This window comes from Stegostoma tigrinum, chromosome 8, assembly GCF_030684315.1.
Source record: "Stegostoma tigrinum isolate sSteTig4 chromosome 8, sSteTig4.hap1, whole genome shotgun sequence".
NCBI lineage: Eukaryota > Metazoa > Chordata > Chondrichthyes > Orectolobiformes > Stegostomatidae > Stegostoma > Stegostoma tigrinum.
The window spans coordinates 42,719,738-43,008,095 of record NC_081361.1 but is presented as its reverse complement, the minus strand read 5'-3'; the positions used below and the strand labels follow the sequence as shown (position 1 = coordinate 43,008,095).

The 288,358-nt window shown below is 40.4% G+C and overlaps 5 protein-coding genes across 14 annotated transcripts in view; 3 read left to right on the top strand and 2 right to left on the bottom strand.

The window, feature by feature from the left end:
* Window positions 1-73,604, top strand: part of axdnd1 (axonemal dynein light chain domain containing 1) — a 139,398-nt gene extending 65,794 nt beyond the window's left edge. For 4 of the 6 annotated variants that reach the window (XM_048539705.2, XM_048539706.2, XM_048539704.2 and 1 more), the window contains 15 exons: window positions 2,234-2,400; window positions 7,776-7,851; window positions 13,218-13,452; window positions 16,918-17,134; window positions 21,028-21,121; window positions 31,623-31,813; window positions 33,896-33,992; window positions 34,221-34,364; window positions 43,895-43,999; window positions 49,725-49,757; window positions 53,303-53,407; window positions 55,411-55,539; window positions 57,140-57,231; window positions 65,331-65,476; window positions 73,440-73,604. In XM_048539705.2, coding sequence (XP_048395662.2) covers window positions 2,234-2,400; window positions 7,776-7,851; window positions 13,218-13,452; window positions 16,918-17,134; window positions 21,028-21,121; window positions 31,623-31,813; window positions 33,896-33,992; window positions 34,221-34,364; window positions 43,895-43,999; window positions 49,725-49,757; window positions 53,303-53,407; window positions 55,411-55,539; window positions 57,140-57,231; window positions 65,331-65,476; window positions 73,440-73,549 — 1,941 coding nt within the window. In that variant the 3' untranslated portion in view covers window positions 73,550-73,604. Of the gene's footprint in view, window positions 1-2,233; window positions 2,401-7,775; window positions 7,852-13,217; window positions 13,453-16,917; window positions 17,135-21,027; window positions 21,122-31,622; window positions 31,814-33,895; window positions 33,993-34,220; window positions 34,365-43,894; window positions 44,000-49,724; window positions 49,758-53,302; window positions 53,408-55,410; window positions 55,540-57,128; window positions 57,232-65,330; window positions 66,471-73,439 lie in introns of those variants that run through there. The other 2 variants (XM_048539707.2, XM_048539708.2) reach the window with 2 other exon arrangements.
* A 5,830-nt stretch (window positions 73,605-79,434) lies between these two features.
* LOC125456093 (podocin-like) lies at window positions 79,435-109,288 on the bottom strand. The gene is made up of 8 exons (XM_059647822.1): window positions 108,912-109,288; window positions 101,475-101,582; window positions 101,016-101,084; window positions 99,319-99,401; window positions 96,578-96,781; window positions 88,835-88,890; window positions 86,152-86,230; window positions 79,435-79,830 (listed from the first exon to the last, which is right to left on the bottom strand). The coding sequence occupies exons 1-8, from the start codon at window positions 109,240-109,242 to the stop codon at window positions 79,549-79,551; spliced, it is 1,212 nt and encodes a 403-aa protein (XP_059503805.1). The 5' UTR covers window positions 109,243-109,288; the 3' UTR covers window positions 79,435-79,548.
* A 4,203-nt stretch (window positions 109,289-113,491) lies between these two features.
* On the top strand, window positions 113,492-199,170 carry LOC125456439 (E-selectin-like). Of its 3 annotated transcripts, none has more exons than XM_059647820.1 (21): window positions 113,492-113,586; window positions 149,317-149,410; window positions 156,054-156,440; window positions 158,409-158,516; window positions 159,715-159,900; window positions 160,316-160,501; window positions 160,616-160,801; window positions 163,508-163,693; window positions 165,138-165,323; window positions 166,472-166,657; window positions 169,070-169,255; window positions 173,500-173,685; window positions 174,946-175,131; window positions 175,257-175,442; window positions 176,359-176,544; window positions 183,077-183,262; window positions 183,828-184,013; window positions 186,669-186,794; window positions 188,782-188,812; window positions 191,521-191,537; window positions 197,425-199,170. In XM_059647820.1, exons 1-21 carry the CDS (start codon window positions 113,569-113,571, stop codon window positions 197,436-197,438), a joined length of 3,213 nt encoding a protein of 1,070 aa, XP_059503803.1. In that variant the 5' UTR covers window positions 113,492-113,568; the 3' UTR covers window positions 197,439-199,170. The 3 variants fall into 3 exon arrangements, with proteins under 3 accessions (XP_059503803.1, XP_059503802.1, XP_048395499.1); XM_059647819.1 differs by having other exon boundaries at window positions 191,521-191,576; XM_048539542.2 differs by lacking the exon at window positions 113,492-113,586 and adding an exon at window positions 143,450-143,683 and having other exon boundaries at window positions 191,521-191,576.
* An 8,924-nt stretch (window positions 199,171-208,094) lies between these two features.
* dusp12 (dual specificity phosphatase 12) lies at window positions 208,095-223,783 on the top strand. Of its 2 annotated transcripts, none has more exons than XM_048539550.2 (6): window positions 208,095-208,373; window positions 212,066-212,179; window positions 212,274-212,392; window positions 213,222-213,312; window positions 216,362-216,539; window positions 218,839-223,783. In XM_048539550.2, the coding sequence occupies exons 1-6, from the start codon at window positions 208,126-208,128 to the stop codon at window positions 218,998-219,000; spliced, it is 912 nt and encodes a 303-aa protein (XP_048395507.2). In that variant the 5' UTR covers window positions 208,095-208,125; the 3' UTR covers window positions 219,001-223,783. The 2 variants fall into 2 exon arrangements, with proteins under 2 accessions (XP_048395507.2, XP_048395506.2); XM_048539549.2 differs by having other exon boundaries at window positions 208,095-208,451.
* Window positions 223,784-250,760: 26,977 nt separating this feature from the next.
* Window positions 250,761-277,686, bottom strand: LOC125456440 (P-selectin-like). Of its 2 annotated transcripts, XM_048539545.2 has the most exons (16): window positions 277,591-277,686; window positions 266,870-266,970; window positions 265,703-265,796; window positions 264,709-265,101; window positions 264,201-264,308; window positions 262,870-263,055; window positions 262,561-262,746; window positions 261,710-261,895; window positions 260,263-260,448; window positions 258,456-258,641; window positions 256,995-257,180; window positions 256,409-256,594; window positions 255,195-255,290; window positions 253,422-253,449; window positions 252,799-252,869; window positions 250,761-252,616 (listed from the first exon to the last, which is right to left on the bottom strand). In XM_048539545.2, the coding sequence occupies exons 3-15, from the start codon at window positions 265,782-265,784 to the stop codon at window positions 252,815-252,817; spliced, it is 2,064 nt and encodes a 687-aa protein (XP_048395502.2). In that variant the 5' UTR covers window positions 265,785-265,796; window positions 266,870-266,970; window positions 277,591-277,686; the 3' UTR covers window positions 250,761-252,616; window positions 252,799-252,814. The 2 variants fall into 2 exon arrangements, with proteins under 2 accessions (XP_048395502.2, XP_059503804.1); XM_059647821.1 differs by lacking the exon at window positions 277,591-277,686 and having other exon boundaries at window positions 266,870-267,072.
* Between the last annotated feature and the right edge of the window lie 10,672 nt (window positions 277,687-288,358).

Here is a 288,358-nt window from a genome sequence, read left to right as displayed (position 1 = left end):
ATAACCACTCTGTCTGCCTATGATGTAAATTTCAAAGAATTATGTACCTGATCCCCGAGGTATCCCTGTTCCACAACCCTACCCAAGACCTCCCCTTGTTTGTTTTGCCAAATGCAGTACCTCATAATTATCCAAATTAAACTCTATGTGCCACCCCTCAGTCATTGACCCAGGTGATCAAGATCTCTCTAATCTGAGGTAACCACCTTCGTTGTCCACTAGAGCACCAATCTTTGTGTCATCCACTATCTTACTAAACATGTCTTCCATATTCTCATGTACATCATTAATATAAATGATAAATAAAAGTGGACCCAGCACCGATTCCTGTGAATTAACGCTAGTCAGAGGCCTCCAGTTTGAAAAACAACCATCCATTATCACTTTCTGTCTCCTGCCATTAAGCCAATTGTGTGTTCAATTAGCAATGAAACCCAAATGATCTGACTTTACTATTTAGCCTAACATGCAGAACATTGTTTTCTTGGACTTTAGTAAAGCCTTTGACAATGTCTGCTGCTCTGCCCCTATCAATCTTCTTGGTCACTTACCCAAAAAACTCCATCAAGTTTGTAAGACATGATTTCCCTTTCACAAAACCATGCTGACTATCCCGAATCATTCTTTTCCTCTCCAAATGCATATACATCCTATATTTCAGAATCACTTCCATAAACTTACCCATCACTGAAGTCAGATTCTCAGGTCTGTAGTTCCCACGCTTCTCCTTGAAACCCTTCTTAAACAAAGGCACAACATTAGCTACTCTCCCGTCATCCAGCACCTCACCCACAGTTATAGATGACACAAATATTTCTGCAAGGTCTCTCACAATTTCATGTCTAACTTCCCACAAAGTCCTGGGATACACTCGATCAGGCCCTGGAGATTTATATTTATATTCCACCTTTATATTTTCAAGATCTCCAGCATTTATCAAGCCCTGAACAATATGATCTCAAAGCAGTGGCGGTTTTCACGTGTGCTGAACACACTCAGCTCCACCTTACTGTCACCTCACTGTTGTGTCTAAATTGTCAGATTTCTTGTCTGACATTCAATATCTGATGAACAGAAACTTCTTCCATATAGACATTGGGAAAATTGAAATCATCATCTTCAGTTACCTAACAATGTTCCCTAGGTACTGACCACATCCATCTTCCAGGCAATTGTATGAACCAGGTTGTTTCCAACGTTGGTGTCCTATATGACCCATAGAAACAGAGAAAATAGGAGCAGGAATAAGCCATTCGACCCTTCGAACCTGCTCCCCTTTTCAGTCTGATCATGGTTGATCTTGCAACTCACTACCCTGTTCCCATTTTCTCCCCATATTCTTTGGTCCCTTTAATCCTAAGGACTACGCCTAACTCCTTGAAAAAGATGAATGTTTTGGCACCAGCTGTCTTCTGTGTCAGAATATTCCATGGGCTCCCCACTCTCTCGGCGAAGACATTTCTCCTGATTTCAGTTCAAAATGACCCTCATAGCATCCTTAAACTATGACCCTGGTTCTAGAGTTCCTGTCATAGGAAACAGCTTTCCTGTGTTTACCCTGTGTTGTTCTGTTGGAATTTTATAGCTTTCTATGAGATCTCTGCACCTCCCACACCCATATTCTCTCTAACACTCGGAGACGAATTTCCAAATGCTCATCTACACCATTACCAAGGCTGCATATTTCCATCTTCGCAACATCACCCACCTACATCCTTGCCTCAACTCATTTGCTATTGGAACTCTCATCCATGCCTGAGTAACTTTAAGCTTTAGCTATTCTTTGGACACCTTGCCAGTCTCCCATGTATACTTGAGATCCACCAAACTCTGCTGCCTAAGACAAAGGGCTCTTGTGGTCACGGTGGTTGTGTTTCCTGAGTAGTTTTTATTTCAGATTTCCAGTATCTGTCACCTCTTGCTTTCGTATTGAGAGAAAAATTGAAAGAGCTGCGGATGCTGTAAATCAGGTACAAAGACGGAAGTTGCTGGAAAAGCTCAGCAGGTTGAACACTGTCTGTGAAGAAAAATCAGAGTTAATGTTTCAGATGTTCCATCAGACCCGCTGAGCTTTTCCAGCAGCTTCTGTTTTTATTTTATATTGAGAGGCTTGTTATGGAGTGGAGTTAAAGATCATTTTGCAGACATTCATCTCCTTAAATGCCCTACCACCAACATCCTATACTATTGATAAATAACAAACTTATTTTCTGTTTTAACTCCATGCTGATAGGATGCAGAAGACCAGAGCAAGCTACAGAAAATTACTGCACAGTGGAGAAAGCTGATGAATAAGTTTTCTAAAATTGTTGAAGCTGCAGAGAATGCAAGTTATGAAAAAAGAGAGCAGATTTTATCTGGCTTCAAGAAATGGCATAAATATTTTTCTGACAAAATTTCGTAAGTATTATCAACCATTTGGATTTCTTGAACACAGTGCTATACTGAGTCACTTGATGCCTCAGATAAAAACTTCCAAATTTCAACTGATTCTTGCTTGCATTTTCCCATTCTCAGGCTCTGTTCGAGAGTGCAAGTTAGATGGACCCAAATTTGCTTTAGTAAATAAAGAAGTGACTGCATTTGTGTAGAATATTTCACATTTTTAAAGTATTTTGCACCTGATTTAAAGTTTTTGAAAATCTTAATTATTGAAATTAGACAGTGTTCTTAGACTAGGATGACAGCTAACTTTTGCAAAGTAGTAGCCACTTAAAGCTATAAATGAGACTGTGTTAAATGCCATTTTGTATACTGCAGCACTCCCTTAAGATTGAATTCTCAGCCGAGATTATGAGCCCAAATTCTGAAGTATGGTTTGAACTACAGGGTCAAGCTGATATTCCAGTGATAGTAGGAAATGCAGATGCTAGAGAATCTGAGATAACGAGTAGTAGAGCTGGATGAACACAGCTGGCCAAGCAGCATCAGAAGAGCAGGAAGGCTGACATTTCGGGCCTAAGGGTCTAGGCCTGAAATGTCAGCCTTCCCGTTCCTCTGATGCTGCTTGGCCTGCATTGTTCATCCAGCTCTACACCTTGTTATCTCTGATATTCCAGTGTGCTGTTTTGGAAGTAGTACAGAAAGTACTTTTGAACTTCAAGTAGTTTATGTCCAAATTGACTGCACCTATCTGATTAAAATAGCATTTTGCATATCAGCACTTGTATAATCTGCACCTGCATAGTTATCTGCAATTTTTATTGCCCCCTCCTCGACCCCCGGGCACAGCCTCAAACTGAGCCAAACATTTGCTATTGACAACCATGGGTAGGTTCAGTTATGTGAAAAACTGGAAATTCAAAGGTAAATGAGAAGGAAGGATTGCAAATTAGTGATCGGGATAATTGTTACTAGGAAATAAAAGGAAGGGTTAGAATGTGTGAATGTCATATTACAGCAAAGAACCATAAAAGAATAGGGAAGTTCGATAATAGAACGAACTTAAAGGCTTTGTATTTTAACTCACGAAACATTTGGATTGAGACAGACAAATTGGTAGTGCAAACTGAGATAAATGAATATGTACTCATAGTCATTACAGAAACATGACTAAAAGGAGATCAAAACTGGGAACTTAACATTCAAGGATATTTGATCTTTTGGAGAGACAAGAGGGATGGAAAAGGAGATGGTTATGGAGATCAAGGGAATGGCAGAGGAGTTAATAAGATAATTTGCATCAGTCTTTACAGTGGATGATACTTCAAATACCCTATCAATACTGAAGAGTACAGTAAAGCAATTATCACTAAAACACTATCACTAGAGAAGTAGTATTAGGCAAACTAATGGGGCTAAAGGAAGATAGGTTTCCTGGCCAACGTGGCTTGCATCCCAGGATCTTAAAAGAGATATCTGTAGAAATAGTGAATGTAATGGTTGTAATTTTCCAAAAATCTTTGGATTCTTGAGAAGCACCAGAGCACTGGAAAACTACCAATGTGACATCTCTATTCAAAAAGGGATGAATGCAAGAAGTAGGTAACTAAAGGCTAGTTAGCCAAATATCTATTGTTGGAAAAGTATTGGAATCAATTATTAAGGAATAGTAGAACATTTGGAAATTCAAAATCAATTAAGCAGTGTCAGCATAGCTTCATGAAAGGGAAATAGCATTTGACTAATTTAATTCAGTTTTCAAGGTAGTCTCAATCAAAGTAGATGCAGGGGAATCAGTAGATGCGTTGCCACTTGTACTTCCAGAAAGCATTTGACAAGGTCCCTCACAAAGGAGCAAGTCCCAAAATAAAAATCTATGGTGTAGGTGGTAGTATGTTGGCAAGGATAGATAATTGGTTAATGTGTTAAAAACAGCATGTGGGAATAAGGTGTTCATTTCCAGGTTTGCAACTCATGACCAGTGGCATTTCACAGGGATTAGTGCTGGGACCACAGCTGTTTTTGATATATATTAACAACTTGGAGGAAAGAAGCGAATGTATTGCAGCCAATTGTGCAGGTTTCACAACAATAGGTGGAAAGGTAGGTTACAAGGGGCATATAAACAGTTTAGAGAGTTATTGATAGGTTAAGAAAATTGGCGAATAGAGCACAATTTGGAAAGTTGTTCATTTTGAAAGGAAGAACAGACGATTACTTAAATGGAGAGAAATTGCAGAAAGCTACAACTGACATGGGCTTGTGCGTAATGTGATATTAGCCGGTATTTCAAGTGTTGACCTATAAGAGTAGGGAAGTTTTACTGCAGTTGTAGAAGCTGCTGGTGAAATCATATTTGGAATACTGTGAGAATTTTTGGACCTCTTATTTAAGGAAAGATAGCATTTCATTGGAGGCAGTTCAGAGAAGTTTCACTGGGATAGTCCCCAGTATGGAGAGATTGTCTTATCAGCAAAGGTTAAACTCTACTCACTGGAGTTTAAAATAATGAAAGATGATCTCAAGTGAAATGTGCTGGAATTTTAAAGGCTTGACATTGTAAATGCTGAGAGGATGTTTCCCCTCATGGGAGAGTCTGGAACCAGACAGCATAGTCTCAGAATAAAGGGACACCAATTTAAGACTGAGATGAGGAGGAATTTCTTCTCTCACAGGCTTATGAGTCTTTGGAAATCCTTGCCACAGGCAACTTTGGGGGCAGAACCTTTGTGTATATTCAAGGCTAGGATAGATTACTTCTTGATCAGTCAGAGACCGAATGATTATACTGTGAAATTGCAGGAAAGTGGCTATGAGGAATCTATAGATGTGCAGCTGGAAAAGCACGCCAGGTCAGACAGCATCCAAGGAGCAGGAAAACAATGTTTTGAGCCAAAACTCTTTGTCAGGATGGAGGAATGTCAGAGTATCCACAATCCTATTTTATGTTGGAGCATACTCGAGGGACCGAATAGCCTACTGCTGTTCCTATTTCTTATGGTCTTATGCTGGAGCCTTGGCAAGTTGCCATTTTTCAAGTCTAAACCATGAATTTAGTTTAATAGATTGTTTTACTTTGGTTGCATCACAGCTACCCTAGATCCCTTCTGATGTCTGTATATCTACACTTTTCAGCTGAAGAACAGTAACTAGGACCATGAAAGGGATGTTATATCCTAATCTCTTCTCCCTGGGGTCTTGTGGTCAACTAAGGAAAATTTACTGTCAGTCTGGTAAAAATTAATTATTTGACCAGAGGCTATACACATTAAGCATTTGACAACTTGAAGGATATGACAAAAATGGAGCTAGAGTTAGCATGCTCTTGACTGTTTTAGCTTTGTCACCATACATAAGTGGTTAAAAACCAACTTCATTCACATATATCATATTCCAGCTTTGTGAAATGGCTTAATATATTGAGACTAATATTAACAGGGAAAGTTGCAGCAATGAATTTGTTCAAATTTGTCTGGCAATTTTATGAATTTTACAGCTATTTAAATTTCTTTGGCATTTGCACAAAATCTTTATTCATCCCAGCTTTCTTAAATGAGAGAATTGTTCCAAATAAGTTAGAAAAAAAATCACACTTTCAACTTGAAAATGATGAACTTTCATCGAGTGCATCTGTCCATGTCGTAAGAATGTATAATCGCAATCAAAATGGTTTAAAGAGGGTTCGCTTGACTCTTTCCTGGGTTGAGGGGCTTAACTTATGAATAAACACATTGAAAAGTTGCATCCATTGGAGTGTAGAAGAATGTGAGGTGATCTTATTGGTAAATGTAAAATCTTGAGGGGTCGTGAGCATAGAGGATGTTTCCTTTTGTTCTGAAGATGAGAACTGGGGATAGAATTTAAAATTAAGAGATTTTAGAAAGTGATAATGAGATTGTGTTTCTTTCAGAAGTCAGTAGTATACAGAATTCTCCTCTGCTGAAACCAGTGGAAGCTTGGTCAAAGATTTAATTCAAGGCAAAGTTTTATAACTTTTATAAAGCTGAATCTTCTAGTGATTGACAGAAAAGTCACACAATAAGTTCTCAAACTTAAGACTTGTAGCATGACAAATTAAAATTAATAACAATTTAAGCACTACTTCAGAAGGCAACTTATACTCTAAACTACGGAAAAGATCCCCCATTTAATTTGTATAATGATCAAGAATTCCCTGTCATGGCTATACTTTACTCTGATCTTTAAATGAACACTTCATTCACCAGGAATTAGTCTAATTTGATTCTCAGCTTGTTTTTCTTTTCCCAGTAGACAATTTCTAATCCCTGAACTGACGTTTAAGGTGTAAGCTACCCTAGAGAGCTTTCTGTCAAGCCAATACTAGGCAAATCTTCCAGTTTTGTTTAAACCTTCACAAACATGTTTCCCTAAATCCAAGTGTAAACTTGCATCCTCACTTTGCATGTTGAATAATAGAAGTTTGCAACTTGTATCTCTGTTACCCCTCTTCTCTCTTTCTCTCAGATTCTTGGTGCGAGGTCCTGTCTGTGGGATTCAGTGATATCTTTAGGAACACCACTTTGCTCCATAATGGATTCCAAAAGACTTGTCTTCTCTCATAGCACATTTTTGTTAATCACTATGGACCTTGTATTCCTGTCGAAATAGTTATTATCTTTCCTTGACACTATTTGCCCAAATTGAAATCATCTTGGGATTAAATAGACAGACTATTTACAAAATTTGACAAGACTAACAACTACCTGTGACGTGAAGACTAACAGTCTACCTATCATTAGCATATCTTTTCTGGTTACTGTTTAGAGATGGGAATACTTTGCATATTCTTCCTAATAATCGCATCTAAACTTGTAGGCTTGTTGTCAGCAGATTTCAAAACCGATCACAAATCAAATAAATAATCTCAAAACAAAACAATCTTGCAAACCTCATGTTTGTAATAGTGTTTATATCTGGTTCACGTATTTGTGGTTAGGATACTATACCATATAAAACTGGAAATTTTAAAATCAAGAAAGGCATTTATCAGATTAATCTAGACTGAAGAAGTTACATTTCTCTGCACTCTGAATGGGAAGTAGAGCTAATTTACAAGTATAAAAATGAACATAATCAGTCTCTGGATGAAACACTAGCATATTTTCATAGTGTGTTCAGTCCAAAGAATATGAATTTAACAAAGTATATATTCAAAACTGAAATGAAAAGTCCATAAGGTAATGAAGACAAGCATAAAAATGCATATTTTGTAACTTGATGACAGGATGAGTTTAATTTATATGCATTGGTTTTATTTAGAACACAATGAACATACTTGGGGAAACCCTTAACCAAAACTATTGCTGCTTGTGACTACCTATGCATCATTTTCAAATGCAGAGGTATATTTTTGACATTTACTGTTCTTTTAGGAGCCCTCTGGGAATCAAGTCTATTCCAGGAGAAATGTTGTATTTGCTGAGAAGTGATATGAAATACTTTCATGAGGTGAGCATTTTATTTAAATCATCTTGCTATTACAGGTTTTTCCCCTAAGTCAATTCTGAAAGCCAGATGAAATAAAATCATAAAGATTTAAATGGATTCAGGTAATACTAGATGTGAATTTCCCACTTATCCAGTGGAGGGGCCTGATAAATTCAGCTGGTGGACTTGCTGCTGCCCACCCAAACTTTCTGAAAGTTTGCAGGTGCTACGGTAGATGTTGGGTTATTGAGGCAGCTGACTGGTGAATTAATGACCACTTAAGGGACTCATCCTTCCACCAACAGTATGTTCCCTATAGCAAGTGTAGGTCCAGACCATGCAAGAAAACTGTCAGCTTTAGCTGGTATAAGGTAAAAGGGGTGAACACCTCAATGATGAGTTGCTTGAGTCCAATGGAGGGAAACCTGCCAGCACTTAACTCATCCTCCCCATTGACCCTTGTCTCTAGCCTTTTGCACCAGAGCCCTCACCACCGTTGTGTCTCTAGCTGAGGCATAGTCAGTCGGCCCCAGAGAGACCCCTAACCCCACACTTACCTGGGCTTCTTGCCATGATGGAAAACTAAGATGAGTGGTGGTTAACTGCTGACAGCTCAGAGCTTTTAGCTGTCCGATTGGCCAGCTCTCCAAGGCTGCACTTCCTATTGACAGAGGTGGAGGTTGCTCTCAAAGGATTGGTGCTCTGAACATTAAATTGTGCGGGACAGCTGCTGTGGGTGTAGCAGGCCTTTACCCTGACATTTTAGTTAGGACGGTTGGTCCATGGTGCTCATAAAACCCAGCCTTATACATTTACTGCTAATGAGAAATGCTGTTAAATCTTAAATTTCAATGGCAATGTAATCAGATTCTTACATTTTAAAAATTTCTCCAATGCACACCTTAGTTTTACCATTTGAGTTGTCTTTTCGTCATTTATTCATCAGAAATTTTCTTTTTCACAGATTATCTTTCATATTTTTGATGGTGCAAATCCTTTGTAATTGGTTATTTATCTCTAGCAGAATTCAAGAAGGTCTTATAACAGTTGCTTTGAAAAGAGAAGTGAGGGTGGGTTGTCCCTGCCCTTGTAACCTTGGAGCCAGACTTGGCCTCAACCAATGAAATGAACCTTTTTTCTTTTTGGTGGCTACAAGGTTTCTTGTAAAATGAGTTTGAATAGACATCATATAGACATCACAAATTTATCCTTAATTTTGTATACAGCACACTATCAGTCAGACCACAAGAATGGCTAATGCATATGGACATTTTAAACCAGCATTGCAGACCAAGGATATGTAAAATAGTTGTTCAGAGCCTGATACCGAATCTGAATCTGGTATAAGTTGAAGAGCTGAATGTCTGATATAACAAAGAGTGGAGCTGGATGAACACAGCAGGCCAAGCAGCATCTGAGGAGTACAAAAGCTGACGTTTCGAGCCTAGACCCTTCATCAGAAAATCTTGGCCTGCTGTGTTCATCCAGCTCCACACTTTGTTATCTCGGATTCTCCAGCATCTGCAGTTCCCATTATCTCTGAGGTGAATGTCTTCTCTCTTTGCTGAATATCTGACCCTGGAAGTCCAAGTAACCTAACTCTCTTTTTCATTTAACAAAATGTGAAGCTGGATGTACACAGCAGGCCAAGCAGCATCTCCTGAGATCCAGCTTCACATTTTGTTATCTTGGATTCTCTAGCATCTGCAGTTCCCATTATTTCTCTTTTTCATTTGCTGGTTCTTGGTGAGATGGTTGTTCAGGTGCAATGTAAAATGCTGTTGCCAGATTGGTTATATTCTAAATGGTAACATTTTGGTCTGTTTCTGTGTTCAGTGTAAAATGTATGCAAATTAATGGGGAAAAGAGAGTTTCCCTTCCACAGACGTAACAAGGCAGGTGGCACAAAAGCCAAATAATCGGGCACTTTGGCACTGGCGAGAAACCTGCCCTCTTTTCCAAACCTCACAAATGAAGCTCTTGGCAGTAAGCTTCCAAACACTGCAGCCTGGGCCAGTGTCAATGTAGTCCAGCTCCCAGTGGGTGCTGGCCTCTGAAGTCCACTGGATAGTACTTAAGTGCATGAATGTTGCATGATCCAATAGGCTTTCTTATTGGTTGGGGCTAGTTGGGGCAGCAGGGAGAGGTTAGCCATTATTCAAGATTCCACCCCACATTTAGTAAAAGCAGGAACTATGAAATCCAGCCCAGAGTTAACTTTACATTGAGTCATAGAGTAGCATATGCAATCAGTGAGGCAAAGGTTTGTGAGCCTCTGTGGTAAAACGTACTGTTCTGACTTTGAATTCATTTGTATGGTAGAAGGAAAAAAAAGGTTCAGTTTGTATCTGATCTGGTAATGTTTGATGTTTAAAGTGGAAAGTGTGCCCAGTGTGTCTCATTTTGATGACTGCTGCATACTTTATAAAACAGCTGTTTGTGGAAATGGATATGCTGTCCCTACACCCAGGTTTGTCTTTACTTTGAACAGATTCATTTAGAAGATGACTCCACATTTTTACAATAATGAAGATGCTCACACGTATTAAGGATGATGAATCAATGTTTCACATAAGCCAATTGCAAAGCAATTACAGATGAGAGAGTTTACTTTTTGTCTATTCCTAGGCCAACCATCTGGAAAGATCACTTGACCTCAGTGTAGCATTCAGTCATTTCATAGATAATTGTGGATTTTTCGATGTTGGTTTTTCTGAATTAATGCAGTTCTACATATTTATCATGATTTGTGGGAAGATGAGCTTTCTGATGTGGCTCTATGTTTACTTTTAATTCATTTAAACCCGGTGTATTGTTGTTCTGCTCATAATTTAAAGTAGTTTATAGACTATATCCTTTTTGCACAGTTTACCATCACTCGTATTTTTGTAAAATCTTCAAGTAATTGTCTCCTGTTGAGACTGCAAAATTATTTTAGTCTTCTCGTAAACTTCTAGCATGAGATACCAATCTTTAGGCTCTGCCTGCATGGTTTCTGTTAATTGAATGTCTTCACGTAACTCAGTGACAAGACTGTTCACGGTACTCAAGGTGTGAAGAGGATTGCACACAGTACAGTTTGAGTTTCCTTCCCAGAATCCAGAAACCTGACTGCCCTGGTGGACCCATTGTCTCCGCCTGCTCCTGCCCCACTGAACCTATCTCCACCTATCTCGACTCCATTTTATCCCCCTCGGTCCAGGAACGTCCCTCCCCCACAAGGAGGTCGAACGGTTCATCCACTTCACTAACACCTTCCACCCCAACCTTAAGTTCACCTGGATCATCTCTGATACCTCTCTCTCCTTCCTGGACCTCTCTGTTTACATCTCTGGCATCAACCTGGAAACCAATGTCCATTTCAAACCTACCTACGTCCGTGACACCGCCCATGCTCTCCACCTCCTCCAGAAATTCCAATTTCCCGGTCCTCAACACCTCATCTTTATTATGGACGTCCAGTCCCTATACACCTGCATTCCCCATGCAGATGGCCTAAAGGCCCTCTGCTTCTTCCTGTCCCGCAGGCCTGACCAGCCCCGCTCCACTGAAACCCCCATCAGCTTAGCCGAACTCATCGTCAGCCTCAACAACTTCTCCTTCAATTCCTCCCACTTCCTACAAACAAAGGGAATGGCCATGGGCACCCGCCTGGGCCCAAGCTATGCCTACCTCTTTGTAGGATACGTGAAACAATCCCTCTTCCAAAGATGCACTGGCTATAAATCCCACCTCTTCCTCCGTTACATTGATGACTGTATCGGCGCCGCCTCGTGCTCCCACGAGGAGTTCAAACAGTTCATCCACTTCACTAACACCTTCTACCCCAACCTTAAGTTCACCTGGACCATCTCTGATACCTCTCTCTCCTTCCTGGACCTCTCTGCCTCCATCTCTGGCATCAACCTGGAAACCGATATCCATTTCAAACCTACCAACTCCCACAAATACATTTCCTCTCACCTACCTTTCTTTGAAAAGGCCATCCCCTATGCTCAATTCCTTTGCCTCCGCCACATCCGCTCCCGAGATGAGGCATTCCGCTCCTGGACATCCCAGATGTCCTCTTTTTTCAAGGACCGCAACATCTCTCCCTCAGTGGTCGAGAACGCCCTCAGCCGTATCTCTCATACTTCCCACAACTCATCCCTCACATCCCGTCCCCACAGCAACAACCGTAACAGAATCCCCCTTGTCCTGACATAACACCCCACCAATCTCCGAATCCAACGCATCATCCTCCGACATTTCTGCCATCTGCAATCTGACCCCACCACCAAAGACATTTTTCCCTCCCCACCCTTATCTGCTTTCCGAAAGGACCACTCTCTCCGTGACTCCGTTGTCTGCTCCACACTCCCCTCCAACCCCACCACCCCTGGCACTTTTTCCTGCAACCGAAGCTAGTGCTACACCTGTCCCTACACCTCCCCCCTCCTCCCCATCCCAGGCCCTAAAAAGACCTTCGACATCAAACAGATGTTCACCTGCTAATGTATCCGCTATTCCTGTTGTGGCGTCCTCTACACTGGGGAAACCAAGCGGAGGCTTGGGGACCACTTAGCAGAACACCTATGTTCAGTTCACAATAAACAAGTACACCTCCCAGTCACAAACAATTACAACTCCCCACCTACATTCACCTTACTGGCTCCAACCCCGCCTCTTTGACCTGTCTATCTCCTCTTCACCTATCTTCTCCTTTATCCACCTTCTATCCGCCTCCCCCTCTCTCCCTATTTATTTCAGAATCCTCTTGCCCTCCCCCATTTCTGAAGAAGGGTCTCAACCTGAAACATCAGCTTTCCTGCTCCTCTGATGCTGCTTGGCCTGCTGTGTTCATCCAGCTCTACACTTTGTTATCTCAGATTCTTCAGGATCGGCAGTTCCTACTATCTCTGCAACAGCTTGAGTATGACTTCCTTTGATTTGAACTTCCCTGCAATTTCAACCTATGTCTTAAAATTGACTGCAATTCCACTTGCTTCATTTTTGCAAATAATCCCTTCTGTGGAACCTTGTTCAGGAAGTCTTTGTAGACCATATCCGTAGATATTGCAGCTTTAGGCTGAAGATTTGAAGTAAACATTTCATGCTGTTTACCATGAAAGGATGTTGCCCTGACTTCATTTTGGGATGAGCTTATTATGATTCATTGTCACAAAGCGAAATGAACTTTGAGCTGTACTTTTCCTAGGTGCCAACAGATTACAATGATGATATTTTGTCATGGCATTTTGTAGTTTCCTTTTCGATATGGCACCTCATTCAGTGATTTGTGATCCAAAACTGGTCAAAAGAATGTTTAAATTAGAAATCTGATTTTCTTTAGCTATGGACTGTATAAATCTGACTCATTTCTCTCAGTTTTTTTTTGTTTTCCTTAGATGATTACTCAAGATTATACACGATATGAGGGGTCATTATTCTTAACTGCTCAAGAAGATCTACTGGCTATTGAGCAGCTGCAACATGAGTGGACAGATCTCACCATAACTCTGTTTGAACGTCACCGTTGGTCTGATAATGATAAAATGCCTGAAGAGGCAAAAATGGAAGAATTAAACAATAGTGTGAGAGCACTGTCTCAACATTATTCGGCCATGCTTACAGGGGAAAATGGTATTATTTGAATTATTTCATATTCATGTATTTCCATTCAAAGGCTGCTGTCTTTGTGGAATATCTACAAGTCACGGTTAGGGAGTTAGTTCAGGTTTCTGTTTCACTCCCTGTGGCTGATTTTAGCTACGATCTGTGAATGCCCCCAGAAAAAAGCTGCTGGTCCTCATTCTTTCTAAAGATTTTAAGTGAAATATACAAGTATGCAGCAGCTTTTGTATGTCTGGCTTCTTGGATATACATTACAATATAGGCTTTTAGGGTGGGGTTGGCCAAGAGATGCTGTTGCAAATTGTTAATTATTGTACAGCTCCATTTGCTCTTGTTTGATATTCCTATCATGTTAGAAGAACACATGATAGGAATAACCTTAATAAAAACTGAAAGAACTTAAATGCTGTAAATCAGAAACAAAAACAGAAGTTGCTGGAAAAGCTCAGCAGGTCTGGCAGGACACGTGAAGAGAAATCAGTTAATGTTTCGGGTCCAGTGACCCTTCCTCAGAGCTAGATCTGAAACGTTTACTCTGATTTCTCTTCACAGGTGCTGCCACACCTGCTGAGCTTTTCCAGCAACTTCTGTTTTTGTGTGTAGGAATAAACGTATTCTTTATCAACTTACCTCTGACCTATGTTTTAATCATTTGACTTGACGGCATTGAAATTAAATTTGGGGAAAATAAGTTAGGTGGATCTGCACATTTCTCTTTATTGCCTATCGTTTCTGTCCTGAAGTCTAATTTTCCTAAGACACCAACTCACTGAAATGTGTTGATAATTTTTGTACACATCCAAGTGGCTGGTACAATACTCAAATCTTTAGCCCCAAATCAGGATGACATGTGAATGTAAAGAAAAGTAGGGGTTAGAGAATTTCAAGAAAGTGTAATTAATTCCTTGGATTAAAATTTCTGCAAATGCTTTAGTTCTTCTTCACAACATACTGAGATGCATAGTCCAATGCAGCTTCCTGCCTAACTGTGCAACAAAAAAATGATTTCTCAGTCATCACCTATCATTCCAAGTGGTAAATACAGAAAGTTGAAAACCATTTAAATTGAGATGAATAGAGTTTCCTAGCAAACAGCTGTAGGTTTTATCAATCTTTACCTTTTACCTGGTAATTTTCCCTCTGCCAATGTTTTCTATTGGGTTTTTCAATAATAATATTTGTCTTCTTTTTCACTGCAAATATTTGAGGAAACAGGGTGAAGTACAAGTGTCTATAATACCCTAACAAAATTGGAACAAATGTAAGATAGTAATTAAGTTAGAAAGTATGATTAGGTAATGTAAAGCTTGGATTTTAGAATCTAGAAACTGAAAACAGGAAGAATGTAATGAAGAAGAAAATCCATATATTCAAGCCATGTTAGAAATTAAAATTTAAAAATCTGCAACAGAAACTCACCCTTCTTCAATGTCACCTATTGCATTGGAATGCATTGGGATGTTAAAAGCTGTGGAGTTTTGAGGCAAGAACAGGAAATGAGCTGAGACTGGGCAGCAATGGACAGCATTGTGAAGGTGGATATAGGTGCTCTTTGTGATGACGCAATTTCTGGTCAGAAGCTCACCTCCGTCAAGTACAACTTCAAGGCAGTGAGCAGACTGGTTTAGTCTTGGAGTATTAGAACATAGAACATAGAAAAGTACAGCACAGTACATGCCCTTTGGCCCATGATGTTGTGCCGTGGAATAATTCTAATCCAAAAATAAAATAACCTAACCTACATTCCCCTCAATTCACTGCTGTCCATGTGCATGTCCAGCAGTCGCTTAAATGTCACTAATGACTCAGCTTCCACGACTACCACTGGCAAAGTATTTTATGCGCTCACAACTCTCTGGGTGAAGAACCTCCCTCTGACGTCTCCTCTATACCTTCCTCCTAACACCTTAAAACTATGATCCCTCGTGGCAGTCAATCTGCCCTGGGGAAAAGTCTCTGGCTATCGACTCTATCCATGCCTCTCATTACCTTGTACACCTCGATCAGGTCACCTCACTTCCTCCTTCTCTCCAGAGAGAAAAGTCCGAGCTCAGTCAACCTCTCCTCGTAAGACAAGCCCTCCAGTCCAGGTAGCATCCTGGTAAACCTCCTTTGCACCCTCTCCAAAGCCTCCACATCTTTCCTATAATAGGGCGACCAGAACTGGACACAATATTCCAAGTGTGGTCTCACCAGGGTTTTGTAGAGCTGCAGCATAACCTGGCAGCTCTTAAACTCGATCCCCCTGTTAATGAAAGCCAAAACACCATATGCTTTCTTAACGACCTTATCCACCTGGGTGGGTTTCCCAGAGGGAAGAAGAGAATTATTAGCCTGGGAATGAAATCCGATTGGGAAGATTTCTACTCATCCAGTACTGAATTTTGGAAAAGCAATCTGATAATTTAGCAACAGTAGCAAGGCGTTGAGGGAAGTGGTTTTGAAGTACAGCTAGATATTATCAGAATATTTGTTAAAATTAATTCCGTATTTCAGAGGATACTACTGGACCAGCGAGTGGATGAAAAGGTAGAGGCAGCCAAGGATAGAACCTTTGGGGAGACCAGAGATAATGGTGTGGGAGAGGCAAGAGGAGTTATTGCAAGTGATAATGTGCCCACAATTAAATGAATAAGGATGGAATTAGGTGATGATAATCCCTAAGCGGGTGGTGGTGAAGAGACTTTGAAGGAGGATGATGTGATCTGCTATGCTACTGGCTGCAGTCCAGTTGAGAATGATGAGGAATAGTTGACATATGTTTGATAAAAACCAAAAGAATTGTGGATGCTGTAAATCAGAAACAAAAACAAAGTTGCTGGAAAAGCTCAGCAGTTCTGGCAGCATCTGTGGAGGAGAAAACAGCGTTAATGTTTCGAGTCCAGTGAATTGAGGAAGGGTCACCGGACTTGAAACGTTAACTCTGTTTTCTCCTCCACAGATGCTGCCAGACCTGCTGAGCTTTTCCAGCAACTTTTGTTTTTGTTACATATATTACAGTCAGGTTGGGTATAGTTTATGACTTTGGTAAGAGTCACAGTAGCAACAGCCTGATTGAGGGTATTCAAAGTTGGTATGCTGGGAAGATGGGCAAAACCTTGGGAACCAGCTTCTTAAATCCTTCCGTCCTGTCTTCTCTAACCTTATTTTCAACAATAAGTACAAAGTGAAGGGTGTGCACTGAGACAACAGTTAATATTTTGATCTGCTCGGAGATTTTGAGTATGATTTAATGCTTTGAATACATTGTAGTTAAATAAGCCATGATCTGATGCAGTGAGTTAGAGTACTTTACTGTTACTTTTGTGAATTGGTTTAAATTAGGCCCTGCTAATGGAACAAAAGCCTCTTCTCTGGACCAGCTATAAGGCCTCTGCAAATGAGCTTATTCCATTTCATTCCAGTTCATAGTAAACTAGAATTAATAGTGACCATTGATATTGCAGAAAACTTTACCTGCAATTATTTTAACAGGCACTGCTTGGTACATAATGAAGCTACAAGATCAGCTTGAACCTTATCGGGTTAAGTTCGACTATGCCAAAATGGAAGATGTAGGATCGATAGAATTTGATTTGCTGAAGCTTCATGAGCAGCTTCCCACTTTGATAAAACTGTTGGAGGATGCAATGAATCTGGCAGCACCCTCTCCACCTGAAGAAGAGAAAAAGAATAAGAAGCATTCTGTCAGGTATTATAACCTACACCTTGTCTGTCGAAAAGCCATTAACCTGACGTGTTAACTTTCTTTCTCTTTCCACATTCTACCTGGGCTACCTGGTATTTCCAATATTTTTTGTTTTTATTTCAGGTTTTCAATGTCCAAAATGTTTTGCTTTAATTCAGTTACCTACTTCCTTTCAAGATCACTGGTTAGCAGTTATCAATGAAAAATGAATGAAGTCAGTATATGCAAGTTCCAAAGTCTCTTACAAATTCCTGGAATTCCATGCAGTAAAATCAAAGCTGAGTCATTGTGGTTGGTTGGCTCATTGAGCTGGTTCGTTGTTCCGCAGATGTTTGTGTACTCCTCTGAAGCCCAGTGGTTGTTGGAGTCTTGTGGTCAGTTCAGGTGTGTTCCTGATGTAAGGTAGCATGGCGAGTGTGTTGTAGTATCTTCCTGTTGTTGTGCGAGTGATAGACATCTTCTGACCCAGCTTTTTTTGGGACAGAAAAACTGGGCCAGAAGATGCATTAGAGGAGCACACAAACCCACATCAATCGTACGCTAACTGCGCACCCGGACCAAAGACCCAGTATCCACTATGAACAGGACCGATGTCATATAAAAGATTTTCTGCAAAGACTGCGACAAACACTACATTGGACAAACAGGAAGGAAATTAATCACAGGGGTATACGAACATCAATTGGCAACAAAAAAGACACGACCAACACTCGCTTATCTCCATTTACGTGGATAAGGAGAACCAACAATTTGATTGGGGCAACACCAAGATCCTGAGATAGGCAAAGCAGAGACAAGCACGGGAATTCCTAGAAGCCTGGTACCCCACTAAGAAAGCCATCAGTAAACACACAGAGCTACATATACACTCCACTGTGAAGGAAAACCGGAAGTGAGGTAATCCAGCTCAACGGATGGCAGAGTTTAAATAACAGGCGGGAAAACACAACAGCACTTCATCAGAAACTACATTGATGATGTTACCCAGCAGGGTAATGAAATGTCTGCGGAACAATGAACAGCCTGGCAAGCCAACCAACCACAACATCCACAACCTGAATTACAAATCTACTCGAAAATCTTACAATGCTGAGTCAGTTTAATCATAGATAATAGGGGTCGAGGCCTGAAATGTCACCTTTCCTGCTCCTCTGATGCTGCTTGGCCTGCTGTGTTCATCCAGCTCTACGCCTTCTTATCTGAGTTTAAACACAAACTTACTTAAATACACCATGTCATTTCCAAAATGGATGTTACAAGTTTTACAGGATACCATGATGTCACAATAAAAGTTGGTTTACTTACTATTTTAAACTAGTGGACTAGATTGATTGATTGCAAAAGGACTTCAGTTCTTCCAGAATTTTTTTCTGTTTTCTTCTGATAAGGGCATACAATCCCTCTGGACCCGAACTTCCTGCTAGGTGTTGTTCAATGCACTTTACAAGTTAGATATTAACTGTTGCATGTGAACACTTCAAATTTACTTCTTTCTGTTTTCCTCATCCTCTTGGTGAGATGCACTTGGATTCTGCACAATAATATTAACCTATATTGGAAATGTGTATGGAGAATCATGAATACATAGGACACGTGAATGGACAAAGTCTGGTACCATCTCAGACTGTTGCCAGCTAGAGGGATAGAATCAGTGACTAGGGAGAAGAGATTCAAATGGCATCCAGAGAAAATAGCTTCATTCTTTCCAATATTTAATTGGACAAATAGGAGAAGTAGTTTGACAATTAAGTGGTCGAGATATCTCTTTGAGGTAGATCTGGATATCATCAACCTACAGGTGAATTATATGCTGACAGCAGGATATACATGAGAAAAATGAGACCAAGGAAACACATTTAATACAAAGCCATAAACCTTTCAAGTTAATACTGATTATTTGATTTCAGCCAGGATAGTAGTGCAACAGATATCCATCCACTGGAATAGAGATTGGAAAATAAGAGTTCCTAAAAGAGCTATTATTCAGTGATTAATATTACAAAGTCCAAATGTGTGGATATCAGGTGAAAATGGCAGCAGTCTGAGTTCTGATTTACTCATGGCTCGAGTACCTTTCCTTCACCAACTACCCTGACTTCCATGTGAAGAATCAATACTCAGGTGATATACAAGAGAATTCCAGCAACTCATATAATCTCCAACCCATACTGCAGTCACCTAATGCACTGCATGTTGATTTCTGTGGTCCCAGTTTTATCATGGACAGTAGATGTACTGGCTTATGCTGCCATGGGAGTCATAGAAAAGATAGATAATTTGCTTTTTAAAACCTAGGAATTTTTTTTATGGGATGTGCTTGCCACTGCCAAAGCCATCATTAGTTACCCACCCCTAATAAAACTAGAAGATGTGGGTGTAGAAATCAGCCATTCAGCCCATCAAGTCTACTCTGCCATTCAATGAGATTGTGGTTGATCTGATACTCAACTTCTCCTGCCTGCATTTTCCCCTTAACCTAGATTCCTTTATTGACTTAAAATCTGCCTGTCTCAGCTTTGAATAGTTTCCACACCTTCTGAAGTAAAGAGTTCCACAGATTCACTACCTCTTAATAGAACAAATTCCTCTTCATCTGTCTTAAATGCGCACCTCTGAGATTATGCTGTCTGATCCTAGACTGTTCAACATGGGAATCAATCCCTTCCCCAACAGCCTGTCAAATCACCTAAGAATCTTACAGGTTTCAATAAGGTCACATTTTATTCTTCTGAACTCCAGTGAATACAGACCCAACTTATTCAACTTCCCCTCATAAGAAAATTTATCCATACCTTTTATCTATCTAGTGAACCTTCAATGCTAGTCTAGTTCAGTTCTGGTCTGTTAATATCTAGGGTAGTGGTAATAAAAGAGTCTGCAGTTGTATTACAATGCATGTCAAAGAGAGATATTTAGATTCTCCTTTAATTTTGCATTGATGTCTCCTCTTCTCATAGTTGTCCTCTTAATTGCTCTGCCTGAAGTTCTTGAAAACTCCTGAGCCTTTCCTTACTCCTGCCCTGTTACTTGTTCAGAAAACTTTAACTTGGGCTGAGCACATCCACCCCACCTTAACTCTTTCCATAATTTTTTATGCAACCCATCCACCCCACTACTCTCAACCTCGATTGCCTGTTCATTCATACTGCCATCATCATGGACAGAGTTAACAAAAGTCACTACTCATTTATCATGTGAATTTATGGATCTACCCCGGGAGATTCTGAAACTGTCTACAGTGGAACCTGGAAGGACTCAGAGGCACAGGTGTTTTTTCCTCCTCTAAATCCTCAATTAATGCTATCATTTTTCAGCCTTCTCCACTTCATAGTCATCCATTTAATACTTTCCTTCTCCTTTCTTTGCCATCTATTTCTCCTTTTCATCTTCTTTGATTACCATCCACAAGACAAACCATATTTCCTCCTTTTTAATGTCATTCATTGATGACATTGATCCTGATGGCTAAGGAGTACTTTAGGTTATGTTGCTTTCACTGGAATTTCTATGTACACCCTGTCCTCATCATCTTGTTCGCTGCACACGGAGCCATGTACTTATGATATCGGCCCAGGACCCTTTCCTTTTACACCCACCATTGTCCTTGGTAAACTGATTGTGCACAGCTTTATGATATCTGTGTTTTCCGTTAACCGTAGGAAGGCCGTGCCCTCATCATTCTCAAATAACCAGTACTGAAAGTACAATGTGTGATACTACAGAGGGAATACGTTAAATTGAGCAATCTTATATCCATGTTCTGGAAAATATGGGGGAATACATTTTTCAGTGATAAAATGGTAAAACATACCAAATGAAATTATTGTTTTCAACTGTGAATCATGTAAACTACTTGGCTAAAACTTAAGTTTCCTCCTTTATTTTCTCAATTCTAGTCACCACCTTGGAGAAGTGACTCAGAAGATGCAGGACTGGTTGTTGGAACTATTCAAGATGATAATCCACATGGACACTAAACTCACTAAGCAGGTAAGCCACAGGAAATTTTTTTCAGCTCCTGAAGAGATGCTGCAGGTATATTGAGGAGATAGCAATGACACCATAGCCTAAGACTGAGATAACAAGGTGTGGAGCTGGATGAACACAGCAGGCCAGGCAGCATCAGAGGAGCAGGAAAGCTGACATTTCGGGTCTGGACCCTTCTTAAGAAAATTTTCTGAAGAAGGGTCCAGATTTGAAACATCAGCTTTCCTGCTCCTCTGATGCTGCCTGGCTTGCTGTATTCATCCAGCTCTACACCATGTTATCCCAGATTCTCCAGCAGTTCCTAATATCTCATAGCCTAAGACTGAAGTGTCTTACAGGAGAAGGGAGACAGCAGGTTCTTGTCAGGAAAAGAAACCATGGGCTCTGATGCTTTAGCTGTTTCTATGCCTCTTACCCCAATCCCACCTCCACATTCTTCTTGTATAGATAATTAGGAACCATAATCACAGTTGGGTTGATTTTTTTTAACAGGTTTAGGAAAAATGCTTGGCTTTTGTATTCTGTGTCTCAAAATTCCATCAAAAGTTCAGGTTTTACTCTGGAAGTTTTAACAACTACTGCTTTGTTAGGCAATTACACACAATTAGGGTGTTCACATTATTTAACAAACTTACCAGTTTGAATCTGGCTGTGTACTATATCTGGATAGCAACATCCAAAAAATCCTGAACCTCTCAAGCACTGCGAACAAAGATTCCGTGTACAGATGCAAAGATCTTGAATTAGCAATGACTTATTTTGTTCCGCATTTCACTTCTTGGTTTCACGTCCAAATTTAAAAGTGACAATCAGTTTCAGTAAATTAGCACCAAACAATTGACCCATAATAATGAACTATTTCTGTTAACAAACAAGTAAGCTTTGTAAACCACAGTATTGGAATTCTGATTTCACCCTGTCAACTTGAGAACTTCAAATTGCGTTTTAAAATCTAGAGACAAAAACAAAGAAGGTATTGAATTGCCTCAAAACTCCAGTTGGTTCAGTGTTGTCCTTTACTACAGTATCTTAGGAAAGGAAATCTGGTGTCCTTATCTAGTCTAGTCAATGCTTTGACTGTCTTCTCTTATGGCCCACCGAGATTCAGCATCCAACTTCATAGCTATTTTTCGAAGAAGGCCTTTCGCCACAAGTGTGATCTCATTATTATTGCTCTGTTTCATAATGACTCCGAGGGACCACTTTCCAGATTGAAGATGGGCAATAAATGATGATCTTGCTTTTTATGTCTGTAACCTGGAAATAAATCAGAGCACGTGCTCTCTTGGCAGCCTTATCCTCCACTAACAAAAGCTCTGACTGAAGACTATCAACCCAACATCCATCCTCTCCATTCGAGCGCCCAAGAACAGCTCTCTCCTGCTTCCTTGTCATACTTGATTCCTTAATCTACTAAAAACAAGTTTCACTTCAGCTCTAGAGAGCATGTTCAGAAACAAACAAGAGAAAGATTAGCATCAGTTTTATTCTTCATTTGTTAAATTGAAGATGTCTTTCATGCCTTCCAGCACAGATTTCCCTCATGGTAAGAGTGACAGCTTTGGTGATCAAGCAACAACGTGTGGGATGCAAATAACATTTCTAGTGTGGAGAAACTGCCACAAATGTGAGAAATGTGTGAATATCTAGCTTCCTCTTAAATATACCTATGCTAATTGTCTTAACTACTCATTGTGTGAGCAAGTTCAGAATTCTAACTATTCTCGGCTTATATATGTTTCTCTAAAATTCCCTCTTTACTAATGCCTTTTGGTATGGATTTTGATTCCTCCTTAGAAGTAATTTTTGTACTTTTACCCAATTTAAATGCTATAATCTAAACACCTCCATCTAATTTAGAGAAAACAATTCCCAAGTAGTTAAATCTTTCCTGATAGCTTTAACTTCTCATGCAGGAAAATGAGAGTAGAATGCGCATGTGGGTGTCATTAGGTCAGCATGGGCAAGATAGGTTGTATGGCTCCCTTCTGTGCTGTTTCATTTTAATGGTTTCCATTGATGAAACAAAAGTAGTTGTTTAATTGCATGGCCATTTCCTTGTTCTCTATTATCAGTTTTCCTGGCATTAATCTGCCACAACATTGATGCAAATATGGTTCGCCCAGTCTCTTGAATAGTATAGAGAGGTTGAAAGACATGAATTAGAACTTAAACTGGAAATGTTTTCAAAGTGAACATTGTGCAGATGTTTTAATTTATGTTGATGGTGACAGTAAATTACCATCGATAGTTGTTCTGTGCCATGTGACAGTTTGATAAGTGATTCTGTCACTGGGCATCTCCTCTTTTCCAAAGGACATGGCATGGATTCCACCACCATCTATATGTTTAGGATGGTATTTTCTAACTTTGGTTCTGTTTTCTTTCCACAAGGAAAGAAGTCAAGGGATATTTTTGTGAGAAATCAATTGTGTGTAGAAGATAGAAAGCCTACCTTTGTGAGGAGTGACTGAGAAATGGGTAAAAGACAAGCCTGACTGCCAATGTTAGCTGTCCATGTGAGGTTGCAAAGAGCTGTCTTGATAGGAATTAGTGGAGCTGCAAGACATGACAACCTGAGGCGTATTGTTGAGATGAATGCTGGCAAATTCAAAATGTGGGGATAGGACCTGAATGTGGGGTGCCAATCCTGAGTTTTTGAATCCTTCGCACTCTGAATCCAGTTACCAGAGAGCATACTTCTTTCTGTTGATTTCATCTGCCTCTTTCAACTACATGTTGTTTGCTCGGATTACGAGGCTTTTCTCTTGCTCTCATCCATCCTTTTCTTGTGGGCCCCCACAGTCTCCAGGGAAGAGTCAGAAAACCAGCATGGGCCAGGGGAGTTGAGCTGAGCTTCCATTGTTATCAAAAGTGAAACCTGGCATTGGTTTGCAATTGAGCCTGGCCTCTATTGGTGTCCCTTTAAAAAGGATGACTTCTATTGACATGTGAGCACTTTGCGATTGGTTAAATTAACAGGTGCACAAAGTTCTGTCCAGTCACATTCGACACCCTAACCTACTACCAATGACTCCACCGTGCGCAGGTTGACTCTGTTAACTCTTTGTTCTTATTTTCCCTTCAGATTTCCTAACAAAATGTAACACTTCAGTGCCCTACCAAAGTTACAAACCCCTCTTTATATTTTAGAACATAAAAAATAGGAGCAGAAGTAGAACATTTGGCTCGCCGAGCCTATTCTGATATTCAGTAAGATCTTGACAGAAAAGACTGTAGCCTTTCCTCTACTTTCATGCCTTAACCTTTGACTAAGTAGAAAATCAAAAATCTGTGTAACTGAGCCCTGAATATATTCAATGATCCAAGCTCCACTGCTCTCCAGGGTGGAGAAATCCAAGGGTTAAAACTTCTGAAAGAAGAAATACCTCCTTATTTGAGTCTTAAATTGGAGCCCTCATCTTCTGAAACTGTACCTCCTAGTTCTGGATTACCCCAAGTGGGGAATCACATTCATGTCATCTGCTCTGTCAACTCCTTGGAGAATCTTGTATGTTTTAACAAGGTTACATCTCAATTTTTCCAACCTGCTCAACATTTTCTCTTCATCTCAGAAGTAAATCTTGTGGACAACCCTAAACTGCTTCCAGTTCAAGTAAATTCATCCTCCAGTATGAAGATTAAGTTAAGATACTGTACTGCAGGTTGGATCTTACTAAGTTCTGTACAAGGATATCCTGATCACATTTTACTGTAGCATTCTGTGGTCTCATTCCATTTAAACATTATTCTGATGTTCTGTTCTTCCTACTAATGGGGACAAATGTATTTTTCCACATTGTTATCCACATGCCAAATATTGTCTATTCACTTGACCTGAATGTATTATTTTGCAAGCTCTTTATATCGTCTTCAACTTTACTCAGTGACAAATTTTAGACTAACTGGCCTATATTTTCACACTTTCAGGCTGCTTTCTTAAAAAAAAGGTGTTTGGTTTTTGGTTCACTGGAACTTTTCCAAAAGCTACAGAATTTTGTAAGATTACAATGAATGCACCCATTATCTCTGCAGTCAATCATAGAGTTAAACAGCATGGAACGGACCTGTTGGTTCAACTCATTGATGCTGACCAGATATCTTAAACTGACCTGGTCTCTCTGCCAGCATTTGGTGTATGTCGCTTAAACCTTTTCTATTCACGTACCATCCAGATGCCTTTAAAATGTCATAATTGTACCCACCTCTACCACTTCTTCTGGAAGCTTGTTCCATACACACACCACCCTCTGCATGAGATTTTGCCCCTCAGGTCCCGTTTAATTCTTTCCCCCCTTCCCTTAAACCTATGCCCTCTGGTTTTGGACTCCCTTCCCTGGGAGAAAGACCTTGGTTATCTACCCTATCCATACGCCTCATGATTTTATAAACCTTATAAGGTTACCCCTCAGCCTCTGAAGCCCAAGGAAAATAGCTCCAGCCTATTCAGTCTCTCCCTATAGCTCAAACCCTCCCCTAGAATGCATCCCATTGGCCCAGGGACCTCTTCATTTTTGAATCTTGTTTGTTTTCCTAGTATTTTTTCCCTGATAAAAGTTATTCTTTTAAATTTGCCTCTCACTTTTTCTCCTTGAGATTTGTGTCTTCAATCAAGAAGATCAAAGTCTTGAGGCACATTTCAGATGTGGAATGTCTTATTGCAGTTATACAGGACCTTGTTGAGAACACATTTTAAGTACTGCATGCAGTTGTGGACTCCTTAGGTTAAAAAGGATACTCTTGACACAGAGGAAATGTAGCAGAGGTTTTGCTAAGTGGTATTGGGGATGACAGGACTGTCCAATGAGGAGAGATTTATTTGACTGGGCCTGTATGTACGAGAGTTTAGAAGGAAGAGAGGCTGGACAAACTGGATGTTGGGAAGATGCTTCCCCTGGTCGGGAGTCGAGAACCAGGAGACAATCTCAGGATATGGTTTAGGCCATTTAGAACTAACGTGAGGGAGAATTTATTCACCTCAAAATGTAGTGAACCTGTGGAATTCTCTATCACACAAGGCAGTGGAGGCCAAGTCAATGAATATAAGCAAGAAAGAACAAGATATATTTTTCGATTTTAAAGCATCGGGGGTGTGAGTAGAAAGAGGGTATATGACAGTGAGGTAGATGGTCAAACATGATCAGATTGAATGGTGATGCAGGCTAAAAGGCTGAATAGCCCATTCCTCTTGGTTTCTGTGTTATGTTGCTTGGAGATCCTTCATATATCCTGCTCGTTCTTTTAGTTTTTATACATTTTTAGGAGAAGTCGTTATTATTTTTGTGTTCCCCAATAAATTAATTTTGTTCTTTCAGTTTGCCTACCTAACACTTTCATACCTATTCTTGCCTGTATCTCCTTTGTTGTCTTGGTACACAATATGTGGATTTATCTTGAGTTTGAATTTTGCCTTCATGTCTTTATTTATCCATTTCAAAAACTAAATTCATGGGATGTGGGTATCATGGTTAGGCCAGCATTTATGGTGCATCTTTAATTTCCCTAGAAGAGTTGGTGGTGAGCTGTCTTCTTAAACTGCTGCAACCTTTGGGGTTTAGGAACAACCACAGTGCTATTGGGAAAGGAGTCCTAGGATTTGACTCTGTGACAGTGAAGGAATGGGGATGTAATTCCAAGTCAGGATGGTGTGGGAATTGGAAAGGAACTTGTGGATGGTGATGTTCCATTTCATCTGCTTGTCCTGCTAGATAGCAGAAGTCATGGCTGTGGAAGATGCTGTCTAAGTAGCTTAGGTGGATTAATACAATCTTACCTTGCTGAAGTGGCTCCCTTTTCTCCTGGATGGTGTTGAACTTCTTCAGTGTTCTCAGAGTTTTACTCAGCCAGGTCAGTGTTTCATCAGACTCTTGACTTGCACCTTGTAGATAACCTCAGGAAAAGGCATGATTTATCCATTCAGCACTTCTGTAAGAAACAGTTTGCAAATATCCAATGGTATAGCATTAGTCACTTGTATGCTTCTGCTATTTAGGAGGACATAATTTCCAGTAATTTATTAATCACCATCTTAATTTTCTCTTGCAGCAATCCTTTTTCTTCATCAAGACATTTTTCCATATACATTCCCCTGTACCATTTTCAACCCACTAACATCAATGTTATTCCAAATTATTACTTCAGTCTTTGCTTACTAATTTCCTCCTTAGTCTTTATCTTAAAACATATTATGTTGTGATCACTAATACTTGATGTATACTTGTGTTTTATTTCTCTTAGGTCTTGTAACTAATTTTCCATTACTAAATTCAGCAGTCTTCCTTCTAGTGGGTGTAGGGAAGGAGAGGTGTAGGATGGAGTGAGGCTAGTTATACCATGGTAGTAGGAAAATTGCATTGCAGAATTAAACTGGGAGAATGGAGGTTGTGTACCATTCACCATATAAAGAAGTATACATTAACAATTGTGTGGCTAGCAAAGACATCCTGGATTCTAGAATGTTAAAGGAAAATACAAGCAATGATCAGTTAGATTGTAGGAAGCTCATCTGGTAATGACTGATTCCTTAGCAGAGAGCTGAGTAAAAGATAATTCTGGGTTGTAGAAAAACAGGAAAATTGATAAAAGTGGTGATGATTTTAGCAAGTGAGAGCCTGAAGAGAAGAAGGAACAGTGATAGGAAGTGAAGGTCACGGCAGGAAAATGAGATAGAGAGCAGCGTGCGAGTTGAAATTGAAAAGGAATTTGAAATCTGCAGGTTGAGGGGAGATACATAGCAAGTGGCTACAAAGCCTGTGGGTCTAATCTGGTTTTGCCTAAATGGAATGGAGAACAATTGTAGCGGCTCACCTTCAATTTAAGCAAGTGCCCTCCCCTTCATTATCCACACGTTTTGCAATTTTTTTTATTATTCATTTGTGGGTTGTGTGCATTGCTGGTTGGCCAGCATTTCTTGCCCATCCCTAGTTGCCCTTGAGAAGGTGGTAGTGAGCTGCCTTCTTGAACCGCTGCATTCCTCCTGCTGTGGGATGACCCATAATGCTATTAGGGAGGGAATTCCAGGATTTTGATCCAGAGACAGTGAAGGAACTTCTACTTCACTCTACTTCTGAACATCTAGTACCCTTTGATCTGCAGCTTCGCTTCCCCCTCCAAGATATATTCCTATTATTCCTCTGCATTTCACTACTGTAGTATCCTGTCCCATCATTCTTTTATCATGCTCTTCGCTTCTCATCCTTTTCCCCTTCCCTATCTTCTTATTCTGTTTCCTTCATCCTCCCAGCTACAATTTCTCTTCTCTTCCATCCCTTGATCCTTTCCCCATGTCCTTGTTCTGTCCCTTCTCCAATGTACCCCCAATACTTACCTTTGTTTCCTTGCTGTCTGCCTTTAAGGTCCTACTTGCCAAATTGCTAATTTCTTTCCAGGTAAAAAATTGGGGGATGGTGTGTTGCCTCCTTTGTGCCAAGGTCAAAGATACCACTCAGTGACTGCAAAGAATTTGGAGAAAGGAAGGTGATTAGTTGCAAGTCGGCTTGCATATTGTTTCCAACAAAAGCGATAGGAAGAGTGATGAGGTCCTGAATGAGGTTTTAGGGAGTTAGCAAAGACACTGACAAGCAAGGTTTCAAAAATTCTACACCCTGAATTTACTGGCGGGTAAGCTGATTTGTTCTTGCAGAGAGCCACTGTAAGGTTGAATGATCTTCTGTTTTGCAACCATTGTATGATTCCGTATCCCATTCTTGATGATAAAAGGACATACATGAACTGACTGCATTTTGACTCCAAACAGCTAGATATTCATCAACATGAAAGCAAACATACACAATGACATTTCTACAAATGTTTAACGCTGTTGAATATGTTTTATTACATTTTCTTAAATATTCTCCTGACAAATTTCAATAAGAGACATACTAAACAAACTATGAGCCATGCATACTGTGGACCGTTAATCTGAAATGCCCTTAGCTTCCAACTTGATAAGATGTTGAAAATAATGTAACCAAGCTGAGAAGTACTTAACACTCAAAGAAAAGAACTGAAGAGCTGGTCTTAATTTCTTAAAAAAACTCAAGCACTGTCTACTCGTCAGACATCTGCACCATGACGGGTGGAAGTGTCTCTGGGCTTTGAACTGCCCTTTCCTAACTGCTGACATCTGAAGATCCCTTATTCCTTGGTGCGTCATAGTTAATGCATCCAGGACCCAGAAATGCTATAATGGGCTGAATTTTCCCATTTTTGGTAACATGCTTTTTTGAAAGATAATCGTACTCTATCCACCATTGGGTTGAGGATGTTTGGCATACTTGAGGGTTACAAGCACTGCTCACATTAAAGTCCATCAAGATTGATTTAGCTAAATGATCTTTTTATGTTGAACTATCTCCAGATCCAATGACATGGAATTGACAGGCAAATTCATCATAGATCTTAACTGGAAATTGTGAAGTAGGGAAACAACTATTGGTAAAGGGACAAGTAAAGGACAAGAGATATGATTTAACAAGCAGCACTGAGAGCTAGCACAGATGGGAAGTATCAGTTTACCTCCTTTGAGTTATTAAATTTTGTGATTCCCTTTTGCATTTGACAATAATTAAGTTACCATAAATTGCTATCCCTGCTACTATAGATATTTTCTGTAAGCACAGTATTTGCTTTCTGTCATGCTGTTTCCTTTGTACTCTCTAAAAAAAATTCTTTGATTGTATCACAGCAAAACAGTAGTAAATCAGAACAACTTCATTGAAGGACAGTGTAACCTTTTCACATTCCCACACCATCCAATTTAATCTTGTAACCACCAGCAATGGCTGTTGGGAGGAGTGATAAGAAACCTGATCGCTTGATGGTGATGGGGTCAATGAGCTGTAATCGTGAAAAGCACTCACAACAGGCAGCTTAATTCTGTGAAGCTGGGAAATTGGGCAGTGCAGTCAAATGTTAAGGCTTAGAACAGCATCTTAAAGGGGAGTTAACAGTTGGAAATTATAATGAGTAACAACTTAGAGCAGTAGTTATCTCAGCCACAAAAGCAAATACATTTCATTTTAGGTATTCTTGAAACACAAAGCTCACAACAATCTGCCATAATTTATTTCCATTCGGTCATTCCTGAGAGTAGATCTATTTACTTTTCTATGAGAATGACTTCCTCCTGACGTACTGCCATAAAAACATAGGGCTATTGGGCAGAAACATGAAGTAGTAGTAGAGTGGGCAGGAGAGGACAATGCAATGGGTTCTTTATTTTGTCATCTTATCCCAACTAGCGTGTACTAATACACTTCCTACCAATTTCCCACAGGAGATGCAGCTGCCTGAATGGGATTCTGTCTGAAAATTATTCTGGACAGAAATTTGGAGATAAGTTAGCACAACTATCTGCCGTGTTATTTCAAGTATGAATGATTGGTAGTCACATGAGAATAGCCCGATAATATATTTAAGGAGGGCTCCTACAAGACTGAACTGCTCAAAAAGATCTAGAGGATGTATCATTCTCCCATAAAATGAACAATAAATTATCATAGCCAAAGATTTACAATGATGGAGAATTCAAATTCAGTTAACCAGATGTTACTCTGGTAATGTCAGTTGTTAATGACTGTCAGCATTTACCGTCATTGCTGCAGTCATCAGGCAGCAGCTTTTGGAGCTTAGACATGCACAGAATAACATGGAACCTCAGTAGTTGCTGTCATTGATTAGCACTCCTCCTTAGGGTGTGTTGCAGAGATTTCCACAGACTGCAGTTTCCCTTAGAGTTGTAGATTGCTGAGAACTTACACTTTAATCAGTTAAAAGCCCTTGTTCAAAGATGTGTAGGTGGTATTTTTACTGGTGCACTAACTTCATAATTACTACTAAACGTTGTCATTGACCATGAAAAACTAACATTTTCGTGCAATGTCAACATTTTCCACAATGATAATTGAAAATCCACATTGTTGAAAAACTCTCAAAGGAAGTCTGCTTATTTTTATTATAGAATCACTAAGTGAAAAGTAAAATTAAAATGAAGGATTAAAATACTTTTAATTTCCTAGTTTCCTATATATAAGAATTTTAAATCGATTGCTTACTTGCTCACTGATATCACTGTTGCTTCACATCAATCAATCAGCTTCGCTCGGCTTAAGTTAATGTCAGAAAATGGGAAATTCCTACGAAAATGTTATCAATTTTACTTGAGATCAGTACTGATGTCAATGTTCACAAAATCCAGACAACAGTTTATTGCATGTATTCTAGAATCTCTTATGCTCACAACGTTGAATTGCATAAATCTGCCTATTTTGTTTGTAAACACCAAAGGATCTGACTGCACAGGAGCTTGGGTTTATATTTCTTCAGTGATTTTGGATCCAATTTCTTATGATCTAAATCAACAAAGTGTTAACAAATAAAGATGACAAATATATTAGAGAAAAGCTTGGTGGGAAATGTGACAAAAATCACCATAGTAAATGTGTGACTTGGAAAAAATGCTAATTTTAAAGTATATTTATGACCACCTATTTCTTTACCATAGATTGTCATTGTTCAAAGTGCAATGAGTCACATGTTAGTAAGCCTATTGCTTTCAATGGTGCATGATCCAATTGCTAACATCAAAAAAAAATACTTCAAACACCTTGCTTATCCGGACTCACCTGCAAAATTGGAGGAGAAAGCTCTGATGGTAGCAAGTCAGCTGAATATCTTATCAACACAAATGTACAGGTAGGATCAGGGTTTACCCTGAGTTAATTAGCAGAAGGCCTTAAACACTCAAAAATAATCAAAGAGTTTCTAAAGATTACCTTTACTCACTTTGTATGGACAAGTATTTGACATGCTTGCTAATATATTCTGAAAAGCAAGAATTAGTATCAGTATTTTGTAGCACCTTTCATGACCTCAGATGGACTGAAAAAGAGTTTTAGCTGTTAAATATTCTTGGAAATCGGTTACAGTAATACTTTAGAAAACGTAGACAAATTTGTGCACAGTAAGATCTGCAAATTGATGAAATAAATTATTAGACCAGGTCTTAACTTTTGATTGAGAAAGAAATGTTGACCTGGCAACTAGAATTCCCCAGTATGTCTTAAAATAGCCAACTAGGATATTTTACATGTGTCTGAAAGGCCAGAGGGCCTGGGTTGTCATCCCATTTGAAACATGAACCTATGACAATGTAGCATTCCTTCAGTACTGAATTGTAATTTCAGCCTAAAATAAAGCCGTGTCTGGTGTAGGGCTAACATCAAGTTGGAATATATTAACTTGTATATGTCTTGGTATAGGTACAACAAAACTTGGTACTCTGATTTTGGATTTGTTCATCAGAAATTATTTTCCAGCTTCCAGACCACAAAATCTTTCCTCCAAAGTGGTCACGCCCCTAGTCAAGTTGTTCCAGTACAGCATCAACACTGGTTTATCAACCGAACAATGTGGAAAATTGTTCGGCTATGTTATTTCCATGAGAATCAGGTTAAATCTTATCTGCCCATTTACTTGCTCTCCACTACTCTCAATAATCAGTAAAGTGGTGGAAGGTGCCACTGACTGTGCTGTCACAAGTCATCTGTGCCACAATGACCTGCTTACTGATGCTCGGTTTGGTTTTAGCCAGTACCATTTCCTTCTAATTTCTTGCAGCCTTGGTCCAAGCATAGACAGGTGATCTATGAGTGACAGCTCTTAACAGCATAGCAACATTTAAACCAGTGTGACATCAAAGAGCTCAAGGACTCACTTACTCACTGACTTCCCACCACTCAGTCTCCTTGCTCATTCACTCTTCTTAAGCCATTCACTCCTCAGCCACTCACTGTTCCCTCTATATCACCCACTTCCTGATCTCGCACTGTCTCCTCCCCCTGCCCACTCACTACTGCCTCCACTGACTCACTGTCTCCACTGCAGTCATTCACTACGTCTCCCACACCTGCTGATACCACCCCAAACCACTGTCTGACAGTCACCACACTGATTCTTTACGTGGAGTTGCCGAGTGGTTAAACATCTGTGAGATTTTGCTTTCTGAACTTAAGCAAAACCCAGTACAATTTATTCATCTAGATGTGAAGATGTACAATTACCAATATCACTTTGCTGAAGCACACTCCCTCTCTCTCTCTTTCAAACCCCTTCTCACAATAGCTCACTGGGCTGTCAGTCCCCAGCCACAGTGATGCAACTGTTATTCCACTCATTTCAAACCTTATGTCTCCTTGTAACTTTCTAAATCCTCATCCTGCAGAAGGATTCGCCATTTTGGCTCTAGGCCTTGGGCTGAGTTTGATCATTCATGTTATGCTGCTCACTGCCCTTCCAATTACAGACTGTTTTCCTCCTGCACTTGTTTCTGAGGTTCACAGGTAAGTCTATATCAGAAGGAAATGTGGTAATGAACTGGCCTGTGATTGGAGTAGCAGCTCCTTTCAAAATCTTCTAGTTACACTTATCCATATGATGAAATAACAGCTGTTGCTTGCAGGTCATGCCTGACCTAAAGAGACAAGGACAACTGCATGGGAACACTACCATCTTCTAGTTATCCCCTAAGCTACTCAGAAGCCTGACTTGGAGCAATATCTTTATTCCTTCATTGTTTGCCTGGCAAAATCTGCAGTGGTTCAAGAAGTTTGATCATCACTACCATCTCTGCAGAGCAATTAGGGAAAGTCAACAAATGCTAGCATTGCCACTTATACATACATCCTATGCATGAATGGAAAATAAATTCTGTAGCCTTGAACAATTTCATCTGTATAGTTATTATCCAATAATTATCCATTGTATTTATGTTTACAGTTGGTGCAGAGATATAGTTGAGGAATTGGTTAAGAACAGGACAGCAATGCACCTCGAAGATCCTGACAATGAACTGAAGGAACTTGAAAAACTCAAGGTAACTATCCTTATTGCAGAAGTGGATGGCAGCAAAAATTGTTAGATAGGAAGTGGCGTACTGTATGGGATCAATTTATGGTATCTGCAATATTCTTCAAATATTTCAGACACCAAGATCATGTTTCCTTTCTCTGAAGAAAAGTCATTCAGTTATCAGTTGAAGATCACAATTGTTAAGTTGTATCTTCCGTGTAACCACCATGAATTCTTTGTCTGGAATCACTAGGTGGAAGGCACTGAATGGATAAATATCTGTGAGATTCTGCTTTCTGAAATTAAGCAACAACCAGTCCAATTGCTGTCATCTAGAGAAGACGACATACAGTCACAGATCAACCTGACACGTGACCTATGCTCAGCTTGCTTGCGGGTAAGGATAACAGTGATGGATAATTCTTCGACATTAAGCGTGCTTTCTCTCCAGTTCCCTTTTTTGAAGATACTAGCTTCTGTCACCAAATTCAGTGATTATTATTTGTAATTAAAAGTTAGACATTGAGTACAACAATGTACGTGATATTGGTGGGAATGAGTACTTCAGCAGGGCTAAACTTGAAATTGTCCAATTTCTACAAATGCATCTTTCTAAAAGGGAACTCTAAATTTTCTTAAACTTATTTCAATGCCTTTCTGTTTTCATGCTCACCCAATTTTACACTGTTATTTCAGTTTACAGCAAAACAGCCTGGCATCCTGAGAACGTTTAAGATCATTCATGATCTGTACAAGTGTTCACTGTTGCCTTGTGGTACAGTGACAATGGAAGCACGTTTACAGGAGGCACCTTACCAATTTGTCGCACAATCTAGTCTTTTATGTTTTAAATGCTGCCAACTGCTTCACCACATGGCTCTGTGTGAACAGCTCCAATTCTGCTCCCAGTTCCCAGATTTTGCTTTTGTACACAGGATGAGGGTAATACAACAATTTATAGAATCATAGGAACCTTGCAGTCTCGAAGCAGACCATTCAGCCCATTGAATCCACACAGCTCCTTTGAAGAACATTCCATCCACTCCCAGCCCATCGCTGTATCCCTGCATTTCCCATGGCCTTTCCACCTAGCCTGCACATCCTGGACACAATGGGCAATTTAGCATGGCCAATCCAGCTAATCTACCAAACCCATGCAGACACTGGGAGTATGTGCAAACACCACATGACAGTCACCTGAAGGTGACATTGAGCATGTGTCCCTGGTATTATGTAAAGCCTATTCTGAATATCTGTGAGAAGATGGTAATGGTCATGGGATTTCTCACTGAACTGCTTTAGTCCTTGAGCTGATTGTTTCTCCATGATAGTTTTAGTGGCGAAATCCAGAATATTGTCCCAGGAACAGTATAAGGAATTGGAGCACTTACCCAGGTCAGGATGATGCCTTCTTTCGAGGGATGCTTTTAGGTGGTAGTGTACAATATTATTGACCTTGAATTTCTTGCTTGCAGAGGTCACAATATTGCAATACATCTAGCAGCTACAGTACAATGTACAAATGTAATCTTACATTCTATGTTTTCTCAGTTCTGCTGAAAGGCCATTGACCTTAAACTTTAACTTCAGACTGAATTTTATATTCCCTTGGGGCTAAGTTGGCAATGGATGAAGATGTAAAAATAGGCGCAATACCATTAGCATCATTCCAAGCACCTACCCACCTGGCCCCCACTTCATGCATGCTTAGTCTGGCGTATTTGGAGGCTTATTCATCAATACTGCAATAAAACCATTAATTGGGCACATAAGGACCTGTTGCTGCATCAGCCACTGAGCCTCTCTGATGAAGGGTCTAGGCCCGAAATGTCAGCTTTTGTGCTCCTGAGATGTTGTTTGGCCTGCTGTGTTCATCCAGCTTCACACTTTGTTATCTTGGATTTTCCAGCATCAGCCACTACTTTTTTGTAGCAGATGGAGACTGTTGCCAGGTCAAGCCTGGTCGTTTTCACTGCTGGCCTTTTTAGGGACAGTGGAGACTGACCGCCAGTATCTGGGTACCCAATCCCCTTGCCTGCCTCAAGTTGCTCTGCCAGAAGAATAGCACCTTATGAGAGAGAAAGTCACATGAATGGGCTTCAGAAGAGGATCTGTTGAGTGAAGGCCCCCCTATTTTCTTTCCTGCTTTATGGACCACTGAGATCCATGTGTGGTAGTGACCTTTGCATTTGGACGTTAATCTATTGGCATGCCGTCAGGTGTGCATGGCACCTTGGAGTGGCTACATAGCTGAGAGGGAATGTTCCTGCTGAATGGCCAGGTGTGGATGTGCATCAAAAACAGGCTGCAGTGTTAATGACCAGTGGGGAATCAGGAAAGGGGCTGTTGGGTGAGTTGAGTGTATGGAGTAATGATACTTGGGAAGAGGAACTGTCTGTTATGATCTGAGCTGATGGTAGTACTGGAAAATTCAGATCACAGAGTGAAACCTGACTGAATAGATTATAAATTTTACTTTTCCAGTTTTGGTCATCATGATGGTCAGTCACTGAACAAAGTCATACAAGGTTCTGGATGTTCTTTTAACAAAACAACACAAGTTTATTTCATTATGAAAAGAAAACACAAAGCTAATGACAATTTAGTAATGTCTTAACAGCAAAAAAAAACTATTTTTGCATTGTCATGCAATCCTGTTCAAGTATCACTCCAACCTTACTTTTCTATTGCTTTATTTTTCCAATTTATTACTGTGATTTTAAACTTCTGATGGTTCTGTAATGCTGAACTTTTTAATTCTTTATTTGTCTTTTCTCCCCTCAGAATTTGTACTCGTGAATCTATACATGGTGCCTTTGTACTTAAGATGGCGCTGTAAAGTGGCAACTTGTTAACTTTTTACTGTGCTCATGAGTACATGTAACAATAAAGCTAGTCAATTCCATTCCATTCCACTTTTAATTATTTACTCAAATGAATCTTCTAAGTCTATTTTTCTTGTACTACTGAAATATCTGAAGTCTTCATTTCTGATAGTCTGAATGCTGCTTTCCAATTTCACAAACTCTCCCTTAGTCCGAAGATTTCTATAAATTAAATTTTCACAGCCTGGAGACTTCTACAAACTGAAAAAAAAGACTTTCAGCTGGATGGTTCTTCTGAAGTCAACCTATTAGAAGGGCCTGAGCACGTGTTCTTGTGTAGTAAAGAGTCAGTTGTGTAGACATGCAGCAATGAACTCCCCAGATAACTGTTTGAGCCATTTAACTTAAGTCACATGTCTTCTTGGAAAAGCCATCTTCAGTTCACTGCTTAAAATTATTTTCTGTCCTTTTTTTTTAGAAAAACTTCATCATCACAAAAATAAAAGCTAAAATCTGATTTTCCTCCACTTTCAATTTATGTTTCCAAATAATCCCATCCTGCAAAACGACACAATCAAATTCAGTGGTTGGGGGAGCAGAGGTTGTGAAAAGGGAATTCCAGTGAGTGACTGGGGAAGAGGTGCTACTGAGACAGTGAATGGAGTTGGTAAGTGCAGCTGCTGTGTGAGAGGGGGGCTGATAGAAAGAGGGTTGTGCATTTGCGGGTGGAGTGAGTTAAAATTGTTGGTAAGATGTATATGAGATGAAAGGACAAAGGGAATGAAACTTCAGTGAGTCTTCCCTCACCAGGAAAATGTTGAAATCTATGCGAGTACATAACATAATGACAACTTTACAAGAAAAATGAAAAACAGTGAAATTGCAAAATTCAAATTTGATTAGCTCGAAACTCTGGTTGTCGTAACATTGTCATCCATTTCCACTTGCAAAATAAGAAACCCATAGAAGGATGTTTGTGATAAGCTGAAGTTTTGGTCTACTAACACATCCTGAATGAGCATGCACTAAGAAACATTTTTAACACAGATGAATGTGGACTTGTCTTTAATGTTTAAAGATGAAGTGTGTAATGGTGCAAAACCAGGCAAAGAACATGTTGTGTGCATAGCCTGCGCCAACATGGGTAACATTGGAAAAACTGCTGCCTCTTGTATAGGAGAGTGTAAGAAGCCACATCGTCTTCACACTTATAAAGTACTACCCACATGCTTAGTATTGTCGCTTAAAATAGGGGCTCGTTTCGAAAATCGTGACTTCAAGTGAAAAGACCTTAAGTGAAGCATCAATTCCCTTAGAAATCAATATTAAAGTTAATATTAGTTTCCTTAAGGTTTTCCTTACCAGAAACAAAATATTAACAATTGATTATGTAGTCTCTAAGTTGAAATAAAGTACCATCTGTACTTTAAATGGCTAAATTCCTACATGTCCAATCTAAGCATTCTTGTTGGAAGGGTTCAGGTACAAAGTTACCAAAAAGACTAATAGAAGGCAAGATGGATGATGCTGCGATAGTGTAGGGGGATGGGCTTAGATTAGTTCACAGGTCGGCGCAACATCGAGGGCCAAAGGGCCTGTTCTGCGCTGTATTGTTCTATGTTCTTTTGGTAAATGAAATAACTGTTAAAATTTTTTTTGAAAAAAAGCAGTATTCTACCGTAGTTAGAATGACCTGGCTCCATCTAATGGTCGATATTGGTTTGTGCAGCTGAGCTCCCAGCTGCGTTGACTGACTTCTGCCACTACATAGAGCCTACGACCTCCACTCAAATTCAGGAGGGAAGTGAGGACCCAGGAGGGAACCAGATCTGAAGACTAAAGGTAAGAACAGGAAGAGTGAGGAGGAACAAGGCTGGAGCAAAGCACCATAGGGAGTCAAGGTCAGGGCGTGACGAAGCTGGGATGGAAGAAGCAAGAGACAAAACTCAGATGGAGCAAACAGAAGACAAAGTTGGGAAATGAGACCAAGAGAAAGGCAACATCTCTTTTCCATGAGGCCTAGAGGGAGGCAACACACCTCTCCCATGGCCAGGAGAAAAGGAGAGAGTGCCTGGGATGTGAACAGTGCTCTTTTAGGCACTGATTTGATGATGGCACAGACACTGACAACACACACCACAATGATAAAATAAAAAAATGTGATACAAGGTGAAGAAATGCGATAAAAAAGCAGACCACAAGATATAAACTATATGAAATTGAAATAACGATAAGTGGTCCAACATTAAATGACAACCACCTTCAGTATGGGTCTAACAAAACCACCTGGATGACTTTTATACTTTAGAGAAAAGGTGAACAAAATGCAAAAAAGTGGAAGAAAGGCAGATTCTCATTGTGATGATTCTGAAAGTCTAATACGAGCCCACCCGTGCACACTCCTGTTTCCATGGCTGAAACTGCGAAGACCTTGGAGATGTTGCATGTTTTGTACTTCAGTTTGAAAAGACAAAGAACACCCTATTTGACTGCATTGAAACATGGCAGGGTCTTAAGATAGCATGCTATATGGAAAAAAATTACTGGATTTTTCCAGAGCTACCTCCCATTGCTTCTTAATGCCTCTTAGTGTACAAGATCAGGCCATTGTGTGGTGTGATTAGATTGAAATATCAAGACGTTTTTCACATATTTACAGAACCACTGTTCAAAATATTTTTTGACGTAATGCATATTAGGCTTCATAGCTAATCTCATTTATTTCAAAGCTCCATTTTAAGTGGACTTTAGGGTGAACCTTGTGTGATTCAACTTAATGTTGTTTTATTTAACAGATTTTCATATTTTTCAGACATTATTTACTAAATGTTAATCTGAAACTGTGTGATGGAATAGTTTATGGCCCAGAGGAAATCATTTAGCCTATTGAATCCATGCTGGCTCCCAGCGAAGCAGTCAGTTTTACTTTCCTGTTTAATCTACACAGCTTTGCATGTTAGAGTTGATAAGGGGGAGCTGGTGGATGGGGTGTGTTTGGACTTTCAGAATACTTTTGACAATGTCCCACACCAGGAATTGGTAAACAAAATTAAAACACATGAAGTTGTATGTGTAAGCTTTGTTTAAATGTGTTTCTGCTTGACTTGCTTATTGGAACTTATTTTATACCAGTACTGAGGCATAGTTCACTATGAAACGTTGTTTGTTAATATTGAAACAGAAGATATATGCCTGCAATTCTATGAAACCCATCTTTAGCCCTAACGTCCTAAGTAACTGACAGTTTTTAAAGTGCTGTGTTCTCATACAGGCCAAATTGTGGTTGAAGCTCTCAAGGTTCCTGCTTCTTGTGCCAACGTTGTCTCTGGAAAGTCAGGCCCTCTGATTCGAGGGGTTCATTTAAACCCAGTTCTCCAGATAATCCCCAAGTGCAGTGGCTTAGTATTGTTTATTTTGTCAGCATGCTAATTGCCATGCAGATTTCACCATGTAGTTACAGCAACCTGATACAGCAATGCCATTAACATAATTGAATTATTCCATGTGAATTTTCTGTCCAAGGAAAAGGTGTTGCAAAAGCAGTATTTGACATTGTGATAAAAACAACAAACGCTGGAGGTCACAGCGGGTCAGACAGCATCCATGGAGAGAGAGGAAGCTTGATTTTATAATTTCCCTATTGATTGAGCTGACCCTAGGAGTCAGGCTATCTTAGAAACAATTGTACCAAAACTCTGATCTATTGTTCCATCTGATTGGCACCACATTGATGTAACCTGGTTAAGACTGTTCAGGATCTTATATGCTTGAATCAAACAACTTGCATTCTTCTGAACTGACGTGTAATGAGATAGATTTGGTTAGGTGATGGAACCCCTGGGGGACAGTGACCATAATATGATCAAATTCACCTTGAAGTTTGAGAGGGAGAAGCTGGAATCAGATGTAATGGTATCATAGTTGGGTAAAGGTAACTAAAAAGACATGAGGGAAAAACTTGCCAGAGGTGATTAGAAGGAAGGCCTAGCAGAGAAGATGGTATTGCAGTAATAGCAAGAGTTTCTGGGGGTAATTCAGGCGGCACAGCAGAAATTTATCCCGATGAAGAAGAAACAAAATAAAGGTAATACAAATCATCCTTGGCTGACAGGGGAAGTCAGAGACAGCATAAAAGAAGAAGAAAAAGCATGCAATTTGGAGAAGATTAGTGAGAAGCCAGAGGATTGAAAAGACAATAAAAATCTAGAAAAGGATAATTTAAGAAAACAATAAGGGGGGAGAATATGAAAAATGAGAGTAAGCTACCTGGTACTGTAAAAAAATTGCAAGAGTTTTTCACTATCTAAAAAGTAAGAGAGTCAAGAGTGGAATTTGGACTGCTGGAAACAGACTGGGGAACAAAGAATTGGCAGAGGAAATTAATCGTACTTTGCAACAGTTTTCACAGTGGAAGACATCAGCATACCAGAACTTCAAGAGCCAGGGGGTAGAGATGAGTGCTGTGGCTACCTCTAAGGAGAAGGCATTGGGGAAGCTGATAGGACTGAAGATGGATAAATCACCTAGACCAGATGGACTACACCCCAGAGTTCTGGAAGAGATAGCTGAGGAGCTTGTAGAGGCATTGGTGGTGATCTTTCAGGAATCTCTGGAGGCACAGAGGGCTCTAGAGGACTGGAAAGTGGCTCAAGTAACATGCCTGTTTAAGGAGAGAGAGAGAGAGAGAAGAAGACAGAAACTAATAGGCCAGTTAACCTGACCTCAGTAGTTCGTATGATTTTAGAATATTCAGCATGAGATTGCGGAGTACTTGGAATGCATAGTAAAACATGGCTGAGTGAACACAGCGCCATCAAGGGGAGGTCGTACTTGACAAATTTGTTTGAGGACAGAATGACCAACTTAGACAAAGAAGAGCCAGTGGGTGTGATCTGGTTGGATTTCCAGAAAGTCTTTGACAAAGTGCCATAATGGAGGCTGCTAAGTAAGGTAAATGTCTGTTTTACCAGGGACAAGGTACTGGCATGGATAGAGGATTGACTGATTGATAGAAGGCAGAGTAGGGATAAAGGCAGTCTTTTTCAGGATGGAAGGCAGTGACTAATGGAGTTCCACAGGATTCCATTTTGGCACCATAGCTATTCACATCATACATTAAGAAACTGGCCAAAGGAACTGTGGGCATTGTTGCTCTATTTGCTAATGCGATAAATATAGGTGGATGGACAGATAGTGTTGAGAAAGCAGGGAGGATGCACAAGGTATTGGATAGGATAGGAGGAGAATGCTCAAAGAAATGTCAGATGGAATACATTGAAGTTATGCACTTTGGCAGAAATAATACAGGTATAGAATATTTTCTAAATGGTAAATGGCCTCGGAAATCTGAAGCACAAAAGGACTTCAGAGAATCCTAAACTATGACTCCTAAGGTTAACATGTGGGCTCAGTTGGTGTTACGAATGCAATGTTAGTATTCATTTCAACAGGGCTAGAATACAAGGTCAGAAATGTACTGCTGTGGCTTTGTAAGGCTCCGGTCAGATTGCATTTGTAATATTGTGAGCAGTTTTGGGTTCTGTATCTAGGGAAAAACATGCCGGCATTGGAGGGATTTTATAAGAACCATCCTGAGGTTGAAGGGCTTGTCATATGAGGAGCAGTTGAGGATTCTGGGTCTGTAGAGGATGGAGTTTAGAAGGATGAGGGGAGGTGTCATTGATGCTTGCAGAACAGGGACACAGCCTCACAGCCATTTACAACTGAGATGAGGAGGACTTTCGTCAGTGAAAGGATAGTGACTCTGTGGAACTCATTGCCAAAGAAGCTGTGGAGGCCAATTCATCGAATGTATTTAGGATAGAGATAGATAAGTTCTTGATTCGTTAAAGTATCATGGATCTCCTATGTTTTATGGCCTTACAGAACTTCAGTGAAAACAAGCCCAGTGTGTCTAATATATCCTCATGGAACAAACCACTCCTTTCAGGCATCAAACCTCCACCAAAATGCTTGCAAAAAATTTGCATTCTTCCTTATTTAGAGGAACCAAAGCTGTTTTGGTTACTTCAGAGAAACAAAAACAGAAATTGCTGCTGAAACTCAGCAGGTCTGGCAGCATCTGTGGAGAGAAACTGTTCATGTTTTGAGTCTTGTGATCCTTTCTCAGAACTTAAAAACTGGAGAAAGGCACAGGGCTCAAAGTGTTAACTCTGTTTTCTCTCCATGGATGCTGCCAGATTTGCTGAGTATCTTCAGCAATTTCTGTTTTTGTTTGTTTCAGATCTCCAGCATCTGTAGTTCTGTGTTTTATTGCAGGTTACCTGAGATGTGGTCCTACTAATACTCTGTATAACTCAGATGTCATCCTTCGCATTATGAATTAAAGAATCTAGTTTTGATCATTGACCTCTATCAGAAAATACCTTAAACTTCTGGAAGAGCACACTGTTTAATCCTATTATTGTAACATTGTTGTGCTAAATATTTGTTTTAACTTTCACATATGGGACAAACATTGGTAAATTGCCATTTTTATTCTAGATTCATATTGAGCTGAAACTGCTCCAAATGCTTCTTATTTTGGACTATTACAATTGCCAACAGGACAACTTTTGTGCAATAAATTTGATCTGGATTTTAATTGCTGGAAAGAAAGTCCAGTATTATTAACTGTCAGTACTACTCTGTTCCAAATGTGTTTTGAAACACTATTAAGTCATTAAAGGCATTAAGAACAAATCTTTTTTTCCTTTGTCTAAACATCACTGATGTACTTGCCATGAATTGTTTCTGAATAGATACCGTTAGCATCCATGTCATCTTACTATTGCAAAGCTTACAACAATTTTCTATTAGTATATGCATCTCTGAATTTCTTCCCTGAATCCTGTATAAGTACTTAGATGTATTTTCCTTTACTAATTTAGACAGAAGAATTAAAACCAGAAAATATCAAAAACCCAAATTATTCTTTCATTGATTTTTAATCCATTTTTCCCTTCATGCTCTTGCTGTCAACTTTATTTATCATACGTTTGGGAGAAGTTCATCTATTGCTGTTTTAATGTTATACTGTGCTGCATTGTTTTTCAGGTGTAATTGTCGTAAGATTATTTCACATTTTTCCCTTGCATTTCAGGGCTCAGCCACTGAAATACTTGGGATGGCTGACTCTGATCTATCTTTGCTAATACCAGGAGAAACAGAAACTGATGATGGACCAAGAACCATCGCATCCTTCCAGGTAAAATCAAGTAACGTGCTTTTTCTTGAGTTACTGTTTTAGTAGAAAAGATATTTACTAACTGCTTACTAGCTCTAAGATTATTTTTAAAAATATTGTTAATGGAGTGTTCCACAGTGCCATTGCAAAAGGAATGCTATTTTATATATTTTGAAGCAGTGTATATTTATGTGTGCCAAACAGCTCTCTCAATTCTCAGGTTTACCGATATGTGACCAAAAAGGACTCTTCTTTTCAACCTCTGAAGATTTTCTGTTTGGTATCAATGAAATTTCAGCAATCATTAAAACTTTGGGGGAAATACAACCTTGTGTCCTATCCTCTGCTTTGCAACTGAGTTAGGAAAAAAGCTCTATCGTGCCTGTCATTTGCGGTACCTCGACCACCAGATCAGTTGAGACTGGCGAACTCAAATTAAGGATCTTGTGTCTTGAGCTACTGAAGTAACCAATGACAAATTCTGGTGATTACCTTTACTTTTCCCTCAAAACCAGTAATAATTAGACTGAACTTGCAAAAAGTAATTTTGCTTCAAACATTTGAAATGCTTTTGGTTCCTCTTCTTTAAGTCCTGAATGAATTTGTGGAATTCATTGGGAATGAGAATTGGAAGCAGCTTAGTGCAACTCTGCAGAAGGACTTGGACATGCTAAGTAAGTGGACAATGAAGTCACAATTGGAATACAATGTGGGCAAGTGTGAGGTTATGCACTTGATAGGAACAATAGAGGCATAAACTATTTTCTAAGCAGGGAAATGCTTTGGAAATGCAAAATACAAAGGGACTTAGGAATCCTAGTTCAGGATTCTCTTAAGGTTAGCATGCAGGTTCGTATAGTGGCTAGGGAGGCAAATGCAATGTCACCATTCATTTCAAGAGGGCTAGAAAACAAGAACAGAAATAAACTGTTGAGGCTATACAAGACTCTGGTCAGACTACATTTTGAATATTGTGAGCAGTTTTGGGCCACATATCTGAGGAAAGATGTGCAACGCCATAGGAGGTTTACAAGAATGATCCCAGGAAAAAGGGCTTGTCATATGAGGAGTGAAAACTCTCAGTCCACACTCGATGGAGCTTGGAAGCATGAGAAGGAATCCAATTGAAATTGACAAGATACTGTGAGGCCTGAGTGTAAGTGGAGAAGATGTTTCAATTACAGGAGAGACTAGGACCCAGGGACACAGCCTCAGGGTGAAGAGTCGACCATTTAGAACTAAGATGAGGATGAATTTTTATCAGCCAGCTGGCTGTGAATCTCTGGAACTCATTGCCTCAGAGGGCTGTTGAGGTCAAATCATTGAGTATATTTAAGAGTTAGGTAGTTGGTTCTTGATTTGTAAGGGGATCAATCCTGTGAGGAAAAGGCAGGAGAATGGGAATGAGAAACGTGTCAGCTATGATTGAAAGGCAAAACGTACTTGATGGGCTGAATGATATAATTCTAGTCCTGTATCTTACGGTCTTAGTACTCCAGGGAGGCAGAAAGTTCCATGTTGTGGATCTGAGAGCGAATCTGAACACACCTAAATGAATGAATCGGTGTGTGTGAGAGAAAAAGAGAATGGGTATGTATGAGAATGAATAAGCGCGTCTCTATATGTGACTCTGACTCTGTGAGCTCTCTGTCTCTCTCTCTCTCACACACACACACACACACACACACACACAGTTTCCCCCCCCAACCAAAAAAATCCATCAAAATGTCAGGCTTGGAGAGAAAGAATGCACACATTATAGAGGCAGACATGTATACAGCACAGTAACAGGTCCTTCAACCCAATTTGTCTATGGCAACCAGATTTCCAAAACCGAACCAATTCCATTTGCCTGGCTTTGGCCCATACCTCTCTAAACATTTCTAATCCATGTACCTGTCCAAATGTCTTTTAAATGCTATAATTGTATTTGCTGCTACCACTTCCTCTGGCAGCTCATTTCCATAGACGTATCATTCTCAGTGTGAAAAAATTGCCCCGAGATCCCTTTTAAATCTTTCCCTTCTCACTTTAAATCTAGCTTAAGCTTCCTAGTTTAACCCTCTAGTTTTGGAACAAAAACAAAGTTGCTAGAAAAGCTCAGCAGGTCTGGCAGCATCTGTGGAGGAGAAAACAGAGTTAACGTTTCGGATCCGGTGACCCTTCCTTTAGTTTTGGACTCCCCTACCCTGGTATGTTGCTTCATCAATACTAACCTCTGCGACGTTGGGTGTCCCTCTATGTATCTTTATTCATCTGCAAATATAAGAAGAATGCCCTCAGCTCTTTCGCCCAGATCATTAATGTATAATGTGAATAGTTGTGGTCCCAACACTGACTTTTGGGGAATGCCACTAGTCACCAGCTGCCATTTTGAAGAACACCCCTTTATCCCCATTCTCTGCCTTCTGCCAGTCAGCAAAGCCTCTATCTATGCACGTACTTTTCCCTTAACACCATGGGCTTTTATCTTATTTACAGCCTCTGGTGTGGCACCTTGTCAGAAGCCTTCCAGAAATCCAACTGCATCACATCCACCGGCTTTCCTCTGTCTAACTAGATCATTATCTCCTTAAAGAATTATAACAGGCTTGTCAAGTATGACGTCCCTGTGATAAAGAAGTGCTGACTTGGCCCTATTTTGCTGTACACTTCCAAGTACTCCATAAGCTCATGCTTAATAATGGACTCTTAAAATCTCACCAACGATCAAGGTCAGGCTAACTAGCGTATTGCTTCCTGTCTCTCTCAAACAGGGATGTTTCATTTATCACTTTCCGGTCCTCTGTGACCCTCCCTGACTCCAGTGATTCCTGAAAGATCACCACCAATGCCTCCACAATCTCCTTAGCCATCTCCTTCAGAGCTTTGGGGTGTGGTCCATCTGGGCTGCATGATTTATCCAACTTCAGACCTTCCAGATTCCCCAGCACCTTTTCCTTAGTGATGGCCACTTTACTCACCACTGCTCCCTGACTCTGCTGAAGTTCTGGTGTGTTGTTGGTGTCTTCCACCGTGAAAACTGATGCAAAATACCTCTTCGGTTCCTCTGCCATTTCTTTGTTCCCCATTACTACTACTCCAGCTTCATTTTCCAGCAGCCCAATATCTAGCCCTCACCTCTCAGGCTACATGCTGGCTTTAAGTGACGCAAGTTAGCTTTTAATCATGCTAAGCTCTTCCAGTTTCAACTCCTACTGAAGCATTCATCCAACCAGCAACATGCTCAGCCTTAGTGATAATAGGAACAGCAGGTGCTGGAGAATCCGAGATAACAAGGTATGGAGCTGGATGAACACAGCAGGCCAAGCAGCATCTCAGGAGCAAGAGAGCTGACATTTTGGGCCTTGACCCTTCATCAGAAATGGGGCAGGGGAAGAGGGTTCTGAAATAAATAGGGAGAGAGGGGGAGGCGGATCAAAGATGAATAGAGGAGAAGATAGGTGGAGAGGAGACAAACAAGTTAAAGAGGCAGGGATGGAGCCAGTAAAGGTGAGTGTTGGTGGGGAGGTAGGGAGGAGATAGGTCAGTCCAGGGAGGACGGACAGGCCAAGGGGGCGGGATGAGGTTAGTCGGTAGGAGATGGCGGTGCAGCTTGAGGTGGGAGGAGGGGATAGGTGAGAGGAAGAACAGGTTAGGGAGGCAGGGACGAGCTGGGCTGGTTTTGGGATGCGGTAGTGGGAGGGGAGATTTTAAAGCTTGTGAAATCCACATTGATACCATTGGGATGCAGGGTTCCCAAGCAGAATATGAGTTGCTGTTCCTGCAACCTTCTGGTGACATTGTTGTGACACTGCAGGAGGCCCAGAATGGATATGTCGTCTGAGAAATGGGAGGGGGAGTTGAAATGGTTTGCGTCTGGGACGTGCAGTGTGGTGCGAACTGAGCATAGGTGTTCTGCAAAACGGCCCCCAAGCCCTCACAAGCTTCAAAATCTTCCCTTCCCCTACTGCGTCCCAAAATCAGTCCAGCCCGTCCTTGTCTCCCTAGCCTGTTCTTTCTCTCACCTATCCCCTCCTCCCACCTCAAGCCACACCCCCATCTTCCTACCTACTAACCTCATCCTGCCTCCCTGACCTGTCCATCCTCCCTGGACTGACTTATCTCCTCCCCACCTACACTCACCTTTACTGGCACCATCCCCGCCTCTTTAACTTGTCCGTCTCCTCTTCACCTATCTTCTCTTCTATCCATCTTCGATCCGCCTCCCCCTTTCTCCCTAGTTATTTCAGAATCCTCTTCCCCTTCCCCATTTCTGATGAAGGGTCTAGGCCCGAAATGTAAGCTTTCCTGCTCCTAAGATGCTGCTTGGCCTGCTGTGTTCATCCAGCTCCACACCTTGTTAACATGCTCAGCCTTGGCTGGATGTGAAAATGTTAATTAGCAGGTAGCGCAATAAAAACAAGATAAGGATGTTAATTCACATCACAGTCCTTACTTTTGGAGCTTTCAAATTAATCCTTCTTTGCCAGTGAGGGTTGAATATGTTCTGATGAAATGAGTTCTGAGGAGGTGTCACTTGACCTGAAATGTTAGCTCTGATTTCTTTCTGCACGTGCTGCCAGAGCTGCTGAGCTTTTCCAGCACTCAATTTTGTTTAGGGTTAAATAAGAGTACACTGACCGTGCAAAGCTGGCTGGAGAGGTAAGCTGTGATGAGTTTCCAAAGGATTTCAGGTCAGATTTATGATTGACCAGAAGTTGATCGATGGAAAATAATGTGGGGAAGTGTAACGTTTTGATAGGACAATTGGAAAGCAGGTTTTTTAGAATTTGTGAGGCACAAGTGTATGTGGGGGTCCTTGTACACAATTCAAAGGAGGTTAATCGTGTCAATACAATCAATGGTATATTGGCCTTTATTGCTAAGGGTTTGGAATATAAGAAAGTCTTGTTGTAATTATGTAAGGCTTTGTTGAGACTGCAGATGGAGTACTATGTACAGTTTTGCTCTCCTGCCGCAAGACAGATGTGCATGACTTATTAGGGGCACAGGCCAAGCAGTTTTTATGAGACTGGTAGGTTGAATGGATGGTGCTCTATCTAAGAGAATGAACAGCACAGTCTTACGTTCTTGAGATTTTAAAAGGATCCGAGATGGTCTTGCAGAAATAAATTTGCTGGGCAAAGTGGATACTGAAGTAGGCAGTAGATGGGGAGAACACTTCATTTGGAGGGTTGTATCGTTTTGGAATTCTCTACTCCAGCAGTTATGGATGCTCATTGAGTTCAAGACTGAAATGTTTAGCCCTATGAAGATTGAGGAACTGTTTGGCATAAGGCAAATGAGTTGGTGTCAAAGTTGTGCCATGATCATATTGAACTGACAGATCAAGTTCAAGTGGAATATGGCCGACTCCTGCTTGTATTTCTTATCTTCTTGAGTCAGACTGAAAAGAAATGATATTATAGGTGGCAAATTCAACATATATATGAAAAGCTGGAGATCTATTCTGAGACCTCATCCAGATATTATAAAGGATGTGGTCATTGTGGTTGTAAGGTGCCTAACTGCTGTGCATTCTTTTTTCCATCTGCTAAACAATGTAATTATGTTTGAAAAAAAAGTTGCATGAAACTTGCTGTGCAGGAAAAATTCCTTTTCATATACTGCTATTAACTTGAAATAATACATAATGAAAAAATGTTAATAATTATTATTTGCCTTGCCTGGTTGTTGGTTTTTATACTGTAACAACTAATGAAATTATTCTACTCCTCCTCCTCCTCCTCTTCATATTTTACAGAAATTGAGCGAGATTGACAAATCTGAGTCTGGAGTAAGTTTGTCTTAAATTTTAATATGTAATGGAGGGAGTGAAAAGGCTTGCTCACATTGACAGCAATGCCTATTTTACACAGTGTATAATATCTTGGCGATTGCCTAACTGGTATGTTGGCAAGGTGGGTGTTCCACTGCATAAGGTGAATGAGCAGTTGCATGTCTTATCTGACACTATAAAATACCTCCCTGGTTCAAAGTAGTGATCACACTGAATGGTGTCTACAGTACCTCCGTGAACAATGCAGCATAAGAGGTACAGTTTGAGAATCTGACAATGTTAAAACTCACAAACAATACCATATACCAGGTGCATTCCACATTATCTTACTCATGAGTTAGCTTGGGATTGTTTGGGTCTTTCTGTAAGGCTGTTAGAAAGGCTAAGCTGCTAAATGAATGTGAGTTGGGATTGGAGCCCAGGAATGGGGGCTGCTGGATGTGTGATTGAGAGAGGTGTTTGGGAAGAGGGGTTGCCGATTGAAAGAATAGTAGAAAGTAAAGTTGGGAAGGGGGGCATTTCTTTGAGGGGTGAGAGAGAAAAGTAGATTTGCATTTGTGTGTGGGGCAAGGTGAGGCTGAGTAAAGGGCAGGTAGGGAGAGGCTTGACTGAATTTTCTGTCAGCAGGGAATATGAAAAGCTTAGCTGAAATCTGCATGAGGAAATAAAATATTAGCATTTTTCCAAAATATTTTAAAAGCCCACATTTTCATATTTAAATGATGTTATTATGTATTGATCTAAAATAGCCACAGTCATTTACAACACAGAGCGAGGACATTTGGTCCATTAAGTTCATGCCAAATTGCCGTGGAACAGTCAGTCCTCTGAATACTCATATCCCAATACATGTATATAACCGTCAAAGAGCCCATCCACTTTCGTTTTCAAATCATTCATTGCTTCCATTTCTATCACCCTTGTCATTACTACTTGCTGCATATAAAAATGCCAATTTTCACATTCTGTCTGCACAAAGTTTAATATTTATACTATACTATTTTGTTGCTCCTTTTTCTTGAAATCAGGGAATTTTACATGCACAACTGCATTGAGTGCTACCATGCAGACGTCATTTCAGTGATTTACACTGAATTCTGATAGTGATAAATGGTAAACCAAGGGGAAAGAATTATTTCCAACCAGTTGAAACCTAATAATCACACACTTTTGAAGTGGCCTAAAAGACTTGTATTTCACTACAAATGTGCTTTATTTATTTGATTCTGTATTACAAAAGTATCTAAGACCTTTTTGTTTCTGGCCCCTCTCAGCCCTAATTAGCACTTTTTCACTGCATCTCATGCATTGCCAGGGCATATGACACAGGTTCTGTAGCATGATAGTAAACAGGCATTCAACTGGGCCTCCATTTCCTACCTACTAACCTCATCCCACCCCCTTGACCTGTCCGTCCTCCCCGGACTGACCTATCCACTCCCTACCTCCCCACACATACTCTCCTCTCCACCTATCTTCTCCTCTATCCATCTTTGATCCGCCCCCCCCCTCCATATTTATTTCAAAACCCTCTCCCCATCCCCCTTTTCTGATGAATGGTCTAGGCCCAAAACGTCAGCTTTTGTGCTCCTAAGATGCTGCTTGGCCTGCTGTGTTCAAGCAGCTCCACACTTTGTTATCTCGGACTCTCCAGCATCTGCAGCTCCCATTATCTCAGATTCAACTGGGCCTGGCCTGTTTCCCTTGTCTGCTCTGTAGGCTTTGTGCTTCTTGTGCATCTTCAGCTGATGCAAAGACCATTGATAGTCCTCATTTTACAAGAGTGTATGAGATCATTACATTGGATCCTCTTTGTTCTCACACTTCTGTTGCTTCTGGCGGCAGTGATTTCTACCCATGCACGTTTGGTCTGTGTGAGTGGCTTCCTCCTTCTATTTTACTGGAAAAGAAGCAACTTTCCCTCTTCAATTGCCATCAGATCATGTCCAGGTCGGTATCCGAAAATCAAGAGGCTGTCCTGTGTTCCTCCAGCCCTTCTGACGTGATTGAAACGAGGAGTCCAATCCAAAGTTTGCCGTGACTCTTCACTTCCACAGTGATGGTTGCAATAGTGAGATTAAGACATGCCTACCCTTGGGTTGGCTGGCCTATGTTTCTATCACCCACTGCTGCTAATTGACTGACAAATTCATCTCTGTACCAATTAAAGGATCACCCAGTGTAAATCTGGGCGCATTTCTGTTTCTCCTCTGGAGGTAGTTTGGGATTCACAATCAACCTCAGCTTCCATTTTCTGCCCACATTCTTTCTGAAGTTTCACAGTATGTCACTTAGCTGGGTCATGTTTTTCATTTAAATACTTTACAGGCATGCTGTTTCATTTCTTGTAGATGTGTGCCTTTGTTTACCCCATCATCATCTCTTTCACTTATTCCTACACACAGGACGTGAATATTGGTAACTAGACCAGCATTTATTGTCTGTCCATGATTGAAGGTGTTGGTGAGCTGCTTTCTTGAATCCCTGCAGTCTATGTAGTATGGTACAATCACATGCTAATAGGGAGGGAGTTCCAGGATTTTTGACCCAGTCATAGTGAAGGAATGGCTGTGTAGTTCCAAGTCAGGATGGTGTGTAATTTGCAGGTAAATTTGAAGATTGTGGCGCTCCTTTATCTTTCTAGGTCACAAAGGTTACGTGTTTGGAAACTTTATTGACACTGTTCAACTGTAAATTTTCTACATCCCTTTGAAAGTTCTAAACCTAGAAATATATTTGTCTGGCCTTTCTTCTAGATACTGACAAACATTAAATACTGCCTACAATCTTTATTTATGTTTTCAAATTCAGATTTTGCTTTACGCTTGTATTAACTCTGTGGGTTGGTTTAGCTTTCTTTGATCATCCTTATGTTATTCCTATGCACCTAAAATATTAAATTAGGATAGGCAAAAATAATTTTCATTTCAGAAAATGAATGAGAGATTGGATTAGTTTGTAGATTGTTTCTTGCTGTCCAGTGAAATTTCAGCTGCAAATGCTTTTCTTAAAATATTTTGTGGTTTGGTCACACTTATTTGTGGTTATTTTCAAGTTATCTAGTGAATTGTGATATTTTCTTTGGTAGGTGCTTTTAATCAACCACTTCAGAGGATGTTAGAACGTGTCTGGGGAAGACGGTATTTAAAGCCGGACCTTCTGGCTCAGAGTTAGAGTCACTACTGCTGTGGTACAAGAACACTTGAATGTTTTTTGCTGTGCTTTTTAGCAATGGAATATTTAAGTCAAGCAGGGTACGTAATTAGCTTAATAGTAAGTGGCTTTTGAAACAATCAGAATCAGAAGGGATGGCAGTGGAGTGTCATGCTTTTTGAAAGTTTAATACAGACAAGAGTTTCTGTAGATCAGTTAGCAACCTGGAAATTTACTATAGAAATTATTTTATGCATAACTTGAATTCATATAACCAAAGTTCCCTGGAGAATTGTTCTAAAATTATGTCTATTGTTCTGTGTCCCACGTTTGACAGGTAGTTAATGAGAATGCTGTGTTATTAACCATTCTACTTTTCCTTGCTTCAGACTCAAGCTGTTCACATTGTCAATGATACCAACGTGACTAAAGAAAGCTTACCATTGTCAAAATCAAGAAGCCCACGTCCAACCAAAGGGACAAAAGATATTGAAGTAATGTAAAACCGTAAACATTTTCTTTTCAATGTCTTTCTGTGTTAGATAATACTGCAAAAATGCAGCTCCATAGTATCTAGTGTTTTAGCTGCCTACAGTGCCAGTTTGCACGTAAAATTATTTTGGTGCATTCTGCGCACAAGTCCAATGTAACCTATGGCAATAGCCATTGCGGTGAGGGCAATAGTACCGTTGTTAAGGGCATGTATCTGCAAACTAGTGAAATTGATGCCATGAAGAATGTAGTACCAATTTTACGTCATGTACTTTTTTGATGCAAATGCCCTGTCTTAAACACACACAGCACAAAATGCATTCAGCAATAGGAAGGAAATCCCTCACATGCTATTTGAAGCAATTGTCAATTAATTTCAAGTGAATTGCTAATTGATTTCTATTGAAGCTGCTGAGTTTATGAAAGTGATGTGAGTTTTTTTTAACTGCTATTCAAAGTTGAAGCTTGAGGGGAATAATGTTGCATGTGACAAAGTCTTTGGTTCTGACCAGATTTTCATAGGGCTTTGTTGAGAATGAAAGTGGTAATTAGCTTTATCAGGACATCTGTGAACCCAACCATGATGCAGTGTCTGGTGGCCAATGACACTGCTTCCATTGTGGCACAAGCAGATTCCACCGGATGCCTGGAAACTCACACTTCGCAGCAGTCTGGTCAACTAAAGCATTGTTTTAGACTGCTGTATCTTCGTTATGTAGCAAAACAGCTTTCATTTTATGCATATTATACACATATATGTGTATGTGGGTTTTACATCAGCATATAATCAACGGATGACTCTAATTGCTCAGTAGCCAACCTTTAGTTTGCTGTGTAACTCAGATGCACCGAGCACAGTGAACTTCTGTAGATGGAAGACATCAAGACTACTGGAAAGGCACTAGTATTGAGCTGCATGAATCTTTGGCTTTGGCTGCACATATGTTGAGGTGATGAATTCTTTTCAGTTACAGTATGAGGCAGAGTGAACATTCTGGTGGAATGAGAGTTACACATTGGAAGCCTGGAATTCTTGAAAGGCTGTGAGGTCAATCCACCTGCTTCTGTCTGACAAGAGAGAATGAAATGTAGTGAATTGTCAGCAATAGGAAACATCAGTGGAAGCCAACTGAGATGTTGTAAATAACTTCAGTTCTTCCTTGAAGAAGCTAAATGCAAAACCTTTATGACCAAAATCACATAAACAGTCACTGGCAATGATTTTTCTGACTTTACAATTACAACTGTAGCAAGTGGCATATTTCAGTGAGAATGTGCTCATTGAAGTGTAGATGTCCTATACATTATTCCTTGCTGAGATTTAGGTCTCTTAAAAAAAAATGGGTAGATGTGGCCCCTTGCCAAGGACCCTTCAGCCCCACCTCTCCCTCCTCCCACTTCCAAAAACTTGCCTTGGTCAATATGACCTCTGTTCATTCTTGAAGCTTGCTATATTCCATGGAGAATGGTGACTATTGCACCCATGTCTATGAGCAGCTGGAAAATTTAATCTACCTTAAGTTTGAATCAAAGCAACAGACACGAAAAAGAACATTATTCAGCAACTAAACTGCAAGCAGTTAATAATCCATTTAAAAACACCAGTGGTGCTATTGGATCCTTCTTGATGCTGAGTAGGTGTACATTGTGCAAAATTAAGTTTAGCTTCAGTGTTGATCTCCAAAATGGCATAGCTGACACTAAATCAGCATTATTTAATGAAGTTACAAAGTTGCCTGCACAGTATATGTTCTGAAGCCATTCGCTGTTTGCTTGTTGACAACCTCACCAATATGATTATTGACACAATTCACCCCAAAAGTATAAGAACTGCAAGTGTCATTTTGGAAACCAAACAGCGTCCATAGTGCACAATAAAAGGCGCTACCAATCTATATTTCATGTCACTAATCTATTGCAATTATCTCACCTGTTTGATTAGCCCATAAAGAAAATTTTAGGACAAACAACTGTTGAGTTCTAACAATTGATTCACTTTGTGTAGGATCAAAGTCCTGGAATGGATGAAGGTCAATCAGTTCACAGTCATGAAAAGTCCATCCTGAAGTTTATCGGTGATGATACCAACATTCATGAAAGAGACCTGAAAGAAACTCCTGTTCCTATGTTAAAGGTCAGGACTTAAACATTACGATTCACTCTGATTATGTTTCTTAAATGCCGGTTCTGCTTAATGCAGAACAGTGTATACTAAGCAGGTTTTAGTTTTCTCTTTGACTGAGCCAATCTCAGCCAGAATTCTGTGGTGCAATTTTTATTAATGTCCATAAGCTAATAATAGGATTAGGGCATTCAACTCTCCAGCTTGTTCCAACTTTCATTTTGATCATGGCTGATCTATATCTTAACATAAAAGCAGGAGTATGCAACCCATGGAATCTACCCTGCCAGTCATTACATTTGCGGCTGATCAAACTCTGTAATGCTTTCTACACAGCCAATCCCCATACTTACGTTTTCCCGTGGCACACAGAAATCTATAAATGTCTACCTTAAACATACTCATAGACTGAGCCTCCACAGTCCTCTATGTTAGAGTATTCCAAAAGTTCACAACCCCAAAAGTTTAAAAAAAAAAGTCCTCATCTTGGACCCAAGTGGTTTCCCCCTTATTTTTAAATTGTATTCCCTGGTTCTCGACTCCAAAACTAGGGGAACATCTTACCTGTCTATTCCTTTAGGTATTTTGTAAGTTTCAATAAGATTACCTTCGTGCAGCGAAATTTTAGAGAATACAGGCCTAGTTTGCCAAATTTCTCTTCATAGGATAGTGCCTCCACCGAGAAACAAGTCTGACGAACCTGTGTTGCATTACTTCTACGGTAATGAAATAAAGAGACCAAAACTGTGCACACTACTCCAGGTGCAGTCTAACCAAGCTTCTACACAGTTGAAGAAACTCAATATGCTTGGTCAGTTAGCTCATTTGGCTAAATGGCTGGTTTGCAGAATACAGAGTGATGGTTTCCCCCTTATATTTAAATTGTATTCCCTGGTTCTCGACTCCAAAACCAGGGGAACATCTTACCTGTCTATTCCTTTAGGTATTCTGTAAATTTCAACGAGATTACCTTCGTTCATCGAAACTTTAGAGAATACAGGCCTAGTTTGCCAAATCTCTCTTCATAGGATAGTGCCTCCACCGAGAAACAAGTCTGATGAACCTGTGTTGCATTACTTCTACGGTAATGAAATAAAGAGACCAAAACTGTGCACACTATTCTAGGTGCAGTCTAACCAAGCTTCTACACAGTTGAAGAAACTCAATATGCGTGGTCAGTTAGCTCATTTGGCTAAATGGCTGGTTTGCAATACAGAGTGATGCCAAAAATTTGGGTTCATTTTCCATACTGGCTGAAGTTATTGTGAATATCCTGCCTTCTCAAGTGCACCCCTCACCTAAGGCATGGTGACCCTTGGGCCAAACAGTAGTCCCCCCTACTAATGAAAGAACATCCCTATGGTCCCCTGGGCCTATGATAACTTTTTTTATGTGCTTTCCTTGGTTCTGTGACTCTTGTATACATGACTAATAAACACTAGAGAAAACAAGATTAGCCTGCTCCTGATTGCATGCAGGCTATGTAGAGAGTCAGACTTCACTTCATGTTGTACAAAAATGCACCTAACTAATATTGGTCTAACACTTTATGTCTAGCCCTCAATGTCTTGAAGTTATCTCCTATTTGCTTAATACTGTAGTTTGATTGCAGACTGGCTTCGAAGCTGTTGTTCCGACAAACCCCAAGTCAAAGAAGGCATTTGAGGCACTAACTGCTATGGGAATATTACAGCAGCAACTTGTGTGAGTAACTGATTATAATTGCCATGAATTCATCTTGACTCTGAACTGACTAATTTTCATGTGCTGCATTGTTTAATCCATTATTTCAGATGGTATGTCATAAAAGTCTGTCTTTTATGGTATGTCTCTAGTATCCATAGAGAATCTTTAACAAGAGCAAATTGTTCTAAATTTGCATCTTGTCGGACAGCATGGAAATATAATGTAGGTGATGCAGTTCTGGTGCCAGATCTAGAAGTGGGCAGCATTGTTTAAGGCAGAAGTAGCTGACTGAACAATTTATGTGTTAGATAGCCAATTAATGAAGCTAATTTGCAAGGCCAATTCAATCAAGTGATTGATGGGGTGCAGAAACAAAAGCAGAAATTACAAGCGCTGCTGCCATTTTTAAACATTAGCCAGACCTACTTGGGCTGCTTCTTTTCAAACTATTCTCTTACTGTAGCTGAGACAAGTTACTGTGGAAACTCAAAACATCAGCTTTCAGCTTCAAGCTGGAAGAGGTGTATGGGACATGATAAAATGTGCCTTTAAGAGGGATTTATTCTGTCCTGCTTCCACTGAAGAAGGGTGATGTAAACCTGGCGCTGAGGTACCTGGTCCATAGAAAGTAGAGTAAATAGTTTTGAATTTTTTAAAAAGTAAACAAAAGAAGCATGAGTGAGTGGAGTCAGGCTCATGCAGATCCAGGCTTTTAGTTTCTGCTTTCATTTGTTGAAGTTGATATTTTTGGATTTGAAGCTGCTCGATACAGCTCTTTCTCTGCTGCTGAAAAAAACCTGAACTCTTTGTTTGCTGCTAGGTTCATTCTGTCAGTGTTTGTTTTCTTGGACTGGAATAAATAGCAAGTGAGAGAAATCTGTTTAGCTGAATTTGCCTTTGCCCAGGGTGTGTTTATGGGATACTGCTATATTGGAACAGTTAATGAAGAGTAATAATGCATTATTTTAGTAAGACTTTTTATAGAGTTAGATATGCCATTTTTTTTTGTTTGTAATTTAACTGTGGTTTAAGAATAAAGTCTGTTTTGCTTAAAGCCTAGTTGTTTGTGTGACCAACTGAGTCACACCTGGAACATAATACCATACAGTTGCCTTTAAATAAGATAAAAGTTAGGATCCCGACTGTCTCCTTGATATGTTTTGCAGAGGTTTAGTGTGGTCCATAACAGGGAAGATTTTGATACTTTAGCGTCTATACCAGCATCCTGCATTCTCAATATCTATAGCCTTCAGTTGCGACAGAGCAAAATAAGAAGCTGGGAGCTGCAGAAGAGCATGGACCAGACAAAGGATGACCACAAGTTTCAGAAAACCTTTCCTGTAGGCTCTCCTGCAGGTGGCGTTGGGGCCAAGGGGAGGTTTGGTTCCTAACTGATAAGAAGGCAACCTCTCTTCTGACCAAGAAGATTGGACAGAGGTAGCAATGGAGTCAGCAGCTGTAGGGACCAGCGGTACAACTGTAACCAATGTTGGAAGGAGGTCACTGACATCCTTCACACCATCAGGTGAATATAAATGGATGATGAGCAGTGTTGCTACGAGGTAGACAACATACAATGAATCTTAACAGAGAGAGATTAACTGGATGGAAAATGCATAGCATGCTGCAGCAGCACTGTACCATGATTTTGTGTCATATGGGTGTCGGGCACCTTCCTCTCAATAACAGAGCCCTCTACATTCCATAACAGAGAATGTATGAGAGAAACACCCACTGTAAGTACTGTCAGGCAAGGGAGAGACCAGTTGATAAATGTCTGAAAGTTGACATCGCACTGCTGTCTGCAAGACATAAAAGGCCACAAGTTCAGAGAAAGAGTGAAGTATGTTGGATGTGAGCCAGACCTGAGAACCTTAATGGCACTATAGTGGAGACAAGCTCCTTTTGAATAAAGACTGAAATGCAATGTAAGGCAGGTTCACTTTTCCTAATAGCCCTACCATAGTTAGGAATCTTGCTGCTAAATCACCATCTTTTAATGTTTGAGTTTGTAGCAGCATGGAATACATAGACATTTAATTTACCTATTTTCTAATCAACCTGTTCAGAGATATTATTACACTCCTCTCGAACAGATGGGACTTAACCCAGGCCCACTGACTCAAATGTGGGGATGTTACCACTGCACGGCAAAAGTCTCTGCTCAATTAATTCAAGTGGCTGCATTGAATTCAAATCAGCAGTATGCAGATTTGATTTAGAGCTTTTTAATGGCCTGATGTACCTTCCTGCCATATATTGCATGTAGCATTGCTGACTTCCCACTACCTGCATATAAATATAGGAACTCATGCAGGTGTAGGCCAACTACTCTGCCATTCACTAAAATCACAGCTGCCCTGATTCCTCCATATTTTTACCCTATGCCAATAACCTTTCATCACTGCACCTCCCCCCATCTTTGTTTTTCAAAAGTCTATCAACCATTGTCTTAAAATAATCAAAGAATTTGCTTCCACTGTCTTTTAAGAAAGAGTATTTCTAAAAAAAGCCTCTCCTTATCTCTATCCTATATGGGTGACCCCTTATATTTCAACATGACCCCTGGTTTTAGATTGTCCACAACAGGAAATATGTTTTCCACATGCATCCTGCCTTGACCTCTCATGATCTTGTATTGTTTCATCAAGTTGCCTTTCATTCTTCTAAACTCCATTTCTTGCAAACCTGTCCAATCTTTCTTTATAAGACATCCACCCATTCTAGATATCAGTCTGGTAAACTTTCTTTTGAACTATTTCCAACACTTTTACATTCTTCCTGAAATAAAGGCACCAATTCTGTATTGAATACTCCAGGTGCATTCTCATCAATGCTCCCACCTAGACCCACCCCATCTCTAACTGTGCATTTGCCATGGCCAATTAACCTAACCTGCACATCTTTGGACTTTGGAAGGAAACCCACACAGACGTGGGGAGAATGTGCCAAGGATTCAGGGTTGTACTTCTGGAATGGAAATTTGCTCATGTTACTCTCCTGTTTAAGAAGGAAGACAGGTGGAAACTGGGGAATTACAGACCATTTAGCCTAACATTTGTGGTGGGGAAATCATTGGAGTCTATAATCAAGGATAGAGTAACTGACTACCTTGAAAATTTTCAGTTAATCTGGGAGAGTCAGCTCAGATTCATGCTTGACAAACCTCAGTTTCTTGAAGATGTGACAAAAGCAGTAGACAGAGGCAAGTGAACAGATGATTTCTATATGGACTTCTAGAAGACTTTTGATGAAGTCCCAAACAAGAGACTTGGCTAAGTGGAAGCCAACAGAATGAAGGGTAAATTCCTGATGTGGATAGGAGGTTGGTTGAGTGACAGGAAACAGAGCTGGAATAATGGGTAAGTATTCAAACTGGCAGGAAGTGACTTAAGGTGTCCAATAGGACCATAGGAATCTGTGTTGTGGCCTCAAGTATTCACAATATTCAATATTGATTTGGAAGATGGGATAAATAGTCAAGTATCCAAGTTTGCTGAAGACACAGAATTGGGTAGCAGAGGTCTTGGTGACAGCCTAAAATTACATCAGGATATGGACAGATCAAAGCTGATGGATTTTAATATGAGCAAGAGTGAAGTTATCTATTTCGGACTGAGAAATGATATATCAGGATTTGTTTTGGAAGGAACAATGTTAAGTACAGTGATGCCCACAAGATTTGGGGGTTCAGGTGCATAGCTCTTGAAGATGCCATGAATAGGTGCAGGAATAGTCAAGAAGGTGAATGGAATCATTCCTTCATAGCTAAAGGACTCGAGTATAGGGATGCAGAGGGTATGCTGCATTTATACAAAACCATAGTTAAACCCCAACACAAACAGAAGCTGGAAAAGCTCAGCAGGTATGGCAGCATCTGTAAAGAAAAAAAATCAGAGTAAACATTTCGGGTCCAGTGACCCTTGCTCAGAACATAGTTAGACCCCACTTTACGGTACTGTGAGCAGATGTGGGCACCAGACCTTAGAAAAGATGTTTTGGCTCTCGAGGGAGCTCAACACAGGTTTACATGGATGATACCTCGGTTTCAGGGTTATGTTAAAAGGCAAGATTAGACAAATTAGGCCTTTATTCCCCAGAATTTAGTAGGTTAATCGAATTGAGGCCTTCAGGATATTAACAGGGAAAGACGCGGTATATAAAGATAAACTAATTCCACTGGTTGAGAATTCTAGAACCAGCGAGCACAGCCAAAACACTTCCACATGGAAAGAGTAGCGGAAGTTTATGACTCTTCCTTAAAAGCCAGTCAATGCTAATTCAATTATTAAATTTAACTCAGACAAATTAAGCAAAGGCATCAAGGGATGTGGGCCAAAGGCAGACATATGGAGTTAGGCCACATATCAGGCATGATTTTATTGAATGCTAGAGCAGGTTTGAGGGGCTGAATGGTCTACTTCTGTTCCTATGTTCCTAAAACTGAATATGGTATGTTACAAACACCTCTAAACGTTATTTTAAAATAATTTTATTGTGTCATGTTCATTGCTCTGTGGGCATATCGACCACTCTCCTGTTATCATGCCTGATGTTGATGACCTTACCACCAGAACACTTCGACATGCAATCCGCCCTTGAATCAGTGTCAAAATGTTTCTGCCTAGTTATAGAACATAGAACTCTACAGTGCAGTACAGGCCCTTCGGCCATCAATGTTGCGCCGACCTGTGAAACCAAACTGAAGCCCATCTAACCTACACTATTCCATTATCATCCATATGTTTATCCAATGACGATTTAAATGCCCTTAAACTTGGTGAGCCTACTACTGTTGCAGGCAGGCCATTCCATGCCCTTACTACGCTCTGAGTAAGGAACCTACCTCTGACATCTGTCCTATATATATCACCCTTCAATTTAAAGCTATGTCCCCTCGTGCTAGCCATCTCCACCCGAGGAAAAAGGCTCTCACTGTCCACCCTGTCTAATCCTCTGATCATCTTATATGTCTCTATTAGCCACCTCTTAACCTTCTTCTCTCTAACGAAAACAGCCGCTAACGAAAACATCAACCGCTTTACCCTTTATCCACCTGTTCAGTCACCTTCTCAAAGAACTCAATAAGGTTTGTGAGCACGACCTACCCTTCACAAAACTGTGTTGACTATCCCTCATCAAATTATTCCTTTCTAGATGATTATAAATCCTATCTCTTCTAATCCTTTGCAACACTTGGTATAGGCTCATTGCTCTGTAATTACCAGGACTGTCCCTCCTCCCCTTCTTGAACAGGGGGACAACATTTGCTATCCTTCAGTCTTCTGCCACTATTCCTGAAGATAATGACATAAAGATCAAAGCCAAAGGCTCTGCAGTCTCCTCCCTAGCTTCCCAGAGAATCCTAGGATACATCCCATCCGGCCCAGGGGACTTATTTATTTTCACACCTTCCAGAATTTCTAACACCTCTTCCTTATGAACCTCATTCCCGTCTAGTCTAATAGCCTGTATTTCAGTGTTCTCCTCGAAAACATTGTCTTTTTCTTGTGTGAATACTGACAAAAAATATTCAGTTAGCGCCTCTCCTATCTCTTCGGACTCCATGCACAACTTCCCACTACTGTCCCTGATTGGCCTTAATCTTACTCTAGTCATTCTTTTGTTCCTGACATGCCTGTAGGAAGCTTTACGGTTTTCCTTGATCCTACCTGCCAAAGACATCTCATGTCCCCTCCTGACTCTTCTTAGCTCTCTCTTTAGGTCCTTCCTGGCTAACTTGTAATTCTCAAGCGCCCTAACTGAGCCTTTACGCCTCATCTTTATATAAGCCTCCCTCTTCCTATTGACAAGAGTTTCAACTACTAAAGTAAACCACAGTTCCCTCGCTTGACCACTTGCTCCCTGCCTGACAGGTACATGCTTATCAAGGACATACATTAGCTGATTCTTCAACAAGGTCCACATTTCAATTGTGCCCAACCCCTGCAGTTTCCTTCTTCATCCTATGCATCCTCAATCTTGCCTACTCGCCTCATAATTGTCTTTTCCCCAGCTATAACTCTTGCCCTGTGGTATATACCTATCCCTTTCCATCACTAAAATAAACGTAACCGAACTGTGGTCTTTATCACCGAAGTGTACACCTACCTCCAAATCTAACACCTGGCCTGGTTCATTACCCAGAACCAAATCCAAAGTGGCCTCACCTCTTGTTGGCCTAACTACATACTGTGTCAGGAAACCCTCCTGCTCACATTGGACAAAAACTGACCCATCTAACGTACTTGATCTATAGGGTTTCCAGCCAATATTTGGAAAATTAAAGTTCCCCATAACAACTACCCTGTTACTTTCACTCCTATCCAGAATCATCTTTGCAATCCTTTCCTCTACATCTCTGGAACTTTTCAGAGGCCTATAGAAACCTCCCAACAGGGTGACCTTTCCTGTTTCTAACCTCAGCCCATATTACCTCAGTGGACGAGTCCTCATCAAACATCCTTCCTGCCACTACAATACTGTCCATGACTGACAATGCCCTACCACCCCCTCTTTCACCACCATCCCTGATTTAATTGAAACATCTAAACCCCGGAACCTACAACAACCATTCCTATCCCAAAAGGATGCTGGACAACAGCTATTAGGTCACATGACCAAAGGCTTAGCTAAAGAAAAAGAAATGCATTAAAAGGAGCATGTTGAACAAAGAGAGAGACAGTGGGGTTTCAACAATTAATTCAAGTTTAGGGCCTAGGCAGCTTGTAGGCAGAACTCCCAAAAGCAGAGCGATTAAAGTTGGACCTGCATAAATTTGGAGGAGCACAAATAAGTTGAAGGTTTATATTGCTGAAACAGATTACAGTGTGAGGCAGTTGAGAAAGTTACAAACCAATGAGAATTTAGAATTGTGACTTTGCTTAACTGGGAACCTGTCCAGGTTAGTGAGCCCAGGAACAGTTATTGAAAGTACTAGATGCAAATTAGAATGTGGACACGGAAGTTTTTATAATCTTAGATTAACAAGGGATAGAAAAATGGATGCCAGCCACACATACCTTGAATTAGTCAAGTCTAAAGGGAACAGAAGTATTATGCATTTCACCACAACATGAGCTGAAGCAATTTGAGATTATTTCAATCATATTGTCCAGGGACAACTTATGAATATTTGAATTGCTAATTGATTTAATTCAGAAACCATTCAAATGCATCACCCTCCACAGATTATGTGTGGGATTTTGTCAATAGGGTAAAGAACTGTATACCTCCTTTATCAATAAGATTGAAGAATCATCAGTGAGAAGCGCAGAGTCTGAACCATGAGGTGATTTTTTAAATCTTCAGTAATGACCAAAATCTGAAACAATGAGACTTTAAATTTGCAAAATTTTCTTTTCAGTGCTTGAGTATTAGTAGTAATAATAACTTACCATGGCATTAAAACTTAAATTGAAATGGAGCGGACTAGCAATGGCTTTATTTTCCATATTTCCCACCTTCCACGTGTTTTGATGATGTGTTTTTTTGATTAAATGCGACTATGGCATAGCTTGTAGAGAAGCAGGTTAATTAAGCCAACAACCTCCTGCTTTTTGCATTTCATTATGCACATATAGTTGCTGCTGCCACTTGCTGTTTGGTTGAGATATTAATATCAATGAGCATTAGTAGCCTCACCTGTATTTCACTGCTCAATCCAAGTCACTGCATCACATAATATTTACTAGCGCATTTTCAGCAGGGACAACAAAAATGATGGACAGTACTCATTTCCCTAATAGAAGGATGCAGAAACCAATTTTAGCACTTACCATAGCCTCACTGATCAGCTAACTCGGCATATAACAAGCATATAACCTGGAATCATTATGGTTAAGTCCCATAAACACTTGTAACATGGAGAACCAGTTGCTGGTTTAAGCAATATTGCAGGACGTTCTGCAGAATGTATTTTAAATCATTCAATTTGAATTATCTAATACTCAATTCAGATATACATTTGAATGCTGTTTTCTAATCCTGTTTTAATCTGTCAGGTCTAGTCCATATGCCCACAGAGCTATATTGTTTTAATTGTTAATTTCACATGCCTACTTGATATTTTCAGTTTTGTTTTTGGACAATTGATTAGAAATCTTGATCTTTCATAGAGAAACAGAACAGCGTGCCATGTTTGCTGAGGAACGGGCAACATCTCTGGATGAAAGTCTGCATGAGGCTTTGAATAAAATTAAGGACCTAACATTACAGTTGAAGTCAGTAGAATCAAAGAACCAGATTCCACAGCCAGTAAAAAGTGAGTTTATGTTGAAAGAGGAGAGGTTTCATAGCCACCATTAGTGTTGTTATTTATATATTGCTCACTGAGAATCTTGAATCTTAAACAATAGCATTACTTAAGGTAACAAGGTATAGAGCTGAATGAACACAGCAGGCCAAGCAGCATCAAAGGAGCAGGAAGGTTGACGTTTCTGGCCTAGACCCTTCTTGAGAAAATACTTAAGGTGTTTAGTTCCTTAAATGAGTTAAATGAATATAGACCATTGAAATTAAAATCGTAATGTCAAGAATAGTGCAAACACATAGCAACAGAAAAATAGACCATCTGTGTAGTAAAAGTGTAAAAGGAAGACTTTATTTCTAGAAAATGTTTGCCTTCACAATGTCTGGTAAAGGTCCTGGTTGTCTTTATCTTTGGTATTGAAACCAATAATTCAAAGCTCATTTTTGTCATTGCGTCAGTAATAATTTCTGGTCCTCTTCCATAGTTAAAGAAAGATAAATGGAAGGGCCATCACACAAAATACTAATATTTTGAAATAATTAATAATAGTATATTCTATGATTGATCTGATTGAAGCTAAGTATAGCTCAGTTCTAGTAGCTTCAGTTATTTAAGGCTCACCATCGTTCAAATAAATCAGAAGATTTTTGAGCATTGGAAATTTTCTGAAGAATCTGGGTTCTCATGGAAGAAGGCGATGATAGGTAAGGACGAAAGAAACCTATATCAGAACATCATTAGAACATTCTGAACTATCAACGATCCTCCTAATATTCTTGCAGATGAAAATGGTTGAATCTTTTTATAAAAAGCAAGTTAGTTACCTGAATGTAGATTAGTCATCTTTCAAGTTTCTGAATTTGTGCAGTTGTGTACTGATACCTTTAAAAATTGACAATTAATGTGCTTGATCCAATCTTTTGTTAATGATGATGTTGTACTGTTGGACTGTTATAATGTTAATCTTATTTTTATAATTGTAGCTAAATAAAGTGATTATTGGTAATATATTGTGTTTTGTGTAAAATCCCAAAAGATTTCTAAGTGCCCTTAATGTAATTTCCACAGTGTCAAGTTGCATTCCTTAACTGTTGGTTGAGAGTTTCTTTCAATTTCGGTTTACGTAGGTCTGTTCCTGAACTAAGTATCACCAGACATAAATACTAAATCTTGATCTGATTTTTCTTGTATAAATATGAGCATTGTATGCAATTTTTGATTTCACACTCCCTATGATTCTTCAGCATGAGCAGAAGAGATTTTGACCAGGCAGTTTTTGCTACCAACTGATTCTGTTGCCAAATCAGTTTTTCTTGAGTCTGCCTCAGCCATTTAATTTCCTGACAGAATGTTTTGCATGAGAAATGGCCAATTACTCCAAAAGAATCAAACAATGCTACTGCTTACCTCTGGACTGCCACTACCTCCATATTAAATCTTGGCCGACCGCCATCCAGAGACCAAGAGAGTTTTCTCCGCCTCACCTGAACTTATCAGCAGATGATTCTTCAGTGATCTGGAACATCAATCAGTTTAACCTAAATCTGCATCTCAATATAGCCTCACAGCGCCAGGGACCCATGTTTGATTCCCCCCCTCAGGTACCTATTGGTGTGGAGTTTGCATATTCTCCTCGCATCTGCATGGGTTTCTGCTGGGTGCTCTGGTTTCCTCCCACAGTCCAACAATGTGCAGCTTAGGTGGATTGCCCTTGGTCATGCTAAATTACTGACACTATTTAGGCATATGTAGATTGGGCACATTAGCCATGGGAAATGCAGGTTTATATGGATAGGAAAAGGAGATGTGATTGGGTGGGATGCTGTTCGGAGAGTCGCAGTGGACATGTTCGGCTGAATGGCCTGTTTCCACACCCTTAGGGATTCTATGGATCTATGGAAAGTGTTCCACATTCCCTTCAACTGGAGGTGGCAGAAGCAAGGTTTAGAAGTTGACACATTGGCTGACACAGGTGTTTTCAGAACTCTACCAGTCTCTGTCCTCAACCTCAGCAGAGTCTGAAAATTAAGCCCCAATTTTGTGTAAGCCACAAGCATAGACTGTTAACTATATGTGACTCAAGTGGATTTTTTCAAAGTTATTTCCACATAGACAGCCATTATTTAATGTTTCCAATTTTAGTTTCCTTCATAAATGTTGTGAAGAACACAATTTTTACGATGCAGCAAGAGGTCATTCATTCTGTTGCGCCTGCGCCATGTCTGTTATTTAGCCCAGTCCTATTATCTAGTATCAGTCTCGTGTCTTTTCTCCATACCTTGATGCACCATTACTATCCAAAAGACTATCCAATGCCTTCTTGAGTGCCATAATTGAACCTGCCTCCACCATCTTTCCAAGCAGTGCATTCCAAACCCAAACAACTTGCTATGTGAAAATAATTTTTCTCACATCATTCTTGCTTTATTTGTATATCACTTTAAACCTAAGCCTCCTTGTTCATTTCTTTTACAAGCGGAAGCAACTTCATCTATTCTGTCCAGATCTCTCCGCTTTCTTCCCTTTGGAGAGAGCAGTCCAAACGTCTTCAATCTACCTCCATAGCTGAAGTTTCTCATTCCTGGAGGCATTATCGTAAATCGCTTCTGCTCTCCCCAATATGTTCCCATCTTTCCTATAATGTGATGCCACCTGAGGCCTAACAATTCCATGATGAGTTGGTAAGCTGGATGCAAAATTAGCTTAGTCACAAAAGACACAGTGGAGACGTAGAGGGGTGTTTTTCTCACTGAAGGTCTGTGATCAGTTCTGCAAGGATCAGTGCAGGGGCCTCTTGTTTGTAATATATATAAATGGTTTGGATGAACATTTGGGTGGTATGGTTAGTAAGTTTACAGACAACACTGAAGGACTTGCAGTTGTAGTTAGTGAAAAAGGTCATCAAAGAATACAACACGATATAGATCAGTTGAAAAGTTGGGCGGAGAGATGGCGGATGGAGTTTAACTCTTAGGAGCAAGACTGTTAGGAACATTGAATTATACAGGGACCTTGGGCTCCCATGTCCACAGCTCCTTGAAAGTAGCAGTCCAATTGGATAAAGCAGTAAAGAAAGCTTACGGCTTGCTTGCCTTCACTAGTCAAGAAATTGAGTATAAAAGTTGACAAGTCATGTTGTAGCCATATAAGACATTAATTTAGACCGCATTTGGAGTATTGTATGTAGTTCTGGTTGCCACACTATGGGAAGGATGCAGAGGCCTTGGGGATAATGCAAAAGAGGTTTACCAGGCTTTTGCCTGGATTGAAGTGTATTTGCTATTAGGAGAGGTTGGACGAGCTTGGATTGACTTTGGTGGAGTGTCAAAGGTGAAGGGCAACCTGATAGAAGTGTACAAAATTATGAGAGGTATGGATAAGGTGGATTGTTGGAGTCTTTTTCTCTGGGTGGAAATGTCAAATATTAGGGGACATCAATTTAAGGTGAAAGGAGCAATGTTTGAGGAGATGTGACGAAATGTTTTTTACACAGAAGATGCTAGGTGCTTGGAACGGGCTGCCAGGAATGTGGTAGGAGCAGATATGACAGTAACGTTTATGAGGTAATTAGACAGATACGTGAACAGGCAGGGAATAAAGGAATATGGATCATGTGCAGGCAGATGAGATTTATTTTGAAAGGCATTGTGGTTAGCACAGACATGGTGGGCTGAAGGGCTACAAGTGTCTTATACAAGTTCACCATCACTTCCTTGCTCTTGGACATCATGCCTCTATTAATAAAGCAAAAAACATTGTTTTATTTTTACTGCTTGCTCCATCTGTCCTGCCACCTTCAATAATCTGTGTACATATACACCCAGGCCCCTCTCCTCTTGGATGCCCTTTAGAATTGTACTAGCAATTTTCTATTGCCTTTCAATGTTCTTCTAATTAAAGTGCATTACCTCATACTTTTCTTCATTGCACCGCAACTACCACCTATCTGCCCATTCCACCAACTTGTCCATCTGCTTTTGGAGTTCCATAGTGTCACAGTTTACACTACTACCGAGCTTCGTGTCATCTACAAAGTTGGGAATTGTCTCTGCATGTCAAGATGCAGTTTGTTAATATAGCATTGCCTTTCCTTATTTCCTTTGATTTTGCATCAAATATGGCTTTAAGCAGACTCATGAAGAGAGGAGAGAATTTCTGATATTGCTGTAGGTCAACTCCTGTGTGATAAATTTGAACAGTAAGTTTATGATAATCCTTCTGGTTTTCTTTTCCCCAAAAAGAGGATGCCTGGCTTCCATTTGGCAGACTGAAAGCACAAGGTCTGAGAGTGGGATTTTATTCATCTGAAGGTGCACTCTTTGAAATTATATTGCATAACTGCATGATATTACATTGATGTTGAGAAGCAATATGCTTTACAATATCTTATTTATTATAATTTGCATCCTGGAATTCTTCGATGAATTTGTTTTTTGTTAGTTAAAGCTTCTCCCATTAATATCTCTTTTTCTGGATATATTGACTGCTGGATGTTGTTTCACAAATGTGAAAGTGCAAATTATCTCACCTGCATGTCCGTTTCTTGATTGAGTACTTAAATGCCTAGACCTAGGGTATTGATTGGACCTTGCTAAAAGAAAAATATTTTTTGGGGACCTTAACGTTAATAGAGGTGATTTGGGAGTTCTATTTTGGATCATGTATAGCAATGATGCTGAGAAAGTCAATGGGTGAAGAAGGATAGAGCCTTCAAAGCTAATAGTGATAGCTATTAATGTCACCTAAAATAATCTGTGTTCTTTCGGGCCATTTATATATGGTTAAAACTTCAAAAACATATAGCATCTCTGATAGAATTGAAAAATTTTCCATAGTAACTGAGTCTGGAGCATAGTTTCTACTTGCTCAACCTGATCAGCATGAAGCTTTTGCCTATTGCTGTGATGTATCAATCTTACTGTTGTAAAGGGACACGCGATGGAAATAAGGTAAGACTACTGTATGTTAATGAGACTGAAACAAACCAACATCACAAATCTATTGCAAATCCCCTTTCATTTTAGAAAATATGTTTAACATACATGTAATTATTTCCTTTTTGTTGTAAACCTCAAACTCTATTCTCCCAGTGACTTACATTTGAAAATATATATGCTTGTTCTACTGCCTACAGGGCAAGTCTTATTTCTTCTCTTATTTAACTTCTGTCAGTGGATTACTGTTCTTGCTGGGGTTATCCTTGATGGATCTTATTCCTGCCATTGTATCCAGTTTCTTATTTGATAGATTGGGATTCATCGATTGATTTGGTTATAAAGCTTGATTTTAGTTGTGATGCCAAATAATCTCATGAAATGCTTTGTCTTATCTCAACACAAATATCAGACCTGTTCAGTGACTTTAACTTCCTAAAGTGCTGGGCAAATTACTATATTTGTATTTGTTTACTTTTATCTCCTTTCTTCACTGTTATTGCAAATATTTCACCTGGTTGTTAAATCATGTGGGCTATGATCACTCTGGCTGTATTCATTCCAAGGGAGAAGTGAAAGCACCAACTCTTGTGATATACTTCTCTCATACTCACAGAACTTATCAACAGGTTTCATTAAAGAATTCAAGCTCTGGGAACAGAGCAGAACTCTTGTCCTGGGCTGCATAATGAAGGGCAGACCTGCAAAGAAGAATGTTGCAGCATTTCTAATATACAATGGATAACCTTTATGAGTAAGTTTAGAGTTTTCTCAAGATTATGTAATTTATGTAAATTAATTTTTAGATATATATTTTGTAAACATGAGGAAATAACTGGCTTATTCAAAGGATCGAGAAAATTTCAAGCTTTGATCAGTTTATGGAGCTTGTCATTTGGCACATGATAGTTTTGGAAAGAAAACAAAATTACATAATTTGTTTAGTGTCATGGTTAATTGTTGAGCAACTTTTCTTCCATCAATTGAATAGAATTCAAATTTAACTGGTAAGAATTTAAGCACATTTTAACAGTGGCACGATTAATTTAAATGCTGGTCGTTATTTGATGCAATTGTCTTTACACACTTTAATGTTGTTCGAAGCGTGGGGTTTGTGCTACTGTGTAGATATGCGTTAACTTTTATTAAACCCAAGAATGGATGATTGAAAGTGTTAGAAAACAAAGTATCTCCTGGATGCTGCGTTTGATATTTCTCATCTCTCCTACTTCCTTAATTGTTCTTGGTGTTTTTATGACTATTGGACTTTTAGCTATGGGTTTCACAAGTTACAAGGTTGCAAAGATTTAGGCTTTTATTGTAAAATGTGAGCAGTGGCAAATGAAACTTGATTGACTCAAGAAAGAAAGAACAACAGGTTTAATGCCATGTCCTGGAGAAACAAGCTGAAAAAATAGAAAGCAACTTAAAAAACTGATAAATTCCAAGACTTGTAACACTACCATTCTTGGGCGGCATGGTGGCTCAGTGGTTAGCACTGCAGCCTCACAGCACCAGGGACCCGGATTCGATTTCAGCCTTGGGCGACTGTCTGTGTGGAGTTTGCACATTCTCCCCATGTCTGCGTGGGTTTCCTCCGGGCACTCCGGTTTCCTCCCACAGTCCAAAGATGTGCAGGTTAAGTGGATTGGCCATGCTAAATTGCCCGTAGTATTCAGGGATGTGTGGGTTATAGGGGGATGGGTCTGGGTGGGATGCTTCAAGGGGCAGTGTGAACTTGTTGGGCCGAAGGGCATGTTTTCACACGGTAGGCAATCTAATCTAATAGCAAGAACTACAGATGCTGGAGTCAGAGTCAATACGGTGTGGAGCTGGAGGATCACAGCAGGTACGGGTCCTGATGAAGAGTCCTGACCTGAAGCATCGACTGTCAGCTCCACACCACATTGACACTGCCGTTCTTTCCCAGGACTTTAAAACTTAAGAATTTCTCACATATCTCAGCTTTCCTTCTGTCAACATTTTAACATTTGATAAACAGAAGTATTTGATTTGTCATGTTTCCTCCTAATTTCCTCCTGGAGTGTCATGCATTATGGCCAAGACAAATCTAGGTTTCCAAATTTATTTTAAATGGTTTAAAAAATATTGACATATATTAGAAGATATGAGCAGGACAAAGAAAATTCACACTGATTCAGGAAGTGAAGAACATTGAGTAACATTTGTCAGGAATTGAAAAACTGTGACGATTCTTGAAGATTGAGCTAAAACATTTTGATACTCGAACTGATTGCAATTTTTATGATGTATTTATATTTTTTTCCGGATGAGAAGTTTATGCATTGCAAAACATCTAGGGGAGATCAAGATATTGTTTTAACATGTTACACCTATGAAGTGGAATTTGATTCTGCAACCCAGGTGTGGGCTGAGCGATGGGGTTTGTAGAGTTAGCAAGAAATCTGCTGGTTTCCCAACTCCATCTAATTAACTCAGGGATGGGGCAAGCTGAGGACAGAATTAGTTGTGGAATGGCAAGGACCACCTTGCTGACAGTGCTGCCAATGTACAATGACTCCGCCCCACCCCTGCACAAAGAAAGTAAAAATTGGGCATGCTGACACTGGCTAAGCTGACCGATTACTGACAATGCGAGGCCTCTGCTATTTGGACTGGTCAGGAACTTGCTGAGTTCCACCTGTGGTCATTATACTCTGTGACATTGATGGGACTGAAAATTACCAACTTTCTGAGTGACTGTTAATGCTTTCAACTTTAAAGAAATGGAAACTATGATAATAGATAGTTAACTGCATGTTGGCACTGAATTCCAGGCTTCAAAATTTGCCACAACTATTTCTGACCACCACCATTCAATTCTGCCTATGGCTGGAGAACCTTCTACTCAACAGAACTTGATAAATAATATTCTTACTCACTCTGAAATGAAAATTGGGCAGAGTATGAAATGGGTTGCGAACTTGCTTTCACGTTCTGCATTATCATATGGAAGTTTTATGTACTTTGTTAAATTTTTCAGTGATGGTATGTTTAATAATAATTCCTTTTACTTTTAGGTCCATTGCCAACCAGAACTGTATCTGCTCGATCTGTTGTGAAGGTTGCAACACCAGCATCAGCCAAAACAAAAAGCAGCAAAAGTAGCAAAACTAAACCTAAAAAATGATGCTAATTGCTTAATGTTTTGACATCATCATATATCTTTACATAAAAATGATTTTTTTTCCCACAATTCTATGTTGTGTTTTCTTTACTAATGATACATGTTTTGAATGTCGGTCAGCTAATTTGCTTTGAAGTTGAAGTCCTGGTGTAAGAGAAAATATATTCCAACTTTGACTTTTGTGGCCAAGAAAGCATTACAAGTAGTTTTCTCACAAAGGAATCAAATCAGTATTAAACACTGTTGATTTGAAATAAAGGAATTGCTTTTTTTAAAACAGATCTTAAAATGCTAAGGGCCAAAAATTTTGGAAAAGACCAATTGGGGAGTAACCTTTGTCATGGCAGAGGTACCTCCAGCCCATGGTATGAATGTGCCTCTGAACCTGCCCTCTATCCTGATGAATTTACATATTTTGGTGTATGCCCACACCATTTACAAGATGAATGCAACTGGGTTAACACCAGAATAGTGGGCATTGACCAACAGGATCTTCTGTGGCCTGTCTCACACCAACGGCACATTAACTGAGAGATAGCCCTTGTCATTGAGGTGCTGCATCTTGTTAATATATGGGGACTACATGCAGTTGATAGCACTTTGGTCCTTTGGGAATTCTGGCAATGTTTGGCAAAAGCTTGTATTCACACCTCCTGTTTTTCTCCAGAATGAGTGAAAACGATTTAGTCCCCTTTCTGTTCTGGATATTCTCTGATACATCAATGCACAATTAACGTTAAAATGATTGTGAATGTAAAATCTCTCATGAATCAGTGTATTCGAACATAATCAGTTCATGTCTGGACCAGAGGCAATGGGCCTCCAGGAATAAAGATGCCATATAAAAGGTAGGTGAAACTAGGTTTCCTTCAGAACAGAGCTGGAGACCAAAGGTAAGCAACACTTTTTCTCTCTTCTCATATACCTGCACAGTCACCTGCGGTCATTTAAACAATGAGTGTAATAGGCTTGAACTTGCCTTTCCAACCTGGAGCTGTGGCCAGTTGTGTGTGCAGGAAACAGCTCAAGCAAAGGAACTATTGAACTAATATAATTGTGGATGTTAAGTGTAATATAGTAACGGATGCAATTCACTTCGCCTTTAAAGTTTGCAATGAATTTGCTCTATTTGATTTCAGTTCATCCAGATTAAGCATAATTTGGGAAGTAGTAATTCAGAAGTTCTTGGGCATTATAGTTAAAAGCAGACGTTTGTATAAGCTCATTGATTCTTAGCTTAACTCATGCAATGCGAAAATGCAAACTGAGGAACTGAAAATACAGTGTAGGTCTGTTAAAAATATGCTCAACTGGGCATTCTTCCCAACCCTTTTAAACCACCATAATATCAACTCATCCCATCATCTGGGCCTATGCCTTTGACTTTACAGGCTCTAAGTAGTGAAATTTCTGTCCCCAAGCTTGTTCACTTCTCCATCTCTTTTTGTTTTATGGTTTCCTTCAAAACTACCTCTCTATTCAAGAGTTTAGCCACCCTCTATGGCTCAGTGGTTAGCGCTACTGCCTCTCAATGCCAGTAACCTGGGTTCAATTCCACCCTCAGGCACATTTCCAGCCTTACCAGTGTGGGTTTCCTTTGGGTGCTCTGGTTTCTCTCTCAGCCTGACAATGTGCAGGTGAGGTGGATTGGACGTGGTCAAATGATTGTGGTGTCTAGGGCTGTGCAGGTTAGGTAGGTTAGCCACGATAAATGTGGGGTTGTCCTAGGGATAGGATAGGGGCCTGGGTCTGGGCAGGATGGTCTCTGGATGGTCCATGTGCACTTGAGGGGCCAAATGATCTCTCTCCCCACTGTAGGGATTCTGTGATTCTACTTAACAAATGTTTTGTTCTGCTTGCTTACACTCCTATGACACAGTTTGGGATGCTTTATTAATTATTTATTTATTTATTATTTATATGAAATAAATGCAGGATGTTCTTTGGACTGCGTTTTTAAATTTCCTTTACTTCTGGACCTTGGACTATAAAAGATAACTACTGCTTTAAACCAAGGCAATTCTGCAGTGATGGAACATGTTGTGACTTGCCTTTTCCTGGAATAGTGAGACCAATGTAGATAGCACAGAGACAAATAGTTCTCAATGAGGGGACTATCCACCTTTCTCTGCAAACCCCATTATGATAAAGGAAAAACAAAGGTACCTTTAGAGATACTGAAAGGCTAATATTCAACTGGTGAATGGGAAACTGCATCAGTGTGAAAATGACCTCATCTCAACAGCAAAGAATGACAAAGAATGGGAAGAAACCGAAAGCAAACAATTCATTGACTTCAGTGGCTTAGTGTGGTGCTATTGAACTGTTTTTTCCTGTTTTCCTTTTTCCACCTCCTATGCCCATGTCTTTTCTACCTTTGTGTGCCTTTATGTTTGTGAAGAGGGGAATTTAAAATGAGTTTAAGTAATTGAGTTACAGTTAGCAATTAATGTTTCCTTATTGCCAGTGTTAAAGTCTAGTTTGTAATTGACAGTCTGTTTCTTGGTATGTACAGAAAACTGGTAAGTGTTTCCTTTAACATGAGTTCATCAGTCACGTAAATTTGGGGATTTGGGCAATTTGCCTAATGTTACATATTTGTGACAATTCGAGGAAGAGCAGGACTTGATTTCCAGAGCATTGCCCAAGTGAATTATGACATTTATCATGGAGGCATTGTAAGAATGCAAGCTTTGATAGTTGGACTTAAATGGTCAGTTAAATTTTGGCATATTGCAAAAATGTGCATTGTACACTTATGTTTAATTTTACTCAATTTGCATGAGATGTAATAAGAGCATAAAACAAGTACATTAACTTCTAGGTGTAAATTTTAAATACATCCTATCCTTTCAAAGTCAATAATGGATTTTAAGAATCCATTATTCTTGTCTAAAACTAAGATGTAAGCTGTTATGATAGTCCCTATCACAGTTTTGTGAAAAAGGTTTGCTGAAATCATCTTTTTCTGGTAGGATCCTAGGGGGCTTGTTGGTCTATTATGAAAGAGAAAAAATGTTAGTAGCCTAAGAGAAAAGGCTCTTGCCTTAAACAAAATGTAGTTCATTGCATGACAACAACTAAGTACAAATTCCATTGGCAATGATAGACATTATTACAAAACGAGAGACGGAGATCTCAATGTTATGTCTTACTCCTTTTGAGGCAAAAAGCTGTTCTCCCACACAAGTCCATGTCTGGTTGAAGAATCCTTTGCCTGTCTGTCTCCTTCTCTCTGTGATGTTTGTCTCTGACCAAGACAGCTTTTATGAAGAAAGGGTCTGCTAACTAACTCAATCTTCTCTGTCCAGTGCCCTTGCTCACCACCACTGCCTGCTGTTAGAGACCCTGTTACACACTTAGCTGGTTGCAACTTGCCACCTCAACAACTATATATAGCACATAGAGGACCTCTCAAGCAAATGCTGGATAGTGCCCCAGCTCTTATCATTTGGGTTTATACTTTCCGAGGGAGCCATACTTTGTGGAAGATCACCCGTTGTTATGGTCCAGCTTGGTCATGGCTCTAAGAGCTTGAATGATTGGCAATACTTATTAATTCAGTTTCTGCCTGAAAAGTGGAGTAAGTGTCCTCAAAATAAACACTCTCCCTGGATTCAAAACACACAGAGAGACACTCCAGGATTCCTTATCTCTATCTGACTCCACTTCATTTGAACTGTTGGATACCAATACTTCATAATCCGCATGCTGCTGAGTGAGCTGCTTGCTTCCACAATATCCAATAGACTTTCAGCTTCAAACAACTTCCTTCTGTGAACCATTTCCCAAGGCTGCTGTCCAACAAACAGTTCAAAAACTTGGTGTGACCACCTGTATCCAGCCATTTGATGATTCTATGGACTGATGGTCCCAGACATGTGTTATCTTATTCTGTCAATTTCAGAAGAAAACCCCTGGCTGACTTGGTCAGTCCTATCAGTCTTGCAATCATTCAGTGTTTTTCATCTCAGTCATTCTCTCTTGGTCCTCTTGGATACCATCTTGAATGCTTAGTCTTAGTCATTTGTGAAACTTGCCAATCCACTCATTGACCTGGCCATGTATATTAGGTGTGGTGAGCCCAAGGTGATGGTCCTTAGGAAGAACTGGGTCTTGTCCAGAGAAGAGAGAGTTTGAAGAACATCTTCAGTGGGGTATTATATGTATCAACCAGATCTGAAAAGTACTCAAACCCGTTGCATTTCTACTCAGGCGTCATGTTCCACAGGCAGACATAGAACATAGAACATAGAATAATACAGCGCAGAATAGGCCCTTCGGCCCGCGATGTTGCGCCGACCTGTGAACTAATCCAAGCCCATCCCCCTACACTATCCCATCATCATCCATATGCTTATCCAAGGACTGTTTAAATGCCCCTAATGTGGCCGACTTAACTACATTGGCAGGCAGGGCATTCCACGCCCTTACCACTCTCTGAGTAAAGAACCTGCCTCTGACATCTGTCTTAAATCTATCAATGTTGGTTGAATCATTCCACCTGTCCATTATCTTCTGGGTGGTGGTGGGTGTGTAGAACAATGGCATTGCCAAGTGCTTTGCAAAATTCCTAAATGATCTTGCTGTCGAACTTCAGCCCCGAATACTGTGAATCTGACACTAACACAAGCTGTTGGAGTCCCCGTTACATTCTGTAGTTGTGGTATGTAACTTTTTCACCTTATTCAACCCTACTGAAGTAATCAACAGCTATAAAGTAAGACTTGCCATCAAAAATTAATTAATCTGTTCACACTCAACCCCACTGCCTGGTAGAGAAATAGGTTGGTATTAGCACTTCACGCCGCATAGGCCCATGATTAATACAAATTTCACAATCATCTATGAGATCCTGGACTGCTCATTCAATTGTACCTGCCAGAATCTACTGCTTGCATTGCATTTTGAGTAAACACCACGTTTGCATAATTTGGCTGAAATCAAGCAGGTCTGTCAGCATTTGTAGTGAGAGGAACAGAGTTAACGTTTTGAGTCCAGTGACCCTTTGTCAACTAACTCTGTTTGTTTGCAGATGCTGCCATACCTGCTGAGTTTCTCCAATATATTGTTTTTGTTTCAGATTCACAGTTCTGTTTTATTTTTCTATCTCTTGTGATTTGTTGTTTCCAAGGCCATAAGATATAGTAGCAGAAGTAGGCCATTCAGCCGAATGTATCTGTTTTGATAACCTGGACCTCAACTTTACAGCCTTTTGTTTATAACCCTCGAATCCCTTACCAAATAAAATTCTATCTCAGCATTGAATAAACTTAATGACCCAGCCTCAACAGTTTTCTATGGTGAGGAGTTCTGCAGATTTAGTAACTTCTGAGAGAAGGAATTCCTCCTTATCTGTGTTATAAATGTGCAACATGTTATTCTGAGATTATGACCTCCAATCCTAAACTCTCCCACAAGCTGAAACACTCTTTCCCATCTATCCTGTCAAGTCTACTAAAAATCTTGTATGTTTCAATAAGATCACTTTCTATTCTAAATTCCAATGAGCATAAGCCAAATCTACTCACCCTCTCCTCATAAGATAGTCCCTTCGTGCCTGATATCAGCCTCATTAACTAAAATTTATAGTGATTACAAAGTAAAGATGCAAATAAAATTGGAGTCACTGCCACTAGTGTCCCTGGTTCCAAGACTACAATACCCATATAAGTCACAAGTTGCCACAGACACTCAGGCACCACAGGGGCCAGTTGGATGGACAACTGGTGTGGTTCAGATTGTTGCCAACAAATCCCTGGAGTGGATATGGGACATACCACCCCATCTTCACTATGGTTAAGGCTGTGGTGCTATGGGTTTGACTACCCTTAGGTCAAAAACTGAAAAAGATGCCAATTTGTGATAAAACATTGTTATGACTCGATTTATTTGCAGTTTATTCTTCCACATACTGGTGGCTGCTTCTGCACTTCTGTATGGTGACCTACACATCTAGCAGAAAGAAATAGTATACAACTTGTATTGAGTCCTTTCCAGGACTATAACATTGGAGAGTCAGTCTTGTTTTCCTGTAGTTGAGGTTGTTCCAATCCTTGTGCCCCAGCTGCAGCTGTGGCCACTAAAGATTTCTGGGTAACAGTTGTCACGGCATTAAGGAGTTCAAAAGGCACAGGCAGGATGATGGGAGAAGTTTTCTCAGCAGACAGTGTGTGCAGTGTCTGAAGGTAACGCAGCTGGACAGCAGCAGAGGATTCTGATAGAATATTTGCTGCAATTTTCAAGGCTTCTGAGGCTTCCTTCTCAGCTTCTGCTGCAATCACCTGCAATTCATTTACAAGGTTTTGAGAATTAGGCTTAGTACAGATGCTTGCCTTAGTGCTCAGAGTGAAAGAAAATTCATTGTTTGGTCTATCTGCAAACTAGAAAAGAAACATTCCAACACTGATTCATACAACAGAAGAAAATTGCTGAGTTTTCTTTATATACCCACTTGCTAGCAACATTACCTATGCATCTTTGTTGCTTATCTCAGCACTTTTAGATTGATTAAGAGCACCTATTTAGTTTCCTCGCAATACCCATGTCAAGGGGCCCTAAGGGAAAACTTGTCTGCAGTTTTTTACGATCAGCTGCCATTGAAACATAGATCCACTTTCCTTAATGATGAAAGAGATCTGAGAGAGAAAGCACTGAATGTATGAACAACCATCTAAAGGAATATCTTACAGAATATCTAGGAGAGGTGCCAATGACTGCAGATTAAAATGTTGCCATAATATCTTGCAGTCTTTTAATACAGAAAACATGGCACGGTGGCTCAGTGGTTAATACTGCTGCCTCACAGAGCCAGAGACCTGGGCTCGATTTCATCCTTGGACGACTGTCAGTGTGGAGTTTGCACGTTCTCCCCATGTTTGTGTGGGTTTCCTCTGGTGCTCCAGTTTCCTCCCACAGTCCAAAGATCTGCAGGCTAGGTGGATTGGCCATGCTAAGTTGCCCATAGTGTTCAGAGATGTGTAGCTTAGGTGGGTAATAGGGGGATGGGTCAGGGTGGGATGCTCCAAGGGTCAGTGTGTTCTTGTTCTTATTGGGCCAAAGGATCAAAAGGCAATTGAACCATCAAAAGAAATAATTCCATAAAAAATCGAAAGGAAGAAGTGGTCATCATTGACTGTGATAAACTGGAGAAATGGGTGGAACAATAGCTTGACCCATACTGTAGGGACGACATTGTCATCAAGGAAATTTTAGACACCGTAGAACGCTTGCCTATCATGGCTGAGCTGCTATTTGAACCCAATGCTCTTGATTCTCTTGTTATGAACAAAGCTCTAGGTTCTGATACTATCCTAACTGAAACCATCCTGCAGTTTCTGCTTAATTTCTCTGCCCTTCCTCAAGGTGTATCGGATACAGAGATTTCCACCCTGTACAAGAGCAAGGATGACCACAGTGATTGCAACAACAACCATGCCATCTCCCTGCTGAGCTTGCTGGGAAATTCATTTGCTTGTATTGCTCTTGTTAGACTCCAGGTCATGATTAATCCAAATACCAAAGTTGTTTCAAAACTGAAAAAATCTACAATTGTCATAATATTCTCAGTCTGACAGTGGTACAAGAAATGCTGTGAACAAAGGAGATGGTAAACATTGCCTTTGTTGATCCCACCAAGGGATATGAGCAGAAATGATCTACTTGAGCTGCTGGAGAAAACTGGCTCTCTGCTAATGATACTTAGTGTGATCTGATTTCCTGACATGGTGGGTGAGGTCAGTTATGGTAAGACAACATTTATAGTAGAGTGCAACTGTCAAAAGTCATGACTGTACCATCTTGAATGTTTGGGATGGCAAATGCATGGGAGCACCACCACTTGCAAGTCCTCCCCTAACCCACATACTACCCTGCCTTGGAATTATTTTGTAATTTCTTCACTATCATGGGACACATTCTAGAATTATCTTTCGAATAGCACTGTGGGTGTGCTTATACCACAATTTATGATGGATTAAAATTGCTGGCTTAGCTAATGATGCCTACATACCATGAATGAGTATTTTCAAAAAAAGGAACCTACACTCTATCATACTCTAATCTTTGCTGCCATATGCTTTCACATGTCTACTTGTGTACCAGAAGCTGCTCAGTCTTTTTCACCGGAAATCTAGTATAAAGATGCGCCAACTCCTCATCAGAGAATTTCCAAATGCTGATGATGTTGCCATAGTATTCCATACTGAGCAGCACCTTCAGTGACACACACATGTGATCACGAAGATGAGGAAGACTGAGGCATGGTCCAGGATATTGCCATACTACCATCTATTAGCATTGATATGTTAAAACTGGAGGTTGTTGATAGCTTCACATATCTAAACTTTGCAAACCCCAGTAATTTGCCCCTTGCTGATGAAATCAACACCTGCAAAACAAAGGCTGCAGTTGTTACATTCAAGCTGAGTGAGAGAGTATGGACAACAGCAGTCATTGATATGCGGAGCGATCTGGCTGTACAGGTCCACAGATCACTGAAGGTGGTAGTGCATGTAGATAAAGTAGTTTAAAAAAAGGCTTATGGCATGCTTGCCTTCATAGGAAGGGGCATTGAGTATAAGGATAGACAAGTTATGCTGCAGCTTTATAGAACTTTAATTAGATCACTCTTGGAATGTTGCGTACAGTTCTGGTCACCACATACCAGAAGGATGTGGGTGCTTTGGAGATGGTACAGAAAAGGTTTATCAGGATGTTGCCTGGCATAGGGGATTTTAGCTATGAAGAAAGTTTGGCAAACTGGGTTTGTTTTGACTTGAACACAGGAGGCTGAGGGATACCTTGATAGAAGTTTATAAGGCTGTGAATGGCATTGTGTGAAAAGTATGAGGCTTTTTCTCAGGGTGACAGAGCCACTTATTAGGGCACACAGGTTCAAGGTCTGAGAGGGAACTTTAAAAGAGATGAGCAAACCAAGTTTTTCACACAAAGGGTGGTGAGAGCGTGGAATGCATTGCCAGAGGAGATGCTGGAAGCAGACACAATTCAGGATGCACCTGGACAAATACATGAAGAGGAAGGGAATAGAGGGATATGGATCCTTTAAGTGAATAGAGCTTTAGTAAGGAAGGACAAAGTGTATTGTCACAGACGTGGAGGGCCAAATGGTCTGTTCTTGTGCTGTATTGTTTTTTTTTGTTCTTTAACAGCACCATGACTCTGAATACAAACTGCAAGTCTACTCAGCCTGCATCTGCAACGTGCCCCTCCCCAGCCGTGAGACCTGAACAACATATGCTCGACAAAAGATAATGTTAAACAGTCTCTATCTGCCCCATCTCAGATGTATCCTTGGTATCTCTTAGAAGGGAAAATGCACCACCTCAAAAGTCATGGAACATACCAATTCCATCAGCATATACTCAATGATATCTGCACAGCTTGTCCACATTCTTCAGATGGATAAGAACTGAACACCCAAAGACCTTCACTACAGTGAAGTAGCTTCTGGATCATGACATCCTGGAAATGTCACCTGCAAGCAAGGTACAAGGATTGCTGACGATGACAACCAGGAAACAATTGCTGACAGCCATGATCTACAGAGGCTGACGGTTTGAAAGGGCTTTGCAAGAAACTGGAAGGAAAAGCTCAGCTGATCTGGGAACCGAAGAAAGCAGAAGCCAGCGAATTGTGCACCTTCTTAGCTTCTAGCAAAGGGACCTACTTAGTTCAGCCTTGCTCTCTGGCAGAGACTGCCATGCCAAAGCAGGACATGCTGAACACATTTTACCACCATGACACAAAGACCAAGTCTTGTAAGGTGGGATGTTTTCACCACAGTGTTTACATGATGACAAACTTGAAAATTATAAGTCTAGACAGTGGAAGACAGGAACCAATGAGAAGAGAAAACAACTTCTAGAAATTTCACTTTTGTGGTTCAGAGCAGAGAGTAGAAGATGTGCAGTTGGTTCGAGGTTCAAAAAACTCAGGAGGAAAAACACATTAGATTAAGTATTTTTATCTTGAAAAGAACAAAACAGGAACTTTCCCAGGAGTAGGGACTATAGTAGGATCTACAAAATGAAGAAAGGCTCTGATGTAGAAATAGGAACTATACCTTACTGCAAAGTTTCAAGACGTTAAAAAGGGTAACAGGGTGATTAATTGAGATCATTTAAGCAGTTTTTATTGTCCTCAGTGACTACCCAACCTCTTTCCTCCCCAGTATAAGTGGTTTGAAATGTTCTCATTTGAATCCATTGCAACTCTGTAGTATTACCTTCTCCAAAAACAACCATATTGCTTGCTTAAATCAGAGTTCAGGTAAATGGTAAGAAATCTGCTTAGATAAGCATGTGGATTTCTCTACCGTAGGATATGAATAGTGTAGATATATTCAGAGGAGCATTGGATAAGTACATTGGTGAGAAAGAAGTGAGTGGATGAATGAGTTTGGGAAGGGTATGGATGGTGGGATGTTATGTGGTTGAGATGGGGACTGAGAGCTGGAAGTATGCACACGACTCTACATCCGGGTGATAGGTCTGTGAACAGAAAGTAGAATTAATGTTTCGAGTCTAGTGGTCCTTCTTTGGCACTTCAGATTCCTAGTTTGCAATGTTTCTTTTTCTTCATTTGTGCATTCACAATTATTGATGAATAAACTTTGGTAATTTATGATCTCCAGTAGATAGCCCAGCAGTGTGAAGGCTCAGTTAGGGCACTTGAGGGCTACAAGGTAGCCCGGAAAGACCTAAAGAGAGAGCTCAGAAGAGCCAGGAGGAGACATGAGAAGTTGTTGGCGGATAGGATCAGGGTAAACCCTAAGGCTTTCTATAGGTATTTAAGGAATAAAAGAATGACGAAAGTATGATTAGGCCCAATCAAGGATGGTAGTGGTAAGTTGTGTGTGGAGTCAGATGAGATAGGGGAAGCGCTAAATGAATATTTTTCAACAATATTCACTCTAGAAAACGACAATGTTGTCAAGGAGAATACTGAGATACAGGCTACTAGACTAGGTGGGATTGAGGCTCACACAGAAGAGGTATTAGAAATCCTTCAGAAGGTGAAGATAGATAAGTCTCCTGGGCCGGATGGGATTTATCCCAGGATCCTCTGGGAAGCCAGGGAGGAGATTGCCGAGCCTTTGGCATTGATCTTTAACTTGTCATTGTCTACAGGAATAGTGCCAGATGACTGGAGGATAGCAAATGTGGTTCCCTTGTTCAAGAAGGGGAGTAGAGACAACCCTGGTAATTATAGACCAGTGAGCCTTACCTCAGTTGTTGGTAAAGTGGTGGAAAAGGTTATAAGGGATAGGATTTATAATCATCTAGAAAAGAATAAATTGATTAGGTATAGTCAGCAGGGTTTTGTGAAGGGAAGGTCGTGCCTCACAAACCTTATTGAGCTCTTTGAGAAGGTGACCAAACAGGTAGATGAGAGTAAACCGGTTGACATGGTGTATATGGATTTCAGCAAGGCGTTCGATAAGGTTCCCCACAGTAGGCTATTGTACAAAATCCGGAGGAATGGAATTGTGGGAGATATAGCAGTTTGGATCGAAAATTGGCTTGCTGAAAGAAAACAGAAGGTGGTAGTTGATGGGAAATGTTCATCCTGGAGACCAGTTACTAGTGGTGTACCGCAAGGGTCGGTGTTGGGTCCACTGCTGTTTGTCATTTTTATAAATGACCTGGATGAGGGCGTAGAAGGATGGGTTAGTAAATTTGCAGACGACACTAAGGTCGGTAGAGTTGTGGATAGTGACGATGGATGCTGTAGGTTGCAGAGAGACATAGATAAGCTGCAGAGCTGGGCTGAGAGGTAGCAAATGGAGTTTAATGCAGACAAGTGTGAGGTGATGCACTTTGGTAGGAGTAACTGGAAGGCAAAGTACAGGGCTAATGGTAAGATTCTTAGTAGTCTAGATGAGCAGAGAGATCTTGGTGTCCATGTACACAGATCCTTGAAAGTTGCCACCCAGGTTGACAGGGCTGTTAAGGCGTACAGTGTTTTAGCTTTTATTAATAGACGGATCGCGTTCCGGAACCAAGAGGCTATGGTGAAGCTGTACAAAACTCTGGTGCGGCCGCACTTGGAGTATTGTGTACAGTTCTGGTCACTACATTATAAGAAGGATGTGGAAGCTTTGGAAAGGGTGCAGAGGAGATTTACTAGGATGTTGCCTGGTATGGAGGGAAGGTCTTACGAGGAAAGGCTGAGGGACTTGATGCTGTTTTCATTAGAGAGAAGAAGGTTGAGAGGTGACTTAATTGAAACATATAAAATGATCAGAGGGTTAGATAGGGTGGATAGGGAGAGCCTTTTTCCTAGGATGGTGACAGCGAGCACGAGGGGGCATAGCTTTAAATTGAGGGGTGAAAGATATAGGACAGATGTCAGAGGTGGTTTCTTTACTCAGAGTAGTAAGGGAATGGAACACTTTGCCTGCAATGGTAGTAGATTCGCCAACTTTAAGTACATTTAAGTCATCATTGAACAAGCATATGGACGTACATGGAATAGTGTAGGTTAGATGGGCTTGAGATCGGTATGACAGGTTGGCACAACATTGAGGGCCAAAGGGCCTGTACTGTGCTGTAATGTTCTATGTTCTATGTTCAGTTCCTTACCTTAGCTTTGGCTTGTCTGTGTGCTTCCGCTTCCACTGCTAGTGAATACTGAACTTCTGCTGGCAGGCGGATGTCTTTTCTGTGAGCATAGTTAGATAACTATTAATGGAAATTTATCTTCAATACATTCAGATCTATAGTTCCACTCTACTATTGAGCTTAATTACAACATTTTGTTGTGGTGTTGAAGAAAGATTTAATAATTGCCACCCATAAGTTGTCCTACCATGAGAAACAGTGCCACTAAAGTTTGAATATTCAGTTGGAATCATTTTACCTCGTCCCCCACCCTGCAAAAATCTAATATCTTTCACATTGTGTCATCTGGCAACTTGGCTGAAGATTATTACTTGTCTCAATCAGGTGAGTTCAAGTCAAAAAAAGCAAGGTAAGCCCAGCCTAGCCAGTTACCACCTCCTTAGTCTACTCTGTATCATCAGCAAAGAGATGGATGGCTTACTAACAGCGTTATCAAGAGGCACTTGCGTAACAATAATCTGATTACTGATGCTCCGGTTTGGGGTCCACCAGGCCTGCTCAGCTCCGGGCAATATCACAGCCTTGGTTCAAAAAATGGATAAACGAACTCTATGTCAGAGGTGAGATGAGAGTGACTGCCCTTGACGTCAAAGCTGCATTTCACCAACTGTGGTCTCAAAGAGCCCTAGCAAAACTTGAGTTATTGGGAGTTGGATAAAACTATCCACTGGTTGGAGTCAAACCTAACACTAAATATTTGTAATTGTTAGACATGGATTATCTCAGCCCCAGGACATCTCTGCGAAAGTTCCTCAGGGTAGTGTCCTAGGCCGGCCATTTTCAGCTGCTTCATCATTGAGCCTTCCTTCATCATAAAATCAGAAGTGGAAATGTTTGGTGATTGTGTGGTGTTCAATACCGTTTGTGACTCCTCATTTATAAAAATAATTGATGTCTGTCGAAAGACATGGATAACATCCAGGCTTGAGCTGATTAATCACAAGTAACCTGCATGCTACACAAACGTCAGCTACTGACCATTTCCAACAAGAAAGAATGTTCTTGATATTGATATTTAAAGGCATTCAATTTCCCCATTATCAATATTCTGGGGTTACTATTGACCAGAAAATTCCCTCCAAGCAACACACCATCCTGACTGGAACAATATAGCTGCTCCTTCACCGTTGGTGGGTCTGCAGCAGTTCTACATGGGAGCTGACCACAACCTTCTCAAGCGCAACTAGAAACTAACAATAAATGCTGGGCTGGCAGCGATGCTCACACCCAATGACCGCATATTTTTAAAATGGCCATTTTCCCGGGTTTGTCATAAAATTAATATTTTCACAACAGAAAATTTTATTTTATGTACTAATGTAAGCCACTGTTCATTTGCTTATCAAATTCTCGCTCTGGGATTCTCTGGAAAGCAAGATCAAGTGCTCAGATCAGCAGCCTATTGTTTGCCAAAGCCCCATTCTTTAAAATTGACCTCTGCTTTGATAAGCCAAATAAATTCACAATGAATTGGACCAGATTTATTACTTGAAATCATTAGACTCCAGTATTTAATGACTAATTGTATATATTGGAAAATATCCAATACAGTTCGGACTGCTATAATGGAGGCCTCAGTAGTTGGCTTTAGCATGAACTATAGAGGTTTGCAGTCATGTTATTACTGCTGTTATTTAAAGCAAATGTGGAAATTTAACCTTCAGGATAGATATTTCAAATTTTTAGGACATCCACTCAAGGTATTCCTTTATAAACGAAAATCATCAGAAATTGAAAGCTCTCTCTCCTAAGCAAAATATATTTTTTGCCAGAAGAAGAAAAGCAGGCATTCTTATAAACGAAAATCATCAGAAATTGAAAGCTCTCTCTCCTAAGCAAAATATATTTTTTGCCAGAAGAAGAAAAGCAGGCGTTCACTTACAGAGAGTCTTCCATGTTCAAAGGACGTCCCGTGCCTCAACAGTAAATGATTTTTTTTTAAAACTGTAGGTATGCCATTACCAAATCAGTTAATTTCTACACAGTACATTTTGACAAACAGTAGTGAGATAAATATCTAGGTTGTGAATGTTAACCAGACAAGTCCCTCTTCTGCTGTATAAATGGGGCATGCAACCTCTTGCATCACCCAAACAGGCAAGTGGGGTTTTGTGAAAGCTTCTAAAATGGTGCCATGACAATGCAGCATTCCCTCATTATCATTGGATTTAGGTTATGCTCTCAAATCCTGGAATGAACTTGTAACATCATCTTTATGATTCAGAGAGCTATTAGTGAGTGAAGGCTGGCATTAGAAATTCATTCTAGTAACTCATGTGATTTAGATTCCCTACAGTGTGGAAACAGGCCCTTCGGCCCAACAAGTCCACACCGCCCCTTGAAGCATCCCACCCAGACCCATCCCCCTATAACCCACACACGCCTGAACACTAGGGGCAATTTAGCATGGCCGATCCACCTTGCCTGCACATCTTTGGACTGTGGGAGGAAACCAGAGCACCCCGAGGAAACCCACGCAGACACGGGGAGAATGTGCAAACTCCACACAGACAGTCACCCGAGGCTGGAATTGAACCCGGGTCCCTGGTGCTGTGAGGCTGCAGTGCTGACCACTGAGCCACCGTGACGCTTGTGATCAATTTCTGAACATGTTTCCATGATGAATTTCCTTTCATAAACATACATTTCAGCCTGTTCCACCTTGATTCCCCAGTTGCAGGTTGCCGCATCCAGTGCTGCCTGCAAAACAACATGGAACCATGATTAGATTACAGTTTATAATGTATGAATTGACAGCTTTATCATAGACATGTATGAAGCCAACTGAATGATAAGATCTATGTACGTTCTATGACCATTGATTCCCAAATATATAACTCTGGAAGTGCATTTAGATTCCAAACTGAATACTGCAAAGGTAATGGACTAATTCATTAACAGAGAAAAGAGTTCATGGACTGAGATGTGTGATTAATCAGTGCTGGTTCAAAATAGTATAGCTATCATGAAACATTTTGTCTCTGCTGCCTCTAATGACAGTGGAATTTAGCCCAAAGGTAAGTATGCTGTTCAGTAGCCACACATCTCAGCAAGTCGATATGAGACTAATTCAACTTAAAGCTGGCAGCTCTACTTAAAAACACAGCATATTCTGGTTGGTGAAAGCCATTAAGCAACCGTTTATGGTTAAATGGATGAGTGGAAATAATGAAAAAGGCCATGAATGTGTCTAGAGAGAGGCATGGCACCATAGTATCAGGATCCCAGCATTTGCCACGATTCGCTCAGTGTAGTTATTCATCAGTTGCACAGTGAGTATTAACATTTTGTGGTTGGCATGTCTCAGTATTTAGATATAGTGCCTGCAAACTCCTGTGTGTGAATTGCTGGCAACGGGTACCACAGGAAATCCCACTATCCCAATGAAACCACATGCACACCTTACCTGCTTCTGTTCATACAGAAAGGATGCCATAACTCTTGGTATAAAGAATATCTGGCACCTCTTTAATGCAGCAAAACTAAACAGTGATCTGGGATGTCCATATATCTGAAATCAACCGAGTGTCATGAAATTCAGCTTCACAGCCACTGGCAGCTCTGTCCTCACCCACTCTGAGAATGCAAAAGGTGGCAGAATTCTGTGAACATCTACTTTGTGAAGCAAAGACCATACACTAGTTCTGGCTTAAGTGAACTTAGGTGCTACTACAGGACATTGTAGTATGAGACCTGGCTGAGAGACCTTCTCTCATTCCTCACCTTCTCTTGCAAATAGCATGTCATCGTCTTTGCTTTATCTACATTATCTTGTGCTGTAGCCCATGGGAAATGCAACTATCGCACCCAGAACTGGGGCAGAGTGGTCTGGCCAGAGCCTTGCATTCATGGTCAAAACCTTAACCATGTCCAACACGACTTGCTGACTTCACAAACTTTAACCAATCGTCAAGCCACCAAACACTTGTTGACATTCAAACAGGGCCCATAGAGATTAATCAGCAATTCACATGAAAGTTGATGATGATTTCTGTTGTAGGAGCTGCCTGCAACTGGCATCTGTTTCTGCTGGGACCTACTTTGGACGTACATACAGCCACTTCTTGTAAAGGTTAAGTGTGATTTATTAATCATGAGTAAATCTTCAGCAAAGAAGATATATATTTTGACAAGCAAGAAGAGCGTGTTTCATACCAACAAGATTACCTTAGCTTAAGACTGGTTAACTACATTAGCCCTAGATAATAAACTTTGTCATTGCCTAGGAAATAGTAACTAGGTCAGTGGTACATGGTTGTAGACTGTAGAACTGAATAACAACTAACAACAAACAAACTAACTACCTCCTCCTGTTGAGTGTGTCACACTCAGTATGATGTTGTACCTTTAAGAGATGTGCTCAATGATATTGCTACTTTATCACGGTATGTGATCTGGGGTCATAAGTGTTTCATACTCCATCTTAAGTCAGATCACATGAAGCATGACAATCTACTGGAAAAACGCTGCTCTGTTGTAACTGAATAGCTTATTTTTAGCCTAGACACTTGTACTCCTGAGGAATGTAATGTTTGTGCATAATGGTTGTAATAAATGTCCTTGATCTCTTCAATATCATGCTATCAATGTTCAGTTTCCTAATTATGAGAGATAACATAAGCATTGTTATGTCAATCAGGTAAAACACCCTGTTGGACTCAAATTCACACTACCTTCTAAGATGCCCAATTATATACTAGCAGCAGAACAGTTCCAAAGCTTCTGAGATAATCTTTCAGGCTGGTTGTTTGATACAACAACATAGCTAACCTCTACTAGGGAGCTCTCTCCTGCTGTCAATTGAAAGCCCAATTATACAACTTTTATAGAGAGTGTAATCAAAAGTGACAAGGCTTAAAATGTAGAGCTACCATCAAATTAGTGTTACATGGTGATTTTATCAACTGCATAATGCATGTTCCCTGCTCACGCTCCTAACATCCTCACCCAAGTGGCACCACATAAGCACTACCTCTAGAGTCTGTGAGTGTGTGTAGCACCAAAACAATTATCATTCTTAATTTGCACCCCACCACTGAAACTATGGGCACTTTGTAGGCAATTTATTTACCAAGATGCACTGCATGTCATCAGTGTCAGTTTCTCTCTGGTGGTTGGAAACAAAGGTCAGGCCTGTTTCTGGACCTCATTCTCATTCTTCCCTGGAGAAGTAGTTAACTCATTGGGATTTTCCTGTGGTTGGCTACTGGCTTGGCATTGAATGATGATGCATGAGCTCTCAAATCTGGCCAACCAATCAAAAGACTTCCAGTTTGAGAGAAGCAGTTGTCTGGAAAGGATGATAAGTAACAGAGATCATGTTACAACATGGAGGCACCCTTTTGCCAACATTTCCATATCTTTAATTAAAATATAGACAGCCTGGTCACCACTATAAGGGAATGGGTGGGGAGATTGTCCCATGGGTTTGCCTTTATCTGCTGTTGCAATTGAACAGGGAGAAAGAGCCTACAAATCTCTGTGGAGCTCTCGTCCCCAGCCTGCAGCCAGATGTCTGCCTCCTGAAGCTGTGAGAAACTGGAAAACCCCAGTCGACATCCATTAATTAGGTTTGACATGACCTAATTAAGGCTAATCAGCTGTGATTCAATTCGTTGCACTTTTGCACCTGATTTTAACATTCTGTGTTCAAGTTTATTCCATGATTCGACCACAGTAATCATGGATGACACTCAAGTACAGTACTGGGGAAGGAATGCACTATCAGAGGTGTCAGCTATTGATTGATACATTAACATTATTCCTTGACTGCGTAGTTGTACAGACATTAAAAATTCATGATATTATTCCAAAAACTAACGAGGGAGCTATCCCTAATCAACATCACAATAACAACAGATTATCTGAGATAGTAGGAACTGCCAATGCTGGAGAATCTGAGATAACATAGTGTGAAGCTGGAGGAACACAGCAGGCCAAGCAGCATCAGAGGAGTAGGAAAGCTGACATTTCGGGTCGAGACCCTTTTTCAGAAAAGGGCCTGCTGTGTTCATCCAGCTTCACACCGTGTTATAACAGATTGTCATATCACTTTTTGTGAGAGTTTGCTGTGTACGAATTGGTTGTTCTGTTCGTTTACAACAGTAACTATACCAAAGCATGTTAGTGCTTGTAAAGTGCTTTGAGATATCTAGCAGTTGTGAAACATGCTTCATTAATATAAGACATTCTTTCATTTTAACCATCCGGCACCTGGCGGTGAATAGGCCGGCTACCCCCAAACCAGCCTCTGGTTGGCATCAGAATTTTTTGTACCCTGTCTGCCTCTGTTTCTGTTTCTGCTTCAGCTGGGCTGAAAATTTGGACCAAAAGAATCTTATGGCATAATAAACAGACATCCCAATGTCTGCATAAATCTTCAAAGCCACTCTGCAGTTAATGCCAAATTCTCATTTCTTTTTCACAGTCCTTCAATTTTTTTCCTTTCATGGAAATATCTAATTTCTTCTTGAAGGTTACTATTGTAGCTTCTTCCAGCATCCTTTCAGGCACAACATTCAGATCATCATAACGCATTTGCTGTTTCCTTGCACTTCAACAGGGTTTGTCACTTTGGAGTGGAATTCGATATGGAAAAACTTACCACTATGATACCATTATTTGTTTTTGGGCCTGTCTCGAACAAAATGTACCATATGCTCCAAGTTCTGGATATGCAATTTCTGTACTTACTTGTGACCTAAGCATTCACTGAAACTTGTTCACTGTAATGAAAGTAGAAATTGAAAATGATCATGGATTGAAAGAGGAAGTTGGGTATAAGAAGGAATACTTGCATTAGACATAGTTAGATAACATAGATAACATCTATGTTAAATCTTATGATTTTTTTTTAAGAAAACAGCTTCCTGATCTAGTAACTGAATTTTGTAAAGATCACTACTTTTGATATTGGTATAATGGTATCCTGGCTGTTGGTACACAAAACTGTCACAGTTTGTGAGAAAGATAATGTGCCAGATTTTGCTGGTAGTATGACTTGTATTGATACCCATCAGCCCAAAACATTGTTTCGGAGATAACAGGAACTGCAGAATCTGAGATAACAGGGTGTAGACCTGGATGAACACAGCAAGCCAAACAGCTTCAGAGGAGCAGGAAAGTTGATGTTTCGGGGATGGGGGTTAAGGCCCAAAACGTCAGCTTTCCTGCTCCTCTGGTGCTCCTTGGCCTGCTGTGTTCATCCAGCTCTGCACCTTGTTAGCTCAAAACATTGTGGTATGTTATGTTATTTAAACTGCAAGCTTAAAAAACATATCAGTGAGAAAAGTATGGAATGTGGAACCTAAGCAAACAGAGCAACCAAGTGTAAATATTCTGAATAAATGAGATTGAAGGATTAAGAAATAATCAGGTGATGGATTTGAAAAGGAGAATTCAAATAGAATGTGAGAGTTCAATATAAACTGAAAAAAACTGCAGATGCTGGAAATCAGAAACAAAAACAGAAATTGCTGGAAGTTCTGAGCAAGGATGACTGGATCCAAAACATTAACTCTGATTTCTTTCCATAGATGCTGCCACACACGTGTGTGTGTGTGTGTGTGTGTGTGTGTGTGAGAGAGAGAGAGAATTCAATGTCAGAACAGATATAGAAAAAAATATTAACAGAAAGCTCTCATGCTCACATTTCTGTCCACAGTCCAGTGCGGCTTAATGCAAGGAACAGCACCTCATTTTCCATTTCAGCATTTAACAGCCTTCTGAACTCAACATTGAACTCAACAACTTCAGAGCATGATCTCTGACCACCCATTTTTTTTCTGTCTTTTTTTTATAGTCTTGTTTTATCAGAGTTAACCTGTATTAAAACAACTCTGGACCCGTCCCATTTCTCTAGATCCATCCCTGTTCCCTTTGCACTTTGTTTTGTTACTTGATTAATCTCTAATTACCCGCAACCTCTACCCTTGCCCTGGCCATTTGCTCTGTTCCATTTCTCCTCCCCATCTTTTTCCACCCCTCTTCAGTTATGAAGTCCAATTGGATTGAAAATGTTCATTTTCTTTCTCTCTTTCTCTACAGAATTTGTCAGATCTGCTGATTTTCTCTCGCACTTTGTTTTCTTGTTGGATCTTCCCATATTTTGGCTGTGTCCTTTTGGCTGTGTTTCATGGAGAGTTTCTCTTTGCAATGCAAAGTGGGTTTTGCTTGTCCCGAACCTGCCTCATTAACTACTTACCACAACTCTCTGGCACTCCTTACATTCAATGCAAGCTTGATTTGCCCACATGCTGTAGCTGGAGGTTTTCTCTGAGATATGCCAGCATCTCTGGCATGCGCGCCATCTTGGAGCTCCAGTTCTACACCTGGTCAAGTGTTGCGGTCTGGAATTGCCCTTCGCTATCAATGTGGTAGCATAGCAGCCACAAGGCAAAAGTGGCACCGTTGAATCTCCTTGCAATGGGCAGCTGCATATTGCTATACTTGTCACAACTTAACCTGCAAGCCACACAGCTCAGTTATCATTAACCCATCTTACAAAATAGCAATTGCCGGAGAAACTCAGCAGGTCTGGCAGCATCTATAGTGAAAGCAGAGTTAATGTTTTGTGTCAAGTGACCCTTCTTCAGAATGGATCGTACAACCTTCTCTAAGTCATTGCTGCTGTCACCTCAGGGCCCACCATATCCCAGCATCTTACTTTTGTTTATTGTAGGACCATCATAAACAGGAAAGCCTTCAGACACCTGAAAACATTCACTTTTCTTTAAATGCACCAAAACAAACCGAAGCCGCATTTGCCTCTTGCAAGCCAAGCACTGACAATTTTTACAGTCAACGAGTGCCACTCCACCCATAACGCTTGATGCTGTTCTCCATCATGCACCAGATGTTCATCCAGCTCAGTGTTCTCACCCTTCTCCTCAGAAGACTGCTCCCACTGACACAGTTTGTAAGTATCCATCACATCCTCTCTGTGCCTGCTGCAGTTCTGCAGGACACAGCATTCAAGGACTATACAGTGAACTCTCTAATATATTGCAAGCCCCCACAACCACCCCCACCCCCGACTCCATGCCAGTCCAAGCAATTAAACCTCAACTTCAGAAGGCCTATTGCCTGCTCCATCATTGCCTTGGTAAAGAATTTTGTTTCTTATTAATGTCCAGGTTGTTGCTGGCTAAGCCAGCATTTATTGCCCACCCTTAATTGCCCAGAGGGTAGTTCAGAGTCAACCATGTTTCTGTGGGTCTGGAGTCACATGTATGCCAGACCAGGCAACAATAACAGTTTACTTCCCTAAAGAACATCCGTCAACCAGATGGGGTTTTCCAACAATTGACAACTGTTTCACGGTCACCATAGACTCTTACTTCTAGATTTTTAAAAATTGAATTCAAATTCCAGTGTCTGACACAGCTCCACAGAACATTACCTGTGTCTGTGAATTAATGGTCTAGTGATAATACCACTCGGCCATCACATTCCCCTAATGGGTGGCATTGTATCCGTTCTCCAACTTAATCAATTAACTTGCAATACTCCTATAATTCATTAAAATATCTTCAACAATAAAGTAAAGTAACTTTCACAAATGATGCAGAAAAATAAAACAAATTAGTGTATTTTATCTGGAATTTCTAGCATATTGATGAATTGGGTAGGGCCTACATTATTGCCACAGCAAGTATGAGATGTTGTAATGTTTATAATATGGAGTCTGACGCACTAATCAGGATAAACTAAGATATCACAGATCCATACTCTATGTTTCAGTATGAGTCAACAGACAGAAGACCTGGAAAAAGGGTTACAGACTCATTGGCAGGAGGTCAATAGGGTGGTTGTAATCTTGGAGATGTTTAATTTGAAAAAAAAAATGGCTGAACCATGGCCTGATTTTGGAAAAGTAATTGGCTTTACTGAGTTGATAACGATAGTGGGAAAGCACAGGGCTGAATCAGTTGGCCTAATTTGGGAGTTGGAGCATATGTATGAAGAAAAGAAGGGGCACAAGGATGGAATCAGACGATATTTTTGAGATGACGGCATAGGGATAGAAGGAGATGTAGATGCATTTAAGGTGCACTGTACGGGAAAAAAAACAGTGGGTTTGGATGAACTGTTCAACTGTGTGGAACACCTCAGAGAGATTGCACAGGACACGACTGGATAAGGTGCAATAATTGTAATAACAACACTAAAATGTGGTTGACTGGATGAATATTAAACTGAAGGAATTCAAACAGAGTATTTTCAGACAGGGGAACTTCCAGGGAGTTAATAACACAACATTCAGGAAAGGAAAGGGAGATTATTTGGGGCCAGAAACAAGAAAGTGTCACGGTGTGATCTTTAAGAAAGGGGCAAAATATGCTAACTTTGAAAATGAGAGGAATGCAGCTATTTTCAATTTATATACCTTGATTTCATCACCAATAGGTTTCCTTTCCAGGAGAATTGCATTGAATTTCCGACTAGCTAAGTTCCGTTTCATAATCGTTTGCACCAGCAGTGATACTGAGACGGATGTGTTACTGACTGTTGTTAAAGAGAGGGAGGCATTTTCTACCCGATAATAGCAGATAGCATTCACTTGAGCAGTCACCATGTCACTGGATATGACCTGCAAAATAAATGGTAGGACCTTGAGTGTTACAACTCTTTCTATTCCAGGAGAAACACTGAAAAATCAAATGCTAAATGGAATCAATTAGATACGTTCAATATTGATAACTCTACATTTACACAGATAGAAATAAATAAGCAAGATAATGTAGCCACAAGAAAACATTGTTGCAAAGGTACGGTTAGGAACCTGAACATTCAAGTTTGTTTGACATATCAGAAGGACAGGAAAGAAGGCGAAGGATGTGGGGTGGCTCTGTTAAGGGTACGATTAATACAGTGGTGAAAATGAATATGGTAAACTCATAGAAGAGTTAAGTGACAGATGTAAGATTTGTAGTGGCTTTGGATTTAAGATATGAGATGAAGAAAGGAAACATTTTATAGATTTGGCAACTAAATTTTGTCAGTTGACGATAAAACTACTGAAATGCTTAGAGCATTGGTTAGTACTTGGAATTACTTAGAGCATGGGTCAGTACTTGGGACTACGATGTTGTGGCCATTACAGAAACTTGGGTAACTTGGGGAGTGGAATGGTTGTTGGAAGTTCCGGGATTTAGGTGCTTTAAAAGAAATAAGGAGGGTGGTAAAAGAGGTGGGGGAATAGCATTGCTAGTCAGGGCAAGTATAGCAACTACTGGAAAGCAGTTCGAGAATGATATGTCTACAGAGTCAGTTTGGGTTGAGGTCAGGAACAAGAAAGGAGCAGTTATTTTGTTGGGGTTTTTTTACAGACCCCTAATAGTTGCAAAAAAGTTGCCATGCAGGTAAATAGAGTTGTTAAGAAGGCATATGGTTTGTTAGCTTTCATTAATGGAGGGATTAGGTTCAAGAGCCATGAAGTTATGCTCCAGCTGTACATAAGCCTGGTTCAGCCACACCTGGAGCATGGTGTCCGGTTCTGGTCGTCTCATTACAGGAAAGATGTGGAAGCATTAGAAAAGGTGCAGAGGAGATTTACAAGGATGTTGCCTGAAATGGAGGGAAGGTCTTATGAGAAAAGCTTGAGAGAGCTAGGGCTTTTCTCTTTAGAACGATGAAGGAAAAGAGGTGACTTGATAGAGGTGTACAAAAGTCTTAGAGGTATAGATAGAGTAGACAGCCAGAGACTTTTCCTCGGGTGGAGTTAACTCTTATGAGGGGACATAGTTTTAGAGTGAAAGGAGGTAGATATCGGGGAGACGTCAGAGGTAGGTCCTTTACTCAGAGAGTGGTAGGGGTATGGAATGCATTGCTGGAGAGGGTAGTGGAGTCAGCCTCATTAGGGGCATTTAAGTGGCTATTAGATAGGCACATGGATGATAGTATAAGGTAGTGGCGGAGGTTAGATGGACCTTAGGGTTAGGGTAAAAGTTGGGCACAACATTGTGGGCCAAAGGGCCTGTACTATGCTGTACTGTTCTATGTTCTGTGTTCTAAATCTAAGAAAATAATTGTGGATAAGTTGGTGGAAAAGTGGATAAGGACTAGATTTGGACCACTGGCACTTTTTTTCTGATTTGGAGGGTTGGGGAGGAGTGTGTTGCTTGCATATGGTCCATTTAAAGATATGTGTACAAATATGAACAAATTAATTATGAAACAGCAGCAGAAAGCACTTTCAGCAACAGGGTACGTGAAAGGAACTATGCAGTAAAAACATGAAACGGTTAAAAATATTTTGGCAGATCAGCCAAACTATAAATTATCATCTGCATTGGCATGGGTCTACGTGATGAGAATTAATTACAGATGGTTAAAGGGTATAGTCCAAGTTTGGTCATTTTTAATAGGAATCCTAAAATTCTACCTGCAATAAGTGAACAGCGCCCCCTTTTGGGAAGGGAGCAACAATAAGTTCTATTTTTTCAGATCATTTGAATGCACTGTGTGCAGATAGAAAATCCTTCATTAAAGCCATTTGCTCAGAAAGAACCTTGAGGTAAAGGCATCAAAAACTGAAGACACTGAAAGAATGGACAGTCTGGCATGGGGGAAAGTTATTAGTAAAGATAGAAAAGTAATAATTATATAGCATGGGAAAAACTTTGTTCATGTACTCTCTTTGAGGTTGTTAATTGTTTAATTTGTTGAACAGTTGATTTGATGATGGATACCAAAAGGAAAGTAATTAATAGTTTTGTGTTTCATGGACTGCGATTAACTGAACTAAACTTGTCACTGAAAATGTGGACCTGGACTCTATTTAACAATATTTATCCTCTAATATACAACAATTTGGCTTCGTGTATTTCCTGGAGCCTGAGAGAGACAATTTCATCTCAGAATATAATAATTCTACTGTTAGGACCAGTCTAATTATGCACACCTAACTAATTTAAACTGTTTGATTATGATGCCTTCAAGGCAGAGGTCAATAAATTCTTGATCTCACAAGGAATCAAAGGCTGCAGGGGAGAGTGCGGGGAAGTGGAGTTGAAATGCCCATCAGCCATGATTTAAATGGCGGAGTGGACCCGATGGGCCGAATGGCCTTACTTCCAATCCTATGTCTTGTGGTCTTAATCGCATGTTTGTCTTTTGTATGCTTACTTCATGAAACGGGATCTCCAGGGTTTTGATTCGTAGATCCACAGTATGGTACGTGTCCAGACAGGGCATGAAGAAAAAGAGGCCTGAAATGTGAACCAATGAAGAGCCACTTATATCGTAATAAGTCTTATCCATTTTTTATAAACCTTTATCAGTGGTTCAACATCTCAACTGTTTTAAATGAGACCAAAATATTATTGGAAAAAATCTTAATAAATTTACTAATCCCACTCTCTAGAATGCTACTTTCAAAGGAGATATGTGGAGATGATACAGCTATGACATAGTTAGCAACAAATATTCAGTCTGAACTTATTTCACATGCAATACCATGTGTGAAGCAGGAGATCAGTGAATCAATTCTTTTACCTACTGATGTTAGTCATTGAGGCCCAACTCCCTTTACATTACCTCTCTCTCAGTCACTAAATTTCGGGGTACTATTTTTGAGAAGCACATATCGACTGTTCCGTGGTTTTAGTCTTTCCAAAAGCCTACTAAAATTGGGTTCATCTGGAATGATAAATTACTCCTTATCGATTTATTTTCAAAGTCTAGCTGTTCAGAGACCAATTGGACAAAACATACCTTGGTGAACTCTTAAGATTGACAATTTCATTGCAGAATATAATAATTCTATACTGTTAGGACCAGTCTAATTATGCACACCTAACTAAACTGTTTGATTATGATGCCAGTTTACATTTTTCATGTTTTCTTAAGTAGTTTCTTGAAGATATGGATACTAATGCAAACTATTCTCCGTTTCTAGTTTCCCGAGAAGGTCGCACACTATGATGATATTCCCACAATTACACTATACAATTGAAAATACCTGAACACCTAAACTGAGATAATGGGAACAGAAGATGCTGGAGAATCTGAGATAACAAAGTGTGGAGCTGGATGAACACAGCAGGCCAAGCAGCACTTCTGCTCCTAAGATTTTCTGTGTCCAATTTTGGGCCCCACACCTCAGGAAGGACATACTGGCGCTGGGGCGTGTCCAGTGGAGATTCACACGGATGATCTCTGGAATGGTAGGTTTAACGGCTAAGGATCCTGGGATTGTATTCATTAGAGTTTAGAAGGTTGAGGCGAGATCTAATAGAAACTTACAAGATAATGTACGGCTTAGAAAGGGACGCTGGGAAGTTGTTTCTGTTAGGCGGGGAGACTAGGACCCATGGGCACAGCCTTAGAGTTAGAGGGGGTAAATTTAAAATGGAAATGAGGAGACATTTCTTCAGCCAGAGAGTGGTGGGCTTGTGAAATTCATTGCCACGGAGTGCAGTGGCGGCCGGGACGTTAAATGCCTTCAAGGCAGAGCTTGATAAATTCTTGATCTCACAAGGAATCAAGGGGTGCAGGGAGAATGCGGGGAAGTGGAGTTGAAATGCCCATCAGCCATGATTTAAATGGCGTAGTGGACCCGATGGGCTGATGGCCTTACTTCCACTCCTATGTCTTGTGGTCTTAAGATGCTGCTTGGCCTGCTGTGTTCATCCAGCTCCACACTTTGTTTTCACCTAAACTAAGGCGCTGGTTGTGAATTCATTGGCTGATATTTCCTTTTTGAAAAGAAATATCATCAAAATAAAATACTTAAACTTCTGCTTGCTTGCAGACAAAAGTTACAATGCTGGCATCAGTGTGTCATCGATCCTAACATGCCACGGGAAGGTGCAAATACCCACCTGGTCCCCTGGGTCTTCCTGGTAGTAATCGTCCCAATCTGAATATCACTGCACGCTCATATTCTTGGACTATCTGCCCCACAAATAAAAAGATGATGATCGTATGAGTGAATATTAGTTACTGCCAACTAATCCAAGCAGAAAGTGTTAAAATTCCTTCAATGTTTACTGCCTGTTAAATATTAACTGAATTCTTGCTATGTATTTACAATAATTTCTGGTTTAGTGTCAGTTTTGTTTTCTTTTGGATCTTAAATTTTTTTATGTGTTGCTCCCCATTAGGTGGCATACTTCTAAGCAGTTACTGGTTATGCCTTATCTTGGCAAATGATAGTCAATGTCTAAACAAAACACACAATCTCTTATTTGAAGGTAAAATATTAAAGCCCTGGAAATACCTCATACCCACTGAACCAACCTCCCAAAAAATGCTGATGCAGTGTTTTGTTACTATGATACTTGCCTTAACACAGAACCAGACAGAGACTGGGAATGAGACAAGAACCAGCAACAGAGTAAGGAATGTGAGAATACACTCGCAGATACCTGGCCTTCGGTGCTTGATACCTGTTTAAGAAGAGCAGGCAGGCATATCAGATTATTACAGTCTGTTTTTAATCAAGCAAATCTAAACCCATCTTAAACATCAAGAGTTATCTCCTATGTTTCTTGTATCATGCTCTGCTTGTCCTTTTTTCTGTTAGTTTTGTTCTGTCTTTCCTGTTGAAGTATGATTCTTTGGTTATTAGCAATGCAATACTTAGATGTCATTTCGTATGTGAAGCTATTCTCTCCTGGTTTTCCTTCCTGGGTATTGCAGAAGGTGGCATTAATTGCAGACGAATTTTAATTTGTAGATTTTCTTTTTATTCATTCATTGATGGACATCATGGCTGGACCAGCATTTATTGCCTTTCCCTAATTGCCTAGAGGGCAGTTTAAGAGTCAGTCACATTGCTGTGTGTCTGGACCCAGACCAGGTAAGGATGGCAGATTTCCTTCTTTCAGGACATTAGGTGTTCCCTGACAATCAGCAATGGTTTCATGGTCATCATGAGTTCAATTCATAAAGCTGAAGTACAAAGGCATTTGGGAGTGTTGGTCCAGGATTCTTTAAAGGTTAACTTGCAGATTGAGTCTGTGATTAAGAAAGAGAATATAATGTTGTCATTTATCTCAAGAGGGGTGGAATATAAAAGCAGCAATGTGCTTCTAAGACTTTATAAAGCTCTAGTTAGGCCCCATTTAGAATACTGTGTCCAATTTTGGGCCCCACACCTCAGGAAGGACATACTGGGACCGAAGCGTGTCCGGCAGAGATTCACACGGATGATCCCTGGAATGGTAGGCCTAACATACGATGAACGGCTGAGGATCCTGGGATTGTATTCATTACAGTTTAGAATTTAGAAGCTTGAGCGGAGATCTAATAGAAACTTACAAGATAATACATGGCTTAGAAAGGGTGGACGCTGGGAAGTTGTTTCCGTTAGACAGGGAGACTAGGACCCTTGGGCACAGCCTTAGAATTAGAGGGGGTAAATTTCGAACGGAAATGAGGAGACATTTCTTCAGCCGGAGAGTGGTGGGCTTGTGGAACTCATTGCCACGGAGCGCAGTGGAGGCCGGGACATTAAATGTCTTCATGGCAGAGATTGATAAATTCTTGATCTTGCAAGGAATTAAGGGCTATGGGGAGAGTGCGGGTAAGTGGAGTTGAAATACCCATCAGCCATGATTAAATGGCGGAGTGGACTCGATGAATCGAATGGCCTTACTTCCACTCCTATGTCTTAGGGTCTTATTGTTTCCAGATTATTGTTGAATTCAAATTCCACCATCAGCCGTAGTAGGTTTTGAACTCAGGCACCCAGGGCATCTGGACTAACAGTTGAACAATAATATCACTAGACCATCCAGCTGCCCTATAAACTTCATTCAACTTAATAGAAACATTGACCCCAATATTTCGAGGAAGCAGGCATGGGGAGAAATCTGAAATTAAAAGGAGGATCTCATTCTTTATTCCATTTCTAATCTGACTGAGCGTAATTTCCTTGACAGACAACCTCGATTACCAGATTTTGCAGTAAAAATCACGATTACCAGAGTTTGTAATAAAATTAATATCACAAATCACGGGAGGTAGTAATAGAGTGATATATCACTCAGGGAGTAATCTAGAAGCCCAGGCTATTGCTATGGGGGCATGTATTCAAATCTGCCACTGTTGCTGGTGGAATTTATATTTGACCAATAAACTCCAGAATATGAATCTAAGTCAGAATCTTCCCATGGCCTGAACAATGAAGGTGATGGTGAAAATGTGAGAGATTTGCAAAGAAGTCAAGGGAGTCCTTTCTTGGTGTCGGGGCAACAAGTGGCATATTCCAGATGTCAAGATGAAATGCTTGCTAGTAAACTCAAGAGACCTATTAATGAGGATTATACCCGCTATCATCATTATAATCCTCTAATCTCACTCCATCCATTTGCGGTTTCACCATTCTACCACCCATCAAGTGGGTGGCAGGATCATATTACATTGGCAACGTCAGTGAGACGGCCATGTAATGTGATATGAAACTGCAATTGAACCGTTGAGTAGAAAGTTCAAAAACAGTTCTTGTGAAAACCACAGGACATGAGAAGGCAAGATTAACAGTGATACTAGGCTGCATGTTTGACAAAACAAAATTAAAACTTACAATAATTTTCAAATATAAAACTATATGCAAATCAAGTTTTCTTAAAGAGTTGATGTGCATGTGCAGGCCATGCATGCGGATGGAGAGAAGTTGTGGATCACTAATATCACTGCTAAATGAAAGCAGTGTGCAGGATTATTTGCTTGGGACATGTTCAGATCAAATCCGAGATCAAGAGGTGCTTGTGAAGAGATAATACTCAAATTACATGTGTACGTGGTTGTTTCACACCAAATGGAGTAAATACACGGTTGCCAAAGAAATATCCTTCACAAAGAGTGGAAATGTGTGTGCACCTATTGCAAAGACAGTGGGTAGAAGCTTATAAGTCCTGAAGAATATATACCATGGCAAGAAGTCAGGAAGAAATACATTGGGTTCAAACTTGCACTTCCGCAGTTCCAAACATCAAGACAAGAATACCAGTAGACAGTGGTGAGATGCCTATTATCTGGGATTATTGCCTATTGTTGGCCTCACTAGTTACAAATTAACATGTACCTTCCTATCCTATCATTTGCCACAAGGAAACATTCCTCTGCCATAAAGCCAGAGGTGTCAATGTTCTTTAATGATTGTACAATAGTCAGCACCGATTATGACTCCTCAGATATTGGAGCAATCCATGTCCAAATGCAAAACCTGGACAAAATACAGATTTGGGTTAGCAACGGTAAGTAACATTCATGCCACACAAGTGTCATACAATGTTCATCTCCAACCAGAGGGTATCTATCACCCTTTGACATTCAGTAGTATTATTTACACTGAATCCCCCAATGTCCTGAGGGTAACCATTGACCAGAAGCTGAATTCATTTACTATGTAAATACATTGGGAGCAACAACAGGTCTGAGGCTATGAATACTGTGGTAAGTTAATGGCTTCCTGACTCCCAAAGGCTGAACATCAACTACAAGATGCATGTTCAGGGGGGTGATGGAATACTCCCCACTTGCCTGAATGGATCTAGCTGCAACAACAGTCAAGAAGCTTGACACCATCCAGGACAAAGCAGACCATGTTATTGCAACCAAAATCACAAACATTCAATCCCACTACCACAGACAGTCAGCAGCAGTGTGTACCTTACATGAGAAATTCAGAAATTCACCTTCCATACCCATGACCACAGCTATCTAGAAGTACAAGGGCATCAGGTACATGGGAAAGCCTCTAGTTGCAAGTTCCTCTCCAAGCCACTCACCATCCTGACTTGGAAATATTATCATTGTTCCCTCAGTGTTACCAGGTCAAAATCTCGGAACTCCTTCCCTAATGGTATTGTGGGTCTACTTACAGCTGTTCAAGAAGGTTGATTACCATCAGCTTCTCAAGGGCAACAGGAATGAGCAATAAATTCTGGCCCAACCAGTATGAATGAATCAAAGAAAAAGATGTTGATAATTCCCAACCTCAAAGTCAGAGAATTCCAAGGGTTTCCAAAACCTGGCCACTCCAACTCATTGCTTGCCCCTTTAAACCACCATCTTGGACACCCAGCGACAACATCTCCAGACACGGTCCAGGGCATCTGCACTCTCAGCTTCTATCCACAAATTGTGGCACCTGACATCTGCCAAACTCTCAGGACCCTCGTGGCATCTTTTAAATGCCCACTTACAATGTAGTTGAGTGCTGCCGTTCAGGACATACTGGAAACTAACGTTGTAATGCTACAGCAAGGACACTTTGCATGCAGCAACAATATCCAACTCACAACTGGACCAGGCTGCTGGTTAGGACTCTTCTCTTGCTCTCTAAGCATTCACTCCCATTGGGCATACCCGGATGCTGACAGCATTTTCTTTTTGTGCTTTGCTGCCTCAGCCTGAGCTATCAAAATCACATTACTTCTGCCTTGCCTTGCTACTTAGCCCTGACACAGAGCATGGAAGTTTCTCATAGTTGTCAGTAGGCTTCAGTCACAGCAAAGAAGACAGCCTTCAGTACGGGGGTCCTGAGACTGTCCGGGGCCTTGGGTGCAATTGGTCAGCCACCTACGATCAGGGTTCTCGATTTGTAAGAGGTAGAAGACCAAATGTCTAGCAAAACACCAACCTCCTTGGCTCTTTCTGCCCTGTTGTTCACTGATTGCCTCCTGTAATGAGAGAAATCGTGAGTTTAAGCGCAATGAAAGTAGGTGGCATGATAGTTAATGCTGGTGCATGGTGATGGATTGTCCTGAATGAGTGAACAAGCAAAATCAAGGGCAGGCAGTGTTGGTAATATCAGGTGTTGGGGTGGGAACAGCGAGTGAGGGAAGATGTTGCAGGTGATAGTGAGAGTGGTAGAGAGCAAGGAGTAAGGTGTTTGTGTTAGCAGAGGTGGAAAAAGTATGAGGCAGTGGACATGGTGTATGGTAAGGGTGAGAGTGTGAGGTAGCAGAGAGGTTTTGAGGTAGAGGGGAGGGTGTGCGAGGTATTGGAAAGAGAGTGTGAGGTAGCGGGGAGGGTGTGCGAAGTATTGGAAAGAGAGTGTGAGGTAGAGGGGAAGGTGTGCGAGGTATTGGAAAGAGTGTGAGGTAGCGGGGAGGGTGTGCGAGGTGTTGGAAAGAGAGTGTGAAGTAGCGGGGAGGGTGTGCGAGGTATTGGAAAGAGAGTGTGAGGTAGCGGGGAGGGTGTGCGAAGTATTGGAAAGAGAGTGTGAGGTAGCGGGGAGGGTGTGCAAGGTATTGGAAAGAGAGTGTGAGGTAGCGGGGAGGGTGTGCGAGGTATTGGAAAGAGAGTGTGAGGTAGAGGGTAAAGTGTGAGGTAACAGGGTGGTGGCAGAGTGGAGACGTTTGTTTACATTCTTGCCACATTGCTCATGATGGCTGAAACCGCACTGATCTGGGTGATAACTTTGCCCTGACCTAGCAGGGCTTGGTATGTGGTCTCCACTGCTGATCCTAGGAGAAGGGGCAGCGGTCCTATGCACCACTGAACTCCTGGGATTTCTAGGTTCGACTGCACAAAGCAAGATGTCCGCTTCCCCTTCCCTGCCATGACCAGGACAAATGCCAGTCGCTTTGCAGGCAGCTTCATAACTGACTGTTAAAGGGGGTGTGCAGTGCCTTTTAAAGATAGTGCAGGCACCAGGGATGGTGGTCCATTTTGGGATATCCTGACAATGATAAGTTTCTCAAGTGGTCGGATCAAGCTAGTATCATATGAGAGCATCACCACGGACAGGGCTGGTAGTGAGTTTGGGATGATACGGTGAGTAATCTTGCTGGGCTTCGTGGAGTGAAATCCTCTGTCCAACTCAATGAAATTGATGCTTAGCTAAGTTATGACGAGATTCAGCCTAAGTTTTAAAATGTTTCAATTATGGTTTCAAGAGGAGAAATTACTTCTCTCAGAGAGTTGTGAATCTGTGGAACAAATTACATTGGTACGATGGTGTTGCTCATCGCTGACAATGCTTAGTGTAGGTTTTCAGCCAGAGTTTAAGGATGGGGTTGGCGTCAGGGTTGCCTGTCTATTCTTGTGATGCCTCATGAGTGGCGTGTTCTTCTGAGTACAGCAAGATGGTATAATAGGCTAGCATTAGACAAGAGATGTGTTATAGGGATGTGATGGGTAGGAATGTGGCAGGCAGCGCATAGTTCTTGTGACAAAATACTACAAGTAGAGACTCAGGCAAATACAGAATTCTAAATCTATAACTAATTTTGTCTGAAAGTAATTATAAAATAATGGATGTACACGCAGCACTCGGTTGCAACCGGGTTCGTGAACTGGAGTCGATTTGTGCATAAGTCGGGACATAATGCAGGAGGATGTAAGGTAGCCATTCGTAAATACAAGAAATGCTCACATGTCAGATCTTTAAAGTCATACCCCTGTGTAATCACATTTCTAAGTCTGAGCATTCATAAGTCTACTCTTGTAAATCGGGGACATCCTGTATGTTTGACATGGGGCATTAGAACTTTAAGAACCCTCATCAATTAAAGCCTAATATAAAGTTAACACCATGTATAGGATGGGCTGAAGGGCTAAAAGTTAATGATGATATTCGACGGTTGCATGAGAAGACAGATTGTATAGGATGGGCTGAATGGCTAAAGTTGTTGATGATACTTGACAAGCTGCATGCCCTTGAATGAGTCCTGTGAACATTCCTTTGCGAGCCAAAGATGACACTTGCACTTGTTTTCCTGTCCTGTGTTTTCCATACCAGCCAACTGTTTATCTGTTTTCTTTGTGCTGGCTGTTTGTCACACTCTGCAAGAGAGAGAGTTTCGTTCTACGCTGGTGTTTACGGACTTCGCTTTGAATCGGATTCACGAACAGTACCAGGAGCGAACCTAAACCTTTAGACTAGCCATCAATTGAGGGGTCTCTGACAGGCAGAAGAACATGAGACTTGTTGCTTTTTCCAGATAGGCGTGAGACTGGTTGCTTTTTTTTATCTTTTCTTTTCCATTTATTATTACCGCTATAATCATTTATTATTGCCATTATCATAATTTATTATTACTTAATAAGCATTCATATTTCAGCAAATTGCTGTTGTTGAGACTTCTTTTAATTATATTTACCCAAATCTGAAAAGAATCACTTGGATACATGATATGATCCAAGACAGTCGATGACCACCATTGTAGACAAATATTTTAGTCAATTGCACAGATTTATGTGCTGGAGGAATGGTATCCTTAGCTTTTAGAAATTCCTCAGCTTTTTACAGCAATTGAACAAGATCAAAAATGATGGATCTCTGAAGTTTGCAGATGTACCTTTTGAAAACAACTGCATCTATTCTAACTAAAAACTGAAAGAACTGCGGATGCTGTAAATCAGGAACAAAACAAAGTTGCTGGAACAGCACAGCAGGTCTGGCAGCATCAGTGAAGGAAAAAACAGAGTTAAAGTTTCGGGGGCCTGGTGACCTTTCCTCAGAACCATGTTAACTCTGTTTTTTTTTCCTCCACAGATGCTGTCAGACCTGCTGAGCTATTCTAGCAGCTTTGCTTTTGCATTTAATCTAACATTAATCAACCATTTTTGATTTCAGTCTGATATAAATGAGTTGTGGATATGCAGTGAAAAGGTTTGAAGAAAACCAGTAAATATAAACAGGGAGAACTGAAATGACACAAAACCTGATTCCAAACCGAGAATTTTTCTTTAAATTTAAGTGCAGACCATTGCTCTCCCCAGTAGCAGCCCCTCTTCCACTTCTCACAACCAACTCTTACCTTCCTCTAGTGCTTCAGTTTCAAACAGGGCAATCTGCTCCTCACTCTCATCTGAGCTTACTACATTGTCCACGTCCACCACGGTGCAGCTTGCCCCCTTACCATCAGCACTAAAGGAGCTTTCCGACAGGGCTTTCTCATTTCTCTCTTTTTTCCTCTTTGAATCCTTTGTCACTGTGTTTCTCATTTGCGTTGTTTTGCCCTCATTCACGCTGAAGGCCTTGCTTTTCATTCCTTTCGCTTTTATAGTCTTTTCTGCAGTAGAAGAATTATGTTGCCTTATTTGAGATGGTTTTGAGAAATGGGATGAAGCCCTGGAGCTCCTTTCCATTGTTCCTACAGATCCACCCTGTGAAAGCTTACCCTCTGTGCAAATTCAAGCTGTCTTTGCTATTTTTATACTTATGATCTTTGCATCTTTAAAAGTCACTTTGGACTTTCCTCCCTGATTTGGTAAGATGCCAAGATCATATTTTATTAACTAAAGACCCAGGTTATTGTTTTTCTAGATATTTTACTGACACAAAAGGGAGTGATCGACTCCCTAAATTTAATTAAAGTTACACTCCTAAGATAGTGGGCCTTCACCGCTACTGTGCTAGATGATCAAAATGACCATGGATGGGTAATTGTGTTACTAAATTATACAGGAATGAACTGGTGTGTGTGTGTGAATGTTGTGAGAAGGAAATTTAACCAGATTGCCAAACAATGTCTTTATGCCCATATTTCGGGGCTTTTTGGGTTTGAGCCAGCGCTGCAGCATTCAAAGCAACTTAATGGCTGCCAGCTGGCTTTTTGGATGAAGGTGTAATGCTAAAAGGTGCCAACGTCAGTGGCTGATCTCTGCTGACCTTGTGTGTGCCTGGAGTTCCATCAGCTCTGAGCTGTGTAATTTCCATTCGGTATGTTCGAACAATTATGGAAAGGTGTTCCTTTTCTTGGCTCCTGCATTTTGAAATATTCTGGGAGCCATCGTCCTAGAGACACATGGCACAGGTATCTACCAGGGCCCTTAGATAAAACCTGACAAATGCACAATCTCGCCCCATTGAGGCTATCTACACTAATCTAACGTAATAACTCGGGAAGCCCAACTGCTAAGGAACATCATAAATTGTTAAACACCAAAATAGAGCCACTCCTCATGACATACATAGGCTAGTTCCAACCTGGGACAGACAGACCTGCAAACCCATCCCTGGATCTGCTTTTTCTCATATATCTGGAAGTGCTAGCACAAACAACCAAATAGATTTGTTCCCATCACCAAATCACCATAACCTTTTATTTATTTTTCATTCTCATTTTAGCTGCTGACTGCCACCAGTAAATCACCCGTGTAGCCAATTAGATATTTATGTGCAAAGCTCATTAAGGGCAATACATACCATCAAAAGTGAGGGAGGGGTAGAGACAGTGGGGAGGAGCTAAATAAAATAGAGTTAGATGGGGAGATAAAGCACTCTGACCCCTGCAGTGCCCACCTATCTGTAAAGGCATCATGAATATTGGTGGACACTGTGTGCTCCCAGTCCAAAGACACCTGGACATGAATATAGCTGTGAAAAAGGGGCAGACAATTAGCAAATAACACAGTTGGCTGCCTGGACCTGTGGATAACCAACGTGGCCAGGCCTAGGACCAGACCCATGAGGACGTCCTCTGACTCGCCCACACCCCTCTACATCAGGTGTCCAAAAATCAGGAACATAGGGTTGAATTGCAGCCAAAAACACAACAAAGGTTTTCTCATAAAGGGCTCAGATGATGAGTTTCAATTGGGCAGGCCATTGCCTGTTTTTGGGAACTCATACTCGGAGATCCTTGAGAAAATGAATTTATGATTCCCCATGGGTCTTGTAGGGGTTTTCACACCCATGTTCCAGCACTTGGCCCATAGCCTTGCATGTTATGACATGTCAAGTACTCATCCAAGTACAACTTCAAGATTTGCGAGGTTTCCTGTGTGTATTCCCTTCCAAATAGTGGATTGCAGATTTCTATTGCCCTCTGGATGAAAGAGGTTTCCCTCTAATCCTCCTGCCCTTCATTCAAAAATCATTATTGACTTTCAATAAGGGGAACAGCTGCTTCCTATCCACCGTGTCCATACCCCTCGAAATCTTTTCCACCTCAATCCGATCTCCACTTAGCCTTCTCCGCATTGAAGCAAGCAACCCGAACCGATCCAACCTCTTTATATAGCTGAACTGCTCCATCCCAGACAACCTCCTGATGAATCTCTTCTGAACCACTTCCATTGCAATTGCATCCTTCCTACAGATTGGTGACCAGAAGTGGATACAGTAATCTGACTGTGGCATAAGCAATGTTCTATAATTCCAATATAACCTGCGCCTCTTATAATTGTTGCCGCAGCTAATAAAGACAAGTGTTCCACATGCCGCCTTAGCTACCTCCAGTGATCTGTGGACAAGAACACCAAGATCCATCTGTTCCTCTGAGCTTCCTATCGTTTTGCCATTCATTGAGTACTCCCTTGCCTTTTTACTTCTTCCAGAGCCCATCACCGCCCACTCGTCAAGTTTAAATTGCAACTGCTACCGATCTGCCCATTCGACCAACCCCTTTTGAGGAGGTGTCTAGGTGTGTAGTTGAGGGTAGTGCAATTGATGTAGTTTATATGGATTTCCCACAAGATCCCACATAGGAAAATGGTAAAGAAGGTATCCCCTTCAAAAAATTCTGTCAAATTTATTAGGCATGATCTCTCTCTGATAAAGCCATGGTGATTGTCTCTGATCAAGCTCGCCTCTCCAAATGGCATTTAATTCCCTCCTTCAGAATTTTCTTCAGTAGTTTCCTTACCACTGAAGTCAGATTCATTGTTCTGTAATTCCTGGTGTGTCTCTCCCATCCTTCCAGAGATATAGTAAGCGCCCTCCAGTACTCTGGCACCTCCTCTATGGCAAAGACAATTGAAAAATTTGAATCATAGTCCTGTAATTTCCTCCGTCGCCTTCCACAGAAGCCTGGGATATATTCATCCAGACCTGGTTTTTTTTTTCCATTTTTAAGCCCACCAAATCCTCCAATACCACCTCACTCTCTATGTCAATCTGCTCAAGAATCTCAGAGTCCCTCTCCGCAAATTCTGACCTTACATCCTCCTTCTGAGTGGAGGCAGGTGTGAAGTACCCCTATAATAATTTTTGCTTATTAATATCTACACCCTAAGTAATTTTTTTTGGTGATGGGGCTAAGGTCAGAGTCATCAGTGGTGTGTGGGGTTGTTGGTGTGAAGTAGTTGTCCAGAAGTTATATCAGAATTTTTATGCCAAGCATTTTCCGCATAACTATCCAGCTAAATAGGCCAGAACTATCTACAAAGATGACTTGCTCAGAATCTGAGACCTTTTTGGAGGGGTCAGGGATTAGGGAAATTGCCTGTTTGAAATTCAGACTTCCTGGCAACTTCCATGGAATTAATGTGTTGGCATTTCCAAGGGATCCTGACATGCATCTCTGACTCGGCTTGCTATTTCTGCCTGGTTCTCAAATTTCTGTTCAGGGAAACAACAATGCATATCTTTTCAAAATATCATTCTGCTTCCAGATTGGAGCGATAAGCAAGCATTGAATTCAATTGCTTGTTTATTGTTTAGGAAGTCTGTGGAGCTAAATATTTCTCCCCTTTCTGATAAACCCAAATATTCTCTGGAAAACACATTGACTCACAGGTTGAGATTTGAATGATATAAGCATTGAGGAAAAAGAAAACTCAGACATCCATTTAAGTGGGAACAATACATGTTTCTAAATTTAAAATCACACTTTGGAAGGCCAATTTTTCATAACTCCTGGATAGCACTTCTCTCATTGATCTAACTCGGTGTCCACAATATTCCACATGGCTCGGTGCCAAATTTTATTAGGTAATATTCATGTAAACAGCCTTGGGATGTTTAACTATGTTAAAAATCATATAAACAGGAGTTGTTGTTGATCAAAGTTGCAGATTAAACAATTGGCCTTCAGATCTTTTGTACCAGATTTTTAGTGAATCCAATTTTATGAGCACATTTTTAGGATCACAAGTGTTACAATCCCAGATCATAGTAAAACTACACAAACTGATCCCAGATTGAGACCTGGCTCGATAGATCATCAGTTTTGTTGCAACAATTTGATTACCATAATGGATGATTCACAAGAGACCGGTAATGTAATTTTGATGAAAAATAAAATCAAAGTTTATGATATGTAAAAGCTGAAAAAAACTCAAGGATCTTGTTATTAACAGCAAAAAGAAAGATTCAATCCTTTTCCCAGCAATATCCTTTATAGACTCTCAACTGCAATGAAGTACCACTCCTGACTTTACTTTTTAAGCATTTCAGCGACTTTCTGCACGTTCACCAGATATGATTTTCTCCATTCTACTGGAGAAACAAAGGCTAACTCATTGACTTCTCTAACTGAACACCATGGAGAAAACGCAGAGTCTTTTTTCTGGTTACTCTGACTATTGTGATACTACTAAATAGTAAATTTTCTGAACAGAACATTATTTTGGCCTTTTTACAATTGTCAATTTTCAATTTCCTTTGCCATAGAGGAGGTTCCAGAGTACTGGAGGACACTTAACATAACTGAAGAAGGACAGTAGAGACACACCAGGAATTACAGAACAATGAATCTGACGTCAGTGGTAAGGAAACTATTCTGGCCACTTCATCTGCCATTCTCTGTAAAAATTGTAAAAATTCAGTTTGGTAAACACTGAAGCAATTACCTCAGGTAACTTGTTTAGTAATTTATCTTAAATCTTGTGATTTGTTGGAAAAAAAATAATGCAAGTGGCTTTCACAGAACTCAAAAATAAAAACTCATTTAACTCTACTTTAGAACACACATTCCCAAGTAACAATAGATTATGAACCTTTATCATACAAGGTAATGCTAGCAGAAGAAGTGCGTTCCACACACACACACACACACACACACACACACACACACACACACACACACACACACACACACACACACATATCTAAGCTATTATAATTAGGTTTCATTTTGAGATTTTTATGACTTCAGGTATAACACCACCTGCCTACATAGCACAAACTTAAAACACCAAAATGGGCCTGGTGTGTTGTAGAGTAATTTTAAAATCAAAGTTTCTGATCATCAATTTGATTTGTTAGTTTCCTATTTTATTATACAAAGGATTTTGAGATTTATTACTTTAAAGCATTGTGATTTACATTTAAAAAATTCATGCAGATTTAAAAGTTTATTTATTACCATTTCTGTAAAGAGAAGTTTATATGCCAACGTGGCATGCTTTTAATTTATGTTTACACATTTAATAAAAACAATAACTAATTAGCTCATTACAAAGAAGAGGGAGGGTGAAACTTAGGAATTTACAGACCTGACCTTTTTAACGTAAGTTGTTGTGAAGTTACTGAACTCTTTCATCAGGGCAGAATGAAAGAGTTTTTGGACATTTTGTACTGATTAAAAAGGATCAGAATGAATTTCAGACATGATAAGATAATTCAGCAATATTATTGGAAATAGGAACAGGGGAGTAGGTGATTCAGCTACTAAGCTTGCCCCATCTTTAAATGAGATTATAGCTGATCTGATTGTGTCCTTCAGCCAACTTTCGCAATGAATGGCAATCTTAGAATTTTACATGTTTCAACAAAATAATCTTTCATTCTCCTAAACTCCAATTAGCTGAGACACAAGCAACTCAAATTTTCACTTCTGTATCTCAGTATTTTTTTTGGCATTAATATGGTGAGATGGGGAATATCTATGGGTGTTGCCAAAATGAATAGGGATGTTGTCTAAATGAATCTCCAAATGTGGATTTGGGAATCTTGTGAAGTGGGTTGATAATGAATACAAATGAAGAAGAAGAAGAGTGAGAGAGTAGGGATAAAGGGAATATAAAACAAAATTCTGCGGAAGCTAGAAATTTGAAACAAAAACAGAAATTGCTGGAGAAACTCAGCAGGTCTGTCAGCATCTGTGGAGAGAAAACAAACTTAACGTTTTGAGTCCAGTGGCACTTCATCAGAACAGTTTTGAAGAAAGGTCACTGGACTTGAAATATTGACTCCACTTTCTCTCCACAGATGCTGCCAGACCTGATGAGTTTCTCCAGAAAATTCTGCTTTTGATAAAGGGAATGTACTCTAATTAATAGAATTTGTGTCCAATGGCCATCCCTAAGAAGCTTTATGGTGTACAGCTTCTTACAACATAAATTAAAGACAAATTATTGTATTTATCTTGTGACTTTTCACAACATTCAATTATGCAATTATTCAATGCAGCAGTTAGTTTTCACACAGCTTAATTCCACAAGCAGCTTTTATTGTCCAGCGCATTAAAATGTGATCACACCAAGAAAAACATTAACAAACACTGAAATATACAATTGCAGGAATTCATCCTTTACAGCGTTAATGCCAATCAGGTTGACTGAATAGTTTTGTGATTGAAAATTCCCTATGATTACTATACTACCCTTGCTACTTTCCTCACTAATTTCTGGATTTAAGCTATGCCCTGCATTATCTGTACTATTTGGTGTGAACTTACCAATGTTATCATTGTTTGCTGTTCACTGCTATTTCATAGATCCCCCAAACTATTCTACATCTTGATCTTCCATGAATTAAGTTAGTAAATGGAGCTGAGGTATGAATGAACCAGTCTCTAATTGAGGGAGGAGCAGGAATGATGGAATGAATGGAGTACTCCTTATGTTCAGGCTTGTAATAACCATCACACCTATTGTTCAGTTGATCCTTTAACTTGAATGCAGTGTGGCTGTACTGCTGAAGTCAACTATTGGGGCAGGGTTAGGGTGGAGTTGTACAAATTTTTGGTTGAAAGCTTGCAGCATTAGTGTTCTTTAGCATTGATCATCATAGAATCCCTACAGTGTGGAAACAGTCCATTCAGTCCAACAAGCCCACACCAAGCCTCAGAGCATCCCACCCAGACCCATCCCCTTCTAACCGACCTACTCTACACATCCCTGAACACTACGGGCAATTTAGCGTGGCCAATCCACCTAACCTGTACATCATTAGACTGTAGGAGGAAACTGGAGCACCCGGAGGAAACCCACACAGACATGGAGAGAATGTGCAAACTCCATACAGACAGTCGCCCAAGGGTGGAATTGACCCGAGTTGCTGGTGCTGTGAGGCTGCAGTGCTAATCACTGTGCCACCCTAGCGTTGAGGTTGTGCCTAGAATCTAGCAGACTTTGCCAGGAGGGCGATTGGACCCATGACGTTGGCATTATTTGCGCCAGGTTCTAATGAGCTGAGCTAACTGACCTGTTTTGTCATTTGGCAGTTTGCATTCACCCACTTCTGCAATGAATTTCTTGCAAGTTGTACTGTCCTTTAGCACTTGCCTAACCTCTAGTATCACTGCATCGGTAACTTTTTAATTTCTTGTTAAGTCTTTATTTCACTCTATTAACATCTGTTCTGACATTTTCCACACTGTACTTTGATGAATATTGATTAATTTAGGTAGTTTGAGTGACTTAATATTTCCCAGATGTTCAGTGACCAATGGTCAGTTAGTTTTGCATACCATCCAGGAATTTTCATTCTTCCAATGCATTAATTTTAGAAAGGATCAAATCCCCAGAAGATAAACGTACTCAAGTGAATATGAGAAAACCAATGAAATGAGACAAGATGGGGAAAAAGGAAAATGTTCATTTCAAGTCCGAAGGCAGCGTACAGTGGTTTAGTTAGACAAATGCTGACATCAAACTGATGGAGGAGAAATTAGATCTGGCAACCAAAATCTTGGCCAAAGAGATACATTTTAAAGATTGCATTAAGGGAAGCGGAGACTGAGAATTTGGGGAAGAAATTTCAAAGGGCAGGGTGCAGATGACTGAATGTGTGGCAGCAATGATGAGGTAAAGGGATTGGGATGAACAAAAGTCAGAGCAAGAAGTGAAGAGCTTTGGTTCTGTAGTAGTTGTCAAGTGACACAAACATTATGCCACATGGTTTATCATCCTTAAAAATCTTTGTAGACTTTATGCTAGGAAACTGTTGTGATTTTTTTGACATCCTGGTTCCCATCTACAATTTTTAAATTTAAAATTTTAACTCCACAGAGTCAAAACCAGTTTCAGCTCTCATTTTGGTAAATCTAAACTGCATTCTTTCTGGTCTAATTTATCCTGCCTATAGTGTATTGCTCACAGTACTCCAAGTGATGTCTAACTCAAGCTTTATTTATCTGTAGTATGACTTGTACTCCATTGTACGTTACCCTGTAAAAAAGAATACTGACTTTCCATTAGCTTTCTGATTATTTTCTGAAATTGGTCTTATCTCTTTAGTTATCTGTGCAACTGAACCCCTAAGTATATTTGCATTTCCATTTCAAGCTTGCCTGTTCAGATATTTTTTAGGTACAATGTGGATAATCTCCTTTATGCCCTCATTGAAATCCATTTACACAGTTTTATCTATTGACTTAATGTATCAAAATTTCTTCATGGTTTTATGCTTCTATTGACAATGCCAAGAATGCCACTTGGTGACATTTGCAAACTTAGCTGTATGGTTTCCTATTTCATTGTCTATGCCATTAATTAATACGGTAAATAGTTGAGAGCTTGATACTCATATTTCAGGACACCAGTTAGTTATATTCTGGGGATCAAAGAATCTGGATAGGCAGAGTTTGGTCCCCTCTACTGTGGCCTCATCTGCCCCTTTCTCTATCTTTCTTACCTTTTGTTTCTCTGCATTTTCTTTTCATCTTACTTTTTATCAGCAGAGGGGAGAGCGTGGGTCCAGCCCAGGACCACGCGTTGTTATCGGTGGCTGCTACACCAGTGGGGGTGGTCAGCGAGGTGGGCCCACCAGCGAAAAGATGGTGATAACACAGCGTGGAGCTGGATGAACACCGCAGGCCAGGCAGCATCAAGAGGAGCAGGGAAGCTGACGTTTCGGGGGGTCGGGACCCTTTTCAAAAAATTTTCAGGATTTCCTGAAGAAGGGTCCCGATCTGAAACGCCAGCTTTCCTGTCCCTCTGATGCTGCCTGGCCCGCTGTGTCATCTCAGGCTGCAGCATCTGCAGTTCTTGCTGGCCCTGAGCGGAACGATGGTGCCTGTATGTGTGGCGACTTTGTTGGTGGGCCCGGTGCAGATGGTGGCGAGGCGGTGGCCGAGGAGCATCGACTATGTCGTCATCAAGGTGAGCCCAGTGGCAAAAAGGTGGCGCCTGTAAAATGGCATCTCATTGTTGGTGAATCCAGGGCAGGCAGTGATGAGGAAGTGGAGGAGAGGTGGCAGTGCAGGCGTCATTGGTGAGCCGACTCAGGACTCAAGACGGAGGTGTTGGAACGAAGGTGTACTCTCTTTCAGCTATACTTTTCTAATTCTTAAACTATTCAAAATGGCGCTGGATTGTGGCAACAGTTGAAACTTTTCACTGTATTTTACTGTATTATTCGCTGCAAAATACACACGACACCAAACTAATCATTAAATTATTATTTGTATTCCACACCTTGTATTTCTTTGCAAATTTCTGAATCTTGTCAATAATATACCCCTCTTGAGCTTTAGCTAACAGTCTCTTGAAAGATTTTATCAAATGCCTTCTGGAAATCCATGTAAATAATTTCCGTAGACATCTCCCAGTCCACAACCTTGGTCACCAGTTAGAAAAAATTGAGTTAACGTTTGCTGGACATAACTTTACAAATTAAATATCATTAGCCCAGAATTTGTAGGGGTTTTGATGGCATACTGTCAGCATTCAGCATCATTATGTCTTTAATTTGACCACAATTTCAGAATTTAAAGATGGAGATTCTGGAATGTTTTCTACATTACATAAATGTCTACACTAAGAAGTATTTCGTTGGCTGTAAAGCACTTTAAAGTTTGAGAAGATTTGCAGCTCAGGTTGTGGATGAGAATGTAAACATGCTCGCCAAGCCACTGAGTTTGGTTGCAAATGTTTCGTCACCCTACTAGGTAACATCGTCAGTGCGCCTCTGGTGAAGCGTCGGTGTTCTGTCCTGGTTGTTATTTATATTCCTCAGTTTGCTACGGTGTTTAGTACCACTTCCGATTCTGCTTCTCAGTTTTTTGTGCACAGGGTCTAAGTCAATGTGTTTGTTGATGGAGTTCCTGTTGTACCACCCAGGATTCCGATATGTGTTTCTGTTTGGCTTGTGCAATTATGATGTGTTCTCCCAGTCGATTACATATCCCTCACTGTCCATGTGCAGTGAGACTAGTGAGAATTGGTTGTGTCTCCTGGTGGCTAGTTGGTGTTTGTGTATCTATATTGTCAGTTTTCTTCTGGTTTGGCCCATGTAGTGTTTCTCACAATCCTTGCATGGTATTTTGTATATTACACTGGTTTTGTTGGTTTTGGGTTTGGGATCCTTTATGTTCATCAGTAGCCGTCAGCGCAGTTGTTGGCTTGTGGCTACCCTGATACATAGGGGTCTGAGTAGTCTTGTGGTCATCTCCGAAATGTCGTTGATATACAGTAGGGTGATTAGTGAGCCTGGTCGTGTTGTGTCTTCCTGTTGTGGTCTGTCTTGGAGGTAACAGCGGACTGTGCTTTTTGTGTATCCATTTCTTTTGAAGACTCCACGTAAGTACTCCTGTTCTGTTTTACATTTGTCCGGGTTGCTGCAATGTGTTGTGGCTCATTTACATAGCGTCCTGATGTGGATCTGTTTGTGGGCGTTGGGGTGGTTACTAGTGTAATTGAGTATCTGATCTGTATATGCTGTCTTTCTATATACACACGTCTGGCCTTAAAGCCATCCGCTTCTTCCTCTACCACAGGCCCAACCAGTCCCCCTCGACCAACACCCTCATCCACTTAACCAAATTCATCCTTACCCTTGTATGAGAGATAATGGGAACTCAGAATAACTTAATTCTATTGGAAATCTTAGAATAATGGTTACAGTAAGCATATAGATCATAGAATCCCCACAGTGTGGAAACAGGCCCTTCAGCCCAACAAATCCACACCAAACCTCAGAGCATCCCATTCAGATCCATCCCACATGTAGTAACATCCTGTGAATAAATGCCTTGACAAAAAGATAAATTCAGAAATTGGATTTTCTCACATGCAACGCCCGTAACCCCGGCATCTAGCTGTAACTGAGAGAGGGGATAAAATATCTTCTGCTTTTTCAAAACTCCAGCTCCTGTTGAATCCAAAAGCTAAAACAAAAATTAGAAATCCTGGTCTGCAAGAGCTGGCCAGATCCATCCAGGTTGCTTCTATTGCTCCAACTTTGAAGAAAGCACCCCAAGGCCTCACAATCTGTCTACCTTACCACAGGCTGCCTGCTATCCCTGTTCACTCTTTGCCTCAAGAGAAACCAGGACAAAATGCACATTTTAAAGCCACAGCATCATCATGAAAGTAATTAAAAGAAATATTCCATGGACAATATAAATGAGTCACATGTGTTGCTCCTATAATAGCCCATTCAACTGTTGTGATGTAAAATATGTCATTTATACCTATATGGGTAAATACTTTTTTTAGTGTTCAGATGTCAAAATAGTGGCATATGAGTGTTAGTTACTTTTAAAATAACTAGGCCAGATAGTCCCTTCACAACAGTGATCTATTTCACAATGTGTCAGACAGCAGGGAACCCTTGAAGTATTCTTCAAAAAGTGTTTATACTGGTGTGGTTCCTGACTGGTGGAATAAACATGAGGAGACCTCACTCAGGTCAGAAGCAAGTGTAAACCCTCTCCCAGAAAGGGTTTCTTTTCAGAGAAATTAAGGTAAGAGTTACCTCAGCAGAAAAATTTAACTTCTAAGCCGTGAGTGTTTGGTTACAAATATGTGGGTTATTAAATGCGAACCGATCTAAGCTCCTAGTCGTGTATTTATTCCTGTAAGAATACTCCACGGAAGCCGGGGTGGGTGGCAGGGTGGAAATCAACTAAGTAGACCTTAAAGTTTTGATATGGAGTTGTTTTTTTCTCAGCATTTGAATCGCTGTCATGTGATGGTGTTGGGAAATAGTTTTAAGCATTGCTTAGTTGGATTGTTAAAGGTTTTAAAAATTGTGTTCTATGTCTAGAGAACTTAATTTGGGTTTCTTTATTTCCATCTTTCATCTGGTAAATTTCCATTCTGTCTTTTGAAAAAACTCTGTAGCCCTTTGTGACTATGTTTCAGTAAATGACTTAACATTTTAAATAACATTTTTAAAAATTAAAAACTATTGCAAATTTGGGTAGACTACTTGTGAATTGGAAGGCAAGATATTAGAATTTGATGTTTGTAAAATGCTGGGGGGTGTGGGGAGGAATAGTGTGTGGTCCCTTGAAAAAATGATGCATTTTTCCTAGGCTGGGAGAAAAAGAAATGTGCAGGTACACTTAAAGCTCCTGAAGTTGAAACATTGAATCAAAAGACTGTGTGATTAGCAACCCAGCCAGTAGTTTGGTTTGTTATTAAGGCAACCAGTTTGAAGATTAGCCAATTAATTTAAACCAGGTTCTTAGAGACTAAAAAACAATTAAATTGAAATTGATGGTTTTGACAACCTGGGACCAATCCTTGTGTAAGAAATTAATAGGTCATAAAGGGTACCAAAAAAAAAGGCCATTTGAAAATCTGTGTGAGAGCAAATGCCATCTGTTAGAGTTAGTCACCAGCAGCCCTAAACAGAAAATTACTAGCTCTCACAAAATTATCTCAGCTCTCAGAAAACCATCATTTGACTAAATGTACAGCAGCTCTTCTAGCTAATATTCCTGACATAAGAATTTGACAGAGAAAGGTGTCCCTGACTGAAGAACAGCAGAGATGGCACCAAACATTCTGGATGTCATTTCTGGCTATTAGTTTGAGACACTAAGTTTTAAGGTTTTCAATAATTTGGTTTATATAAGTGGAAATTGTATTTATTGGAAACGCATACCATTAGAGTTTTGTTTTATTCGGGCATAGTTAGTAGTAAAGGGGGGACTTGTTCAGTTTGTTATTAGTTTTGTTCATTTGTTCACTGTTAGAGTTGGATAAATAAATTGTTACTTGTGGATTATAGAGCGACTGTCAGGAATGCATTTCATTTACTCTCCCCTTTATAACAGACTGGGAGGTGAGAGGCAGGTTATTTTGATTAGATTAGATTAGATTCCCGACAGTGTGGAAACAGGCCCTTCGGCCCAACAAGTTCACACTGTTAAATTACTTCTCATACTTCCTTTAACAGATTGTGAGGTGAGATGAGTTTCTCTGAATGTTCCAATCTTAGTTATTAGAGGGGCCGACATCTGCTTCATAACAAAGACCTATTCAGACAGATTTCATTCTGGAATCTGACTTGTACAGCATCACTATCTTCTGGTAGCATAACCTTGTTAGAATGTTAGCTTCTCAATTGTGACCACTGGCGGCAGTTTGGTCGTTCCAACATTGCTTGGGATGTTCAATGAATACATTTACCTCTGAGTAGGAACTTACTGAAATTATGTAGGTTATTTTTAAAAATAGCATTTGAGACAACCTATGAAGGAGAATGAATGACAGGATCTTTGTTAGTTGCTAATAATAAAAGGGAATTAAGATTAACAGCAGTTAGTAAGTGTTGTATGTATACCTTGTTTTCAAAAAAGTTCACATTTAAGGACTTGTGTGTATACAGTGTTGGAAAACTGCCTTGCAGTTAGTCTTCTGTGAGGCTGCAAATTGCTTGAACACAGAAATCAGTTAGTTTGTTTTAATATCTCCTTCATAACATGTCATGTGTTTTACTTTATTAACCAAACCAAGCCAAGACTTAATTAATGCCTGATGAGCAATTTATTGTTTGATCATTATAATTATTCATATCTGGCATCTCCTGGAACCTAGTGATTAGAATATGATGTAAAGACCTTTGCCTCTGATGGTGAACAGAGGTGATGTTTTGACTCTGTTCATCTAATCATCTGATTTTCTGTTTGTGCAAAAACAATACAAATCAAAAGGTAATGGGTGGATTCCAATGAAACTTGGGAAGGAAGTATGGAATAGCCCAAGAAAGAATTGCATAGCTTTTAGCAAAGATGTGGATTTTGAACTTGATACAGATCCTGGAACTTTTGAAAGGATCTATTAGCATTAGGAAATATGATGAATTAATTTTTTTGTTAGCAATTTGTGCATTGTTTTATGAAATATACAATAGTTTTAGAATGTTGAAGATTGCATCTGCAACTCTGGCTGGCAATTGAATGTCCCAGGATTTAGATGTTTCAGGTGTGATAGAAGGGGAGGTAAAAGCGGTAGGAGGAGTTTCATTACTGATAAAGGTGTATCTCGCCGCTGTACAGAGGGAGGATATATCAGAGGACTTTGGCAAGGGGCGAAGTTTAAAAGAGATGTGCGAGGCAAGTTTTTCACAGAAAGGGTGGTGAGTGCCAGGAACGCATTGCCGGAGGAAGTGCTGGAAGCAAACACAATAGCAGCTTTCAAGAGGCAACTGGACGAATACATGAACAGGAAGGGAATAGAGGGATATGCATCCCATAATTGAAACAGTGTTAGAGTGGAAGGGCAAAATGTGGTGGTGCAGGCTTGGTCAGCTGAAGGGCCTATTCCTGTGCTGTATCACTCGTTGTTTTTGTTTTTTGTGAGTATGAGCAGGTTATTGGTTATAGATTGACCCCAACTCTCCTCAGTGAGATGGAAGCTCTTAATAATCATCATCTACACGATCTACAAGACACAAGTCAGGAGTGTGATGAAATATTGGACCTAAAATAACCAGTTTCCTATTAGGGTATTTGATATATTGATCGAGAAGATCGTCTTGAATGCATTTCATGGACTGTTTCTACAAGCGATTAGTATACATTTTGTTTGTCCAGTCTATATGAAGATTTCAGTCTCTCATGATTATAGTATTATTCTTGTTACATGCAAGCCTAATTTCCTGATTTATCGTCTGCCTGACACATCATAATGATTTGTAAATACTCTCACCATTCTCTGTACCATTTGTTAATTCTTAGTTCCATTCAAACTATACAATGGTTCCAATTTTAACATTATTACAAAATGGATTTGAACGAGTCAATGTCTTGCCCTGTACCTCGATTTTCTAAACTAATTTTTTTTTCCTACAAGCCTAATCCCATGTTGCTCACTTTTATCTGGTGATCTGAGGGACTGGAGTTCTAGGGACAACAAACAAAATCTGTCAACGAGAGAGAAAGGGATGGGAGGTTTGAGGATGTCAACGGCAGGAGTGTGGTCTTTCAACCTGGAAACAGTGCATCAAGAGGATTGAGGACCTCAGGTGAGTGGCATAAATGATCCAAGGTGCTAAAATATACAGCCCTGACAGTGTTTAAGCCCTTTCCCAAATGACAGTACTCACACAATCCCCGGAAGTTCTGACACCCACCCACTGAAAATGCTTACTGACCACATTCCCCAACAGTGCTCATCCATTCATACCCCAACTAGGTCTTCTCGTCCCTGCCGTTTCACCATTGTGTCTACATCCTGCTGAACCACATCTAATGGGATTCTTGAAAGCCCTGCGAGAGATTAAAGATAAAAGTGAGAGCCGTGAAGGCACATGATTGCGTTTCACATACTGCCTTCATTGGGTCAGCTTGAGTGAGTGTTGTATGCACATGGATATCTGATATATAATTCTGTGTCCACCAGATGGGAGGACCCCATCTGCAATAGCCAAGGCCATTGAGATTCTACTGATGCCCAGCAGCTTCTCTTGACAAATGCTCAGATGCAATGGGTATGTAAGATTAACAGCAGGCGTTGAACTGATGGATGGAGACCATTGTTGATAGTGACTATGGTATCGCATAAGGAGGTAGATGAGTGTCAGTATTGAATGAACAGATGAGAATGTGAGAAAATGCAAGAGCGGGAATCAATGGGGGCACCTGGGCGCTGAGTTGATACAAGGAGTAATATGCTACAGTAGGCTTGGGAAGGGGGAGTGAGGAGCTTGAGGTGATCTGTAATTAGGATGTATGTGAACGTGTTGTTGTACTCATCCTCCTTGCTTGAATAAGATCATTGAACCATTTTCAGCACTGATTCCATGATCGTGGCACCACATTCCTCAATCAGGGCCATTGCATCTTGGCTTGCTCATTCCATCTGCAGGGAATGGTATCTCCTTGTAGAACCCATAGCCTCCATCATTGCCTTCGAGAGATCAGCGATCATGGGGGACATCAATATGCAGGTGGACTGGGTGAATAATGTTGCCGGTGGATCCAAAGAAAGGGAATTCATGGAATGTTTGCAGGATGGCTTTTTGGAACAGCTTGTGATGGAGCCCACAAGGGAGCAGGTTATTCTGGACTTAGTACTCTGTAATGAGCCTGATTTTATAAAAGATCTTAAAGTAAGGGAACACTTAGGAGGCAGCGATCATAATATGGTAGAGGAGGGAGGCTTGGAGACCACTTTGCAGAACACCTCCACTCAGTTCGCAACAAACAACTGCACCTCCCAGTCGCAAACCATTTCCACTCCCCCTCCCATTCTCTAGATGACATGTCCATCATGGGCCTCCTGCACTGCCACAATGATGCCACCCGAAGGTTGCAGGAACAGCAACTCATATTCTGCCTGGGAACCCTGCAGCCTAATGGTATCAATGTGGACTTCACCAGTTTCAAAATCTCCCCTTCCCCTACTGCATCCCTAAACCAGCCCAGTTCATCCCCTCCCCCCACTGCACCACACAACCAGCCCAGCTCTTCCCCCCCCACCCACTGCATCCCAAAACCAGTCCAACCTGTCTCTGCCTCCCTAGCCGGTTCTTCCTCTCACCCATCCCTTCCTCCCACCCCAAGCCGCACCCCCATCTACCTACTAACCTCATCCCACCTCCTTGACCAGTCCGTCTTCCCCACCTATACTCTCTCCACCTGTCTTCTTTACTCTCCATCTTCGGTCCGCCTCCCCCTCTCTCCCTATTTATTCCAGAACTCTCACCCCATCCCCCTCTCTGATGAAGGGTCTAGGCCTGAAACGTCAGCTTTTGTGCTCCTGAGATGCTGTTTGGCCTGCTGTGTTCATCCAGCCTCACATTTTATTATCCATAATATGGTAGAGTTCAGTCTGCAGTTTGAAAGAGAGAAGGCAAAATCGGATGTAATGGTGTTACAGTTAAATACAGGGGCATGAGAGAGGAATTGACGAAAATCAACTGGAAGCAGAGCCTAGCGGGGAAGACAGTGGAGCAACAATGACAGGAGTTTCTGGATGTAATTGAGGACACAGTACAGAGTTTCATCCCAAAGAAAAGAAAGTTTATCTGGGGTGGGATTAGACAGCCATGGCTGACAAAGGAAGTCAGGAAATGTATCAAAGAAAAAGAGACAGCCTATAAAGTGGCCAAGAGCACTGGGAAATCAGAAGATTGGGAAGGCTACAAAAACAAACAGAGGATAACAAAGAGAGCAATAAGGAAGGAGAGGATCAAATATGAAGGTAGGCTAGCTAGTAATATTAGAAATGATAGTAAAAGCTTCTTTCAATACATAAGAAACAAACAAAAGACAAAAGTACACATTGGGCCACTCCAAATTGACGCTGGAAGGCTAGTGACGGGAGATAAGGAACTAGCTGAAGAACTTAATAAGTACTTTGCGTCAGTCTTCACAGTGGAAGACATGAGTAGTGTGCCAACAATTAGGGAGAGTCAGGGGGCAGAGATGAGTATGGTAGGCATTACAAAAGAGAAAGTGCTAGAAAAGCTAAAAGGGCTAAAAATTGTTAAATCTCCTGGCCCCGATTGGCTACACCCTAGAGTTCCGAGGGATGTAGCTGAGGAAATAGCAGAGGCTTTGGTTGTGATCTTTCAAAAGTCACTGGAGTCTGGGAAAGTCCCAGATGATTGGAAATTTGCTGTTGTAACCCCCTTGTTTAAGAAAGGATCAAGGCAAAAGATGGAAAATTATAGGCCCATTAGCCTAACCTCGGTTGTTGGTAAAATTCTAGAATCCATTGTTAAGGATGAGATTTCTAAATTCCTGGAAGTGCAGGGTCGGATTAAAACAAGTCAGCATGGGTTTAGTGAGGGGAGGTCGTGCCTGACAAATCTGTTAGAATTCTTTGAAAAGGTAACAAGTATGTTAGACCAGGGAAACCCACTAGACATTATCTAGAGGCTGCTGAGCAAGGTGAGGGCCCATGGTGTTCGAGGTGAGCTACTGGCTTGGATTGAGGATTGGCTGTCTGACAGAAGGCAGAGAGTTGGGATAAAAGGCTCTTTTTCGGAATGGCAACCAGTGACGAGTGGTGTCCTGCAGGGTTCAGTGTTGGGACCGCAGCTGCTCACCTTATACATTAATGATCTGGATGAAGGGACTGGGGGCATTCTGGTGAAGTTTGCTGATGATACGAAGTTAGGTGGACAGGCAGGTAGTACTGAGGAGGTGGGGAAGCTGCAGAAAGATTTAGACAGTTTAGGACAGTGGTCCAGGAAATGGCTGATGAAATTCAACGTGAGCAAATGCGAGGTTTTGCACTTTGGAAAAAAGAATACAGGCATGGACTATTTTCTAAACAGTGAGAAAATTTGTAAAGCAGAAGTACAAAGGGATCTGGGAGTGTTGGTCCAGGATTCTCTAAAAGTTAACTTGCAGGTAGAGTCTATGGTTAAGAAAATGAATGTAATGTTGTCGTTTATCTCAAGACGGTTGGAATATAAAAGCAGTGATGTGCTTCTGAGACTTTATAAAGCTCTAGTTAGGCCCCATTTAGAATACTGTGTCCAATTTTGGGCCCCACACCGCAGGAAGGACATACTGGCCCTGGAGCGTGTCCAGCGGAGATTCACACGGACGATCCCTGGAATGTTAGGTTTAATGTATGATGAACGGCTAAGGATCCTGGGATTGTATTCATTAGAGCTTGGAAGGTTGAGGGGAGATCTAATAGAAATTTACAAGATAATGTATGGCTTAGAAAGGGTGGACGCTGGGAAGTTGTTTCCGTTAGGGGGGGAGACTAGGACCCGTGGGCACGGACTTAGAATTAGAGGGGGTAAATTTAAAACTGAAATGAGACGACATTTCTTCAGCCAGAGAGTGGTGGGCTTGTGGAATTCATTGCCACGGAGTGCAGTGGAGGCTGGGATGTTAGATGCCTTCAAGGCAAGATCGATAGATTCTTGATCTTGCAAGGAATCAAGGGCTACAGGGACAGTGCGGGTAAGTGGAGTTGAAATGCCCATCAGCCATGATTTAAATGGTGGAGTGGACTTGATGGGCTGAATGGCCTTACTTCCACTCCTACATCTTATGGTCTTATGGTCTAAGGCATCAGTAGGATGAGGTGCAGCTTTTGAAAGTCTGGAATCCATTTTGCCAGTTCTTCCATTCTGCTCTCAACTGCAGAATCCATCAGATTTGATAATCAGTGTTACTTCTGCCTTGCAATCAAGTTGTGGCTAATTGTCATGTTTGCCCATTTTGGCTGGTCAAGAAACCTGGAAATAATCTAGCGACAGAGTCGCTGAGTTTTTAAAAAAAAAAGGCCCCGATGGAGGATCTTCATTTATTTCTGGATTCTCAATCTTTCCGGGTCTCAGATTGCTGGGAAGTCAAAATATCGTCCCTTATCTCTGTAATTAAGCTGCTGTGATGATGTTTGAACCAAGCTTATGATAACGTCTGAAGTCAAGTGGTCCTGGCAGCAACCAAACTTAGAAGCTGTGAACAGGTTATTGGAGTGTTAGTGCCACTTAAGAATGCAGTTGAGGATACTATCTAATACTGTTCTATAGGTTAAGGGTTGACTGATTTGTAGCTAATTGTCTGGATTGTCCTGCTTGTCTTGACAGGGCATATATAAGGAATTTTCCGCACTGCCAAGTAGATATCAGTTTTAAGGCTGTAATGGAATAGCTAAACTAACTCTAAGTCACACATCTCCAAAACTAAATTTGGAAAGCTCTTAGAATCTCTACCTTTGGTGTGTACACTGCACAGTCATTTTTTGATGTCACCAGCATCTTCCATTGTGCAAACCTCAGGAGGAAATCATAAAAGTCACCCACTTGGCAAGCTTTCCTTTGTTCATGAGAAAGGAAGGCCACCCTGGCATTCGTCCTAGGAAACTTGTGTAGCTACTCTTATTGTCATCCTGTCAAAAATAACTTAGAATCCTTAGTCTCAAATCATAACAATTACCAAGAAAAGGTTCCACAGGAAATTGGATTGATCATAGTTATACACTGTTGCAATTTTTTTCCTGCTCTTTTCCAGTGTGGCTTCGAGAAGGGGACATTGCTTGTAATCTTGTTGCATCATTACAGTTTCTAAATCATATTTCAGCTAATATATAAAAACTAGAACTTATGTAATGAACTTCGCACTAAATAAAATTATGATTTATAGAGAGGTGCTGCCAGCTATTCTGTACGCTGAAGACTCGGAATTAGGAAATAAATGATTTACCAGTTATACTCAAATAATTATACGCAGATACTGGTGTAAATAATGCAACTTGTTTATCACTGTGTTTCTGGGGTTGGGGAGTAAATTGTGAAAGAGTTAACTATTTTAATCAGCAGGTATATTCTGAAGATTCGCTTACTGGCCTTTGTAGATCAGGACCAACTGATTTCGGAGTTTTCTCTTGATTGACAAAATGGTAGAGTGAGATGAAGCTTGAAGAAGCAGGCTCAGTGCACCAAGTAGGCACATTCATACTTTGAGACTTAACATGTTCCTCCTTTCCACCACCTCATTTAACTGTTCCATCACTTCTATGTTGCCAGACCGTTTGTATGACACAAAGCACTTCTGGAATTTTGGCAATGTTTTCTAATCAACCTGTTGAGAGATGTTATTGCATACCACTGATGCAGGTGGGATTGAACCCAGCCCTTCTGGCTGTGAGGTAGGGATATTATCACTGTGCCACAGGCCATCTCTGGAATGTTGTCATTGTCCCCACATAAGTGAGAATGGGTAACCCCTGGAATGAGGGTTGATATGTACTCTTCTAGAAATGCTTTAATAATGTGGAAAAATTTACTTTTAATGAATTATTAACTCAAAAAGCAAAATTAAGTGTGCGTAATAATTAATATTGCTAGGGCAGTTACAGCCAAAGTTCGCAAGAAGAACTTTAGATAGCAATAGACAGTCTGCCATACCTCAGAAATAACATTTCTTGACTAGTCCTAGCAATGTATGTTTTAAACGGTTGGCCAGCATGAAGTTATGAGATTGCATGAAATGAGGGGATAATGATACATTTGCATGCTATTTGTAGTTATAATTTAAAATAATGAAAGCGTCTGATGGTAGTGCAAATGATAGCGCTCTAATGACTTGTGCTCCTGGCACCTGGTTCTGCCTTTCCAATTTCATGGGTTGCCCACTGTAATGAGCAAGTGTGGCCTCAGACTGCATTGGCTGAATTATCCTCTTCCTGTTAGGTGGTAACTCTAAGCTGTTTATTTTCTAAAGTAAACGTTCCCATTTGAACCAATACCTTTCCTTTTTCTTTGTGGCAGCACAATCCAATTTGTAAATGCTGATCATCTGTTTAGAGTTTTATTTTTGTCATTGCACCACACAGGATATGTCGCAAAAGTAAAAGTTCTGCGCAATTTCAAAGAAATGGGAAGTAAAGTTTTTGCCAAATGTGGAGAAAGTGCAATTTTAAAAAATCTATTTGGAAGATATGTGGTTAGAGTACATAGTAAAAAGCACATAAACTTCTTGGCCATTCTTTGCTATGGTACATGTGAAATACTGAAATATTTGATGCAAAATGCTGCTTGTGATCAGTTTCTCAATCATGAATTTTGCTGCTTTATTGTTTCCTCATTCGTTATGAGAACACTGGGAGGTAAAATATTTATAGCTAATTTTTTCAGCCAGATAGTTGATTGGCTCCTGACAAGTACTATTTCAACTAATTACCAATTTCTGTGCAAGATCTCTTGTGACATAATATCTCAAAAGATGAGTCTCATCGCGTCTTACTTTTGAGATACACTTATGAGTGCATTTTTTGTGATGTTGGTAAGGTTTTAAAGTTCTCACACAGCAAGATGGATACTTTTGTATACTTTTATCCACTCATGGATACTTTCGTCCACAGAACAAAAGCCCTGTTATAATTTCTGATTACTGACAATTTTGAGCAAGTCAAAAAACCAGTTACAACTATCCACTTACTCAACTGCTTCACACATTAACTTTCTAAACAGTGGAAGACAGGCTGATATATTAAAACTATGAGCTGAGAGCCTGATTGTAGACAATACAACCGTCATACAAAATAGAGCCAAATTTAAAATTCCATTGATTCAGAAGATTCTTAATATTGCCACATTGTTTCATGCAGGTCTCGCCAATGAGCCCTTCTTAACTTTTTCCATTCCTCTTGGAGCCCTGTCACTGCTTTAATGAAAGACACATATGATATTTAATGTAAATGAGATTGTGATCCACAGTCCTTCTTGTCCATCCATGACATCTTTATGGTGTTCAAAGGTGCTCCTTTCAATCATCCCATGTTTGTCCTCTGTACTTTTCGCAACTAGCAATTGTGCTATCTGACTGCTTACTCATGGGTAGACAGGGACCTCTTTCAAATTAACTTCACTATTACTGAAGCTTCTCAGCAAAAACTTGACACTCTAGATCTGATTCCATTTCCCTCACTAGTTGTGAGTTCAGGTTTAATGCAATGGTGTACATGTTGTACATGAACGATGCATCAAAAAGCCTAGATTTTCTATCTCCACATTATCCATTTCTGACTCTAACACAAATGAAACACCAGAACAAAATTGGAGAAGGAGTAGGCCATACGACCCATTAGGGTTATTTCACCACTCAATGTGATCATGGCTGATCCTCAATTTCAGCTCCACTTTCCCACCCACATCCCATATCCCTTGATTCCATCTACTCCCAGCCTTAAATGTAGTCGATGAGGTAGATCCATAACGTACTGGAGAAGAGAATTGTAAAGATTTACAACCTTTTGAAGGAAGAAATTCCTCCCCATCTCAAGAAACACTAGTGGATGTGCAGCTCAGGCAATCACTGTACCGTACAAATCTAAGCTGTATAAATCTGCTTATCCGTCACAGAATGACCACATTCCTGCTGCTACCACCAGCAGCACTCTGCAAGTGACCTCAATGTTGCCTTTTACCCAGCTCAGTGCAGATCAAAGACCAGCAAGGCTTTCTGCAGTCTCTCCATTGAAAGTCAGCCAGCTCATTCCAACAGTACATAATTAACTGTAAAGTGCTTTAGCATGTCCCAAGGTCACAATAAATGTTATATAAATGCAAGGGTGCTTTTCATTTGGACTTGAGTTGAGGCACCCTTATTTTGATGCTTCAACTTAAAAAAATTAATATCACTTTTTAAATTCTTTCTCAAGATTTAGGCATTACTAGCAAGGTCAACATCTGTTGCCCATCACTAATTGTCCTGGAAATGAGTCATTTTCTAGGCCACTTCAGAAGGCAGTGAAGAGTCAACCACATTGCTGTGGGACTGAAGTCACACATAGGCCAGACCAAGTAAAGATATCACATTTTATTTCCTTAAACGACATTAGTAAGCCAAATGGGTTTTTATGACAATCAATGATGGCTTTTATGGCCACTATTATTGGAACTGGCTTTTTTATTTCAGATTTATGAATTGAGTTCAGCTTCCATCAGCTGCCATAGTAGGATTTGAACCTATATCCCCACAACACTTACCTGGGCCTAGGGAATGCCAGTCGATTACACTGCTAACTCCACCTCTTCCTTTAGGCTTTCTCTTCCAGGTGCCATGGGCTGGACAGATGGAAATTCTTGGTTATTGTCTAAAGATAAATGTACAAGGAGAGGATTGGACTGAGGGGAGTGAGTCAGGTGAGTGGAAAACAACAGGCACATGACTAGATCATCCTCTGACTGAAAACCGTCCTAAATGTTGGCAAAGGGTAAAATGGGATTTGAGAAATGAAGAACACAGAACCTAACCTTTCTGAACAGCTTGATAACATTTGAAGAAGCAGATGCAATAATTATGCCAACAACATACACAAGCTGTGCTTGGCCTCTGCCAGTTTGTGATGCTGTTGTCAACTTCTGCAAGGAAGTGGGGAAACTATCAGTGAGTGTGTTGTGAACAGAGATAATGGGAACTGCAGATGCTGGAGAATCCAAGATAACAAAGTGTGGAGCTGGATGAACACAGCAGGCCAAGCAGCATCTGTTTTGGTAATGTTTCCAACAGAGCAGCGTAACTGAAAGCTTATGAAATCTGTGCGCTGTAGGTATGAGGCTTATAGTAGATAAATCTTTAAGCTTGAAGTGGTGCATACAAATGTTAGGCACAAGCCCTGATTGTAAGAGATTATTGCTGAGTGATAGGGGTGGGGTACATTAAGCGGTGTGTGAGGTTTGTGGGTTGGCTGCTGAAAGATTGCATTTGAAGATGTTTTGACAGACCTTGACTGCCTGTGTGAACTCTTACAGACTCACGGACTATATCCAGGTCCCTGGGCCAGACTTGTGGCAATGTTCTCCGTTCCCACTTTCTTCAATTTCCTTTCTGAGACCTTCTAGCTCTTTGCACAAATGTCCCTCTTCTTTTCGATCTCTTGCATTATCCACTTCTTAGCTGCACCTTAGAACCTAGGAAATCCATCTCTGCTCTATTGTTCCATTGTGCAAGCTTCTTTCTCAGATGCTGTCCATTCACGCTAGCATTTCCTGCATCTAGAATGCACCTGCTTTTTAAGTGGTCAGTTTTAAGAAATGCAGGCTAACTTATATTGGCGCTGAGCAAAGTTGAGCAGTCTGCTAACCTATAACCACATAGCAGTATGATTTATGGTGAGCTGCATACAAGGGAGCACAAATTTTGCATGTTGATTTAGATGCCTTCATCAGGCACACACAGGGTAATTCCATATCTTGATCCATACAATTGCTCATTGGCTTTATCACTTTTTAAACAAAACTCAGCATCTGCAAGGTACACTACAGTATAATCTGAAATATATAATTTGACAATGTAGAGTTATCCCACTGTTGGGTACAAATAGCATTCATCTGATCCTTTTTTCTCTTGCAACCTGTGAAGTGCAGTAATTATTGCTACTGTTACATATTAACTGATTCAATCCACTGATATATTTCATAAAGTTTGCACTGTAGAGTCAGGGACCTGGCCACAGATACTACCTGTCAGCATGAAAAAATTTGAGAGAAAATCAAATTTTAGTGCAATTCTGAACAAACACTAACTGATTAACATTGAAATAGTTTAATATGATTATTATTTATTTAAGCCTGAGGAACAAAGCTGGCTGGATTTGAACTCATCTCAGCAGTTTTCTTGCTGGTGGATTAGTTTAAACAAATGTTTGTTTCTTGCAGCTTGATTTATGAGTATCATCTAAAAGATATGCCTGTTGGGAATAAAATGAATAAAATAAAATGAATTTATTTTCAAAAATACTGCACAGCTGTTGTTAATGATTACGACAGAGCCTTATGTTTAACAACGCAGTGTATGTGCCAATACAGCAGGTCAAAAGTTAATCACTAAATTGCAAATATTCAGTTCATGTTTGCAGCTTAAATTCAGAAGGGAAGTGCAAGGGCAGTAACAGCAATTTCATCAGCATTGACGTAGTATTGAGTAACATAGAACATAATCCTAAAATCTTGCCACATGCGGGTGTACAATGCAATGCCATTACTATACTTGCTTTATAATTGTAAATTATGTGTAGAAAATATTGTGTTCCAAGGAACAGTGTCATGACAGAAAGAAATGAAACACAATTGATTCAGACCCATAGGTCTGCGCAACGAAGGATGGCATACTTCTCATAATAAGCAATACAGAGCAGATGAGGAAGATGCGAATGGAACTATTCTCTGAGCAAAGCTACAGAGGATGTTGATTGCTGATGAGACAAATTAGAACATGTGCTTTTATATTTGAAAAATTACACCTTACAATGATATTAATGGACCCTACCCACATTTAACACCCTGAAAATGAGCTTTTAATTTTCAGATTTATGAGGTGGCAGATCACTATGCAGTCTAAGAATACTTGCCAGTTGAATCATGTAGAAAGTGTTCGCTGACTGCCGTATATTATTTATGTAAAATTAGAGACAGGTTTTTTTTGTGTCAATTCTCTGCCAGGAATTAGTTTCTTCTCCCCAAATTATTTTCATATAATATCCTTTGGAGCCAACATCAGACATCTTAATCACATATGTCTGGAACATATGGAGAAGAAAGCATATAGATGAACTCACAGCAAGACTCATGTAATTGCTTTCTTTATAAGTTGTTATGAAATGCTCACGAAGAGCAGGATGTTATAAAATAATAGGGTTTCTGAGAGTCTTAATAGGGCACCAAGTATCTATGGCCACTTCCCACTCCACTGTTTACCTACCCCAAGCTTTCAAAAACTATTCACTAAAGCACTAAGCGAGTTCTGATCCGTAAAAATCTTATTTATCAACAGAGCATAATGCTAGTGTTACAAGAACAATCTGAGGCAAAGTTCATATTACATTATGTTTTAATCATTGATTTGAAAATTGCTATTCACCATTAGTGAAAGAAAAAAAATCTTTGCCAGTTATTGAATTTTAACATTCAAGAGAAAACAGACTTTATTCAAGAAAAGTTAACTGAAGAAAAATAATTGATATCAGGAGCAATTTGGAGATAGAACTTGTGGTGAGTACCTGCAGAGAGAAGTAGACACACACATGCTGGATTGGAGGCAGTCACTCTATCGTAACATTATGAATATTTATCCTCCTATAAAAAGTAGAACACAGGGAGCTTGGATTCTTGGATTTATTAGGGATATGTGATTGGGAATATTGCCATCCAATGGTGCTTCTGGATGCATCTACAGTGACACAGTTTAGAAAAGAATGGTTGAATTTCTTTATTCTATTTCAGATGTTCACATCCACCATTGCAGGAAAATGTGGTCATTCTTAAAATAGATCAGTTGTATAGCAGGAAGAAATACACCTGGTATATTGACCACATGATGTTATGACTCCTCTCTTACACCCAGCTAGCAATGAATAATTGTCTGTTCCTCCTGTGAAAACAGACTTAGCCACAATGTTGGGCTTTGTAATGCTGAATGGATGGTGCTATGGAAGCCCAACAATGATAAAATACTGAGGGATCATTCCCCAAGAACTTCTGGTATGGTTCCTTCTGATGAACCATGATTTGAAGGTTGACAGCATGGCTGCCCATGCGTATGCTGGAATATGCAGAACAGGCAGCTTTGGACATTGGTCAGAGTTTAACACTGACTGCTTATCTAACCACCTATTGTAGATTTCACCAGTCCAAATAACACCTTCTCTTAAGCATATGCAAATGAATGTACATTCAGCTTATGACAGCCAATTCCCGCAGTGCTGTTTAAAGTTGTCACCATTCAGTTCACAGATGTTTTTGACTATGTGCTTGCTGCTCTGGAACTACTGGAAGTAGCATGTTGTTGGAGAAGTTAATAAAAGTTTTTTTTAAATCAGAAGGCAGTGTCCTGGAAGTCTGAAAGGAGCAGTGCAGTTTTAAATGGACTCTGAGTGCAATGCTTGCTGCAATCACTGGGGTCAAAATTGCAGGTCTCCTTAGACTGTGCATGTTAGGGAGTTTGACAGAGGCAGCAGAGAGTAGGGAGGAAAGGAAAAAGAGCTTTAAGCAGGAAATTTCACCAATACAACACCCCTACCCCTCCCCAAGTGTCCTCAGGGAGCACTGTCTTCTCTGCACCTCAGCCAGTGTCCGAGAGAGTTTCAGCAAGGAGGTGATCATAGAATTGTATCACCTGCTGTCAAAGTCACTATAGCCTCAATTTCTACACCAGGATGGAGCTATTGATATCACCAACACCTCTTAGTACACTGTCTGTCACCACATCTGCCATCTGGGAACCCATGAGGACCTGTATTCTGAGAGAGAGGGCTTCATTATTGATCCAGACCAGAATAAAATGCTACATAGTTGTCTAGCTTGCTTTTTTTTCAGACCTGTCTTTCAATGAGATAGCAAGAACTGTAGATGCTGGAGTCAGAGATAACAAAGTGCGGAGCTGGAGGAACACAGTAGAAGTAGAATCCAAAATGTCAGGTTTCCTGTTAATCTGATGCTGCCTGGCTTGCTGCGTTCCTCCAGCTCCATGCTTTGTGATCTATAATAAACGTTGTTTCCTCTACTTTTGCAGAACAAGAAGTGAAGAGCAAAGAAGCGGCAAGGGGCAAGGGAACGTTGCATGTTCATAGCCCTTTGAAGGGCTAGTGCTTGGCATTATTGATACAAACATCAGTGAGGTTTTGGCAACTTCACTCTTATCGTGCAATTTGTGAAGGTGAAGGCGGTGTAACCACAAGCATCTTGCTTTCTTCCCATCTCAAATCTATCATTCCTATCCTCCCATCATGAACCTGTGGTAGCCATGGTGTGGAAGTGCTGGTGTTGGACTGGAGTGGACAAAGTCAGAAGCTACACAACACCAATTTATAGTCCAACATGTTTATGTGAAATTACAAACTTTCGGAGCACTGCTCCTTCGTTTGGTGAAGTGTTTAAAAGCTTGTGATTTCAAATACACCTACTGGTCTGCAACCTGCTGTTGTGTGACTTCTGACTATAAACTTGTGCTTTTGGATTGCTAAAAATGACTGTCTGGTCAGCCGTTGGTTCCTGAGAATGAAGGTCCAGCAAAAGATCACACCTTTGAGAAAGAAGAACCTTTACATGATTTGACACTTGCTAGCTTCAACTGTGGCAAGGCATACACTTTAGAATGTAATATTGGTTAAGATCTGCACGTGGCAAGTCACCAGACCAGCGTCGCACGTGTGCTAGCAAGGTCCAAACCAGAGCCTGGAGGACTCAGATGAAGAGATTGATGGGGTAGCATATAGAGAAGATAATGGACATCAGCTGAGATCATAACAAATCTCTTTGGCTACTTGTTTCTACTGTCTCTAGTATATGTTTGGGGGGGTTTCCTGTATAGATGTAGAATGATAATCTCTATTTCTCTCTCCTTTTTATACCTCCAGTACTAAGACTTCCAGCTCTCCATCTTAAAATCTAGGAGCCCTCCTTTAAAACCTAGGAGACACCAACACCTTCCACCCCAACCTTCAGTTCACCTGGGCCATCTCCAGCACATCCCTCACCTTCCTGGACCTCTCAGTCTCCATCTCAGGCAACCAGCTTGTAACTGATGTCCATTTCAAGCCCACCGACTCCCACAGCTACCTAGAATACACCTCCTCCCACCCACCCTCCTGCAAAAATTCCATCCCCTATTCCCAATTCCTCCGCCTCCGCCGCATCTGCTCCCACGATAAGACATTCCACTCCCGCACATCCCAGATGTCCAAGTTCTTTAAGGACCGCAACTTTCCCCCCACGGTGATCGAGAATGCCCTTGACCGCGTCTCCTGCATTTCCCACGACACATCCCTCACACCCCGCCCCCGCCACAACCGCCCCAAGAGGATCCCCCTCGTTCTCACACACCACCCTACCAACCTCCGGATACAACGCATTATCCTCCGACACTTCCGCCATTTACAATCCGACCCCACCACCCAAGACATTTTTCCATCCCCTCCCCTGTCTGCTTTCCGGAGAGACCACTCTCTCTCCGTGACTCCCTTGTTCGCTCCACACTGCCCTCCAACCCCACCACACCCGGCACCTTCCCCTGCAACCGCAGGAAATGCTACACTTGTCCCCACACCTCCTCCCTCACCCCCATCCCATGCCCCAAGATGACATTCCACATTAAGCAGAGGTTCACCTGCACATCTGCCAATGTGGTATACTGCATCCACTGTACCCGGTGCGGCTTCCTCTACATTGGGGAAACCAAGCGGAGGCTTGGGGACCGCTTTGCAGAACACCTCCGCTCAGTTCGCAACAAACAACTGCACCTCCCAGTCGCAAACCATTTCCACTCCCCCTCCCATTCTCTTGATGACATGTCCATCATGGGCCTCCTGCACTGCCACAATGATGCCACCCGAAGGTTGCAGGAACAGCAACTCATATTCCGCCTGGGAACCCTGCAGCCATATGGTATCAATGTGGACTTCACCAGTTTCAAAATCTCCCCTTCCCCTACTGCATCCCTAAACCAGCCCAGTTCATCCCCCCCCCCCACTGCACCACACAACCAGCCCAGCTCTTCCCCCCCACCCACTGCATCCCAAAACCAGTCTAACCTGTCTCTGCCTCCCTAACCGGTTCTTCCTCTCACCCATCCCTTCCTCCCACCCCAAGCCGCACCCCCAGCTACCTACTAACCTCATCCCACCTCCTTGACCTGTCCGTCTTCCCTGGACTGACCTATCCCCTCCCTACCTCCCCACCTACACTCTCTCCACCTATCTTCTTTACTCTCCATCTTCGGTCCGCCTCCCCCTCTCTCCCTATTTATTCCAGTTCCCTCCCCCCATCCCCCTCTCTGATGAAGGGTCTAGGCCCGAAACGTCAGCTTTTGTGCTCCTGAGATGCTGCTTGGCCTGCTGTGTTCATCCAGCCTCACATTTTATTATCTTGAAATCTCCAGCATCTGCAGTTCCCATTATCTCAGACTCTATTACTCCATTGCTATAGTATCTTGCCTCTCAAAAATTCCTTTACAATCACTTGCTTTAATGCATCTTCCTTTTAAGAGTTACGGACTAACTTAGAGAATGTTGGCACCCTAGAATATTTACATCAATTGAGATGTGTGACAATCATGAAATTTGAGCAAGCAGAATGAACTTTACACAATGCCTGCATCACTTCCACCGGAAGTGGGCTAATCTTGCACCCACTAATGGACCTTATCAATGTTTTCCTACGTGATGATTTGTGACAATGTATATCTTGGCCTATACTAGTAATATTTTGGTCTGTGTCATAACCTTTTGATATCATTGTTAGTGAGTCAAGTTGTAACATTTCACTCTAGAGTGACCCTTCAGGAAATGAAAATGCAAATGAGCCAAGTACCTAGATAGAGTCACATTATCACAGGCTTTCTGCACTGCAGCACTGAAGGCACATGCTGTGTCTAGGGATTATTCTGCACTGTGTATATTGTTTTAAGCTATTTAAACACCCCAGAGATTTTCTAGTAAATGGAATCTATGTAACTCATTTGTGTTCGGTTTAGATAACACAAGAAAAATATTACTATATAATGCATACTGGTATTTCTTTAAAATACATAACCTAGAAGAATCAGGTTTAAAAGCCTGGAAGTCAAGGGATAGCAGTAAACAAAATATTACAATGATCTACAAGAGATAGCAAGAACTGCAGATGCTGGAGTCAAAGATAACACAGTGTGGAGTTGGAGGAACACAGCAGGCCGAGGAAGGGCCCTGACCCAAAATATCAACTTTCCTGCTCCTCTGATGCTGCCTGGCCAGCTGTGTTCTTCCAATTCCCCACTGTGTTAACTATTAGAATCATCTAGATGTTTCCACAGTACATCTGTGAAGAAAATAAGATTTCTTTGTCAGTTATGTGTGATAACAGATGGTAATGACGGGTTCCACAGATTCAATACTTTGGGTTTATCTGAAGTGGACCAGAAGGATTCCACAAAGATATGGAAAGTGCTAATAGGCCAGCTAGATTTAAGAGTGAACTTTAGAATTCATTGCTTAGAATTAATGCCCTATAGGCAAAAGTTACCACAAAAATCATTAGACCATTTTGTCATAAAGGCCAATGATTGGAAGTTTCCAGAGGTTGAATTAGGTGATTGCCTCGACACTATCAAAGTATTCATTAAGGGGTCCTTAAATATAACAACAGTTGATAGCGTTGATTTTTCTGCTAATGGACGGCACAGAATAAAAAACCATTGTAGCTAGACAATTGTAGCTATAAACACTAGGTCAGAATTCACATCACACCAGGTTATAGTCCAATAGCTTTATTTGAAATCACAAGCTTTTGGAGTGCTGCCCCTTTATCAAGTGAAGTGCAGAGAGGTACATAGGCGCAGAATATTTATCAAAAGACCATACGAACAACGTGAGTGGAGTGTCAACAGGTTGAATAATAAATCTCTGTAGGTGATTGAGGTGTCAGACAGTGTGAGTAAAGTGTCAACAGCTGAATAACAAGTGAAAGGGATGACCTATAATTAACTAACTGAGGCAAAGAGATAATTAAAAATAAGATGGTACTGGAGGCAAACCAGATGGCTGGAATAACATGATAGGTATAAGAGCCACATGTCAAGGTTCTCATATAAACATTGGGTACAACAAGCAGTACTTACAATGTTGTTTGTAAATAAAGCTCTGTGTCCTGTGTGATCTATTGCAATCACCACAAAGCGGTCTGACAAAGATCTGTGCAGAAGTGCAGTACAAAAGAATACTTGGCCTGCTCAGAGAAGAAATCTGGCCCCAAAGGTAGCCGGAAGCAATAGAAAGGCACAATGGAACAGAAGACAAATGCAGGGGTATGGCATCAGTAGCAAGGAATGCATCAGAGACCTGATAGCCTATAAGCTAATAGATGAATTTCACAGGAAGGCAGACCTAAATCAAGACGCAGAGAAGAATACCTTCCAGCCAGAGGTCAAATAAGCTTTGCACACTCTGAAAGTAATACGTTATGTGGACAAAGTCAGGCAAACAGAAGCTTCTGCTACAAGCAACATCATTTGCCCAAGGAAAACTGGCAAACACAGATTCAGAATTAAGACTGACACAGAGCTACTGGAAATACCCAACAGTCTGAATTTGAGATGGCATGTACTGGGAGCACTGAACTCAATAGTACAACTAACTACCTCTACCTAACTGCAGAAAAGGGGCTACCAATCCTTTCTATTGGTACAATTGCAATGCAATGCTGCTATGGTAATTCACGTAGAAACAATGGACACTTCACCTGATAGGCATAAACGGAACAACAGTGACAGGACTATCAGTGTCTGTGGCTCCTAACATTGTGATTCCTTGAGATCAACAAAGTAGACATGGTGGCAGAAGAGTCCAAGAATATTCTCACTACGTCTGTCTGGGACAGATAGCAATTGTACAAATCACAAACAGTTTGAAAATGATTTGCTACAAAGCACTGTTAACACTCCTGGACTGAGGACTTATGGTAAAATGAGAATGATATTGCCAAGCCTCCACCAATATTAAATTCTCTGAGTTACATGATTCACTTCCTGGCAAACAAGGGAGGATAAAATTGATGCATAGCCAGCACAAGAACTGTAATATCTCAAATACATTTCAGACAGAAGGTATAAGTAACACTGACACAATGGGAACGTGGTTAAATGCAGAGGTATCCAAAGTGCACAAAAAGTTCAGGTCTTATAAGTTTGTGGCACATAACAGAGGCATGATGAGGAGGAACAGAAGGAACAGCTGAGGAAAGTGTACAGTGACCATGATGGAACACCCCCAGACTACAGAAATGTGATAGAAGATCAGAGCAACAACAACACACAGACAATGTATTGGCAAACCAAGAACATTCAAGAGCGAAATCCATACATGCAGGAGCTTATGCCTCAACAAGGTCAAGAAGAGTAGTCAAAATACCAAAATGATGTATGGTCTCTTTGACTTCTCTACTTCTAAATTTCATAATCCTTATCTCTGCATTACTGAAGTTGCTATTACCCATGTATTTTTTTTAACTTGTGACACATAGGTGTGATCTTTGGAAATAAAAGTGGATGTAGTGTTATCACCTTTGGAGTGACACCAATTAGGAGATGAACATACAAATAAACCAAATACTTGGATGCTGTCATGTGAGCACAGGTCTCAGGCAGTCTACAGCACAGCAGTTCCAACACAGGTTGTGTCTATACATTATACTGTGTTGAGTTGTTTGCTTGCAAATAAACCAGCCAGAGATTTTCATCTAAACAGAATTCATGTACATCATTTATGTCACATTTAGACAACACAAGAAACATATCACATAAACATTAATCATTAAGTAACTCAACAGAAAATTCCCCAATTGATACAAATGTGCAGAAAAGATGAGAATTGAGATTTTGCAACTATATGGTGTGTATTATTGGATACTGGGCTAGTGACACCCACCTAACAGCTACAGGCACAAAGAAGTCAGTTAACTCAGCAGAAACCAGAAATTAAACATGAAATGTTCTTGATCTAAAAGCCATCATATAATATATGAAGCAAATTTATTCATGAATGTATCAACATTTTATGTAATTATGTTTACAGAGTTTTGATCTGTTGATATTTGGGAGCTCGCAGAGCCTGCTTTGGAAAATAGTTTGTTGTTAAAAAACAAAGCTCTGGTGAATTGAGGCAATATGTTTTCTCGACCCTTGCCTTTCTGTAGTCAACATCTCATATTTTAAAACAGGTTAAGATAAGAGATAGTCTTTGATAAGACCTACCTATACAAGCAGTCTGTTATTTATACAAATGGAGGCAGTTTGTAAAGGACACCAGAGTTTTGTTTTGTACACGGTCAATTCCTGTGAACTTTAGAGATTCATCAGCCAAGAAGCAGAAGTCAGTGAGTTCCTAACTGACAGCTCTTCAGGAAATCTACACAATAGGTCCTATTTCATGTTCCTGCTGTTAAATATCGAAGTTGGCAGCACCAAAGCTGAGAGCTGCGACAAAGGATTACATCTAAGGATTCTCTCGCACAGTGAAGATGGTGAGTAAAATTGACTTACTCTTATACAAATGAAAACTCTGGCAACAACTATGTAAAGCAGTATTAGCATTGCACAGTTCTGTTAGAGTTAGAACTGAAGTGAAGAGAGCAGTAAAAACACTGGTAACTCCTGAATTTGTTGAAGGAAATTAACTGTGACTGTTTACACATTGATAAAGCAAAAAAGGTCCACAGCCAAAAACACTTTCATTGGATATCCTCTAGGCAAATTAGTATACATATGTTACTAGCTCTTTGTAAAATCGTACAAAATTTGTAAAATTTTTGTATAATTTGATAATATAGCTGCATTAATTTGTCAATTGCAAAGGTATTTACTTATCAGTATACCTATTGAAAGTATTTACCTGGTATCTGGGTAATTGTTTTAGTGCAGTCTGAGTTCTATTAGTTAAGATCAAGAAATAATCTTTTCTTAAAAGACATCAAGTCAGTATTTTTGGTGCTGTTTATAGAGCACTGACCAGTTAGGATAACAGTGGAAGGTGTGGAGTCAAGAATAATTTGAGTTAGATCATCACATTTACATGAGGACAAATTGGGAATTCAAAACTAAAATTTCCAGATGTCAAGGATATTAAAACAAAGTAGGCAAGTAAGATTTCTGATGAATTTCAGGTACAGAATACAGTAGTGGACCAGATAGAATACAAGGGATGCTGTGGTGCAATTTGCGGGTAGAACTGAAAGCGTTTCTAAGAAGGCTGCAAAGGAAATGCAGAAAACAAAGTAACAAAAATAACCCCCAAATCTTTTATAATTACATAGAAAGTAAAAGAATTGTTAAAGTAATGGTGAATTTAATTTGGGGCAAGGAAGGAAAGTGTGTAATTATTTCACAAAATAATAAAACTAATGTTGCCATCAAGGAGGGTGAGTGGAGACATTGTATAGGATAAATATAGAAAGTAGATGCTAACTAGATTGGCCACTCAAAGTTAGTAAGTCAGCTGTTTCAGATGAGCTGCATTCTAGGTTAATGAAGGGAGGTAGAAGAAGCTCTGACTACAGTCTTTCAGTTATCTTTGGATATAGTGCCAGGGAACTGGAGAAATGCCAATGTTACTGCCTTGTAAATACAAAATGGAAAAGGGTTAAACTAGTCTAATTGCTGCCATGGAAAACTACTAGACCTGTGACCAAGTTAACTCTCACTTTACAAGGAATTGGTCAACAGGACAGTGAGTGGATTTCTGAAAGAGAAATCATGTCGCTCTAACTTGAGTGAGCTTTTTGGTGGTGTAACAGAGAGGTTCAGTAAAGCTAGTGCAATATATGTTGCAAAGTGAGCCTTCAAAAGTCATTGCTTAAAGTACCTGTACCTCACACTGGACATAATTTCAAAATGGAAGCATTTGGTGTTAAAGAGTCGGTAGTGATATGATGAATGGTAATTATCATGGTCGGGATGGAGAAAAGTGTACAGTGCAGTCCTGGGGTTTTTTTTGAATTGTTTCGTAGCAACTGAGAACTGGTAGTAGGCTAGCATTTGTTACCCACTGCTCAGTGCACTTAAATTGTGAGGTTTGCTCAGCTATTTTAGTGAGTAGTTAAGTTTTGAGTGTGATTTTGACAAGTCAAGTGGTCAAATGCATGGCAGGTGAAGTATAGTGTGAATGAATGTGAGGTTAATCATCTTGGTAGCAAAAGCAGAAAGCCAAATTATTATGTGAATGTTGACAGGATGGGAAAGTGGGGAGGCGCCTTGAGACCTGGTTGTTCCTATACACCAGTATAAGCATGTAGAAAGTAAGCATGCAGATGTAGCAAGTGGTGAAAAGGGCGAAGGATATGTTGGCCTTCATTGCAAGGGAATTTGAGTACTGCGTCTTGGTGGTTCCACAGCTGCTGTATTATATACAGTTTTGATCTCCTTATCGGAGATCTGGCTATCGTGGGAGTGAAATGGAGGATTACCAGATTGACTCCTGGAATGGCAGGACTGACATAGGAGGAGAGACTAGATTGGTTAGGATTATATTCACTGGAGTTTAGAAGACTGACGATGGAGGTGGGGTGGGAGGGATGCTCGTAGAAGCCTATAAAATTCAACCAGAACTAGACAGAGTTAATGTAGGAAAGATGACTGGGGAGTCCAGAACCAGGGTCGCTGACTCAGGATACAGAGTAAACTATTTAGGCCTGAGATGAGGAAAGCATTTCTTCACCGAGAGTTGTAAGCCTGTGGAATTCTCTGTCACAGAAAGACGGTGAGAGCAAAATATTTAATTTTCGAGAATGATTTAGATGTAGTCCTTAAAGCTTAAAGGATCAAAGGATAGAGGGAGAAAGTGGGATGAGGATATCGAGTAGAATGATCAGCCATGATCATATTGAATGGCAGAGGAAGTTCAAAGCCTACAACAGGCCTAATGCTTTACTTTTCTGCTGCATTCTAGGATTGGAGAATGCCTCCTTATAACATGTAGAGATGGGTAACTTTGTATTGCCAGAAAGCTTGGATGTGTTACATGCAGTCGCCTCACCAATAAGGCACTGCACAGGAGGCTGCTAAGTAAGCTAAGAATCCATAGTGTTAAGGGCAAGGTAGTGGCAGTGATAGAGGATTCACTATTTGAAAGAAGACAGAGAGTGGGGATAAAGGGCTCTTTTCCAGGATGGCAGCCAGTGACTATTGGAGTTCTGCAGGGGTCAGTGTTGGGACCACAACTATTCACACTAGACATTAACAATCTGGAGGAACTGAGGGCATTGTTGCTAAGTTTGCAGATGACTCAATGACAGGCGGAGGGGCAGATAGTGTTAATGCAGCAGGGAGGCAATTTTCCCTGGAGTGACGGAGGCTGAGGGGTGACTACATGGAGGTTTATAAAATCATGCGGGGCATGCATAGGTTGAGTAGCCAAGGTCTTTTCCCCAGGAGTGGGGGGATGTCCAACACTAGAGGACATATGTTTAAGCTGAGAGGAGAAAGATTTTAAAAGGACCTAAGGGACAATATTTTCACATAGAGGCTGATATGAGTCTGGAATCAGCTTCCAGAGCAAGTAATGGAGCCTAGTACAATGACAACTTCTAAAATGCATCGGATGGGTACATGAACAAGAAGGGTTTAGAGGGAAATGGGCCAAATGCTGGCAAATGGGACTAGATTTATTTCGGATATTTGGTCGGCATAGACGAATTGGACCAAAGTGTCTGTTTCTGTGCTGTACATCTCTATGACTTGGGCATACAGAGGCGATAAATAAAATACAATGTCAGAATGTGTGAGGTTATGCACTTTCGTAGGAAGAATAGAGGCATAAACAATTTTCTAAACAGGGGAAGGCTTCAGAAATTTGAAGCAGAGAGGGACTTGGGGTCCCTAGGTCTGAACTTGATGGAGTTTAGAGGGATAAATGTGGATCTCATTGAAACTTACAGAATACTGACAGGCTTGGATAAAGTGGGCGTACAGTAGATGTTTCTACTACTAGGAGAGATGAGGACCCAAGGACACAGCCTCAAAGTGAAGGGACAGCCCTTTAGAACTGAGATAAGGAGGAATTTCTTCAACCAGAAGGTGATGAATCTGTGGAACTCATTGCTGCAGAGGGCGGTACGAACCATTGAGTGTATTTAAGACAAAGATACGTGCTTGATTGGTAAGGGAATCAAGGGTTACGGAGAGCAGGCGAGAGAATAGGGGTTAAGAAACATATCAGCTATGACCAGATGGCTGGACAGGCTCGATCAGCTGAATGGTCTAATTCTGCTCCTATGTCTTATGGTCTTATGGAAGCCAGGAATATTCTTCATAAAGCTGAGCCTCAAACACTGATACTTGCCACATTGCAGTAGTTACAATCCCTAAAGTAAGCCATTAACTGCATTCTTACTTTGTTTTCTATCTGTTGATTAATACACAATTCATGTTCATATATTATCCCCAATCACTTGGCAACTAACCTTGTGCAACAACCTCACTTGCACGCTTTTATCAAATGTCTTTCAAAAATCCAAATATACTTCATCTCCTGATTACCCTTTATTTGCTCAGGTAGCTGGCAAAGTGAATGTTTTGTTACCTGTAATGAAGGCCCCTCTTACCACTTGATGCAATGATCATTGAGACAGCAGCAGGAGAGAACAAGGCAGCAAACTGCTTTTGTCTCTGATTTCTTGAGAAGCTCTTGTAAGAGCTTTGTGTTCTGCCAGATGCTGTTTTCTTCCTATTGGCAAATAATGAATGCATTTTTCTTTGCAAATAGGAGCTGTTATTTGATGCGTATGTGAGCAGCTGACTAATACATTTAGCACATGCCGTATTCGGTGGCTTGGAAGGATCTGGATACAAATAATATCCATAGAATTAGCACAAGGAGTGTGGCTGAAATGCTTACTATCTTTCTCAGGCTGAAGATTAACACCCTATTGCACTTGTTTAAAATTTAAAGAATAAGGTTAATCTTATTATCCAGAATTTGGAAAAGCAACAAAGTTCACACCTATGGGTCCACACAATATTAATAATGAGTGGCAAACTATAAGATGACGATCTGTGAGTTCCTGGGATTAACTGTTTGTGAAGGGCCTCATTAGAATTATTGGATGACAGAGTTGCTCCTTAATGCAATGTGATAGCTTCTCTGATTAAGAATGCAAAGAGAAACAGATTAGGTGCATAACAAATTGAAGATTCCTTATTTGCTATTTGTGATTGCAGAAACTATATCAACGATTAAATTAGTTAGAGCCAGGTAAAAAATAATAGAGAAGTGCAATTATTAGACAATTTGATTACTTGAATGAAATGGCATTACTGATTTTCACATTTGACAATTGATTATGAATGAGCTCAAGGTCAAATTATAGATCATCAAATCCCTGCAAGTGGGAAACAGGCCATTTGGCCCAACAACTCCACACTGCCCCTCCGAAGAACATCCCACTCAGACCCATTCCCCTACAACCCAACTTTTCCCCTGTCTAATCCACCTAATTTAAACACCCCTGAACACTATGGGCAATTTAGCATGGCCAATCCACATAACCTGCACATCTTTGGACTGTGGGAGGAAACCCACGCAGAGACGGGGAGAATGCGCAAACTCCACACTGACAGTCGTCCAAGGGTGGAATCGAACCCAGGACCCTGGCACTGTGAGGCAGTGGTGCTAACCACTGAGCCTCAGTGCTGCTATGCCTCGAGAGCCATTATTCACTTTCTCTCCTCCTCAGACAGTTCACTAAAACTCATTTAAGAAGAATTATATTTTGGGAACAGTAATCCTGTGGCTGCTGACACATTTGCACCATGTTTTGGTAGGTTGTTTGTAGGGAGAAGAATCTAAGTGAGAAATGGAAGCTGTGATAGAACATTAAAAAGGTTGTAATAAAACATTAAAAGGTTGTAAGAGAACATTAAATCATCAGTTTGGGAGTATCATACACAGCATAACTAAATATTTGTAAAGATAACGAAATGTGAGGCTGGATGAACACAGTAGGCCCAGCAGCATCTCAGGAGCACCCAATATTTGTAAAGCTGACTACTGTCTGTTTTGCTTTAATAATTTTAGTTAGCAGCTGAGATGTGGCTATTATTCAAGATTTTGCGATGAGGTCTTTTTTAATTGGTGCTCTTTATTCTTTTCTGTCACATACAGGTATCTCAAATTGGCATGATCTGTACATCCACGCAGTGGTCACAATTAAAAGGCAATGTATTCAGATTGTTAGCACTAGTTCTGGTGATCTATGGTAAGACTGCAAAATTTCAGCCTTCATTTGTCTGTTCTTGACTATGCTGTGATGTTGTAAAGGCTATTTTCTGTTCTAACATCATGGTTTGAAGAGTAAACAATTCATTTTGGTACCGAGGCTTTTGTTTGTAAAGTTTTCAATTGATGCATAATGTTTTCTATCTATAATTTTCTTCATCCCAGCATCATCCCTCAATTTGCTAACACCTTTAACAGGGCATCTCTCACTGCTTTTAGTTATTCTCGTTCTTAGTCTACACATTGACAAGTTCTCAGCCATCCATCACTGAATAGATCACCTTCTCTTTCCCAAACAGTGTGGCTTTCTCTTTCTCTCTCCAAACTAGATGTGTTTTATATGCTGTAAATGTAAATTTATAAAATTTATCATTGAATTCTGAATTTAAAGGCAAAAGTTATGAATGGATCTATATCCTATGCTGTTAGAATATGTTAAATATTTTCTAATCATTCTGTTCAGTGATGTAATTACACATATCTGGGGCAGATGGGACTTATATCCAGGCTTCCTGGTTCAGAGAAAAAGGCACTATCCACTGAGCCACAATAGCTCACAGTATATTTTATAAGGAAGCAAATTGTATGATATGATTAGACCTATGTAATCAGAACTCTGTCTGCATCTGTTTACATGTACTTTTTTGGCTCTGCTCTGGCTCAAATCCTCAGAACCAATTTTCACTTTTATATTTCCTTGTTAATTTCTTTTCTCTTTATACCTCCTAAACTCTCTTCTACACTACCTCTCTGGCTAAAAATTGACGTGGATCGATTATCTCCTTGCGCAGTTGGTGTAATATATTTCATAATGCTCTTGTGAAGTGCCTTAGGATATTAAGATATTTAAATATATGTTGTTGTTTAATATGATCCTGCAACTCAGAATACAATGTAAAAGAAAGTATGTCTTATTTTAGCCATTTCTTGTGCTTTTATTTCTCAGAAGCTGACATCAGAATAAGTCATTGCCACAATTTCAGGATATTTAAAGCCGAGTATTGTTAGGTTACTTAGTAATCTCACAGTAAAGGATATGCTGAAAAATAGTAAAATTCCATCTGATATTTAACAGTGGCATATTTCAGTCCTGAACAGAGTTTTAAAGTTAAACAAAATCAATTACGTAAGTATGAACAGAGAGCTGGCTGAAGTTTATTGGATAAATAGATGAGGGTCATACAGCATACAGCATGGAAACAGACCCTTCAGTCCAAGCAGTCCACATCAACCATGTTCTCAAACTAAACTAGTCTCTTGTGCCTGCGTTTGGCCCATATTCCTCCAAAGCTTTCCTATTCATGTACTTATCCAAATGTCTTTTAATAGTCGTAACTGTACACGCATCCATCACTTTCTCTGGCAGTTCATTTCACACATGAACTCTGCCCGCATGTCCTTTTTAAAATCTTTCTCCTCTCACTTTAAAAATATGCCTCTCTGATGAAGGGTCTAGGCCCGAAACGTCAGCTTTTGTGCTCCTGAGATGCTGCTTGGCCTGCTGTGTTCATCCAGCCTCACATTTTATTATCTTGGAATCTCCAGCATCTGCAGTTCCCATTATCTCTTAAAAATATGCCTCCCAGTTTTGAACTCTCTCACCTTAAAGAAAAGACCCTTGTCATTCGCTTTATCTCTACCCCATATGATTTTCTAAACCTCTATTAGGCCACCCTTAGTAAAAGGTATGGTAGTAAAGAAACAATGAGAAACATTAAAAAAAATTCAAAATGTTTGATAAAAATATACTCCTATAAAGAACAAAAGCCCATCAAGAAAGGCCCAGTTATGACTTACTGCAGAGGTTGAGGATAGCATTAGATTACAAGAAGAGCATTAGAATCTGACAAAGGAGAGGAATGAATCTGAGGATTGAGAATGTTTTAGAAACAGTAAAGATCTATGAAAAGTTGTAAAAATGTGAAAGATAAAACATAAAGGTAATTTAAAAATCATATTGTAAAAACTGTTACATATCTGTAACTAGAAAGAGAGTAGCTCAATTAAATGTTAGTTCCTTTGAAACAGTAGCAGAACTTAACATAGAACATAGAACAATACAACGCAGAACAGGCTCTTTGGCCCTCAATGGTAAACGAGAAAATGGCAGAGACATTGAGCAAATCTTTTGTCTCTGGCATTGGTGTAGAATACACATGTTATAGACCATCAATAAAGAATAAATTATTATAAAGAAAGAGTGAAAAACCTAAGGTAATTAAACCCAGACTTTTGCACCCCTAAATAGAATTTTTTTGCTGCGGCAGTTTCCCTAAGGGCTAGGTCGTATTATATTCATGTAATGTGAATAAAGACCATCAAAAGGAGTTCTGAGTTTCTGTAATATAGAACATAGAACATTACAGCACAGTACAGGCCCTTCGGCCCTCGATGTTGTGCCGAACTGTCATACCAATCTGAAGCCCATCTAATCTACACTATTCCATGTACATCCATATGCTTGTCCAATGATGACTTAAATGTACTTAAAGTTGGCAAATCTACTACCGTTGCAGGCAAAGCATTCCATTCCCTTACTACTCTCTGAGTAAAGAAACTACCTCTGACATCTGTCCTATATCTTTCACCCCTCAATTTAAAGCTATACCCCCTCGTGCTCGCCGTCACCATCCTAGGAAAAAGGCTCTCCCTATCCACCCTATCTAACCCTCTGATTATTTTATATGTTTCAATAATCACAGAACAATAGTTACAATCCATGGCAGTCTTGTAGTTCCAGGTTTATAAAATTGTTATCACCTAGTTTCAGACTAGTTTCAGTTAATATTACTGAACTAATGAGCTGATTATGTTACCCATTAGTTTTCCCCATGTGTTCCCACAGCTTGCCAAATATGAGGCCTTGAAAATGGGCCACAGTCAACTGAGTGTTTTCAACAGATTTATCGTTTTGATCCTAGTTTGTATGGGCTAACAGTGATTGGCATGTCAAACACCATCTTCCTGTTGCAGTTTGCATCAAACTAAGGTACTGACTGTACCTAAGCAGTCTATGTTTGCAAGATCTGCAACACAGGGTCCAACATTAGATGTGATTCTGCAAATGGATGACATTTGCTGGATAACTGATGTGTGAAGAATTATGCTAAAAACCGTTTTTGGATTGTTAGTCAGGCTTGTAGGGCTTGCAGTGTGTGGTGCATTTCCATATACTGGAAATGATATTTATTAATGCTGAGGACCCTGTTCTTTAAAGAAAGAATGAACATGTACACAGACTGTACCTGTTTCCACTCAACAAAATTGATATCAGCCATTTTTTGGATCATAAGGTCTTACCCAATCAAAGTCAAACAGCCTGGATTAAAATTTAAGCAAAGCCTGGCAGTTAACTACCATTCATCGTTAACAGGTGCATTTCCCATAGCAACACCTCATCCAAGTACAGGCCACTTGCCAACCAGTGAAAATGCTCCTTTAATACAGTGTAAATGTTGGTTTTCCCATTAATTTGGTATTGTTTGCAAATTTTCTGATGAGGAAAAGATGAAAAGCTTCGATATAATAAATAGAATCTTATAGGAGTTTGAGTAACATGGGTTATGGTGAGATTTGTGGCAAAATTGAACAAGAAGTCTGGTGACGCCCTTCTTGACATTTGGAGCATTTTGCTCGATCTTTTATGCTTTTGACAAGCAGCAAGGCAATGCTCCTCAGAAGGCAGTGGGAGTTGCCAATTAAGGGTATTATTGCTTGTTAAATGCCTTTTTACTGCACCAACTGTCCTCATTAATATTCAGTTTTCTAGCTTATCAAACTCACCAAACAATCTGAAGTCAAGGAAACTTAACATGGATATCAAAGTGGCTATCTGGTGAATTCAGCTGACCAATTGTTCTGAAGGACCACAACCAAACTACATCTCTGGGCACAATCTATGGGAACCAGCTGCAAAATCCCCTGCACATAGGTATAGGCATCTGGTGCTTGCCAATCACTCACAGCTATTATGTCATTTCTCCTGGAGCTCTGGAAGCAAGACCTGCATTGCAGGGCACCTCAGCAGCTATTACTGAAAGGCTGCAGCCGGGACACTTTGTGCGCAGGGACAGGAACCCAGCTCAACCCAACCTGGACCAGACCGCATCTCTCTGAGTACTCATTCACTTGGCTACCATGTCCCTTGCTTGTCATTGCTAAAATGCGGTGTGCTACATCGGTCTCACACCAGCAACATGTGGCAAATATACTGCATATGCAGCAAGCAAACAGTCATGTCCCAAAATTTTGGGGGAGTTGTTGATGGGTACATCTGTCTCAGTCATGGGGTGCCAGCACAATACATTGAGGGTAGCCTCCCGTACCAGACGTGGGGATTGGCCGTGGTCAGGTGTCACCCAGGGTGTCCTCAGTCAGACGTCTCTGCCCCTGCAGTCTAGGGAGTGGGTCATGGTTAGTCCAGTGGCTCCATAGTGGTCAGTCTGGGGTTAGGCCTAACATGATCAGGGAGATGTCCAAGGCATCAATCAGGGCTGTCAGGTTTGATCGGCAAGAACACTCATGGGTGAACTATGGTCAGTCTGTAGGGCTCACCTGCAGAAATGAAGGGAAAAGGCAGTTGTGGGGGGGCGGTGCTGCGGGGTGTGGGTTATTACAAGTGGGGAGTGGGAAATTCTACTGCGGGAAGGAATTGCTGCAAGTTATTGTTTAGGACTTGGGCTGCAAGCTCAGGGAAAGGGTGTAAGAAATTGTGAAAGGGGTGAGCATGACAGTATCCACAAGGGGGAGATATGGATGGGAGAGGATTTATGAGTGGTCAAAACTCCTCTTATTTGCACCGTCTTCCCCTTCTCTGGTATGTTCAGATTCCGTACGTAACCAAGCAGGACGGCTTTGGAATGCCATCCTTTTCCAGGTGTACAACAACCTCTTAAAAATGGCAGTGGGTGCCAGCGATGCAGTTCTTTCAACAGAAAGCTGATGAGTGGCATTTGTTCTGGGAAGCGTATGTGATAAGGTTGGGCTGGATTTGAGTGTGACAGACTCTGTAGGAGTAGGTAGTTGATCAGTTCATTTTGGCAAGAAACGGTGAGGAAATAATGAGGCTGCACGGCAGAAATCCCTCCAAAAAAGCTTGATGTAGCTCACACTTAGCTAAATAAAACATAGGATTTATCCCAGTGTGTTCTTTTTCCAACAATACTCAAGCCTGTACTACGAAGCAACTAAATGAACAATAATTATTCAGAAAGACATTTAACACTTTGTCTTTAGATCAGCAACTTTTTCTTCTACCGTGAGAATCTGAGAAATTCTGAAATATTGACACTGAGTGCCAATGTCAAGAGGACAGTACAAACTGAGAAGAAAATGGGTAGTGGAAGAACAAGCACAAAGAGGTTGTGCTTTTAGATTATGCCGGATGACCAATCAGAGTGGGCTAGCACTCATACAATCTTTATTACAGTAACCTGAATGGTTGGCCAAATTTTGGCAATCCACTCAGTTTTAGCTTACCTTTGGTTTGAAATTCACAGCCATTTCATATAATAATTAAGGTTATAAATGGCCACAGATTTATGGATAATTGCTACTGGCCACTACAGGTTTAATCAAGGACTGAACTAGTCTGTGTTAAAGGCCCACGCCCTCAAAGTTTCTTTCGACTGTCCCATCTGTATTTTATATTTAGATCTCCTAGCCCTCATCCCTCACATCCTTCCAGACCTCTCACCCACTCACCATCGCATTTCCAATTCATACGCATGCTCTCGCATAATCCCGATGGTCTCTGATATCCTCCATGCCAATCCATCAACGTTCCATGCCCATTCACTCAGGATATGCTCTGTGCGGGACGTACTCTGTGCGGGACGTACTCCATGCAGGATATACTCTGTGCGGGATATGCTCCATACAGGCAATACTCCCTGCAGGATGTACTCCGTAGAAAACCAACAAACCTACTAACAAAATAGCATCTGTGCACTAAATAAAATATGTTTATTTTTCTTTGAAAAACCTGCTGTTATAATCCTATAAAAATATTAGTCAACAAAACTTTTAAAATGTAAATAACAGAAGGGCACCTCTTCATTCTTGTTGAAATAAACATTGAGCTATTGTCAAAGAGATCACAAAAAAAGCTTCTTATAACCACATGAATCTGTCAATCCTATCTGCATGTGTCAATAAACCCACTCACATATCTCTTACATAGAAGTCTGGGATTTCAAACAATTCGGGGAGGAAATTAGTTGGTATCAGTCGGCATAGAAGGGTATGTGAGACCATGGCGGGTAGATTCGTGAATATCTGAATGAGTAGTGTTGAGCATTGGGTATCGAGGATATAGAGTATTGACAAGATCCCTTGAAGTTACCTTTCTAAAGTTTCCAAATCAAGACTCTGGTACATCATGAGTCCTCTGAGATCCATGAACCATAAGTCATTGAGAGGTTAGCCTGATTCCAGTAAAATTGTGGATGCTGATGGGTGCTCACCCAGTTGGGCACACCTTTATCCTGCAACACCAACAAAGATGCCTGGAATGGGCCAGGAATCCTGTAATAGGTTCTGCCTGTCATTTTTAAATGGCTTCAGCATCTTTAAAGCACAACCAAAGTCTGTCCCATAAAATCACAGGCTTTCTTTCTTTGCAGAAATTCAGATGTTAGAAGGAGTACATGGCTGGGTATACCATTATTCCAATAAAACCATGAAATGGGATGCTGCGTGGAGATATTGTAGAGAACGATACACTGATATGGTCGCGATACAGAATATGGAGGAAAACAAGTACCTGGCTGACTATTTGCCACAAGGAAAAGCACATGTCTGGATTGGTTTGAGGAAGAGAAACGACGTCTGGACCTGGATTGGAACAAATCGGACTTTGGAAAGTTTTGCTATGAACTGGGCTCCTAATGAACCTAACAATAAAAAGAATACAGAAGATTGTGTGGAAATGTATATAAACAGAGCTGACAATGCTGGAAAATGGAATGATGAACCCTGCCTTCGAAAGAAAAGGCCACTCTGTTACCAAGGTAACATTAAAAATTATTAATATGTATAAAAAACTTATAGATTTACATGTCTATCTATATCTCTTCCTTAGGTCATCCTAAAGGTATTTATAACCAATGGATTACATTTGAAATATAGATCATATGTACTGGAGCCACTTAAATTATGCTCCTATTGAGTAAGAGGTTAGTTTTGTGACCTAGTAATCCAATGGCCTGACTAATGATGAGGAGTTCAAATCTCACTATGACACCTGTGAAATTTAAATTCAGTAAGTTAAATGTATTTAGAATGAAAAGCTAGTATCAGTAACAGTGAACATGAGGCTACTAGATTCTTGTAAAAATCTGAGTGATTTCCCTGTACGCACGAGGGAAATCTGCTGTCATTCCCCAGCCTGGGTATGACTCCAAAGCAACAGCAATAATTTTTCTTTTCTGAAGAATGGTCTAAACCTGAAACATCGGCTTCCTTGCTCCTCTGATGCTGCTTGGCCTACTGTGTTCATCCAGCTCTACACCTTGTTATCTCAGATTCTCCAGCATCTGCAGTTCCGACAATGTCTGCAATAATTTTGCTATTCATTTGTATCTTAAGGGCAATTAAGAAAGGGTAATACAGGTTGACCTCGCTGGCAACACCCATATCCCACAATTGGATAAAATTAACCTGTTTTTCAAGATACCAAGTTGCATACAGTAGAATCATATTGCCACCAAATGAGTTAAGGTGCAATATTCCTCCTTGGATCAAGCCTTCTATTTGAAGGGAATGTTGGTTGAGAGAAGACTGCTGCTCAGACCAGCCGTCCTGTCTGCTCTTCTTAAATAGTGCCGTGGGATTGCGCGTACGTAAACAGGAAGACATGAGCTCTTTATGAAAAGAAACAACTCTGGCACCACAGCTGTCTTGCTGAAATGTTCAAATGATTTTGGCTTAAATAACAGATCAGGCCTGCAGTATTTGTTTACACTGGAACTTCTGATGCAGATGTAAAGGTGCTCCAAAATGAGCCAAGCTAGGTGAGTGGAAAATTGATGAGCTGAAAGTCTGAAATAAAAACAGAAGTTCTGACGACAGATGAGTTCATTTCTGATATAAAAAGAAAGGTTAAAATTTAGTAGACTGCTTCTTCAAAAATTGTAAAGTAATAATTTTCCATCCAGCAATTGGATGATGTCTTAATGCCTTCTGGAAGTTAAATCATGTGAAAACCTTGCAGAAACACTGGAATTCTAACATACATGGGTCTATAAAATTGAGCCCTTCATCACTTTCATTTTACGTGCAGCCAGATCTGTCACAACCAAGACTTATGCAGTTTGCTTAGTTTGAAAAGAAAAGTGTCCCTTTCCGATTCTGTGGAAGTGGCCCCTCCAAAATGTTTCCTGTCTTTTGTTTTACATTTGTTGTTCATTTCCAAAATTTTTGCTTTCCCTGCACCGTTTTTCTTTGTCTTGATTTTGAATCAGTAACAGTACTGGTTGGAGCAAAGGCTTTATTAACCCTGGTATTCGTGATCCATATAATGGAAGCAGAATGGAGAAATCTAGCACTTTCATTCTAGAAATGGGATAATCCTGTAGAAATATAAGTTAATACTTGGTATGGGTAAGGCAAATACAGAAAATACTTTAATTTGCAAGCAAGCACAAATATTAAAAGTAATGGTAAAATTAAAATAGTAGATCTCGGACTAAAGTTAGAATTTGTTCCTCATACATTGAATGATCACTACATGGAAGGAAATTTCAGCTAGAGCAATGTGGCATAAACCCTGGAACTTTAGTTAAATCCAATTTCATGTTATATTGAGAGTGATTTTGGGTCATCTTGATAGTAGACCCCATGTAGACAAATGAACTTTCTCACCTGAAGTTACCTTGTGGTTTTGTGATAAACCGAGCACAGATCTTGATTAGCATTTAATAACGTTTATCGCATAAAAAATTAAGTATAAAAAATGTGTCTGTGCAAACTTTTGACAGCTTCGTGCACTCCTAATGCTTGCAGTGGTCATGGAGAATGTGTGGAAACTATTGGTTATTTTAAGTGTAAGTGCAATGAAGGCTTCTATGGAGACAAGTGTGAAAATGGTAAGCCTTTTGTACAACTCCTATGTTTGAAAGAAAACTTAAACAATGGTTAAATATCAACATAAAATATGTGAAATGAGGTTCAAACAGAATGTGCAAAACAGAACTTTAATAATCTGAGGGAACTGAATAACTGGTAGAAATTGCAAAATGAAACTGTTAAACACTAGTTGGATTTGTATGTGAGCACTAAGAAATGATCTGGATTTTTGCTCGAATTCCTCACCAGATTGTGGTCAGTTGCATAAATAAACACTCAAACATACAATAAACTGTTAATAAATGTTAGCATTATTTTACCATTTGTTGTTTCTTTCTCACCCACTTAGAAACTGGGGAGTTTCGACTACCAGTTTTGAGCTTTATCATTTGAAGGAGACCATTAACAGGTTTCCTGCAATATGCCTCCTTGGCTGAAGCTTTTCATAGAATCACACGAGAGTTATGGTGCAGATAGAGTCATATAGCACAGAAACAGACCCTTCGGTCCATCCAGTCAATACTGACCGTAATCCCCAACTAAACCAGTCCCACATGCCTGTGGCTGGCCTATATCCCTCCAAACATTTCATATTCACATATATATACACAATTGACTTTTACATGTTGTAGCTGTACCTGTATCTACCTTTTCCTATGGGATTGTCAGTGTATAAAAATTGCTCTGATTTTGGATTACATGTTGGTAAAAGCACAAATGTACTTCCTGCATTTTTGCAACTCCACCTTTTCTTTATCTTTAGAATCTTTATAGGTATTGAGGGAATTATTCCCATGAATTTCCTTTTTATTTTGAAAACAATTTCCTGTACAAATAAAAATACTTTAAAAAATTGTTGATGCTGGAAAACTAAAATAAAAGTGAAACATACTGGAATTTTACACAAGTTCAGCCAGTCTCTAGAAAGAGAAAAAAAGTTAACATTTTGTGTTTCAGACTGTTTCTCATAACCAAACATCCCAGGTATTAAGCTAACTGTTCTCTTCACAGATGTTCAACAATCTGTTTTGTATTTTCAACCATTTTTTTAAAAAAATGGCTGTATGCAAATACGAAGTGAAAAAGCCAATGAATAAATAAATATTTAATGTATTTTTCAGAAGAGAAATGTATACTTAGTACATTTAATATTTTTGTAGCTATCCATAAATTTTCTAATCCCTTCTTTTTCAAACAATATTGCTATTATTATTTTAGTAATTAAGTGTATGGACCTGAAGGCACCAGATCGAAGCTCTATGAAATGTTCCCATCCTCATGGAGAATTCAGTTATGACTCAATATGCAACTTTACTTGTGTAGAAGGATATGAAATACGTGCAACACAGAGGCTTCAATGTATAGCTTCAGCAGTTTGGACTGCACCTGTTCCAGAGTGCAAAGGTAATGTACACATTGTGTCGCAAAAATGCTTTACTCTGAGACAGGCTTTACAATAATACAGCAACAATAGACATGGCTGCATTGTGAATAGCAGATGGCACTGTAATTTGGCAATTGAATAACTTTTTTTCTTGGCTTAGCTCATCTTGGCATATTTTTTACATATGAAAGTACGTTTTGGGGGCAAAACAAGAGAACTTTAACTTACAAAGCAGCGGACAACACAGCTGGACATTCTCAATGCTGATTTCAAAGCTTCAATGTTTTCCCTTCCCCAGTCCTATTATTCCTCACTAGAAACTCACAAGGATCTCAGTTGCTTCTTTAATAAGAACTCCTGGAATGATAGCATCCATTTACATTTGATTGTTGCAATTTCCGTAGCAACACCATGATATTTGCATCTAACTTTCAGCGAAGCAATGCAGATGGTTGGAGGTTCCTCGTAAAGATGGTATGAACTGCTCCCATCCACTTGGATATTTCAGTTACAATTCAACCTGCACCTTTAGCTGTAGAGAAGGCTATGTGCTGAATGGATTAGACAGACTCCAATGTCTAGCTTCTGGTCAATGGTCAGGGCCGACCCCCGCCTGCAAAGGTATGCCTTCGTTTTATAATATAACCATTCTAGTATTTCTAAAATAGGAATAGATTGTTACTTCGCCATTTTTCACGTAAAGAGCTTCTTTCCTATCCTTAATTTTTTTTGCAGTCCAAGTATGTGAAATCTTAACAGCCCCTGACGATGGCAATATGAGTTGCGTCCACCCCATTGCAAGCTTCCATTATAACTCAACATGTGACTTTATCTGTAACAAAGGATTTGTATTAAGTGGACGGAGCAGGATCCAGTGTAGAGTTTCTGGACAGTGGACAGCACAAAAGCCAACATGTGAAGGTACTGTGGGTGGAACAATTTCATCAATGTTTTGCAAAAGCATGGATACATACTTCTGGTTACTAAACATTAATCTAATTGAAAGGCAATTAGAAACGATGTTGGTAATGGAAATCTGAAATAAAAAGAATCTAGATCAGATGGAAATATATAACATGGACATTGGCAAACACTTGGGCATCTCATCCAAGTAATTGGATATTTTAACTTGGATATTGAGCATTGGCAAGACACTGACTCCATGAGATTTAAAGCCAATTTCTGATTTTACTTTCGCTCCTATCTCCTTTCATGCCCTATTTAAACTCACCTTGTCCATGAGATCTACCTCCTGCTTCAATAACTCTGTACTCACCAAACTGCTGATTATCAACATTCTCCATTTTTTGGCACATTGGCAGTTCTGTCTCTTCAAATATTATTCTCTCTGCTTCAAATCTGTTGTCCTCACTTCTCTGGTGCATAAACCAACTCCTGATCCCTCTGTCCTTTCAAATTACCGCTCCATCTCCAAACACTTTCCCAGTCCAAACTCCTTGAACATAATGTCACTTGCCACATAGAGTCATACAGCATGGAAACAGGCCCTTCGGCCCTAACTGGTCCACACTGACCATGGTGCTCACTCGTAAAGTTCCAGTTGCCCGTTTGATCCATATCCCTCTAAACTTTTTCCATCCATGTACCTATACAATTTTTAAAAAATGTTGCTGTTGTACCTGTTTCAACTCCTTGCTCTGGCAGCCCATTCCATACCTGTACCACTCTGCATGAAGAAGTTGCCTCTCAGGTCCTTCTTAAATCTTACCCCTCCCACCTTAAACCTAAGCACTCTAGTTTTCAATTCCTCATCCCCAGGAAAAAGATTATATGCATTCAACCTATCTATGCTCCTCATGATTTTATACTCCTCAATAAGGTCACCCTTCATGCTCTTATGTTCCAAGGAATAAAGTCCTATCCTGGCCAACCTCTCCCTATAACTCAGGCCTACTATTCCTGGCAACATCCTCTTTAAATTTTCTTTGCACACCTTCCAGTTTAGCTACAGGAAGTTCTGCTCTAACGCGTGTTTCGTTAACAGAAATTGGCTGTAACGCGATTGATGAATAGTGGCCACTGTTTAGAGAATGTGAACTTTCTGCTGTACAGGTAAAGCGATTTTCTACATCAATTTCCCCATAACATGATTTTCTATAGTGTCTCAAACAGCTTGGTGAGCTACATTCATTTAAAAGAACATCATTCATAGGAACAAGCTTGGGCTGTTAAATCCATCAAGCTTCTTCCACCATTCGATTAGATCATGTCTGATCATCCACCTCAAACTACTTCCCTAAAATATCTCCACATCTCTTGAGGTTGAGTCTTCAGCAATCTAATGATTTCTGTCTTGAGCCTGCTCACTGATTGAGGTGCGCCTGCCCCTGGGTAGAGAATTCCAAAGATTCACCACCCTCTGTTTGAAGAAATTTCTCCGCATCTCTGTTTTAAATGACCTGCCCCTTATATTGAGATTATGTTCCCTGGTTCCAGATTCACCTGCTGGGGAAATGCGCTATCTGTATCCACTCTGTCAAGCCCTGTAAGAATTTATGGCGTCAGTTTTCAAAACTGTAGAGAATACAGCGTCAACGTCCTCAATATCTTCTTTTATCCTGCTAACCCAGAGATTAGTTGGGTGAACCTCTGTTAAACCCCCTCTATGGCAAGTATAACCTTCCTTAGATAAGGATGCAAAACTGTACGCTGTACTCCATTTAGGTCCCACCATGGCTCTATGCAATTTCCATAATATGTCTTTGTTTCTGTGCTTAAAACCCCTTGCAATGGAGGCCAACATGCAATTGTTCTTTCTGAGCGATGGCTGCACCTACATGATAACCCTTAATAACTCATGAACAAGGACACACAGGTCCTTTAGGACACCAACATTTCCCAACCTCTCACCATTTAAGAAAAGTTTGGTTTTTCCTTTCTTCCTACCAAAGTGAACAACTTCCCATCAGTTCACATTGTATTCCACCTGCCATATTTTTGTGCATTCACTCAGCCTGTCCAACTCTGCTTGAAGCCACCATGTAACTTACTAAGAATATATAATTCCCATTTAGTTTTGTGTCATCAGTAAATTTGGAAATAAAGAAGAACAAAGAACAAAGAAAATTACAACACAGGAACAGGCCCTTCGGCCCTCCAAGACTATGCCGATCCAGATCCTCTATCTAAACCATTTGCCTATTTTCCAAGGATCTGTATCCCTCTGCTCCCTGCCCATTCATGTATCTGTCTGGATACATTTTAAATGACGCTATTTACAATTAATACATGTCATGAATATTACAATTAGTCTCTGTACCTTGGTGTTTTCTAACTAACCTGTTCAGATGTTATTATGCACCTCTGGAGTAGGTGAGCCTTGAACTTGGATCTCCTGTCCCTGAGTTAGGGACACTACCACTGCACCACAAGAGCCCATTAGCCCCTACATGTAATACTTTATAAAGATTGTGAGCAACTGTGGCTTTAATACTAATTCTTGCAATACCAGTCTTGCTATTTTGAGATGGCCCATTTATCACTGCTCTCTGCATTCTGTCTATTAAGCAATTCTCAACCCACACTAGTATATATTTGATTGTTCAATGAGAAATGTTGGTCTTGCTTATGCAGTGTGTAATAATTCCTGATAACTTTTCATTTCAGCTGTGAAATGCGGTGAACTGAAGACACCTCAGAACCTCCTCATGAACTGTTCTAACCCCTTTGGACCGTTTAGTTACAGCTCAGGATGTGATTTTGGCTGTGCGACTGGATTTATCTTACAGGGATCAGACAGTCTGCAGTGTGAAGATTCTGGGCAATGGACAGCAGAGATGCCTACTTGCAAAGGTATAGTGCCTAGCTGAAGGTTATCTTTAATAGATTGTCTTAATATAAACTTGGCCTCTGTCAATTTAGAAGTGGTGTTGCCAGAAATTGGAGAAAAATTACCAAATATACCCCATTGATAAATGAAAGGTTTTTTGACTGATTTATTTTTCAATAATTGGTAATAAAATCTCTACATTTATTACTGGTGGTTATTTGACAATCTGACAGAGGAATCATTTGATTATGGATTAGAATGGCTTGGCCCTTGTTTTTGCCTGGCACAGTTCTTGATGGGCCAAAGGGCTTTTTTCTGTGCTGTAGACCTCTATTTTTCTATGACTCCAACATGATGTGGTAAGTAGACTTGATTGGTGCTAATCTTCAACTATCATGCTGCAATATTAGGTTAGTTCCTGAATGAAAATGATTCACAAAGTACCGAGGAATTCAATGAACTTGTATGACAGCACCTGATGTCTGCATATGTCTGTTGCAACCATGGGCACTTGTGTGTTTATGGGTTCCAGCTAAGCAATTCAGATGTAGTGTGGTATGTTTCCCTCAGTGTGTCATCCTGCATGAGGACAGAGCTTAGTAAGATGGAGACAGAGAGCTTTATACCATAAAGTCTTATGCCATGATATAGTAATATCGTTTTGAGTCTGTCATTTAAATACACATTGCTGTGAGACACAATGTAATAGACATTTCTTAACCTTATAAGTGCATTTAGTTTTAGATTTTCATATATCAGTATCACAAGTTGTAACTGCACTAAATTGAGGTATAAGCTGTGAGTAGTGAGAATTTGCTGATACAGCAGCCATAGAAGAAGTGCATGCCTTCTTCATGGACAAACTTTAAATAATAAGCTAATGCAATGAAACAATGATTTAGTCAATAATTCAAACATACATCTTGACATTTGGGTACGGCAATGACACGGTAGGCCAGACCCCCCCTCAATGAATATAGATTTGTATTTTCCAATAACTCTTCGCCCAGGTTTCTCCCCATCTCTCATTGGGCTGCAGTCCTATGGTGATAACAGTCTTAAGATATCTTATTTTCAATGTCAGCCAAATCTAACCCTTTCCTTTCCTGATGTTCTTCCAAGCAGCTGTCACTGAGTCAAGAACAAAAGTTGGCTGGTTCTGATTTCCTTCCTTGTCCAGGGATGCTGACACCAGTTGAAATGTTTCAAGTCGTGCTGCAGCTGAAATCAGCTCGGCCAGCACCTAATAAGCATGCAAACTGCAATCCTCCAGGATTACTCAGTTCTGAACCACATCACACCACACCCCACAATGCATTTATCCACCAGGTCACAAGTAGAGCTTGCTTCTCATGTCATCCACAAAATAAACAGAATTATCAACAATTGTAATTGGAGTATCTCCCAAAAATGTTTTGATGTGCAATGGATTTATCAGTTTTACATACATATGATTTCATGTTTTAGCTGTTCCCTGTAATTTACTGAAGATTCCTAAACGAGGTACTATGAACTGCAAAAGCCCCAATGAAGACTTCAGTTATGGCTCTACATGTGTCTTCAACTGCACTGAGGGGTTTGCACTGCAGGGACCAGGCAATCTTCAGTGTCAAGCCTCTGGGCTATGGACAGCCCAGGTCCCCAGCTGTGAAGGTATCTCCAAATCTGGAATCATTCTTTTCTGGAAACAATAGATGCTGTTTTAAAACATGAAAACAACTTTTCTCTCTTTGTTTTAATTTCTCTTATAACGGTACTGATTCAGTTGTAGATCTTTTCCAAATGACCTGTTCAGACATATTTTTGGAGCTGGGGTGGGGCTTGAAGCTAAGGCTTCTGGTTCTGAGATTGGAACACTACCACTGAACAACAAGAACCCTCATGAATTTAGTCCACTGGAGGTTAATTATATTGAGGTGGTTTGTATTACCTGGGGACTCACCTGAGCTCATTCATAGAGGAGCTGTTTGAAAGTGTCTCCATATTGTTGGATGCACGATTTAGTGAGTACGTGCATGCCAGTCAATATCTCGGCAGTAGCAATGAAGCCCTGTGCTCCAGAACTACATGTACTCCTGTCCAAGTTGATCCAGTACACCTGCAACACTGGTAATAACATGCCAATGTGGATATGATCGTTTCACTAAAAAAAACACAGGAAATCTTCAATCCAGCTAATTAGCATCCTCTAAGTCCACTCATAATCATGAGCAAAGTGATGGAAAGTATCATTGACAGTGAAGTCGTGACATTTATCAATAATCTGCTCGTTTGGAGTTCAATCAGGGACATTCAGCTCTGGACCTTGGTCGATATGTAGACAAAAGAGCTGAATTCAGGAATGAGGTCAGAATCACAGACTTCAAGGAATGAGGATAGAACCTCTGTCTAGAATCATACTTAGCATGGAGTAAGATGGTGTGATTGTTGGAGGCCAATCATCTTCGCCCAGAATAGTAATTCCCCTTGGGCAGTTAGTTCTTCTTGAAAATCAAAATAGGGATAGATTGTATGCCAGCTTTGCCAATGATAGTACATTCCTGCATTTTGACAGGTTCTTACACTACAACATAATTTATTCCTATCATATTTCTTATACTGGAAGTGATCAATTTCTTTCAGCTCAAAATATAGGTGCAAGTATTATCTTCTGACAGGCATGGTCTGCTCAGTGTATCTGCTTGGACAATCTTCTCTCTTTTCTTAGAAGATAACATGAGCTGTTTTAGGATAAAAGAAGAAATATTATAAGATTAAATTTAAGTTCTTTGACTGTAAAATTCATTAAATTATTGTTTCAGCTGTAAACTGCACAAGTCTGGAGAATCCTGAGAGAGGGACCATGAATTGCTCTCATCCCTTTGGACTCTTTAGTTACAATGCTACATGTGACTTCAGCTGTGAAGAGGGGTTTACAGTAAATGGATCAGAGAGTGTTCAGTGTGGAGCTTCTGGACATTGGACAACACAGACCCCATCCTGCAAAGGTACAATGTAGACTGTGGTCTACTTTTGTTACTAAACTATTTTGAGATTGCAGAATTGCCCAAGGATATTGGTACTATATAATTACATTGCAATTTCAATAGCGTTGGAACATGCATTGTTGTTTCTAACTTGTGGTTTCTGATTTACTTGTCAGTCAGAAAGGCTGCATTGTCAGGTTGGTCTTATTAGGCCTATCAGACACTGATTATCAGAACAGATGACCAGAGCAAAAGTGGCACTGGTAATGTAGTGAGTGGCATACCATTCTTGAGATGACTCCCATTTGTCAGCTGCCCTGCTTTGGCTGTTATCAGTGACAACAATGTAGAATAAACAGGTAAAAACATTGACTGTTGTTCAACTATAATGGATATAAGATGTACTTGTGCAGAAATGGCATTCATTTCTACAAGAGCCTGCAATAAATATTCTAGATTATTGCCAACACATACAAATATGAAATTGTATCCCTTAACCTTAAATTAAGGTATATGTGTTTTATTTTTGTCACAATCCAGTTACATTTCAGTTATTAGAGATTATAGCTTTAGCAGGGAGATGGAAATTGCAGTAATGGTTGCACCATGAAATATTGCCAAGGCCTATGGACTGGAATAGCACAAAAATTAGATCTCTGGACAGGCAAAAATGATTGATCTACTTTGCCTTTTACCATAGTAGTCACATTATACAGCAATAGTAATGAGGATGCAGACATGCTGTCGGAGCCGGTGGGTTTGGACGCAACCGTTTTGTCGCCCTGCTAGGTAACATCGTCAGTTCGCCTCCGGTGAAGCACTGGTGTTCTGTCCCACTTGTTATTTATCTGTCTTGGTTTGGTGGGGTGGTTGGTGTTACATCCAGCTCTGTTTCTCTGCGGTTGGTACACGGGGTCTAATTCAATGTGTTTGATGATGGCGTTCCAGTTGGAATACCAGACTGCAGGAATTCCCTGGTATGTCTCTGTTTGGCTTGTGTGATTATGGATCTCATCCCAGTTGAATTTATGTCCCTCAATGTCTGTGTGTAGTGAGACATGTGAGAATTGGTCGTGTCTTTTGGTGACTAGCTGGTGTTCCTGAATCCGTATCGTCAGTTTTCTACCGGTTTGGTCTTTGTCGTGTTTCCCACTGTCGTTGCATGGTATTTTGTACATTTCACCAATTCTGCTGGCTTTGGATATGGGAACCCAATTATGGCAATCCACTTTGATCAATGAGAGTCTCGAAACTCAAAGCCATTCAATAAATTTCCACTATCAACATCCTTAGGGTTACCATTGACCAGAATATAAATACTGTGGTTACAATAGCAGCTCAGAAGTTAGGAATGCTGCAGCAAGTAACTCACCTCCTCACTCACCAAAGTCAGGAACAAGGCACAAGTAAGGAGTGTGATGGAATATTCCCCACTTGCCTGGATGAGTGCAATTATTCATACATATCTCCAGAAGTATTATTTTCTAAAAAAAAATAACTAATTTGGTTTGAAATAATGTACACTACCGGCTTCCACTGTCACCCTAGGACATTCATTTCATAGATATACAATGTTGTCACTGAGAAATAATGGGCTGGATTACAATTCTGTGCAAGTGACTAAGTGAGTATTGAATGAATTCAAATTTTGCCCAATATTTCCATAGATTCCATTTAAATTTACTTCCCTTAGACAGCAAACTATACTTTTTTAATTCTTTTCTTCTGGGCTAGGTCAAATTGCTAAATTATTGAGACCCTTTAGAACCTTAAAGACAGCAATCGTTTCAACTCTCAGCCTTAGACTTTCTGGTGGTGATATGTTCAATTGACATTACTTCTTCAAATACATTTGTAGGGATGAAGGCTTCACCAGCTATTGTCCATTCCAAATTTCCCAGAGAGTACAATGACAAAACAACAGATACAAGGAAAAGCAACTGGGTGACAAATGAATGCTTTTACAGATTTTTGATTTTGGTGACAAAGGAAAGAAAGCTGGTCCAATTTACTTTATTGTTCACACCAATATTAATCCAATGTCCTACTTGTTTCCATTGCAAATGACTAACAACATCATAGAAACCATTACTGAAAATTTTTAAACCAGTCTAAACAAGATGAACATCATATGTCACACAGAACCATGGCTATATTTATGCAAGAAATACAAGTTCCAAGTAAATGTCCAGAACCAAGGCATATGGAGTGTAGGCAAGAACGTGGAATGGAAACCCAAGGTTAACCATGATCATATTAAATGGTAGAATTGGCTCTGTGTCTAATAAATTCTCCTCCTGCTTCTATTGCTTGTATTCTTGTATAAAGACACTTGATGTGTAAAATGATACTTTCCCAAACTGTTTAGGAGAAGTTTAGATACTCATTGCAAAAAAACGATTTAAATTAAAAAATTGAAACCTTTTATTTCAGTTTCAAAATGCGAGTTACTGACACAGCCTGAATATGGTGTGATGAACTGTTCCCATCCCATTGGGAAATTTGGCTACATGTCAACATGTGAGTTTTGGTGTTCTGAAGGATTTCTGTTATCTGGAACAAACTGGCTCGAATGTGATGTATTTGGACATTGGACAGCAAAGACTCCAAGATGCAAAGGTAATATAGGCCACCTAACAATTGCTGACACCGTATTTTCTTCCTATTCCCAAGGATGGAGTCACAGAATGGATCATATTTCTTTTCAAGTGTAAATTATATAGAAAGAGCTCCATTTCTGTGCCTGCCGGGTGGAATTTTCAGAGTAACCTAGGAACCTCCAACACATGACCTCAAATCTGGCTGTGGCCGTGGGTGTGGACAGTCGGACAGGAAACCTGTCTGCCCTTCCCAGCGACTTCCGTACAGTGCCCCAGTAAATGGTCATCATTTTAAATTGCAAAGAGTTTTCACTGTAATCCTGTCCCCTTCCCACAATCAGTCCACTTTGTGTCCTTGACTTTAACAGGAAATTTGGGTTCGGCTTCTGTTGTCTCTTCAGTGCAATCATGAAGCTTTGTGACATTGTTCAAGATAGTAATTGTGATGAAAAGTTAAACAAAAGCCGAGATGGTCATTTTGATGAAAAGTTAAACAAAGGCCCTGACTATCAGACTCAATTCAGATGAATGATATGCATTCAACAGAAAATGGCAAGTTCTCGTGCCATGGTTCTTCCTGTGTTAGAGAAAAGTTTCCTATTTGCCTTTATAATGTGGTTACCATGCTACAAATTTAACTTGTCTTATTTGAGACATATGAGTGATATGATATGGCTCTATAAACAGGAAATATATTACTTTCTATTTGTTCTATTTTTTCCTACAGACATTTGCTGAAGCATGTATGCTGTCAGCACTTTAATGTAAATGGCCATTCTTAGTCTGTAAATGTAGATTATGACTCCAGACTATTTTAAATTAGAGAGTATCGTGTAATCTACAGCATGTCTTCAACTATTAAAAGCGCATATGTTTTCCTGCCAGGCCCGAGCTTTAACTCTTCCTAGCCTGGATCACTGCAACCAAAAGTAGCAAACTTCTACTGCTATAGATTAGATCAGCTAACAGCATACACTGGGGACTATTTCTGGAACATCTTAGTCTTATACTTTTAATTTGTACTGGAGTTACAGTCTTTTCCAACTAACGTACTTTGAAGAATTCAAATGCAGATCTGATGAATTACTAATGGGGTATATTCACCAGAGTTCAGAATTTAATAGATATGTTTTTTTCTTGTTCATGTAATGTAAGCATTGCTAGCAAGGCCAACATTTATTACCCATTCCTAACTGACCTTGAGAAAGCGGTTGTTATCTGCTGCCTTAAAGCACTGCAGCCACAGTGCTGTGAGGAAGGGAGTAACAGGATTTTTACCCAGTAACAATGAATGAAAAAGGTGATATATTTCCATATCAGGATGATACGTGATTTGCATATGTATAAATACAAGAACATATGAACAAGGAAATGGAGTAGGCCATTCAGCAACCTAAGTTTGCTTTACCATTTGTTAAGGTCATGGCTGGACTGATTGCAGCCTGGATGCCACTTTACTGCCTACCTGGATACGTCTTAATTCCCTTATTAGTCAATAATCTATCTACGTCTGCCTTAAAAATATCCAATGATCCGGTCTCCATTGGTCTCTGGGAAAGAGAGTTCCACAGATTCATGAGCCTCAGAGTGAAAACAATCTTCTCATCTCCAACTCAAGTGAGACACCACTTATTTTAAACTTAGTCCCGTGGTTTTGGTCTCTTCCACAAGGGAAACATCCTTTCACTATCTACTCCCTCAGGATTCTTCAGGAACTTATATGTTTCAAAATATTTAGCAATAAATCTGCTAACATCCGCTCTCTCCATCATCAATGCTCAGTGGCTACATTGTGTACCATCTACAAAATGCATTCCAGAAATTTTACCAAAGCTCCTTACACTGCACCTTCCAAACCCATGATTACTTTCAACTAGAAGGACAAGGGAACACCACCACTTTCAACTACCCCTCCAAGCCATTTGGCATCCTGACTTGGAAATATATTGCTATTCCTTCACTGTCACTGGATCAAAATTCTGGAATTCCCTTTATAAAGGCATTGTGGGTCTAGCTACAGCAAATGGACTGCAGCGATTCAAAAGGCAGCTCACCACCGACTTCTTGAGGGCAGTTAGGAACAGATGACACATGCTGGCCTAGCCAGCGATACCTATATCTGAGGAATGAAATATAAAAACTTGGGGTAGATCTTGCGGATTTCCATGCATCAGCTGCATTGTTCGTTTAGGTGGTAGAGGCTGCAGATTCAGAGATGCTATTGAAGTTGCCTTGGCAATTTTCTGTAGTGCATCTAGTCAATGGTTTACACTGATGCTGAAGTTCAACTGTAGTAGAGGGGGTAAATGTTTAAGATATTGGAATTGGGTACCTATCCAGCAGGCTGCTTTGTCCTGAATCAAATGGAGTGTTGTTGTTGCATATTAACCAGGCAAGTGAGCAGTATTCCACCATACTCCTGACTTGTGCTGTAGGACTTGAGAGGTGATTTACTCCCCTAGGAATTTTCAGCCTCTGGCCCAGGGCCACAACACTTGTGGTGCTCCAATTAAATTTCTCGTAAATCTTGACGTCCAACATGCAGATGGGGGCAGAATTCAGCGGTGGTAATGCTGTTGAATATCTAAGGGAATGGTTAGATTCTTACAATGGCATTTGCCTGACACTTGTGTGGTGTGAATTTTGCCACTTATTTGCTTGATGTTATCCAGGGCTTGCTGCATGCAGGCTTGCACTGCTTTATTGCTTGAGATAATGAACATTGTGCAAACATCAACAAACATCCTCATCTTCTGGCCTGAAATGGAGCCAAAGTCCATCAATGAACAGCTGAAGATAGTTAGGTGTAGGATACAATCCTGAGAAACACCGGCAGCATTGTCCAGGAGCTGGGTTAATTGACCAGTAACAAGCACAGCCATCTCTTCTGGTGCCACGTATGACTGCAGCCAGTGGATAATTCTCTTCCCAATTCACCTTTACTTTGCTTCATTGGTGCCAAATGTGGTCACTTTTATCTCACCCCAAGAATTCAGCTGCTTTATTCATTTTTGGACCAAGCCTGTAATAAGACCTTGAGTTGTCCTGGCAGAACTCACGCCTTTATCAAATAATAGAGCAGGCTTGAGGTCCTCCTCTTGCTCCAGATTTAATTGCTTGTAAATCTCAGGAAGAACAGACTAAGCTGGAGCATACTCCAAGCTGTTTTGGCTGATGATAGTTACAAATGGTGAAGTCTTACATTTTACAACGTGGGATAGGCTCCCCGATCATTGAGGGTGGGAATATTTGTGAAACCGTGTTGTCTCAGGGTGTTAGTTGTTTGTCATTCCCCTTTAGGGGTGGCTGGGCGTAATGCAACTGAGAGCTTTGATCTGATCCATTGGTTATCGGGTCATTTACCATTGTCAATGGCTTACTGTTACTTCTGATTAACAAACAAATAGTCCTGTACTGTATCTTCAGCAGGTTGGCACTTCATTTTCAGATGTGCCTAGTGCTTCTCCTGGCATAATTTCCTCCAGTCCTCAATAATAAACAACATTTCATGAAGTCAGATGGCTCAGAATCTGCCATTTTCAGGAAATGACTTGTTTCTGTAACTCAGAGCAAACCAGAAAAGTCAGGTCATGTCCCAGTTTCCGATTGACTGTTCGGGCAGAATGTAAATCCAAAAACGGAAGAATCTGGACAGAAAGCCAAAGGATTTCTGTTGGAATAAGAACTGTGGACCATAATTTCCAGCCAGAAAGAACTGCAGGTCAGTCTAAGGCCAGCAGCTCCAGAACTTGATGGTGCCGTTTTGAAAGTTGTGGTTATTCCTGGGACAACGTCCCCCAAGACTCTCATGATGAGGGATCACCCACTGCAAAGGGAAGCATTAACTGGAGTGATCTAACAGGGTGGGGAGATATGGGGAAATAGGCGCATGGGGTTGGAGACAAAAACAGAGGAGTTGCTTGCAGTGGCCACACCTACCCACAGTGGGTTGAACCTATCAATCATGCAGCCATTGGTGCACGTTATGGGATTATGTGCCTGAAGCTGAAATAATTGCAACCTGGGAGGGAGATATGTCCTAAAGTGATTACTGATTGACCATTTAAATGACTTAATTGGTGGTTAAGCAGGAAAGTGAAGCTTGGACTTCTGTATAGAAATTAATTCGGCAAGGGCAGGAAGGTGGCAGGGGTCTGGTCCACCACAATGCTGTCTAACCAAGTTCATTTCCTGCCATTGGGCCTTGAAGATTCTGCCAATTAGGGTCAAATAGCAGCATGAACAATGTCACTAATATTCCAGCCATGAAGTGCGACATGCTGAAGAGTCCAGACAGAGGAACTTATAACTGCTCCCATCCAATTGGAGACTTCAGTTACAGATCATTGTGTGACTTCTCCTGCACTGAAGGATTTACATTGATAGGGTCAGAGAGACTGGAGTGTGGAGCTTCTGGACAATGGACAGCACAGATTCCCACATGTAAAGGTATTGTCTGCATCAAATTAATAGACAGTGCACTGAATGTCTTTTTAAAAACTTGGTTTAATTTCTGCAATAGTTTACACATTAAAGCTATGCTCCACTTTACAGATTAACTTTTGAATTCCAATTTCTGTTGCAGCTGATTATTTTAGAGTAAATATAGACTGAGGCAAAGCCTTCAATAAAGCTGATTATACATCTGCACCATTTTATTGTTGAGAAAAAATTTAGTTTATCCTATCTTTCAACATTCGAAACGTAAATGCTAATTTCATATTTCAGCTGTAACCTGTCAAACACTGACTCAGCCCGAACAAGGGACAATGAACTGCAATCATCCCTTTGGAGATTTCAGTTACAACTCTGTCTGTGTCTTTAACTGCATTGAAGGTTATGTACTACAATGGTCAGACAAGCTTCAATGCCAAGCCAATGGACTGTAACAAATATATATATATTATTTGTTTTGTTAAGGACATACAAACATACGCATTATGGGTAATCATCAACCACTTGTCCCTCAAGCCTGCACTGCCATTCAATAAAATCTCCAATAAATTAGTCAGATATGATTTCCCTTTCATATTGTTGGCTTTGTCTGATTTCCTGAAACTTAATTGAAATTCCCTGCTATAACATGTACAATAATAGCTTCTAACATTTTCCTGAAACAAATTTTCCGCTATCTGACCTATACTTTTTTTTTGCTTTCTGTCTCCCTGCATTTTTTGAATAATGCAGCTACTTTTGGTATTTCCCATTCTACTGTAATCTTCCCATAATCTGTGGAATTTTGGAAATTAAAATCAATGCATCGACTATCTTACTAGCCGCTTCTTTTAAGACACCAGGATGAAGTTGATCACGATCCAAAGAATTGTCAGGCCACAGTTCCAACAATTTGCTCAGTCCCACTTCCTGGTGTCCATAGTTTTGAGTCCATCCCTTCCTTCCATTTACTGTATTATAGATATTTCTGGGATGTGACCTACATCCTTCATGGTGAAGAATGATGCTAATAACTGTTCAATTCACCAGCTCTCTCCTTATTTTCCATGATTTGTTCCCCATCCTGGCCCTGTTACAGAGCTCTAGTGAAGCTCAGTGCATCTCATTTCTTACTTGGACACTTTACAGCCATCAGGACTCAACACCAAGTTCAATATCTTCAGAGCATGAACACTGCCCTCTGATTTTTAATGCATATGTGCTTCATCTTTCAGAGGCCTACTTCATTTAAATTTGTAAATATTCATATTTCAGCTATAAACTGTCAGACACTGTCTCATCTTGAACAAGGGACAATAAGCTGTTCTCATCCCATTGAAGAATTTGGTTACAAGTCAACGTGTGATTTTGACTGTATTGAAGGATTTGTGCTCAATGGGCCAGACAGGCTCCAGTGTCAGGCCAGTGGACAATGGACGGCTGACATTCCTGGATGTAAAGGTACTGGAGAAACTGATATGCAAAACTGAAAAAGCTAATTTTACATCTGCATTATTTTAATGTTGAAAATATAATATGGCACATCTTTCATTATTCCAATTGTAAATTCTCATCCTGTATTTCAGCTGTAACCTGTCAGACACTGACACAGCCTGACCGAGGAACAATGAGATGCTCTCATCCCATCGGAGACTTTAGTTACAATTCAACATGTGATTTTAACTGTGATGAAGGGTTTGTACTGGATGGGTCAGGTAGACTTCAGTGTCAAGCTAGTAGACAGTGGACAGCACATACTCCCAACTGCAAAGGTACTGGTGAACATTAGATGACCCATCAAATATTAAAATGATGTAATGATGCAACAATCCCATCTATCTGCACGCCTGTAAAATTTTGAGTACTTCTAAATCAGTTCAGCTATCAAAACCCTTAAACATCTATCATTTGTAATGTAATCTTGTATTTTAGCTATAATCCGTCCATCACTGATAACTAACCTGGAAGCAGAACCAGGAACTGTTTCAACCCCACTGGAGACCTTCATTACAACTCAACCTAAGACATTAACAACAACAAAAACAGAAGTTGCTGGAAAAACTCAGCAGTTCTGGCAGCATCTGTGTAGGAAAAGTCAGAGATACCGTTTCGGGTCTGGTGACCCTCCCTCAGAACATTAACAACAACATAGGTTTAATTTCTAAGGAAGTGGGTAGATGTCAGTGTTTGGTAATAAACTTGCTCCATAGATAATATCGCTACTCACCAAATGAATATTCTTCTATAATTTTGGCTTTAAATTTTTCAGTCAAAGCTGGCTTCATCTTTCCAGCTCTGTATCATTACACATGCACATAGGATGCCACAAGTATTGAAATGAGCTGAGATTCCAGTCTTGTATTTCAGCTGTAACCTGTCAGACACTGACACAGCCTGAACAAGGGACAATGATATGTTCCCACCCCATCGGAGACTTTAGTTACATCTCAGCATGTGATTTTAATTGTGATGAGGGTTTGTACTGAACGGCTCAGGCAGACTTCAGTGTCAAGCCAGCGGACAGTGGACAGCACACACTCCTAGCTGCAAAGGTGTAGCGACTTTCACATAATGTTCATTTCTGTAGGATTACAAAACTTTTAAGGAAAGATGATTTTGGATCCACAATGCTGTGAATCTTATTTGTATTTCAATGTTCTAACTTGAAGTTTTGATCCTGTATTTCAGCTGTAACCTGCCAGACACTGACACTGCCTGATCAAGGAGCAATGAACTGCTCCGATCCCATTGGAAATTTTAGTTATAACTCAACGTGCGATTTTAGCTGCAAGGGGGGATTTGTACTGCATGGGTCAAAAAGGATTCAGTGTCAAGCCAGTAAAGAGTGGACAGCAGAGATCCCTAACTGTAAAGGTACTGGTGAATTTTACATAGATTGTCATTTTAAATTAATAGAAAGGTATTCTTTATTTGAAATTGTGGGTATTTCAAAAGAATGTATATGGAACATCTCAAAATGTAACATAATACACCTAAATTTGAAATTTATATTTAACTGTAAGCTGTCAGAACAAATACAGCCTGAATGAAGGACAATACCACGGAATCCCTACAGTGTGGAAACGGGCCCTTCGGCCCAACCAGTGCACACCGACCCTCGGTGCGTCACCCAGACCCATTCCCCTATATCCCACCTAATCTACACATCCCTGAACACTTCAGGCAATTTAGCATGGCCAATCCACCTAACCTATACATCTTTGGGCTGTGGGAGGAAACTGGAGCACCCAGAGGAAACCCACACAGACACAGGGAGAATGTGCAAACTCCACAGAGACAGTTGCCCGAGGCTGGAATTGAAACTGGATCCCTGGTGCTGTGAGGCTGCAGTGCTAACCACTGAGTCACCGTGCTGCCCTAATATCTTGCACCTATCTCAACAGATATTTACATTAAACTGTGCTGAAGGATTAGTACTGCATGTGTTAGACATGCTTCAATTCTGTGATCACACTGACTGCCAGTTGTGCAGCTGGAATGTGCCCTAATGCTGTAACATGCATTAGCCATGGCCATAGCACTGGCATCCACATGAACAAATGGGAAATCGTTGCATACCATGTTTATAAAATACAGGATAAATGCAGTCCTGCCAATAAATATCCCATCAGACTACTCTTAATTATCTTCAAAGTGATAGCAAGGGTCATTGACAGCGCCATCAAACAGCAAATGATTTAAGTAAGTAAATTCTAACCACAGGAAAATAGTTTTATACTAGTGGCATACAACTTTACTAGTTAAAACTCCGATGCCCTTTACATAAATACAGACAGTTACAAACGTGTTGTATTGGGTGGAGAAAAAAAAAATTGAGAAATCACAAATTCAAAAACACAGCCTAAAGGCTTGGATAAGGTCTTCCTCTTCTTCCCAAGAACCTCGGTTTTCCACATCCTTCTTTCCTATTTCTGAATTCTTTGCATAAGATGCAGGAAATTTACACATTAAGTATTCAGTTTCAAAGTTAAAGACAATAACTCTAAAGTTTTGGAGTAGATTTGTAGCTCGGGTTATGGGTGTTGAGGTTGGTTGGCTCGCCGAGCTAGTTTCTTGTTTCTCAGATGTTTCATTACCCTGCTTGGTAACATCCTCAGTGCAGCCTCCGACGAAGTATCGGTGTGTTTTCCCACCTGGTTTTTAAACTCTGGGGTCCAATGAGATTGCCTCGCTTCTGGTTTTCCTTCATTGTGGAATGTATATGGGGTCAAGTTCAATCTGTTTATTAATAGCACGCTTCATGGAACCAGTGAAACCATCTCCAAGGACAACATGCTCAAACTATTGGATCTATGCCTCACCACCCACTTCACTTTCAACGGTCAAGCAGACGAGCAAATCAACGGGACACCCCTGGGATCGCCTGTCTCTGGACTCATAGCAGAGGCAGTGATGCAAAGACTAGAAAGGACAGCCCCTCTGCAAATCCACCAAAATTATGGATAAGCTACGTAGATGACACCTTTGTGATCATTAAATGGATCAAATTAGAGGACACACACAAACTTATAAACAACACCCTCACCAGAATAATATTCACCAGAGAGGAGGAGAAGAACTAACAGCTCCCATTCCTGGACGTCATGGTAGAGTGCAAGACAAATGGGGAACTGTAAATGAAAATACACCAAAAAGCCACACACACGGACTAGGTACTGAACTTCAACAGTAACTATCCCAACGCACACAAATGAAACTGCAAGTTAACACCATTTAAAAGAGCAACAACATACTGCAGCAACACAGAACTATGCCAAGAGGAAGAAGAATACCTCATCCAGGTTTTCAAGGATAATAGATATCCAAAGGACTGGATCAGAAGACGCCTACACGACCAGCATCAGAAAGATACTACACGCCCCGACACACTCATCACACTACGCTGCATCAGGAACACGTCAGAACTCACCACAAGACTCCAAACACCACTGGGCTTCAGAGTGGCACACAGGCCCATGTCAACCCTATGACAACTGCTCACCCAAACTAAGGACCCAATCCCTGCCATGGACAGGACCAATGTCATCTACAAGATCCCCTGCAGAGACTGTGAGAAACATTGCAATGGACAAACAGGAAGGAAACTAACAACAAGAGTACATGAATGCCAACTGGCTACAAAAAGACACGACCAGTATTCATTCATCTCAATCCACATGGACAAGGAGAACCGCCATTTCAACTGGGACAACACCAAGATCCTGGGACAGGCTGGGTAGAGACAGGCACAAGAATTCGTAGAAGCCTGGCACGCCACGAAGCATGCTATTAATAAACATATTGAACTCAAACGCATCTAACATTCCACTATGTAGGAAAACCGGAAGTGAGGCAATCCATCGGAACAGACCCCAGAGTTTAAAAACCAGGCAGAAAAACACACCGACACTTCGTTGGAGGCTGCACTGAGGATGTGACCCAGCATGGTAATGAAACACCTGCGAAACGAGAAACCAACTTGGCAAGCCAACCAACCTCAAAGACAACAACTCATGGTAAACATTGTTACAGGGATAGTAGGAACTGCAGATGCTGGAGAATCTGAGATAACACGGGGTGAAGCTGGATGAACACAGCAGGCCAAGCAGCATCTCAGGAGCACAAAAGCTGACATTACGGGCCAAGACCCTTCATCAGAGATGGGGATGGGGAGAGGGAATTGGAATAAATAGGGAGAGAGGGGGAGGCGGACCGAAGATGGAGAGAAAACAAGATAGGTAGAGAGGAGAGTATAGGTGGGGAGGTAGGGCGGGGATTGGTCAGTCCAGGGAAGATGGACAGGTCAAGGAGGCGGGATGAGGTGGTAGGTAGGAAATAGAGGCGTGGCATGAGGCGGGAGGAAGGGATGAGTGAGAGGAAGAACAGGTTAGGGAAGCAGAGACTGCAGAGGGCTGGTTTGGGGATGTAGTGGGGGATGGGGAGATTTTGAAGCTTGTGAAGTCCACATTGATACCATTGGGCTGCAGGGTTCCCAAGCGGAATGTGAGTTGCTGTTCTTGCAACCTTTGGGTGGCATCGTTGTGGCACTGCAGGAGGCCCATGATGGATATGTCGTCTGAGGAATGGGAGGGGGAGTTGAAACAGTTCGCGACTGGGAGGTGCATTTGTTTGTTGCGAACCGAGCGGCGGTGTTCTGCAAAGCGGTCTCCAAGCCTCCGCTTGGTTTCCCCAATGTAGAGGAAGCCACACCGGGTGCAATGGATACAATATACCACGTTGGCAGATGTGTAGGTGAACATCTGCTTGATATGGAAGGTCATCTTGGGGCCTGGGATAGGGGTGAGGGCAGAGGTGTGGGGGCAAGTGTAGCAGTTCCTGTGGTTGCAGGGGAAGGTGCTGGTGTGGTGGGGTTGGACGGGAGTGTGGAGTGGACAAGGGAATCACGGAGAGAGTGGTCTCTCTGGGAGGCAGATAAGGGTGGGGATGGAAAAATGTCTTGGGTGGTGGGGTCGGATTGTAGATGGCGGAAGTGTCGGAGGATGATGCGTTGTATCCGGAGGTTGGTGGGGTGGTATGTGAGAATGAGAGGGATCCTCTGGGGGCGGTTGTGATGGGGGCGGGGTGTGAGGGATGTGTTGCGGGAAATGCAGGAGACACGGTCAAGGGCATTCTCGACCACTGCAGGGGGAAAGTTGCGGTCCTTGAAGAATGTGGAACAGTCCCTCTTCCGCACCTACACAGGCCCCAAACCCCACCTTTGCCTCGGTTACATTGATGACTGTATCGGCGCTGCCTCTTGCTCCCCAGAGGAGCTCGAACAGTTCATCCACTTCACCAACACCTTCCACCCCAACCTCAAGTTTACCTGAGCCATCTCCAACACATCCCCCACCTTCCTGGAACTCTCAGTCTCCATCTCAGGTAACCAGCTGGAAACTGATGTCCATTTCAAGCCCACTGACTCCCACAGCTACCTAGAATACACCTCCTCCCACCCATCCTCCTGCAAAAATTCCATCCCCTATTCCCAATTCCTCCGCCTCCGCCGCATCTGCTCCCACGATGAGGCATTCCACTCCCGCACATCCCAGATGTCCACATTCTTCAGGGACCGCAACTCCCCCCCCACAGTGGTCAAGAATGCCCTTGACCGCGTCTCCCGCATTTCCCGCAACACATCTCTCACACCCCGCCCCCACAACAACCCCCAGAGGATCCCCCTCGTTCTCACATACCACCCCACCAACCTCCGGATACAACGCATCATCCTCCGACACTTCCGCCATCTACAATCCGACCCCACCACCCAAGCTATTTTTCCATCCCCACCCTTATCTGCCTTCTGGAGAGACCACTCTCTCCGCGACTCCCTTGTCCACTCGACATTCCCGTCCAACCCCACCACACCCGGCACCTTCGCCTGCAACCGCAGGAAGTGCTATACCTGCCCCCACACCTTCTCCCTCACCCCTATCATAGGCCCCAAGATGACCTTCCATATCAAGCAGATGTTCACCTGCACATCTGCCAATGTGGTATACTGTATCCATTGCACCCGGTGTGGCTTCCTCTACATTGGGGAAACCAAGCGGAGGCTTGGGGACCGCTTTGCAGAACACCTCCGCTCGGTTCGCAACAAACAACTGCACCTCCCAGTCGCGAACTATTTCAACTCCCCCTCCCATTCCTCAGACGACATGTCCATCATGGGCCTCCTGCAGTGCCACAATGATGCCACCCGAAGGTTGCAAGAACAGCAACTCATATTTCGCTTGGGAACCCTGCAGCCCAAGGGTATCAATGTGGACTTCACCAGCTTCAAAATCTCCCCTTCCCCCACCGCATCCCAAAACCAGTCCAGCTCGTCCCATCCCCCCACTGCATCCCCAAACCAGCCCAGCCTGTCTCTGCTTCCCTAATCTGTTCTTCCTCTCACTCATCCCTTCCTCCCACCTCAAGCCGGACCTCCATTTCCTACCTACCACCTCATCCCGCCTCCTTGACCTGTCCATCTTCCCTGGACTGACCAATCCCCGCCCTACCTCCCCACCTATACTCTCCTCTCTACCTATCTTGTTTTCTCTCCATCTTCGGTCCGCCTCCCCCTCTCTCCCTATTTATTCCAGTTCCCTCTCCCCATCCCCCTCTCTGATGAAGGGTCTTGGCCCGAAACGTCAGCTTTTGTGCTCCTGAGATGCTGCTTGGCCTGCTGTGTTCATCCAGCTCCACACTTTGTTGTGTGGTTAAATCATTAGGTTAACTTTGGTCTGTCTGTAGCTACTGATATAATGTTTTTCTCACTAAATAAACTGCTATGTTTACATATGTTTGTGTTACAGAGGGTGCCACCGTGTCATAGTATACTTCCAACATTATTAGCAAGGTTAATTTACCATTTACGTCACCAATTTAATTTCTTGCACATAACTGCAGCATTCATTTAACAGCAGTGACTCAACCTAAACTAAGTTATTAGATCTGAAGTGTTGGGGACACACTATTGGTGTGAAAGGCAAAATGTTAATGAAAAATCTTTCCACCTTTTTCTTTGATTTGTCATGCAAGATCAATCTGTCATCTCAACTGCCAGGATAGTTGTGGAAGATGGATATTAAGACCATATTAAGAAAGAAAACTGCTGAACATAAAATACAAAGTTGCAAGCACAATATTTATTTTTAACTTCTGTTATCTCAAAATATTTTAAGACAATTCAATTTATTGTAACTTCTGAGAAGATACTGAGATGATCAAGCTGATTTGGGATATCAGGAATTTAAGTTCATGAGGAAATCTTAATAAATATGGCATGTTTTCTTTTGAAAGTGAAAATTCAAAATTGCCTAATTGACACATTCAAAATTATAGAGAGTTTTCACAAAGGTGGCCAGTGAAAGTGAAATAAGATAGTAAATGAAAATTCAGGATGAACTTTATCATACAGAGAATGGGAGTTATAGTGTAAACCAAAACAGAAGATCACAGAGTGAACAGTGCTGATGGGTTCAAGTGAACATTCAATGTATCTTTGCAGAAAGAAATAACTGAATGATAGGTGAAATTGTAGGTAAATTGGATGGTTGTAAATGAATGGATAGGCTTCTTGAATTTAATGGATTTATTCTTTTCCAAAAACATTTTCATTGAATTAAAGAAGCCATTACTTCACAGAGATAATAGGAACTGCCGATGCTGGAGAATCTGAGATAACAAGGTGTACAGCTGGATGAACACAGCAGGCCATGCAGCATCAGAGGAGCAGGAAAGCTGATGTTTCGGATCTGGACCCTTCTTCGGACCATTACTTCACAAATACATTTTTTCAAATTCACTTTCTTGTTAGGTCTGCAACGTTGTGTCAGAATTCTTCCCTATTAATGGTTGACTTTTTCCAAATAAAATGAAGGGATGTGATGCACTAATAAAAAAGTCTCTACTGTTTCAGCTGTAAGATGTAACATACCAAAGAGTCTGAAGCATGGTACCATGAGCTGCTCCCATCCTATTGGAGAGTTCAGCTACCAATCAGTGTGTGACCTTAGCTGCATGAAGGGGTTCAACTTGAATGGAAGGAACCGGTTTGAATGTACAGCCTTAGGGCAGTGGACAAATGAGATGCCAAGTTGTGAAGGTATGTGATTGCTTCAAAAATGAAATTATATTGATTTTTAAAACATTTTGTTCCTTCATTTTTATCTTAAAAATCTCCTTCATGTTGTTCAAAGTGTCAATGACCTGTTGAAGAGGGTAGGAAGAGGTTTTATTATTGGAGTAGCAGGTAAATTCAAACATGCCTTTCCACTGAGGAAGGGAGGACAAATTTAAAAGCCTCTGTCCTTGCTTCTTTGTCCTATTCGCTTGCACTCATCCCAAAAGCAGCATTGGTAAAAGCCTAGGATGGCACATTTGCCCATCTTACCTCCAGTCATTTCTCTGTTTAGGCACATCTGTGGTGTAAGCAGTGAACTTGCCTGGTGGCTCTTTAATCTTAGAAACAGATATTTAATACAGATGTTGTATGTCCAGAAACGATTTTTATTTTTGGTATTATTTACATAAAATAAATTCAAGCTATGCAATTCTATGAGAATCATTTTGCAAAATAGTAAATGATGAAAAACATTGATTATGTCAATAATTATTGGCCAGTGATACAATGTGCTCATAATAATGTCACTTCTTGAAATCCAACACAGTGGTGAAGTGTCAGGAACTGAATATTGATCACCCGACAATCATGAACTGTTCATATCATCTCGAGAATTTCAGCTACGGCTCAATATGTGATTTTAACTGTGTCGAAGGCTTTAAATTGGAAGGATCTGAGAGACTCCAGTGCAATGAATCTGGACAATGGACAGATGAGGTTCCCTATTGTAACGGTACTGTTTAGAACATCCAGTTAAAACAGAGTGACTTAATGCCACTAAATGTGTATAAGAACACACGTCGTTTATTTATACCTGAGAGTAGGTTTTATGTATTGGACTAGGGGAAAGAGACAGAGAGTGTGGCTTTGTTAGTACATGAACTGTTCCGTGTTTTATAATTCACGCCCAATGTACCAGAAAAGTCTGTGGGTGGATCTCAGGTCTGTGCTCCACTAATTCCAGATAGAGATATGAAAAAGTGCTCTAATTAGCCTTAGTACCCAGCACTCAGGTTTTCTACTCTTGCCAGAAATGTGCAGACCCACGAGGCTGGTGTACATTACATGAGTGCAGGAGTGGGTTTCATTATGAGGGTATTCCATAATCAAATAATTTTATCACACTCACTGTGTAAGGTTTTTCATGGACACATTTTGTGATTCCAATAAAATAACATAAGCTAATACCAGTTTGATACTTCAAAATACACATTATCATGAAGACTAACTAAATGAAAATTGACATCAATTGAAGGATGCTTGGTGCCTCCAAGCTCTCCCTTTCCGCATACAATCATAGAGATGTAAAGTATGGAAACGGACTCTTTGTTCCAACTCATCTGTGCCAACTTAATATCCTAAATTAATCAAATCCCATTCACCAGCATTTGGCCTGTATCCCTCTAAACACTTCCTATTTATATACCCATCCAGATGCCTTTTAAATGTTGTAATTGTACCAGCCTCCATCCCCTTTCTCTGGCAGTTCATTCCATACACACATGGGGCATGTCATCTTCGGGCAGTCTGGCCCTTAGAGTCATTGAATCTTACAGAGCAGAATCAGGCCATGCAACTCATTGTGACTAAGCCAAAAGAGCTTTCCAATTTAGCCTCACTGTTTAAGTCAAACAGATTACTGAGTTGGATAACAAAGTGTGAAGCTGGATGAACACAGCAGGCCAAGCAGCATCTCAGGAGCACAAAAGCTGACGTTTCGGGCCTAGACCCTTCGTCAGAGAGCTTTTGTGCTCCTGAGATGCTGCTTGTCCTGCTGTGTTCATCCAGCTTCACACTTTGTTATCTTGGATTCTCCAGCATCTGCAGTTCCCATTATCTCTTATTACTGAGTTGGATTATTGGCTGCACCACAATAGCTAATTTCTGTTAATGCAGAAACAGGGAGTGTCACTGAGGGTAGTGCATTTGATATAGCCTAGATGTATTTTAGCAAGTGTTTTTTATGAGATCCTACCTGATAAACTGACCACCAAAGTAATACCCATAGGACTCAATGCCAAGTAGCAAGATGGGACCAAAACTCACTCAGAGACAGGAAGCAAAGGGTAATGGCTGTTGGTTGCTTTTGTGGCTAGAAAGTTGTTTAAAGTGGAGCTCTGCAGTATTCAGTACTGGACCCTCACTTCTTGCAGTATCAATGATTTACACTTAAGTGCAGGGGAATGATTAAAAAGTTTGTGGACAGTATAAAAAATGGCTGGCTGTTTGATAATGATGAAGGAAGACACCAATGGATGAGTCGGGAGGGCAGGACTGAGACAAATGAAGCTCAATCCAGAAAAGTATGAGGTAGTGCATTTGGGGAAGGCTAATAAGCTGGGAATATGTAATAAATGGTAGGATACTTAGGAGTGTAGAGGATCAGAGGGATCTTTAAGTGCATGTCCAGAGATCCCTGACGGTGGCTGAACAGGGAGATCAAATGAGGAAGAAAGTATATGGGATACTTGTCTTTGTGAGCTAAAGCTCTGTTGGAACGAGCAGAACACAAGTTAAATCACAACTCTGATCATAGTTCTATAGGAGAGATGTGATTGCACTAGTACAGAGGATATTTATGAGCGTGCATGAGTGAGTGTTTTCCTTGGAAGAGAGGAGACTGACCAGACATTTATCCAAGGAGAATAAAATTATGAGGAACCACTTGAAGTGGATAGGAAGGACCTATTTAATTGAGAGCATACTCACCAGGATCTGTAGATCTAGATCATGATGTAAGAAGTTAGGAGGGATTGTAAAGGGAAATCTTTCAATTCAGAGGGTGCTTACAGCCTGAAATTCACTATCTGAAAAGGTGATAGAGACAGTAACCCTCACAATCTTAAATAATTCTTTGTCTTATACTTGAAATGCCGTGACCTAAATGACCACAAACGTGGCCCCATGTCAATTGTCATGGACACAATGAGCTGAAGTTACCTGTGTTCCTCTAATTCTGACCTCTCCAATATCTATCATTGAATTGCTCCATCAATAGTGTCTATGTCTTGAACTGCTTTGATTCTAAGCTTTAGAATTCCTTCCTGAAGCTGTCAAGTTTACTTTCCTCCAACACAGACCTTAAAACCTGAGCTCTGTGATCAAGTTTTTAGTTGTCCTCCCTAATACTTCCTTATATGACTTTATGCCAAGTTTTGTTTTATAATGAAGCACATTGGGATATTTTATTACGTCAATATATGAATGCGATATAAAAATCGATGCTAACATGAAATTCATAATATAATGCATACAGCGGGGGCAAAAGCTTATAAATATAGCTGGGGCAAATTGCTGAACCATTATTAGACTGTGACAAAACAACACTGTGTAGACATCAATGTACTAGGTACACCATTTGATAGTGTAATGGTCTTTTTATCTTTAGAGCTTTTCGGGCTACCCCCTTCAGCAAGTCCCCTGATTTCTGTCAGTGTAGTTGCAGCAGTTGCTGTCCTTGCTGGTATCCTCGCTATGATTGCCACATTGATTAGAAGAAAGCTGAAAACAAAAGGTAAATCATAATTACTAACTATCAGAATGAATCTTTTATACTTGTAAATGATGTGACTTGAGCCACCACTACATAGCTACTGGGGTGACAGAACATAAAAATCACACCACTGGAAGATTGGCCCAGATCTTCCAATCCTAGTAATGAAAAATAGTCAGACATTTCTCACTATTGAGGAAAACAATGGAATTGGAAGTTGCCAGGAGTCAACTTTCATTGGGATCCCAAAATTCTGGTATGCCAGAAATGGTTCCATAGGAGCCAAAGGAGATGGTTTTGCTGGGACATGTCAGCATGTAAAGGTGAGATTTTTTGCCTGGAATTTAACTACCTTTTTACACTGTTTATTCGTGTTACACTTAATAGGTGTACAGGAGAAGTGTCTTCACAACCTGGCTCACCGACCAACTTTTACCCTGGTTCACCCCCTACCTGGCTCACGGCCATCCTCTTTCTCTCCTCCCTATCACCTTCCTCATCCACCCGCTTGCTCCTCCTTCTTCCCTCACCCACTTCCCTTAACTCTCCTCATCCTGTCCTATCTCCTCCTCCAAATTATCCCGCCACCCTTCTCCTTCTCCATCCCTTCCCTTCCTCCCCATTCCATTGTCCCCCTACCCTTCCATCAGTCTTTTCCAATTTAAAACAAGAGATGTTGTTTGCAGCTGGACCACGGTGTAACAAGAGAAGCCCCTCTACAAGGTAGCCTGGGTGACCACTTTGCAGAACACCTATGATCTCTCAGTAGGAATAACCTCAATTTCCTAATCACCTGCTACTTTGACAGACCACCATGTTCCCACACCAGCACCTCTGTCACAGGCCTGCTCAGTGTCCCAGCAAGGCTTGGTGCAAGCTCAAAGAATAACATCTAACTCTCTGTTTGGGGACCTTGAAGACTCCAGGACTCAACATTGAGTTCAATAACTTTACAGCCTGATTCCATCCTTCCATGATTTCTTTACCCACACACAGTCTCGTTATGACAAGAGTTACTTTTTGCACAGCCATCCCATTTTCACTTACTCTCAGGCCGATTATCATGTTCCATGGTTTGCTCTCAGTGCAGACTACCCCCTCCTTGCTACCCTCAGCTCTCATTCCTGTTTTTGCTTCAGGTCTCTAGCATCCACAGTTCTTTGTTTTATATTAGCCTGTGGTTAAAGCTAAACTTGGCAGGCTGGCTGTGAGTGGCTGCAAGTCTGCATTGTGCACTGGCCTCACTTACCCAGCCCATTTTGTCACCTACAGGCAGCTAAACAAGCCCCCACCAGCCATAAGAGTTTGAGCGCTGACTGGAAAATCAGTAAGCTTTTGATAAACTCAACCAGCTACCCATCACTTGTGAGCAGGTAGCCAAGGGAAGGGTAAACAGTCTGTTCAGAATGTATAATTCATGAACTCCTGTGGCTTGGTGCTTTGTCTTCCTCCATGTGTCAAGCTAGACAGTAAGTGTAACTAGCCATTTAATCAAGGATGACATTCTGTTACTTAACCGTACTGTTCTTGCCTGACATCCAGAAGTATACTTTCCGGTAGGAATCACTAGATGCAAATTAAGTTTGGAATCTCTCCTAAGATTTCATCTCTGCCTAGCTCAGAGACAGAGGTTGGTTAGCTCAGATGGCTGGAAGGCTGGTTTGTGCTGCAGGATGATGCCAACAGCATGGGTTCAATTGCCACACTGGCTGAGGTCACTATGAAGGACTCTCCTTCTCAACCTCTGCCCTTGCCTGAGGTGTAGTGGCCCTCAAGTTAAAGTCACCTCGAGTTATCTCTGTCTATTGCATCCTCTTGGACTATGGTGACCTCACCTTGGCCCTTTTTGCTATGACCAGAAACACAGGCCGAGGATAGCTTTCCTACTCCTGCCTAGCTGAAATCACTCATCATGTTTTACTGGTTCAAGTTTACATCTGAAAGTTTTAAAACTTAAGCTTTTTAAGGTACAAGTGTTAATATCCTATTTTGTTTTAATTGTTTGCAGAATATGATACAACAAAGCTCAACTCTGACAGGTAACTTCAATTTATTTTACATTTTGAAAAAGATTTATTTCTCTGCTATACAAAGTGGGAATGGTGATCTGAGAAATTAAATGATTCCTCATTTCATTTGGCCATTGTCAGTTCCAGGTGCCCTTGACGAGTACTGTATAGTGGCTTCAATGTATAGCTTCTTCTACAGTCCCTAAAACAAAACACCCTCTCTCTAGCTTTGGAAGAGCACTCCTTACTTTACCAGCATAACATTTCACCCATATAAATTATCCATTGTTTTTTCTTCGAAAATGTGCCATTAATGCCATCTGATATAATGATACCACTGTTAATTGTCATAGGAAAAAAACATTTGGTTTACTAGTGTCTTAGACTATAGACCATAAGGTAAAGGAACAGAATTAGGCCATTCAGCCCATTAATTCTGCTCCACCATTTGATCATGGCTGATGTTTCTCAACCCCATTCTCCTCCCTTCTCCCTATAATCCCTGATTTTCTTAAGAAGCTATCTATCTCTGTCTTAAAGACACTCATTGACTTGGCCTCCATAGTACTCTGCGGCAATGAGTTCCACAGTGTCACCACCCTCCGGCTGAAGAAATTCCTCCTCATCTTAGTTGTAAAGGGTCATCCCTGCACTTTGAGGCTGTGTTCCCAGATTCTAGTGTCTCTTGCTTGTGGAAACATCTTCTCCACATCCACTCTGTCCAGAAGTCTCAGTATTCTGTTAGTTTCAATGAGATACCCCCATCCCCCCATCCTTCTAAACATCAAGTACAGACCCAGAGTGCTGAACCACTCCTAAGACAAGCCCTTCATCCCCGAGATCATTCTTGTAAACTTCCTCTGGACCCCCTCCAATGCCAGCATATATTTCCTTATATACAGGACCCAAACGGCTCACAATATTCCAGTCCGAGTACAGCCTTATAAAACCTCAGCAAGACATCCTTGCTCTTGTATTCTAGACCTCTTGCATTTACCTTTCTTACTGCTAACTGAACCTGCATGTTAACCTTAGAATCCTAAACTTGGACTCCCAAGTCACTTTGCGCTTCAACTTTCTGAAGCCTTTCCCCATTTGGAAAATAGTCTATGCCTTTTTTCTTCCTACCAAAATGTATAACCTCACACTTTCCCACATTGTACTCAATCTGCCACTTCTTTGCCCCCTGCCTATAATGTCCAAGTCCTTTTCAGCCTCTCTGCTTCCTCAACACTACCTGTCCCTCCACTGACCTTTCAGTCAGCTGCAAACTTAGCAACAATGTCCTCAGCTCCTTAATGTATAACATGAATAGAGTGGTCCCAAACACTGACCCCTGCGGAACTCCACTAGTCACTGGGTGACATCCTCGAAAAGACCTCTTTATCCCTATTTTCAGCCTTCTGCCAATAAGCCAATCCTCTACCCATGCCTGTACTTTACCTTCTAACAAAATCTCAGGGATAATAATGTATAGCAAATAAAGTGGAGAACTTTATCCCAAATCTACAGTCTGGCTTTGAACACAAGCTTTGAAGAAAATAGACAAAGTACTGACTCTCTGTACACTTTGGTCCCTGGTAAACATTTTAAGCTTTGTTTTAATTCCAGGTTATATTGATTTAGATGATCTGCTGATACCCTGACAAAGACAGGAAGTGAAGTAGTACAGTCTGTCTTTGCAGACCTTGGATGGAAGACAAATAGATTGATTGGATGGCCCTGAACATGTCTAGGTGATGTAAGGAAGGAGAGATTTAAAGTAGGCAGCAAGATTCTGAATTCAGAGCAGACACTGTAATGAGAATTCAGTTCAGGTTGGAACCATTGAGAATGATAAATTGTTCATTGCAAAGGCAAAGGAAAGTAACCATCATGCATTATTTAGGATGAACAAAATATATCATAGCTCACAATGATTGGTGGCACTGGAGATCTGCTGGCACTTATACAAACACACACTGAACTTTTCCAGCCTGGAGGGCAGGCGGGAGGCAAGAGAGCTCTAAAATCAGATGAGATGGTGAGGGAGTGGGCAGCAATGGGGATGGCAGAACAGCATCAAGCTCGTCACCTACATGACACCAATGGTATTTACCAGCAATGTGGTAGGTGTTGATCTCCCATCACTGATTCCTGCCCACTGACCTCCACCCCAGCCTATGATAGCCTGTCTGACTGGACCCAGAAAAGCCGCTTCATATGCCTTTAACCTGGTTTCCAGTGTCATTCCTGTGATATTGAAACGTAACTGCAGTCCCAGCAGAATCCACTGCTCCTACTGGTGCTGTTGGGGATATGGAGTTGCTGGCCATCAGCTTGATTGTTTTCTCCCTTGTTGGGGCAAACGTCACGACATCAGAAAATTAACTTCTGAGCTGTGTTTCCAGGGCTGACAGAAATGAGTTTGTGTTTGATTTTTCAGTAAGGGAGCAGGTCCATCCCCTCCCGTATAAAATTCAGCAATGAGTGTGCATTCCATCCATCTATTACCAGGCATCACCACACCTCAGAGAATACCGCTGATAACGAAAACCTGTAACAATTGCACCATAAACTTTTCAGCTGTTAATTGAAGATGTGAAGCTGGTCATTGTCTAAGAAGCTGAGTCCACGCGTATTTAGAAATGTAGATTATTGTGATAAACTTAATTCCAATTTTGTTTTTGAGCAATGTCTATGAAAAACATTCTGCAAGGTCGATTACTATTAAATTATACTGATTTGTCTCTTTTCAGTACTGAAGGCTTAGAAGGTATGTTTGAGAATCCAATGTTCGACAATTCTCCTGAAGGCAAGATTACAAATCTCATTAACATATCATACTGTATGAGAAGAATCCAGTTTGTAACAATCTTAGAAAAACTATCTGAAATTTATTGAGGAGGAGTACCTTTTCAGTTTTCAAAAAGCCAGTGTTGTTTTGGAATATAGTTCTCTATGTATTGATGGCTGTCTGTTACCTGTGTTGGGAGCCAGAGGTGCAAACTGGAATTCTGCTGCGGGTTCCACTGATTTTCTGGTCAGTGCACTTCAGCAGCAGCCAACATACTCCATAGCTGATAGATTCAGACAGATGAAGACCAAAATTCAGTAAGCTTATTGCTTTTATATTGTTTCTAAGAGTCCTCGCATCTTTCCTCTACTTTGGTCATTTGGCCTCACACACTAACATCTAATTGCTGCTAACTTTTTTTTAATCAATTAGACTAGTGTAATAATGATCTGAGAGTCAGTTTTGTGATGTTAATTATTGACAAGACACTGTGGATAACTCTTGCTCTTCTTTGAGCTGGACCTCAGTTTAATGTCTTGCTTGAGAGGTATCACCTTTGACAAAACAATGCTGCTTCACTACTGCATTGAAGTATCAGTTCAGGTTTTTTTTTTAAGTACATGGCCATGGAGTGGGACATGAACTCAGAACCTTATGATTCACTGGCAAAAGAGCTACCAACTCTGAGCCAGAACTGACACATTTGGAGGAATGTCCCAGTCCAGGGCCCAGTGTAGGTTGTGTTTTAACAGAGTGCCCTATGTTTGACCATCAATGAGATGCCCATCGAACATCCAGTGTTGAGAATGCTAGAATCCCTCACCCTGCATCTTCCAGAAAGAGCAATATCTTGTATTTCCTCACCGGAGCAGGTGTTTACGTACGGGACATAGTTTTAGGCCAGAAGAGGCTATCGAGGAGAAGCCTCAGAAATTCAAGGATAGTATAATGGGGAAGAAGATCTGGACATGAAATTCAGTCCTATAAGGCCATTGCACACAACATGGTAGAAGCAAAATGTCCTTTTAGTGTGGGGCAATGCACTTCCATCGACAACAGAAGGAACTGATCTGGTGATACTACATTGTCAAACAGTCTACCAGATGTGTCAGCTTTCCTGTTCCTCTGAAGCTGCTTGGCCTGCTGTGTTACTCCAGCTCCACACTTTGTTATCTCTGACTCTAGCATCTGCAGTTCTTGCTATCTCTACCAGATTGTATGATGCCCAACCTCCAAATATGAGCCACACAATATCAGTATCCCCCACATCTGTGCATATCCATCAACTATCTCTTGTATGTTGCTCCACTGAAGTTCTCATCTGGGTTCTCTTTAGCAAAACATGTCTGCAATCTCACCCTCCAGTGATCTGGCACACAGACCATCCGTTTCCTTCGTGTGACAGAAGCCCACTTGTACCCGGTTACCCACCAAATGCAGATCACAACTCCATGCTAGCCTAGAGATATGCTCAGTACAAGTATCCGAGCTGGTGGCTGTGAATGTTATATCAAGTGACTGGGTCTCTTCATCAGTGAAGTGGAGTTGGTCTCTCTGTCTCCCTTCCTGGGGCTGCTGTGCCTGGACAGGCAGCAATTCTTCTTGTAAAAGCAGAAGATCAGAAAAGGAGAAAAGGTGAGGTGGAGTAGAAGGCATGAATAACATGGTGACTGTCATTGCCAGGTCTGGGGCAGATGAAGGTGAGCTTGGAGTTGTAAAGGGGCATATGTTCTCAGCAATAAGGGATGGCAAACCTTTTGTCACTGCTAGCCCCATGGTACAGGGGACCTTCTGCTGCTCAGAGGCTTGTCACCCACTGCTTCTGCTCTGCTTCTTTCTACTTTGTGACCTGTAAGAAAGCAGAAGGATATCAATGGATAGTAATGCACTTTGTTTGGGTAATCCACCTTCCACAACTGAATAGCTAGAATCTGTTGAAGCAGCAGGAGTTAGGCACAAGGTTGGCATTACAGAAGCAAGTGAAGGTGTGGTATCCAGGTGTAAGCCTAGAATACTGAGGACTGTGCAGAGATGAAATTTTGAATCGTTCATCTGTGTGAGAGGCTGGTGGTGTGTTAGGCAGAAGATATCGCATGTGGATGAATTGTTTGAACTTGACCACTAGCGTAAGGTCATTAGATTCCTTGAGGCATAGTTGCCACGTTCTGTATTCTAGACATTGGTATTGGCCTCAGAGATAATTGGAACTGCAGATGCTGGAGAATCCAAGATAACAAAGTGTGAAGCTAGATGAACACAGCAGGCCAAGCAGCATCTCAGGTGCACAAAAGCTGACGTTTCAGGCCTAGACCCTTCATCAGAGGTATTGGCCTCCCTGGCTATCTTCTCCTTATACATTCTCAGAGTGGCCATTGACAGCCTCCTGAACCCACGTTTGTGATGATGTCTTTCAGCCTGATCATCTCCACCACTAAGGCCTACAACACAGATTTATTGAGTCTGGAGTCCAGTCACCACCCTCATGTTCTATTTTCCTAGTTCACTACTGCAGGGGTATTTCTAGCAGCAGTTCAATAATTCAGTGTATTTTCCTTTTATGACTGACACACTGCCTTGAGGAACAGATATGGCTATGCCATTTAAAACCAGCTGCTTAGATCCCTGATACGTAGCAAGGCTGACAGCAGCATTGAACCAGCTTGGCTCAAAGCCAAATCAGTAAGTGAGGGGACTACACAAAATTTTGCTGTTGCCTATCTCTGCCTCAATGGACATGGGCAGATCAGGAAACATGATACACCTACCAGCAAACTAAATAAGCCAAATTCTAGTGTCTGATATAGCTTTGCTTCACTTTCCCCCTCACACCTTAAATGCATGCCCCTCTAGTATAGACATTTCAACTCTGGGAAAAAGATTTTGACTATCAACCCTATCTATGCATCTCATCATTTTATAGCCTTCTATCAAGTCTCCAATAAAACCTCTGCTACTCCAGAGAAAACAACTTAAGTTTTTCTAGCCTCTCCTTATAGCTTATGCCCTCTAATCTGGGCAGCATCCTGGTAAACCTCTTCTGCAGCCTCTCCAAACTCTCCACATCCTTCCTGTAACATGGCAACCAGAATGGACGCAATACTCTAAGTGCAGCCCAACCAAGATCTTATAAAGCTGCAACATGACATCCTGACTCTTGTACTCAATTCCCTAACTAATAAATACCATGCCTTCTTTACAACACTATCTACTTGCACGGTACGGACTTGACACCCAAGATCATTCTGTACGCCAATGCTGTACAGGGCCCTGCCATTATCTGTATACTTTTTCTTAACATTTGTTCTCCCAAAGTGAATACCTCATACTTGCCCAGATTAAACTCCAACTGCCATTTCTCTGCCCATATCTGCAACCGACCTGTATCCTGCTGTATTGTCTGACAACCTTCTACACTATCCACAACTCCACTCATCTGCATTTTCATCCAAGTCATTTGTCTATATCACAAACAGCAGAGATCCTGATATGGATCCCTACGGACGCCATTTAGTCACAGACCTGCAGCAGAAAAACTCTCTTCCACCCCTACCTTCTACTTTCTATGGGCAAGCCAATCCTGAATCCACATGGCCAAGTCAGGATGGATCCCATTCATCTTAATCTTCTTGATGAGCCTACCATGAGGTACTTTGTTAAAAGCCTTACTAAAATCCATGCAGACAATATCCACTGCTGTACCCCCACCAATCACCTTTGTCACTTCCTCGAAAAATTCAATCAAGTTAGTAAGACATGACTTCCTGCACACAAAGCTTTGCTGACTGACCCTAATTAGGCCATGCTTTTCCAAATGTGTGTAAATCCTATCCCTAAAAAAGTCCTCTCCAACAGTTTCCCAACTACTGATGTGATACTCACTGATCTACAGTTTCCTGGATTAACCCTGTTTCCCTCTTGAACAGAGGAACAACATAAGCTACTCTCCAATCCTCTGGGACCTCTCCAGTGGCTAACAAGGACACAAAAAAATGGTCAAGGCCTCAGCAAATTATCCTTCTCTGCCTCTCTCAATAACCTGGGGTAAATACCATTGGGCCCTGGGGACTTATTCACCTCAATGCCCTTCAAGAGGTCCAACATCACTTCTTTTTTGATCTCAAAATGCCCTGGTATATTAGCATGCTCCACACAAATCTCACTATCCTCCACCTGGGTGAATACCAATGCAAAGTACTGATTTAGGATTACACTCACCTCCTCTGTCACAGATGTTTTAAAATACATTATAGCTAAAGTACTTTTCAAATGTAGTTACTGTAGTAAGGTAGGAAATGTATCAGCTAATCTATGCACAGCAAACTCTGATAATGAGAAATCTACTTTTGTGATGTTGATTCATGGGTAAAATACTGATCAGAGTTTTGGAGGTAACATCCTTGACCCTCTTAAAAATACTGCCACTACATCTTTTACATCCAATGTAGAAGACAGGTAGGATCATAGTTTAATGTGTTATCCAAATAATGGCAACTCTGACAGTGCAAAATTCCCTCAGCATTACACATGAGTATCAGCCTGGATTTCTGGGGCTCAGGTCTTGGTGTGGCACTTAACCCCACAAATTGCTGACTCAGTGTTAAGGGTCCTCCCAATAGGCCATAGCAGATGTTGATATCCTGTGATTCTTCTGTACTATTCCGATTCCAGTAACCTGTTATCAGGACTGACATATATTCGTTCTCTCAAAAACATGGGGCAGAATCTTATCGGGCCCTGAATGATGTTGGGTATGCCAAGAAATCTGAGAAATTGAGTGAAGCCCAACTCAATCTTAGGTGCAAACTGCCAGCATTTTCTAACAGAGTTCCAGGCATTGAGATGATTTTCTCACTAGGAAGTGCTAGACTGCCTATCAACTGGGATTATTGCTCGTTATGACCCTCATTAAGCTCACCTCATAACTACGTAGCTCCCTATCACACCAATGGGATAGATAGAAATTAGATGCTGTGAATTCCATTCATGAAAATCAGAGTGGATACCTTGTGACTTCAGCATATTGCTTGCTCCTCTGGACCTCCATCTTGAACACTTGGCACTGATATCTTGGCCACCTGTACCTCACATCCTTGGACAATGGCATCTGACATGCCAGCCTCATTGGAACCATCATGGCACATCTTTGATCCATGTAGAGTATGCTTCTGGATGATAATGCTGCCCTTCAGGCACTGACAATGTCTTGATGAAAAAGTGTAGGATTGGTGATGGCGGGTGCTGGTGTTCCGATGTGTCTGCTGTCCTTATTCTTTGAGATAGACGTGAACATGGGTTTGGAAGGTGTTGTTTAAGGATTTTTGGTGAATTTCTGCAGGGCATCTCGTGGATGATACACACTGCTGCTACTGAGTGGTGGAGGGAGTGCATGTTTGTGGATGTAGTGCCAATCAATCAGGCTGCTTTGTCCTGGTATCAAGATGTTTTTGTAGTTGGAGCTACACTCATCCAAGTAATTAAATCAGTTAGCTGAATGGCTATCTTAACAGGAATTCAAAACCTTCCCCACAACTTTTCAATTTTCATGGGATCTGGGCATCACTAATGTGTATGAACAGCGTGGGGAGATGTCGTTATTTGTTCATCTGTTCTACCCTGTGGGAGATGAACAAATCATGTATACTAGTTATATTGCAGATCAAAAATATCTATTCTTGTACATGAAAAATGTTTTTCAGTTTTTTGAGAGCAATGGTATATTTACGTCCTGACTTGTTAGTATATCTTATTGTGGAGTAGACAGAGGTGAATCCCTATGAGCAGTGAATGAATCAGGATTAATTTAAGATGAATCAAGTTCCTTAGGTTGTAAATCTGAGCATGATTGTGGTAAATCTTTTGTTAACAGGATCCATTGAATAGGACACATGCCATCGGTACAAATACACAACGGCAAAAAGAGGTCTGACAAATGAATGGTGTTATTCCAAGTCGAGCATGCTTCCTTCATTGCCTCCCAAGGATTTTACTGTCTTCTTCAACATTAAAGCCTCAATGAGACAATTTCCTCCATCAGTTCTGTCAAACAACTGTGGATAACCGGTTACTTTTCCATCAATCTGTCTAATTTAAGATTAAGACCAAAAATGCAATATCTTCGCATTCTGTTAGACCCTGAGTTCTGCTTTCTCCCTTACACCTGACCACTTTCTTTCACTTCTGTAACACTGCCTAAATCTCCTTCATTTCTGTTGAAATCTTAATCTGATACACCAATTATTCCTGAACCACCTTTTATCGTTCAGCTACAATTTATTACTAGAGTGTTGCCCACAGTAGCCCACATCCTCATTTCCTCTTTCTTTGTTAAGATCCACTGGGTATTTTGTTCGCGGGAGTCAATTTAATCACATTTCTCCTCTGCGAAAATGTCCCTCCTTACTTCCAGTTACTTCCTCTGTGTATGTCCCACTATCACTGGACTATTTCCCATTGCTAACTTCCTCTGTTTGAACATATTCTTCAGCAGTCGTGTCCATGTCCCCTGCAACTCTGTACTTCAGCATCTCCACTGTCGCTTCTCTCTATCATCAAGACAGAGTTATTTATGCAGTTCTTTGATCTTGGATTTGCAGGCCTTATCCCTCCCACAGATTGTGTAATCTATATGGTGGACTGAAGTGCCTCTAAGCAAAGGGCATTTTAAAAATGAATGTTACTGATTTCTGCATATTTCAACAGTTAACCAAACGATCTAGTTACATTGCCTTAGCTATTACTTCACTTGAGAGATTTTTGTTTTAGTAGAGTCAAAGGAGTTGAACTACTGTCATAGAATCCATAGTTTCATGCTTCCTGAACAAAGCACACATTAAGATGTTTACTGTAAATGCAACAAATAGTATAATCTTGTTATTCTATTGATCAATAACAGTCAATTAATGGTGCATTTAAGGACCCATTGCCATTCTAAAAAAACCAGTCAGGCAACCAATCCTTTCTCTTTTCATGACTTTTTCTATCAATAAACTTCAATGTAAGCAGACATTCCACTGCACAACACTTACAATATTACAAAGTACAGCTCAAAAAAAGTATCATTATTAGCTGACCAAAGCAATTGATGCAGGCAAGAGTTCAATAAAATGCTCGGCAAGATTCAGATAATGTTCCAGCTACACATTCAGTTACAACCAAAGCCCTTCATTATGTCAACACCTAGTATTTGATAAATCAATGATGTTAGAATAGGCAATTATTTCAAGTTTAGTTTAGTAAATAACATGTTTTGATTATTTGCAACACACACTGATAGAAGTATACTTGAGCCAAAATCTATATTGACCACTGGAGCTGTTGTGTGCATTTATGTGAAGGAATGTAACATGCAGTGATAATTTTGTGACATAATCAGTCATTGTAACACTGGATGTTTGACAAAAGCAGCCAGCTGGCCCATACAGTAAGAGTTTAATTATCACTGGTGTCATTTCAGAGGCAGTATAGTGGACATCCGGGCCTGATAACAAACCAGTGATCTAATGAGGGGCTTGTGATAGTTTGCATTCAGATGTCATTATAAGACAACACATCGTATTTAATTCACATTGTAGCTTAATTGATAAGCATATTGTCACTTGTTTGAAGAATATGTTTGCCTGTAATAAATGTTATTTTTTGAATTTATTGAAAAGCTTGCTGAAAGTCTCTTTTGTTCTAGTTGCCAGTAATAAAGAGAAAGAAATTAACCATTTTGGTGATTAAATAAAATATATACCACTTTGGTCCATCTTGCTGAGTAATTAGGCTGATTTCCAATGTTCTCCTCACACAACACACCACTACCTTCCCACCCCCTCAACTAATATCTTGTCCACCACCATTTTCCCTGTTCCTTTAATGTCCCATGCCCTCTCCTAAACCCGTTTCCCTTTGTGCCCTCAATTTCACCTCTAGTGCCTCTCCTCCATACCAAAGAACAAAAAAAATTACAGCACAGGAACAGGCCCTTCAGCCTTCCAAGCCTGCATGGACATGCTAAAATCCCCTACCCTTCTGTGGACCAGATCCCTCTATTCCCATCCTATTCATGCATTTGTCAAGACGCCCTTTTAAAGTCACTATAGTATCTGCTTCCACAATCTCCCCGGCAGCGAGTTCCAGACACCCACCACTGTCTGTGTAAAAAGCTTGCCTCATACACAACCTTGAAACATTGCCCCTCGCAGCTTAAAGCTATCCCCTCTAGTAACTGACTCTTCCAACCTGGGAAAAAGCTTCTGATTGTCCAGTCTGTCCATGCCCTTCATAATCTTGTAGACCTCTAACAGGTCACCCTTCAACCTCCATCGTTTCAGTGAGAACAACCCAAGTTTCTCCAACCTCTCCTCATAGCTAATGCCCTCCATACCAGGGAATATCCTGGTAAGTATTTTCTGTACCCTCTCCAAAGCCACCACATCCTTCGGATAGTGTGGCAACCAGAATTCAACACAATATTTCAAATGTAGCCTAACTAAGGTACTGTAAAGCTGCAACATTCCCTGCCAATTTTTAAACTCAATGCCCTGGCCGATGAAGGCAAGCATACTGTAAGCCTTGCTGACTACCTTTTCCACCTGCATTGCCACTTTCAGTGACCCGTGTACCTGTACACCCAGGTCCCTCTTCCTATCAGTACTCCTAACAGGTCTGCCATTTACTGTGTATTTTCCATCTGAATTAGACCTTCCAATATGCATTACAACACATGTTCCCAGATTAAACTCTATCTGCCACATCTCTGCCAAAGTCACCAACCGATCCATATTCTGTTGTATCCTCTGACGGTCCTCATCGCTATCCACAATTCAACCAACCTTTGTGTCATATTCAACCTTGCTAATCAAACCAGTTACATGTTCCTTCAAATCATTTATTTATATTACAAAAAGCAAAGGTTCCAATACTGATCCGCAAGGAACACCACTAGTCACAGCCGTCCGTTAGAAATGCAACCCTCTGTCTTCTATTACCGAGCCAGTATTTTTATCCATCTTGTAAGTTTACCTTTGACCCCCGTGTGACTTCATCTTCTGTATCAACCTGCCATGAGACACCTTGTCAAGTGCCATACTGAGGTCCACATAGACAACATCCACAGCCTTACCCTCATTAATCATCTTCGTCACTTACTCAAAAAACTGAATCAAGTAGTGAGACACAACCTCCACTTCACAAAACCATGCTGCTGCTTGCTAATATGACCACTTATTTCCAAGTGGGAATAAATCCTGTTTCAAAGAATCCTCTCCAATAAATTTCCCTACCACTGACGTAAGACTCACTGGCCTGTAATTAGCTGGATTATCCTTGTCAACCTTCTTAAACAAGGGAACAGCACTGGCTATTCTCCAAGCCTCTGGCCAGATGGATACAAAGATTTCTCTTAAGGCTCCAGCAATTACCTCCCTTGCCTCTCAGTATTCTGAGGTATATCCCATCAGGCCCCGGGGACTTGTATATACCTTTAGAATTTTCAAGACCCCAAATGCCTCCTACCTTTTGATGTGAACAGGACCCAAACTATCTATACAGCCTTCTCCAGACTCATCATCCACCAAGTATTTCTCTGCAGTGAAGCAAGGTACTCATTTAATACTTCGCCCATTTCCTCTAACTCCACACATAAGTTCCCTTCCCTGTCCTTCAGTGGGCCAACCCTCTGCCTGGCTCTTGCTCTTTATATATGGATAAAAAGCCTCAGAATTTTCCTTAAATCGCCCTCATGGCCAATGACGTTTCATGACCCCTTTTAGCCCTCCTGACTTCTGGCTTAAGTTTCTTTCAACTTTCCTCGTATTCTACCCTTGTTTCATGAGTTCCCAGCATCCTAGGCTTGACTAATGCTTCCTTTTTCTTTTAGACTCAGCTCACAATATCTCTCATTATCCAATGTTTCCTAAACTTGCCACACTTATCCTTCATTCCTTACAGGAACATGCTGGTCCTGAGTTCCCAGCAACCTACACTTGAAAGCCTCCCACATACCAGATATTGATTTGTCTTCAAGCATCTGCCTCCAAACTACATTCTTCAGTTCCTGCCTAATATTGTTGAAATAAGCCTTCCTCCAATTTAGCAGCTTCACCTGACAATTACACTTATCTTTATCCATCAATAACTTAAGTTTGCTGCACTGTGATCACTGTTCCCAAGCTGCTCCCCTACTGAGACATCAAACACCTGGCCAGGTTCATTCCCCAATACTAGGTTCAGTATGGCCCCTTTCCGAGTTGGACTATCTATGTACTGTTTCAAGAAGCCCTCCTGGATGTTCCTCACAAAGTCTGCCCCATTTGCACCCCAAGCACTAAGTGAGTCTCTGTCAAAATATATGGCAAGTTAAAATCACTCGTAACAACAACACTATTACTTTTACATCTTGCTAAAATCTGCCTACATATCTGTTCTTCTATCTCCTGCTGGCTGTTAGGAAGCCTACAGTAAACCCCAAACATTGTGACTGCACCCTTCCTGATCCTGAGCTCTACCCATATTGCCTCACTGTACGAGCCCTCCAAGGTGTCCTCCCGCAGTACGGCTGTGATTCTTAACAAGTCGCGAAACTCCCCACCCCTTTTATCTATCCAGCCTGCCTGAAGCATCTGTATCCTGGAATATTAAACCGCCAATTCTGTCCCTCCCTTAATCAAGTAAAAATCGAAAGAACTGCAGATGCTGTAAATCAGGGACAAAAACAAAGTTGCTGGAAAAGCTCAGCAGGTCTGGCAGCATCTGCGAAGGAAAAAACACAGTTAACTTTTCAGGGCCAGTGACCCTTCCTCAGAACTGCTTATAAACTCCAGACCTGAAACGTCAGCTTTCCTGATCCTCCGATGCAGCTTGGCCTGCTGTGTTCATCGAGCTCAACACATTGTTATCTCAGATTTTCCAGCATCTGCAGTTCCTACTGTCTCTGACTCAGCTTATAAACTGACGTTTTCCCAGCCAGCAACAGCTCTGAGGAAGGGTCACCGGACCCAAAACATGAACTCTGTTTTTTCCTTCACAGATGGTGCCAGACCTGCTGAGCTTTTCCAGCAACATTGTTTTTGTCCCTCCCTTAACCAAGTCTCTGTCATAGCAACAACGTCATAGTTCCAAATACAAATCCAAGTTTTAAATTCATTTGCCTTACCTGTTATACTTCTCACATTGAAACAGAGGCACTACTGCCCACCAGACCTGCTTTGATTAGCAACCACATTTGCCAGCTCTACCTCTTACTGGCCCTATTCTCTAGTTCCCTTTCAGTCAATTCACCTTTGCTTTGGTTCCCACCCACCCTGGCTAAGCTAGTTTAAATCCTCCTGTGACCCCAGCAAACCTGCCAGCCAGAATTTTTGTGCCCTTCCAGTTTTTTTTTATTGCAGCCCGTTCTTCTTGTACAGGTCCCACCAGCCCCAGAAGAGATCCCAATGGTCCATATATAGAACATAGAACAGTACAGCACAGAACAGGCCCTTCAGCCCACGATGTTGTGCCGACCATTGATTTTCATGTATGAACCCTCAAACTTCCGTGACCATATGCATGTCCAGCAGTCTCTTAAATGTCCCCAATGACCTTGCTTCCACAACTGCTGCTGACAACGCATTCCATGCTCTCACAACTCTGTGTAAAGAACCCGCATCTGACATCCCCTCTATACTTTCCTCCAACCAGCTTAAAACTATGACCCCTCGTGTTAGCCACTTCTGCCCTGGGAAATAGCCTCTGGCTATCAACTCTATCCATGCCTCTCATTATCTTGTACACCTCAATTAGGTCCCCTCTCCCTCCTCCTTTTCTCCAATGAAAAAAGTCCGAGCTCAGTCAACCTCTCTTCATAAGATAAGCTCTCCAGTCCAGGCAGCATCCTGGTAAACCTCCTCTGAACCCTCTCCAAAGCATCCACATCTTTCCTATAATAGGACGACCAGAACTGGACGCAGTATTCCAAGTGCGGTCTAACCAAAGTTTTATAGAGCTGCAACAAGGTCTCACGACTCAATTCCCCCTGCTAATGAAAGCCAAAACACCATATGCTTTCTTAACAACCCTGTCCACTTGGGTGGCCATTTTAAGGGATCTATGTATCTGCCCACCAAGATCCCTCTGTTCCTCCACACTGCCAAGAATCCTATCCTTAATCCTGTACTCAGCTTTCAAATTCGACCTTCCAAAATGCATCACCTCGCATTTATCCAGGTTGAACTCCATCTGCCACCTCTCAGCCCATCTCTGCATCCTGTCAATGTCCCGCTGCAGCCTACAACAGCCCTCTATACTGTCAACGACACCTCCAACCTTTGTGTCATCTGCAAACTTGCTGACCCATCCTTCAATCCCCTCATCCAAGTCATTAATAAAAATTACAAACAGTAGAGGCCCAAGGACAGAGCCCTGTGGAACACCACTCACCACTGACTTCCAGGCAGAATATTTTCCTTCTACTACCACTCGCTGTCTTCTGTTGGCCAGCCAATTCTGTATCCCTGTATCCCATTCCTCCTGACCTTCTGAATGAGCGTACCATGGGGAACCTTATCAAAAGCCTTGCTGAAGTCCATATACACCACATCCACCCTCATCAACTTTTCTAGGCACATCCTCAAAGAACTCGATAAGGTTTGTGATGCATGACAGGCCCCTCACAAAGCCGTGTTGACTGCATTTAATCAAGCCATGCTCTTCCAGATGGTCATAAATCCTATCCCTCAGAATCCTTTCTAACACCTTGCAGACGACAGACGTGAGACTTACTGGTCTGTAATTGCCGGGGATTTCCCTATTTCCTTTCTTGAAGAGAGGAATTACATTTGCCTCTCTCCAGTCCTCAGGTCCGACTCCAGTGGAGAGTGAGGATGCAAAGATCTTCGCAAGTGGTGAAGCAACTGCATTTCTCGTTTCCAAAAGCAGCCGAGGACAAATCTGGTCCGGGCCTGGCGACTTGTCAATCTTAATGTTTGACAAAATTTTCAGCACGTCAGCTTCTTCTATCTCTATCCATTCCAGCATGCACACCTGCTCTTCAAAGGTTTCATTCACTACAAAGTTCGTTTCTTTCGTAAAGACAGAAGTAAGAAACTCATTTAGGGCGTCCCCTACCTCCTCAGATTCCACACACAAGTTCCCTATGCTATCCCTGATCGGCCCTACTCTTTCTTTGACCATTCTCTTATTCCTCACATAAGTGTACAATGCCTTTGTGTTCTCCCTAATCCGTTCTGCCAAGCCTTTCTCGTGCCCCCTCCTGGCTCTCCTCAGACCATTTTGGAGCTCTTTCCTCGCCTGCCTGTAATCCTCTAGAGCTCAGCTTGACCCTAGCTTCCTCCACCTTATGTAAGCTACCTTCTTCCTTTTCACAAGAAGCTCCACCACTCTCGTCATCCAAGGTTCCTTTATCTTACCCCTTCTTGCCTGTCTCAGAGGGACATATTTATTCATCACTCGCAACAACTGTTCCTTAAACAGTCTCCACATGTCTATAGTGCCTTTACCATGGAACAATTTCTCCCAGTCCATGCTTCCTAACTCATGTCTAATCGCATCATAGTTTCCTCTTCCCCAATTAAATATCCTCCCATTTTGCCTAATCCTCTCCTTCTCCATAGCTATGTAGAATGTGAGACAGTTATGGTCACTATCACCAAAATGCTGTCCCACCACAAGATCTGATACCTGCCCCGGCTCGTTTCCGAGCACCAAGTCTAGAATGGCCTCTCCCCTCGTCGGCCTGTCAACGTACTGCGTTAGGAAACCCTCCTGAACACACCTTACAAAAACAGCTCCATTCAAACCTTCTGCTCGAAGGAGGTTCCAATCAATATTGGGAAAGTTAAAGTCACCCATAACAACAACCCTACTACATCCGCACTTTTCCAAAATCTGCCGACCTATACTTTCTTCAATCTCCCTGCTGCTATTGGGGGGCCTGTAGTAAACCCCTAACGAGGTGACTACTCCCTTGCTGTTCCTAATTTCCACCAACACTGACTCAGTAGGCAGATCTTCCTCGACAATGGAAGCTTCTGTAGCTGTGATACCCTCTCTGATTAGTAGTGCTACACCCCCTCCTCTTTTTCCCCCCTCCCTATTCTTTTTAAATGCTCTAAACCCTGGAACATCCAGCAACCATTCCTGCCCCTGAGAAACCCATGTCTCTGTTATGGCCACAATATCATAGCACCAGGTACTGATCCATGCTCTAAGTTCATCACTTTTATTCCTGATACTCCTTGCGTTAAAGCAAACACACTTTAACTGATCCCTTGGTTCCTTCCCAGGAAAATCCTTCCCACTAGCTGGTCTACCTCTTGCTATGGCCTCACCTGCATCAACTCTCACCTCCGGTACCCACCCCCCTGCCATACTAGTTTAAACCGTCTCAAACTACTCGAGCAAACCTTCCACCCAGGACTTTGGTCCCCTTCCAGTTCAGATGCAACCCGTCCTTCTTGTACAGGTCCCACCTTCCCCAGAAGGCATCCCAATTATCTACATATCTGAAGCCCTCCCTCCTACACCAGCTGCGCAGCCACGTGTTAAGCTGCGCCTGCTCCCTGTTCCTCGCCTCGCTATCTCGTGGCACCGGTAGTAAACTAGAGAACACTACTCTGTTCGTCCTGCTTTGCAGCTTCCATCCTAACTCCCTGAAATCACTTTTTATATCCTCAATCCTTTGTCTGGCTATATCGTTAGTGCCAATATGTAACACGATTTCTGGCTGTTCGCCCTCCCCTTTTAGAACCTTATACACCCGATCGGAAACGTCCCGGACCCTGGCACCAGGGAGGCAACATACCTTCCAGGAATCCTGATCCTGACCACAAAATCTCCTGTCGATTCCCCTAACTATCGAGTCGCCTACCACGAGTACTTTTCTATTCTGCCCCCTTCCCTCCTTTGCCACAGTATCAGGCTCAGTGCCAGAGAACTGACTACTATGACTTTCCTCTGGTAGGTCATCCCCCCCAGCAGTATCCAAAACGGTATACTTATTGCTGAGGGGAATGCCCACAGGGGATCTCCGCACTGTCTCTATCCCCTTTCCTCCCCCTAACTGTAACCCATCTATCCTTGTCCTGAGCCTTAGGAGTGACCAACTCCCGGTATCTCCTCTCAATTACCCCCTCTGCCTCCCGAATGATCCGTAGTTCATCCAGCTCCAGCTCCATTTCCCTAACACGGTTTCCAAGGAGCTGGAGTTGGGTGCACTTCCCGCAGATGTAGCCAGCGGAGACGTGTGCCATGTCTCCCACCTGCCACATTCTGCAGGAAGAGCAAGCAACTGCTCTAGCATCCATACCCCACTTATCTGAACACCCACTCATATCTGAAACCCTCCCTCGTACACCATCTGTTTAGCTGTACTATCCTCTTATTTCTAGCCTCACTGGCACCTGGCACAGGGAGTAATCTGGAGATTACAACCTTGGAGGTCCTGCTTTTTAACTTTCTACCTAACTCCCTGAACTGCTGCTGCAAGACTTCATCACACATCCTACCTATGTGGTCAGTACCAATATGTACCACGACCTCTGGCTGTTCACCCTCTCCCTTCAGAATGCTTCAGAGACATCCTGGACCCTGGCACCAGGGAGGCAACTGACCATCCTGGAGTCTCTTTTACATCTACAGAAATGCCTATCTGTACCCCTAACTATACAGTCCCCCATATCTAGTGCTCTTTGTTCTTCCCTTAAGAACAGAGCCAGCTGTGGTGCCACCAGTCTGGCTGTTACTGTTGTTATCCCCTGATAGGTCATTCCTCTCCAACAGTATCCAAAATGGTATTCTTGTTAGAGAGGAGGACAACCACAGGGGATACCAGCACTGGCTGTCTGCGACTTCTATTGGTCACCCATCTACCTGCCTGCACCTTGGGTGTTACCACATCTCTAAAACTACTGTCTATGATGCTTTCTGCCATTCTCATGGTCCTACGTGCATCCAATTGCTGCTGCAACATATCCACACATTCTGTGAGAAGCTGCAATTGGTTGCACTTCCTGCAGATGGATCTCTCACATCTCACAAGTGCAGCACTTAATGCCACTGACTGACATTTCTATGGCCAATTAAGCAGCTTAAGTAAAGTTTATTTAATGTCTCTTCCCACTTATACTGTATTTTCCTCCCATCTGCTCTCTCACTCACCCACCCAATCTCCTCTGGCTGGTCTCCCCCCGTTTATCTCCTTTCCCCAGTGCCTTCTCATGCCTACCCCCCATGCCTCTACTTCCATTGGTGGTACGTCTGCTCTCACAATACCCTCTTTGGCATGCTCTCAGATCACCCTGAACTCACTTCTCACCTTGTACCCTATCTTTCCCCACCACTGTAACCCCCCCCCCCCCGAGAGCCTACCATGCTACTGCTGGTCCCTTTTCTCTGCAATTCAGTGTGCACTCTTCCCAGCTATGGGTCTGCCCTTGTTCTCGACTTAGTGCTATCTCCACCCTCACAGCCCAGGGTGCCCAGGCCAGCCCCGCCTCTTCTCACACGTGACCCCCCACATTAACGGACCGCCGCCTGGCCCCTCCTACCGGAAGTTTCCGTGCGTGGTAGCGTCAGGTGGGCCGCCATGATTCGGCTGCGGTGTGGCCTGTTTCTCGGGACGTCCGGGGATGCGGCGACGATCCACCCGGACACCGGTATCTCCCATGTGCTGACCGTGGACTCCAACGAGCCGCCGCCTCTCGGTGACCGGCGGACGATGTTTGTGCGGGCGCTGGACGATGCAGCCGCCGACCTGCTGAGCTTTCTGGACGATTGCGTGCGGTTTGTGCAGGAGGCGCTGTCTGCAGCAGGAGCTGCTGTCCTGGTTCATTGGTACATTGACTGCTTCCCATTGACACCAAACACACTGCTCCTGTATCTCTTCACACTCGCCATTACCAGCTACTATAGGCAGGTCTATACCTGGAAACAAATTCTCAGTTAAAGCAAATAACATGTCAATAAAGGGCAAGGTGCCGAAGCAGAAAGCTTTTAAACATTTATATTGAATATCGAAAGCAACACTGCTCCAGCAACTTTCTGAAGAAGATTCCCGACCCCAACTGTCAGCTTTCCTGCTCCTGTGTTGCTGCCTGTGTTCGTTCAGCTCCACGCTGTGTTATCCCCTACTCCAGCATCTGCAGTTCTTGCTATCTCCGGCAACTTCTGTTTTTGTTTTAGAAATAGCTCATTTGTTTTCCAGTGAAACATGATCTAGCAAAGCATGAGCTACTTTAGGTTTACAGACGTATAAACGCAGCGCAAATGTTGGGAAAGAAATTATCTTACACCATTGACAATAAAACAAGGAACTGTGGATGCTGTAGATATGAAACAAACAAAATTAGTAGGTCTGTGGAGAAACAGCATCTGTGAAGAGAAAGCAGTATACGTTTTGAGTCTGGTGAAAGGTCGCTGTTTCCTCTCCGTAGATGCTGCCAAACGTGCTGAGTTTCTCCAAAAACTTGTTTTTATTGTTTATCTTTCGTATTTGATCCTCCATTGAATTTCATGTGTCAGTTGTATCTTAGACATGAGCCAGAGCTATGATTGTTGCCAGTCTGTCCACTGTTCCCCATATCTCGAAGTTAACTCCATGGTGTGACTTTGAACTGCAGTTAGTAACTGCATTTAACTTGTTTTTTTTTAAGAATTCTGCGTTTAATTTTGAAATTGGTCTTTGAGGGCTGTTGTGTGAAATCTTAGAGCAAACAGTTAGTGTTGTGCCCGTAAAGAAGAGCCAAACTGGACTTGAAACGTTAACTCTGTTTCTGTCTCCATTGGTGCTGTCAGACTTGACAAATTGCTCTGGCGTTATCTGTTTATGTCTAAGGGAGAATGTTGCTTGCAAGTTAATATTATTATAGCTTTACTCACCTGTACAGGAGTTCCTGCTCAATTCTGAGGAAGAGTCACTGAACCCAAAACGTTAACTTTTTTTCGTCACAGATGCTGCCAGACCTGCTGACCTTTTCCAGCAACTTTGTCTTTGTCCCTTTTTGCAAGGGCTGGGCCAAGAACCTCCATTGAATTCGCCCACCCTTATGTGCAAAGTACTGCTGTGCTTTTCCATTGCGCCTGCAGGATGGCTGACCAGAAAACTTTCCACTCTTACAGCTAAACAAAAATCTGAAAGAACTGTAGATTCTAGAAATCAGAAACAAAAACAGAAATTGCTGGACAAACTCAGCAGCTATGGCAGCATCTGTAAAAAGAAATCAGAGTTAATGTTTTGGACCAGTAACCCATCTTCAGAACCTCAGTATTTACAGCGATCAGGATTTAGAGATGGATAGTAATCCTGTTGGCTCACATTACAAATGCACCTTCTATGGTCAACAAGCATTGCCAAATAAAGAGACCAGGTGCACAATTCCTTGAAAGTGGAGTTGCCGGTAGACAGGGTGGTAAGTTTGGCATTACATTCATTGGTCAGAACATTGGGTGTAGGGGTTGGGACATCATTGGGGTCATACAGCACAGAAACCGATCCTTTGGTCCTACCAGTCCATGCTAACCATAATCCCAAACTAAACTGGTCTCACCTGCCTGCTCGTGGCCCATATACGTCCAAACCTTTCCTATTCATGTACTTATCCAAATGTCTTTTAAACATTGTAATTGTACCCACATTCACTACTTCCTCTGGAAGTTCATTCCACTCACGAACCATACCTCTGTGTGGGAAAAAAAATGCTGCTCATGTCTTTTTTAAATCTCTCCTATCACCTTAAAAATATGTCCCCAATCTTGAAATCCCCCATGTTAGGGAAAAGACAACTGCCTTTTAACTCTAACTATACCTGTAACTATTTCGTAAACTTCTATAAGGTCACCTCACAACCTCCTATGCTCCAGTGAAAATAGTCTCAGCCTGTCCAACCTTTCTTTATAACTCAAACCATCCATACCTGGCAACATCCTGGTAAATCTCTTCTGAATGCTCTCCAGCTTGATAGTATCCTCCCTATAACTGGGTGGCTAGAACTGGACACAGTATTCCTTTAGGGGCCTCACCAATATCGTGTACAACCTCAACATGACTTCCCAAATCCTATACTCAAAGGACTGAACAATGAAGGCAAGCATGCCAAATGTTTTTTTTTAACCATCCTGTCTATGTGTGACACAAAATTCAAAGAACCCCTAGGTCCCTCTGTCTTACAACAGTATCCAAGGCCCTACCCTTGTTTATTGCACCAAACTGCAATGCCTCAGATTGAACTCCATCTGCCATTCATCAGCCAATTGACATTTCATCAACATCCCTTTGTAAGCTTAGAAAACCTTCACTGACTGCTATGCCACCAATTTTGGTGACGTCCGCAAACTTACTGACCATGCTTTCTGTATTCTCATATAAATGATTAATATAAATGGCAAACAGATGAGGACCCCGAACCGATCTCTGGTGGAACAATGCTGGTGACAGGCCTCCACCACTGAAAAGCAACCTTCCACCATCACACTCTGTCTCCTACTGTTAAGCCAACTATGTATCCAAATGGCAAGCTCACCCCGAATCCTACGTGATCTAACTTTACTAATTAGTCTACCATGCGGAAGTAGTTACAGAGTTTGTGGATGCACTGGTTGTGATTTCCAAGGAATCCTTAGATTCTGGAAGTGTCCCAAAGGATTAGGAAACTGCCAATGTAACACCTTTTTTCAAAAAGAGGAGACAAAAAATTGGTAATTATAGGCCAGTTAGCTTCATGTCTGTTATTTGGGAAAATGTCAGAATTTATTATAAAGGATGTAATAGCACAGCATTTAGAAATGCATAATTTAATCAAGCAGAATCAACATGGCTTCATGAAGGCAAATTCATGCCCCACAAATTTACTGGAATTCTTTGAGGAGGAAGTGAATAGGTTGGATAAAGGGGAAGCAGTGTATGTAATATATTTGGATTTTCGGAAGGCATTTGATAAAGCGCCACACATTAGGCTACTTAAGAGCTCATGCTGTTGGAGGTAGTGTATTGGCCTGGACATGAATTGGCCAATTAATAGCAGAGATGAGGGGGACGTTTTCAGGCAAGTGAAGTACCACAGGGGTCAGTGCAGGGGCCACTTTCTTTTTTACAATATATTATTAATACTTGGATGAGAAAAGTGGATGTACTATAGCCAAGTTTGCAGATGACAAAATTCTGTTGGCTGCCTAATATATGGCAAAATGCTGCAGATGCTGAAAACCTGAAATAAAATCAAGAAGGTATTGGAATTACTATATAGATCTGGAAAAATATCTGTGAAGAAGGGAAGACCTAAAATTTCAGGATAGTCATTCCTCATCAGTTCCTAATTTTATCCAAAAATGTTGCATGTTCTTCTGAGTATTTCTAACATTTCCTGTTTATGATGGGGCACTCAGGGTTTTACTTTTGTTTTAATCAAATGCACCAAATTAAGAGTAGATTGCAATTGCTGCACGTTTTATAGTCTTTGTTGGGAACAAATGTCCTTTGTATAAGTCATCTATCATATTTCATTAATTGTTATTTTTTTCTCCAATGTCAGTCATGCAGGAGTCAGTCGAAGTGCAACTATAGTGACTGCTTACATGATGAAAATTGATGGCCTGACCTTTGAAGAGGCATATAGTAAACTCCAGGACATTAAACCTGATGTCAAGTAATTTGCTTTCTTTTTAATTATCTAATTCTTTCACAGTTGAACAAGTTTTAATAGGAAAACTTTTAAAATGTTTCTATTATCTATATTGTAGGATAAATGATGAGTTTGTGAAGCAGCTGAAGTTGTATGAAAAGATGGGTTGTAATGTGGATTTAACAAGTGCTGATTACAAAGAATATCGACTGCAGAAAGTCATCAGCAAGTACCCTGGTAATCCAGTCCTTCTGTTGCTTCTATTCAGTTCTGCTGGCAACAGCAAGAAAAGTCGATTCACATCATTCCATAATTTTGATTGGCCACATTGACTGTGTTAAATCTCTCATATCCATGTCTTAAGCATGTCTTGCTGTAGTTGAGAGTGAGGAATTATTCTTTTATACTTTTTTAATGTTTCACCTGAGAGTATTTATTCACTAAGTGGGAGCAGTCTGCAGCCAACAGTGTTTAATCATGATGACTGCTATTTCATTTACACTTCATCACATTTTTGTTACATGCAAACCTTTTCACCTTATGTTGACATCTATAATATTGATTGTCTTGATCAAGAGATAATGTTTTTAAAAATTCATTCTTGGTTATAAATTCTTGGCCCCTTCCTTATCTGAAATTATTAATGCCTTTCTTTCTTAAAAAAAATCCAAATGCATTCCTAAAATATGGTTTTTCTCGTGGCTTACCTATCCTTTTTTTTTCTGTTTCAGTCCAATTCATTACACTGTCAGTAGCATTTTAAGATATGGAACAGAATGAAAGTAGTCATTTCAGACTCTTCAAGGTAGAAATGTACTAGAATCTTACTACTGTAATCTTTTCATTGCCAAATATCTTGAGTGAACATAGGCTCCAACTTTTAAATATGTGTTATAGAGACAGCATAATATATGCTAATATAAGGCTACTGTGCATTCCTTGCTTTAAGAAATTCTATTTTTGAATTCTGTGCTATCCCTGTTGTAAATGCCATGGTTTTATAAACTAACTTATTACTTTTTAATATATTAATTATAATTTGCATGAATGTCCTTTTTGTATTCAGAGCTACGGAATTTACCTCAGGAGTTGTTTGCATTGGATCCTGTGAGCCTAGAGAAAACAGATGAAGTCCTCTATAGATGCAGAAAGTGTAGGTGAGCAGAGCTATAATAGATGATATGATACTCAATTTACTCTTTGAGCGAAACTGAACACCTAACGTATGCCTAACTTGAGAAGTTCATTTAACATAATTCTAAATACAAAATTGTTGATGTATAACACTGTAAAGAATTTAAGTGTTTTTTCTGACAGGGTTTTATTGTACGTATTTACATAGTCCATTTTATTTTGTATGAGTCCAACTTTATCCTATAAAACCATAAGACAGCAGCTTAATTCATGGAATTTGGATATTACTGATTGGACCATTGTTTCTTGCCCATCCTTAGTTGCTCTTGAGAAGTGGTAGTGAGCTGCCTTATTATTTTTATGCCCAGCCCTATTCAGCTTCTGGTCAATAGTAACCCCAAGACCCCTGAGTTAGCGGGGGATTCCGTAATGGGAATACTGTTGACTGTCAAGAGGTGATAGTGAGATTTTCTCTTTTTGGAAATAGTCAGTGACTGGTACTTGTGTGGTGTATACATTACTTCCCATTTATCAGCTCAGTATTGGATACCGGCCAGTTCTTGCTGCATTTGGATATGGATTGCACTGTATATGAGGAGCCGTGAATGGCATTGAATATTGTGCAGTCATTGGTGAACACCCCACTTCTGATGGAGCGAAGGTCATTGATGAAGCAGCTGATGATGCTTGGGGTCTAGGACAGTACCCTAATGAACACCTGCAGTGTTGTTTCGGAGCAGAGATGACTAACCTCCAACAACCGTAACCATCTTGTGTGCTAAGTACGGCTCCACGCGGCAGAGAGTTTTGTCCCTGACTCCAGTTGATCCTTGTTTAGTTAGGGTTTCTTGATGTCACAGAATTGTCAAATATGGTCTTAACATCAAGGGTGGTCACTTTTGCTTTCTTTCTGGAATTCAGCTCTTTTGTCCATGTTTGAACTAAGGCTGTGATGAGGTTAAGAGCTGATTGGCAGAATCCAAACTTTGCGAGATACCTTTGATTACTTTACTGATGGTTGAGAGTAGATGATACAGGAGTATTTGGTCAGTTGGATTTATCCTGGGCAAGTTTCAGGTTTGATAGCATTGTAGGCTAGATGCCGTTTTTATCGCTGTACTGGAATAGCTTGGCCAGTGGCGCAGCAAATTCTGGAGCACAGGTCCTCAGTGCTGTTCCCAGAATATTGTCAGGACCTGTAGCCCTTGCCACAGTGCTGCCTGAGCTATTTCTCAAATCATGTCAAGTGAATCAAATGAGCTGAAGTCTAGAATCTGTGATGCTGGGGACCTCTAGAGGAATCAGAAAGATCAGACACTTGACACTGCTGAACTGAAGGTAGTTGCAAATGCTTCCGTTGTATCATTTGCACAGATGTGCTGGGCTCTCCACTACTTGAGAATAGGATGTTTGTGGCGCCGTCTCTTCCTGTGAGTGGATTAATTGCCCGCCTGGATTGCAGAGGTCAAAGATTGAGAAATCACTTAATATTTATGTTGTTTGGTATGCCAGTATTTCTGTAGCTACACCAGACTGTCTTTTAGGACTCAACCAATTCAGTTAGTAAAGGTGCTACTAAACCACGCCTGATGATAGATGTTGAAGACTCCACCCAGACCACATTCTGCACCCTTTCCGCTTTCAGTGCTTCCTCCACATGTATTCAGCAAGCTAGTTACAGAGGGGGAAGACCATTTGGTCTATGTTATTTCATCAATCCAGAAAGTCCCTAGCTTCCTTCATTACAGCACATAATTATTTCTTAAAATGTTCTAAGCTTGTGTAATCATATTCCAATGCAAAGAAGGTTACTTCAGAGTACAACGGGATCTTGACTGGATGGGCCAATGTGCTAAGGAGTGGCAGATGGAGTTTAATTTAGATAAATGTGAGGTGCTCCATTTTGGAAAGGCCCTGGGGAGTGTTGCTGAACAAGGAGACCTTGAAGTGCAGGTCCATAGTTCCTTGAAACTGGAGTTGCACGTAGATAAGATAGTGAAGAAGGCTTTTGGTATGTTTGCCTTTATTGGTCAGTGCATTGAGTATAGGAGTTGGGAGGTCATGTTGCAACTGCACAGGACATTGATTAGGGCACTTTTGGGATAATATGTGCAGTTCTGGCATCCCTACTAATGGAAGGATGTTGTGAAACTCGCAATGGTTCAAAAAAGATTTATAAGGACATTGCCAGGGTTGGAAGATTTGAGCTATAGGGACAATAGGCTGAATTTGGAAAGCATCTTTGACCCCCAGCTGAATAGCTTAGCTGAGTAGGTTTAGGCTATTTACCCTGGAGTGTCAGAGGCTGAGAGATAAACTTGTAGAGGTCAGTAAAATCATGAAGGAAATGTATAGGGTCAATAGACAAGGTCTTTTCCCCAGGGAGGGGGAATCTAAAACAAGGGGACATAGATTTAGGGTGAGAGGGTGTTGCAAAGTTGGATAAAAGTGTTTATGGATTGCGAGGCTGGACATTAGAATTTGGTGTTCGTAAAATGCTGGAGGGGGCGCAGGGGAGAAAGTATTGTGTGATCCCATTAAATGTTTATGCTTTTTCTATGCATGGAAATGTCTTTAAGCAGCTTGAAAGTTTGCAAGTATGGACAGCATCCGAATTTAAACATTTGTATCAACAGGCTGTATTGTTAGCAGGCCAGGCAGCATTTTTACCAAGATTTTTTATGTGCTTCTTGCTTCATTAGGTGCTGTGCCACTTCAAATGTTGTTTGGATGATTTATCTACTTTGTTTAATCTCTCTCTCACCAGATACATAATACAACCGTGAGATCTCCCATTTTGAACCTATCAACTTTTCCTTAATTAATTTTAAAGGCCTTCTTAGTTTGTGTCCAAATATGAATTCAAATGAAGTAAACTGAGTCAATTCATTTGGAGCCTCTCTAAAAGAAAATAATATAAATGGGATATCTTTATCCCAATTGTTCGGGTAATCCTGCCAATAAGCCTTCAGCATGGTTTTCAGGGTCTGTGTACTCCCAATTTTCTGAATGTGTATGAAACAATATTCCTATTAAGACTTTTCCTTAAAAATATATAATATATAATTTCAGGCGCTCTTTGTTTCGTGGCTCAAGTACTTTGAGTCATGTTCCTGGATCGGGACCAAATGCCTTCGCTCACAAGAGAATATCGCAGACTCAAAGAGAGGGTCAAACCAAATGTACTTCATATTTTATTGAGCCAGTGCAATGGATGGAGCCTGCACTACTTGGTGTTTTGGATGGACAGGTAAATCATTTCTAAATTTCTTGATTCCTAAAGCTTGTGGGATTTGACGACTAGGACAAATACAGATGATATGTAATTCTTGTTTGAAATGGCCCTGTAAAACACAATTAATATTGATACATGTAGACATCTGATCATTTTCTAACTTTCTGAATTAGAAGTTCCTGAAAAAGCACTCATTAAATCTTTTTTAACTTGTCGTTAATAAATCCAGATAACATCTGGTTATGAGGGGGTGGGTTGCTATGCAATTCAAATGGTTGAATTATAAATGATGCCTATATGTGAAATTCCAAAATTCTAACAGTTTTAGGAATTATTCAAAGTAGGTCAAGACTTGCAATAATGTAATAAAAACAAATAAAAAAAACAAAACTTGAACTAAGTAAAATGAAAACAACAGCAGTTTGCGTTTACATAATGCCTTCACTGTAATAAAATATCCCAAGGCAGTTTACAGTGTGCTATGAAATAGAATTTGGCAATAAGCCACATAAGATGACATTGGGGCACATCCTAAAAGCTTGGAGTAGGTTTACAGAACATATTAAAGGAAAAACAACCAGGGGTTCAGGAAAAAAATTCTCGAGCTAGGATCATGGTATTTGAAGTCACAACCACCAGTGGTGGAACAATTAAAATTGACGATGTTCAAGGAACTAAAGTTACTGGAGTAAAGGAAATTAGAGGGTTTTAAGCTGGAGGAGCTCACAGAGATAGGGAGTGAGGCAATTGAGGGATTTGGAATTTTAAAATCGAGGCATTGTTAAACCAGTAGCCAATGTAGGTGGTAATTTCAGGGCATGGGGTAAATGGGAATTATTGGACAAATATGCTCCTAATTTTGCTGTTTGAATTTTATAAGCTCTGAAGAAAGCTCACTGGACATGAAACATTAACTCTGTTCTCTTGGCAGATGCTGCTAGACATGCTGAGTTTCTCCAGCAATTTCTGTTTTTGTGACAATTTACACTGTTTTGCTTTTGTCTTATTTCACCTCTGTGAATCAGCTTGGACTATTTACTATGTCACAATGGCATTTTTATAGCGTTTTTAAAGCTGCTGTGTCAGTTTCAAACCTTCTACATTTTCCTGCTGACTTCATACCCTTTTCCCGTTTGTGCACCTCAAGCATCTTTCCAAACCTATACATACCTGGCCTTTACCTTGTCCCTGCCCTAAAGCTGGGCCTAAATTTCTCCTCCATGGCAGTAAAGTAGATAGTATGGTGGAAGGAGAGCAATTGTCCTTTTGTCTGGTCTACTTACCCCGATCTTGCGAAAACTAGAGTGATTAAGTTGCTGAATTATTTCCTTTTTCACCAAAGAAAGGTGGGAAGAACACAGTCGCGGAAAATGAGTAGGAAAGAGAATTTAAAGTTGATGGATTGGGTTAAGGTTTGAGAGCCAGACATGTTTGAAAGAGGTCACAGGTGACTGAAAGTGGGAAATAGCCAAATGTATTGAGTCCACATCATTTTAAAAATGATTAAAAATAGCTTGTCCCTTGAAATTTTATTTTCTTTATTCGGTAAATTGTTATTATGGGTCACAAATGCTATCAAAGATGATCGAAGATTATAAGAGAATTCTATTTATGCTTTCTGTCAAAGAGTGACTATCTTTTTTCTTAATTCATTTGTGGGGTGTGGGCATCACTGCATGACTAAGTATTTATTATCCATCCCTAGTTGCCCTTGAGGAAGCAGTAGTGTGCTGGTTGAAATGCTGTAGTCTATATGCTTTGGGTAAACCTAGTATACCATTAGGATGGGAATTTCAGGATAATGACACAGCAACAGTGAAGAAATGGTGATATATTTCCAAGTAATGATGATGATTCATTTGTAGGGGATCTTGCAGGTGGTATTGTTCCCATGTATCTGCTGCCATTGTCCATCTAGATCGAAGTGTTTGTACTTTGGGAAGGTGCTGTCTTGTGCGTCTTGTAGATAGTACACACTGCTGCTACTGAGCATCATGGTGGAGTTTGTGGATGCTTGTGGATGTGGTATCAATCAAGCTGGCTGCTTTGTCCTGGATGGTACCAAGTTTCTTGAGTGTTGTTGGAGGTGCATTCGTGCAGGCAATTTGGGGAGTTTTCAGTCATACTCTGAGTTGTGCCATGTAGATAGTGGATAAGTTTTGGGGGATCATGAGGTGAATTACTTGGTGCAATATTCTTAGTTTCTGGCCTGCCCTTGTAGACACTGTATTTTACTGAACATGATGTGTTTCATTCTGTTTGAAATGATTTAGAAAATGTGCTTTTTTTTTCAATACTTGATTTATTTTTTCAGTTACTTTGCCCAAAGTGTGGATCTAAATTGGGATCTTTCAACTGGTATGGTGATCAGTGTTCCTGTGGTCGTTGGGTAACCCCTGCCTTCCAGATTCACAAGAATCGTGTTGATGAAGTGAAGCATTTAAGTTTCTGCAGTGTGAAAAATGTTAGTAGTTAAATAATACTGAGTATTGTCAAATGTGAAAAAGCTGGACTGTCTGACCAACTACTAAAGTGGAATAAACTTTAGTCATCACACCCTCCCAATTTGAGCTATATTACATGATATGTGATGGATAGATGGTGGCATTTACTTAGGACTGATTTATACATTTCATCTATGTATTTTAAAAATTGTCAAGGTGTATATATCGTACTGTGAAACGGTTTACAAATAGATCAGACATGATTGAAAAAAATCTTTAAAGTAGCTGTAATCTGTTACAACTCCTGACAGATATTCAATGATGAAGGTTTACAGTTTCCAAAGGGTGAAATTTTTTTGAATCACAGCTGTGCTACACAGAGCAAAGATAACCAGATTTTGCGATCAAAATGACAATAAGGCTGTCTGGAGTCCACACACATGGAATTAACTGCAAAACTCAGGAGGCTCTGACCCAGTTGAGCTGGTCCACCAGAAACTGCGTTACCCCAATACTTTGCCAAGATACTGAACATTAATATCATTGTAATCACATAAAGGTTGCTTTACCTATTGACTAAATATACCAGAAAAAGAAAAGTTAGACCTGCTGTGTGCAGATTGTAAGTGCATTTTTAAAGGCACGATAACTCTGAAGTACTGCCAAGCACCATCTCTGACATGAATCCTTTAAATTTTAGACAGGTGAATTCTCATTTCGTTCTAATGTAATTGTTTTTCTTTGTCTTATTTATCACTGTCTCAATCACATCCCTTTTTCCCACCACTCTTATTGTTTCTTTACAATTTCAAGTTAATTAGATATTCTCATTTGTAATTTAGACAGTGCATATTTACCTGCTCTGTAATCTCTGTCTGATCCGTGAAAGTTTCCAGACACCACTCTACCTGAATTTATCAGTCAATGTATTGACACGTAGTCGTGAGCCAAAATGGCTGCCCTGTGACCCACTATTCATCTACATGAGTGTGAACTGGAAAGGATAATGACTTTTTGACCTCGTCAAGGTGAATAATCTCATAAAGGTACTTGGTCTTAGTCTTAAATTCTGTACACATTGGTCAGAAGCAAGCTGTGGTTATGTGCTTTGACAGGTAAAATAGAGGAGCTAATTATTATTTAAATAGAGAAAGACTGCCGATAGCTGCAGTACAGTGGGATTTGGGCGTCCTTATGCAGAAGTTGCAAAATGTTAGAATCCAAGTTCAGGAATGTAGACTTTATTTCAGAGTCAATGGAGTATCAAAATAGGGAAGACTTTCTAAAACTATGCAAAGCAGTAGCCAGACCAAAGATAGACTACTGTAAACAGTTCTACCCACCTTTTCTAAAGAAAGATACTTTGGTGTTTGAGGCAGCCCCTGAGAAGGTTCACAATGTCGATCCGGGCATGGAAGATTTCTCTATTAGTGCAAGGCCGAATACGTAGGACCTGTACTCGATGGAGTTTTGAAGAATGAGACACAACTACATTGATGTATAGATCCTTGGTGTCTTTACAGGGTAGTTGTGGAGAGGTAGCTTGCCACTGTGGGAGAGTCCAGGACCAGAATAAGAAATTGCTTGGTTAAGCCGGAGATGTAGAGGAATTTTTTCTCTGAGGCTCGTGAATCTGTGGAATTGTTTACTGAAGAGGGCTGTTGAGGCTGGGTTTTTAAGTTTATTCGAGACTGCAACAGATTTTTAATCAGGAAGGGAATTAAGATTTATGGGGAAATGACAGGAAAGTAGACTTGAGGATTATCAGATCAGACATGATCTCATTTAAATGGCAGAGCAGACTAAATGGGCCACATGCTTGCTTCTACCTCTGTTGTACGGTCTTCTCTTTCCTCACAATATGTAATAAAAGTGAGAGAAAGAACTTGGATTTATATAGTACATTTCCAAACCTCAGATGTCTCAAACACATTTGCAACCAAGAAAATGTTTTTAAAGTGTAGGCACAGTTTGGAAAAGCAGCAGCCAATTTATCAAATTTCCAATGAAGTGATGACCAAATGAACTGATTTAGGGTAGTTGATTAAAGAATATGGACCTGAATATCTGCAAGAACTTATGGATTCTCTTCAGACAGTCTTTGAGAGCTTTTACACCACCTTGAGAATGCAGACAGGATGTGGATTTAGCAGTACATCTGAGAGATGGCATCCCCTGTAATGCAACAGTCTCTCCACTGCACTGCAATATCAGCTTGCATTTTGTGCTGAATTGGCATTTGAACCCACAATCATATAATCCAATGGCAAACCTGCTACAACTGAGTCAATACTGACTCTGGATTTTGTGTTGTTTCAATGTTTAGTCAGTAGGAGTCAATAGATGTGCAGCTGGAAAAGCACAGCAGGTCTGACAGCATCCAAGGAGGAGGAACGTCAATGTTTTGGGCTGAAACCCTTCGTCAGGACTGGGGAGTAGGAGGTGCGTTTCACAAGACAAAATAGGCTAAACAGAGTCATGTATTAAGTGCCCATGCTTCTTATCATGCTTTTGAAATCTCTTGAATTTATAGCTGCAGATGCTATCTGCCCACAGTGGGTACTCGGATGAAAACAACATGTATCCGTTTTGATGGTGTTTTACATTGAACAATTAATGAAGGTCAAAATAATCCTCCTTAGAGACAGTGTTCTATAAGAACAATGCAGGTTGATGAATTTATTAAAGAAAGTTATTATAGCATGCAATGTATTTGTATTTGCATTTTGTATCATGGGATCATCAGAGTTCTGGGAAATTTCAGCTACTTTGCCTTGTTACAGATTGCAGTAGTGGATATAGTAGGGTATCAAGTTGAAATCTGGAAGAATTTATAGTGATCATAATGAGTGCTATATTATGGAAAGGCAATGGTCTAGTGGTATTATTGCTCTACTGTTAATAAAGTAACCGAGATAATGTTCTGAGGACCTGGGTTCAAATCCCACCATGGCAAATGGTGGAATTTGATTTCAATTAAAAAACAGAAAAATCTGAAATTAAGTAGTGGTATAAATGTAATGGTGACCGTGAATCCATTGTTAATTGTTGGAAAAATCCAACTGGTTCACTTATGTCCTTTAAGGAAGGAGATTGCCATCCTTACCTGGTCTGGCCTACATGTAACTCCAGAACAACCCCATGACAATGTGGTTGACTCTTAACTGCCCTCTGCCAGTAATACCCTCTTCCCATGAACGAATAAAGGGGGGAAAAAAAAGGTTTAAAGACCAGTCCATTTAAAATGTATTTTCTGTTTTGCTTTGGACACATTTTGAAATATTTCATTAAAATGCCCTGAACAGTTTGCTGAATCTATATATTATCATTCAAGACCAGTACCCTATAATTTCTGCACCAATAGTGCGTTTAGTTTTAAAGTGTATCATGTGTATGTTTTTGAAATTGGTTCTGTAAAACCCTTTTCTTGCCATTTTAAATGGTACAAGGTCATGCCAATCGGTTATTACTGACTTTGTTTTAATGAATTAGACTTGTAAATCTTTCCCAAAATAGATATTGGCAAATTTTCTGTGATATGTACTTATTCAGCTTATTAGACCCATTATTGTTTACTTTATTGTATTGTCTTCACTTTTTGTTAAGTGTTCATACTTAACTCCTTTACTTGTGCTGACACCAATTTAAACCGAAAGAAGAGAGAGAGTTGTGGGTTGAAATTAAGTGAGAACTTAATGACAGGTCATCAAAGTGAACATCTCATGATATCAGGATACCCATCAAAGACGCCTTTGACTTCTATTACTGTCATAAGTGATTTCCCCAGATCAAATTTCCACCTGCAGTGTTGTAGGAAACTTAGAAGTTGAACAGGTCATGCAAGTAAACATATAGTCATACATTAAAAACACTTAAAAAGTCATTTAATGTTTCCAGAGCAAACTTTTGATTTATAGACAATAATATTTAGTAATGCCTCAAACATGCAGTTCAATTACAGTTTCAAAATATGGAAGTGAATTATTATAACTTGAACGATCCAAATTTTCTCATTCAGTGGAAAACGGAGAAAATGCAATTTTTATTCCATAAGCATTTATTTCATAAACGAGTGTTAGAGGTCTTGCTGATTTCTCATTAGTTTTATTTTATCAGTTTTGGTTTGGAGATGTGAGTAAAAAAATGACATTTTAGCTACAGGGTAACAACTTGCATCCAAAGGAAAACTGACCAAATGAGATTTTGATTCTTTGTGAGGCCAGCCTTGAAGTTAATTGCAGGTTGGTTTCAGCTCAGACTTTGTCACTGGGGAAGAACATTATGTTTAAACAGATAGCAAAGTCTGGCTATTACTAAGATAGGTATCTGGCAATTAATTCCAGCAGTCCGCAAAATACTTTATTTTCAAACAAATGGCCAATGTTCGACAGTAACTCAACAAGGAACAGACGGTCTGTCACTTTGAATTGGGTTTTGGACTGTGTTTTCTGTGATAAGGAAGCTGGCTGTTGTTGCTGTGGCATAAAGATTTGAAAGCTCCCCATCTAACCTGGAGTAGCTCATAGAATAGATCACTAAGTTATAACTATTACTGCCTTTATCTGAGTGAACTGAAATAGTGACCCTGATTGACATCTTCGGAAAATCAACCACAAAACCATCATCTATGCCTGTGGAGCAATGCTTCATGAAACCTATTAAGTAATCTGGTCAGTTTTGTTATTTTATTTATCTCTTGACTGTGTTTTTCTGTCTTTGTGTGAATGGGCTTGGAAACAAAGGCTGTTGGGTTTACTTTGTTAATTTTTGCTCTGCTAAAGTTACAATTTTGTTAATAAATCGCTAATTTATAAATCAGTGTCTGGAATTGATTATTTGCAGAGTCTGGAACTAATTATTCAAAAGTCTGGTTACTATTGGTACCAATTTTGAGAGCCTTTGAAGGTTGTAATTTTACTGTGTTGTAAATACAGGGGTAAAAAGGCTAATTTGGTTCTGTTGTCTGTCTCTGTTTCATTACATGAGCAGTAAATGAAAGTTAACAATACTTTGAATGATGCCATTTCACTAGCATATCATTAATTTTGCAGAACATTCTTCCCCTTTTAATTACAACTGGGCTCCTTATTTGCATAACACTAACAGCTCATGGTACTTTATGCAGTCTGCTTCATAACCGACCAAATTTTCACTCTATGGACATATAATGTCTGACGTATTAAAAAGGGATCACATCAGCAAATGATTTTCCAAAGCACTGTTTCACTAGTGGCCATTAAATTATGCTTTGGGGCCCTGTCTCCATCATAGGACCCTGGTTGACATTTTTGGAATGCACAAACTGCTGGGCCAATCTTTTAAGCAAGTGACAAAAGTACCTGAGCAAACTGGAATGGGAGCAGCACAGCAAATCAGATTTAGTTCCAGACTGTTACCACCTTGTTTTACCCTAGTAGATGACTTTAAATTTGGTGAAGCACATTCATCTACAAATTCAATTTCTATCAAAAATAATTGACAGATTCAATGTGGTAGCAAAAGTGTGTCAAGAGAAACTTGATCATTTGAAATGGTGCTGCCAATTCTTTTGGACGTCAAGTAATTAGGGAGTTGGTTCACTGATTAATTTATCACTTTATTGAAAGGCACTTTAAACCTATAACAATACGGCAGAAGTAATTACATATTTGATCATGCAAGGTTTGTTTCTATGAGGTAAGAAAGTGTGAAGCTGGATGAACACAGCAGGCCAAGCAGCATCTTAGGAGCATGAAAGCGTGGAGCAAGTTTAAAAAATAGGATTAGTAAGTCCCTTGGTAAATGTAGAAAGTGTAAGGAAATTTTCACTCAGCAAACCTTACTTAATTCTCTCACAGTGATTGTGAGAGTTGGTCACAGCTATTGTCTTAGAGTGGTTAGATCTGAAATAAAAATGCATTGACACTAGTATTGATCACAGGTTCTCCAGATGAATGCATGGGTCTAAACAAAAATACAAACATTAGAGATGTTGCCTTCACCATGAAAACCCAAATTCTCAAATAAAAATGTTAATTTGGTGTAATGGAGTTAAACATAAAAATTCAGAGTGAGTGTCTGCACCCAAATAGTGATAAGAATGTGAAATTTACTACCACGTGGGGTTGAAATAAATAGTAGAGATGCATTTAAGGGAAAGACAAGCATATGAATGAGAATGACATAAAATGTCACAATGTTAGATTTCAATGCAGAAAAGTTGAGAGGAAATGGGTCAAATGCGGTCTGAAGGTGGAAATGTTAATGCTGTTTTATCTTCATAGATACTGCCATGCTAGTTGAGATTCTCTAGCAATTTGTGTTTTTGTGTTTCCTGACATGAGCTGGTTGTGCTGAGTGGGCAGTTTATGTGCTACATACCTGATATTATCTGTTTTGCATTTTTCTATGTCAAGAATGGGTAAGTAAAAGTCATTCTAAATGACTGAAGTTAGTTAAGTTAAACAGATTATGTAATCTTACATTAGTTCAAATAAAACCCATCTTAGTTACAAATAAAGTACATGTAAATATCATGGCTTTGCACTTAGCTATGTTTCTATATATTTTAGGACTGGTTACTAAGCAAGTTCAAAATAAAGTTGATATTCTGAAACAAAGAACTGCAGATGCTGGAAATCTGAAACAAAAATAGAAAATCCTGGAGAATCTCAGGAGGTGTGGCAGCACCTGTTGAGTGAAAGCAGAGATAACATTTGGACCATTCTTCAGAATTGTTCAGATTATTCTTAAATAAGCTTTTACTTAGTGCCTGAAGTATGAAAATAAATAGCAAATGAGTAAATATTATCATTTTTAACTTTTGATGACTGAACTTTTTATGCAAGCTGTTTATTGTTTTAAATTATAGTTGTCTCTGCCATTGCATGATCTTATTTGCTGCATGTTTTGATATGATATATATTATAGCTTGTTAGCAACATTAAAGGCTGTAGGATAAAAGGCCAATTGCAGCATAGATCCAGAATTGACTGAAGGAATTAAATGAGAAAATTGTAGTGAGCGATTGATTGAAAGGAAGTATGCAAGAATACAAACTGAGAGCAGAAGCAGAACATTTGGTCCCTCAAAGCTGCTCTGCCACTCAACACGATTAAGGCTGATCTGCTAGTGTTTTGAATTCGGTGTTTCCAAACATCCTGCAGCACCATCCCCATGATCCCTGATATCCACGACTCCTTGGCTAACAAGAATCTATCCACCTCTACTGTAAATATACTCAATGACCCTGCCTCTACTACTTTCTGAGACAGAGTTCCAGAATTATACAACCCTCCGAGAGAAAAGAGGCAACCTCTAATTTTAAAACAGTGCTTTTTAGCTCAGGGCAAATCCGTAAGAGGAAGCATCCTTTCTATACCTGTCGTGTCAGGACTGTTCTGGACCTTGCATACTTCAATCAGTACCCCTCACTGTTCTAAACTCCAATGAAAGCAAGTCCACTCTATCTAAGCTATTCACAAAAGACAATCTGCGCATTCCAGTTATCAATTTGATAAACTTTCTCTGAACTACCTTTAATATATTTTCATGCTTACTTATATAAGGAGGCTGAGATTGTATGCAGTATTTGAGAGTGTAGGCTCACCATTACTCTATAACTGAGACAGAACATCTTTAATACTCAAATCCTCTGTTAACAAAGGGTAGAATTCCATTTGTCTTAATTATCTTCTATGCCTGTGTACTAATTTCTTGTGACTCATGCATTAGAACATCCAGATCCCTCTGTACCTCAGAATTTGGCAATCATTCTTTGTTTTAGCCTCTTAGCAAAATTAACTACATTTTCTTATATTATGCTGCATCTGCCAGATTTTTGCCCAGTCATGTAACAAGGTTACAGATGAAAAAAAAGGTTATGTTTTCTTTATGACATAAATGTCTGTTTATCATTGTGTCAAGTTTAGCTACCATGCCTTCAATCCCATCATTAGGTCATTGCTACAGATTGTAAAAAGTTGAGGCCACAGCCCAAACTGACAGAGGATCCCAATCATCACATCTGGCCAATCAGAAAAAGACCAATTAATGCAAGCTTTTTCTTAAAACAGCCAGCTAAACTTCTGTCTATGCTAGTATTTTCTCTCTGCACCATATACTCCTACTTTGCACAATAACCTTCTATACAGCACCTTGTCAAATGTCTTCTAGAAATGTAAGTACATAATGTCAACAGGGTCTTCTTTACGCTCAGTGCAAGCTAATCCTTCAAAGAATTCCAATAAATTGGGTAAACTCGATTTCTGTTTCACAAAAATAAACTGACTTTTCCTGAATAACTTTGAGTTTTTCAAGTGAGCAGTTATAATTTCCTTAAAAGTTGATTGATACATCTTCGCCACAACAGATGTCAACCTAACTAATCCATTGTTACCAGTTTTCTGCTTCTTTCTTGAATCGAGAGGTTATGTTTGCTACTTTCCAGTTTTTCCAGAATCTAACACCTTTTAGAAATAACATTAATACGCCTACTCAGTGATAGTAAGAACTGAAGATGCTGGAGTCAGAGATAACTCTGCGTGGAGCTGGAGGAATACAGCAGGACAGGCAAGATCAGAGGAGCAGGAAAGTTGATGTTTTGGGTCAGGACCCTTCTTCAGAAAATCTGTTATAACTAATACATCTACTACCTCATTAGTCACCTATTTTAAAAGTCTAGGATGAGGCCCATCAGTACTCAGGGTCTTGTCAGCCCATAGCTCCATTAGTTTGCTTAGTATTACTGCCTTGGTAATTGTAATGTCACCAAATTCCTCTATTTCTTAGTCCTCTAGATTTACAGTTACTTTTTTTTCATTCATTTGTTCCACCATTTCCTTATTTACCATTAACCTTCTATTTCTCTCTTCTCTCTCCTCTCTCCTCTCTCGCTCTCGCTCGCTCTCTCGCTCTCTCTCCCTCTCTCTCTCTCTCTCTCTCTCTCTCTCTCTCTCTGGAGGACCACTTGACATACTCCTTTCTCTTTTAGATATCTGTAGAAACTCTCATTAGCCATTTTTACATTTCTAGCTAGCTTCTGCTTATACTCTAATTCCTTTCACCTGATTAACCTTTTATCTATTCTTTGCCATTCCTTGTATTCCCACCAATCATTGTACCTACCACTCACCTTTGCACAATTAGAGATAATAGGAACTGCAGATGCTGGAGAATCCGAGATAATAAGGTCAGAAATGATGAAGGGTCTAGGCCCGAAACGTCAGCTTTTCTGCTCCTAAGATGTTGCTTGGCCTACTGTGTTATTCCAGCTCTACACTTTGTTACCTTTGCGCAATTAAATGCTTTTTCATTATGTCTAATTTATACAATAGTTTTTCACAGAGGTAGCTACGACAGCCTCTGCTGTTCATGATATACATTTACATAACTGAGACTCAGGGTTATAGGGCACAATTTTGAAATTTGCAGACATCTTTCTCAACTTGATTAGTGCATTAACTGAAAGGTTGTTGGTTTGAGACCATCCATGGAATAAACATCAATGATTGCTCCTTGTTCACATTCATTGCCACACAATTCAGAATTTTCAATGGCTGCAAAAGTCTGTACTCTAAAATGAGCTCTTATCCAGTGAAGCATGACACAGGTAGTTGTTAAACATCACGCAAAAACCAAGTGATTGGACATAGGACTAGAGTGGATAGACTCTTGATAACTGGCAGATAAATTGGGCTGAAGGCTTGTTACATTCTATAATTCTATTATCTTTCTCTTCCTCCAGTGGTTCTCTACTGCTGCCCAACTGGGTGGGACTGTACTTGCCTGGTTCTATTCTTAACTGCCTAATGAAGTTTTGTTCTGATTTCACAGTTATTTCTCGTGTGCTCCAAGTCCAACAACCAATATTTTAGCCCCTTGTTTTTCGTATACCATAAAAATGCACTGCAGCTTTCTTCAATAGCAACTTCCGCACTCATAATCTCCACCATCTATATCACTTATAACATTATGATGGAGGGAAGGTCATTGATTAAAATAGTTCCATCTAGGACACTACCCTGAGGAACTTCAGTGATCTGAGGTTGAGACAATTGGTGCCCAAAACCACAACCAACTTCCTTTGTGCCAGCTATGAATTCAACCAGTGGAGATCTTGTCCCTCCAGATTCCCATTGATTTTGATATTGTTAGGCTTCATTGATGCCACACTCAGGCAAATGTGGTCTTGATGTCAAGGGCTGTCATTCTCATCCCACTTCTGGAATTTAGCTTTTGATCATGTTTGAACCAAGGCTGTAATGAGGGCAGAAGTTGAGTGGCTCTGGCCCAAACAGAGCGTCGGTAAACTGCTACTTGATAGAACTGTTGAGGACCCCATGCATCAGTTTGCTGATGTCTAAGAACAGACTGATGGGGCAGTAATTGGCTGGGTCACATTTGTCTTTCTTGTAGTGGACTGTTTATTGCACTAAATACGTTTTAATACTTCAACTTGCAGTATAATACAAAACTAAGCAATGCAACAGACATTGTGGAGGAGTGTAAAAGACTCCAGAAGGATTTAAACAAGCTAGTGGAATAGTTAGATACATACAGAGGAAATTGGGCGCAGGAAGGTGTTATGTGATACATTTTGATGTGGCAAATGAGAAGATAGTGCAATTTTAAAGGAAGTGTAAAACTGGAGCGGGCTGGGTGTGTTTGAAGGTAGCAGGATACATTAATATGGAATCTCCACCTTTATAAATAAAGATGTTGGGCAGAAAATTGGTCTGCACCTGTTTTTGGGCACAGAACTCGCTTCACAAACCACATTTGCTCATTTTCATTGAGGCAGGCAGGACACAAACTTCACACTGTCTTATTTCTATACTTTCTGGTGGCTGCATGCATGTATAAAAGGGTGCCTAACACAGATTGAGACTAGAACGTGTTGCAGCTAACCTCCTGTTTGAAGAGCAGTCTGTCTGCATAAAGAAGGTCCATTTCAATCAGAGAAGACTGTAATTCTGTGAAAGGAAACAGAATCTGAAAGCAGGGAGAGGATGCCATGATTCACTAATGCAGTGGTGCTGGTCTTATTATGAATGTAGAGAGGAGTAGAGGAGCCTCAATGCAGTCCCTGGTAGCAGTGGCGCAAGGAGTTTAATGACCATGAATTGGTAAGGTGAGTTTAGGTACATCTTCATTCACTGAGCCTGACACAGGGGAAATGCTGTTCAATATTACAAGCATCAGAAGGTAGCATAGATCATGTACATGGTCAGAAGACTGAACACAAGTGGATCAGCCTGAATAGCTGAATAGCATATTGTACTAGTACCTCTTCAGATATTTTGGAATATGCATGGCACACGTGTGACTATGCCTGTTTTATAATGGACATAAGGCAAGCCTTATACAATGGGACTTTAAGTTCATTCTGTGCCACCCTAGACCATTGGGGCTTCCATTGGACCATTGCCAGTGGCAATGTGGAGCACAAATTCAGGCCATTGAAAACAAAGCCAAGAAAACATTGATAAAAACATGGTGTTGCTTCACCTTGAAGTATTATGTCCAACTCAGATCTCCCAACTTTAGAAAAAATGTGAAGGTTTTAGAGATAGCAAAAGCGATTTAATTGACATGCGGGATTAGTTGCCATGGCTATACTAGAGAAGCTGAGGTTGTTCTTCTTAGTGCAGAGAAGGCGAAGGGGAAATTTGATGGAGTTATTCGAACTCATTTGAGTTTGGATAGAGTAAAGAAAATTAAGTTAACAGTGGAAGGATTAATAACCAAAGGACACAGATTAAATATGATTATTAAAGACACCACTGAAGATTGACATTGTCTCTTAGGTACACAGTCACTCAGCAAACTGTATCATGAACATTTTAAGTTCCCATATGGACTACCTATTAGTAATGGTTTAAGTTACTGTGTACGTATGACTGCACAAAAATTCAAAGGGCCTGTATAGTCCAAAAACAATTGGTAGAGACGTAAAGGAAATTGTTTTTATGCATTAAGTAATTACGGATTTGGAAACTGTCAATAATAGTTGTTGAATGGAAATGGGGTAAATACTTGAAGAAGAATAGAATTGTAAGAGTTGAGCAAAAGAGCAATGGGTGGAATTATATTGAACAAGCTGGTGTAAGTTGTGCATAGCCTAATCTAACAGCATTATTGAAATTGCAAAGAAAACCAACTGCCAGGAATTCTCAGCAGTCAAATCTAAGAATCACAAATAGATAAAGTAAGTATTCTATATAACCGTACTTATTGCTATGTTTTTCTTATGGCTCCCAGAAGTAATTGTAGGTTTACACTGCTAATGTTTTCTATCCCTGCCCAAACTACATTAACCTGCACTTAGATTTAACATTGAAAGATTAATGTACTCAGCAAGCTGTTCCTGCATGTTTGGGTACTGTTGCGTTGGACATACATTATTTCTAACCTCAAGTAGATATCAGATGTCTGAGCCAAGCTGAAAAATGTGGAATTGACTTCACTTGACATTTTGGCTTAAGAGAGTAAAATAGTGTTTGTGACAAAAAAGTATGCGAACAAGGATTCATGTATCTAAAGCACTTGCATATATTAAAGACTTTGTTTCAGCAAAATGCAATTTCAAATGTGAAGAGAAACTGAATCTTGAATTTTCAGATTTTATTGGCGATAGAATCTTTGGATCAGTGCTGCATTTAGAAATCCTTATAGGCTTTCTTGATCCTTAGATAATATATTTTGTTTAACATTTCAAGATTTGCAAACAGAAATAAATTTTCTGGAGCAACCTGCTATATCTCCATTGCACAGCATGCTAATTTTTACAACCTTATTCAAGTAAATCGAGCAAAGAGGCTGCATTCTAGAGATAATGGGAACTGCAGATGCTGGAGATTCCAAGATAATAAAATGTGAGGCTGGATGAACACAGCAGGCCAAGCAGCATCTCAGGAGCGCTGCATTCTAGGTTTGCTGCAGAGTAGTATCTTGCTTATTAGAGAGTTGTTTCTCTACCAGTCACACCACATCAGCCTGAAATGTTATTGGAAGTTATTTAATCTTCAGTTTACCTATATGAGCAATTGAACGTTGGTTGCAATCCAGAATAGCACACAATTAAACTGGAGTTGTTTCCATATTTTCTCCATTTCTGTTAGAGGCAACAAGATATTTGAAGCTTTACTGTTGGTGTTGAGTCTATGTGTACAATAAACAGACAGGTGTCTATATATTCTAATTAAAAGGTTTCCACATAATATCATATTTATGAATGTTTTACTTTTATCATGAGCTAGATCACAGCCTTGAACATATCTCTTACTATCTATTTTTCATAATATATACTCTGGATGCCTTTATTTATGTAATTTGTTTTTGTTGGATGTGAGCTATTGTTATTGCCCAATCCTAATTGTCACGGAGAAGGAAGCGGCTGGCTTGAACTGCTGCAGTCTGTGTGGTGTAGGTGCTGTCAGAGCTGGAGTTCCTGGATTTTGTGAAAGAATTGCAATATAGTTCCAATAAGATAGTGTGTGATTTGGAGGTGAACTTGCACATATGATGGTGTTCCCATGCATCTGTCACCCTAAGGTTTCTAGGTACTAAAGACCGACGATTGGAAGGCCTTGTCAAAGGAGCCTTGGTGAATTGCTGCAATACACTGCGGCTACTGTGTGTCATTGGTGGGAAGAGTGAATATTTAAGTTGATAGACAGATACTGATCAAATGGACTGCTTTGTCTTGCCTGTGTGGTCTCAAGTTTCTTGAATGCTAAAATTGTTAGCCTTATCATTTATATTTGCAATGTTAGATCAATAGAAATAAAGTTACACTTTCTGTGGAGAATAGATGAGGTAATTCGTTGAGTAATCTGTGCAAATGCTTATTTGGTATTTTTGATTTTACAATTGTTTCTACAACAAACATCTGTGTCATTAGCAAACGTAAAACTCTGTCTTCGTAAGAGTTCTGAAGTTCTGAATTTCCAAGTACATAAACTATTCTTCTATGATAAAGAGTGTTGTGTTTAAAATAATCTGGAGATTTGAGTTCAGACTTCATCATGGCAGTTTGTGAAGGTGAATACATTCAATTAAATAAACCCAGAATGAAGAGCGAGTGTCAGCAATGGTGACTGTCAAGCTATTGGATTATTACAAACATCTATCTTGTTCATTAATGTTGCTCTGAGAAAGGAACTGTCTTTATTTGATCTGGTCTGTATGTGCCTTGAGTTGCATTCCAACATGTTTGCCCCTTAATTGCCCTCTCATGTCCTAGCAAGCAACTTAATTTTCACACCACCTTCTTAAAGACAGTCATGGATAGATTTTGCCACGAATAAGTACTCACATACCATGAATGAATGAGTAATTTAAAGGTACCAACAATGAATAACTGAAGGAATAAAAACCTATTTTGAAATATTTACCATGAGCCGAGATTAGCCATGTTTTCTAGAATTTAACTAGTACAATGCATATCCCTCCAAATTACTAAAAAATGTTTGATTAAACTTATTTGTTTTCCTTTTGGAAATGTAAGTGTCTTAAGATCTATCGTGCAAGTCTTCAGAAAGGCTGAAAATAGTATGGAAGGGTTGTAAGTGAAGAAGGGTCCAGCTGATAGAAAGCATGGGTTGTATTAGTCATAGAATGAGATTGAAGGAGCCAAGAAATTCTTAGATTTTGATATCCAAGGGAATAAAATTCAGTGAAGTGGGAGACACCTGTCGGAGCAAGAAAGACCAGTGGCAAAATTTGGACGCATTGGACTTGTGCCAGGAACTTAATGTAGTTGAGGGCAAGTGACTTTCTGTCATGGTTAGTCAAGGAGTAAAAACGAGTGAAAGAAAAGATTTTTAAAATGTCAATATTTTGGGTCCAGTGACCCTTCTTAGGAATGGCTCTGAAGAAGGGTCACTGGACTCGAAATATTGGCTTTGCTTTCTTTCCACAGATGCTGACAGACCTGTTGGAGAATTTCTCCGGCAATTACTGCTATTGTTTCAGATTTTCAGCATTTGGCAGTTCCTTGTTTATTTTTGTTTCATAAAGGAAAAGAACATAAAATTAAGGTGTTTCGAAAGAAGTATGAATGCTGCATCGCCAGAAGATATAAAAGTTTGAATGCACATATGAACAGATTTAAGAACAGCTGCTGTTATTAGACTTTTGAATGGATCTCTGAAAAGTAAATGTTGATCTCTGTCTTTAGGGCAGAATAGAATCCCTACAGTGTGGAAACAGGCCCTTCAGCCCAACAAATCCACACTGAAACTCAGAACATCCCACCCAGATCCATTCCCCTATAACCCACCTAATCTGCACCTCCCTGAAAACTATGGGCAATTTAGCATGGCCAATCCACCTAATCTGCTCATCTTTGGACTGTGGTAGGAAACCAGAGCAGCTGGAAGAAACCCATGCAGACACGGAAGAACGTGCAAACTCCACACAGACAGTCATCCAAGGCTGGAATTGAACCTGGGTCCCTGGTGCTGTGAGGCAGCAGTGCTAACCATTGTGCCACCATGCCGTCTTTCTCTGCAACCTGCCCTGCAGCTGTATTCTGCACTCTGTTTTGCTACCCTGTTGCATTTTGTATGGTATGATCTGCCTATGTAGCACATAAGAACCTAAGAACGTAAGAAATAGGAGCAGGAGTAGGCCAATTGGTCAATTTAGCCTGCTCTGCCATTCAATAAGATTGTGGCAGATCTCTTCGTGGACTCTGCTCCACCTACCTGCCCACGCACCATAACACTTAGTTCCTTGAGTATTCAAAAATCTATTTTTGTCTTAAAAGGCATTCAACAAGGTAACCTCAGATGCTTCATTGGGCAGGGAAAAATGCAGACTCACAATGCTTTGGGCAAAGAAGTTCCTCTTCAACTTAGTCCTAAATCTGCTCCCCCTTATTTTGAGGCTATGCCCTCTCATTCTAGTTTAACCCACCAGTGGAAACAACCCCTCAACTTCTATCTTATCTATTCCCTTCATAATTTTATATGTTTCTGTAAAATCCCCCCTCGTTCTTATAAATTCCAATGAGTACAGTAACAGACTATTCAATTTTTCCTCATAAGTCAACCCTCGCAAATCTGAAATCAACCTATTGAACTCTTTTGTACCCCTCCAGTTCTAGGGAATAGATAAGATAGAAACAGGGAAGTTGTTTCCACTGTGGGTGAAACTCTCAAGTAAGGAGACCAAAACTGTACACAGTACTCCAGGTGCATTCTCACCAGCACCCAATAAAGCTGCAGCATAACCTCTTTATTTTTAAACTCCATCAACAGCTCAATCAACATCTTGGAAACTGTTTACTCTTCCATCACTGCCATCAAGATAGGGAAATTCATTATTTTTCTCATTTTAGCAATAAAGCAAACAAAATCAAAATAAACTCTGGCTGAAGCAAAGACATCTGAACTTAGAGAAGAAACCTCCCATCCAGCTATAGGTTAGTTGATGTCCTAACAGTCATGATTCAGTGCCAGCACTCAGTAGAATACAAGCTAATTCCCATTTTAGACACTTTAATGCATAAATTATGCTGCTCCTGTTTTGAAGTATTGAAGGAGTGACCCAATGTTCTGGTCAAGATGAGATGTTAAACAAAGAAAATATCTGACCTCTAAAGTGGGACTAAAGGATTCCATAGCATTTTGAAGAATAGCTAAGGGGTTCTCCCCAGTGTTGTAGCCAACACTTATTTCTCAACTGATATCAATATACCCTTATTACAGTTAGTGGTACTTGCTCTGCACTAAATAGCTGCTGTATTTTTGACATTACAACAGTGACAACACTTCAGAACTATTTACTTTATTGTAAAGTATATGAGGATGTCCTGAAAAGCTTCTTAATAATTGCGAATCATTTTCTTTATTAAGAGAACACAGATTCCTCCATACTTGCCTGCTTTGTTTCACTATTCCAAATAAATGTGAACTATAAGAGATTAATTCACTTGCCATTGTTTCCTGTGAAGAGAGCAATAATAGGCTTTTCCTCTGGGAGGACACATGGGCATTTAGCCACATGCTGCCCAGAGATTGTTTCTGCTATGAATGGGAGAACACGATAGGCACTGTGCACTCTAATTTCTGATATGCCAGTGAATGAGGTCTCCGTGCAACTCAGATTTGTAAAATAACCCTTGTAATGAGAGTCAAGTATTACCTTCTCATTGAAAGATTTTCTTTTGCTACAAAAGAAAATGAAAATTTCTGTTAATATATTTGTTACTGCTTTGTATAATTTACATTATCCCTTTATCTCCTCCCCATTTTAGTGCCTTCCTATATTTCACCAGGTTCTGCATTCACAGCTGCAAACAGGCTATTTGTTCGCAGAACTCTGTTATTGCTATTTTTGAGAAAACTAATTGAATATGCAGTGGCATAGCACAGCGTGATGTTAACGTTTAGATCATTGTTGTACTCTTTGTTACTTGTCACAGAGTTTAATTCAGATACCACCTTGAGGACAATGAGGAATGCTAATATGGCACAATTTTGATGACAGCAGGAAGCTCAATCAACATCTTGGAAACTGTTTACTCTTCCATCACTGCCATCAAGATAGGGAAACTCATTATTTTTCTCATTTATTATTAGTAGGACCTTGTGGTGTGAAATAAACCTGTTGTGTTTTCCCATGTAGCAACAGTGACTACAGTTCAAAAGTCATTATTTGCATATACAGCTCTTTAGAACAACCCTAATGATGTGATGGACACAATGAGAACCTAAGCTTGTTTGTTGGTTTCTTTGTTTCCTGATATCATTACATCACAAAAAAGAGAAAAGAGTCACCATCTTCATTTCCCAAAGCTAAATCATATGGCAGCATTTCCAGGAAACGTCAAGATTCACAGGCCACTCTTAAACACAAAGTAGTGGAAGGCCTGCGAAACATTCAAGCAAATAGAACATCTCAGAAGTCATACAAAGTAATAATAAAAATGATGACAAGATCTCACCTCTTCTATGGTGATGTATAATAGCACAAACTAGAAATGATAGAAGAAGAAAAGCCAGAAATGCTCCAATAGTTGCTCCTGTAGATTTACGTAATTCCCACATCCTCTCTGTAGTATGAGCTGCAGCAAAAGAAAATTTAAAAACTAGAGGTTATGTTCGAAGTGTTATATTAGCAGCACAACTCCTATGTTGATGGACAGCTAGGATTCAAAATGATACTTCTGAGAAAATGTTGTTAACACTGGGATTTGGCCACAGAATTTTAGCTGCTGTTTCACTTCTTACCCCATGAGACAGAAAGAGGGATAAAGCATTAGAACTGATATCATCTTCCCTTCACTGAGCTTATAAATACACTGGAGATCCCCACCATTTACACAATGCCACCCATCAGTCTCATATTTAATGTCATTACCATGTGTTATGAAGTTGTTTAGAGTAATTGTGAAATGTAAGGCAGGAAGAATTTGTTAAAAACAAGGGACGAGTGCGTGGTTCTTTTAAGAGGTAACGTAAATATCTAAGCTTAGAGGTTTATACAAAAAGGCGTCTGTAAGTAGCTGAACGCGTAAAGCCAGTTCTAAAATTGAAACGTGTCAATTGGCTATGTGATTGAAAATCTTAGGCTTGTTTTGATGTTTTGGCAACTAGCTGGAGTCAGCCAATTAATTAAACCCAGCACCTAGTGATTGAAAGCCAATTGAACTTAAGTATGATGGTTTTGACAACTTTGCTATGGTAAGAAAAATGATGTGTCATCCAAGGTATATCAGGAGAGGGTTTTTGAAAATCAGTGTGAGATCAAGCCACCATTTGAAAAATAAGCATCAAGCTTTCACAAGAAATCACTAAGCTTTCTAAGAAAGCACCACCTATCCATAAAAGTTACCATGGCACTTCTAGCTAAGAGTCCTCACAGAAGACTTTCACAGAGAAATCAGTCCTGACATCCAGATCAGTGGAAGAAAGGTGCTTATGGCTTGAGAACAGCATAAGATATGAAGACTTTGAGAGACGAAGCTTCAATTTATTTTCTTATTATTTGGGTTTATATTGGTGGGATTTGTGTTTATTAGAACAGCATACTGGTAGAATTTAGTTCAGACGGGGAATAGTTAGTAGTTAGGGGGGAATTGTATGGTTTGCTGTAATTCTGTTAATTTGCCCACTGTTAGTGTTAAATAAATAAATTGTTACTTGTCACTTATAAAGTGAATATCAGGATTTTCTTTCATTTCATGTCTCCTCAGAAATGTTAACAGATTAGGTGATCTTCTCTGGTGTTTTGAGTTTAATTATTAGCATGGGGCCTCTACTCTTGCTGTAACAGATTGGGGATTTTCTTTCAATTTTAATTATCTGAGGGGTTCGACCTCCCCTTCATAACACATGAGTTCAAAGTTCCAATGTGACTCATTATAAGTAACAGTCGATTTCCAGTGGTTTGCAAAATAGATGCATTAAGATGCTAAGCTCCAACTTATTATGCTGTGACCTTGATGCATCAAATTTGTAAATTCTTGGCTAAATTTCAAGGATCTGTTTTGGGACCACTGCTGTTCGTCATTTTTATAAATGTCTTGGATGCAGGCATAGGTGGATGAGTTAGTAAGTTTGCAGATGACACTAAAGTCGGTGGAGCGGTGGACAGTGTGGAAGAATGTTGCAGGTTGCAGGGAGACTTAGACAAACTGCAGAATTGGGCTGAAAGGTGGCAAATGGAGTTCAAAGTGGATAAATATAAGGTGATTCACTTTGGGAAGAATAATAGGAAGGCAGAATACTGGCTCAATGGAAAGATTCTTGGTAGTGTGGATGTGCAGCGGGATCTTGGTCTCCATGTACATAGATCGCTAAAAGTTGCCACCCAGGTTGATAGTGCTGTTAAGGCGGCTTACGGTGTGTTAGGTTTTATTGGTAGAGGGATTGAGTTCCGGAGCCGTGATGTCATGCTGCAACTGTACAAAACGCTAGTGCAGCCTCATTTGGAATATTGCAAGCAGTTCTAGTCGCCCCATTACAGGAAGAATGTGGAAACATTGGAAAAGGTGCAGAGGAAACTTACCAGGATGTTGCCTGGTCTGGAGCGAAGGCCTTATGAAGAAAGGCTGAGGGACTTAGGTCTGTTCTCATTGGAGAGAAGAAGGCTAAGAGGGCATTTAATAGAGACATACAAGATGATCAGAGAATTAGATAGGGTGGACAGTGAGAGTCTTTTTCCGAGGATGATGACGTCAGCTTGTACGAGGGGGCATACTGACAAATTGAGGGGTGATGGATATAAGACAAATGTCAGAGGCAGGTTCTTTACTCAGAGAGTGGTAAGGGCATGGAACACCCTGCCTGCCAATGTAGTTAACTCAGCCACATTAGGGGCATTTAGACAGTCCTTGGATAAGCAGATGGATGATGATGGGATAGTGTAGGAGGATGGGCTTAGATTAGCTCACAGGTTGGCGTAACATCGAGGGCCAAAGGGCCTGTTCTGCACTGTATTGTTCTATGTTCTATAAATCCCAATTTCCTCCCTTGAGTTAATTTTGAATGTTGAGAGATTTTCATTTTAACTTAATCATTAGTCACTTTACTTTGTTCATTTATTTAGCCTCAAGTTCATGCATGGAATCATTCTCTTAGTGTGTGATGAGGAGGTGTCGTAGTTGTAGCATGTGGGAGTTCCTGGATTCCAGGTTGGTCCAAAGCTATCACGTCTGCAACAAATGCTTGACAATTGAGCAGTTTTAGCTCAGAGTTAATGAGCTGGAAGCTGAACTACAGGCACTGGGATACATCAGGCAGGGGTAAGTCACCTTGATTGTGTATACCAGGAAGCAGTCATAATTCTGAGGGTTGGATCATCTAATTTGGTCAGTGTTGAAGCTTAGGAGGGTGTGACTGTGAGTGAGGTAGCTAAGTGGGCCCAGAGGGCACAAGCTTCATCTTTTTCAGTTATCCAACAAAAATATGAGTTTCTTTCAGCTTTTCTGATTGGGAGTGAGGGCTTTAGGGTGGATGAGATACTGTCCATGGCACTGTGGTACAAGAAGGCACTGAAAACAGGAGAGTAAGATGGAATGTATTGATAGGAGGTGATGATATGGCAAGAGGTTTGATGTTAGTCTCTGCAGCAAAGAGGTTGTCTCCAGGCAACTGTGTTGCCTGCTTCATGTCACAGTTCCAGACATCTGCTCAGGATTGGAGACAAAATGCAAGTGGGAGGAGGAGAGAATCCAATCATCATGATCCATTCAGGTATCAAGGATGTAGGCAGGCCAACAAAGGAAATTCTGAACAGTCAGTATGAGGAGGTAGGCACCTAATGAAGGTTGTAATCCCTATTACCTCAGATACGTGCATATTGGTGTAGGGCAAGTTAGATTAAAGAGATGAACGTGTGCTTCATAGACTGGTGTAGGAGAATTTGTTTATATTCATAGGGTGTTGGCGCCAGTGGGGAAAGTGGGATCTGTACTAATGGCATGGTCTCCACCTGAACCATGCTCGGGCTAAATTTCTTGCGACCTGCATAACTAAGGAAGTCCAGATGGTTTTAAACTGAATAGTGGAGGCAAGCGTTGAGATTTGAGAAGATGTGATAAATCAAAGAGTAGAATCAAGACGAAAGAGAAGTTAAAAATAAAGGAAATAATTAAGAGGCTGTGACAGGAAGGGATAGCGAATGTGGATAAATATGCTCCAAGAGACAGACCCATCATTCATGCTTAACCAGAAAGTTTAAGGACAGTGTCAGACTTAAGGAAAGAAAACGTATAAATGTGCAAAGTCAGAAGCTTAGGTAATATTTTTAAAAAAAGCAAAGAATAAAAACAGGAAAACATTCGGGTACAAGATAGCTCGTCAGTTTATTTTTATTCACAAGATGTGGCTGTCACAACATTTAAGGCCCAGAGGGCAGTTAAGTGTCAACCACATCGCTGTGGGTTTGGAGTCACATGTAGGTCACACCAGGTAAGGATGGCAGTTTCATTCCCTAAAGGACATTAAAGCATCCGTTAACAAAGTGTGGAGCTGGATGAACACAGCAGGCCAAGCAGCATCTCAGGTGCTTGTGAGATGCTGCTTGGCCTGCTGTGTTCATCCAGCTCCACACTTTGTTATCTCGGATTCTTTAATGTCCTTTAATGACAGTTAGGTTGCTAAGGTCAGTGAAGCAACTTGATAACTTTACAGATGGACAATCTTTCAAAGCATTATTCAGAAGCTCCACAACGGAACCCAGCTGGAATTACTAACATCATTTTGGAGCTGTAAATGAAACCTCTGATGCGATGGGAGCAGTTTATCAGTCCTTGTCCTGAACAAGCTGGGAAGTCCACACCTTGCATTGAGCCATAAAGTTTGGAATTTGATGCAGATTTGAAAATATAAATTGCAAACTGATGTAAAGCCACAGGTGATCTTTGTTCTATATTACGTTCCAGCACTGAATGTACCTTCACATGTGGGGTGCTCTGCTGTCCAGCTTCCAGAAGCTCCACACTCCAACTTATCAGGCCCATAAAGGTCAAACCCTTCAGTACAGCTAAAGAAGCTTGTTGAGTTGTAATTGAACTTTCCAAGGGGATATGTGCAGCTCATCAATTCTTGTCCAATAATCTGAAGAATTCTACACTGTACAACTAAAGAACACATATCAGATAAGCACACATTAAGTAAAGCAAGTTGGGTAAGACAATTGTCTGTCTATTGCTATTTTTCTATTATTGCCTTTCACTGATTGCACTTTTGCAGTTGGGGTCCTGCCCTGTCCAGTGTCCAGAGGTTCCACATTGTAATCTGACTGCACCATGAAGTTCAAACCCTGTATCGCAGCTAAACTCACATGAAGAGCTGTAACTGAAAAACCCAAAGGGACATATGCAATTCAAAAATCTGTGCCCAGGATTTTCGAGAGTTTCACATTTTATAGCTGAAATGAAGCATTAAGAAATTTTTTGTAAGTTAACAAATGCAAAAAATGACAAACTTTCATGATTGATTTTCTCAAACCTTTTCCTTAATGCTCGCTTTCTATTAGTGGGTCTTATTTGAGTCCGTACCTTCACAGTAGGGGGCTATCACAGTCCACATTCCTGTTGCATTGCACTGGAGCCTCTGTGAGCCCTGCAGTGTAAACCCTGCTGCACAGTGAAAGTCACATGTAGAGTTGAAGCTGAAGTTTCCATTAGGATGGGTGCAGCTCATAGTTGCTTGGGCAGGAACATTGAGAGTGGTACACTGTTCAACTGTACAGGGGAATTAGAATAGTTTTTGAATTATTGTGTGGTTAATTATTATAATAGTTACCTAAAATCAAATGCTATCTTGAGATATTGGTCATGTGTGTAGCTATTTGGATATCCGTTCTATCTCTAATCGTATAGAGAATAATTATTTTATATTTATTCTTGTATTAGCTTTGTTTCACAAGATAGAACCGCCTTTGCCTGACTAGACCACTTACTAAGTGTTAATTGAAGTGTCCCCATCTGTGTCAAAAATACAATATTGATTATCATGCTATGAGATAATAACAAAGCTCTGACTTTGACCAAAACAAATTACTCACAACTTTAAGATAACAAAGTGTGGGGCTGGATGGACACAGCAGGCCAAGCAGCATCTTAGGAGCACAAAAGCTGATGTTTCAGGCCTAGACCCTTTTCTGATGAAGGGTCTAGGCCCGAAACATCAGCTTTTGTGCTCCTAAGATGCTGCTTGGCCTGCTGTGTTCATCCAGCTTCACACTTTGTTATCTCGGATTCTCCAGCATCTGCAGTTCCCATTATCTCTACTCACAACTTTAGCAATCTTTTCAAACTCACGCTGAATCCCATGTATTTTCCGTCACATAGACTGTTTACTTTCAGTTCTTGGTGGAATCTTTTCATTTTTAATGAGAATGTGCTCATTGCTCCAGTCTTTCTAGTTTAAGTCCTTTGCTTTAGGTTGCAGGGTATCACATCTGACTCTTACCAAAATCACATTCTGGTCCATGGGATCCTTCATTGCATTTACATTTGTAACTTCCAATCGCTTCCACACATTCTGCATGTCCATTGCATGAAGCAGGCTTGCACGCTTCTATTAAAGAAAGCAACGCAAACCCAGAAACCTCTTTATGACCAGAAAAATATAAGCAAAGCCTCGTAATCAGTTACTGGTGGAACAGTTAGAATTTGATTTTGCCTGCATCCCAGTATAATTCCAATTAATTAAGATTTCTTATGTAGATGGTGCCAATGTGTTAGATTTGAAGATGATGAATCTCTATGGTAATAATTAGTTGCTAAAAAAATTAATTATTTCCAATCGTGCAAATATATTTTCAAAATTATTTACATTTTAATGCAGTCAATCTCTCTTTATCTTAACAGAGTTTTGAAGAGTGCAGGAAGTTATTTAATAGTGTGCCATTAATGTGCTCATACCAGACGAAATTAAACCTTCAAAGGCGACCTTCTGTGTCAGTAACTCATTAAAACACTAAAAAATTATTAGTATTATGAAAAGAAATTGAAGTGGTGATTCATGAGCGTGGCCTGATTGACCCACGATGAAAGTGAACACCAAATTTGGCTTGACTGAAGTAAACAATTTCATTCAAGTTCTCTGCACTTGTTAACCTTGAAGCGGTGAATGATGCTTGTTGACCGGGAACAAAACAAAAGCTTTAAATTCTCTCAAAATAGCTTAACGAGTGAATCCTGTTGTAAATTTATGTGTTGGGGTGGCTGGAATCCTGGTAACAGAAGAAGAAAGGATATTTACAAATCAGTCACTGAATTAGTTTACTGAAAAGCTGCAGTAATCACACTCATTTTTGTGTTTTTAATGTTTCATTTATGATTCTGTATCTCCTTATTTGTTTACATCTCCCTCCGTTCTGGCGTTGTTCTAGCAGTGTTGCAATGTAGGTGATTGCGCATAGATGCATATGTGTAAAAATATTAATTTAGAAAAGTCGAATCATAAGGCAGGAGACAGAGATGGCAGTGGACTGTTGCTTTTTGGGCTGGAGGCCTGTGACCAGCAGCGTTCCACGGAGATCGGTTCTAGGGCCTCTTTTATGTAAATGATTTGGATGAGAATATAGAATGTATGGTTAGTAAGTTTGCAGATGACACCAAAGTTGGTGGCATAATAGTTGGTGTAGAAGGTTTTCTAAGATTACAAAAGGATGTTGATCAAATGGGTCATTGGTTTCAAAAATGGGAGATGGAGTTCACTGTGGATATGACATATTACATTTCGCTACAACAAGCAGGGCAGGACTTAGACAATTAGTGATAGGGACTTGGGCAGTGTTACAGAGCAGAGGACCTAGGGGATCATAATTCTTTGAATTTTGTGTCACACATATACCGGATGGTTAAAAAGGTGTTTAGCATGCTTGCCTTCACTGCTCAGTCCTTTGAGTATAGGATTTGGGAAGTCATGTTGAGATTGTGCAGAACATTGGTAAGGCCTCTTCTGGAGTACTGTGTCCAGTTCTGGTTGCCCTGTTATAGGATGGATGTCTTTAAGCTGGAGAGGGTTCAGAAGAGATTTACCAGGATGTTGCCAGGTATGGAAATTTTGAGTTACAAAGAAAGGCTGGATAGGCTGAGACTTTATTCAATGGAGCACAGAAAGTTGAAAGATGACCATATAGGCGCTTATAAAATAATGATGGGTATAGGAAGGGTTAACGGTAGGTGTCGTTTCCCTAGGATAGGGGATTTCAAGACAAGGGGGGACATTTTTAAGGTGGGGGAGTGAAAAGTAGAAAAGACATGAGGGATAAATTGTTTACGCAGAGGGTGGTTCATGTGTAGAATGAACTTCCTCAGGAAGTGGTAGATGCAGGCACAGTTACAACGTTTAAAAGACACTTAGGATATGTACATGAATCGGAACAGGCAGGTAGAGCTAGTTTAGTTGGGAATTATGTTAGGCATGGACTGCTTGGACAGAAGGGTCAATTTCCGTGCTGTATGATTCTATGACTCTAGATCTCCAAGTTAAACTCCAATTTTGTTTATAACAGATGAAAGAATTGTCACCATTGCACCATATTGTATTTGGTGGAATGGACTAGTTTCGAGGGTGTACTTTTTGCAGCCAGGTGTTACCTGGATTGAGGTGTTGTTTGCTAAAACTCACCTCTCACTATTAAAAGCGCATTACATGAATTCCCTACTGAAATGAGAACACAGTGATTGGCAAGATCTTCTGGTACAAATTATTAGTTGTGCAAATTGAAGGACATTGTGGGGAAAATGTTTTTGATTTGGTGCTTATAGGATCCACAGGTCCAGTGGATTGAGGAAAATCAGGTAAGGTGCAACACTGACCCATAAAGGGCTCTTGCCTTTATTTTCTGTAAATGCCAGCAGTGTCATTAGCTCTGCTATGGGTAGATACTTCTTCATTCCATCCACTTTTCTCATCTGTTCTTTGCATTCCTATGGTCCAGCATGACCACATGCAGAAATGGATTCTGCTTGCTATTGACCTCTGAAAAAGCTGCTGACAAAGATTAGTGGGTTCCAGAAGGTAGATTTCCTAATTTACAAGATCAATTCAGTTTAACACTCCCTAAAGGGATCAGTGACTTCTAGCTAAAGGAAGGTGGTAGGTCTGCTTACCGGTCAATCAGCTGACACCAACAGCTAACAAAAGCATATAAATCATCTTTAAATCATTACGTAAAATACAAAAATCATTGACACATAAATGTAGCCTTAAAGGAGAATGTTAATAGCAGAACAAAACTTCCAAAACAATTTAATTTTGAATGATTGTTACTCCGCACATTCAAAGTTAGTTTTTCAGGACCAGAGGGGCTACTCAGGAGTATTTCTGACTTAACACATCATTAAAATCTTATTCCAACCCAGTAGTAAGTTGGGTGCCTCGTTATCACTGTATTCAGATGGTCACTTTCTTCATGGCTCTGAATTGCAACAAGGTCAGTGAAGAAATGTTGGCAGTAGTTTCTGGCATCGGGCCATGTCATATCTGTTGTTGAATAGCTATAGTTCCAGCTTTGAACTTCTTTCCAAGCTGCTAGTGCTGAGAAGATAATAAATTTTCGTGGAATGGCTGAATTAGTTGCAACATAAGCAAATTGCAATTTATATGATTCCAGAAGTTTGTTGTGTGGTCAAACAGAACTTTATGAATTTGACTGTAAATCTACACAGACACCGGTACTGCCTAATGCTGAGCTTTGAAATTCTCAACAAGAATTATAGAGCATCCATCCCAATGGGAAACGGGGAGAGAAGATGATAGAAGGACCAACCCATGCCAGAATGATTTATCTCCTGTTGAAGAAGCACTAAGTGTAACCATACCAGAGGTCTAAAGACCATGAGTTCTCTCAATGCAGCGGAAAGAAAGAAGGTTTATGCAGGAACCTTAAAAAGCATGTTAAAAATGTGGTTAACAGGTATTAATTATATAGTAAAAGTTTTCAGATTAAATTTGAAATCCAATCATTAAACACACTGGATATAGAAGTGGGGCAACAGTGGCCTTGATTTTCAGACAGATGGTATTTTAATGTCAATATAACCCTGTTAGCCAGGTTGATGTATTAAAATACAGTTAATTAGAAAATCTCAGCTAATGTTCCTAAATGATTAACGATCACAGAATCTATCCCAACTGCAAACCGTCATGAAATTAAACTTAATTCATCACTCATGGGATCAGGGAGCCAATTTGTTCAAAAGCAAAGTGTTTTCCTCCACAAACAAGCCTGTTTAGGAAATCAGGCAGGAGGTATGTTCACTTTAATTCCTCAGCCTTTGCAAGTTTTGACTTGACAGGTTTTAATAGTTTCATCATTGCCCATAGTGTTCAGTGATGTGTAGGTTAGTTGGGTTATGTGAGGTGAATCTGGGTGGGCTGCTCTGAGGAGCGGTGTGAACATGTTGGGCCGATGGGCCTGTTTCCACACTGTAGGGATCCTATGATGATAATTACTGAGATAGGTTTTTAATTCCTGATTTGGTAATTTAATTCTCACCAGTTGCCAGAGTTTGAATCTATCTCCCCAGAGCATCAGGCTGGGATTCCAGATTAGTCCAGCGATATTAGCTGCATGCCACAGAGATAGTTGGAGGAGATGTACTCTTCCAACCACAGAATTTTTGAAGAAGGGTCTCAAACCGAAACGTCGACTTTCCTGTTCCTCTAATGCTGCCTGGTCTGCTGTGTTCCTCCAGCTCCACATTGTGTTATCTCTAAGTCTGCCCCTTTGTGTGCATGTGCCACTGCTTTAGAAGGGTCTCCAAAGCAACACCTCATTGAATACTAGAAGGTCTGGCTGACTATCTTCTCGGCTGAAATACTAAACCCTATACAAACTAGTTTATCATTGCCTCGTCTTGTTACCGACAGTCCTGTTATTGTTATTCATAGTTGTTTTAAATTTGTATGTCATTTTGACTCCAGTTATGGAAAGTAAAAGTTATTAAACTCTAGCGAGTTTTGAGAAGATTTGTAGCTCAGGTTGAGGTTCTGGATGTGAGTTTGCTCGCTGAGCTGGAAGGTTAGTTTTCAGATGTTTCCTCACCATTCTAGATAACATCCTCAGTGAGCCTCCGACGAAGCCTTAATAAAACTCATTACAGATTTTTGCCTGAATTGAACAGTGTTCCTGACATAACTGAAAAGGGATTTACAAATATCTTCTGTCACTATAATCATATAAACGTAAGAGAAGAAACTTACCACAGATGACAACTAAAAGCCAAAAACAAGCCTGACAGTGCTTATGCCTATCATGGATTTCCATAATGTCCATACAAAATGCCTGTTGAATAAAAACATATCATTACATTCTTATACTGTGAAAATGAAGTTAGAAAGGAAAATGAAGAAAAAACTTCCTCTCTGTGTACTTTAAAGTTAAACTTAATTTAGACCATATAGTTCCTGGTGTAACATTTTCTCTTTTATCACATCTCTTTCTATCATATCTTGTTCCAAAAATGACAGACATTTTATGAGGAAAAATAAAGCTTTTTTTTAGAAAAAGGTTGCCGTGAAAAAAGACGAGCACTAATAGTTTAGGTGATATGTGTGGATGCGAGATACGCTGATTTCTCACTGTTTTTGCTGAAGCATTAACTAATTCAATTTGAATGAGCTAGCACCTATGTTACAATAATGGATCATGGAACATCAAGCAAAAGTATTAATCTTTCAACTGCTAATAAGGCCAACAGTGTTTTCAAGGCAATTAAACTAATAAAATTAGAAGGGGGTGATGCAAGAAAGAAAATCCTGGAAGATTGTTCCATTTGATTCCAGTGCTTTTCCTGCTGTCAAATGTAATTGTGTTTTTGTACCACAACAGATTATAGCTACACCGTAAGGCACAGGTGTCATCCTGCTAATTTTTAAATATTTTACTCTAATGAAATGCTCTCCTTGTCAAACTCCATGTGATAAAGATGCTGACAGATACTCAGCATCAGCAGTGGCTCAATTGGTAGCAATCTTGTCTCTAAGTCACAAGATTCTGAGTTTAAGTTCCTTATTAGGATTTGAGCAGGGAATCAACATTGACACTTCAGTACAGTACTGCATTGTCAGCAATGCCATTTTTCAGATAATGTGTTAAACTGAGGCTCTATATGCATTTTACAGATCAATGCCCCGTGGTACAATTTCAGAGATTAGGGACATTACCCCATCATCCTGGCTAATATTTATCCTCGAAACAATATCACCAAAAGCAGATAATCTAGACATTATTGCATTGCCGTTTGGAAGAGCTTGCTGTAAGCAAGTTGTTTGCTCTCATTTCTATATTACTTCAAAAGTACTTTGAAATACCCAGAGGTCAGAGTGATAGCTAAGGGACCTCTGTTCAGGGGTAGTTCTGCTATAACGCATGTTTTGTTAACACGAATTTGCTGTAACGCTATTAATGAATACTAGATGCTGTTAGGATGACACGAACATTCTGCTGTAGCAATGTCCCGATAACGCAACTATCTTTGACAATTTTCTATAGCACGTGGTCACACGAATGCAAATATTGCATTGTAGGAGAACTACCTGTACTATCAATGGTACCTTTCTTTAGGGATGTTGCTAAACTGAAGTTCAGTCTGTTTAGCGGAATGATAGCTATATATTAGTTAGAAGGAAGGAGTGGATGCTCCAGATGGATGAAATTAAATGGGTCAAATGACCATCTGAATAGATGTAATGAAAACTTGTGAAAGCATTGCATTTATTGAAGGAATTTGCTGTTGGAGAGATGGTATGTTTGCACAGCACATCAGCCTGTACACTTCAGGGCCATTTAGCCTGGCCAAAGTACCTAACCTGCACACAGCGAGTTTTGAGAAGATTTGTATTCAAAAAGAATGGGTACCCAATGAACACAGTCCGCCGATTTCTCAGCAACAAACCCAAACAGACAGACAAAACGTGCCCAGAAACCATAACCACTCTCCCCTACACCAAAGACATTTCCGAAATGACTGCCAGACTACTCAGACCTCTTGGCATCAGGGTAGCCCACAAACCCACCAACACACTAAAACAGCAGCTAATGAACTTAAATGACCCGATACAGACAACAAGCAAAACGAACGTCATTTACAAAATACCCTGCAAGAACTATGACAAACACTACATTGGATAAACAGGCAGAAAGCTAGCCACCAGGATACATGAACATCAACTAGCCACAAAAGGACATGACCCACTATCACTAGTATCCTTACGTACAGATGAGGAAGGACACCGCTTTGATTGGGACAACGCATCCATCCTAGGACAAGCCAAACAGAGACATGCACGAGAATTCCTAGAAGCATGGCATTCCAACCAGAACTCCATCAACAAACACAGTTATTTGGAGCCCATCTACCATCCCCTGAGAAAAAGAACAGGAAATGACACCACCAACACAGGAAATGACATCACCAACCCAAGGAAACCTAACCAGATAAATAGAAAGCGGGACATAACACCAGCGCTTCATCGGAGGCTCACTGATGATGTTACCTAGAATGGTGATGAAACGTCTGAAAACAAACCTTCCGGCTCAGAGAGCAAACTTACATCTAACCTGCACATCTTTGGACTGCAGGAGGAAATGCACACAGGCTCAGGGAGAATGTGCAAATTCCACAGTTGCCTAAGGCTGGAATTGAGGTACTAGGTACCTAGTACTGTGAGGCTGCAATGCTAACCACTGAGCCACTGCTTCAAATGTTAGGGAGTTGGAATTTCCTCCAACTTTCCTGATTTTGATCGGGCCCTTCTGATGAAGGGTCTAGGCCCGAAACATCAGCTTTTGTGCTCCTGAGATGCTGCTTGGCCTGCTGTGTTCATCCAGATCCACACTTTGTTATCTTGGATTCCCCAGCATCTGCAGTTCCCATTATCTCTGATACAATTTTAACCTCACTGCGAAGCCTTTTCCATTAATGTTTTGAGTCTGTTTTGACTGTTATTCACAACTGAGATTCTCCAGTATTCTCTGTCTTTTTTCTCTTGATGCAATCTAGTCAACTGACCTGATTTGTATGTTAGGTCAGACGTGTTTACTAATTACGGGCAAGATTTTAATCTCATGGCTAAAAACAGAAAATATAGATCCTGACAAATGACCTGGTCAGTGTCCACACTGTAGGAATCTAAGAAAGCTATTGACAGCACAATCAGTTTATGGCCAACATATATATTTTATTAGAATTATATACAGAAAGGTCAATCAAGAAATTGATACATTTATTAACAACAAATATACAAATAAATTATATAATCTACATGTACAATATGTTAATTTATTTATGTAGACATTTTAAAAATATTTTAATATCGTAAAGATCTTTAAGAAATATCTTAAAACACTTTCTTCTTTCATACTTTCTGGTGAGTGCTTTGTAAAATGATACAATAAAGTTGTGCAATCTATGTTTTGTTTACTTGTGTCGATTTATTTTGTTTATTTTATGAGGGATAGCACTGCTGCAGAATGGAACATTTTTAAGTTTCCATGTGGAAATAGTCATGCATTATTTTACAAACATTGTTGATACTGCAATGTATTACCTAACTGGCTTCTTTCTTTCACATAGATTTCTTTTATCAGCCTGACTGCAATCCTGTTGTATTACTATTTTGAAAATGTATTGGGGGAAATTGATTGAGTGCGGTGTTTTGTGGTCAAACTGTTTGTTCCCTAATTTTTACACAAGGTTACTTCATTATTAGTTTTCAGATTGAGAGGGACGAATTTGGTACATTGATGGATTATCTATTTCCTATCAGATCACTAAAATAAAAACACATTTGAACAACTCATGAACTGCAAGTGAAGTATAACTCTACATGTTAGCAGATCATAAGAACATCATGTCATACACAGGTATGGAACCATATAGGCAATGGAAAGTCACAATGGAAATCACACCATTAACTGCAGTTTGCTTGATGAGATAATGGTACAAATCTAACATTCACCTTTCACGCACTGTCTCAGCGATAGGGATTTAATTAAATAAACCATAATAAATAAAAATGTGAATACACATGTGTAACCAACATATACAGAAATGGGAAGTGAATAAAATGTATGAATAATACAATACATTCAGTGTTCGTTGTGCATTTTCACTTTAATTCCTAAAATAATCATTTAGTTTGTTTATATTATCATATCTGATTAATGTTGTTTTTCAATTTATTTGGAAGAAGGGGTTTGACTATTTCATTATCCAGTTTGTTGTTCTCGATATTGCCTTCTTTATTACTCGTAAATGAAATCTTTCTTTTCACTAGTGTTGTAATCAATTAAGTTTGAAACAGAATTTTAGACCTATTGAGGTTAGACCTTATAAAGCTTAAAATATGATGTAATGGATCCAAAGCATCAATGTTTTGAATTAGAAAGCAATGTGCTCACAATATTCTGACTCCTGGAGTTCTATCAGAGCAAACCACTGGGCAGAGGTTTGTAAAAAGGGAAAATGAAATGGGGAAATAATCTTGGACCTGAAACAGAGGTATAATTGCAGGTTTGGAAATAAGTTGTTTTAGTGCCTTCATTGAAAGCATTGTGATATATGAGCAGCAATCTGAAGTAATGGGCAAAGATTTTTTCAAATCTTAGTTTTGTTTTAATACTAGTGCTAAAAGTTATGGTAAACAAATTTGGCCATTTCTGCACATGACAAATTACCATATCCTTTAGTGCATTTGTATTTTCTATACCAGTTATCGAGCCTTCAGTAATGCACATATTTTCTGCAGTAAACAAACTGTGCAAAACTGTGGCAGTATATAATCTATTCTGACAACATATCATCGATCTAAGAATTAGACACCAATCATTGAACTACTCTGTCTCTTTTAAGTTGAGGTGCTTCATTTTTAAATTGTCCATTGTCTTCACATCTGTAGTAACCTTTACCATTAATGTAAAGGTACAGGCTTTTACTTAATCCTATGATGGTAAACACGCAGAAAAAATATGAGTATCACCACATGATGGACAGAAAGTTTTAGTGCCTCGTCACCAGCATTTGTAATTCAGACATCTGGAAAGTTTCTGTCAATGGAATGAACTGAATTCTGTTAGGAGAGGAGATCCATCCATGCATAAATGGTGCTATGATCTTGCAATATTGAAGCTGCAAAACCAACGATCTTGAAAATTCTTGTTTACCTCTTGTTTACGAAAACTGTCAAAGACCTACGTTAAGAAATGAACACGTAATTAGATATCTTTAGCATTCTGCCCAAATAGCTGCACTCTTACAATTTAAAGAAGAAATTAGCTTTTTAAGTTCATCACTAAATTATTAAGGATTGCAATGTAGCTAACCCGCTGTTCGCTGCAGAGAATTCTAATGTTTATTCTTGTTGGTCTCTTACCTCAATGTATGCGACTCTACACCTCCTCATGTGCTGTGTAAGTTTCTCTTGATAAATTCTGTTTCTCATTGCTGTGAAAATAAAACAATGTCTTAATTAGCATTAATATTAAAATTAGTTATTCATTAATAAATATCAAAATTAAGTTCCCCTCCCCCTTGACCAAATAGTGCTGACAGTTTCATGGCTATTAACTGTCAACTTTAACCTGTGAGCCTAGATACCACATTTCAGCAATATATATCATGCAGACAATATCAGCCATGTCTAATCCTGTGTTCGACATATCCGCTTGTGATAAACAACAGTGATTTTAAGCAATTTGGATTCTTTGGCTATGTTTCATCCATCTCTGCATTTTTCCAGCTAAGACCAGTGACAGCATTACCTTCCTAGTTTATGAGGCTCAATTTATACTGGATATTGTGATTTGTGACCGAGATGTCAGAGCATGTATTCACTTTAATGTATAAAGTAAGTACATATTGTTTCAGTAACTATAATCCTAGCATCACTCGCACTGAGTTTACATAAAACCACTAGTCATAAGAAGAGAATAATGAATAAAAGTATTCGTGCAGCATCTGACTTCTAAAAAACATGATAATAAATGCAAATTTTACCTTATAAGTGAAAACTTTTCTGCTTGTGCTAAAAGGAAGAGAGAGAAAGAAAATCAATTGAGTTTGTTTTTCTTCAGAAGGGAACTTTGCAGCTGAGACATTAGGTTTAGCTGACAACATTGTGCTACTAAGCATTGACTATTTAAACAAACTGTCTTCAAAATGAAGTACAAGCACTTCTGAATCAACCACAATTAAAATTTTTATAGTAGGGGCAAACAGCTAATTGCAGCGTAGGATTTGTCACTGGAAGGAGGTTTCTGAAAATTGGTATTTTCAGAGTCTGGGATTTCTTATACAATATGGTGCTTGATGCCAACTGCACCACAAACAGTATGGGTATAAATTTGCTGAGATGTCACAGGGTGTTAATACAGTGCTATTTCACATTCAAAATGAAGAAGTCCTCAGTAGAAAGAGGCAAAGTCTCACTCACATTTAAATGTATGTCAAACAAAAATAGTTAATGCGGGTATTACATTATCATCATTCTAGGCAGGCACTGATTCCCTGAAGCAACCTCCTCAAGGGTAGCTGTAGGAGAATTCACAATTCTGCAGGCCCATAGTTTTCTGTCCGATGCGAACAGGAAAGTCTGTGCATTAGGATGAACTATGAGCATACCCAGCATAACAGGTAAGCACTTCCAAAATCTAAGGCAACAGAAAAAAGAGAAACTTCCTCCACTACATCTGAATGTGCTATCTTGTCTTTAATTTGCCAACTGTCCATAAGGCCCTGCTCATTGAGATGGCTAATTTATGCCACACTATGAACAGTTTTGAATTGTGAACCATTCTCAATTGTTGAATTCTACAAAACATGACTTCCAGGTTATGTAGTTTGACTGCACTCAGACCCAAGACCCAGAAAAATAAGTTGTCCACACCTCCCTTCTATTATTTTGTTCATTTCTGACTTTGCTTTTGACCGACATGACCTTTAACCATCAATAGGTTATTTCAATCTGAGGAAAAGCCCCACCTTTAAAGCAGGAAACCCTTCATCTTTATCAATGCAAAACCAAGTGAGAGGTTTTTGGAAGCATTCAGTATCTTTTTCTAATAGCCTTCTTATTTCCAGCTTGTTTGTAATAAGGTAGATAAGTGTCGGAATCACAATTCATGGCATTATTTATAAATATTAATTACATCCACATAATTGTGGAAAATTTCTGTCAGCTGCAATCAATAAAGGTGTAAATGTAATGTGTAATATGGCAAAGTCATTTTTCAGGAACATGTTGGCATGTTCATTATTAGAATTGTAAAATGATTTCAATCTCTATATTTATATATTAGGCATTCTTATGTATTCGGATTTATTTAATTTGTTACATCTTTTATCCATGTTTCACCATTGGGTTCCAATCTCTGTCACCCATGATGGACATAATACGTAACAAGGAACAATTATATCGAGCAATCTAGTTGAAGGCAACGTAGACGGAGACTCATGTTTGAGGAGAACAAAGTTAATTTGTAAAGAAGTCCAACAGAAAGCTAATTATTTCAAATAGATGTCAAAGCAATAGGAATTATGCATATATAAGAGAGAAAGAAAAGGAGTGTGTATATGTATGTATCTGTATGTACGCGTGTGTGGTTCAGTCACTCCATACAACATGAAGGGGCCATGCTTTGAAGCTCAGTTCAACCATGACGCATCACACAAAAAAAATCAAAAATACTTATAGTAGAAGTCGAAGAGTTGAAGTCCGATGAGAAGAGGATACAGGAAACTGTAGCGATAGAAGATTAGCTGAACATTTACCTTTCCTTTTGAGATTTCTTGCTAGCCAGGCCATCAGTGTCAAAGCAGAGACACCAGTAACAGATGCCATTAATACAGATGTGTACGGAGGAATACCTGAGGACAAATGGAAAACTAACATTTCAGAACATTTCATGTAGGAGGTAACTTGATATGAAATCTATGTACTGAATGAATATTACGATCCAAGCAAACTTCTAAAGATTTTACTTTGAATACGCAGATAACGTGAATACAACTTGACACTCCACTTTCAAGGTTGCATTTTGTGTTTAGGTCCATTTTACGCTGAAAGAAAATTTAGATTCCATGTAATAATAACTCAACAATCACTCTGTAGTTATTCTGTACTTCAGTCTATTGAACCCTCGGAATTAAAACCTTCAGCGCAGATAAAGTAACATCTTGAGCTGTAAACAAAATCCCCAATGGACTGAGAACGAATTAATGAATCCCGTTCTGAGGAAAGGGTCACCGGACCCGAAACATTAACTTTGTTTATTTTTCTTCACAAACGCTGCCAGACCTGCTGAGCTTTTCCAGCAACTTTGTTTTTGTTTCTGATTTACAGCATCCGCAGTTCTTTCGGGTTTTAATGTATCCTTGTGTGGAAGCTTATAGAGTTGTACTCAAGCAAAGTGCTCCTTCCGCTTTCAATTCTGCTCCTCTTCATTGAAATTCCCATCGCTCTCAAGCACCCTTTTCTTATTGATGTGAACTAATGATCCAATCATTCTTTCACAATAATTCACCCTGCTTAGCACCTCTGTGTCTATGATTTTTCCATTTAGTATCTTGGCAATTTGCTTTTTCTCCCTTTCTCTGCAATTTGTCACTGGGACTGTCCATTCCAATGTTCATTATTTATCGTTTGACTGGCTAATTTAGATTAATTTAGTTCTGGTGCAGAAAAGGAAGGTTTAATTTTATAACAACAGCTTTGATTAGTCATTGATAAATATGAATGGTGCTGAACATTGTTTCTGAACAATCCACCACATCTCAAATGGCCCACAAGTTTAAAATTACTCAGTTTTGCATATTCTATAATAGGAAAGTATACAGGGTGAATATAAGTGAACAAGTTGTTTCATGCTGGTCTTACAGTGTTAATTTCAGCTTCTCTTGTCTTTTTCTACAAAATATATGTTGAAAATTGTCATGGTCCATTCAACACTTTTCCCTCCAGAACATTCAATGCCAAATCCTCTCACCTTCACAGCTGGGAATTGGTGCTGACCATCCTCCTGATGCTCCACACTGCAGCCTGCCTGATCCTTGGAGCTTGAATCCTTTGACACAGCTGAAGTCACATGTTGAGTTGTAACTGGATGCTCCAACAGGATGAGAACAGTTCATTTCTGCTTGCCTGGGAGTCTCCAGAGTTCTACATTTCACAACTACAACAAAATTAAACAAAATAAGTTGACATGCACAAATACAAAAGCTGACACTATGAATATATTTAATATTTAGTATATTTAGTCCATTAACCAATTCACAAGCTTCTACTAACAATCCTTGGAAAATTAGGAGTTGCAACATTCCATGTGCCTTCATGGAGCGAAGATATAGAGGTTGAGAATGCATAGTCACTGGGAAAGATGTGGAAAGTAGGCAACAACAGCAGGTGAAACATCAGAAAAAGACAGACCAGGGCAGAGAGGTACTGGATGGGGGTGGGGTAGGAAGGACAGTGACATGCAGACCTGCAGGGGATGCAGACAGTTTTCTATGGCCCCTTGTAGACGATGGCTAAACATGGATGGATGGATTTCATGGTGTAGATTCACAAGTTACCTTCACAACTGGGGAGTGGTGCTGACCATTCTCCTGATGCTCCACACTCCAGTCTGTCTCTCCCTTGGAGCTCAAACCCTTCAGCACAGCTGAATTCACATGTTGAGTTGTAACTGAAATCTCCAATGGGATGAGAACACTTCTTGAATCCATGTATGGGAACTTCTAGAGCTGTACATATTTTAGCTGTAATAAAAAATAAGAAGTGAGGTATACTGAAATGTGTTTTCATGATGACTGTGAATCATTAGCTGGGATTGAAGGTGGAGATAATAGCCCCACATTGGGCTGGAACATAAACAGCAAGCCTGCCTTCTGTTTACCCTGAAGCCTGGTGCTCTGTTTCAGATCAACCATCAAAATAAAAAAATACTCCTCATCTCACCACAGGATGTTTTGATAGTATTCTCAAAGCTGTGTTATCAGATGTTGCACAGACCTGTGGCCAGACATCAATTGGTCATAGTAATTGTGTTTTATTGCCACTGAGCAGAAAACAACACGTTACAGTGTTAGACAGCAACGGACACTTAGAAATAAATCATGTTACCCACAAAATAGGACCTGTTCTTCCCCTTTATACTTTCTCTTACTGCTCATTTAGAGCTAGATTAGGCATTGTCTGCATCCAAAACTTATATCAATGCATTCCAAACTGTTCTAATATTTTATTGGATTGGTTCCTGTATTGCAATTTGAGTGAGCAACTGCGACCAAACAGTGCTAACCATTACGTTGGTGGTTGTACATTAGCTCCCTGGAGTGAAGGCAATCCTTTGGGATTCTTGGAAAGTCAGGCTGATTTAAATACTCAATAACTAGACAGACATTACTGTCATGTCAACAGTTACCTCTAACTGCTCATTCCAGGCTATGTTTTCCACTGTCATCTAACTCCGCTCTTCATTGAAATTGTCAACTTCTTCAGGCATCTTTTTCTTCTCAATATGAACCAATGGGATCCAAATATTCTTTCATATATTTTGTTGTTCAAAGCTGCTCAGCCTCTGGGATCTTCCCATTAACACCTTACATTTTCTCCCCTTCTGTACAGTTTGTGACCAGGACATTTCAAACCAATATTTATATTTTATTGCTTGACAGGACAATGTAGTTCAATTTAGGTCTTGTATAGGAAAGGCTGATTATTCTTACATTTAACAGATTAGTTTCATTATTTCCAAATATTTTTCATTTTATAGCACCGATACCGGGCCGTGGTTTTTGATTGATTCCCGTCCAGGACACAGCTTTCAGGTTGTAGATTTAAAATTATTCAATTTGACGTATTCTCCAATGGGAAAATATATAGAATGAATGTAATTTAAGAAATTGATTCATGATGATCTTGCAGTGTTAAGTTCAGTTTCTCTTGTCTTTTTCTACAAAATATATATTGAAAATTCTCATGCTCCAATCAACACTCTTTCCTGTAGAATATTCAATGCCAAATCCTCTCACCTTCACAGCTGGGAATCGGTGCTGACCATTCTCCTGATGCTCCACACTGTAGGCTGCCTGATGCTTGGAGCTCAAACCCTTCAGCACAGCTGAATTCACATGTTGAGTTGTAACTGAAATCTCCAATGGGATGAGAACACTTCTTGAATCCATGTGTGGGAACTTCTAGAGCTGTACATTTTTTAGCTGTAATAAAAAAACGTGAGGTGTACTGAAATGTGTTTTCAAGATGACTGTTAATCGTCAGCTGGGATTGAATGTGGAGATAATAGCCCCACATTGGGCTGGAACATCAGCAGCAAGCCTGCCTTCTGTTAACCCTGAAGCCTGGTGCTCTGGTTAGGTGCAGCAGTGATGTTCCCATCACTGTTTCAGATCAAGCTTCATAAATAAAGAAACTCCTCATCTCACCACAGGTTTGTTTTTATAATATTCTCAAAGCTGTGTTATCAGATGTTACACAGACCTGTAACCAGGCACCAATGGGTCACCGTAATTGTATTTTATTGCCACTGAGCAGAAATCAACACGTTACAGTGTTAGACAGCAACAGACACTTAGAAATAAATCATATGTTACCCATAAAATAGGACCTGTTCTTCCCCTTTATACTTTCTCTTACTGCTCATTTAGAGCTAGATTAGGCATTGTCTGCATCCAAAACTTATATCAATGCATTCCAAACTGTTCTAATATTGGATTGGTTCCTGTATTGCAATTTGAGTGAGCAACTGCGACCACATAGTGCTAACCATTACATTGGTGGTTGTACATTAGCTCCCTGGAGTGAAGGCAAACCTTTGGGATTCTTGGAAAGTCAGGCTGATTTAAATACTCAATAACTAGACAGACATTACTGTCATGTCAACAGTTACCTCTAACTGCTCATGCCAGGCTGTGTTTTCCACTGTCATCTAACTCTGCTCTTCATTGAAATTGTCAACTTCTTCAGGCATCTTTTTCTTCTCAATATGAACCAATGGGATCCAAATATTCTTTCATATATTTTGTTGTTCAAAGCTGCTCAGCCTCTGGGATCTTCCCATTAACACCTTACATTTTCTCCCTTTCTGTACAGTTTGTGACCAGGACATTTCTAACCCATGTTTATATTTATTACTTGACAGGACAATTTAGTTCAATTTAGATCTTGTATAGGAAAGGCTGATTATTCTTACATTTAACAGATTAGTTTCATTATTCACAAATATTTTTCAATTTATAGCACCGATACTGGGCCGTGGTTTTTGATTGATTCCCGTCCAGGACACAGCTTTCAGGTTGTTGATTTAAAATTATTCCCAGAGTGGGGGACTCAATTAATGCAGGTCATAAGTTCAAAGTGAGAGGAGGAAAGTTTCAGGGAGATATGCGTGGAAAGTTCTTTACACAGAGGGTGGTGGGTGCCTGGAACGGGTTGCCAGCGGAGGCGGTAGACGCAGACACGTTAGCGTCCTTTAAGATATATTTGGACAGGTACATTGTTGGGCAGGGAGCAAATGGACACAGACTGTTAGAAAATAGATGACAGGTTAGACAGAGGATCTTGATCGGCGCAGGCTTGGAGGGCCGAAGGGCCTGTTCCTGTGCTGTAGGTTTCTTTGTTCTTTGTTCTTTGTTTATTCAATTTGACATATTCTCCAATGGGAAAACGTATAGAATGATTGTAAGTTAAGAAATTGATTCATGATGATCTTGCAGTGTTAAGTTCAGCTTCTCTTGTCTTTTTCTACAAATATGTGTTGAAAATTCTCGTGCTCCGTTCAACACTCTTCCCTGTAGAATATTCAATGCCAAATCCTCTCACCTTCACAGCTGGGAATTGGTGCTGACCATCCTCCTGATTCTCCACACTGCAGGCTGCCTGATCCTTGGAGCTCAAACCCTTCAGCACAGCTGAATTCACATGTTGAGTTGTAACTGAAATCTCCAATGGGATGAGAACACTTCTTGAATCCATGTATGGGAACTTCTAGAGCTGTACATGTTTTAGCTGTAATAAAAAATAAGAAGTGAGGTATACTGAAATGTGTTTTCATGATGACTGTGAATCATTAGCTGGGATTGAATGTGGAGATAATAGCCCCACATTGGGCTGGAACATCAACAGCAAGCCTACTATTAACCCTGAAGCCTGGTACTCTGTTTCAGATCATGCATCAAAATAAAAAATACTCCTCATCTCACCACAGGATGTTTTGATAATATTCTCAAAGCTGTGTTACCAGACCTGTAACCAGGCACCAATATGTCACAGAAATCGTGTTTTATTGCCACTGAGCAGAAAGCAACACGTTACAGTGTTAGACAGCAACAGACACTTAGAAATAAATCATATGTTACCCACAAAATAGGATCAGTTCTTCCCCTTTATACTTTCTCTTATTGCTCATTTAGAGCTAGATTAGGGTTTGTCTGCATCCAAAATGTACATCAATGCATTCCAAACTGTTCTAATATTTTATTGGATTGGTTCCTGTATCGCAATTTGAGTGAGCAACTGCGACCACATAGTGCTAACCATTACATTGGTGGTTGTACATTAGCTCCCTGGAGTGAAGGCAAACCTTTGGGATTCTTGGAAAGTCAGGCTGATTTAAATACTCAATAACTAGACAAACATTACTGTCATGTCAACAGTTACCTCTAACTGCTCATTCCAGGCTATGTTTTCCACTGTCATCTAACTCCGCTCTTCATTGAAATTGTCAACTTCTTCAGGCATCTTTTTCTTCTCAATATGAACCAATGGGATCCAAATATTCTTTCATATATTTTGTTGTTCAAAGCTGCTCAGCCTCTGGGATCTTCCCATTAACACCTTACATTTTCTCCCTTTCTGTACAGTTTGTGACCAGGACATTTCAAACCAATATTTATATTTTATTGCTTGACAGGACAATGTAGTTCAATTTAGGTCATGTATAGGAAAGGCTGATTATTCTTACATTTAACAGATTAGTTTCATTATTCCCAAATATTTTTCAATTTATAGCACCGATACCGGGCCGTGGTTTTTGAATGATTCCCGTCCAGGACACAGCTTTCAGGTTGTAGATTTAAAATTATTCAATTTGACATATTATCCAATGGGAAAGTGTGAAGAATGAATATAAGTTACGAAATTGATTCATGATAATCTTGCAGTGTTAAGTTCAGTTTCTCTTGTCTTTTTCTACAAACTATGTGTTGAAAATTCTCATGCTCCATTCAACACTCTTTCCTGTAGAATATTCAATGCCAAATCCTCTCACCTTCACAGCTGGGAATCGGTGCTGACCATTCTCCTGATTCTCCACACTGCAGGCTGCCTGATCCTTGGAGCTCAAACCCTTCAGCACAGCTGAATTCACATGTTGAGTTGTAACTGAAATCTCCAAATGGATGAGAGCAATTCTTGAATCCATGTGTTGGAACTTCTAGTGCGGCGCATTTTCTAGCTGTAATTTTTTAAAAAATGCATATTGTAATGAGTTTTCATGAAGAATGTGCATCATCAGCTGGGATTGAATGTGGAGATAGTAGCCCCACTGATGGGCTAGAACATGAGTAGCAACCTGCCTTTGTTTATCAGAGCACCAGACTTCAGGGTTAGGTACAGGAGTGATGTTACCATCATTGTTTTAGATTGAGCTCTCATAAATTGCCATTCCCACTTCCTTGATGCATCTCTTTCTTGCCGATATCAACCAATGGATCCAATCATTTTATCACACATTTCATCCTGTAAACCTCTCCATTTTCCCATTTAATTGCTTATGCTTATTGCTTGACAGTTCAACTTTGTTCAATTTAGTAGTGGTGCAGAGAGACTGTTTTAACTTCATGTTCAACAACTTTGTTTAGTTCACAGCTGTTGTCACTGTTTTTGAATGACCACCTCTCCCATAAACATATAACTTTGCATATTTAAAATTTCTCAGTTTAACTTATTATCTGGGGAGGAATTGAACAAGGAAGAAAGTTAGTAACCAAATTAAGTAGTATTGACCTTACGGTGTCAATCCCAACTTCCTTCGTCTCTCTTTACATAATATCTATTTAAAATTCTAGCATTCTGGTGAGCAATTTTCCTTTTTAATATTTAGGGGCTATTTCCTCTCACCTTCACAGCTGGGAATCGGTGCAGACCATTCTCCTGATGCTCCACACTCCAGTTTGTCTCTCCCTTGGAGCTCAAACCCTTCGGCACAGCTGAAGTCACACGTTGAGTTGTAACCGAAATTTCCAATGGGATGGGAGCACTTTATAAATCTTTGCTCATGTTCCTCCAGCTCTCCACATCTTAAAACTAAAACATTTAGATCATGAGATTAAATAAAAGCGGAAGTACCTTAATTGAGAAAGTTTTATCATGTCTTTAACTTTTCTAAATCTGCTTCTTAATGTTTTCTCTTTAGTAGTAGGCCCATACCTTCACAGTGGGGTCTTGTTGCTGTCCACATTCCTGTTGCATTGCACTGGAGCCCCTGTGAGCCCTGCAGTGTAAACCCTGCTGCACAGTGAAAGTCACATGTAGAGTTGAAGCTGAAGTTTCCATTAGGATGGGTGCAGCTCATAGTCGCTTGGTCAGGAACGTCGAGAGTGGTACACTGTTCAACTGTACAGGCACAATTGGAATGATTCATTGTTACAATTTTTATCTAAATAATTGTTTAAAATTCATTTAATGAAATTAGAGTAAAGGGTCACTGGTTTAAACCTTCAGAAGTCAAACATAGAACTGATATTCAGATATTATTTGTAATATGGAGTAATGAATACATAAAATGGTTTGCAAGATAGAGTGGTGGAAAACAGAATCCAGGAATCAATTCATCAATAAGTGTCTTGCAATACTGGGAAAATGGAATTTCGGCGTTTTGTATATGGATTCAATAAATTTCCAAACTTTATTACGTATGGTGTTTCACTTCTGAAGTGAAGGAAGAACCTTATTCAGTCAACCATTGTTTAGCTGATCTAAGTTTGCATTAGACCCTGTAGTTTATGAGCCAGGCAGGGATGGGCTGAGGGGTGACTGATCAGCCTAGTCTTGTTTCTGCTCAACCCCACATCCTCTCTCAGGAACTTGAGAATATATTGACACCAGTGAGGTAAGACTGCCCCACACTAGGGTTTTGGATAAAAAAATGAAGACGAATCATCTGGGGGGTGGGGGGTGGGGGTAGTTAAAAAGGACCAACATTAGCCACTTGATGATACCCATTACTAAGTTAAAATTAACAAGAGGAAAAGATTGCAGAGGCAAATAAAACTGATACAGGGAAACAGCCTGGCAACTCTTACAATTCAGATTATTGATAGATAGAGAAAGTTGTTTCTATAAATTCCAAAAATACTTGGAATCATAGACTCCCTATAGTGTGGAGAGGGGACATTCAGCCCATCAAGTCTGGACTGATCCTCCAAAGAGCATTTCACCCCATCCCCATAACTCTGCAATTACCATGGCTAACCTACTTAGTTGGCACATCCCTGGATACTATACAGCAATTTAGCATGGCCAGTTCACGTCACCTGTAGATCTTTGGATTGTGGTAATAAACCAAAGCACCAGATGAAACCCATATAGACACAGGAAATAAGTGCAACCTCCTCACAGACAGTCAACCGACGCTGGAATTGAATCCTGGTCGCTGGCGCTGTGAGGCAGCAATGCTAACCACTAAGCCACTGTGACATTGATTATACTATTTCAGAACAGTCCATTGCATACTCTCTGTAAAGATAATAAATTCTTACCATATTCACAGTCTCGCCCATAGAATCCATCATTACATGTACATGTGTAATTGTTAATTTCTTCCACACATTGTCCACGACCACTACATGAGGTGGGAGTGCATGAAGCTGAAAAAAAGTTCAGAAATCAATGAATAGTACTGATGATTATACATGAATAAAAATATGAATTTAACTTCTATTATAGGGCTGTATAATAATATTTTTATAATGAACACTATTTGAACAATTTTATTTTATCATTATATATGCTAAGTACAAAATATGTTGGTTCATGAAAATTACAAATTGGATTAAGTTAATGCTTAATCTCATGACTAGAGATAACATAAATTTATTCTGTTTCATTTAAAGAGGAACACTTGAATAATATTACAGAATTGGATCAAGAGAGAATGAATATCCTCATTGCAATAATTTAGCATTGGTGTGAAATCTTCAAGAGTGACTCTAAGGCTAGCATGATAATAGAGCAGTGATTAGTTTAATCTTTGGCCATTCTCCTTACCTACATAACACAGAGGTCTTTTCTTGTTCTCACAGTTGATATCATTCCACTTCCCTGCATCAGCACTTCTTTTTATATATATTTCTACACAGTCTTCATTGCCATTTTCTCCTTTGTTATTAGGCTCACCAGAAGCCCAGTTCTCTGCTTCTTTGGTGAGAGATCTATTCGTACCAACCCATGTCCAAGTGCCATTTATTTTTCTTATTCCGATCCAGTAGTAAGATTTTGAAAAAGGTATGGTTTTATTCAAATACTCAATTTCTTTTGCATTCTGGATTGCAACTAGATCTGTGTATTTTTCTTTACAGTGGCGTCTGGCATTGTCCCAGGCCATATTTTCCTCCAGAGTTTGATAGGTCCAACCATGGATTCTCTCCAGAAGCATTAGTTCTGTTAAGAAAAGAACAATTCAGATAAATGACGCCAGTAAGTATTCTTCTCATGGCTTGAATCAGTTTGTTTCCCTACTTCCATGTTTTGTTTTGTACTAAATGTTTCATTTGTTATTTTTTGTGGACATGTTGGGAAATGGAACCTCTTCATACTTCTGGTTCTACTGTCAAGATTGAGGAGTCTGAACTCTCTTTAGAAGGAAAGAACAGTCACTTTTCCTATACCCTTATTCCAGAGATGCCTTCCACCTGTGTTAATCTAGTATTTTTACATTTTCTGTAAAGCCATTGTGTGTTTTATTCTGAGTAAAGTTATCGTTAGCTCCGATTAGTGCAGAATTAAATTGTATTCTAGTGCATGTTTATTAGAAATGAGACCTGAATAGCCACCGGAAGAGGAGTTTGAACCCAACTCCGGATGTGAAAGCTCAGTGTGTAATATTATAAATGATCAAGTCCACATAAGTTTCTGGTAGGCTAGCTCTTCTTCCATTTCAAGAACATTCATTTCAACACAAAACAGTGAATAGAATACGATAAATATCATCCATATAAAAACAATCTTTCACGACTTAGATTTTACATTACTCATATCTTACCAAGAATGATAATAGTGAAGAGCCACAGCTGACTTCCACCCCTTTGAGTCAATGGATATCGGTGGCTTACTTTGTTTGCCATTTTGCTGTTAGCCTATACAGAATAAGCTATGGTTAATAATTTTCAAGTATAATAGATTTGAGTATATAAAAACCAAAATAAATATGAAGTTGAAGTTGAAGTTCTACTCTTCTTTGTATTTTAAGTAAGAAGTCTGTAGCATTCATTATTCAATATATTAAAAAGGAGAGGATTGAAGTTATGTTGTGCAAATGTTTGCATTTCACAGGCTAACAGTTTCCCTCAAACACCCAGAGAAATTTCATATAGGTACACTAAACAACTGTACTCATAAACTGCAATACCAAACTATGATTTCCTCTGCACCATAACTGTAACAGCTTAACAAATTCATTTTAACTCAAAGTGGTCCCAGGCTGTGTGTTGAAACAGTCTTCACCCTTGATCGATTAGTATTGCCATCTTGGCTATATATCTAACGCTGATAAAAAGCACAATTGTTACAATCTCCATATAAAAAATAACAATCTCATCATCACAACCAGTGCAATGTGAAATGTATAAAGCTTCCAATCACAGAGTTTTTGAACTTCATTTTGAATTTTAGCAGAAATGGATTGTCTCATCAGCTGTCTGCTGGCATTACAATTTAACCAGTGTCTAGCTATTCCAGTGAAGTTGGTGCACATGTGTAGAGCTCCAATTTTCCTAAGTCAGCCAAGGATCTGTAGTGACTGTATAACTCGACACTACTAGTTCCACTTCACTCTAAGGAGATACCAACCTCTTATCAGTGTCCGTGTTCGGAGGGGCTCAGGCTAGGGGCCACAAGTAGCTTCGACACAGGCCTCGAGAGAGGACGAATTTGCCAGAGAAGCCCACTCCAGATTGCTATCCAGTAGCTTCAACTGGATAATACTTTGTTTCATCATTGAATGACAAGACAATTTGATCTCAACTGTGGTGACCTTGTCACTGAATAGTTTGTTTAGGACAATGTGACTATCAGACCATGCTTCAAACACAAAGGGAGTTAAAAGCAGGAGAAAAGAGCTTTCAAGCAAACAATAAAATAAAATTTGATAAAGCCATTCAAAGAAATTTAAAGCAGTAAAGCACATAGTCTCAGTTTTATTCTGGCTTACCTTAACAGATTCGGACTGAGATCACTGCCGTTGGTCTTGGTGCACAGCAAATGTTCAGTTGAAGTTTGGATGATTTTGAATGAAGGTTTCTGGCTGTCTATCTGCTCAGAAAAGAAGCAATGCCCGAAAAGATTATCTTTGCAGACAGACATTTTCACTGCAGCTGCTCGCTAACTTTATATCCTTGTTCATGCAAGCAATTACACAACTTCCTGGCCTTCCCAGAAAATCCCCAGTGACGTTGACTGATTAGAATAAAATAGACGGAACTCCACTCTCAAATACCCCAAGGTATAAGGACAGACATCTAAGATTTTATCTGTCGTCTATTATGAAATTAATATAGCCGTCAGCCTTTTATGTCTTTTTCCTGCGATTTTCTTTTTTTCTGTACAACCTTTCAACAAAATTAGGGTTATAATTCAAAGTATTTGGTTATCTGAACAATATTGCAATTGAATTGAATTGAGCTTTGGATTTCACAGCCTCTCCAGCACTATTCTCATTCATCTGTGTAATATCAGCCATCTCCACTTGTTCCAACTCCTTAGTTCAGTTCTCTAAGATTGCTGACCATTTGTCCATTCAACATTTTCTGCATCCCATCACTGATGGTCATGCCTTGACTGTCTTGTCTTTAAACACTGGAATTTTCTTAATAACTCACTCTGCTTTTCCACCTTATTCAGATAGTTCCTAAAATCGACTGCTTTGACCATCCTTTTAATCAAATGCCCCAATATTTCCTCTTTGCTCAGCCACTGTAGTTGTGTCTGATAACTGTCCTGCCAAAGGTCTTGTTTTATGTTAATGTTGCTGTGTGAGAGTAAGTTATTATTGTTGTTGGCAACATTTGATGGTGTCTTTTTCTGTTAATGCATCATACAATCAAATAGCATGACGGTAATAAATTAGAGTAAAATCACAGAGTGTTACTGCTTTAATTAATTTCAGAACTATGGGTGAGCATGAGTACAAAAGATTATTTGTTCAATAACTCTATTACACACAGTCATTTATTTATTAGTAATTGCTTGTTAGACCTTGGTCTTTTGTCAGTCAGTTGCAAAATACACTTTCATTTTGGATGTGTATTTAAATCAAATTTCTTTTTGATTAAAAATTATTCTAAAGTGGATTAGAGCATGTGATTTGACATTGTTTTGCAGGAGGGGATTCATAAGAAAGCATGCACCAACAAACTTCATGGAGTGAAAAGATAGCTCTTATTGATTTTTCTAATCACCCTGTTCAGGCATGCAACAAGAGTTCTATGAAGCAGTTAGATCTTGAACCTGGGACTCTTCGACCAGAGCTGGGGACACTACCGCTGTGTTAAAAAAACTCTTTCTTACTCCCTGTGTTTTAGTTACATTTTAATTGTATGCTTGTGATGGCCATTAACTGGGAGCTCACATGTGTCCCAGTAAATGGAAATAGATTGAAACTGACATTACGAAGTAACGAGGAATATATTTAGAATGTGTATTTTGGTAAAAAAAAGTTTAGAAAAGTGTCCAGAGATAGGCTCCTGTTCTATCCGTTAACACATGGCTTTCTGAGTGTAACAATCCTTGGCAGGAATCCATTCAATATTAACTTTATTGTCTGAATTCCAGTGAATATTACCAGGATATTCAACCAGGGGTGCGAAAATTAAGAGAACTTGGTCTTTGAGCATCCACTGGTCAGACGGATTTGTCCTTTTACCTATCCGTGTCACCCATCCAATTTTCTCCCGTCTCCTGTAGATCCTGGCTTTTTCTTGGGTGTAGTTCCATTGTGACAAATCCAATTTTCCATCTTCACAAAGTAGCAACCTTCATATGTACATGTAAAAAGTGACAGCTGATTCTGCAATGGTGGCACCAATGCTAGGTTTGATCATATCCTGACTGGACACGTTGGAGTCTGTGGATAGCAGTCAGGAACCTAGTTCCTGGCCAAGTTTCCTTTTCTTAAGTTTCACAATCCTGGCCAGAAATGTCCGGACTTTTCACGAACAAAAAAGCAAATTTGGGATTTTCCTGACCTGTGTGGATTAGGTGCAAATTTGATGTTGCATTTACCCCAGAAAGAACCTTCAACCTGCTTTTCTCATTCCAGTTTGATTCTGAGTGTTAAAAGGCCTATTTAAAACAAACATTTCCGTTAGTTTGTATGAGTTTTAACAGAAAAAAATTCCAGACAGACAGCCAAAATTGCATTGCATCTCTCTTGACAGTAACTGATGGTATTTCCAAAAAGGAAGGAAATGCACGCTTGTCTAAATAAAGGCTTCTTTGTCCTCTTCCTGTAAGACAGCGTGTCACTGGATACACACTAAAGAAAATGTTGAACAGAGGTGGAAATTCCTTTGTAATCCTTTTTGGAGTCAATGCAAATGTTATTGTGTGTTTGTTGTTATCACATGCTCTGGATGAAAGATAAAGATACACTCTGATCTATGTCAGATGTTAGTGCCTGCCAGCTTCTGTATGCATGGAATTCTTCAAAATGTGATACACGCATCTCTTCCATTCCATAAATATCTGTCAGCTTGTGTGTTTATGTAGTGTTCAGAGGGCGAATCAATTCAATTGATGTCATGTCTTTTTGAAATGTTGAAATAGGTCTGCAGCTCTGGCAGCACCTGTTGAGCGAGGAACAGAGGTACCAAGGCAGGTAGATGGCCTTCCATCTGAATATAAACGCAGTGATTATAACAAGGTCAACCCGGTGGACCTCATAGCATGTGAGTTCCCTGATTGGTCAATCTGGTGCAATCAGGGAACTCTTGTGACAGAGGTAAACAGGAACGTCTTTCCTTCGGGACCTGGTGTGGAGGGTAGTGCACACTGCAGACAGCGGTGGTTCATGGACTCCCAGCCCAACTGCTAATTATGCATTGCTGTGGAGTCTGCTGACCCTCTATACATTGGTTTGGGCCATTTCCACTCCCTTTTTAGTTGCTTGAAAAACCTTTGGTTATGTTTTTAGTTGCATTTCAGCCCCACTCCCCTGATCTTTGGGCACCCAATGTGGAGGTGTGCAGGCAGATCAGAGACCTCCTTTTGGGTCTGCTCCTGGGTCTGGCTATAAACAGATCCAGGCAACGGGCCACGTAGGGGGGCATCCCTGCCAACTGCTTGCCCCTCTTCCATGGCTACATTCAAGTCTGGGTGTCATTGGCCAGGGAGCACGCAGTGTCCACCAATTGATGCCTTTAGGGAGAGTAGGGCACTGCGGGGATGGAGTGCTTTATTTTGATTTTGTTCCCTTTTTCTCTCCCTGCCTCCTTCACTTTTTGATGTAAGCATACCTTATCAGGCTTTGCTTGTTAGTGTCTCACTCGCCATGTGGATGTCTTGCTGGTGGTGAAAAATATAGAATGAAGTGTTTGCGCAATGGTATCTTTTTATCGTGACACGATATAAGATAAATGAACAGGATGGTCAGACATCTTGTTCACTCTGAGGAAGCTGGATTAGTGTCGAGGGCTCTCCGTCTGTAAATAAAGGTTGATTTGGTGGCAGGATAAGTACAGAGTTAAGTAAGTTTTGTGCCTGTTTCTACTATATATGTGTTGTGTTCCAGGGTATTATGCATTTAAGAGGAATCTGGCTCAGTACAGGAAGGAGTCGGAAGTGTTTGCTGAAAGGTATCATCAATTACACTTTCACTCTCTTGCCCAACCTTCATATATCTTGATCACATAGAGCCCAAAATTCTACCTAGTTTTGCTAATTCACACCCAACAATATGGCACCACTACCATCTGAAAGGAGAATGTTAAAATTTCACAGATCTCTGAGTGAAAAGATTTCTCCTCAGCTCAGTTCAATTCTAAATGGTAATTAAGCAGCTCATCCTGAGACTTGTAGGCACCCCATTCCTTCTTGATTCCACAGCCGGCCGGGAGAACCATCTGCTCAGAATCTATCCTGTCAGCAGCTCTCAGAAACTTTGTTCTCGTCAATAAGACCATCTCATTCTTTCTACACCCTGGTCTATTCTACTCAATCTCTCTTCACAGGAGCTCCCCTTGCCCCAGGTAACCAATGTTGTGAACTTTCATTGTACCCTAACACAAGCATATCCTTCCTTCGAGACCAAGAGCACAGTAATCTAGGAGATCCTAGGGCCAGACTTTGACTCCCGGTTGCCTGTTTATAGTTGTTGGTTCCAGTCTCCCTGATTTTCATGCAGTGTGCCATAATCAGGAAGGCTTCCCAAATGCATAACTGATGAGTGGGGCCGTGAAACGTGACCGGGAACTAGGGAAGACATCTCCTGTTTTACATTTCATCAGGACATGATGCAATCTGGGTATATCTATGGCACCGATAGGCACTGCTGATACAGCTTGGCTACAAAGTGTTATAATGTTGGCTAATCTAGGATCTCCTAGATTACTGTGCTCTTGGTCTCCAAGGAAGGATATGCTTGTGTTAGGGTACAATGAAAGTTCACAACATTGATTACCTGGGGCAAGGGAAGCCCCTGTGAAGAGAGATTGAGTAGAATAGACCAGGGTGTAGAAAGAATGAGATGGTCTTATTGACGAGAAGAAAGGTTGGCTTTGACAGTTTTACCACACCCTAAAGTTGATGGTTCTGGTGCCATAATTATTGAAAGACTTATGAAAATCTTGATGGGAATGTTTTATTTTCAATGGCTAATTTAGATGTTTTGTAGTTATATTGATACATCCATGTGCTCTTGAAAAGATACACCGTATTATTATAAAGCCAAAAAATGAAAACTGGGTGAGGGAGATGTTGGAGGGATGAGACCATGCGGGTAGGTTTGGGTTGATGATGAGATCTATAAAACTGATCTGCAACATCTGATCTATTGGCTTAATCCACTGATCAGTTCTCATCCAAAGGCAGGTCTTGAACTGGGCCATATCCTCATCATCTTGACTTCATCTCTAGTGCTATTTTCACCACCAGTTGTTTCCATCTGCCTGCTATGCCCATCTCCTTGAGTGGGTGGCCTCCTCTAGAAACAGGTGTGCAGGGTCAGAAAAACTTGCAACCCCAAATATCCATCATAACCGTTAAAATCCAGGCTTTTGTCTCCACAATGCTACTTACTCCCACACCTAGCTTTCCATACTCTCCCCTCTAGCCAATAGCCCACTTTTCCCTGCCTGTTTGTCTGTTTGTGAGTGCGGGTGTGTAAGGGGAAGTTTATAAGGGGGTTAGAGTTTAATTTGTAGTGATATATGCCAATGATTTATAATTGTTTAGCCGTAGGTAGACTTTCCTTGCTTGTAGTAAACAGTCATTCTTTTTCAGTACAAAAACCTAGTCTGTGCTTTCTAGCAACCTGGTTTTGAGAAACAGATAAATTGGAGAACTTTCCACACTTTTTAAAAGCCTTTAGCTTTTGTGTGACCTTTGGATGGTGGGGCGTAACATTTGCTGAGCAACCACACTGTTGTTACAAGTTTGTTACTGCATTTTAACTTCCACAATCACTTGATTTTTGAGCCACTGAGAGTGATTTTATTTTTGTTGACAGTGCTTACTTAATATAGGCTTCCCAAAGATGGATGATCGAGCTGACACCTCTGGAGTGCCTGTATTGAGAAAGCAGCAGTAAACATCAGTCTCAACACTGGGACTCAGCTCATACCTGGTCTTGGAATGTTTGAGTACATTCTAAAATGCACCAAACCACCCAGGATGAAAGGGGAAAAGGTAACACGTGACATTTGAAACAGGTTCCAAAGAAACTAAAACAGAAGTTGCTGGAGAATCTCAGCTGGCCTGGTAGCATCAGTGGAGAAAAAGCTGAGTTCACAATTCGTGTCCAGTGACCCTCCTTTATTCCAAAGAAATAACACTGAGTGAGATAGAGTTGATGGAAAGCATGCTGTAGAATGAGGGTGATCACCTGACAGAGGACATGTAGTTTGAGGACAAACAGCAGAATCAGTCCCTGGTGAGGAGCTGCCTTATTGTCCATTTCGCATATGATGCATTGCCCACATGTTTCAGTTTTTTTTTTAAGGCTGCCAACAGTGATATTTTTTCTTTGATATATGGGAAAAGATGGAGAAATACCATGGAAGAACAGGAGCATTTACAAATTAAGATCAAAGGATAGATTTGGATTTAAGGTTATGAAAAAGCCCTAATTTACTGAAGATGGAGAAAAATTATCTTAGATAAGAGATGATGGAAACTGCAGATGCTGGAGAATCCAAGATAACAAAGTGTGGAGGTGGATGAACACAGCAGGCCAAGTAGCATCTTAGGAGCACAAAAGCTGACGTTTCGGGCCTAGACCCTTCATCAGAAAAGGGAGATGGGGAGAGGATTCTGAAATTAATAAGGAGAGAGAGGGAGGCGGACCAAAGATGGATAGAGGAGAAGATAGGTGGAGAGGAGGGTATAGGTGGGGAGATAGGGAGGGAATAGGTCAGTCCGGTGAGGACGGACAGGTCAGGAGGCAGGATGAGGTTAGTAGGTAGGAAATGGACGTGTGGCTTGAGGTGGGAGGAGGGGATAGGTGAGAGGAAGAACAGGTTTGGGAGATGGGGACAAGCTGGGCCGGTTTTGGGATGCAGTGGGGGTGAGGGGAGATTTTGAAGCTTGTGAAATCCACATTGATACCATTGGGCTGCAGGGTTCCCAAGCAGAATATGAGTTGCTGTTCCTGCAACCTTCGGGTGGCACCATTGTGGCACTGCAGGAGGCCCAAGATGGACATGTTGTCTAAGGAATGGGAGGGGGAGTTAAAATGGTTCGTGACTGGGAGGTGCAGTTGTTTATTGCGAACGTCCATTTCTTACCTACTAACCTCATCATGCCCCCGACCCATCATCCTCCCCGACCCTACCTCCCCACCTATTTTCTCCTCTCCACCTATCTTCTCCTCAATCCGCCTTCGGTCCGCCCTCCCCTCCCTATTTATTTCAGAATCCTCTCCCCATTTCCCTTCTCTGATGAAGGGACTAGGCCCGAAATGTCAGCTTTTGTGCTCCTAAGATGCTGCTTGGCCTGCTGTGTTCATCCAGCTCCACACTTTGTTATCTCAAAAAATTATCTTATTCTTTTCTTCATCGAAAACCTTCTTGAAGTTTTCAAGATTGAACATGACATCAATGGTAAGAAATACCTGCACATTAAAATGTGAGGCTGGATGAACACAGCAGGCCAAGCAGCATCTCAGGAGCACAAAAGCTGATGTTTTGGGCCTAGACGCTTCATCAGAGAGGGGGATTGGGTGAGGGTTCTGGAATAAATAGGGAGAGAGGGGGAGGCGGACCCTCACCCCACACCCCTCTCTGATGAAAGGTCTAGGCCCGAAACGTCAGCTTTTGTGCTCCTGAGATGCTGCTTGGCCTGCTGTGTTCATCCAGCCTCACATTTTATTGTCTTGGATTCTCCAGCATCTGCTGTTCCCATTATCTCTAATAGCTGCACATTAATGTTTTTGGCAACTGCACCTTTCATGAATTTTCCAGCCTGTGTCTGTGATCTGTCATCAACCTAACTATGTCTGTGGAAATTTACCCCAAATGAGTCATTGTCCTTAAGACAGGAAAGAGAACATTTCCTGTTTTTGGTCATGCAAATTGGCTGACTCTATTATGCTCATTGTGCATTCTTTAAATTAACACACCTCTAGAGCAGTGGGACTTGAACCCAGGACTCCTGACCAAGGAGGTAAGGGAATTATATCTGCACCACAACATCCCATACAGAGTTGGCAGCATTGGGATTTGAACACAAGATTTCAAAGAGACAGGAATTCAACTGTAACACCATAGATCATGTAGCCACTCTATAAAATAATGGTCCTTATATAATTACATTAATTGGAGCTTGGTTACTGGCTTTGGAAAATTCATAGATAGGTTGAAACTGTGTTCATTTTTTTTCTATTTGTCTTGTACCTGATCCCTGTATCGAGTCTTCCATTTCAAATTTAAACAGAGAATCTTTCTTTGCACCTCTTCTGAAAGTTTTTGAAAAGTCTTTCACAGGATCTGGGCATCGCTGGCTAGGCCAGCGGTTAATGCCCATCGTTAATTTCCTTTGTGACAGGACAAAGTGGGGAGCTGTCTTACTGAGCTACTGCTGTCCCTGGGAACAGCAGCTGGAGTGAGAATGTAACCTTTAGAGGATTGCAGTTTTCCTGGTGTCTACAGATGCATCACCTTAAGGGTGGTGCATGAAAAGAAGGTCATGTCAACTGGGCAAGTTTGTACTGAGTCAGTTGATGTATAATCATTGTAACGACTCATGCAGATCAATGTTGGGTCTCCTGACGCTGCCAGATGTCTCCATTCTGTGGTAATCGATTGTACTATCAGCATTTCAGTAAACAAGACAAATCAAAGGGTGACTATTGAGTGACAAGGGCTATCCATGGCCATCTGCTCATGATTTCAATCTATATCAGTGTACAAATGGGCAATTTTAATATAATTAAGAAGCTTGCTGGCACATCAAATGGCATTGAGCAGATCTTTAGAGATGTAAACAAGGCTTCCATTGCCTGGACTACTCCTGAGGAGACATGCAATAATCAGCAGAGTGTGTGTCTCGTACATCCTACACCATCGTGTCATGATACAGGTAACAATGCATGTCGCCAGTTAGAAAAACACAGACAAGTGGGACTTGTTTAGTGTGGGAAACTTGGTTGGCATGGACTGTTGGGCTGAAGGGTCTGTTTCCGTGCTGTATGACTCGATAGCACTACAGCTCTAAAATTGAACTGTATGAACCATAAGAACAGGCTCAGGTGTAGGCCATTCGGCCCCTCGTGCTTACTTCATGATTCAATAGGATCATGGCTGAACTGACAATCCTCACATTCACTTTTCTCCCCTTTCCCCGTGATCCTTGACTCCTGTGCTGATCAAGAATCCATCTATCTCAAACTTAAATATACAGAAGAATTCTGTGCGCACAACTCTCAGAGGCAAGGTGTTCCAAAAAAAAACTCAACCCTGTGAGAGAAGAAATTCCTCCTCATCTCAGTCTTAAATTGATTCCCCTTTATTCTGTGACTATGCCATCTGGTTGAGACTCTTCCATGAAGGGGAATATCCTCTCAGCATTTACCCTGTCGAGCTGCTTTAAAATCCTGTATGTTTCAATGAAATCATCTCTTATTCTGATAAATTCCAGTGAGTAGAGTCCCACCCCATTCAATGTTCACTCTTAGCCCTCTAAACTGGGGATCATCCTAGTGAACATTCTCTGAGCTGCCTCTAATGAAACAACTTCTTTCCTAAAATAAGGGGACCAAAACTGCTCACAGGACTCCCAGTGTGGTTTCACTAGCACCTTGTACCATTGCAGGAAGACTTCCCTGCCCTTATACTCCAAAACCCCCTGAAATAAGGATCAATATTCCATTAGAGTTCCTGATTACCTGCTGCAATGTGTGCTCGCCTTCTGTGTTTCATGCACAAGCACCCCAAGTCCCTTTGTGTGCAGCTTTCTGCAATTTTTCTCCATTTAAATAATGGTCTGTTCTTTTCTCCTCCCTTCCAACATGAACATTTTACTACTTTGTATTCCATTTCCCAACATTTTGCCCACTTACTTAACTTATGAAATGCACGGTGCTTCAACAATCATATCAATGTTTCAGAGAGGGCCCCCTAAGTACCTATAGACAGAGGAACAACAGCTACAATGACTTCAGCTTGAGCTGCCTAGGTAGCATTCAGTCATTGGTGACTGTGTTTCTGCTGCAACGAGAGCTGAGGCTACAGATGCCGTATTATGGTTGGGTCCAGATGTGTGCCAACGGATTTAGCCACTGCTTTCTCATTGGGAAGGAGGCAAACCAACTCTGCACAAACCCTGTGCCAGGAAGAGCCAGTCTCCTCCAAACTCTTTGACATTGACAGTTGGCTTTCTGACAGTCTTGCCAATGTACTAATCATTTTAGTGTAGATACATACCTGCCTTTTTCCTGTAAAAGACCCTACTCAAAGTGTTTGTCTGAACTCTCTGCAGTAGAGGTAGTTTATGATCTTGCCTTCTGCGAAGCAGACACTAGTGCTAACCATGCCCCTTGCTCTGGCTGTGGATTCCCTTAGTGGTGAGTCACTACATGACCCTCTTTAATGTTGCCCTCAGATGTATGCGGCACAATGTGTGAAATGATGACTGTTAGGGTCAGAGGTCCATCACCACTTTTGTCTTGCTCTTCCACTTTCTTTTCTTCCACTGCAGACTAGCTCAGTTGCAGTTTTTTGAGTATCAAAAAGGAGAAAGGCACAAGGGCGGTGTGGTGGCAAGGATTTGAGGCGTGGCATATAAAAGCTACGTTCTTACTCCCTGAGCACCTTGTATATCAGAAGAGATTGTGGAAAGACAGGGAGAAACAGGTTCAGGTGTGAGAATACCTTTGAGATAACAAGGTGTAGAGCTGGATGAACAGAGCAGGCCAAGCAGCATCAGAGGAGCAGGAAGGCTGATGTTTCAGGCCTAGACTCTTCTTCAGGTCCAAAACGTCAGCCTTCCTGCTCCTCTGATGTTGCTTGGCCTGCTGTGTTCATCCAGCTCTACACTTTGTTATCTCAGATTCTCCAGCAACTGCAGTTCCTACTATCCCAGGATACCTTTGACAGTGGTTTCAGCACTTCAACTCACAACACCCTCCATCATTGCTGCTCCAGGATATCTACCAGCCCGTGCATAACAATGAGAACATGCAGACTTCCTGGTCCCCCACAGACACATGGCCTCTGTGCTTACCTGGACTCTACCATCCAAGTGCACCAAGTAGAGCACTGGAAAACCATGCAGCTCGTTCTTTGCCTGTTGAGTGGTCATTCTGTGCTTTTCTCGCTCGCATACTCTTCTATAAACAGTTCCTGTACCTTCTCAAGCAAGAATATTTTTCATCTTTAAAAAATTCAGGCTGGATGTAAGGGATGCTAACTCACATGATTCTTGATCAGACACACACGTGCTGAACAACACTGCCCGCACAAAGAAATTATTCCAATTAGCAGGCAGCGTAAGGTTTGTATGCTCCTTGCATTTGACGTAACAGACAGGATGAGTTGCACTTTGTGATTCCTTCCTTATCAAATTTTACAGCCTCAAGCTCCAAATACCGAAAGAGAGCAGCCAATGACCGTCATTTTTGTAGTTTATCTTGAACTTCAGTTGACATCTGTAAACCACTCAAATTTTCCTTGTGTGGTTTTATACCGTTACCTTTAAACTTCAGTTAAACAATGACTTTTACTTGCATTCAGACACTCCAAATTATTCATCAGCTCTGGTGATAACAGTGCTGAGAGAAGCAAATAAACGAACCTTGCTCTTAAGATGTAACACACTAATTACCCAGCTACTGAACGTTAAAGCTACTGAAACACAAAAATCAACACCTTTAACTTTGTAAACATGTCATAAGACATTCGACAGAAGTATTAAAAAATGCATTAAACCTGATGTAGGGATACTTGATTAGGTGGGACAGATTGGTCCAAACAGTAGCTTTCGAGGAGAATTGCAAAGGAGGAAAGAAAGGTTTAGGGAGGGAATTCCAGAGTTTATTACCTCAGCAGGTGAAAACAGCTACCACTGGCTGAGTGATTAAACTTATGGATGTTCAAATCTCTGAGGAGTTAGAAGGTGGTTAAAGAATTAGCTGAGAAATACACCTTTGCTGAAATGGTTTAATCTAAGACCCTACACAAGCTTATGATGCACAAGAACTTTGCAGTAAGACCCGTTTTTAACATGTATCAAGGGCTAATTTGGCAAATAATTAAGGAAAGAAAATTGAGTCAAGACTGGTTAGTTTGTCATTTTCTTGTTTTGTCTCTGTGGTTTGGTTCCAGTGCAGTGAGATGCAATATGTGTAGTTAGTCATTTACTGTGAAATGTGGTAACTGCAAACTTCCTCTCAGTTTCCAGAGGTAAACTATCCAATCATTACTATCTGATGTGGCAGCTCCAAGAAACGTCAGTGTTGTAAAATAACGAAGAGTTTAGAAAGTCACTTTTTACATAAAATAACCTAACCACACCTCTTCATTATCTATCTAAAAATGACACCAAAAATTGTCGCCATTATTGCAAACGCTGACCCACTGTGGTCCATTGAATTAAGAATGTCAAAAAAGTTTGGGATGCAGGGTATCAAGGATTAGTTGGGGTAAGCAATCTACAGTAAGCTTCTCCTGAAGAGCTTCTGACTGGTGGAACATGCACCACTTCTTATCAAATTCTTATCAATCAATATCAAATTGATTGGGAGGCTTTTTGCAGGTAAAAGGATGTCTGGTAAGTGGTAGGCTTTCAAAAGTGGGGTAATGAGAGTTCGGCACCTTACCATTAAGTGTATAAGTCCCGCCTTGATGTACATTTCCAAATTGCAGCAACTCATTTTATCATGGCCCTGTTACAATGAGAAGCCAGGCTGACAGCAGTAGGCAACACTAGATGACTAGAGATATTGAGTTTCTGGTCAAGAAAAAGGAGACATATGGCAGGTATAGACAGCTGGCATCAAGTGACTCCCTTGAGTGTGGGGGTATAGGAGCATACTTAAGATGGAAATCAGGAGGGCAAAAAGAGGACATGAGAGAGCTTTGGCAGATAAGGTAAAGGAGAATCCAAAGTGATTCTACAAGTATATTGACGGCAAACGAGTAACTAGGGAGAGAATAGGGCCCCTTAAAGATCAACAAGGTCATCTGTGTGTGGACCCAGAGGAGATGGGCAAGATTCAAAATGAATATTTCTTTTCAATATTTCTTGTAGAGAAAGATATTAATTTAGATAAAATGAGTTGCTGCAAAATGGGAAGATACATCAAGGTAGGACTTATACACTTAATGGGTAAGTTCTTGGGGAGTGTTGCTGAACAAAGAGACCTTGGAGTGCAGGTTCATTGTTCCTTGAAAGTGGAGTTGCAGGTAGATAGGTTAGTGGAGCAGGTGTTGATATGCTTGCCTTTATTGGTCAATATATTGAGCATATGAGTTGGGAGATCATGTGGTGGGTGTACTGGACATAGGCTAGATCAGTTTTGGAATACTGTGTGAAATTCTTGCCTCCCTGCTTTAGGAAGAATTTTGTGAAACTTGAAAGGGTTCAGGAAAGATTTACAAGGATGTTTGCCAGGGTTGAAGGGTTTGTGCTATAGGGAGAGGCTGAATATGCTGGGTATTTTACCCGGAGGGTCGGAGGATGAGGAGATTAATAGATCATGAGGATCATGGATGGGGTGAATAGCCAAGGTCTTTTCCCCAGGGTGGGTGAATCCAAAACTAGAGGGCATAGGTTTACGTGAGACGGGACAGATTTAAGCGGACTTGAGGGCAACTTTATCACACAGAGGGTGATGTGTGTATGGAACAAGCTACCAGAGGAAGTGGTGGAGGACAATTACAGCATTTAAAAGGCATCTGGATGTTTATATGAACATGAAGGGTTTGCAGTGAATTTGGGCCAAATGCTGGAAAATGGGACTAGATTTATTTAGAATATCTGGTCAGCATGGACGAGTTGGATCAAAAGGTCTGCTTCCGTGCTCTACAGCCCTATGACTCTATGACATTCTGGATGGTACTGTTTCCTGTCTAAAAGAAAACTTGCTTCTGAACCTGTCTTCCTCTGAGATAGATGCCTTATTTAACAACTTGGTTTTATTTCTCTCCCCCACCCCTGTTTTCTAACGCACTCACTATTCACCACAACGATATATTTGCAAACCTAATTTAAACATACGTAAACAGATTTCCAGACAACCCGAAACTACTCACAGAACTCAAAAAAAGCTAAAACTATGTCCCTCATTTCATACTACATATGATATAGAAATGCGAAACAAACTTAAACGTTCATATGGTTCTGTTGACTTTAGAATCCTAGTATCCAAACAATAATAATAGATCAGGATCTTTATCACAAAATTCGAAATTATTTTAGCTTAAATGAGATACTTTTATCGAACTAACAATCTTATCTATCTGGTATATATGAATGCCCTGACATGAGGATGAATCCTATCCTCCCTCCTTGGGTTCCAGCAACTTTGAGGTTTGTCTTTTACATTATGTTTTTCACTGCACAGTCCTTGGCCTCTAAGAAGAGAATATGGCATTTTCAGCCCCTTCTACCCAAAATAACAGGAAGGTTTAGTGCAAAGTTATTGCAAAGCATTTTCAAAAACATTAATCTAGCTTTATTTAAGAGCTCCGACTGATTAGAAATTAATTAGACCCAGCACTGATGTCTATTAGCCCAATGTCAATTCATACTGGTTTTATGTGAATACTCAACTTGTGGGCAAAGTTAGACAGGAACGACACCAATATGAAATTGGCTGAGTGACAGGAAATCAGGAGCCAGGATGCATGTTTGCATTTTTGAACTGGAAGGTTTTTAGTGGAATTTTCCAGGGCTTAAATTTGGGATCCGTGTGCTTCCTGACATGTTTAATAAGTTAGACCTTAGTGTATACTGCACAGTTACAAATTGGAAGCACTGTGAGCTCCAAGAGGATAGTGTTAAACTTCAAAAGGACATAAATGGGTCGTTAGACTTGTTGATCGGAGATAATGGGAACTGCAGATGCTGGAGAATCCAAGATAACAAAGTGTGGGGCTGGATGGACGCAGCAGGCCAAGCAGCATCCTAAGATGCTGCTTGGCCTGCTGTGTTCATTCAGCCCCACACTTTGTTTTGTTAGACTTGTTGGATAGCTAGAAGGGAAATTTAAATGCAGAGCCTATTGAAGTGATTATTTTTGTGAGAGGGATGCAGAGACAATACAATGTAAGTGGTACAATTCTAAAGAAGGAGCAAGTGCAGAGTTAATCTGGGAGTACATATGCATAAGTAAATGCAGGTGTCAGGATAGTTTGAAAAAGCACTAACTAAAGTATACAAAATCCCGAGCTTTATATTTAGAGAAATAGAAAACCAAGGCACGAAAGCTAGCAATAACTGTATAAAACTTCAGCTTCACCTCAACTGGAGGATTGCATCCAGGCTGGATCCAGGCACTTTATCAAGGATATGAAGAATTGGAAAGGATGCAGAAAATATTTCTAAAAACAAACTTTGAGAAGCTGCGACTTCTTCTTGGAGAAGAGAAAATTGAGAGGAGTTTTGGTCAAAGTATTAAAAATCTTGAAAGGTATGCACCTGAGGATAAGAGCTAGTGTTTTCTCTCTGCTGCCTCACCCCCATTCTATCTTCTACTGCACACACTTCACCACCACGGCTCACCCTTCAACACTTCACAGTCACCCACCTCTGCACCCAACATCAACAAGCCTCCATGCCCTCTGCGTTTCCTATTCACTCACTTGAGTCAACTCACCACTTTCCCCCCACCTGCACCTGCAGTAACTGCTGCACCACCGACTCTCCCTCACATAATCTTTCCATTTCTCTCAGTCTAGGAGGGGCCCACAATAAAGCAGAAAGAGCCAACATGGATGGTGTGCTGCCTGATATTGGCTGCTGACCCCCAATGGGAAAGAAACTTGACCCTAACCGCCTTAAGTGACCAGCTGACCATGTCTAAGCCTCTGAGCTGATATCAGAGACTACGCTTGACACCTCCTCTGAGAGTCTCTGACTGAAGGTTGCTTCTTGACATGGCTGAGAACTGTCGACCATCATGACAAGCTTCCTGTGATAGGTGGCAATGCAAAGCAGAAGTAAGATGAGCCTAGTAGCTCTGGTTGAGGGGCTGAAGCACCAAAAGCCAAGTCAAGGCAGGAATGCGGTGAGTGTCCAGATAGGTTCGAGGTGATGGTGTGAGCACTAATAGTGAAAGTGAATAGCCCTGGAATACAGCCTGGTCTAATCCTTGTGTTGGCTCTCTGTCCCTGTGCACTAGGTGTCCTTGGAGCAGTTTCTCCATGTCAGTTTCTGGTGTGCCATAAAGTGCAGCTTTAAAGTACAAAAATGTCCTGTCAGTGGGTCAGAAAGGAGACTTCAGGGCCTTAATTATTAACTGTTTATGTTCAGACTTTGAGGAGGGCCAACATGTACTGTATTCAAATTTACTGACAATGCAAAAATGCACGGTGGCTCAGCGGTTAGCACTGCTGCCTCACAGCACCAGGGACCAGGTTCAATTCCACACTAGGATGACTGTCTGTGTGGCGTTTGCACATTCTCCCTGTGTCTGTGTGGGTTTCCTCTTGGTACTTCAGTTTCCTCCCACAGTTCAAAGATGTGCACACTAGGTGGATTGGCCATGCTAAATTGCCCGTAGTATTCAGGGATGTGTAGATTAGGTGGGTAATAGGGGAGTGGGTCTGGGTGGGATGCTCTGAGTGTCGGTGTGGACCTGTTGGGCCGAAGGGCCTGTTTCCACACTGTAGGGATTCTATGATCCCATGAAATGGGAGGCTATGTTGCAATGATGGCATGAAGAATGATAGGTTGAGCGAGTGGGCTAAAAGGCAATTTAATGTAGGAAAATGTGAGGCCATGCGCTTTGATGGGAAGAATCAAAGGCCGAATATTATTTAAATGGAATGACCACTCCAAAAAAAAATGGAACATGGAAGGATCTGGATGTCCTTGTGCATGGAACACAAAATATTAGCATGCAGATACAACCAGTAATTAAGAAGATCAATGGAATTTTTGCCTTTATTGATTGGGGATTGGGGTTTAAAAATACTGAAAACATATTACACTGCACAGGATATTGATGAGGCTGCATATGGAATACTGTGTACAGTTTTGGTCCCTGTTTTGTAAAGCTATACTGGCATTGTAGGCTATTCAAAAGAGATTCATTAAGGCAGATTGCTGAAATGAAGGGACTGACATGCCAAGAATGATTAGAGTTTTGTCTTTTATTTATTAGAATTTAGAAGAATGAGGGTTAAAGTTATTGAAACACAAAAGATTGATTTTGGGGATGGGTGTGCTTGACAGGGTAGATGTTGAGAAGGTATTTCCACCGTTGGGGACTCTCAAACAAGAGAACATAGTTACACAATAAGAAGATATGCACTTAAAACTGAGATGTGAAGGAATTTCTTCTCCCAGGGGGTTGTAAATATCTGAAATTGTCTGCACCAGAGAGCTTTGGCGTTAGAACACAGGAAGTATTTCTAAAGGAGCTAGATAGATTTTTGAAACATTAGGGATTTGAGTGCCATGGTGAGCTGGTGTGAAAGAGAGAATTGAGGTCCAGGGCAGATCAGCCAGGATCTTGTTGAATGGTGGGGCAGGCTGGAGGGGTTGAGTTCCCTACTCCTATTCCTAATTCCTGTGCTCTTATATTAAAACGGACCGAGACTGTGAGAAAGAGAGAAGTTTGTCAACAAATAGCTTCAAGATCATGTAGAAAGACAGCATTGAAAGAGTGGAGGGAAACAGACAATCAGCTTTGTTTATTTCCTAAAATTAGAAAATGGTGCAAAATGTTTTATGACAGTTTAAAGCATTAAAGTTTCAAGTTAAAGGGCCAAAGATGGACAATGAGTGCTGGGATTGAAGTAGGGGAGCTCATTCCCACTGCAATGGGCCCACTCTGCATCTCCACCACCGACTCTGCTAAAATGGGTAGAGTCAGGGCAAGTTTTTTTATTCATTTCTACACTTTGGGTTCCTGCATTATTGCTCCAGAATTTCCTAATCCCATCCACTTTCTTCACATTCTTAAAACTTCTTCTTAAATCAACTTCTGGCCAAGGTTTGACGTCTTAATTGTTTAATAACTTCTTCCTTTGAGGTCTGTATCCAGTTTTGACAATTAATGCTTCTGTGAAATGCCTGCTAACTTATTTTTCAGTGTGAAATGACCCGTATAAATCCAAATTGTTATGGATGGACACGTACCTTACACCTTGGCTGCAAATTGCAAACAAGAGCTTTTGGTCCTCCTGCTCCCACTCCAGTTTTCAAGTAACTAACTCAAAATTGATTAGCTTTTGGGGTTTAGACTATGATCCTCAACTAGACTCAGGTGGATAAAGATGATAACATGAAGTGCTGAGTTCCAGGTACTGAGCAGTTGACCAAATCCTCTGAAGGCCTCAGATGTGGAAGCCCCCAGTGATGGATATCTTCACTGATCATTATGATACAGTCTTGTTTAGGATCAAGAGAAAAGTCATTCAAAACAAGGTCCAAGAGCTGGCACCTGAGAAAAAACTGGGATAAGCAAATCCATGCCCCAGCCTGAATTCCAGTTGTTCTTGTCTTTGATGTGAATGATTTACACGCAATTTCTCACCCCCAGATGTCTGAAGATGCTGTTATTACATACATTCAACTGTTTACTTAAAAATCAGGGATGAAGACCAAATGAGTTATTCCAGCCCTTAAAGGTATTAAGTTGTAAACTAAGCTAAAAATCTACTCCCAAACCCACCACCCCCCACCCCCCCCAAATCAGAGTGTAATTACAATGTATAGGGACTATAATGAGATCGGAGGTCTGCAAGTGGAGACAATTCCACTCGGATGCAGTGGAGAGTTTCGAAATAAGACTGACTTAAAGAATTTATATCTATCTTCTGTTCCCCAACTTCAATCTTTACTGAAGTTGACCACTTCATAGCTTTCTGTTTTTAAAAACCTAACAGATAGCCCATGCCTTTTTTCTATGTTTACTTTCATTCTGTTTCCAGCCAAAAAGCATGGTTCTCCCAAAACAATGGTCAATAAAACCTCACATCATCTACATCAGCTCATGTGAACTGAGTATCTCTGCTGTTCAACCCCCAATGAATGATGAACTTGTATTTATCTTTCAGCTTGTGCATTTTCTGACCACGCTAAAGCAGTTTGGCTGTGCACTCTGATTTATCAAACCACATCATCGTTAAGGAGGGGCCCTCCCAACAAAACTGATCAGATAGTGGTGTAGGTATGTCTTCGAGAATGTAAATAACACACAAAGCAATAATATGTTCTAGTTATAAACTATTTTTAATGCAAGAAGTGCTAAAGAAAGAAAAATGAGCCATGTCCTGGCATCAAGGCACCAAGATTATGATCTGCCTTTACATTTTGCTACCTTTGTGGTTTTCCTGTGACTTGCCCTCTGTGCCCACACAATCAAAGTAATATGGTATGGGTACAGTCACATAGTTGGGCAGTTTTGCAAATATCAATGAGAGATGGTACACCTCAGTAAGCCACAAGTGTTACTGTTTCATAATTCTCTATTCTGCTGCCACAGAGAATGTATGTAATCTCATTTGGTTTAGGTATCTTTTGTAATGTTAGGCTCACCATGGTGACAGCAGATAACTGAACACCAGAGCACTACCTGCACTCTCCCACAGCTCCAAGTAGATTTATGGCTGTCATTCCTGTTCGTATTTCTGAATATGGATCACCTTTCCAGTAGATATGGAAACAGGTAGCCTGGCATCATTGTCATGTTAAACTGAAAGTTTTTCTTTCACAAAAAGCAGGTCCATTAATAAAAACAAATGTAAGTACTCTTTAATCTAAGGCAGTGGAACAAACAGTTAAACACATAGTTACAGAAAAAGGTTATAAGAAGGGAATCAGTGGGTCCCTCAGATTTATCTCTTTCCCCTTTATTTGAATTTGACCTTGGCCTTAGCTTCTGCAGGGATGCTGGGACATTCACTTCAGTTTCACTAAGGGAAAATTAGTCTAACATAAAGCCGTTGATAGGGCACGAAGAATTATAGATCACAGCAAAACATCTGTAGTCTTACATCTTGATCACCATTCCCATCAGCTGACATGACTCTTTGACTATGAGTGTTGGAAATACTCTGTAAGCTTGGAAGCACTTGGAAAGGAAGGGTTAATGATCTTTTATCAGAACTGATGCTGCCTGACCTGCTGAATTTCTCCAGCACTTTCTGCTTTTATTTCTGGTTTCCAGCACTCATAGATCTATATGGCACTCACAGGTATATACGGTACTCACAGATACAGACAGCACTCTCAGATATATACAGCACGCACAGATATATACAACACTCAAAGACATATACTGCATTCACAGGTGTATACAGCACTCAGATATGTACAGTACTCAGATACATAGAGCACTAACAGATACATAGAGCAGTCACAGATAAATACAGCATTCACAGATATATACAGCACTCACAAATATATACAGCACTCACAGATACAGACAGCACTCTCAGATATATTCAAAACTCACAGAAATATACAGCACTCACAGATACAGACAATATTCACAGATATATACAGCACTCACAAATATATACAGCACTCACAGATACAGACAATACTCACAGATATATACAGCATGCAGTTGTATATAACACAGATATATATAGCACTGATGGATACTTACAGCCCTTGGATATAACAGCACTCACAGATGTATGCAGCACTCAGATACTGAAAGCACTCCAAGGCACCTAAAACACTCACAGATACTTGCAGTGCTCAGAGATACACGTAGGACCCACAGGTACAGGACTTACAGATATATATGAAACTGATAGGTGCACAGGTAGGTGGACAGCTCTGTACAGCAAGTAAGTATTTTATTGTAGATAATGAAATGTGAGGCTGGATGAACACAGCAGGCCCAGCAGCATCTCAGGAGCACAAAAGCTGACGTTTCGGGCCTAGACCCTTCATCAGAGAGGGGGATGATGAAGGGCCTAGGCCCAAAACGTCAGCTTTTGTGCTCCTGAGATGCTGCTGGGCCTGCTGTGTTCATCCAGCCTCACATTTCATTATCTTAGGTTCTCCAGCATCTGCAGTTCCCATTATCACTGATACAAGTATTTTGTTGTGTTTGTGCAATATAATGTCAATGCATCATGTAATTTGAAATTATATTGAATTTAGGAAATGCTTACAGGCCACATGTGGAGAGTACCATATGTTTTTGAGTGGTTTTAGTAGCAAGAACAGAAGTTACAGTAATAAGTTTCAGGTAGGATAGTTTTGGTTGTCTTTAATAAATTTAGTTTAAACAAAAATAAGTGAATCCTTCAAAAATCTAAAAATAATCCTTTGAAAATCAAATTCATCTTCTAATTTCAATGCAGTAAACATTATTATTTATTATACAGTGATGAAGGAAGAAAGCTGTTTTTGAGCATGTTGTCTAACTTTATTCAAATTAACCTTAATCTTGTAGCTGCCTTCAGTAGCATTTTCTGTTAACAGCTCTCTCATTGAGACAGTTGATTTGTTATTTGGAGCAAAAGTGAGATCATGCAACGTGTCATATCTTGTCGGTGGTTTCAAACTTATTTCCTAAAATAAGATCCGATAAACTGATAAAACCCAAAACTGAACCAAGAGTTGTCATTTATGGAGGTGAACAGTTCACAGGTTCTAATATTCTGCTGATTCCAATGCAACAGTTTGAATTACACATTGAAAATGGTCAGAATTTATTTTAGAAACAGATTGTATCTAGACAGGAATCAGTCTGTTTTCTCTAGCTTTTGTATTTCCCCAATTAATTATATTACCAGTCACGCAAGTAGCCCTGGATGTAACCATCATATCAAATTTTTAAACCAACATTATTAGTAAGACA

Excerpts from the sequence above, each read along its gene's own strand:
- LOC125456093 (XM_059647822.1), bottom strand. The coding sequence starts at position 109,242 with ATGGAAAGGAGCTCCAGGGCTTCATCCCATTTCTCAAAACCATCTCAA. Across the intron at positions 101,085-101,474 it reads CTGGTTCTGTGTTAAGGCAA|TCCAAGAATATGAGCGTGCA; the intron begins GTATCATAGTAA and ends TGGGGCAGATAG. Across the intron at positions 88,891-96,577 it reads CTATTGGTGATGAAATCAAG|GCAGCACTGGATGCGGCAAC; the intron begins GTATATAAATTG and ends GTTGTTTTGCAG.
- dusp12 (XM_048539549.2), top strand. The coding sequence starts at position 208,126 with ATGATTCGGCTGCGGTGTGGCCTGTTTCTCGGGACGTCCGGGGATGCG. Across the intron at positions 213,313-216,361 it reads TATAGATGCAGAAAGTGTAG|GCGCTCTTTGTTTCGTGGCT; the intron begins GTGAGCAGAGCT and ends ATATAATTTCAG. Across the intron at positions 216,540-218,838 it reads TTGGTGTTTTGGATGGACAG|TTACTTTGCCCAAAGTGTGG; the intron begins GTAAATCATTTC and ends TTATTTTTTCAG.
- LOC125456440 (XM_048539545.2), bottom strand. The coding sequence starts at position 265,784 with ATGGCAAACAAAGTAAGCCACCGATATCCATTGACTCAAAGGGGTGGA. Across the intron at positions 257,181-258,455 it reads ACCGATTCCCAGCTGTGAAG|CTAAAATATGTACAGCTCTA; the intron begins GTGAGAGGATTT and ends TTTTTATTACAG. Across the intron at positions 253,450-255,194 it reads AAGAAATCTCAAAAGGAAAG|CACAAGCAGAAAAGTTTTCA; the intron begins GTAAATGTTCAG and ends TCTTCCTTTTAG.
- LOC125456439 (XM_059647819.1), top strand. Across the intron at positions 158,517-159,714 it reads TGGAGACAAGTGTGAAAATG|TAATTAAGTGTATGGACCTG; the intron begins GTAAGCCTTTTG and ends TTATTATTTTAG. Across the intron at positions 184,014-186,668 it reads TGAGGTTCCCTATTGTAACG|AGCTTTTCGGGCTACCCCCT; the intron begins GTACTGTTTAGA and ends TTTTATCTTTAG.